The sequence below is a fragment of the Triturus cristatus genome, chromosome 12 (genome assembly GCF_964204655.1).
Source record: "Triturus cristatus chromosome 12, aTriCri1.1, whole genome shotgun sequence".
NCBI classification, from domain to species: Eukaryota; Metazoa; Chordata; class Amphibia; order Caudata; family Salamandridae; genus Triturus; species Triturus cristatus.
Genome location: NC_140595.1, coordinates 745,793,596 through 746,044,906, shown reverse-complemented (window position 1 = coordinate 746,044,906; position 251,311 = coordinate 745,793,596). Strand labels below are relative to the sequence as shown.

At 44.2% G+C, this 251,311-nt stretch overlaps 1 protein-coding gene across 1 annotated transcript; it reads right to left on the bottom strand.

Annotated features, from left to right (window-relative positions):
- Positions 1-91,135: 91,135 nt before the first annotated feature.
- On the bottom strand, positions 91,136-222,629 carry LOC146782662 (extracellular calcium-sensing receptor-like). The gene is made up of 6 exons (XM_085637163.1): positions 222,409-222,629; positions 220,187-220,483; positions 145,348-146,176; positions 127,897-128,124; positions 92,893-93,016; positions 91,136-92,064 (listed from the first exon to the last, which is right to left on the bottom strand). The coding sequence occupies exons 1-6, from the start codon at positions 222,627-222,629 to the stop codon at positions 91,136-91,138; spliced, it is 2,628 nt and encodes an 875-aa protein (XP_085493289.1).
- Between the last annotated feature and the right edge of the window lie 28,682 nt (positions 222,630-251,311).

Below are 251,311 nucleotides of genomic sequence, written 5' to 3'. Positions count from 1 at the left end.
CGTTCAGAGCGTCCCCTACTCACCGGGCCGTTCGCAGGGGGGACTCCGTTCTTCCCTCGGACCGTCGGTGCTTCGCGTAGGGAGCCTCTGGAGCTCCCGTCACTCTGGACTCGTCCTCCGCAGGGCAGTGCGAGGCGGCACCTGAGAGCTCCCGCTCCTCGGGGCTCTCTCGCTCTCCGGGGTTCTTCCTGCTTTGCCCGGGACAGCGCGGGGTAGGCTCCCGGCTGCTTCCGGGTCAAGTCCCGCCCACGTCTCAGGCGAAGGCTGCCTGACTTCCAGGATTTCGGCCCGGGCTGCAGCGGTGATTATCTCTACGGCGATAATGAGGGGTGGGCTCCCTCAATCAAAACGGCCATAAGCGGGGTGGCACCCGCGCCGGAAATAATTGATTATGCGGGGTGGGCACCCGCCGATGTCCACGGCAATGTCCCTGGCAGGGTGGGCACCTGCCAGGAGACCCTAGAATCGGCAGAAACGGGGCAAACGCCGGGTGGGCACCGGCTAGCAGAAATAAAGCGCTCCTAGCGCTAGGGATCAAAAGCGAAAGCGCTCTCAGCGCTAAAGCATAAAAAGCACCACAAAGTCCAGCAAGTTCTTCCCTGCATGCAGCAGGGCAGGGGTGGGGGGCAAGGCTGGACCCAGAGCCAGCTCACTGGGCCTCCAGGCAGGGAGGTAGTCCAGGTGGCGGTCCTCTGGTCCAGCAGCAGCAGCAGCCCCCCTCAGGTAAGATCCTGGCAGAGAACAGTTTCTGTGGGGACACAGCCCCATTTTTATACAGACAAACCCTTTGTTCTGGGTTCAGGGTGAGGGGGAAAACCAGTCGCAGCTGGTTGGGGAGCACCCTTGATGTGCTCAGCCCCTCACTCTATTCATTGGCAGGGCTAGGGTCGTCAGTCGCACCGCAGGGGGCGGGGCCAGCATTGTGTGTGGAAAACCCTGTCCTATTCAGGACCCAGGTGTACTCCTCCCACCCATCTAGCTGCTGATCTCCCCATTCACCACTGGGTGACTCATCCTGACTCTGGGGAATCCCTAGCCCGTCACATGACATGACCAGCCAATCACGCGACAGGCGCACTGCACACAGAAGTGCCCACTTCTAGAAGTGGCACTTCCACACTAGGTACATACACGCCGCACACATCATCGCGCAGCATTCACTCCCACGAGTCCGCACATACCAAACTCGGGCCTGCAGACCCCACGCATCAGGAACTACTAGGGACACATACATTCCCCATGCATTCCTATGGGAGGGCAGGCCTATCTCACCACATGCACTCAGAGCGCGCACGCACTTTACCCTGGGACACAGGGAAAGTGCGCAGAAACCAAAAAATCACCAGTAAAAAGCAAAAAAGTTCAGGGGTGAACCTGCCAGAAGGGCCAAGTCCAACACAACCCCCTTCCAGCCAAAACGCAGGGCAGCCCAATCACCACCGTGATGGACTTCCCTGCTTGGGGCGATAGAACACGGACGCGGGCCCGCAACTGCAGGGACACCCTCCGGTTCTACGCCACGGTGAACCCATGGAATTCTTTCTCACACCACTGTCTGGACCAACTGGGCTACCCCACCGGTACTCCCAAGCTGTCCGCGGCCAAGACCAGGCCCTAGGCCACCCAGGTGCCACCGGTCTTTGCCTAATCACAGAGTGGGGGGTAGTAACCCCTGGCACATAGCGGCCATTCTCCACTCTTCCTCTCTGAAAGACAGGACTAGACTGCCACTGGTTCTCCAGCCTAGGGTCTACACCCTCAGGCGGACCAGGAGTCTCAGGGAAGGCTCTCCTCCCCCTACCTCTTCTCCTAGGGTTCCTCCTCCTCTGGCGGGGGGTACACCTAGAACGCCATTCCAACCCAGGGTTTAACCCCTCAGGTTGTACCGGGGGCAGAGGGGGGCTCTCCCACCCTCTGCACCCCCTTCCAGAGCCCTGCTCCCTACCAACTGGGGCGGTACCTCTGGAAGAAGAACTGGTCGGGACGCTGATTACAGACGTCCCACCCTTCAGGTCAGGCTGATCCCGAACCTGGCCTTCCAACCTCCGGCCTAGAACCTTTGGTGGAATAATTGCCTGGCACTCCAGGACTTCTGGGGATCTCCACTCCATCCCCCTGAGGCTATCAAATGACACATATGTCGAGCGACTGTCTGTCTGGCGCTGATCTCCCGTCCCCTGTCCACCTGACAGTGCGCGGAGATCCCCCAGAACAGAAGTGGTGCCACCCTGGTCACTACACGGGATCCTAGCCCAACTGGGAAGTCCCTGACCCACCGGCTCTTCCACTGGGGAACTCATCCCCCAATCACTCACGCTGGACTCCTGTACCCTCCCTACCGGAGCGGTACTGCCAGACTCCAGAACCACAGGAGCCCTGTTTACAGGCGCTCCAGGTCCTCCACTCACTAAGAGATCTTCCTCAAGTGGACTAACAGGACAGCCTAGGTCCCCAACTTGGTGTTCCCTCATGAAACCATCCAAGTCCTGAGGCAGGGTTTCGGGCGTCTGGGGACCCTCGGTCACCCCCTCACTCCTGCTCCACTGAGCCAGGCAGTGAGCCCCTACACCCTCCTCGCTATCCTGGGACCTAGCTGGGCTACACTGAGCCTCCTCCACCACGCTGGGCTGGAGGATCTCTGACCCACTATTGTTGGAATCACTCACTAATGACACTAGAGAACCTCTGGCCCTTTCCCAGCGGTCTGCTTCCTCTGCAAGTTCAAATGGACAAAAAGAGTTATACCTCAACAGGTGTTGGCGCAACCCTGGAGAACAACTACTGAGCATCTGCTCTTTGATAATCATATTTAGTACTCCATCCAAATCCTGCTCCGGGTTAAACACCAACCAGTCCACCAGTGCATCATGACATTCCTCCACAGCCTCCTCCCAAGACTGGTGAGACAGCTTCTTACTGCCCCTGAACTTCAACCTACATTCCTCCTCTCGGGAACAAGGTACCACACTCGGGGAACTGGGACTGGGACTCTCTATACTGCACTTTATATCGCTGCCCCCCCTGGACTCCACCCTCCCTGGGGAATCCAAAAAACTACCACTGCGCTCAGGGGACAGGGAAAGGGATGAGGCGCTATCTTCTACGCTGGACCCAGCAAGGGACTCCCTACCTACGGGGTCCTCACTCTCTACTGGCGTCCAGGTACTGTCATCTTCTTCTAAATCTTCAGGGCTCCCCACAGACCCACCACCCTCCAGGTGTGAGGCCCGGGCCCTTTCTTCCTCACTGCGCTCACGTTTCCATTCATCTGCTTGCCATCCAATCATGTAGTTTCTCAATTCGTACACAGTGTCTGACTCGCTCACCCCTATGTTTCTCTCTCTACAGAACCTTTCCAACTCCTGCATACTGTAATAAACTAGATCACTGAGATCAAAAGCAGGCTCCATTCTGGCAGACGTTCTAGAGAAAAGATGACACAGGGAACCTAGGGGTCTGCGTTTAACACAGGAGTACACACTTCACAAAAAGATTCAGCAAGCTCTCTAACCCAGAGAACTCACACTCACTTGCCTAGTGCCACACACCATTCATCCACACACAACCCTCCCCTCGGACTGGTAAGGCAGTTTCTACCACCCCTGATTCCTCAACCTGACCACCACGTGACACAGGTACCAACTCTGGGCGCAGGGCGGGGGACAAATGTACAGGACACTATTACGCTGCCACCACTGGATCCCACCCTCTGGTGAATCCAGAAACACAATGCACTAAGGGGGACGATCTACCCTCCCGAGCTAGGGACACCTAACTCACAGTGCACAAGCAACACATTTCCAAAGAAACGACACTTAAAATCAAACTTAAAACAATAATCCCTATACCATGTGATTTATCTAAATGCAGAGTTTTGTAGTGCGGCCAGTTGCTGCTGCGGTACAGCGCAAACGCAAGTCCAAATCCCACCGCTGCTCACCAATGTTAGAAATGGGATTTCTGGTTGGCTAAGGCTTGCGCCAAAGTCAGGCAGAAACTACCACTCTAGTCAGGGCAAGGAAGTTACACGCCAAAGATAACCCCTGCTCACCCCCTTGGTAGCTTGGCACGAGCAGTCAGGCTTATCTCTGAGGCGATGTGTAAAGCGTTTGCGCGCGCACCCAGCAACAACACCCAAGGCCCACCACAAAGGAAACTCCACACAAGGTATTATATAAAAATAACCTTTGTATTATACACAACACATCAGATAAAAACACACACTTTACAATGTGCCAACAGGCACGGGCAGAATTTACAAGGGATTATATGTACAGGGGACAGGGCCACATGGACCACTGTCAGGAATTAGCACTTTTTAGAAATAGGAATAATACTTTAGACCATAGCACTTACAATCACTGTAGCACTAAAATAGAACATGTAGCACCCAACCAGTAACTACTGGCGCAATAATGACCTCAGCGTCATCACACTAGCATCAGGTAAGTATACCTGTAGGGGTCTAAGCACCTAAACACATGATGCATAACATTCAGAGGTGTAGGGAAGGGAAACACATGATGCATAAAATACATTCAGCGGTGTAAAGCAAAGCACATGACGCATAAAAACATTCAGAGGTGCAGGAAAGGTACTATGGCGCAAAAACTCACATTAGCCACTAACTGTGGCAGTCCCTGGGCCAACTGGCCTGGTCGGGGCTAGGACGCCCTATGTCCCAGCAAAGTCAGGGGCAAGACTGCGCAGGAGGCACAGTCCCAAACTCAGGGGGCCACAACCTAAACGTGGCAGCTGCCCACTAAGTGCTGGGCAGCTGTGGAACGAACTCCGGCACCGGCGTGCCTCTGGAGCCCTCTCTGGGCTCTGTCCACCCAAAATGTCCCCTCGAGCCTCGCAGGCTCTAAATAATAATGCTCCCCTTCGTTGGAGCGCTCAGGGCGCTCTGAGCAAGCAATATGTCCCCTTGGAGCCTTCTAGGCTCAAGAAACAATGTGCCCCTTGTTGGAGTCTCACAGACTCTGTCAAAATGCCCCCGGTCGTGGGAGCGGCCCGCTGCCTTCCGGGGCCGCTCTGTGTGCAAAAGGAATGCCCCCGACGTTGGAGCCTTCACGGCTCTGAAGAGAAATGCCCCCGTTCGTTGGAGTCCCCCACGGGGGACTCGTGGAAGAGCAGAGTAATGCCCACGACGTTAGAGCGACCTCGCGCTCTACACAGACACTGCTCCTTCGCTGGAGCGACCTCGTGGGCTCTTTTAAACAAAGTGCCCCCCCGTTCGTTCAGAGCGTCCCCTACTCACCGGGCCGTTCGCAGGGGGGACTCCGTTCTTCCCTCGGACCGTCGGTGCTTCGCGTAGGGAGCCTCTGGAGCTCCCGTCACTCTGGACTCGTCCTCCGCAGGGCAGAGCGAGGCGGCACCTGAGAGCTCCCGCTCCTCGGGGCTCTCTCGCTCTCCGGGGTTCTTCCTGCTTTGCCCGGGACAGCGCGGGGTAGGCTCCCGGCTGCTTCCGGGTCAAGTCCCGCCCACGTCTCAGGCGAAGGCTGCCTGACTTCCGGGATTTCGGCCCGGGCTGCAGCGGTGATTATCTCTACGGCGATAATGAGGGGTGGGCTCCCTCAATCAAAACGGCCATAAGCGGGGTGGCACCCGCGCCGGAAATAATTGATTATGCGGGGTGGGCACCCGCCGATGTCCACGGCAATGTCCCTGGCAGGGTGGGCACCTGCCAGGAGACCCTAGAATCGGCAGAAACGGGGCAAACGCCGGGTGGGCACCGGCTAGCAGAAATAAAGCGCTCCTAGCGCTAGGGATCAAAAGCGAAAGCGCTCTCAGCGCTAAAGCATAAAAAGCACCACAAAGTCCAGCAAGTTCTTCCCTGCATGCAGCAGGGCAGGGGTGGGGGGCAAGGCTGGACCCAGAGCCAGCTCACTGGGCCTCCAGGCAGGGAGGTAGTCCAGGTGGCGGTCCTCTGGTCCAGCAGCAGCAGCAGCCCCCCTCAGGTAAGATCCTGGCAGAGAACAGTTTCTGTGGGGACACAGCCCCATTTTTATACAGACAAACCCTTTGTTCTGGGTTCAGGGTGAGGGGGAAAACCAGTCGCAGCTGGTTGGGGAGCACCCTTGATGTGCTCAGCCCCTCACTCTATTCATTGGCAGGGCTAGGGTCGTCAGTCGCACCGCAGGGGGCGGGGCCAGCATTGTGTGTGGAAAACCCTGTCCTATTCAGGACCCAGGTGTACTCCTCCCACCCATCTAGCTGCTGATCTCCCCATTCACCACTGGGTGACTCATCCTGACTCTGGGGAATCCCTAGCCCGTCACATGACATGACCAGCCAATCACGCGACAGGCACACTGCACACAGAAGTGCCCACTTCTAGAAGTGGCACTTCCACACTAGGTACATACACGCCGCACACATCATCGCGCAGCATTCACTCCCACGAGTCCGCACATACCAAACTCGGGCCTGCACACCCCACGCATCAGGAACTACTAGGGACACATACATTCCCCATGCATTCCTATGGGAGGGCAGGCCTATCTCACCACATGCACTCAGAGCGCGCACGCACTTTACCCTGGGACACAGGGAAAGTGCGCAGAAACCAAAAAATCACCAGTAAAAAGCAAAAAAGTTCAGGGGTGAACCTGCCAGAAGGGCCAAGTCCAACAGTGCCCAACACAGTGCACCTCGCGGTCGGCTCCGTACTTTTGATTTATTGCTGTCACGATGTCATAATAGCCCCAGGTGGAGTTATTTGTTTCCTACCAGCTTTATTTTGGAACTAACTGTTTTTAAGTGCTTTTTTGCTACATGTATTTTGGATATTTGTGTTTTTTGGTCTTGCTGAGTTTAGATAAAGATACTTTATTTTTCTAAACTGGTGTGATGTCCATTTGTGGTGTTATCACTGTATTACTGTGTGTTTTGGGTACAAACACTTTACACATAGCCTTTGAGATGAGCCGGTCTGCACGTGCCAAGCTACCAAGGGGGTGAGCACGGGTCATCTAAAGTGCGTATCCCGCTTACCCTGACTAGAGGCAAGGGTCCCTATTTGAACAGAGGTGCATACCTCTGCCAACTATAGTCCACCATTTCTAACAATATGTTTTTAATATTTATGGAATTTGTTGTAAGTAAACAAGTAACACAGAAATTTGTTTTTTGAATATTTATAAAATGCCTCTCCTTCTACAAATTTCACTGAAATGTTTTACTTGCCTGCTTGTTTTACAGTGTAGGTGTTTATTGTAATGTGTTGAAAATCATTTTTCAGATTCCCTGCAGTATTTACATTTATTGGAATAAATGTGTAAATATGTTTTTCATTTTCAGGCAGGGGCCCAATGAAATTATTTATATGAAGGCGCCAAGCATAAAAGAGCTTGGAGACCTTTTCTCCATGCTGAGTTTGCCATTCCTCTGTTTACTCTTATTACAGACTGCTCTTTCTAGTCTTCCGGTTAGTGTGCAGCACCAGAAATTAGTTCTCTATACTGGCACTCGTGACACACCACCATATTGTGGTGTAGTTTGTCTAATAATGTTAATTGTTGTTTTGGTATGGTCATTTGCAGCGCTGGCAGGGCATTTGATGCGGCAAGCTGTGGTGGTCTCCGGACGAGTGCCCTGGTGCTTACCTTTTTACAACTTAAACATTGCCTCAGACTTAGAGAGTTCTCCACTGTTGAAAATCTCTTTGGCTGTCAACAAATTTAGTAAAAGTGAGCAAGATATGTGCACAATTAGTGTTTGCATGACTTTTGGGGCACGTTTCTCGGGGTAAGGTAGGAGGTTAGAGTGGGTAGGGGGTCATTCTCAACTAGAATTAATAATAGGCAAAAAGCCTTGAAACACAATAGTTACTTGTTCATAAGGTCATTCGTGCAGCAGACTACTTTGACCCTCCAGTGGCACTGAGTTTCCTGAAGCTATGACACACTAACCAACTTTACAATTTACCTCTAGGTTGGAAAATATTTACCATACTGTGCCCAATTATTTTTACTCTCCTTCATCTGCAGATGCCTTTGAGAGACTCTATTCATATTGGAAGTATCCGAGCCTCACTGTTAGGGGGCAGGGACACTCCTTCCATCTCTTTCCTGATGAAGCTGCAAAACATATCCATGGCGGCGAAACTTGTCATAGTTTTTAATCTTGCACTGGCTGAAATGTGATTAAAAACAGGTGTGACTATTCAAACATGGTGATTTTAGCTTCTTTGCTTTCTACGTTTCTTGACTCCTACCGTACTAGGGACAGCTATAGGTTTTAGTAATGAGAAAGCTCATTAGCATTTCACTAGTAGAGCTAGTTTAGGTGCCCCATTGTACATATATATCACCATTACTCGCATACAAATGATGCCGATGAATAGACAGGTGGTTTGTGAACATCAATTAATCCACGACCCACTGGTGTACCCATAAGACATCCTGTTGCTCTGCGTTTGGTGCCTTGTAGTCCCAGTAGTTCACTGGCTTTAAAGGTTATAAACCACTTTCTCATAGCTTTGCTCTGGGTCCCTAACTCGAACATTTCAAGTGCCATATTTACAACATGAAATCCTGCAAGCGATGGCAGACATTGGTGGTTCTGCAACTGCATTGTTTCTCAGTCAAAGTGACTCCTCCCATATCGAACAGAGTACTCCAGATATGGCTGGCAGCAGCGGTTCATCAAATCCCACATGTGGACCAAAATATTCCAAGTAAGTCCTGCAGAAATAATGAACAAAATCTAAATATGGCCATAGCTGAAATCCAGTATCTGTAAATGAAAATCCAGTATTTGTAAAGCGCACAATTACCCGAGGGTGTCAAGGCGCTGGGGGCTGTCAGGAAGTTTAAGCGAGCTATTGCCCAGAGTCACATTGTGCTGGGCTAACCTGCCACCGGGGATCAAACTGCAAACCCTGTGGTCCAGAGTCAGGCATCCTGGCCGCTGCTGTAAACTGTATTGCTGTGACCTGCAGAAATTTACACATTTGCCCTAACCTGACTGGAAGAGCTGGGCATCGCTCTTTTGTTGTGGCTCTCATTGTTGAATAAGAATGTACTGGAAAGGGCAAGAGTCTCTCATAAAGGCCAAAAACCATAATTCTTTATGACTTGATCTCACCCTAGATAATAATAATAGTTTATTAGTCAATTAAAACCATGAACACAAATCAATCATACAGTACACAGCAATTAAAAAGGAATACAAAAGAATCTAAAAAATGTGTCTTACATCTACTTCAGCCATTAGACATCTTGTTAATGGACCTTCACGTTTTTTAACCTCCCTTCCTTGCTATATAGATAAAAATGCCAAATAGAAAAGGTAAATGGTTCGGGGTAACTGATCGAACACTGACATTTTCCCTAATTGGTTAAAGTGCAAGTTTGCAATGCAGCCAGTTGTAATTCTCATAAATAAACTGCTATAAGTAGTTAAAGTGCTTGTGTGTAGGTCCAAAGCGGTTATATGTGCTATACTAAATGGACAGTGGCTTTTCACCCGAAAAAGTGCCACTATAAAAACCGATGCATTATTAAAGTGCCAATGTACAAGATAAAAAGTGCTGGGTTAAGCACATTTTTGCCTAGCATGGCGGGATAGGGAACAGTAACTATAACGGTCCTTGCGGTTTAACTACACATGGTAGTTTACCTTAAAACCACATTTTGGTCACAGCCTAATATCAATTTAGAGTCCCCCCCTCCCCCAGGTTCACTCAACACTCGACCTATATGCTAATCAATTTTTTTCAATTGGCCAAAAACTGGGCTAGTCTAAAATTCAACATTGTGTTACTTCCGTCCCTTGACTCCACAAGTGCAGTCCTACAAGACCTGATTCCCGGTGAAGAAACTCTCATCTTAATAGACTTCTTCGTTGGTTGATCAGCACTGCACAGATACACACAATATGAAGCAAAGTCTTTACTCCTGATGGCATAAACGACAGTTCCGGTCCTCACTTAAGCCACCCATCCTCCATTTTGGCATGAGGTCTAATGTAGGTACCTCGCCTAGTCTTATTGCCAAAAATGACTGTTTAACCTTCTGGTGAGAAGGTGCTGCAAGCAGGAGTTATTCTCTTAGGGTAGAATATGATTTCAAGGCTCACTTACCTTACACCAAAACTCAGCACTGTGTACGCTGCCGAGGTCAACTGCAGAAGCCCTTAATGCCTAACAGACAAAGAAGACTAGTCTGAGAAATATATACATATCAACTGTAGACACATGATAGGTCTGGGCAAATCACTTAATCTCCCGTGCCTAAAAAAAATTAATGTGTCCTTGATGGAGCAAGGACTCGTAGAAAAGAGACTTGCTCGGAAGCAATCCGCTCATTTAACTCACTAACAAGTTACTAAAAGCTTTACATGTAAAACTAATGTGCACCACACGAACACTTGGGTTAGTGAAGCTTGCTTATGTGTTTAATAACTTGGGTAACATGAACAAAGGACTAAAACCACTTTAAACGGGGAATCTTTACTGTGCATGCGTCAACTACATCTACGTAGTATGACGAGCTGTCGCTTGGAGGGATATTCTTGCGTATGAGCAGAAGGCACTAGAATGGAGTCTTGAAGACTCGTGTGCATGGCATCTGCTTTGCTGAAAAGAAATCAAGTTATTATACTAATGCTAATGCGGGAAAAGTACTAAGAAGTAAAGGGGAATAGAGAAGAGGTGGGTGGTATACAGTGTGACCACTTTATTCATGAAATTAATATTTGTCTTTTTGACTTATTCACTAGTGTGCATTTGGGCCTCTCATGTATAACTGAAGTAAGCTGAGGCATGTGACGACTGCGCATGTCTACTAAAAGTTAACCCGGAATGATTACTTAAATGTTGAACGGGATCCAAGGTCGCAAAGTGTCCTATCCTGGGAATGGATGGTGAAAAGTTCAACGATGTGGACTTACATACAGATTGTTATAAAAATGTTTAAAATGAAATGTGAATATGTGTGTCAACTAAAACTCATGAATAAAAATTAAGGGGATGAGTTTGTGAACAATGGTCAAACTGATTTTAGATGACATGTAACTATGGTGTGATGATCCTCCCCCCTTGCCTGACCAATTAGATTTCAAATTTTTACAAAGTTGAAACTTTCGTGGATGGAACATGCAGAACAAAAGGTATAATTAAGATAGCTTTAGTTAGTTAGCACAAGAGCTCGAGAGATGATGAGACGGAGATGTTGTCGGTGTGGCGGGAGATGCTGATGTTGGGAGAGATGCTGTGAGATACTGATGAAGAAGCGAATGCAGAGCCTGAAGCAGAACATTCTATCCTAATTTAATTGGGTTAGATAAGAAGATCGCGGAAGAATATCGAGGAGGAAGAGAGTGTCACAGAGGGGTGTGGCGCAACCTTCGGTATTCTAGAGAGGTCTCCTATCCTGCCCTGAACCTTGTCCTGAAGTCTTTGTCGCCTGATCTATCCTGGGGGACCATTACCAGCCCTTTGGCCATGGGGTTGGTCTTCACACCATTCTTGGTATCTATAATTTTGTATTATTTGCAGATGTTTTTTTCTCTTTGTCCTCTCCCTTTCTGAGTATTGATCATTGCATTAGTCCAAAGTATGTGTTTTGATGATTAATCAATTGCATTTTCTCTCCTAATGAATGATGGTGACAGTACTGTATTTTTGAAGTGGTTCAAATGCATTTAATTCAGATAAAAATTTAAAACTTTCCAGAGTTTGTGGTTATTTACTTCAAGATATAGAAAAGTTAGAATTTTGTTAATTATCACCATCAATTAGTTCAACTAATGGTCCATCAACCAGAGGAAAGAACATTTTGATCCATGAAGGGTTAGTAGAGGTATTTTAGACCAATCCAAAACATTGTGAAGAAACTTATAAAAACCAGTCCAGCGGTTTACTCGGCATTGTGAGTGTGTGTTTATCGGCCCAGGTGAGTATATGGTAGTAGAGTATCTGTTGTTGGTAAGCCGCTAGATCAGTTTGCTGGTAAGAGAGTTATGGTTGTTATTGACTAGTTTGGTGATAAATATTGATTATTGATTTATGTTTAACAAAAGAGTTAGCGTTCTCTTTTATGTTGTCCAGAATCCTGGGGAATGAATAGCGGGTGGTGACAGAAGCCACACTGCAGTGAGGTTACTCGTCTGTTGGAATAGCACTGAGAAGCTACGCAGGGCTGGCAGTGTTAAAATAGGGAGTATTTTCGTATAAAAGTGTGAGTGATAGAAGAGAGTTCGCTGGTGAAACTTTGGTCTTATTTCCCAGTAGGGGTAACACTGAAGGAGTAACAGGTTCTTCCGAGCTTGAATGAAGGGAAAACAGAGATTTTTACTCACAGTAGAAGAGGAGTATTTCTGAAACTCCAGAATAAGTTGAAATCTATCCTTTGTTTAGTGGAACAGGCAGAGTAGCGAATGTTTTTATGTTGTTATTAGCAAAGAATTTAAAGAAAAGTATTAAGAAATAAGTTTTCATATTACCTTGTGAAGGGAGAGTCAGTCGCTGGAGTTGTACTGACGTCACTGAGAGCCGCGCTGAGATTGGTTGCAACAGCGGGCGTGAGACAGAAGCAGATTGTAAAGGATGGGTCAGTAGTGAGGCGCAATACTGATGTCACAAAAGGCCTTGCTGGCATTGGTCAGACCATGACCGTGAGCCTGAGTCTGATTGGCCTAAATAGATAGAAGCCGCGCTAGGATTGGTCGAAAGAGAAATTGTATGTTGAATTCTGATTTGACTGCTGGAGTGAGTCGCACATATAGTAGAGTTCAAGGGTTTGCGGAATACTCTTTCATATATCGTTCATCTAGAATGTATAGAGAAAAATGTCGTTATTAAAGAAAATTAAGAATTTCTTTAAGAAATATAAGCCTGTGTTGACTAGAGGAGGAATTCCTATTCTGCCACCAAAAATGCCTACTTCCTTTAGGATGATGGAAAGAGGATATCATACGTGTGCATGGTTGGAGAATTGGATAGAATATACAAAAGGTGATGGAGTTGTAGCTTTTTCAGAACATGGTACGTTTAATGGGGGAATTCTTCAGAATTTGAGAATGAGAATGAATGATTTGGAACCAAGACCTAGGTTAACTCAGTATGAGGCTTTGGGAGAATGGGAGACTGAGTCATATGAGCAAGAGAAATGCAGAGGCAGTAAGAAATATAGAGGATTTTTCCCCAGATATTTGCATGAGTCAAGCGAAGGTCAGATGAAGCAATGGAGAAGAACTATGGTATCAGAAGGTTTATATCCAGTGTTAATGGCTGAAGAACAGTTGGGAAGCAAGTGTAAGGAGAAAACAAGACACATGAATGTGACAGGACAGGGTGAGTCAGTTGATGAATTATTAGAGGATATTTTAACAAAAAATCCTCCACCATACCAAGAAGGACCCAGTAGAGTCACCCCAAGTGCACCGGTAATGGGAACACCCTCAAAGTTACATGATACATCAGTCAATATAATGAAAGAGAAGCCTTAAATAAAACTAGAGAGGAAGTAGTGCAGAAAATAAGTCAATTGAATTTGAATAGAGAAGCTTTGACAGTACCAGTGACTATAGGTCCTGTTGTCCCATTAAATGGAGATAAAATGAGTTGCCCAAAACCTCTAGCTGTAACGATTCCTTTGAGTAATCCCAGAAAAGTGGTAATAATATCTGATGATCCGACTAGTAAATGCAATTCAGTCATTTCATTAATGGACCTTCCAATAAGGGAACGTTTAACTGAAACCCTGAAAAGAGTTACTCCCGGAAATTCAAAATAAAGAGGATCTATGGTACCTTTAGGAACTAGAAGCTCAACAGCGGTCACTCTAGAAGATTTGGAGGGATGGACACAGGGAATAGAAAAACAAAGCTCAACACCAAACATTTTAGATATTTACAAATTGTAAGTGGAGTTGGAAGAAATGATAGCTGGAAATGTGGGAATAGACAGGCTGTATCTTTACAATGAGGAGGAGTTGTTGTTTATATGTAGAAGCCTAACCAGAAATGCAAACTTGTTTCATGAGAGATTGACAGAGGTGGATTCAGAGATTGGAGTGGATATAGGGAGATCAAAATTGTTACAGAAACCATATAGAGTGGAGTTCACTGATAAGGATTTGGAGAATATGAATGTGTCTGGTAAGAAACTACAGATAAAAGAGTTAATTAACATTTTGCAGAAGTGGAGAGACATTGACAAGTGGAAAAATAGGTGGACAAGAAAGAAGAAGGAAGCACAAGCAAAGGAAGCGTCATCTGATTTCTTACTAAAAGAATCAGAGAAAGCAGAAAGATTGTGTTCCATGAGAGAGGTTCCTGGTGGTGGATATGTTCATGTTCCGTGGGGCAGACAGGATATTTTGTCATTTACAAACGATTTCCCTAGGTTGAGAGAAAAACCCGCTGAATGGTACAAACAGGTTCAAAGATTTGTGAGAGTTTTGAAGGTTCTGTTGAAGGATCTGGATGGTCTGTTTGATATAGTGGTACCTGCTGACCTATGGACAGAATGTAAGATCACAGTTGATTGTCCAAGTGAGGAGTATGCTAGAGACTCGAAATCAGGAGCACCCTCAGATGAGGTGATGAAGAAATATCACCAAGTAATTACTTTTCTGAATGGGAAAATCCCTCCTAAAGAAACAGATTGGGTAAAGATAGATAGAACAACTCAAGAGCCAAATGATTCTATACATGCATATTATGAGTGGTTACTACAGGTGTTTAATCAGTATAGTGTCTTTGAGAATACTGCAATAAGGATATGGGACATTTTGTGTATTGGTTTGTATATGGTCTGAAACCAGAGATTAGTCAGATGATTCAGCAGCACATCTTGTGTCTGGCTGAGTAAGACGATAGATGAGATTTTGAAATATGCCAAGTATTGCGGAGATGATATTGAGGCAAGGTGTAGAAAGGTGAAAGAGAAAATGATGTGGGCACAAATGAAATTGGCAGAACAGCAGGAAAATAAAGTAAATACCCAGTCTGATAGTCAGGTGAAAGAGCAGAATCAGAATGATCAAGCGGGGAATGCTGGTAAAGTAAGAGGACAAATGAATAGAGAGGAAGCGAAGAAGAAGTTTCCTTGTCATGCGTGCAGAAAGCTTGGACATTGGAAGAACGAGTGTAAGAATATTCAGTATAATAATGGGCCAAACCAAAATTTAAATCCACAGACGCAGAATGAAGTGATTATGAATCAGCCGCAGCAGGTAGTTACTCCACAGTATCAGGTGCCACCAGCTCCTATGCCAAACTTTGTGAACACTCAGTAATACAGTGCGGACGCCGGATTTCACAGAGGAAGTGGTAAGAAACATTCTGTGTTACACAATATCTTTTACCGAATAATAATGATGAAGCGGGCTATGTGCAATGACGGTGCCTGAGGGGGGAGGAAGAGGAGTCCTTGTGGTAGATCAGTCAGATCCATCTATTGATGGGAAAGTGGAAGGTAGTGATATCACTTTTCTATTGGATACTGGTGCTACCCTGTCTACTGTGAGAACAGCAGACATCCTAAACCTACCCCTCTCGGGAGATCTAGCCAAGTTGTAGGAGTGACACATAAACAGATTAGAACCCCAATCACAAAGCCAATGGAAGTGCATATTGAAAATTTTAAATACATGCATCAGTTTGTGGTTTGTGATTCCAGTCCAGTAAATCTGTTGGGAAGAGATATTTTATGCAAAATGAATTGCACAATCTACTGTACACCAGATGGTGTCGCTTTCCAAAACTCTGAAGAAGACGTTGTATATAAGATGATGTTAGCTAAGCAAGGTACTGAGGAAGATGAGATGTTTTCATTGATAACCGAAAGTGAATAGCCAGAGAACCACAGTAAACCCAGAACTGTGAGATTTTACAGGAAAATATATTGGGCTGATGGCAAATGTAGATCCAGTGAAAGTGACAGTGAAGGAAAGTGCAGTTTATCAAAACACACAACAATACAAAATGAGTCCAGAAGTGAAAGCAGGAGTTGCTCCAGAAATTGACCAAATGATTAAACAAGGCATTTCAAAAGAAATAATGAGTAGTCCTTGTAATTCACCAATAATAATACTTAAAAAGCATAGCGGAAAATACAGGATAGTACAGGATTTGAGAAAGATTAAACAAATTGTAGTTCCTTGTTGTCCAGTAGTGCCAAATCCAGCAGTGATTCTTTACCAGATACCCTGGAATGTAGGCTGGTTTACAGTAATTGATTTATGCCAAGCCTTCTTTTCTATTCCTTTGCACCCAGACAGCCAATATTTATTTGCATTTAATTTCGAAGACCGTGTCTTGGCATGGTGCTGAGTTCCTCAAGGGTATACAGAGAGTCCCTCAATTTTTATTCAAATCTTGAAAAAGTGTCTAGAAACATTGGTCATGCCCAGATATTCAGTTTTGGTTCAGTACATTGATGACCTACTGGTGGCATCGAAAACACGAGAAGATTGTGTCAGTGACACAATTGAACTACTTAATCATTTGGCCAAAGGAGGACACAAGGTGCCTCCAGAGAAATTGCATTTTTCTCAGCAAGAAGTTAAATATTTAGGCCACAAAATAGAAAGAGGAGTTAGAAAAGTGACCCCAGAGAGAATAAAAATAATCAAGCAAATGCAGTTACCTCAGACACAAAAGGAGATGAGAATGTTTCTTGGAGTGGTTGGTTACTGAAGGCAGTGGTTTATGGGATTTTCACTGCTGGCAAACCCATTGATTCAGTTGACTCGGAAAAGAGCAAAAGATCCAATTGTCTGGAATGATGAGTGCATGGAAGAATTTGGTAAATTGCGAAATTGTCGGTGCAAGGTCCCTGCCTTAGGCATGCCTGATTATACGAAAGAATTTGCACTGTTCTGTTGTGATAGAGAAGGTTGTGCACTTTCAGTGTTGACACAAAGACATGGATTAAGCCGACGTCCAGTAGCATATTTTTCTGCTACTTTGGATCCTGTAGCTTCAGCTTTACCTGGCTGCTTAAAAGCAGTAGCTGCTACTTGTATGAGTCTGGAGCAAAGTGAGTCGATTGTGATGGGACATCCAGTTAAAGTTTACGTCCCACATTCAGTTGAGATTCTTTTAACAAGAACCCAAACACAGCACCTTACCCCTAGTCGGATGACTAAGTATCAAAGAGTGATTCTGTGAGCAGAAAAAGTGACAGTAATAAGATGTACAATAATGAATCCTGACACATTATTACTAGACCCATGTTGTGAAGAAGTGAAAGATGAAGTGGATCATGATTGTCTGGATGTGACTGAGATGTGTACTAAACCCCGAACTGATATAAAGGAAGTGCCCTTCAAAGAGTCAGATCATAAACTATTTGTAGATGGCTCATGCTTGAGAACAGAAGGAAGAGGACTTAGTGCAGCTTATGCTGTCTGTAAGATATCTGAGGTCATTGATGCATCCTGTTTACCCAGAGTCAAATCTGCACAAGTAGCCGAATTGGTAGCCTTAACAAAGGCATGAATAATTGGAGAATAACCATATTTACTGATAGTCAATATGGTTTCAGGGTTGTGCATGACTTCGGCCAACTCTGGATGCAGATGGGATTTCTGACTTCTTCAGGATCTCCAATAAGAAACGGCAAAAATGTAAAAGAGTTATTGGAAGCAATACAATTACCCAAAAATATAGCAGTGGTCAAGTGTGCTGCTCGCCAGTCAGGAAATGATTATGTGGTGGGAGGTAACCGATATGCAGACCAAATTGCTCAATATTGGCACTCAACAGAAAGATTGAAACAAGTGAAATCAGCTGCCAACTTCTGTTTTTCTCAGCTCTAGAAACATGGGATGAGGTTAGACAGTTGCAGAATGAAGTTGAGGCGAAAGAAAAAGAAAACTGGATAAAGTCAGGTTGTGAAAGAAGGACAGAAGATGATGTATGGGTGTACACCTATGGCAGACCAGTCATGCCAGATTGCCTACTCTCTCAAATGGTAAGGGTATACCATGGCACAACACATATTGGCAGGCATTCAATAATCGGACTATTTAGTCAGAGTTGATATAATCCAGAGTTTAGGGTAATCACAGAAAGTCTTTGCCAGAGATGCTTAATTTGTCAGCAGCTAAATCTAGGCAGAAAGACAGTGGTCAGTTAGGGAAAAATTAGAAAGGCAGAAGCGCCATTCACAAGATTGCAGCTAGATTTCATTGAGTTGCCTCAGTGCAATGGATTGAAATATGTACTTGTCATAGTGTGTCTGTTCTCGAGATGGTTAGAGGCATACCACACAAGAAGAAACAACAGTCTCACAGTTACTAAACTACTGTTGAGGGAGTTGATACCTAGTTTTGGTTCTCCAGTCACTTTGGAATCAAATAGAGGACCTCATTTTAATAATTAAATAATTCGATTAATCTGTGAAACATTTAAAATTGAACAAAAACTGCACTGTGCATACCGCCCAGAGGCTTCTGGATTGGTTGAGCAACTAAATGGCACAATCAAGTCAAGGCTAGGAAATGTGTGTGCATCCACATCACTGAAATAGCCGGATGCATTGCCTCTTGTATTGATGGGAATCCGGAGTATTCCTGACAGAAAAACAGGATTGAGTCCACATTAAATACTCATGGGAAGGACGATGAGACAAGCATTTAATCCTGGACATAAATCGATGAATATAAGTGATGATCTGGTATTAGACTATTGCAAAGGATTGGCTGACCTAGTGCATTCTGTCTCTCACCAGGTTGGAGAAGACGCAGCTGCCAGGCAGCCAACGCAGGCGCATTATTTGAATCCTGGAGACTGGGTGGTAGTGGAGAAACACACCAGAAAGTTGTCCCTAGCACCCAGGTGGGTTAAACCACGTCAAGTCATACTGGTTACTACTACAGCAGTGAAGTGTGCAGGTTTACCCAATTGGATACATGCAAGCCATACCAAACAAGTTCCAGGCCTCACTGAAGAAGAACAGCAACTGAATGGGCCAGTTGAAACGGCTGAAGGTTGTGAAGTCGAAGAATCTAGAGTAATAGATTCTGAAGTAATAGACGAGGAACAATCGAGCACAAGTCAGGGGGAATGGATACCAGTGATTGACATACCTGAAGTTGTTATTCAAACAAGAAGGAGAACCAGATTAGAGAGACAGGAAAGTAGTGAGGATCAGACAGGTGTAAAAGAACACACTCAGGTAGAACAGAACATACTGCCCGAAACCCTGAGCAGGACCAGACAGGGAAAGAAGAACATACTCAGACAGAGGTGAACAGAACTATACAATGACCTGAGCTGGGACAGACAGGAAAAGAAGAACACGTTCAGGCAGCAGAAGAACAAATTGTAGTAAGACCTGAACAGGACCAGTTAGGAGAAAAAGAACAAGTTCAGGCGGATGAAATAAGACCTGCACAGGAACAGGTAGAGAGTGATTCAGAAAAAGAACGGATTGTGCCTACACACTCTGAAGACAAAAGAACTCTGGGGCATATCAACAAGCAGGCGATAAAAAATTATTGCCGCTTTTGCGGCCGTTTTCGGCCGAAAAGCGGCGATAATTTTATCGCCTAATCAGCAAGGTCACGCTAACGCGTGAAACCTTGCTTTAGAGTCAGGATTTCTAACGCCCAGCTTTGCATCTCTAATGAGATGCAAAGTGGGCGTTCCTGACCTGGCATGACAGGAGAAATGTCGCTAAGCGACATTTCTCCTATCATCAAGCCCCACGCTATGAAGCATAGCGTCAGGAAAAGTAGCGATAACCCCTGTTATCGCTACTTTCCTAACACCTGCTTCAGGACTGACTTAGCCATGATATCCTATGGAAAGTGGATATCATGGCTAAGTTTGTGAGTCCCTATCAACAAGCTAACGTGAGATTATCGCTGGGTTTCCAGCGATAATCTCACGTTAGCCAGTTAGCGCCAGGATGTTTATCGCTGATGAGATAAGCGTTGCTAATCGCACGCTATCTCAGCGATAAAAATCGGCGCTAGCCGGCGATAATTATCCTGGCGCTAAGTACGCTCAGCGATAATTATCGCTGGTTGTTGTTGATATGCCCCTCTAGAAAGAGATGGAGAGGGTGAAAGTTCAGTTCAGGTTAAAAGGGTCAGAAAGGGTGACAACTGGCCAGGTGGAGTGAAAAGATTCAGATACTATATGAGAAAAACAAGAGAAAGACCAGAGCAAGTGAATGAGGTTACTAGTCAAACTCAGTCTAAACAGTCGATTGTGAGAAACACAAGAGGAAGCCCAAGACTGACAATTTAGAACAACAAATACAAGGGCCCTGAGGGGACCTATGTAATATTAGAAGAATTTGAAAATTTAGATTTGAGTAAGGAATCAGAAGAAGAAGTAGATGCTACACAGATTGACAAAAGAAAATTAAGGCCACATTAAAAACAAGAGTTTGAATTTCCAGGTGATGAAAGAAAAAGAAGAGAAATCTTCTTAGTGAGGAAATGAAAAACCTTCCTCCATAGGTTAAGGACAGATTATAATAACGTATTTATTGGTTCCAGTGAATGTGAACATAACTTCCTAATTTTGGCAGGTTGGGGACTAAAAGGGGGAACTGATCTAGTATTTCCTGGGGTTTATTACATGTGTTGGAATAATGCTTGCTATAAGTTACCTGCATGGTGGTATGGAAGCTGCTACTTTGGAATAGTATTTCCGAAAATTTATCATGTAAAAAGATTCACTGGAAACAATGAAAACACTAATGGACTAACACGGAGAAAGAGAGCTAGTTTTTCAGAAATAGTAGGTGATATATTTGGTGCATTAATACCTTCAGTGGGAGTAATACTGAATTCACATAGAATTTGTAAATTGTCAACAGTAGTTGATTGTCTCTCGACTGATATGGCTGGGGGTTTCTTGATGATAAATACAGAAATGGTTGCAATTAGGTCTATGGTTTTACAAAACCGACTTGAGCTTTATATTTTATTAGCAAAAGAGGGCGGAGTTTGTAAAATGCTGAAAGTGTAACATTGTTGTACTTACATAACTGATAAAAGCAAGGAAATCAGAGGGTATATTAAGAATATTACAAAACTTCATGAAGATTTGAAAGCACTGGAGGTTGACAATGTATGGGAAAGACTAACAAAAAGTATTTCTTAAATAGGGACTTGGTTTTCTGATTTAGGGAAAAGTATTTTAGGTCAAATAATTCTTCCAGTAGTTGGAATAACAATATTAGTTTTAACAATAATGATTTGGTGTAAGTGTTGCAGAAACAAAGAAAAGGGAAGAAAATATGAAGTTAATGGGAAAGGAGAGAAAGAGGGAATACGAGGAAATACAGATGGAGGAAATAAAAGGGAGGATATACAAAAAGATGAAAGATTTAGAAAACAAAGATGAAGATGAGAAAGCAAAAGAGGAGAATGAAAATGAGAAATACTGAAAGTTGGCATCTGATTAAGAATGGGTAATTTTGTGATGGCTCAAAAATGCCATCAGAGAGGGGATTGATGGAGCAAAGACTCATAGAAAAGAGACTTGCTTGGAAGCAATCCGCTCATTTAACTCACTAACAAGTTACTAAAAGTATTACGTGTAAAACTAATGCGCACCACATGAACACGCGGTTTAGTGAAGCTTGATTATGTGTTTAATAACGTGGGTAACATGAAAGAAGGACTAAAACTGCTTTAAATGGGGAATCTTTAATGCACATGCGTCAACTACATCTATGTAGTATGACGAGCTGTCGCTTGGAGTGAAATACTTGCGCATGAGCAGAAGGCCCTATAATGGAGTCTTGAAGACTCGCTTGCACGGCATCTGCTTTGCTGAAAAGAAAACAAGTTATTACACTAACGCTAATGTGGGAAAAGTATTAATAAGTCAAGGGGAATAGAGTAGAGGTGGTGGTATACAGTGTGACCACTTTATTTGTGATATTAATATTTGTCTTTTTGACTATATCACTAGTGCGCATTTGGGTCTCTCATGTATAACTGAAGTAAGCTGAGTCATGTGACAACTGCTCATGTCTACTGAAAGTGAACCCAGAATGATGACTTAGATGTTGAAAGGGAGCCAAGGTCTCAAAGTGTCCTATCCTGGGAACGGACGGTGAGAAGTTCAACGATGTGGACTTACATACAGATTGTTATATGTGAATATGTGTGTGAACTAAAACTCATGAATAAAAATTAAGGGGATGAGTTTGTGAACAATGGTCAAACTGATTTTAGATGACATGTAACTATGGTGTGATGATCCTCCCCCCTTGCCTGACCAATTAGATTTCACATTTTTACGAAGTTGAAACTTTAGTGGATGGAACATGCAGAACAAAAGGTATAATTAAGATAGCTTTAGTTAGTTAGTTAGCACAAGAGCTCGAGAGATGATGAGACGGAGATGCTGTCAGTGTAGCGGGAGATGCTGATGCTGGGAGAGAAGCTGTGAGATACTGTTGAAGAAGCGAATGCAGAGCCTGAAGCAGAATATGCTATCCTAATTTAATTGGGTTAGGAAGGAAGATCACGGAAGAATATCGAGGAGGAAGAGAGTGTCACAGAGGGGTGTGGCGCAACTTTCTGTATTCTAGAGAGGTCTTCTATCCTGCCCTGAACCGTGTCTCGAAGTCTTTGTCGTCTGATCTATCTTGGGGGACCGTTACCAGCCCTTTGGCCAGGGGGTTGGTCTTCACACCATTCTTGGTAACTATAATTTTGTGTTATTTGTAGATGTTCTTTTCTCTCTGTCCTCTCTCTCCTTCTGAGTATTGATCATTGCATTAGTCCGAAGTAAGTGTTTTGATGATTAATCAATTGAATTTTCTCTCCTAATGAATGATGGTGACAGTACTGTATTTTTGAAGTGGTTCACATGCATTTCATTTAGATAAAGATTTAAAACTTTCCCGAGTCTGTGGTTATTTGCTTTAAGATATAGAAAAGTTAGAATTTTGTTAATTATCACCATCAATTAGTTCAACTAATGGTCCATCAAACAGAGGAAAGAACATTTTGATCCGTGAAGGGTTAGTAGAGGTAATTTAGACTAAACCTAAACATTGTGATGAAACTTATAAAAACCAGTCCAGCGGTTTACTCGGCATTGTGAGTGTGTGTTTATGGGCCCAGGTGAGTATATGGTAGTAGGGTATCTGTTGTTGGTAAGCCGCTGGATCATCCTCATGTAACGCAACTGGTGCTATGTAAAGCGCTCTGATACCGGATACCGGGTCATTTTCGAGCTATATAAAACTCCGTAAAAAAAAAAAGGTCTTCAGTAACATTATTAGAAATAGTAAAAATCTCCTACCTATCACAGGTTGGCAACCAAGGAGGATACGTAAAGTTCCAGTTAGGGGTTTCTGAGCTGTAAGTGATTGGAAAGGTCCCTCCAATCAAGACATCTCCATCTATTTTGTAGCTGACCTCCTCTTGGGACCTCAGGGTGCAGCTGCCGGCTCCAGCCAGAGGAATTAGCGTGAGGCTTAAAGCCAGCGGTATCAGGAGAGAGGACTGGCTCATAATTACCCACCTATGGGGGTTCTTTAAGGAGACATTGTGAGCAGGAGGAAGTCCTATTAGGATTTCAATCCTCTGAACGGAGATGAGGTGAGAAATAACAATTGATTCTTGATTCAAAGTACTCCTAGAATGTTGTTGTTCAAATCTCCTGCAGCAACTTCACGCCTAAAGTGAAAGAGAAAAAAGAAATGGTCAGAGTGGACAAGGTCACATTCTCTGTGCACTCTCTTCTCTTCTTGTTTTCTCTCCATGTTCGCCTTCTCTAGTCTCATCATTGCTGTTTCCTCAATACCAGCTTTCTCTTCAGCTATGTCTCCAATCATCAAAACCACAGTGTTAGAAAGCGTCTTATGTAAGGAAGGGTCACCTGTAAGGAAAGGTCTTTAACTTAGAAATGCAGGTTGGTCATGGTCCTTGGGTGTAGAGTTATTTCTCGAGGTTAAGTTGCCCTTTTTTGGGTCAGCCTTGCAAGGCATATCTTTAAACAATTTTCAGTTTTGTTCATTCAGAGTATTTTTTTATGTAAAGGAATTTTAAAATGCAGGTTTTCATTTCCAGATCTTTCTTCTGTCCTGTGATACACTTTTACCCAACTGCATATCTTACATTTTATTATGTGTAGATCTTGTAGGTAGGTGTCTTCGAAGTTGCAATGCCTCACGACCTGCAATTTAGCTATTTTAAAAACTAATTCCAGCTGTTCAAAGCATGACCATGTGTAGTTTCCGTAAATAACAGCCACTTCTCTGCATAAAATTAGCCACAACGTCCATCCTCACCCACATTGTGTCCTGTCCCAACTCAGCTGACTTGGTATGCTTTCCAACCCACACGAAAACAAACCAACTGCCAATACTGATGAACATTTATGGATCTTAGTTAACCTGGCGCAAGATCAATAAATCAATCTTGCGCCAGGTTAAATAAGATCCATAAATGTTCATCAGTATTGGCAGTTGGTTTGTTTTCATGGTCAAAGGGCTTAGCCTTATTGATTAGAGCCACACCCTGTATTGTTACATATATGCCTACCCACATGCCATCTGTTCATGGCCTGACTAGTCCCTCCCCACATTGTCTGACAATCATCACCCTCTTTGGACATTCCTGACTTCCCTTCCAGCATTTACGAGTGATCCTCGGGAAGGTGAAGACGTTTGGTTACTCCATTAGTCTTCAAGCTCACTCAGCTTGTCGGATGTCCGTATGTTGAGAGTGTGTGATACGTGTGGAATGTTAGTGTTGTCGGTTGCCAGATAATGGAAGCCATCACATGGTGGGGTTAGCTGCTTTTAACATGCTCCTGGTGGGTGGCAGCACTGGTCTAGGCACTGCGTACATATGGATGGATCCAGCTTGCAATGAGCGCGAAACCCCTAAGTGAACATGACGTCAACTTGTACACAGTTTACTGCTCGCATATGAGATCTGTGACCATAAAAGTGAACAAGACGTCCACTAGGTACAATAGTTGCACAACTAATAACCCAGAGTAGAATGTGTCTTATCACCCCGAAGATGCACACAACTTCTCCTAATCGACCAGCAAGCGCACACACAAATGGCCACCCAAAGTAGCATGTGAAAGTCAAGCAACCAATGTATAACTTAACATGCAGCACAGAATTATAATTAAATTTAAACCTCATTTCGTGCTCCAGGATATTCCACCAAGGTACATTCTGGATAGGGAAATTGTGGAACATATTTTGTGGTTGAAAATTTGAAAATTGGAATACCGTGAATACTGCAAGCAGCCAGATTTTTGACAAATTTTAAAACACACACAACCCTATTAAATAACCAAACAGATTGTTAAAGATTTGAAAAGAAAAAAAACTACTTTATATTAAATATTTAGTTGTTATGCAATTCATATATTGTGCTTTTGAATAGCCCTATGAGGTGTAATTCTGTTGGCAGCTGTGAAATGTTTACATTCAGACATAACATATCTATGCAAATGATGTGTCTGTCTTTTCTCTGTTTTCGTCCCCTTACATTAGGCAGCGATTTCTGTAGCATCAGGAATGTTTAACCATGACTGGCAATGTACGTCATAAATACACCGAAACAAACAAATAACTAAATAGATAAAAACATTGATATTCAAGCTTTAACTTTGTATTCATCCTCTATTCACTGTTTTTATTCTGCTTTATTCTTGTTAAGAAAAAGTTTTTTCTCTCAGATAAAGATGTTGCCATGTTTCGGATCCATATAGAAAATGTAAGAGCCTTCATTTGGACAGTTATTTGGGACATTCATTAGGTTTACAAACACTTATTCCTTGTGGGTCCTTTGGTTATGTCTTCTTTACTGTCATACAATATGGGTGACAATATTCGTTATAATGACAGCCTTTTTCTTTTCATGTGTACCCTGAGCTACACATCCCAGCTGTAGAATCTGTCCTCACATTGTAGCTTCTACCAGTGAAGATCTCTCCTTCTCCTCCGCTCGCCATTCATTGCCCTTATTTCAATTTCTATTATTGCTTTATGTCTGTATGTTTGTATACATGTGATATTTGTATAGCCTAAAACTTAGCCAAAAGGCAGTGGCGCGCTGGGGAGGATCAAAGCAAATATATTGTCTATAAGGTGAAACTGGGTTCTAAGAATGGAGGTGGACTATTACTTTTTTGTGTTGTAGTGTTCTTTAGAGAGGTGTGTTTTAAATTATCCCTAAATTGAAGCAGCATTTAGTAATTCCAGATGGATACAGGGATGTCATTCCTCATTATGAGTACATATATAGAAATGGCCTGTTGACTTTTTTTTGTTCTTGATTTTATTTTAGTTTCTTATTATTTTTATCACCCACTATCACTCATTTTGTTTTACTTTTTCTATGGTTTTATTGACATTGGGGCTGTCCTTTGCAATAGGATTAGATGTGGTGAAGCGATAGCTTAAACTTTTGGATGCTGTGCCCCAATGCTAATAAAACCGAAAAAACTCAAGGGCCCCCCAGAATGACAAATATATATATTCTCAGAGTAATGCTATACATTTTGCAGCTCAGAACATATTTAAAAATGTATACAAATGTAGATATTCATTTTGAAAATGCAATGAAACTCATGGTTACCAGAATGGTATTGATAGGCCGGTCTCTGTAAAAGTGTAAAAGTATCCAAAGTGTGAGCGACTTTGAGGGTTCCATTGAACTCCCCTCATTCACGAGGACGAGAGACAAAAACATTACTGATAGCTCATCACAGAGTGGCTCGCCTGCACTGTGTTTTCTTTCACTAAAAACACAACACCATTTTCAAGTTTGTTTTGGTTCTCTAGGGGCATTGTAAATGCTTCTCTTGGCCAGAAACTGTTGCTCATTTCAGATCTATTCAGGCCACCCAGGGGGACCACCCCAAAGTTTGAAGACCTCTGGTCTGGCGTGTCAAAGTGGAAAGCATGCTGAACACAACCAAGAGACCTGAGTTACCTTCATTGGACTATGGCAGTGTCTGTCTCAATGCCTGAATATTCTCCACTCACCATTCTCTCTGCCTCTTTCTTCCTTTTCAGACCTTTCAACACGTAGACCTTACCACATCATAGGCATGCCACTATTGTAATTGTAATTGCGTTTATATGCACTTAAAACCCCTGATGAGACATTGAAGCTCTTTTTCGGTGAGCAGCACGCTACTCCAGAACTCAAAAAGAATTAGTGGTGAATTAGTATAGGTAAATATTAAATTAATTAGATTTTTTTTTTCTTATTGCTTATTTTTTCCCCCCATAATTTTCTTACAGACAACAAAAGGAAAAAAGAGAACAAAGAGAACAAAAGGAGAAACAGGTTATTACACATTATGATTGAAAAAGAAGAACCAGCAAGTTTTGACAGAGCATTTCACCATGAAAAAAAGCATATGGATACAGATTCAACCCATCCAATCCGTAATAGGGGCCCAGATTTTCTGACCCATCTCACGTCTTCTTCGACCTTTTAATCTATATACTGCTAATTTCATATTATATATAGCTAGTAGTCGGGCCCTCCAGTTTGTAAATGTAGGTGGATCAGAACTGATCCATTGAGATGTAATGACCACTCAGAAAACGGACATAGCGATAAGCAAAAAGCATTCTTCAACTTTACTCCGTCCTGCCAAGCTTTGCAACTTATCAACCCCCAGAATCACTAATGTAGATGTTATAGTCAAAGGTTTACCGGTAATTTGGACAAGAAAGGATTCAACATCTAGAATATATTGGGCCAGTTTAGAGCAGGAGTAAAACATGTGGATCGTATGTGCAGCAGGAGAGCCTCATCTACTACACGTATTCCCTCGATTACTAGACCATTTAGAGATTTTCCAAGGAGTATAATATAGATCAAATATTGACATGTAGTGTTGGGCTCTAAGACTGCTGGTTATTAAGACCTGGCTAGCCAACTCCAGAGAGGTTGCCAGATATGTGCCTACTTGTCCAAATGTCTGGTCCCACTTGTCATTTTGTGTGATCAAATCGTCGGGCAGGTCAGAGATGAGTGTTTGATAAATTAGCCCAATCCTTGATCTTCTTTCTATAAGCCCTACAAGAGGGATTTTCTCGAACTTTGCAGCTCCTGAGGTTGCTATCTTCAGCAGATAGCTCCTGATTTGTAAGTACTTAAAGAAATGCCTAGTTGGGAGCCCATATTTGTCTTGGAGGTCAGAGAAGGAAACAAATTGACCATCAGGGAAGAGAATCGCCCAATACATTAATCCCTAAATTAGCCCAACTAAAAGTGACTGCATCCAAGAAGATTGAAGGCAATAAACCGTAAGAGAGAAGGGGGGTATGTGTATTGATATTAGGAATGTCAGACCATCGTCGAACCTTTTTCCAAACGGAATACATTGATTGTATAACTTTAAATTTAATTTTCTTATAGTAACTTGGTTCAATTTTGCTGACTAAGCAATTACGTGCGTCCTCCCCAAGTAACATTTCAAAAATTGTAGGTCTAGCAGATTCAGGCACCATTGACTTACCCCAGATATTAATGGTCCCATTAGCTGTAAAAGTGTGGACCAGTGGTATTAGATTAAAGATTTTTTCCTTTTGCTGTCTGTAAGAAAATTATGGGGGGGAAAAATTATCAATAAAAAAAAATCACATTAATTTAATATTTACCTATACTAATTCACCACTAATTCTTTTTGAGTTTTGGAGTAGCGTGCTGCTCACCCGCCCTTTGATCTGGGGAGTATTAGCCATTTAGAGGCCCTTCTGGCTTTATGATAGCCCCAGAAAAATCTTAGACAAGCCCTTTCTGCAATAAAGATGAGTTGCCGTGGGAACTCGATTGGAATGGTCCTAAATAGGTATAAGAATTTCGGTAATATAGACATTTTTAATACATTGGAACGACCCTGGAGTGAAAGGTGCAAGTGGTCTAATCTCTCCAGAGTTTGATTCACTTCTTTGATGATAGGTAATATATTTATTTCTGGTATCTTCTCTACTATGGGGGTAATCTTAACCCCCACATAGGTTGCGACTGAAGCTGTTGGAAGACCTACAGATTTAACGGCCTCTGAGTGTATTATTTGGGTTTTGTCGACATTAAGACGATAGCCCGAGCCTTCCCCAAATTGTTTAGCTGCATTGTAGACAGCTGGGAGAGCCAGACAGATATCCTTTGTGAAGATGGCGACGTCGTCGGCATATGCTAAAGTTTTATAAGCCACATCGTTAACAACAGCCGGCTGTATCGATATATTGTTATCCAACTTGCTCAAAGGGGTCAATGTAAATTGAGAACAAAAGCGGAGAACAGGGACATCCCTGACGGGTTCCTCTGCTGATCGGAAAGGAGCGCGACTCTTCTCCTGAAATACGAACAGCGACCTCTGGGGAGATGTATAGAGCTTGTATAGCTGTAATGAACTTCCGCGGGAATCCCTTGATTTTTAACAGTTGCCATAGAAAGGCCCAGGAGACCCTGTCGAACGCCTTTTCGACGTCCAACAGGATCATTGCCAAAGGCTGTTTACACACCTGGGCCCAATTGAATGATGCAATTGCCCGTCTAATATGATCAGATGTATCCCGGCCATGCACGAAACCGTGCTGGCGAGGAGAAACTAGAGGGGCAATTACCTTTCCCAATCTGAGTGCGATCATTTTAGCAAAGATTTTACTATCCGCACATATTAGGGGGATTGGTCGATAAGAAGAAGGGCTGGTCTCTGGCTTGTCTTTCTTTCTAAAGACTACAATGGTGGTCTTATGCCATGAGTCAGGGGTCCTGTCAGTCTGGGCAAGTGCGAACAGGGATTCCAGCTCCCCTAATAGAATATACCTAAATATTTGATAAAATTCAAGGGGTAATGAATCGGGGCCGGTGGCTTTCCCCACTGCCAGTGAAGAGATCGCTAGTTCCAGCTCTGGCCTGGTTATAGGGGAGGAGAGTGCATACGCCTGCTCCGGTGTAACCTTAGATGTTGTGTAGTCACACAGATAATCCTGATCCGGTAGGATTGCATCATCCTCTTCCAAATCTGGAGCATAAAGCGTCCTATAAAACTCTTGGAACGCCTCAAGCACCCTGGCCGGTTGTTCCTGAATCTGATCTTCTTTATCTTTGATGCAACTTATACGATTCATGACTCCCTTATGCTGTAGTCTTTTAGCCAATAGTCTGCCTGTATTATCGCCGAACTCATAGATATCCGATTTATGCTGAATATACTTAGCTGCGAGCTCCTATGCAAAATATTGATATATTTTGTTTCTGCCTATAGCTATCTGACACTGACACTTCTCCTTTTGGGTCTGGTCACCGATTACCCGAATAGGTTCTTGCTCTGCTTCCCGAAGTTGATTAACCCAACTATTGATCCTTTCCTTGATCACCTTCTGGCGATGTAAAGAAAAGCTGAGAGTCTTACCCCTCACAGCTGCCTTGAAGGTATCCCAGACTATTAACATAGAAGCTGTACCCTTATTTCTCTGAAAAAAATCTACAATCCAGTTTGACATATATCTACAATACTCTTGGTCAAGTAATAATTTTCGCTCGAATGTCCAAGTTGGCATTCCTGGTTTTGGACCACTGAGCGGTAATTGTAGAATTAGCGGATTGTGATCAGAGATTACTCGGGGATGTAACTCGCAGCTAGTTCCTTCAAGAATTGGGTCAGTGACAAAAAAGTAATCGAAGCGTATACATTTGTTATGGGGAGCTGAAAAGAAAGTAAATCCTGGCTCAGTCGGGTGCAGTCTTTGCCAGACATCTATCAAAGCGGTACAAAAGGGGGTGGTGAAGGATGGAGCATCAGAACCAATCAAACACTCACACCCAGTCAACAGATCTGGGTTTGATCCATCACCGTTCTTTAGCCCACTCTGCCACCCCAGTTCAGACATGGCCATATGCAAATCAGTCTGACCCTGTGCCTCATGGGAACAGTCCAGTCCGAACTGCCAAGCCATGCCTTCCCTGGACCGGAAACAAGCTTCCTAGGGCCGGTTTCTGGCATTTCAGCCGTCTTCAGCCAGGCTTGCTTGAATCCAGTGGCAAAGTGAGCAAGGGACTCACGTCTGAGCATACCCTGCCAACTTATGGCGAACAAAGCGGTACAAAAGAGGGTGGTGATAGACATCTATCATGGCATGTTCATGGCAGAGCCCACACATGGCTTTAAATGTCCTGCCCTTCCTCCCAAAATATGGGGTATTCTTGCATAGATCAAAGTTAGAGCTTAAGTGAATGTTAAAATCCCCACATAAAACTTTGGGAGAGGGGCACAAAGCAAGCTCAATACTCAAGAGATCCAGAGTGGCGGGGTCATCAAGATTGGAGCAGTATAAAGAGCATATAGTATATGATTATCCCTTGATTATAATATTAGCTATTGCCCATCGACCTACATTATCCACCTTTACTTGCTTGGTGGTACAAATACCTTGTCTGCCCATGACGGCCACTCCCCTAATGGTTGTAGTTTGCCGAGAACAGGCAATCAGATCCATGCCAAGTTCCTTCAACCAGACATGGTTGTTCGAGGAAACATGAGTCTCCTGCAAACAAAGTAAGTCGATGTCTAAGTGCCTGATGAGTTTAGCTAAAATACCCCTCTTCCTTCTATCATTTAGACCGCAGCAGTTCAGAGAGCAGATTCGAGTAAAGTTATGCCTACCCATTATCTGAAAAAAAACCTGCCGAGACCAGCCTTATAAGTATCAGACAAATCGGGCAGCTGTCTGTTATGAGAGTATCGTCTAAAATACACTTAGCCAAATATTGTTTTATGAAATTTTGGTGTTGTCTGCCTTGATTGTTTATACAGAAAACACTTTGTGCCCCTCCCCCCCCACCCTTAAAGTGACCCACCCACCCTAGAAAACTTCCCACCCCGAATCCCACCCCTTCTATCCCTTAACAAGGGCATGGGGACCGACGATCCCTTGTGATGCTGAGCTAAAAGAGCTCACACTTTTGCTACTGCCCACTTAAGAATACACCAAAATATCTTGTGGAGGAAATAGAGAAAAATAAAAAAGAGGAAAAGGCCGGGCAGTGCCAGACCTGACAGAGTCAGTCAAATCTCATGTGTGTGACCTATACTTGTCTAGAAATTAAGTCAGGATTTTTGTCCAGTATTCATGGATGATAAGTACTCCTTGGCCTGAGCTTCTAATTGAAAAAAGTATGTTTGCCCTTTATAAATCGCTTTTAACTTGGCCGGATTCAAAAGAGAGATCTGTGCACCCTTCGCCTGGAATTCTGGCATCAATTGTCGCAGATGCTCATTTCAGATCTATTCAGGCCACCCAGGGGGACCACCCCAAAGTTTGAAGACCTCTGGTCTGGAGTGTCAAAGTGGAAAGCATGCTGAACACCACCAAGAGACCTGAGTTACCTTCATTGGACTATGGCAGTGTCTGTCTCAATGCCTGAATATTCTCCACTCACCATTCTCTCTGCCTCTTTCTTCCTTTGCAGACCTTTCACCACATAGACCTTACCACATCATAGGCACGCCGCTATTGTAATTGTAATTGCGTTTATATAGCACTTAAAACCCCTGATGAGACGTTGAAGCTCTTTTTCGGTGAGCAGCACGCTACTCCAGAACTCAAAAATAATTAGTGGTGAATTAGTATAGGTAAATATTAAATTAATTTGAGTGGTGGACATGTTACTCTGTTATTTGGATTGAAAAGGATAGCGGAGGTATAGAGGATGGAAGAGATTGTGTTAGAAATGGGGTCTCTAGTTGGCAGAGGTAAGTACCTTTGTCCAAATAGGGGCCCTTGCTTCTAGTAAGGGTGAGGGGAATACACTCCTAAAATAGCCCCTACTCACCCCCTTGGTAGCTTGGCACGAGCAGACAGGGTTATCTTAGAGGATGTGTGTAAAGCATTTGAGAACACATACAGTAACACATTAAAAACACTACAAATGGACACCACAACAGTTTAGAAAAATATGTAATCTTTATCTAAACAAAACCAAACAATAAAAATCCACAATACAGTATTAAAAATAAGGCTTTCAAATGGTAGAAGTAGTTCAGTTCAATGTAAGTTGTAAATGCGACCCTTTTCCAACAAAGTACATTAGATGCGTCTCGCAAAACAACCAAAAGGGTCGCAAGGAAGGTGATGTGTTGGTTCCTTGCTTCGGCCCAAAACAGTCATGCGCACTTTCCCTGTTCTCCTTGCAGGCTGCATTACAGCCTGCTTGGAGAACGTTCCCAGCCCTCCAGCCCCTGGCTGAGTGCTGTGTCACGGCGCTCAGACCAATCACAAGGCAGTGTTGTGATTGGCTGCGAGGAGTGTGGGAGCCATGGTGTTCCCTGCTTCCTATTTCTCCAAAGTAGGAAGAGGACGCAGGAGAGGTAGCTGGCCAGTCTGCCAGCCGGGAGGTAAGTGATTTTTTTTGTTACCCAATTTCCCCCCCGCCTGCCCCTTCCACTCCACCCATCCCACTGCAGGTGGGAGGTAGCTGCCACGACTGCCGACAGCGCCTCTGCTACAAGATGCCGCCACACCCTTTACTGTGTCAGGCAAAACCCTCTGGTCCATAGTCCCTGATACTGAGCACTGTGCCTTAACACTAATGATGTGAAGAAATAGAGTTTCATAAGTTGTGATAGAGATCAGGGTATCAAAAATATGCCCACTACCACGGATAGAGTAATCTCACAGTTACACGCACATACATTCATCATACGCTAGGGCCCATTTCACTAACATACGCTCAAATACTCTACCAACAATAAACCTGTGGGAAGAAAACTCCTAAACCACCCTGCATCTATATCAAAGCGATAGGACCTGATTATAGTGGTTGTCCCTAATCATACTATAAACAATCTATAAACAATGATCAAAAATGTACTCAATAATTGACAAGGAAAGAAATATTCAACACCATGTTTAAAAATTATATTGCTTTATCTAAATTAGTCAAAGTAAAATCAATCAGAATAAATCATTTCTCATAGTTACCTATTCTAACTAGTGTCAGAACGGGTCAGGACCAGTCTCTTGGTAAAGTCAGAGTCCTCAGCATCGATCTTCAGCAACGCAAGTTCACGCGGCAAAAGGCAACGAAAGAGTGGGGAGACCCCTCCCTAAGCTAACAGTTTTTATAATGAAAAATACAATGGAAACTCACATTAAGTTTGCAGAATACACTGAATCACTGAGCAGAGCGAGAAGGAAAGGATGCAACATTGCAACATTTGTGAACCTCCGCTCAGGAAAAATACACATAGCGAAGACTACGGAACAGGAACCAAGGAAATAAAACATGTATCACATTTTATCCGGCTTCTCCTCGACCATCGAGCCACAGTTCAGAGTTTTCCTCTAAGACTCCTTTGTCTTTCGAAATTGCCAAGGACACTTTCACTTTCCTTGGAGAACACCCAAAACTGCTGCTGTCCTCATGGAAATTTTCATTCAAGGACTATGGTCAGTTGTCTTCAACCGATTTCCAGCAGGGGTCTCCCTTGCCACATCACAGATTGCACCACAGCCAGGCTTCACAAATTTACAGCCATTTCATAAAGGCCTCCATAGGCCACAATAGACCATCTTTAATTAAAGAGACAAAATAAACGTTACTACAGCATAATGATTAAACAGTGTTAGACCCCACTAATACCCTTATGTGTATGCATTTATCTAGCTTTGCGACATAAAAAGCATTAATTCAGACAGCGTTTTGTGCTCAAAATAAATAGCACACAGCAACGTTTAAACATGAAAACTTGCACGTTATTGTAAATACAGAAACAGCAAACATAAGCTAACCCTCGTGTAACTTTCTCTTGTGTTAGGACAAACAAGTTGATTAATAAAACACACTCGCACAAGACAAATAATTAATTGTTAATTGCTAATAAATTAATAAAACACATAGACATGCCAGAGCTTCAAAAGCCCCAGAATTTTCAAAATGAAAACTCTGCTCCAGCAATCCCCCCTTTGGTGATTCTATCACCAAATAAACCCAAAAAAAAAAAAAAAAAAAAATTAGTGAAAATTTAGTCCCATTTTAGGAGAAATCAGAAATGTCTTTTCCCCTTACACAAATTACACACCAGTCACTCTTTCATCTTCTCTCTTTGTCTCTAAATAAACACTCTCCCTCAATTCTTCTAATTCAATTTCTTCTGGTTCTCTTTTCGTGAAAATTTTCAAATTCTTCTTTTTCTTTTCATTTTTCAATTTCTCTTTCCCTCTCCTGTTTTTACAACACACACACACCAATCTCAGTATCAGTAAAGCAACAATTATACAAGACAAAGGAAACAATATCCTACCTATAATAGTACTACCTATTTCTGCAATAAAATCTTTAACAGCTATCATCTTATTAGCTATTTTAGTCCATAAACTCCCAGTTTCAAGTGGTACTAATTCTTCATGTAAATCAGTAATATTTTTGATATAGACCTTCAGGTCTTTACTTTCGTCAGGAATGTAAGTGCAACAATGTTGAACTTTCAAAATTCCACAGACTCCACCCTCCTTGGCCAAAAGAATATCAAGGGCAAGTCGATTTTGCATTGACATGGCACGTACGGCACTTAATTCCGTATTCACCAAAAGAAACCCTCCTGCGGTATTTGTCGATAAGCGATCAACCACTGTGGACAGTTTCCGAATCCCATAAGCATTTAAAGAAATTCCCACTGCTGGAATCAAAACCCCAAAAATATCACCCACAATTTCAGACCAAGTTTCTCTCTTAAAACGTGTTAATAAGTTAATATCTTCTACATCTTTTATTTTATCTGTATGAAAAATTTTAGGAAAAACTAAACCCACATAACATGTACCATACCAATGGTCAGGCAACTTGTAGTAAGCCTTGTTCCCACACACATAGTACACTCCTGGAAAAATTATATCTTCTCCACCTCTGAAACCCCAACCAGTCGCAACGAAGTATGTATCATGGCACTCACTAGTCCCCACAAAATACGTATCATATTGGGATTTCCTTCTGGTAATGCAAAGTTTACCCTTCTGCGGTGCATCTAGAGCTAAAGTTGGACTAGCTCCATTTCTCAATTCTTTTCCCATTTCAATGTCCCAAATTGTCTCACTCACTTCATATTTTCCCCCTTTCTCATGCATGTTCACTCTCCTTTCCTCTACCATATCCAAGAAAGCTTTCTCCTCTTCTTTCAGACTGCAAGTTAAATTATTCTTAAAAATGTAATCTAATGTTAATCCCTTTTCTTCAATAAAAATCTCACCAAAAGTGTTAGCTTCTTTAGCTGGATTCAGCTCTTTGTTCATTGGCAAGTGCCCAAAAATACTATCTCTGTTTGACATCTTATAATCTATTTTCCCTAACAAATAAAAAACACTACTTAAAATACTACAAGAAATACCATATGTAGCTGGTAAATGGTGATAAGTAACACCCTCTGAAACGGATGCAGGTAACTGCATACAAACATAGCAATCCCTCACTTCCATTGTCTTCACATATTCATATAACAGTTCAGAAAAAACATTACTAGAAAAATTATTAATTGACCTATCTTTGTGTATGTAACTACCACTTCTAATTGGAACTACTTTTTGCGAATTCCTTTCTATATTAGTCATATTTTCTGTGTTCATCTCAAATCCTACTTTAAAAGTAACTAATAAAACTAAAACACCCCATAGAAGCATTAATAATCCAGTACAGCAGCAGCACATCTTGCACCACCTTTTAAAGAAGGCACATCTATTTTGCTTATTCTCTATGTTAGCCATTTTCTTCTTTTAACTTCTACTACTCCCTTGCAATTAGAACTTTTCAAATCTTCAACGTTTGTTCCAAACTCTTCAACTTCTTCAAAAGATCTTTCTGTTCACTCAGTCCAAGTGAATCCTTCTTTTACTCAGTTTGGATACTCATCATTTTTCACTCCAATTTCTTCAACATCAAATTGTATCAGATCTCCAACACTCAAATCTTCAGTATCTGACTCTTCTCCAATGTCAGTCAGGAGTACTTTCAAGATTTCACCAGTATCTTCCTCAACCACTTTTCTCAAGACCACTTCCGGATTATCTCGAGTCACTGTTTCTTCTTTTCCTTCTTCAGACAGTGTCACATAAGACCATTCCGGTGATCTGTACTTTTGGTTGGGTTTTTTAACTCTTTTTTTTTCTACTGGTTCTTTTGATCTCTTAGATTCTTCTTCTTCAGCCTTTGAAGTTTGACTCGATACTTCATTCACTTGTTCAGCTTTTGGTGAATTTGCTCTTATTATCCTGTATCTCAGTCTTTTAACTCTGTTGTTAGGCCAACGATCTCCTTTCACAACCTTTTTAGGTTTTAATTCTTCAACACTCCTTTCTCCAATCGAAATTCTCTTTCTTAGAACTCGACCCTCTGTTTGTTCATTTTCATCATCCGATTCTGTTTCAATTGCTTTTTGCTTTCGTTTCTTAGCAGTTTTCTTGTTTTCCACAGATTCTTTCACCACTATTTGAGACTTCCCTACTTCTGTCCCTCCTCGGGTCTCCGACACGCAATCTTCTTGCTGTCTACTTGTCCCTTCACCTAGCTCCTCATCAATGTTCCCTACACCTCCTCGGGGGTCTTCCGCAATCTGTCCCTCTCTATCTTCTTCTGACCCTGCTTTTTCAAGAATAATCTCAAGTGGTTCTTCAATCTCCTCCTCTTCTGATTCAGGAGTAGTCTCTGTATGATTTCTCTTTTCTTTTCTTTTTCCTCCACTGCTACTTGAAACTTCAGGCTCTTTAACAGAATCTGATCTTCTCTCTGATACTCGCAGTGATTCCCTTGAAGCTCTCTCTGCTTCTTTTCTCACTGATTCCGTATCTTCAGGATCTTCATCATCACTGGAATCTGACTCTTCAAAATACTCTTCACCAGTTCCCTCTCTCGGGCTTGGAACTCTCAGAGTATGACTTGCATGTACCCAGTGCTTCACTCCAGCACACTTTACTGCAGTCGTTGTAGTCAGAATAACTTGTCTTGGCCTTCCCCACCTTGGAATCAAGCAATTTCTTCTTCTGTGCACCTTAATCCTCACCCAGTCTCCTGGACTCAGATCATGGGCTTGCTTCTTCTCAAGTGTGGTAGCTTCTTCTCCAACCTGGTGAAACACAGAATGAACTGCGTCAGCCAGGCCTTTACAGTAATCCAAAATCATGTCATCAGTTATTGTCACCAACTTATTCACAGGCACGAATGCATGTCGCATTGCACGTCCCATAATTATCTCATGCGGGCTCAAACCTGTAGTTCTATCTGGAGTAGATCTCATAGTCTTCAGAACTAGAGGTAACACATCTGGCCATTTCATGCCAGTGGCTAGACACATTTTTCCAATTCTGTTTTTGATTGTGCCATTAATCTGTTCAACCACACCAGAAGCCTCTGGTCGGTATGCACAATGTAACTTCTGCTGTATTTTCAATGCTTCACAAATCAGACCAATGAGTTCATTTTGAAAGTGTCTACCTCTGTCAGACTCAATTGTAACTGGAAACCCAAACCTAGGAATTAGTTCCCTCAACAGTAATTTTGCCACTGTTAATCCATCATTCCTTCTAGTCGGGTAAGCTTCCACCCACCTTGAAAATAAACAGACTACCACTAGAACATACCTCAGTCTGTTCACTTGGGGCATTTCAATGAAATCAATTTGCATTCTTGTAAAAGGACCTCCTTCTCTGCCAATAGTCCCTAGACTCACCATTGTCTTTTTCCCAGTGTTAAATTGCTGACAAATTAAACACCTTTGACAGATACTCTCCGCAATTGTCCTAAACTTTGCATTGTACCAGGTTTGCTTAAAGGACCTTACCATCGCGTCCCTCCCCAGATGTCCCTGGCCATGATACATCCTTGCCATTGACGACAAAATTGAGTTTGGCATTACTGGTCTGCCATCTCTGTAGACCCAAACATGGTCTGTTTCTCTTGGAGCACATCCTGCTTTAACCCAATCTTGTTTCTCTTCTTCTCCTGCCTCATCTTGTAACTGCTTTACTTCATCCCACGTTTCTAGGACATTAGTAAACATCACAGAAAGAAAAGACATTTCCTTCTCTCTTTCCCTGTTAATTGACTGATTTGTTTTTGCACAATACTGTGCCACATCGTTAACATATCGGTTTCCAACCGTGATAAAATCATTCCCTGAACCATGTGCAGCACATTTTACAACTGCTAACTCCTTAGGCAGCTGTATCGCCTCAAGCAATTTTCCAATCAATTCAGCATTCTTTATCGGAGTTCCACCCGATGTCAAGAAACCTCTTTGTAGCCAAAGCTGGCCAAAGTCATGCACCACTCCAAATCCATACTGACTATCAGTCAACACAGTCGTTCTCAAATCCTTCCCAATCTCACAAGCTTTCGTTAATGCCACCAATTCAGCAACTTGCGCAGATTTCACTCCTTTCAATGGTGATGCTTCCATGACCTCTGAAACTTTGCACACTGCATATGCTGCACATAACACACCATTATCATTTCTCAGGCATGATCCATCCACAAACAACACATGATCACTCTCGAGGTAAGGGAATATCCTTTATATCTGGTCTCGGTTTCGTACAATACTCAAGCACATCCAAACAATCATGATCATTTTCCATTTTCACACCCACATTTTCAATATCCGGCAAGAGTGTTGCTGGATTCACATTCACACATCTCTCAAGAGTCACATTTGATGCTCCCAGAATCACTTTTTCATACTTAGTCAGCCGACTATGTGACATATGCTGAGTTCTGCTTCTTGTCAAAAGAATTGCCACATTGTGAGGTACAAATACCCTTACAGGATATCCCATTATGATCCCCTCACTTTGTTCCAGGCTTCTGCATGTTGCAGCCACAGATTTTAGACAACCTGGTAAACCCACAGCTACAGGGTCAAGTGTCGATGAAAAGTACGCAATAGGCCTTCTCAATTGCCCATGTTTCTGGATTAACACTGAAAGTGCACATCCATTTCTCTCACTGCAGTACAATTCGAACTTTTTTTCGTAGTCAGGCATACCCAAAGCTGGAGCCTCACACATTTTAGTTTTGAGCTCTTCAAATGCTGCCAATTGTTCTGCATCCAGATCCAATGGATCTGTCATTTCACATTTTGTCAATTTAATCAGTGGCTTCGCAATCAGTGAAAAATTAACTATCCACTGTCGACAATATCCCACCATACCCAGGAACATTCTCACTTCTCTCTGGGTTTTTGGAGCTTTCATTTCTCTGATTATTCTGATCCTATCAGTAGTCACTTTCCTCAGACCTTTTTCAATATTGTGTCCAAGATAATGCACCTCTTTCTTGCAAAATTGCAATTTGGCTGGAGATACCTTTAACCCTCCATCTGCCAGATGATTCAGTAAAGCTATGGTATCCACTTCACAAGCTTCGCGTGTCTTTGATGCCACCAATAGGTCATCAATATACTGTACTAGCACTGAACTCTCGGGCATGATCAAACTTTCCAACGATCTTTTCAATAACTGATTGAATATCGAAGGACTCTCCGTATATCCCTGTGGGATACGACACCATGCTAAAATACGCTGGCCAAACCTAAATGCAAAAATCGGCTGGCTGTCATGATGCAATGGAATTGAAAAGAATGCATGACACAAATCAATCACTGTATACCACTCAGCATCATGTGGAATTTGATACAGAATCACTGATGGATTTGGCACAATCGGACAACATGCCACCACAATTTGATTAATTTTTCTCAGGTCTTGCACGATTCTGAACTTGCCATTGGGCTTTTTCAGTCCCATTATCGGTGAATTACACGGACTACTCAGTAGTTCTCTTAGGACTCCTTGCTGAATCATCTTCTCAATTATAGGAGTTATCCCTTCAATTATTTCTGGTGTCATTTTGTACTGAGGAATGTTAGGATATGTAATTCCCTCTTTCACTGCAATTTTCACTGGATCTACATTATTCATCAATCCCACATCCTCTCCTGTAAAATCCCAAACTGCTCTTTTCACTGTGTCTCTCAGCACTTGAGGTAAATCCTCCGGATTGAACACTGGAAATGCACCAATTAACTCACTTTCTCTATTTTCTAGAGTCATTCGGTACAAAACATCATCATCTGGTGTCTCAAAAGCTATTCCATCTGGTGTACAGAAAATTGTGCAATTCATCTTACATAACAGGTCCCTACCTAACAGGTTCACTGGACTCGTGTCACAGACAATAAATCTGTGCATGTCTGAAAATTTCCCTATCTGTACCCTTACTGGTTCAGTAAGACGTGTTCTGATCTGTGAATTGGCTACACCAACTACTTGGATTGCTTCATCCGAGAGAGGAAGATTTCTCACATCTGTTGACCTGACAGTTGATCTTGTCGCACCTGTGTCTACTAAAAAAGTAACACTCTCCTCATTTATTTTCCCATCCACAAATGGTCCTGCCTGGTCTATTTCTAGAGTTGCACCAAGTATGCACTCTTCCTCCTCTCTTCGGCACCGTCAATAATCACCCTCAGACTCACTCCCTTCACTCTTTAACAAGTACTGTTGTACCTTGTTAGAACGCCTTTGTTTGTTTACCTGCTCATCATTGAAGAATCCCGAATCCTGATTGTACTTTTGTACCCCTCTATTCTGCGGTAAGAGCAGTTTGGGGGGGGGTTTGCTCTTGACTCTGCTGTCTCACAACTTTCTGCTGTTGTTGCTGCTGGTTATTTCCTTCATTCTGCACCTGTTGATTTAAGGATTTACCCTCATTATTCACTAATGGTGGATTAGGACATTCCGATCTCCAATGTCCCAGTTGGCCACAGTTGTGACACGGGAACTTCTTTTTCGCCTCTTCAAGACTTCCCCTTCCTTTTCCTGTAAATCTCGGTCTATTCCCTGCATTGTTTCCTGGATTATTTGCATGTTCCACCAACTGTGCTTCCTGTCTTTCTGCAACTTTCACTTGTGCCCACATCGCTTTCTCTTTCAGCTTTCTCTGTTTTGCTTCAATTTCATCACTGAAATATTTTGCATGTCTCAGAATCTCATCTACTTTTTTACTCTGCCAATCCACTGTGTGTTCACGAATTCTCTCACTAATTTCAGGTCTAAGACCATATACAAATCGGTATACAAAATGACTCAAATCCTTGTCACCCAGGTGTTCATCTCCACTGAATTGTTTAAAAGCCAGTATCAGCCTTTCGTAAAAAGCATGAACTGATTCTTTTGCTTCCTGTTGTGTTCGATCTATTTTAACCCAGTCTGTCTCTTTCGGAGGAACTTTACTCTTCAGGTATACCATCACCTGATCATACTTTCTCATTACTTCTGGATCTGGTGCCCCTGTTCTTGGATCTCTTGGATACTCTTCAGTAGGCCAACTCACAACTATTTTACACTCAGTCCACAAGTCTGCTGGAACAATTATATCAAACAGACTATTCAGGTCAACCCACAGCACTTTTGACAATTTCACAAACCTGTCTACCTGCCTATACCACTCGACGGGCTTTTCTCTCAATCGAGGGAAATCATTCGTAAATGATAAAATATCCTGTCTGGTCCATGGAACATGTACATATCCTCCTCCAGGTATTTCTCTCATGGGATACTGCTCCACTGGTTTCTCTTTTTCTCTCACTGGAAATGCTGAGTAAGTTGTTCTATCTTCAGATTCCTCTCTTTTCTTATACCACCTATCCTTCCACTTTTCTACATCACCCCATCTTCGCAATAATGCCACCATTTCTTTAATCTGTCCTGTTCTACCAGAAGTATTCAAATTTTCTATATCTTTCTCCGTGAAATCCATCCTGTACGTTTTCTGCAAAGGCTTTACTTTATCAATGTCAACTCCTTGCTCATTTGCTATCGCTCTTAGTCTATCATGAGTATTTCTTGCTCTCCATGTTATGTTCTTGCACATAAACATTAATTCACCATCATGATGACTCTTCAGGATTTCTGTTGGAACTGTTCCTGTCACAAGCTCTTCTAATTCTATACGCAACTTAACCACATCAATAACTTGTGAATCTTTATCTTTTTTCTGAAGAACCTTCATCCAATCATTCAAATCATTAACTGTTATTTCCGCAGTTTTCCTCACTGGAACCACTTTTTTCTGCGGTTCTAAAATTGGCATCCTTGAACAACTAGGTTCACTAACATCCAATAGTTCATTACATGTATCATGTCTGGTTTGTCTCAGGTCACTTCTCCCTGTTCTTTTATCTGAATCTCCTGAAGGACCAACTGAATTTGTCGAATCATTTGCAATAAATGGAATTACCAGTCCATTTTCACCTGTCCTCTGTTTATCAAACACAGGAATTACCGGACCTATAGTTACAGGCACCGTAACAGCTTCCAGATTCTTCGTTAACTCCCTAATTTTCTCAGTCAGTTCTGTTGTCGTCTTTGCTAATTGTCTAGCATTTTCCTCACTACTTTGATTCTCTCTCTCTCTGAAAGAACTACTACCTCTTGATTCAGGTGTCATTTTTTCTTTCTCAACTGTATCTCTTATCGGAGAAACAACTGGTGTACTCTCATCTGGTTCTGGTCTATATGGAGGTGGTCTCTTGTAAATCATGTCATTTAAGACCTCATCCTCATACTCTCCATATCTTCTCATATCTGGTTCAGAAACCCTTTCTACAGAAGGAGCAGAAACTTCAACTGTTCTCATCGGATATAATCCCTCCGACATATTAGCATCTCGCCATCTTTTCATTCGATCATGATGTGTCTCACGATCATGTCTCCTCCCAAACATATATCTGTAATACCCTCCAGATCTTTGCTTTTCTCTGTCATGAACTTCTTCTTCCCATTCCACTAAAGCCTCGAACTGTGTAGGTCTCGGCTTCGGGTCCAGACATGCCATCTTTTCCCGTAAGTTTCTCAACACGGCCAAATTAAATGAACCATGTTCTGGAAATGCTAGAACACCATCTTCTTTAGTATACCTAACCCAATTCTGCAACCATATACAGGTATGTAACCCATATTTCGCAGCCATGAAGGATGCAGGTGTTTTCGCTGGAGGTAGCAACTCACCCTCTCTCGTCTTAACCTCTTTATCCTTGCTAAACCACTTCTTAACCTTTCCAAAGAAGGTCTTTTTCTTTTTCTCTTCTTGGTAATACATTTTAGCAAACACTTATCAAAGTCTCTACTCTTTCCGTATTATAGATATACAATACGAGTTTTTCCACCAATAGCAGCGCGACTCACACTAACGCACCAATCCTGGAGCGTCTACGTCACTAAACAGCTCTTCCAATCCCTGCGCGACTCACAGTAACGCACCAATCCTAGCGCGAACCCTATTCTGATTCACTATCCAATCAGTGCGCGGACCTTCTTGACGTCAACAGCCGCTGCAGTCTCTGTCTCCTGTCTCTGTCACTCGTCTACCCCTCCTTTACAAAAACTCTCAGTAGACTTCGTGTCAAAAAAAAATTCTACAAAATCTATTAGTTACAACATAAAAACATCTCCATTGTCTGTTTCGCTAACCACAGAATAGTAAAAAGAGAGTCTATTTCTCAAGATTCAACAACTTTCATACATCTCCTAACTGTTTCCTCTAGGACTTATCCAAAGAGTCTTACAGTCAATAAATGTATATGCATTCACGCACATTCATACGAGAAAAATATAGTACATGCACACAGAATCCTGCTTCCCGAGAACAATCTGTTCTACTACAGAATTATAACATACAACAACTAAGCAGCTTACCTCTGCCCAGTTCCTCAAACAAGCTTAGAGAATACCTATTACTCCTCCTGCGATAAGCTTTAACGGCAATCCTTACGGATCCCTGGGACTTAAGACCAGAGTTTCACAGATAACCTTCACTACGATACACACTCCTTATATACCAGAAATATATTCTAATAGTAACATACAATAATGTCACTGATTCCGAACCCAGACAATGTGAACGCGCAACTTCAATTGTCACACGTAATTCCTTACAATCCCGTCTTTCCCGAGAGCAGCAAATACACCTTTCTCTGCCCTACTACGGAACTGTTTCCAGCTTCCAAATTCCAGAAGCACTACATATAACTCAACATGACAACTTCAACATATAATATTAGTACATATACCAACAACATCAAAATAAGTCAATAATCAATAAGCTAATTTACAAGCAATCTTATCTTATCAGATCAAGACAACCATCTATAACCATCCTCTGCTACCAGAGAAATTGATAGAGATCAGGGTATCAAAAATATGCCCACTACCACGGATAGAGTAATCTCACAGTTACACGCACATACATTCATCATACGCTAGGGCCCATTTCACTAACATACGCTCAAATACTCTACCAACAATAAACCTGTGGGAAGAAAACTCCTAAACCACCCTGCATCTATATCAAAGCGATAGGACCTGATTATAGTGGTTGTCCCTAATCATACTATAAACAATCTATAAACAATGATCAAAAATGTACTCAATAATTGACAAGGAAAGAAATATTCAACACCATGTTTAAAAATTATATTGCTTTATCTAAATTAGTCAAAGTAAAATCAATCAGAATAAATCATTTCTCATAGTTACCTATTCTAACTAGTGTCAGAACGGGTCAGGACCAGTCTCTTGGTAAAGTCAGAGTCCTCAGCATCGATCTTCAGCAACGCAAGTTCACGCGGCAAAAGGCAACGAAAGAGTGGGGAGAGCCCTCCCTAAGCTAACAGTTTTTATAATGAAAAATACAATGGAAACTCACATTAAGTTTGCAGAATACACTGAATCACTGAGCAGAGCGAGAAGGAAAGGATGCAACATTGCAACATTTGTGAACCTCCGCTCAGGAAAAATACACATAGCGAAGACTACGGAACAGGAACCAAGGAAATAAAACATGTATCACATTTTATCCGGCTTCTCCTCGACCATCGAGCCACAGTTCAGAGTTTTCCTCTAAGACTCCTTTGTCTTTCGAAATTGCCAAGGACACTTTCACTTTTCTTGGAGAACACCCAAAACTGCTGCTGTCCTCATGGAAATTTTCATTCAAGGACTATGGTCAGTTGTCTTCAACCGATTTCCAGCAGGGGTCTCCCTTGCCACATCACAGATTGCACCACAGCCAGGCTTCACAAATTTACAGCCATTTCATAAAGGCCTCCATAGGCCACAATAGACCATCTTTAATTAAAGAGACAAAATAAACGTTACTACAGCATAATGATTAAACAGTGTTAGACCCCACTAATACCCTTATGTGTATGCATTTATCTAGCTTTGCGACATAAAAAGCATTAATTCAGACAGCGTTTTGTGCTCAAAATAAATAGCACACAGCAACGTTTAAACATGAAAACTTGCACGTTATTGTAAATACAGAAACAGCAAACATAAGCTAACCCTCGTGTAACTTTCTCTTGTGTTAGGACAAACAAGTTGATTAATAAAACACACTCGCACAAGACAAATAATTAATTGTTAATTGCTAATAAATTAATAAAACACATAGACATGCCAGAGAATTTTCAAAATGAAAACTCTGCTCCAGCAGTTGCAACCTTTGCACTTCTTAAAGTTGCAACTTGCATGAACTTCACAAATGTCAGACAGAGGGGGGATATTTCCAACAAGACATTATTTTATTGGAAAATTTCGCCACGCAAACCAGTGCATTATCATGGAAACTTGTAAGATTTCATGGCGAAAAATAAACAATGATTTCTAGGATTTGTATTGCTAAGTTTTGAAACTATCTTTAAAGAAGTCAGGGTCTGCATAGTCATTACCATTGTGCAAATCCCAATTAGTGGCCTACCCATTTTTCCCCACTGCTTAAAGTTTCCAACTTTTCCTCTGGGTACTCAGATATGTGCTCGCATAATTTTTCAACACAAACTGGCAATATTTTCATGTGAGTGAAATATTTTAGCAAGAACTGATATGCCTGTGCCACTTCCATACAGCTTTGAAGCTGGAAGGATATTGGTGATTTATTTTGCATTTAAATAATTTGAAAGATTGTTGAGAGTCTGGAGTTTAACTTGAAAACCCACCCACAGGAATCTCGCAAAATCTGTAATTCTGGCGTGGATTACTAAATGTTTTTGATCAACAAATGACAACTGTAAAACACACCTTCATGAAGTGATAGGAAATTAAGTCCCAGAAACTTGCTGACCTCTACTTAATATCCATTTGGCAGCCAGACCTATCTCATTCGAACTAAACAATCCATTTTGGAAAAATACAACCCTTTCTTTCCATGTGATTAAAGATAAAATCTTTGACCAGCAAACTTGGCCACACTGCATCTTCTCACGCAAAGGCGTTAAAGCGTAGCATAAGGTGTAGTTGTTGAGTGCAATTTTCATCCCAAGGAGACCATTTGTTGCTATTGACCAATAACAGATCTATGCTGATAACCAGCTTAATGGTACCCATTTTATTGCCCCCACAATGATAGAAAGCTGAGTGGATGTTCTGAAAATCGGAGGTTTGACCATGGGTTCAAACATAGATCACTGGAGTGGATGCATTAGTCCACAGCCACCTGTCTTGGAAGACAAAATTTAAAGTTTAGTAGAATGTTTTCCTTTGAATTTAGTAGGAAAGGAAGTGTGTTGTATGTACTGTGCATGCTGTTTCCCTCCTCTGTCCGAGAAGACGTCATTCCCCTGATCTCCAAAATAGTAACCCTTTTATAAGGTTAGAATATGATTGCCATGACATGCAGGTGACACAGAGCTCTCTGCAGTGAATACATTTGTTAAGTATGTCTCTCATAGAGAGCCTCTATCTCTTACATCAGTTTCAGAATCTCATAACCCACTGCTATGACATAGCAACAGTTGATAACAAACCGGTTGACCACTGTTGTGATGTCAAGAAGGCCTTCCAGGCTAGACTGACAGACTTCCAAGAGAGTCTGTCAGCACAGCACTGCTTGTCAGATTTGGCTGACAGCAGAAAGCACAGCTAGAGGAGGGGGAAGGGTGGCAAGGAAGGTGGTGGGGGTTGGTTAGGGATTACACATAAGGGTTATTACTCCTAAAAGGTTGGAGCACATATGTTCTGAGTTTTTAGGGAAAGAGATTTCCTGACAGGGAAAATAATTTCCCTGTTTTGTGTTGCACATTTCCACCACACTTGCAGAATTTTCTCCAAGTGGAACATTTACAGATATAACTATTGTCCATGGTTGTCGCAGATTTCCTGGCCTGATCGAGCAGATATTTGTGCATTCCCCAAAATTCAAAAATCTCCTCCATAAATGGGAGTAAAAACACAGGCACACTAGATGTGAATCTAATTGTTCAAGGTTGAAGTCTGTGAATCTGGTCCATGGCCTGCTTTATTTTTTCTAAATAAATGAAGCAATTCTACTCTTCCAGAGCACACATTTCGTTGTTTTTTCTTCATATTGGTAGGAGCATTAATATATTCTATATGGTTTAGAAATACTATTTATTTACCAGGGGTGTAAAATTGCTACTATTTTACCAGTGAATCCAAAATGCAGGTGCTAGACATTTAGTATTACGTACATAGCAGCTGTCTTTTTTATTTCCCCCAATATTGATTATATGCCCATTTTCCGCGAGTTGCATCAGCCGACTAAATGCAAATAAATGTGAATAAATATGTAAAAAAGCATATGCGGGACTTGCCTCTGCTGTTCTGCTTTGTTTTACGGTCAATGAATCAATCAGAGTTTTGTACGCGCTAATTGCCCAGAGGGGTATCTAGGCGCTAGCGGTGATGTGAGTTTATTTGAACAGTCAGGTCTTGAGTCTGCTCCTGAACTCGGCGAGGGATGTTGATGTTCAGAGGTAGACGAGGAAGTCGTTCCAGGCTTTGGCTGCAAGGTGGGAGAAGGAGTGACCTCCAGTTTGGGTGCGATGGATGCATGGGACGGTGGCAAGGGCCAGGGTAGAAGACCACAGGTGTCTGATGGGCCGCTGGAAATTCAGGCGGTTGTTAAGGTATTCTGGACTGGTGTTGTGGAGAGCTCTGTAGGTGTGCATGGGCAGCTTTGAGTGGCATCTCTTCTTTAAGGGGAGCCAGTGTAGGCTACAGAGCTGGAGGGTGATGTGGGCCTGTTTAGGTAGGTACATGATGATTCTCGCAGCTGCCTTCTGGATGGTTTGGAGGGGATTGAGGAGGTGGGTGGTGGTTGTGACCTAGACGGCGCTCCCATAGTTGAGTCGATTGGTGATGAGGGCGTGGGTGACGGTTCCCCTGGTGTCGGTAGGGATCCATCTGAAGACTTACCAGAGCATTCTGAGGGTGTTGTTTACTTCCAATTTTTCTACATTGAGGGGAAATACTGCAGCTTCCAAATGCAGCAACGCGATTACCATCTCAGCATATTGCACTGGAATATTACCCAACTCCGGGTGAGGTTTTATGTGTTGGATACAATGATGTAAGAGGTAAACTTTTTAATTAGATGCCATGGCACTCTATATGAGACCTATGGAGCCTCACATATTACTCCTTATGTTTGTCAATATAAAAACTGTCTTCATCACTGTAGTGAAGTAGTTGAAATGAATACAGTTAGTGGATGAGTGGGTGAGGGAAGGTGAGGATTAGGCCTGGTCAGTATTTCTATTACTCCGAAGTAAGCGGAGTAATTTTGGTAATTCCAAATTACCTGTTAATGCGGAATTACCGATTATTACTCAATTACTCCTGCTCACAATATTAAGACTATTTTAGGAAAAGAAGCCTACCCCAAGAACACACTTAGTGAGCAAAATAGAAGATTAATAATAATTACACATTTATACATTTGTAAAACGCAAACTTATCACCCCTAAGTGTAGTCAGGAGCTGGCAGGCCATTGGGGAGATTAAGTGAGCTGTTGCCCAGAGTCACATAATGCTGAGCTATGCTGCTGCCAGCGATCGAACCGTGAGTCCCGTGCTCCGGAGTCAGACGATCTGGGCACGGCACCACACCGCTACACTCATGAACAGCTGCTAGCTCCTGCTATTTGTGTTCTGTTGCATTTAGCACTATTTCTTAGCGCAAAATGCATAATTTCATTCAGTTTGAACATGAGGGGGCCGTAAAGCAAAATTCTCCTTCTTGAATAATTCTTCATAATCTTGTGGAATGCTTAGGTAATTCAATTACACGAGTTACACCCACCATTAGTAAGGATCACACTCAGCAGTTGTACAACCTTCAGTTCAACCTAACAATTTGCTTTATTTTAAACATCATAAACACTTCAGATGATTAAACAAGTGAATGAAACAAATTATAAAAGAAAGGTTTTTTTAGATAAAATACCCTCAGCAAAACATATTTTTTGTGGGAATATTTTTTGCCAAAGACTGCATTCTCTGGAACATTGGTCAAAAATCATGCACTTTGCAAAATACCAATGTTATGCACTTTGCCGTATCTTGGCTGTGCTACAATTCAGCAAAACCAACATCGTATCTAGACCCTTCTCATATATTAAAACTGTTGCTCCTTTCATCTCTCTACCAGTTTCATGCCAATTACTGAGACCATGGGCAGAAGAGGGTCCTGGAAACAGAAACATGCATGTTATTAATCTCTTCTACATAAGGGATGATCTGTGAAGAATTTGGTTTAGATTTAAAAAAAATTCCTTTTAAAAATACGGAACATTCTATCTTAAGCACTATGTCAACCAGTCGGCAGTATAATATCACAAAAATCACACTCACATTCAAGCAACTGCAGAACTCTGGCCCCACCTACCTGAAAGTTGCACCTTCTTCCACCAACCTTCCAGACACCTCCGCTCGGCAGTGCTCTTGCTCACACTCATTCCACGAATACGCAGAACCAGATCAGGAGGATGAGTAATCCCTTACATCGCCCTAAAGCGTGGAATGACCTCCCACTCCACATTAGAGCCTCCTCTTTTCTTCTTGAATTTTGTAAGAAGCTGGAGACCTGATTTTTCAATTAACCAACCTATCATAGGCAGGGTGAGGCACACACACATGCTCAGCGCCAGGACACCTTCATGGGTGACGGTGCACTTTACAAATACACATAACATAACAAATATGAGATCCCATCCTTGATTATTACTGCTGGGGCTAACAAGTCATAGAACCAGGGTGATCTTGTACCGTTTCCTTACATCATCAATGAAAAGAAACATCACATTGCACCAGAGATGCATACATTGTTACCACTGTAAAGCTTAAGACCGGCCACTGTCATCACCACTCCAGGCTATAACCTTATTGGGGGCAAATTATCAAGAAACGGTGTTAAAATTATCGCCGCTTTAGCGGCAGAAAACTGCTGCTAAAGCGGCGATAATGGGCTTGATAATATGCCGCAGAGAATTCCCATAGAAGCCCATGTTGACACCAGAACATGGGCTTCTATTGGAATTCTCATGGGCATATTATCAAGCCCATTATCGCCGTTTTAGCGGCAGTTTTCTGCTGATAAAGTGGCGATTTTTTTAACGCCGTGCTTGATAATATGCCCCTAAATTCTCCTCCAAGCCATTCTCACCACACTTCACCGTACTGAGTCTTGGGTTCTATCATCAGACTGCGCCTTCCTCAGGATGATTGACTGTTCTCTTTATCCAGGACCAGTGCCCTGCCTTCCTGGTGTCTATCTCTTTTCCAAAGTGCTCTTAGACTACAGCTCTGTGGCGTGCAGCGCTTTACAGAAACCTCAAATGAAATAAAGTAAAATAAATATATTGGAGCCTATTCACAAAGGCATTTCGGAGTGCATAACGTGCACACAGGCTGGTAACCGGGCACCCCGGAAGCATATGGCCAAGCGGTGAGGACTGAAGACCCGAGTGCTTTGATGGAAAGTTCTCTCTCTACTTTGCAGTGACTGTGCAGCCTCGAGCAGAGAAGACTTTCGAATAAAGCCGCTTGCCTTTGATGAGTTGTTGTGAAAGTTTTAAAAATCAATGGAAGGTGCTTCTAGGGTGACCAACCGTCCCTAAATTTCACAGACTGCCCATAATTTGGGCGTCTTGTCCTTGAAGAATTCTTTTACGGATGCCTTTTGTCCGTAATCTCAGGCATTGGAGCAAGCTGCCCCCTGCAAGCAGCCTGAGAGCCCTGTAACTGTCCCTGCAGTGGCCAGCTCGCGCTCCTGCTGTGAGCAGTGGCCTGCAGCAGCCCCTCCCGACCTGGCACAGGCTGCTATCAGCCCATTATCATTCTGTATATCAGCCTAATTATCACATACAGAATGATAATTTGCCAGTGACAGCATTTGCTGGGCCTCCTCCTGCCAGAGCCCTGGGCATGGCAAACTGCTGCATGGCAAACTGCTTTCCTTTAAGGGCTCCTGTCACCTCACCAGGGGCAATCTCTGGGTGGGATGGAGGTTTCATTTTGACGCATATTACCCAGGTGCATCCAATATGCAAACGCAGGTATTTAAGAGTCACTCAGTCACACAACAGATGCAGTGCAAGATTCTCTCCACCTAATATAAACTTATTTTGACTTGTGCTTGTGTTGGTTGTCTATTTAGGTATGTAACTTGCACAACCTCCTCTGATGTGTCTGTAAAATTTACCTTTTGTCCTGAATTTTTGTCCCGAATTCTGACCTTCTGTCCTAAATTTGTGGCCTGAATTTTGACCCTCTGACACCCTAGGGGGCATATCAACAGGGGCTTTATCTCTGCTTTTCAGGCTTTAAAAGCCAAAAAAGCAGAGATAAAACTAGCGCCCTATCAACAACAGGGTGCTAACTCGCAAATTTGCATATTAGCACCCTTTTACTCTACGCTTCCTTTTGCATCTCCAATGAGATGCAAAGGGGGCGTTCCAGAGTAAAATAATAGGAGAAATGTTGCTAAGCGACATTTCTCCTATTATCAAGGATATCTCTAACCCTGTTAGCGATAAAAAAAGCAGCGCTAACCGCGGTTAACGCTGCTTTTTTACGTCTGGTATTTTTCTGACTTAGCCATGATATCGTATGTAAGGTGGATATCATGGCTAAGTATGTCTATCCCTATCAGCAAGCTATTGCCAAACCTTGTGGGATTATCGCTGTATTTCCAGCGATAATCTCACAATTGGCAGCTTGCGCTCTGAATTTTATCGCTTTGGAGATAAGCGTTGCTGATAGCACGCTATCTCCACGATAAAATTCAGAGTTGGCCGGCGATAATTATCCTCGCGCTAAGAGCGCTGAGCGATAATTATCGCCGGCCCTTGCTGATATGCCCCTAGTCGCGTTGGACATTGACGAGTCCCCACTAACATTATGTCAAACAGATGCGGGCCTCGTACAACATATAAATTAATATTTCTCCTCTCGGAACACATTTGCATGGATTACCGAGCGCTGCAAAACGTAATTAAAAGCGGAACGTGCATTCGAGATATCGTGCAATGTATCATTATTTCAAGCATTAATGACATTGCGCACAGAACCGAGGGGCAGATTTACAAGCCCCTTGCGCCACTTTTGCGTCATTTTTACCATCGGACAAGTGACGCAAAAGTGGCGCAGGGGCTTGTAAATCTGCCCCTGAAGGTTTAAATACGTTTGCACTTGTTAAGTAGATGGTAATTAGGGCACGGGGCTTCATATGTTTATCTTTCACAACTTTGGAGTAAGGCTCGCGAATATGTCAGTAGGAGAGGGCGATTCATTTCACAATCACAAGCAAACAGGGAGGTGGCGCCTTGAATAACGGATGGTGCTGTAATATTTGAAACACTGTGCCATTTATCATCTTAAGCATCAACAACATTGCGTATGAAAATACATGTTTAAATTTGTTCACACTCGTTAAAAAGTTGACAATTAGTGCAAGTTTTTTTATGTCTGTAGGATCATAACTTTAGAATGATTCATGTCAGTAGGAGAGAACAATTTAGCTCAGGATTCAGTGCAAGCACGGAGGGATCGCCTTCAATGAGGGTGCGCTAAATACATGAGTCTCTGAAACATTCTGCTAATAGACGTTGCCTTTGGCCCACGAATGAAAGGCGGCGCTGGACGCTTGGAGTTGCCGCTCTGAGAGGGTTTCTCTGGTTTAGAGACCTTTCAAACTTTGGTACTCTTTCATGGAGGTTTTTTTCGACAGAATTCGGGTTAGAATTTGGAACTGCATGTAACTGTAAAACAATATCACATTTAGTACCTATTATTCTAAACTGTAACAGTTTCAAAATTCTGCACTCATGCAATCTGTAATCACTGCATGGATAATTTTTTTACGTTCATGATTTTGTAAAAAGTATGTTTGAGCCAAACAAAATGGTGTCTATCAGATGACACAGCGGAAATGCATTTCTCCTAGTTGCCGGGTTAAGAGAAGCCCCAAGCACTACAGTGTCATGACTTGCCAGTCTCCATGCGCGTGCTCTCTTCTTTGTGTGAGTTGCAGGCGCGACTGGTTCAGATAAGAGCGGTGGGCGGGTGGTGGCCAATGATGAGGCAAGTGCAATGTAATTGGTTTTGTTTATGTTTTGATTTTATTTTCCCTATTCCATCATCTATTGACTTCCCTCCCACCCCTCCCAGCCCCACCCCACCTTCTCACCGCTCTTACCTAAACCGGCCGCACCTGGGGGCATATTATCAAGCCAGGTGATAAAATTATCGCCGCTTTAGGGGCAGAAAACTGCCGCTAAAACGGCGATAATGGGCTTGATAATATGCTCTATGGAATTCCAATTGAAGCTCAGGTTAGATGTCCTTCACATCTAACATGGGCTTCAATTGGAATTCCATAGGGCATATTATCAAGCCCATTATCGCCGTTTTAGCGGCAGTTTTCTGACGCTGAAGCGGTGATAATTTTATCGCCTGGCTTGATAATATGCCCCCAAGAGAGTAGGGAGTTGTATGGATAAAGTATTACTCCTGGAAAAGTCAAGTCAAAGATTTCTTATGTGATTACTTAAAATCATATAAGTGGTATAAGTTACACGGTCATTACAATAAAATCCCTATGTTAAAACAAGGCCCATTAAAATAATAACATTTACCAGATGGAGAGTTATCTCTCGGACATGCTAAGAATACACAAACTTTAGCAATATCAAATTGGTCCAAAATGAACTAAATAAGACAATGGGAACTGAAAAAAGTAGCCTTTCCCTGATGAACGCTGCCCCAATCATAAGTCCCTTATGACTTCTCTCTTGATGAGTCCTTAGTATTCTGTGCCTCCGTGCTCAGTGATTCACTTCCTTATTGGATCTAGGCGCTTTTCAGTGCCTATTGTCTTATTTAGTTCATTTCGGACCAATTTGATATACTTTTCGATTTTGGCCAAGTCCATAGATTCTGTGCAAGTAAAAAGTCATGAGATTGCCTTTACATAGGTCCTAATCTCATATCGTAGAAATATCGGCTTTAAAAGTGTCCGGCGTTGTTGTAATAAAGCAGCGCAGCAACATACAAGTTGTAACAGGATCTCTGGTCTGTATTTGCACAGCCTACATTTCAGTCGCAGCTGGCATGACTCGCAGGTGGGGAGGGTGGTAGGTGTTTTGTGGGGAGGGTAATTTAAAAAAAAAAAGAAGTACCTTCCCGGGTCCCGCACCGTCTCAGATCTTTGCCGGGTCCCGCAGAACAGGTAACAGGCAGCCACCCTCCCCCTCCTAAGCCAATCACAACACTGCAATGGCAGTGTTGTGATTGGTTGGGACGCCGACCACACGGGCGTCTATGGGGAGGCCATTTTCTCCATGTAGGCCTTATGCAGCTTACATGGAGAAAAGTGAGAGTGCACTTGACTGGTCAGGGCCTGCAGCATTGGGCTAGCCACTCCCCCCCTGCCCTTAAGCAGACCCGTCCACCCACCCGCCCCTAACCAAACCCTTCTGCTTTCTTGCAGTGCGAGAAGCAGAAACATAAAATGGTATTTATAATACTCCTTTATGTTTCTGCTTCTTGCACTGCGAGAAAGCAGTGGGGCGACGCTTCTCTGCCCACATGGAGGAGCTGCCCCTCCAACATTTAGGTACCTACTACAAGCATTTCCATCCTGGGTTCAGTTCCTTAACTGGAAGTTGAACTAACCTGGCCCGCTGGGTGTCTTTCAAACATGTCTTGTGCACCTCCAAGATGGCTGCTCGATGTTTGTATTATAAGAGGAAGTCAGGCCTTTTAAGTCTCCCTTTTCATTCTGTCTGGCTATGTCTTCAGCCCTCGAAAGCAGACATTTTTGTTTAATAAGTTCTTTTTTTTGCAAGTTAGTCACTTCTTCCATCGACCAATTGGCAATTGCTAAGTTCAGTTTGGACACTGCCAATTGTATGTAGATGTTCCATTCGTTCGCTCCCCCTTTAAAAATTACTTTGAGGATTTATTTTAGGGAACCTGTACACGCCTTAAGTGTCTGGGAATAGTATTTCATGAGGGTACCCATGCATTCATATTTTTTTGTCCTAGTCCGAACTCCAGCCTGATCAAGCGATTATTAGTGTAATTTGGGAGCTTAAAGACACGTTTGTATCACTGACATTGTGCTTTTTTCCAGGGTGAGTTCTATCTGCCCTGGGAAAGCTTGCTGGGCATATCCTGCTACTTCTTACAGCTTTGATGGGATTGCTCTCCTGATTGGTATCATTGTGGGGCTACATCGTTTGTGCTGTATTTTTACATAGTGCATATGTGGTTGCTTGTGTTTTGGCTTTCACCTTGGCCAGATGGGTCTTTGCTTTCCCTGTGTTGCAGAGCCATGTCCCTAGATAGTTATAGGTTTGTACTGTTTCTATCATCTGATTTCCCAGACTACATCTGAGCCCTCTTTTTTTGCTTGTTGCCCAAATACCACCACTTTGATCTTGCTTGCATTGGCTACTAACTCATAGGCCTCCTTATGTTGGTTCAAGGCACCCATACGTCTTTGTAGACCAACTCTGGTATGGTCGAAAACTACCAGGTTGTCCGCATACTTGAGAAGGTGCAATCTGTGGGCCCCTATTTTTGGTTGTAACTAGTGATGCTCCTTGTAGTGCCTTGCCTATATCTGCTTTATAAAGGTTGAAAAGTGACGGGCTAGGACACAGCCCTGTTTCAGGCCTGGTCCATGTACTTCCTTTTTGAGACTGCGTCCACTGTCAATTTTATCCTCACCTGGGTGTTGCTATAAAGTGAGATGGAATATATACTTTTAGAACGTGGTTTTTACACCGCAATACAATCACAAGGTGGCCTTTTTTCCACGACCGTGTCGTGACCACGCAGTGCCATTACAATGCAAGTCCTTACAACAACTTGTGCTAGATGGCGCGCTGGACTTAGGAATAGTATGATTTACTATTCCAACTCCATTGTGTGCAACACTAGGGATGGTGTTGGAATAGTAAATCATACTATTCCTTAGTCTAGAGCGCCATCTAGTGCAAGTCGTTGTAACGACTTGCGTTGTAATGGCTCTGCGTGGTCACAACGCGGTCGTTGTAACAGCCGCGTTGTGATTGTATTGCGGTATAAAACCGCATAGTAAGGGTTGTTTCCCAGTGTGAAGACAGCCTTTAAGAGGTTGTCTGGGGTATTCCATTTTTTTTTGTTTTTTCCACAGTTTGCATCTGGAGACCCCATCAAATGCCCCTAAGTAGTCCACAAAGCAGGTGAACAGTGGCAAGTTGTTATTGGTGCTCGCCTGCTCAGCCAGGTATGATAGTGCTACTATGTTGTCAATCGTTGAACCACCCTTTCAAAACTCTATTTGGTGGAATGGTAAGATGTCATTTTCCATTAACCAGTCATTTAACTCATTTAGAAGAGAACTGGTGTATGCGTTTCCTTCTATATCCAACAAGGCTATTAGCCTGCAATTTTTAGCATCCGTTCTGTCACCTTTCTGGTATATCGGTTGCAACATAGAGCCTCTCCAGGAGTCCGGTACATCTGCCCTTGCCCTACATTCCATGTGAAGAGTAGATAAAGTCTTTGACCAGTAAGCCTTCTTTACAGATGCCAGCTGGGGGACCATTGGGTCTTGTTGCACTGTCTTTTTAAAGATTTCCTCCACAGCGTGCTGTTCCTGTACACGCATATCTTCTGGATTTGGGATCCCTTTGCTTACCAGAGCACTCTTACCCTGCGGCGGTCTCACTGGCCCTTTGTAGCAATGCCCTTGGATTGGTTGTATATATATACATGCTACATGTTCTTTCCATGCATCTCCTGTTACTCTATTCTGCTGGTCTATCTTTTCAATCTCTAGATTGACTATATAATCCCAGAATTGCTTCTGTTTATTGTTTTTGCACAGCTCATGTATCTTGATCTATGCGTCTTCTATGTGCCTTTGTTTTAAATTCCAGGTAAGATGTTTGTGCTCTCAGTTGTCTTGCTTATATGCCATCTCAGTCGCTTGTGTTTCTGTTTTTTAGTGTATTCTTTTTGCCCGCTTTAGGATTCGTGTACTATCCCTTACACATTTGCTGTCTCTTAACTTGCTCCTGGCTTTCCATTTGCAGGACAGGACTACACAGCACTGTCTTTTTGGACTAGAAATAACAATTTCTCCAAGTAAAAAAGAGGGGCTTTAGACTGTGGTAAATATTCTTTTTTACCTTGACTGAATTTCATACGGAATCTAAAATAAAGTAAAATAGCTCAGAATAACAAGAGGCAGAATCCGTGGTATAAGAGATTTTCTGAATGGGCTTTATTCCAAAATGGCCGACTCGAGTGGCGGCCTTCAGGTTCCGTCACCACGAGGGTTCAGGAAGTGAAGTACAATACTTTATTGACAAGAAGTAACTTTTATAGTTCATACATTACAATGAAATGAATGCAAAAGGCGTAACAATTGATAAGAGAAATGACATATTGGTACGTAATCGAAACTAGGCGTAATAAGGAGCAGAAAGAAACATGATTGGCTCTGATTATCATGCATAGGTGGATCTATAAGATAATACTTAACATAGATGCGCGCGCAACAGCATGACGTGTGATTGACGTGCAACTAGGGGGTGAAGGGGACTTGACATTTAGCTCTACATGTGGAGACGAGAAGTCTGGGGGGTCAAGTCAACCTAATCCCAAATCATATCTAACATCCTATGTTTAGAGAACTATGTTATCCACAAGAAAAGACTCTCGGACAGAATCTATTCTATACTGACTGTGTGTGCGTGTACAAGCGTCTAAGTGTCTATATGAGATGCGAGGGGCAGGAAACTTTCCATGGCAACAGGGCTATGAATTACTTGCAGGAGGACGGAAAGGCCGAGTCCTTTGCTTGTGAGCTTAGAGGAAATGTTTACCTAAATCACCGAACAGGAATGCATCGGCTGAAGAGCAAAGTAGATAATTCGAAGGTGAAATACAGCTTCTTGGCAGGCAGGCAAAACTGGCCGAGGCAGGCACCGTTAGCTGCACAGGGAGTAGGACAAAGTTCATGGATACAGATGCGAGCTCAAGCTGAAGCTGTCAGAGACAGAGAGCAGGGAAGGCTTTAAGGACAGGATCGGGCCTACTTGCCTGAACTGTAAAAATGGAGTAACTTAGCCATATAAAGTCGGTGGCCTTTCATACTTAGGAATCGAATATCCAGCCCATTGATGGCGGATCTGACAGAGAACATGTTGACGGTGGACGCACATATGTTTGCGTTTTGGAAACTGGAACTGGAGGGAACATACATGTACTTGTGACATGCACATAGAACCGTTGGGGTCCAAGATAGGGGACATAACTGATCAGGAAAATCCACATTTCCACATTCCCTCCTTGTCCCCTACTTGCCCTTCAAGAGATATCAATCTTCATCATTCCATCGATTTGCTCATGGAGCATCATTTCTTCTTCCTTCTTCTTCCGGCATTTTGAACGAGAACCTTGATATGGAATGCATGATGTGGCACACAGACCACAAATCGCTGGTCCACATTGCAGGCATAAACAACAACTGAAGAGCATAAGAAGGCCAATACCTAGGAAGGATAGAACTCTCCATCCCCAGGCTGATATCACACTCCAAAACCACCCGGACCACGTCCAAGTGCCTGGATTTTCGTGTATCTGGCTCACAATCTTATGAAGGCGTGTTATAGCTTTATATACAGATGGCGAATTTTCTGGTATGAATATGCAGCAGCTGGATCCGATGACCCTGCAAGCTCCGCCCCTATCGGCCAGGATGACGTCAAGGACAAGACGATTCTGGAGAACAACAATTCTCATTACTGATTGTTCCTCTGTCAGATTGCCTAGGGCGGCTATAGTCTCGTTTACTACAGCTTCGAGAGTCTTGGTTAGTTTACGTATCAGCTTACTATTTGATATTGTACCTATATAGGGAAAGATACCTTTATTGAAATCTACATACTTGTCCCATGCCGTCTCAGTATAATCGACAACTGGGAGATCTCTTCGCTCTCTATTGTGTACTAAATGAACATTCCGATAATAATCAGGTGGAGCTAGGAAAACAGGTGGCAGAAGGAATGCTATGTAACAGGTACCATCCCAATCTAGAGGCAGACGCATATATGCCGTCTGACCACATATAAAGTAAGAATGGCGAGAAGCTCTAAATGAAGATTTACCTTGATCACTATATTCTACTGTAGTAACGCATTGGCTATGGCCCATATGTATGGAACCAACTTTTCTTACACATAATTCACCCTTAACTGAAAATACTGACATAGTGGGCAGAATTAGTTCAACTTCGGATTTGACATTCAGAATCATAAGATTAGGTGTAAAATTACCTAATTTATACACTTCATTTTCTAGATCAGTTCCTGTTCTACTGGGGCGACCCTCCTTATTAGGATGACAGACTTTGAATAAAACTAGATTCAGATTTCCCCATATCCAATGTTGTTGATAAACTGCTGTGTCTGGGTCTATGGAGTTTAGTAAACTAAACCATGCTCCACAGGAGCCATTGTGTGTGAACGGATGTGGAAAGAAAGGCAGAACTCCTTTGTTATTCTGATAGGGAGGGAGTCGGCCACACACCCAACAATTGGTGGCATTACTAGTCTGATGGGAATGATGTAACATACTAATGAAAGTGTTATTGCGCAGCGCAAGTCTATAAGATAATTCATGTGGCGGTAGGTCACTAAAAGAATGTTCAGCAGCAACATTATAAACATGTCTAGAAATAGGATGATATATGTGCAAAATCACACTCGTAATAATTACTAAAACACTCAATAAAAACAAAATTAATAATGTCCTCATACAGTAGCTACGCAGTGATTTACAATACGCCTGTCGTTTCAACATTTCTCGGGTATTTTCTCTACTCAGGTCCAAGGGATACATGTCGGAGACAATTCAACCGCTTCACCTTGGAGAGGACTTAAACAATCAAATTGCTCGACTATTTGGGCCTAAGCTTTAATTTATAGCACTGAGAGTCATTCTGTTCAACAAAAGGAAGTTTTGAATCAGTCTGTGAGGGAGTGCAGGGCACAGTGTCTATATCCGAGGATAGTCCATGAAATTTCTTAATGTTGCTGGAATGTATCCAGCCCTTGCGGCCCTCAACTTTCACGGCTGTTCTTGTGGTCAGCAGGACTAGCTTCGGTGCTTTCCACCTGGGCTCCAACTGGGTCTTCCGATCAAAATTTCTCACAAACACCAGATCCCCCGGAGCAACGTCATGGGGTTTCACCTCAGTGTTGTCAGGAAAAGCTGCAGTTACCTGTGAACGACAAGATTGTAGTGCAGACATCAAGGAAGCCAAGTAATCTGTCAGCATATTACAATTAACATCAGTTATTTTACGTGGTATAGGCGTCCCCCACATATTTGGTGGTCTTCCGAAGATCACCTCATACGGGGATAGCCCTGTTCGAGAGTGTGCTACCATTCTTATGTAAAATAGTGCAACTGGTAATGCTACTATCCAGTCAACACCTTTCTCCTTACATATTTTAGACAATCTGATTTTCAAAATTTGATTATGTCGTTCCACGAGACCTGCTGCCTCGGGGTGTCGGACACAGTGGAATTTCCACTGATATCCCAACAAAAGTGAGACATGTTTCATTAATTCGGATGAGAAAGGCTGGCCGTTATCTGAATATACAACACGTGGTAAACCGTACCGCGGGAAGAATTCTCGAACTAACTGTTTGGCAGTAGTCGGAGCCGTGTAATCTGATACTGGGTACGCCTCAGTCCATCGGGAGAGAGCGCAGACAACTACCAGAACATATTTGAATCCTCGACATCGTTCCATCTGGATATAATCCATTTGGAGCACTTCAAAAGGATGATCAGGAGTCTGGAATCCACCCTGTTCTACGGGAACACTTTTTCCTGGGTTGAACTGACAACATATCATACAGGTACGGACTTTTTGTTTAGCTGCTGCTCGTAAATGTTTGTTGAACCAAATGTGTTGAATGCTATCTAGCATAGCTTTCTCTCCTAAATGCGCTGGGCTGTGAATTGTAGCTATAATGGCCTGGACCATAGAGTCAGGAAGAAATCCATACAGATTTCTCCTTCGTCATCCATCCCTGATCTGTCTGGATCCCTCCTAGTTCAGTCCATTTCTTTAATTCCTCTGCAGTAGCATGTGTCTGTATGTCAATTACGTCAAGTGCGGGATCCTTAATTGTCATACACTGTGTTGGTGTCTGAACTATTGGCTTTGTCATGTCTAATGTGCGATTCTGAGCAGTCTGTTTAGCTGTTCTGTCAGCTAAATCATTGCCTTGAGAAATGATATCAGTAACCTTCGTGTGTGCTTTACATTTCATAATCGATATGGCAGTTGGTAGATGTATTGCGTCTAACAAGGCATGAATGAGGGTTCCGTGCTGAATGTGGGCACCATGGGAGGTTAAATAACCTCTCTCTCGCCACAGCACGCCGAAGTCGTGTACAACTCCGAATGCATAACGTGAGTCAGTGTATACATTAACTTTCTTATTTGTGGCTTGAATACAGGCTTGTGTTAGAGCAATAAGTTCTGCTGCTTGGGCTGACAAAGTATCTATACAATTTGTCTCAATAACTTCAGTGTCTGTTGTGACTGATTACGCGGCCACTAAGTCTCCTGTACTTGCTCTCATGCACGATCCATCTACATACAACGTCAGGTCTGGATCTAACAATGGAACGTCTGTCAAGTCTTGTCTAGGTTTCGTCTTTATTTCAATAATTTCAACACAATCATGAGCTAGTGGGTCTGTTCCAATTACAGGTAATAGTGTAGCAGGATTCAATGTATTACACCGTCGGATCTCTATGTGTGGCTGAAACAATGTCAGTTCATAACCGGTAAGTCTTGCTATGGTCAAGTGTTGTGTTTGTGTTCGGTTCACAAGAACTTCTACTGCATGTGGTACTTGTACTGTCAATGGATGTCCTAACACTATGGCATCGCTTTGTCTGATTGCTAAAGCTGTTGCTGCCACTGATTTCAGGCATGCGGGCAAAGCCTGAGCTACGGGATCTAATGTACTGGAAAAATAAGCACATGGCTTGCGTGATCCTGCTTGTTCCTGTGTGAGTACTGACAAAGCAGTACCTTCGCGTTCTGTGACAAAGAGTGTAAAATGTTTGCTATAACATGGTGTTGCTAAAACAGGTGCTTGACATAAAGCTTCCTTTAGGCTTTCAAAAGCTTGTGTATGTTCCTGAGTCCAAGGGAGAACAGTCGATGTGGCTGCCTCCTGTGTGGTTAACTGAATGAGTGGTTTTGCTAGAAATGCGTACTGAGGGATCCACTGCCTACAATATGAAGTGAGGCCTATGAAAGCCCGCACCTCCTTTTGTGTCTGGGGTATTGACATGTTAGCAATTAACTGGATGCGATCTGGTGTAAGCTGCCTTCCCTCCTTGGACAGCGAGTGACCAAGATAAATAACTCGCTGGGCACAGAATTGCAGCTTAGAGGGAGACACTTTGTGCCCCTTGTCGGCTAGAAAATGTAAAACTGTCAGAGAAGCCTTTTCACATTCAGGTTCGCTTCTCGCGGTGATCAGCAGATCATCGACATATTGAAGCAGTGCAGTATTGACTGGCATGTGGATACTGTCAAGTTCTCGTTTCAGTGCTTGGCTGTAGATGCTGGGGCTTTCTGTGAATCCTTGGGGAGCGCGTGAGAATTTAAAGCTGCGCCCATTTAAACTGAATCCGAACAAATATTGGCTTTCCGGATCTATTGGGACGCTAAAAAAGGCATTCTTGAGATCAATTACAGTAAAGAATGTTGCTTCGGAATCAATTGCTGTCAATAATGATGATATATCGGGGACCACAGGAAATTGTGGCACAATGCACTTGTTTAGTTCCCGCAAATCAATAACCAATCGGTATACTGGTGGAGCAGTAGGGTCAGTTCGTTTAAGAATCGGAATTATCGGTGAATTACATACATTGGAGTCTGTTTCTACAACTACTCCTTGGGCAATTAACTCATCAATGATTTTCAGCAAAGCCACTACAGCATCTTGCGGTAACTTGTATTGTCGCATTCGTGGTAATACCACTCCTGCCTTGAGTGTAACTCGGTATGGTGTAATGTTCATGCAACCAACATCAGTAGGGCCTTGTGCCCATAGATGTGCTGGTAAAGTCTGTAGTCGGGGATCCATGTCTCTAGACACATAGTGACCTTTAAAATCACGTAAAAACAACCTTATTCCTCCCGGAGAACAACATATTATGGCTCCTAGGGCTTTCAGAGTTTTAATTCCTAACAAATTTTCTGGGCATGATTTAGTAAGCAATAAATCTGTAGTTCGTGTCAAAGGTCCTATCGTAAGTGGAAGAGGCTGTGATACTTCGTTAACAATAGGTTTTCCTGAAAAACCAAGGGAAACATTTTGAGAGCCTGAGAGGGGTGCCCCTGGAACTTCACTACGTTTTATAGTTGTACGACTTGCCCCTGTATCGAGTAAGAATTTTCTATCTTGACCTAATAATTCACTATGTACATAAGGTCCTTCTTGATCTACAGGAATCTCGATAAGCGGTAAGTCAACTTCCCTCTCTAGGCTGGTTCATGCGTAACGCTGATACTCAGGATATTCATACTGTGCAGTCTGATACATTTGTCGTGTGGTGGTTTGTGTGGCAGTAACAGGCAACGGTGGTGCAGCTGGCACAAACTGTATTGGCTGTTGTGCGGCTGGCATGGCCTGGGAATGTGGCATAGCTCCTTGTTCATTCTGATCTTGTCTGAGTGGCCGTGATCTTTCTTGTGTTTTACCTATGGCGATATTGTGTTTTAAAACTGGACAATCGTGTACGTAATGACCTGGCTTTTTGCAATAATTGCATGTCCCTTTTACCGGTCCTGCTGAATCGGACTGTGTCATACCCTTTTTATGTCCTTCAGCCGGTACTGTCTGAGACACTAGCATTTTCATTTTTGTATCTTTCATACGTCTTTGTTCGTGTTCTTGTTCATCTCTAATTCTATTGTGATGATACTGTAACATTTGTAGCATTTGTGACGGAGTGTTACTTTGCCAGGTACTCTCGAATTTCAATATTCTATTCTTTACTGGAGGTAATGCATTTTCTACTAATTTTGTCACAAATAAATGTGGATACGACTCACTACTTGTTTTTATACCACTATTTATTCCAAAACATTTTTCAAATCGGGCATAATAGTCACTTGTGTCTTCATCATGCTTTTGTTTACAGGCCGTGATTGCACCCCAATCTTCCTTTTTCGTAGTTAACAAACGTGGCAGTACTTGTACTAGTAAACCTGGTAATGCTTTGACTTTATCCCCGAGCCCTGAACCTGCAGCTCGGGCCTTTTCTTCCGTTTCTAATGCTGTCCAATCTATCTTTTGGTCTCCCACTTCCCACTCTTTTTCTTTCAGTTTTTCATAAATACCAGCAGGTAAGAGCACCTTTAATATCGTCATAATATCAGGATAGGTATACTCTCCCATCAGCAACATGTCCTTAATTTCTCGGTGGAAACCCGCTGGGTCTTTGTCATGACTTGGTACTACTTTCTTCATTTCTAACAATTCAATTTTTGATATGGGTGTGTATACAAATACACGGTGAAACTCATTGTCTTCGCCTTTTATTGGGTGCACTTCTCGTAAGGGATTTTGTCTATCCATATAATACGGCGTTCTTTCTCTGCGGGGCAGCGGGAAAGAATCCGGATTTACAAAAAGGACATACTGTTTACGTGACACTAATATTTCTTTAATCAACTTGTTACTAGAACCTCTCCATCTGTTCGTGAGTAGTTCCGTTAATATATCAGGTAAAGGACCAGGGTCAGCATGTTGGCTCTTATATAATATAAGGAGTTGCTGAATCATATAGATTCCAGCTGAACGTTGTTCATCTGCACTAAGGTTAAAAAACGTGTGTGCTACGGTCTCATCACCGTATTTTTCAGGACTGTCAATCCAGTGAACGGCTGATCTGGCCAATTCTTGCTCATCCATGGAATCGAGGAGGTGGTAACCCCTTCGTTCTCGTAGTAGTTTATCTGCGGCTTGGAACAGATGTTCAGGAGACTTTAAATTTATTACAGGCGTCGGATACGTTCTGCTATTATTTGGACATACAGAGTGTATGGGATCAGAAAAGCATCTTGTATTATCACAGGATCTTCCTCTGCCTACGTATGCTATGGTTTCTGACTGTCTTGCGGAATTCCCTGATTCGGAGACTTCATCTTGCTCGAACTCGTCTATTTCCAATCTTTCTTCGTGAATGCGTTCTATTTCTCTACGGATTTTTCGGCACATGGCTATTATACAGTTTTTCTTATCGTGTCTCCCTTCTGATATATTCTGGCTCCATCTTGTAAGAATAAGCATTGTATTCGGGTCTACCCCCGGACGGTCTTGATTTCTGATCACGCAGTTTATGAGGAAACGTAACAGTTCCCCCTGTATCTCTACTTTCTGGAATTCCATAGCTCTGTTAATACATTCTGGGTCTCGCCCTGTTTGGACAAAATGATATATGTTATCTAGATGCGTAGTCATTCCTGGTAACCTCGCTAAATACTCTGCGGCTCGTCTGATACGTAATGATGCCAGGACCATTTCGTCCTCTTTACCGACCACCGGGTCATATCTACAATCTATAAGGAGTTCCTTAAGCGTACGTTCACTTACGAATTTGGGTGTACGTGAATGCGCTGATTCTTGAAAAATAAGTTTATTTATTCTAGGTGGCGTAAAAGTATTGCTTGCACCTCCCGTGGCCCCTTCAGGGGCGTCGGGTGTGAATGGATTCGTCGAACGTGACATAGCAACTATAGGTGTCGATACCACTGTAGAATCGACTGCGGGGACAGATGCGGAAACAGACGTGCTTGCCGGAGCTCGCGTCGGGACTTGCTGTTGCACGGGGACAGATACCTGATCCTGACGTTGAACCCCTCCGCCAGACGGTCTATGTGGTGTGGGGTTAGCATACTCGGGAGCTGCGTCATCTAGATATGAGGAAAGAAAAACATCTTCTGCGGTTCTGGGATGCCCTTTTGGATGTACCTTAATTGGAAATAATGGGGGTGGCAAGTCTTTTGGCATCTCTGGAACAGCCTTAGGTAGTCCTTCGGCTAGGAGGGGATACATACCACTCATAAGAGCGTTTCTTTGTCTATCTACTTGTTCTGATTTTACTCGGATACCTTCCTCAATTAATATATTTTCTTGAACTTCCTTTGAACTCTCTTTACTCCTCTCTTCCTGTCTACGTGCTTTTTCTGTACGTCTATGAGATTCTTTACGCCATAACTCAACAGCGTCTTTCTGTGACTGTCTGACTTTTCTTTTCCATAACTCTTCCTCCACTTTCATGATGCACTCTGCATCCCAGGTTCCCGCTGCGGGCCACCTTTGACTTTCCGGCAATCCCTTGGTATAATCTACCCATAGATCAAGAAACAATATGGCATCTAAGCCATGCTTATGATACATAAAATGCCCTGGGGTGTCCCTAGGAGGAATAGGAACTGCTTCTTCGAGCACCCCTTTTCTGGTAGTAATCTGTCTTAACTTCGAGAAGAGCGGCATCTCGACAACTGATCTGATACTTACTCTTGAATTCACTTAATACGGAAAACACAATAATGAACGGTGAACAATGAACAATCATTCATACCACAATATGCAAGACATTTGAACACTTTAAACATTTAAACATTAAACACTTTAAAAATGACCGACGATGATGACAGTCTGCATGACCAATCACCAAGCTGAATTCTTGACAATAACTGAATACTTCGGAATACTTGATATACTGCTAAACAGTACATATACACTGCTAAACAGTGCAGACCGGATTTGTGTACCCAAATCCGTCTTGACCGGCACAACCTATGTGCTGTCAACACGCCTCCCCGGCGATGGTACTCACCGAGTAGCTCCTTGAAACGGAAGGCCTCAGAGAATGAACGGGACTCGATGACTGCGGACAGCGGACCCTCTGGACATCGGGATTTCGAAAACCTGGTGGGCCTCTGTATACCTCGGATCTTGCTCTCTCAGCTCGGCTCTGGTCGGGATACTTCGCACTTCTCACCGCCTCGTCTGGGTTGATCGCAGCCTCAGTCGCCCCCGCTTGACCGGAGGGAGCTTACAGGAAATCCTGCTGGTACGCGTTTATGGTCCGTCCAGCTGTGGCAGGAGACCGGGCCTGCAACGCACCGCCGGCGCGTGAGATGAGAAAGTGTCCCTGTTCGGGCGCCATTATGTGGTAAATATTCTTTTTTACCTTGACTGAATTTCATACGGAATCTAAAATAAAGTAAAATAGCTCAGAATAACAAGAGGCAGAATCCGTGGTATAAGAGATTTTCTGAATGGGCTTTATTCCAAAATGGCCGACTCGAGTGGCGGCCTTCAGGTTCCGTCACCACGAGGGTTCAGGAAGTGAAGTACAATACTTTATTGACAAGAAGTAACTTTTATAGTTCATACATTACAATGAAATGAATGCAAAAGGCGTAACAATTGATAAGAGAAATGACATATTGGTACGTAATCGAAACTAGGCGTAATAAGGAGCAGAAAGAAACATGATTGGCTCTGATTATCATGCATAGGTGGATCTATAAGATAATACTTAACATAGATGCGCGCGCAACAGCATGATGTGTGATTGACGTGCAACTAGGGGGTGAAGGGGACTTGACATTTAGCTCTACATGTGGAGACGAGAAGTCTGGGGGGTCAAGTCAACCTAATCCCAAATCATATCTAACATCCTATGTTTAGAGAACTATGTTATCCACAAGAAAAGACTCTCGGACAGAATCTATTCTATACTGACTGTGTGTGCGTGTACAAGCGTCTAAGTGTCTATATGAGATGCGAGGGGCAGGAAACTTTCCATGGCAACAGGGCTATGAATTACTTGCAGGAGGACGGAAAGGCCGAGTCCTTTGCTTGTGAGCTTAGAGGAAATGTTTACCTAAATCACCGAACAGGAATGCATCGGCTGAAGAGCAAAGTAGATAATTCGAAGGTGAAATACAGCTTCTTGGCAGGCAGGCAAAACTGGCCGAGGCAGGCACCGTTAGCTGCACAGGGAGTAGGACAAAGTTCATGGATACAGATGCGAGCTCAAGCTGAAGCTGTCAGAGACAGAGAGCAGGGAAGGCTTTAAGGACAGGATCGGGCCTACTTGCCTGAACTGTAAAAATGGAGTAACTTAGCCATATAAAGTCGGTGGCCTTTCATACTTAGGAATCGAATATCCAGCCCATTGATGGCGGATCTGACAGAGAACATGTTGACGGTGGACGCACATATGTTTGCGTTTTGGAAACTGGAACTGGAGGGAACATACATGTACTTGTGACATGCACATAGAACCGTTGGGGTCCAAGATAGGGGACATAACTGATCAGGAAAATCCACATTTCCACAAGACCCCCAGAACAGAGAACCTTCCTTAAAGGTGAAGGAGTAAGGCATGGAGTAAAAAATACCGCTATTAATTTTATTTCATGGAACGTTGCCGGCATCGCAGGCATCCAGTTTAACAGACCAACCTTGAACGCACTACAAGAGGGGGACATACTGTGCCTGCAAAAAACCTGGGCTACCCAAGAAGTACATCTAGAGGGCTTTACTGGCGTCCACATACCAGCAAAGAAACTACACTTGTTTGGCAGGCCTGCTGGTGGCCTTTCAATATGCGTGAAGTATTCCTTAGCAGACACCATAAGAGAACACAAGAGGCTATCTGCCACACTACAGAGAGTTATATCAGAGGGCCTTCAGGACGGCACACAGGAAAGGATCTGTTAATCATAAATGTATACCTAAATGGACAGTGAGCTGCAAAGATAGAAACAACAAAGAAGCCAATCCCTGTATTAGAGGGGAGGCTGTGTGAGTATCTGTCCATGGCTGCAGTGATAACAGGAGATTTTACTCTCCATCATCTGGGAACAGATGCAGTGATCAAGGAAGGAGCACACCAGCTGAAAGAGAATTAAGCAGCTTCCTCCAAGTACATGAACTGGCCTCAGCAGAAACCTGGCAACCGAAGCACAACTTACAACAACAAGCATTCCCTCCTATAATAACTGTACCACAATAGATTTGGGGGCATATCAACAACAACCGGCGATAATTATCTCTAAGCGCACTTAGCGCTAGGATAATTATCGCCGGCTAGCGTGAATTTTTATCGCTGAGATAGCGTGCTATTAGCAACGCTTATCTCAATAGCGATAAAAATCCTCACGCTAACAGGCTAACGTGAGATTATCACTAGAAACCCAGCGATAATCTCACGTTACCTTGTTGATAGGGACAGGCAAACTTAGCCATGATTTCCTCCTTCCATAGGATATCATGGCTAAGTCAGAAAAATACCAGACGTAAAAAAGCAGCGTTAACCGCGGTTAGCGCTGCTTTTTTTGTCTCTAACAGGGTTAGCGACATTCTTGATAATAGGAGAAATGTCGCTTAGCGACATTTCTCCTATTATTTTACTCTGGAACGCCCCCTTTGCATCTCATTAGAGATGCAAGGAGAAGCATAGAGTAAAAGGGTGCTAACATGCTAATTTGCATGTTAGCACCCTGTTGTTGATAGGGCGCTAGTTTTATCTCTCCTTTTTTGGCTTTTAAACCCCAAAAAGCAGAGATAAAGCCCTTGTTGATATGCCCCTATATGTTTTAAGCAAGAACTTTAAACAACAAATGCTGGAATTTGAGATGCGCAAGGTGCACAAAGCGATCACGCCATGCTCAGAGTAAACATTAATCTGAACGCTGAACACCTGGGAGCAAATAGAAGTCATAAGTAATACCAGCGGCACAGAGAAACACAAGCTGCTAAGGAACGGGTAACTCAGTGAAATTAGAGAGATGGTTACTAGAGTAGATATATGGGCTGTAAAAAGAAAATCCCAGTCCGTCCCTACAACACTGGGGAATCTGGATATGTACTCTTACATGCCTTTGTGAATTGACCCCAAGATATCTACAGTGTAAATAGTCATATACAATTAGTTCACAAATATAAAGGGCAGTGCCCTCTTTGCACTTTTACTAATAGTCAGACATTTTGTGGCTGATTCCCAAAGGCAGATGAAATAATACGCCTGTAGTCCTAGTGCTTATACTCACAAACATTTTTGTGACTCAGCCCCATGATGCTTAACATAACTGATGTATTTATTACTATATTTGATTTCTTTATAGGAATTTTTGTAGACCACAAACCAAGTGTCGGTTGCTATTCCTATGAAGGCTTTGGAGACTGAGGTAAAGACATCTATCAGGAATCAATTTTAAAATCTTTTTCACTCCGGGCATTTCCTGAAGTCGAGGATCTTTTTAAGTGTGTGAACAATGTGTGAAGAGAAAACCGCAAAACCGACTTATTGTCTGGAGGATTCTTCTGAAAACAATGTTTTGCAGCAAAAATTTCCTTCATAGTTTTTTTTGGGGGGGGTGGGAATTATGTCCACAGGTGAAAATGTGCCATGATGGCTACCGTGGCGACTTTAAAGACTTAGGGGCATATCAGCAAGGGCCAGAGATAATTATCGCCCAGCGCGCTTAGTGCGAGGATAATTATCGCAGGCAAACGCTGAATTTTATCGCTGAGATAGCGTGCTATCAGCAACGCTTAGCTCAACAGCGATAAAATTCCAGGCGCAAGCTGCCAAATGTGCAATTATCGCTGGAAATCCAGCGACAATCGCACAACGTTTGGCGATAGCTTGTTGATAGGGCAGGGCAGACTCAGCATGATATCCACCTTCCATAGGATATCATGGCGAAGTCAGATAAAAAGCAGGCCTAAGGAAAGTAGCAATAACGGCGTTAGCGCAACTTTTCTTATCGCTCTGCAGGTTAGCGTGAGGCTAGATAATAGGAGAAATGTCAGTCAGCGACATTTCTCACGTTCTTTTGGGAAGGAACGCCCACTTTGCATCTCATTAGAGATGCAAAGCTGGGTGTTAAGGGGAAGGGTGCTAAGGCAAGGATTCACGCGATACCATGACCTTGCTGATGAAGCGATAAAATTATCGCCGCTTTTCTACCAAAAACGGACGCAAAAGCGGCAATAATTTTATAGCGCCTCCTTGATGATATGCCCCTTGTAAAGTTCCATTTTGCATACCCCCCCACACACACACTCCATTGAGCAACACACGAGAAAAGAAGAATGAGGGAAACCTATGCAGGAGATCGAATTACTGCATTTATGGGACTAGCATAAAGTATAACATGAGGTGTATAGTAACCAGGAAACAGCCAGATTTGACAAGCAAGGTGGGAAACACGAGCAGGTAATACTGCTTTCCAATAGCAGATGGATACTGCAAGCATAACATACTAGGTGAGTTCCGTGGCGCAAGTAGACGTGCCATACCCAGATCAGGTGGGATACGAAGGGGGGCCATCGTTGCCAGACATTAGAGTTTCATTTACAGTATGAGGAGTTGGTGGGGGGAAGGCGGAGGGGGGTAGAACTAGCTGACGAAATAGTAAATGTGACTTTATCAAGATGTGTCACAAAAGTTTGACATGGTATCATCCCTGCTCTATGCTCAATTTATTTCTTTAGCTTTGATACCGCTCAAGGAGTTAGACAAAACATATCACATGATGCACATAAAGTTAAAAATCTCCATATCATACCCAAAATGAAGATGATCTAACAAAATGTTACAATATTATACCTCTACACTGTACTATATTAACTATTTTAGGAGAACTATGGGGCATATCAGCAACAACCGGTGATAATTATCGCTAAGCGCACTTAGCGCTAGGATAATTATCGCCGGCTAGCGTGGATTTTTAACGCTAAGATAGCGTGCTATTAGCAACGCTTATCTCAACAGCGATAAAAATCCAAGCGCTAACTGCCAAACGTGAGATTATCGCTGGAAACCCAGCGATAATCTCACGGAGTTTGGCGTTAGCTTGATGATAGGACCTCACATACTTAGCCATGATATCCACCCTCCATAGGATATCATATCTAAGTCAGTCCTGAAGCAGGCGTAAGGAAAGTAGCGATAACAGGGGTTATCGATACTTTTCCTGCAGCTATGCCTAGCGTGGGGCTTGATGATAGGTAGCGACATTTCTCTAGTCATGTCAGGAACGCCCACTTTGCATCTCATTAGAGATGCAAAGCTGGACGTTAAGAATTTGTGCGCTAATGCAAGGTTTCACGCGATAGCGTGACATTGCTGATTAGGCGATAAAATTATCGCCGCTTTTCAGGCGAAAACGGCCGCAAAAGCGGCAATAATTTTCTATCACCGCCTTGAAGATATGCCCCTATGGCTTTAACATCATATTGTGCCCAGTGTTCATTACCTCAACACTAAAAAACGGACTAAAATATTTACAATCTCGATACCAGTCGGTAATGGTCGAAGAGGGCCAATATATGTATGTTTAACTTCATTCCGAATTAAAGTGTTTTCAAGAAAGATGGCGACTCTGTTGCACTGCAGTAGGTAAAGGAGTCTGTTTAACCCAGTGATATATTACCTCTACATACCATGCATACCACCTCATATAATGTGCTTTTCATTCATGCCTGTTGGATAGCACTCAGCGGTACAATGAGTCACAACGCTTTGGTAGAACTCACAACTGCATGTAAGTTTGCATGTAGTCACTGTAAGTGTTAAGCACACTACATGCAGCAGCCGGTGACTACTTTAGTGACTGGAGAAAGACCAAACCAGCAGAGATCAGCAGAGTTCCAGCAGTGGCAGGAAACTGATGCCGCAGATTGAACAAGCACTGGTAAAGCACATAGGCCTGGCATTGGCTGCTAGCGTTTTGTGTTAGTAAATGCTTATTTTCTTCTGCCGTTTTTTTTTTTTTGCAAAACTTTATTGCTGAGGAAAGCAGCCTGTCTCTCATTAATCTTAAAAAAAGAAATTGGCTAAAAGCAATAATATTTTTTTTGATCTCAAAAAGCACACGTTGTATTAGGAGTCCCTCGCACTTTAGGGAACTGCTTTGAGCGCGCATGCGCTCCTTCAATCACAGTGAAGTTAGTCAGTGGCGGCAGTGGGCGGACCTATTGCCGCATGCTGCAGTGGGAGGAGTTAAAATATGAATGATGCTCCAACAGACCAGTGAGTGAAGAGGACTGGCTGAAAGCCTCTGCAAGTAAGCATATTTAACATTCAAATTCAGTAAAATCAAAAGGACATGGCTAACGCCAGCCCTTAAAATATGGGTAGTAAATACGAAAACTAAAATGTGCTTTTTGAACAATGCCTCTAAGACTGCATTTATGTAATGTTGATGTCTGGAACCCCCAGCCATCATGGGAACAGGAAGTCTGAAGACGGTAATTTCTAGTAAGTGGCAGTGTAGAAATAACAGGCGCACACACGTACTTTCATCATTATAGTATGCATTTAAACCAAACAAATACAACACTTCTATAGCTCACTATACAATTTGACTCTTATCTAGGCACGGCTAAGAGGTGTCAATTATTACCCAACTCAGTGGTACTCATTCTGAAGGGTGACTGTCTCACTGCGCCCTCCAGAACTGAAACATGCAGGCACCAGGGTACTCAGGGATCTGGATTCTGGATGCATGGGGCACTTGATTTAAGCTAGAACAGATGCAACCACAAATGGCTTTTCTCCAGCACTAAAGCTTAGCGCAGTCCACACCTCAGAAACACAGAGACCAATTTGGGGCCGGACTACGAGTTTGGAGGATGGAATACTCCATCACAAATGTGGCGAATATCCCGTCTGTCGTATTACAAGTTTGATAGGAGATAATGGAATTGTAATTCAGCGGACAGGATAGCCATCACAGTTGAGTAACCCTGTGCGCCAAACTCGTAATCAGGCCCTCTGTCATAACACATAGACCTACCTACTGCCAATGACACGTCTGCACCAGCCCAAGGCACAGACTTACCTTCTGTCAGTGACCTGTCCACACTGGTCCAAGGCACAGACTTTCCTTCTGTTAATGACCTGTCCACACTGGTCCAAAGAACAGACTTACCTTCTGTTAATGACTTGTCTGCACCAGTCCAAGGCACAGACTTACCTTCTGTCAATGACTTGTCTGTACCAGTCCAAGGTACAGACTTCTCTCCTGGTAATGACCTGTGTGCACCTGTCCACAGGTATTGTGTCTCATGGATCTGCTCAGCACTAAGGAATGTGCTGCAGAGGGTTGCATTTATATTGTGTTCACAGTGTAAGTGCTTGACACTGAAGCTCTCCCTGGAATCAATTACATAATAATTGATTGATGAGCAAATCCACAGAGGCACCCCACCAAGAGTCTCAGCTCTGTGCTAATTACACCAGCAGAAAAGGCAATGTTTTCTTGCATTTTGGCTCGTGCAGTATGTGAGGTTTTCCTGCCACAAGAATTCCAAACATATCTGGTGCCGTGAGGTCTCTCACACCCTGTTCATCAGCCCTGAGGGCGATGAAACAGCAACAATGTGAGCAGTTTAGGATGGTTGACCTCAATAAAGATAGAATCAGACACTGACCTCCCCAGGCCTCTCCCATCCGCTCCTTTCCCTGATCTTATTCTCAAGTCTCTCCTTAAGAAATGACAGGCAAACTAGGCGCCATTTTGTTACCTTCTCCCCTCCCTCCCTCCAGTCTTTAAGAGTTGCAGCTTTCAGAGATGGGCACATGTCTTCATACATGGCACCTTTAACTGGGCACTGGTCCTCACACCGGAACTTGCCTTGAGCGATGGACATTTGCCAACGGATGCTCCTCAAGCCCCTTGTGAGGTTCCATGCAGTGGACCACCGCATACCTCTATGCCGTAGGTACATGCTTCATGGAAATGTCAGGACAGTCTTACACGGTTCACGCCCTCCCTAACTAAGCGATGGAATTTTCAGTTGGTCAGTTAGAAACGTTTTTTAGTGGCGCCTGTTAGTATCATGTAAATGGACATAAACATCTACTTTTTGGGCCCAGTTCTAAAAACGGGCAAATATTTTTTTTTAAATCATGGCAGGTAGTGAGTGAGATATTGCAAACAACTATGGCATTGTGGCCTAAAAAATCGCCATTGACAAATGCACATGGTATTTATGATTGTGTTCCATGTGTTATTTACCCATTTTGCACATGCAGTTACCACTAGCTAAAACAACCTTTGTAATTGAATGGTATCAGCTCCTACACTTATCTCTTGATAAACACCACTGTTAAAACAGGTACATAAAGGGCCCGATTATTACTTTTGGTGGTGTGGGGGTAAGTAGCATGCCACCGCCATGCCCTCGCACTACCAAGAGTTGCCGCCGCCCGACAGCCAGATTACAACTTAAAAGTGGTCTGGAAGGCAGTGTATTGGTCCCATGGCAGTGCCTCTTTCAAAGGCGGCGGTGCCATTGAAACAAAGCACTGCAATGGGACCACACAACCAGGTTCCTGCATGGCATGCACTCGAAAGTGCATGCCATGCTGGAGCTGGTGTGCATGCACATGGGGGGGCACATGTTATGCCCCCCTGTGTGTATCCACATGGGGGAAGGCACAGGTGGCCCTGGAAGACCCCCTTTATTTCCTCTCTGCAATGGTGTTCATGGAGTAAGAAACTCCATGACGCCACCGGCAGAGCGGAAACTTGTAATATGCTTGGCAGGACCGCGGCGGTTCCTCCAAGCATATTAAAGCCTCTGACTGCCACAACACCACCAGGGAACGACGGTTCCCTGGCGGCGGCGTCAGTCTCAGGACTGCTCAAGTCATAATGGGGCGGTTGGACCTTTGGTGAAGCAGTGGCTGGAACACCACACATCCACGAGTCTGGCAGTCCTCGGACCGGCAGACTCTTCATTGAGCCTACAGTGTTTTCACACATTTTTGCAATCATTCTAAATAGTTCCCCCGAAATAATACAATACAATAGAGATTTTGACTTGACACTACTTCATTAAACTCATTATTGGTGTCTTTGGGTTTCATTTGATATTTTCTCCTGGATCTGTATAACTGCTAATGTGTGTTTTTTTCTGATGAACACATGCTTTACACCGTTCAAACATTAGAAACTGGTAAACTTTTTTTTTACATGTAGAATATATATTAAATTCAGAAATTTGCCACTGCACACGTTGTGAAATTTCATGAGTTTGTGGGTGCAAAATGTTTCATAATTTGGGCCTGTATGCACGTTGTGTCTTTCAAGGTCTTGAAGATCTTCGAGCCCAGGGTATGCCCTTGCATTCAATTCTCATGAGAAGCAAGCAAGTCAGTTTTTGCAAACGTTCATGTGATTTCACTTAATGACAGAATTTTGAGAATGGAAAACTTTTGCAACAGGCCAAATACATTTTCACCAGTTGAGATATATCCACGACATTCAGAGTGGTATCTTTCCACTCTACGGCCACAAACATCTCCTGTAAGTAATCTTAAAGGTCGGCATGGACACTGGTCCATCTGAATTCAACCCAGCACTCCCCACTATTGCCATCGACACTGAGAGCTACAACAGTGGTGCCACCTGTATTCAAAGAGATGCAAATTCATGTACTGCTATTGCATGAAGTTGGCCCTCTTAAGCTGGTTATGATCTACATCAATCAATCAATCAATCAATCAATCAATCAATCAATCAATCAATCAATCAATCGATCTACATCACATATTTCATAAAGGCACAATTGTCTGTGCCTTCACACATTAAATTGGTGGTATTTTTGCTGTGTTGGTTAGACACTTCAAGCCTTATTCATAAATCTACAACGAGCTCTTTTTCACATTTGTAAATTTGCTATTGAAATACACAAAGCCGTACTCATGCAAGGGGTATCTTGTAAGTATATCTACTCCAAGTCGTGGCAAGTGGGCTTTCCAGCCCTTGTTTGCAGGTATTCGCAATTATTCCAACTAACTCCCACCGTGGGAACTTCAGAGACTTACACCTCTGAATGATAGTACATGAAATGCACCAACCTTTTTCAGGAGTGCTCCAGAAATATTGCAAGAGCAGGGAATACTTCAGGAATCGTTGGTGAATTTTCCAAAAAATGTTAAGCTACTCCAATTGTGGGAGTAAACCAGTCCAAATATATACCCAATTTAGTTTGCGAAATGAGTCAACTCTCTCTCTCCTGTATGATTGCCCCGAGCTCATGAAAAATCTGCAATACGTGGGTTTATATAGGTTGGAATATGGGTTTTAATTTTTGCTACTAAGCTGTTATGTGTGCTATATATTAAAACTGTTGCAAAAAATGCCTGTTACCTCCTCCTCCGAACCCTGCTACCACTATTGCTATCACGCCTGGTTGGCCTAACTCCAGAAGTGGACCACTGATTAACCATTGTGATGGAGTATATGGTGTCCTTCCTATTAGGAGTATAGCTCTACTCCAAGGAGCATATAACTACGCTGACTGCCTCATCCTCAGATGCAAGCATACCCACACACATCAATCAATCAATCAATCAATCAATCAATCAATCAATCAATCAATCAATCAGGGATCTGTATAGCATGGTTACTCACCATGAGGGTCTCAAGGCACTGGGGGAGGGGGCTGCTGGTCAGACTGGGTGGAGGATCATTCGAAGAGCCAGGTCGTGAGGTCCTTCCTGAATTGAGTCCAGCCCCATTGCATATTGCAGTGGCCCTGATGAAGCGGATCATTTAATTAAAATGTTCTGCCATGTACACGCAGCCTTGCATAGCTGAAGACCAGGCTACATAACAAAATGTGTGTCACACCAGCAACCTACCAGGATCCTAAGTGTGATCTCCATGAATGATAAATATTTTGTGGAGAGAGCTACTTACATTCAAAGTTCAACCATTTGCAATGCCCTACCCATGAGTCGCCACCTCTGAGCTGAACAATAAAAGTTCCTTGAAGAACTAAAGTTTACTTCTTCCAATAGGCCTAGTGCTCAGCCTCTAACTAAGATTACTGTACTTTGAATACCGATAAAAGTCCCATTTATTTCAATCCACTTAAGCGAAATACTCCATCCTATTCCATGGAAGAGTTCAGAAGCAGTTGAAGGGCAGTATAATCTGTCCAGTCACCCCCAAAGCCAGTGTGTACTCCGGTTTTCACAGTACGCTCCACTACCTGAATCAGCCATGTATTCAGTTCCCCTGCCTGCCAATGTCCTTTCTCCAGATGTATCCTTTCACCCACTGCTTGCCCATCTCTACATTCCTTCTCCCTCATTATAATGCCCATCTGACTCTGTGCCCTCTCACCCTTTTACCGCCTATTCCCTCTGTCTCTTCTCTCTCCCACTGGCTCTTCACACTGGTGCCTCCCTCCATGCCACTCTGAAATACCCACCCATATGTAGGGAATTAGAAGGGAGTACCTAAGGACAAAAATGGATAGCAGCTGTTAGGATGTATGTACAAGCTAATCTCAGAAATGTTTTGTTTAGGTCTGATATAGCTCAGACGTTTAGTTTTGGAGAGAAAAAAAGAGCTGCCTGTTGGCTACCGTCATACTTTTATTGGTCAGCCTTCTTGGGCTATTGCTTTCAGAAAATACTAATCACATCTCGGATCAACCCAGGGCAGTATGTCTGTCTCACTGTCATGCTATTGGCTATTAGGATAATTTGTCTGCCTCCTAGGAAATGCTCCCATTGCCAAACAGGAGGTGTATTGTTTAGGAACATGAGGTGCATTGCTTGGAACAGCAAAAACAAGCAGCATATTCCATGTGTCTGTCAATCATGGAATTGGTCACTGGTACAATGGAGGAGAATAGTTACATCAATTATTGGTTGGTTTTACTGTGTTTTTAGGAATTGTGGATCCCTTACATTGTCTCTAAATTGGTTTTAAGGATGACAACACTATCACATGATTATAATGGGGTGGAGGGTGTCACAACACTCTCAGGGTACTCTAACAGTCACACAATGGTGGACCTTAGTCGTAGATGAGCGGAATGAATAGCTTTTTCATTTCACCTCATTTTATATTGCTAAAGCTCAACAACACCAGGAAGGGTATCTTGCCACTAGATGAAAAGTTACAGGATACACAAACTCATAAAAGAATAAACCACAGGTAGGAGTTACACAGATGAAAAGGGCTTTCATAGCTTTCCCGCACTTCAGAAGGTAAGGCGGATCTAATGTGTAAGGGCAGCTCATGTCTGAGCCTAGATGCTGCCCCTGTAAAGGCTCGGCCATCCAGTGTAGGAAAACTAGGCTTAGGCACAGTAAAGAGAGACAGAGAGGCAGACCTAAGTGAGTGCCCAGACTTATAGTGGGTAGACATGCCAGAAAGAGGATTGGGACATGGATCATACAAAGATTTAGGGATAAAACGTAAGGATTGAAATTTTACCCTTTGCAGAAAAGGAAATCAGTGAAGCTTACTCACGCCTGCAGAGGCCGAGTCAAACTTACTCACATACAAAGTCATTTTAGCCACAGCCTTTAAGACGGGCTGCAGTTTATTTAAAGTTGGAGGAGCAAAATATGGCATTGCAAAAGTCAAGCTTGGCAGAGAAGAATACATTTATAATCTGGACCCTATGTTGTAGAGAGAAGAGAGAAAGATTTAAAAACTTGCAGATTAAAAAAGACAGGACTAAACAATTACAATAACCCAAGCCTCCAGAGTCACATGCTGATCGAATTTGACTCCAAGATTCCTCCTCACCGGGGCTGGAGTAGACTTCTGTGCTAGAGAGCCGGTGAAACTGGCGGGTCCCAAATCAAACATTGGTGGGAAGGAGCAAGAGCCTCCGTCTTTTTGGAAATTAGCTTGAGCTGTTTTGCTGACATCCAAGTCTGGATTTCCACCATCCAGCTGCTGAGGGCAGTAGCAGCAGTGTTGAGGTCCCCTTCAACTGACAGAAGGATTTGTGCATCATCAGTATAAAGGTGAGCAGAGAAACCAAATGACTGGACTAGGGGGGCAAGAGGGATCATTTACAAATTAAAAGCAAGAGGGGATAATACAGAGTCCTGAGGTTCGCCGCATGTAAGCATTTTTGGTTTAGATGAAAATGGGCCTATCTTGCCCTAGATGGAACAGGCTGACAGACTTCTGGAACTAGCACAATACCTTCCCTGAAACACCAAAAGTAACCAAGCAGGAGAGTAAAATGTGATGGTCAATGGTGTCAAATACGTCCGACAGATCCAATAGCGACCATGGCCGCGGGGACATTTTTATCTGCATGGAGCGGCAAGCTATCCAAGATGGAGGTATCTGTTCCTTTTGGGTAATAAGCAGCAAGCACACAGAGAATTATTTCATTAGTATGCATCTCTAGTCTAAGTTAATGACCATGTTTCCCCAGTTGATGAATCCCAGCAACCTTGTCAACGGTTCTGGGTTAGTGGGAAAACATTTAAAAGAGGAATAATGAAATGGTTCGAGGAGGGATGAAGACTTCTTCTGGCCCTGAGGCTCTAGATGGAATGAAATTGTTCTTTATGAGTTTGAAACATTTTTCCCCAATCTAAAGTGGTTGCATCAAGTGCACACTCGTCAGTATTAGCCTCAGACTTATGCAAATGACCTGTCATCTTTGGCAGACCCTCAACACTTGAGATGTGGATGTGCGGAAACATCAAGAGCAGTGTGGCAACTTGCAGTGTTGCATATTCAATATGATAGCTGACAATATGCACGCCTCCAACCCCGGCTAGGATGATGCCATCTTCACAGGATTCTCACTATATGCATGTGTGTGCTTCCTGAAAAAACTTTAGTTATCAGGAAGTTAAGTGTACTCAGACATTTATATTGTTTCAGGACTTAATATCGAAAGAAATGAAGTTCACAAGTTAACGTACTATCTTAACATCAATCCCACCATTGAGCAATTGTGAAAGGTAGTAGAGAGTTGTGAAAACGTCAATATGTTAAGGAGTGTGTAAACATTTGTATAATTATGTAACTAAATTGCTTGAGTGCCACTAAACTGAAATGGTAAATGTGACATTTGTTTGTGTGTGTAGTATTTATTCTGTGTGCCTGACTCTCATGGCATAGTTGATCAATTTTTTGCTATAGTCTGGAGGTGTTATAGTACATTATAGCATGCTGCTACTATGATAACAACTTCCTATTGTATTGTGGTGTTACACTTGAAAGTGTCAGATATCTAGACTGGATTTGTTTGTTTGCTGTTGTGGGTATGAAAGTTTATTTTGTGGCATGCCATGCCCCTTAAAGACCAATGTTGATAGTACTTTAGGTATTGCATTTCTGTCTTCTTAAATATTTGGATTCCATTGGTGGGTAATCATTATAGATGTGATATGTGACATTACAGGTTGTATTTATCAAGAAATAAGGGGAAGGTAGAGGTTTAGGTTAGGTTCACCCTCCACTAATATACCTATCAAAAAAACTACCTGAACGAGTCAAGTAGACAGGAACCTAACCGGGAGAGACAAAAGGTGTAGGAAACAATTTGATCCTTAAGGACACCGTTTTTATAAAGAAAGGGAAGGATTATCTCTTTCTATAGTCCCCTCACTCACCAGGGTTTCCCCACGGTGACATGCTTCATCATAGGGGTCCTCCCAGTCCTCTACGGACTGAGGCATGCTACGACTTGCGGTGTTACGTAGGAGCACTAGAAACTTGTGGACTATGTGTAGTGAAAGTGAAGTAGTGGTGGAGTGGGATGATTAAAATAATCAGCTAGTGGGCTACAAAATAAACTTTATTGGTGCTCTAAGCTGAAAAAATTAAAAACGGGGTAATATGACAAGGGACCCTAACTGTAATGGAAAGGTGTGCCTAGCATATATTCAGGTCAACTAGTTTCGAGCTTCCCCAGCTCTTCGTCAGGACTACACTGGGACCAGCCCAGTGTCGAGAAACTTGCCACTCCTAGTCAGCCTTATTAAGGTGCAATAAGTGTGATGCCACAATAGTAAGGCATGCGTTTTTTATAAAAATACATACGTAATGTACGTCAGCACAATGGTTTAAGAAAAAGCAACACTGTGCCTCATGGTCACTGGAGGGGATGCGGCGATCTCGTACATTTGTACGTTGAACCCCGCATACTTCTGACACCTACTTGAAGCCAAGCCTCTCGGACCGCATTCTGAATGCTGACGTACATTACGTATGTATTTTTATAAAAAACGCATGCCTTACTATTGTGGCATCACACTTATTGCACCTTAATAAGGCTGACTAGGAGTGGCAAGTTTCTCGACACTGGGCTGGTCCCAGTGTAGTCCTGACGAAGAGCTGGGGAAGCTCGAAACTAGTTGACCTGAATATATGCTAGGCACACCTTTCCATTACAGTTAGGGTCCCTTGTCATATTACCCCGTTTTTAATTTTTTCAGCTTAGAGCACCAATAAAGTTTATTTTGTAGCCCACTAGCTGATTATTTTAATCATCCCACTCCACCACTACTTCACTTTCACTACACATAGTCCACAAGTTTCTAGTGCTCCTACGTAACACCGCAAGTCGTAGCACGCCTCAGTCCGTAGAGGACTGGGAGGACCCCTATGATGAAGCATGTCACCGTGGGGAAACCCTGGTGAGTGAGGGGACTATAGAAATAGATAATCCTTCCCTTTCTTTATAAAAACGGTGTCCTTAAGGATCAAATTGTTTCCTACACCTTTTGTCTCTCCCGGTTAGGTTCCTGTCTACTTGACTCGTTCAGGTAGTTTTTTTGATACATTACAGGTTGTGTGATGTGATATTGCATGTCTGAATACACATTTCACATTGGCAAGATTGAAAGGAGTTAGGGTTAAGTTGCAGCTAAAAAAGTCTTAGAGGGCGATAGGGTTAATATCATTTGTGATTTTCATGTCTTTTGAGGTTTTGTGCTGCAGCCACTATTGACACTATGGCCAAATGTAACCTTTCTTTATCTTTCATTTTTAAATGGAATCACACTTTGTAGGTTTAGGCTCTCATAATGGATGAAGTAGCTACAATAGAACAATGTTTTTGTTCATCTAGACTATCCTACAGCATTCATTTGTTGACAGTGTTTACACACATTGAGGGGAAAAAAGAAGAAACAGTAAAGCAGCAAGGCGCGAGAGCCAGTGCTGCATTATTTATAAGTGAGCAGGTAAACTCACCTGTTGTGATATCTTTCATAAAACTACTAGTGGAACATGAGCCCCCAACTGCACTGGCCAGGCCAGAACTGGGGAACTTTCAACAGAATACACCTACCGGAATGGATGCTGAGAGTTAAGTTCCCCACCTGACCTTTGTAAAAGGTCCAGGACAATGTTTAATTACACGTATACCCTCCTGTCTTTTTTAAGGGTGGAAGAGCAATGTAAAGGTTAGCGGGAAATGGCCCCTTCATATTTGCCAAAAGTGAAGGAGATTTACAAGCAATTCTCACTCCCTTTCACAAGGGGAGAGGAAGTATCCTTACGGCTAGAGCGGGCGGCCTAGAAGCAGGGGGAACCGGGTTCGAGGTTCAGCAACGACGCTCAACATCTTGTGATTCTGGGCAAATCACTTCATCTCCCCGTGCCTAACAAAAACAAGCATTTGCAATGCAATAGGTCTCGCATTTGTGAAATTTTAAGCTATTGACATTGTAAATGACAATGCCTTTTATTTATCTATTTTTAAAATCCACACATAGATAAATGCTTTGTCATTTACAATGCCAGTAGCTGAAAGTTTCGCTAATGCGAGACCTATTGCATTGCAAATGCTTGTTTCAGGTTACAGCCAGCCAATCGGATGAAAAGGACCTACGGAAAAAAGGTATCTCCGTCAATCAGATTAGTCTCTTTTTACAATTTATGGTACGTCAGCAATCCTGCAGAACTCCAGCAGGTACAACCGTTCAGATAGACCTATTTTCACCTCTTCATGAACACCACATGTAAATCTTTAAATGCAAATTTCTCAAAAACGACAGAACAGATTCACACCAAATAATAAAAAAAGAGCTCTTTATTATTAAAGTCCTAACATTCAGCAAAATTTGGTGTAACTCTGTTCAGCAATTTTTTCTTATCGCTTTCCAAAACTTTCCTATGGAAATTAACATGGGAAAACAATATTTTGGAATCCTTCCTTTCTCTAGGCCCCCGCTTGATGGATGACCCCAAAACTTTCTAGGCAAGAGCTGAAGTGGATGAACTTTTTTTGGTAAAGTTTTATGAAGAATTGTCAAATGACAGCAAAGTAATTAACCCAAAAACAAAAAAAACTAAAATATTCATATGATATTTTTCAGAGAAGCAGGATATATATATACATGTATATACACACTATAATTACCATTGTTGAGTGGAGACGCCATGACTTTCTCACAAGGAGCAAAGCCCTGAGTGGGTCATAATGCCAGTAACTTCTCTCCGATATTATAATAAATACCATATATATGGTTTATTCCATGCCATATTTTTCATCTGTTTTTATTTTACTAAAGGTATTTAACCAAAACCTCAAGTGGTCATGATGCACCAGGTGGCAAATCTCTAAGGATGTGGACTGAAGTGTTCCATAGCTTACCGGGAATTAATGGTGGATGGGAGGTGCCCGCACCCAGATGGGCTTCCCTGTGATATGCAGGGACATTTCATTAGCACACAGATGCTGCAGCTCCAGCTGAATTCCAAGCCCTCCCACAGGACCAGCCGGCATCACAAAGCCACATCTGAATAACCAAAGAGTTGCAGTTAAACACATGCAAATGCGCTTCTCCTCTTTGTTGAGTGTTTGTCACAAACACCACACGAGCTCCCTTTCCCTCTGTGCTCCTGTTCAGTGCAAAAAAAATCCAACACTAATATGTTTAAAGCATGATACGACCTTTTCCAGCCAGAGATGAAACATATCGATTGGTGGCTGCAGAAGACACCATTAAATCCGGGGACGTTTGATTTCGTGTCTCCCCTATAATGTGCCATACTGGGTCATCTATGCACCGTTGACCCTGCCAGCTCAACTATTAAAGCATTTATCTCTCTGAGGAGGCCTGATGTAAACATGATAATCTGTTTGGCGGGTCTGATGATGGCCGATGAATAAAACATGCAACAACACAGCGTGAGCTGAAGAGCTTACTATCTGTTACCAAAAGGGATGGTTGCAGGCTCCCGGAAGGCCCGGCTGCCCTCGATCCCACGGGCTCTGCACTTCTTTTGCACTCCTCCTCACCCCAGAGAGGGGTGGCCGAGGAAGGCTTTGTCTGTGACGAGAACTGCGACTCTTCCAGAGAGTTTACTTAACAAGGACACGTGCTACGGTGTGTACGTGCGCGTTAGGCAGCCGGGGATGCGGTGAGGGGGGTCGGCAGCGGAGGAGTGTGTGCGCGCACGTGTGCGTCTGCGCAAGTGCGTCTACAGACCCCGATCGCTGCGCGTGCCCTGGTCTGTCTCCCTTGGGAACAAGCATGGCAACAATAAGTCTTGTTGGCGGCAGCGCTTCGCGCTGCAACGCTAGCGAGACCTAATGAATGTGTCCATTTGTAGCAAAACTGGTGTTCATGTAAAGCGCTCTGATACCCAATGTCTCGGGTCTAGTTTGCGCTACATAAAACATTAAAAATAATCTTTAAAAAGACTCATCCATCTTTGTTCAGGGAGATTCCTTACTCAGCCCCCATACCGTTGACAAGGGCACGTTTTCCCAGGGGGATACATTTCCCCAGCACACAATGCCCCTTCTTCTTGCTTGAGGGCATAGAGAATAAGGGACCACTCCCTAGGTGAAGCGTGACTTAAGGGCCACCCATTGCATGAGTGCAGGGTGGTCGTTAAGTCACCCACTTCACCTTGCACAAGTATGAGGGTGGAAATTCCCCCATTAATCTTGTAGATGGATAAGTGAGAAAAGCATTGCCCAAGTGTGTGTGGGAGGTGGGGTTCTTCACTCAATTCTTACAGCCCTAGCTCCATTACCACCAGAACCATGACCCCAGTACAACCACAAACACCATTGCACCACTATCATTACTGCTACCAGGATAACTACCACCATTGTTACCACTATTATCACCATCACCATTACTACCAAAACTAACACAGTTTTCACCACTAACATTATCTCTAATTATCACCACCAACATTAACACCATCACAACACACAGTATCATCCGCAAACACACCCGCGATCATATGTTGACACAGCCAACAAAATTTGACAACTCACTAACCGTTATATGTCCAGACAACCAACATTTTATGTCAAAACACCCATCAACATATGCCCAGACAACCAACATAATATGCTAACACACCCACTACCATACTACTACACAATCACAACTTATGCCCAATCAACATTTTAAGCCAACACACCCAACATCATACGACAACAAACCTACCATCTTGAATCAACACAACCAACAGTATATGCTAATGCAAGCACCCTCACAAACTAACACACAACATCATATGCCAAGACATCCACATCACATACCCACACAGTCAATATCATATACAAGCATCCCCACCATGATATACCAGCATAGGTCAAAAGAAAACATCCAAACAACAAGATTCAAAGAGCAACATTCAAATAATTAACAACTTACAAGCAACCAATGTCAAACATCAATACACTCATTGTCATATGTTACATCAAAAAAACATATGTCAACACACCTACCATCATACATCAACACAACAACCATGCCAACACATCCACTATCATAATCCAACATAACCACCATTATAAGTCCACACAAATCAAATCACACACAATACATCCACCAACATACACCACCATATCCAATATCTTCCATACACACAATCAACCTCATATGACAAACTCAAACAAATGAATAGTAATAAAATGTCATAAAACACCCAAAGTTGAAAGAGAGTTAAGGTTGACTAATATTTTATTAGTGGCTTGGCCACACAAACTGAAACATTTATTAAATTTACCCATCAAAGTGCTACATTCACCAGCAAACGTTTATGAAATTCACAGGTTAAAGTTATAACTTCAGATTTGGTGAAAATCTACTTAGTAGATATTTTTAGACATGTGTATTACCATAAGTTGTCAAACAGAAGTGTAAACATTTAGTAATTAGTCAGTTAGTCGCAAATTTTCTGATAGACTGGCTGTGGCTGAAAAATGCTCGTACAGTGACCATTTGGTGCTGCGGACACCAGATGCTGCATTAGATAACAATCAAACTGGAGAACGTGTTTAGAGGGAAAGATGTGCATCCCCTGACCACTTGAAGGCTGGCGAGGTTGACAGAAAGTCAAATCTTGACTTTAAAAATAAAGTAAAATTTTCATTTCACCATGTGATTTATGGATCTGGATGTAATTACCACTGATGGTCACAGCTGCTATGTTTTGATAAGTATGATCCATGAAGATTAACGATTTGGAGCTTCACGAACAAAACTATGGAGGCTGGTAGCACATACACCTGACTCTAAAGATGCCCTGCATGATTGGGTGGTGGGGATAAAACAAGGCCAGATAATGGGCTCAAAATAAAAACAAGCATTTGCAATGCAATAGGTCTCGCATTTACGAGAGTTTGAGCTATTGAAATTGTAAATGAAAATGCCTTTTATTTATGTGTTGTTTTTAAAACAGTTAAAGTAAAAGCATTGTCATTTACAATGCCAATAGCTTAAACTCTTGCAAATTTGAGACCTATTGCATTGCAAATGAGACAAGGCAGTACTAAGGAGGGACTACTAAGCCTATTGACCAATGAACAGCCACGGTTTACAGTGATTAGTTACACAAGCCAATGAAAAATATGGACGGGGAGTCGGAGGAGCTTCAAGTCCCAACTTGAATACAGCATGCCTCGCAGAGCAGCGCGTGCGCTGTACAGGCTCAATCTAAAAAGGACTTTGCAGTGCACCACCCGGGGTTGTAGTGCAGCTGCGCAAGGCCAGTGAATTCAACAAAAAGTGGGGGGTTACAATTTACAGATTGGGCTACAGAATATCGATACCAACAATATTGTGGTACAAGAATGTCGAGGACAGACTATTAAGGGACCAAATAATGAAAGGTAAGTGCATATAGGAAGGTATAGCTTTATTATTCCCAAATACTAATCTACGTACCTTTAGCTATACAAAATATAGACTCGCTTACCTGTTGGTATTTTATTTTCAATATTTTGTGATCGATAGTGTGTCCCATCGATACTGTGTTTCCATATATATTTAGAGAGCACACCAATTTTATATATGTGGCACTCTCTTGCTATCCACAGCATGTGAACATAAATATAAGCTTAGGAAGCCTAGAGTACTGAAAATGACCTTGAAGACAGGGAGACCTATGCCAGCTCAAATGTAATACCAATAAGATGGAGGTTTCTAGCTTTAGCCATAATTTTAGCTTTGACTTGCATGCTCACTGGCAGATTAGGTTTCACTGCCCAACCTGCACTTGGACGCAGTAAAAAAAATCCGGGAGCCAAGTTCAACAATCAGATGATGATGCATAATCAAACCAATTAGGTTGTTGGCATGTGCTTCGGACTTTTGCGCTTGACTGACAATTTTCTACAACTTCTTTCTGAACCAAATATATATGGAAACACAGTATCGATGGGACACAATATCGATCACAAAATATTGAAAATAAAATACCAACAGGTAAGCAAGTCTATATTTTGTATAGCTAAAGGTACGTAGGTTAGTATTTGGGAATAATAAAGCTATACCTTCCTATATGCACTTACCTTTCATTATTTGGTCCCTTAATAGTCTGTCCTTTTGACTTGTGAATTTCTTTTATTACTTTGGCAGTAGCATTATTGTCTCTACAATGATTGGAATTAATTTACTGTTATTGCGAGAACGTCAGGATTTTTGTGTAATTGAGAAATGTGTTACCCTGTGAATTAAAACATGAATATTTTTTATATTGTTTTCAGAAATCATCCCCTGAAGAAGGGCCAAATGGGCCCGAAATGCATTGGGCGGGCAAAGAAAAATGAATGATTTTGCGAATTTGATTTTATATGTTTGCAGTATTTGGACTGTTATCAAGTTCTGTTTGAAATACGAATAGAAAAATGTTCTTCTATGCATTGAAAATACATGGAAAAAGTTTCATGATCATTTCTTTGTATGTTTATTTCATTATCACTGTGGTTGAATCAAACAAATCGGCATAAGGATTTTGTGACATATGTTTTGCAACTGCATTAGGTTAAGGTGCACAGTCCACAATTTACCCATACCTACTCATGTAGCCAACAACATTGCATAATCGAATGTGGTAGATTACATCTGTCACATTTACATTATTTTCCGCAGCAAATTAAGAACTCTGTCCTGGTTGATTTCTGTATACTAAATCTCAGTCTCAGATGACAGCTTTCTAAGTGCCTTATCATATGCCCCTTGATTGTGAAAAGCTTCATATAAACATTGTGCCCAGTTAGAACAGTTGAAACCACAAAGGTAACAATTTTACAATGTATTGAAAGGCAGTTTGAGGGTACAGAAATGTAAACGTGTTTTAATACATATGTTCAGAAGTACTGGAGACCATAATCTAGGTAAGCATTCTTCCCTGACAAACCATGAGTTGAATTAAAGTTTCAAGGAGTATGTGATCGTTAGTGTATAAAGAAGTGGGCATAATTTGCTTCACATCCTTTCCTATGATGCAAACAGCTCAAAGCATTATGATGCTCTTTGCACTTATGCATCACAAAACAGCACATTATTCCATATAAGATATTTCTATATACAATATAATTGCTGAAGGGGAGGAGTATTACAATTAAAGTTATTTGTATTAGTATCAAATATTAAGAATATTTCAGGGAGTGCAAGATCCTTGTTGGACTTGCATAAAGTCACGGTCAGAACTTAGTCCAGATATAACTTGCTTCAGAAGGTCTTCATTTTGTTGGTTGTGTTCTTTCCTTTTCCTAAAAGGTTTTCTCTAGTGTTGAGATCAGGTCTGAGCAATATGATGTAACACTTAGGAAGAAATATACAAACGAGCAATCCAGCACTAGAAGAAGTGATGGCAAAGACCTCCACTGCTTCCATGTACTTTCCTTGGGTACTCAGGTATCCTGGGACAAATGACAGCCAGACACTGAGGAAGACTAGCATGCTGAAGGTGATCCACTTGGCCTCGTTGAAACTGTCTGGCAACTTCCGTGCTAAGAAGGCTACTATGAAGCTGGCACAAGCCAGCAGACCAATGTATCCCAACATGCACCATAAGGCAGTCTCTGAACATTCATTGCAGCGAAAGACAATGGTGCCAATCTTAATCTTCATGTTCTTTTCTGCAAACGGAGGGCAGCGCAGAATCCAGATGACACAGATGAGGATTTGACCAAGTGTACAAAGCGAGACGGTGATCCCAGGAACCCGGGGCCCCAACCATCTTCTCATATTACTGCCAGGCTTAGTAGCATTGAAGGCAATGACCACCATAAGAGTTTTAGCCAACACACAAGACACACAGATGGCAAAAATGATCCCAAAGGCAGCCTGGCGGAGAAGGCATGCTATTGGCTGAGGCTCCCCAATAAAGAGCAAAGAGAAAAGAAAACTCAGTACAAGTGCACCCAGGAGAAGGTAGGTGAGCTCCCGGTTATTTGCTTTGACTATGGGAGTTTCTCTGAATTTGAAGAAAATGCATAAAATAGCCCCTGTGGAGAAGGCAGTCAATGAAACAACCACAACCAGAGTGATGCCCAAGGGCTCCTGATAGGACAGGAATTCTATCCTCTTTGGGATGCATGCTGTTCTCTTGCTGTTTGACCATTGTTCACCTGGACACAGAAAACATGTAGTAGAATCTAGAACATGAATCAAGTGTATTGAATTAATTAATTACAACTGTTCGATAAAGAATGAGAAATGTTAATGTTAGATGGCATTCATGTGTTGTGTGCCTAAAATATGGATTTTATACAGTCTAAATGATACACTGGCTTTAATTAGGACTGAAACAAGATGGCAATTCAGCTGATCAAATATGTATTGAGGACTTACTAGACTGGTGATAGCTGGCAAACATCTGTGTCATGTTGGCAAATTACTTGTATTACCATAATGAGGGAAAGGGGCATGTTATCAGTGTTTTGACAAAGTGCAGTGCTAAAATATTAAACGCAGAGACAGGTCAATTGCCTTTGTTTATATGGAGCAGTGCTTAATTTGTGCCGGTGCTTTCTGGTGCTCAGCACTGGCACTTAATTGCCAGCACCAGGGCGTCTGACTGTCTGCCACTTGGTAGAAGTGTCTGCCAATTTTGGTACAAGCACAAAAACTTCTGTTTATTATTTAAATTTACATTTCCAATTATTAGTATTTGCCTCCAAAGCCATTGTTATAGCTTTGGGGGGGGCTGTAATAGTATGAATGGTCACACCTTTAAGAGTATGATGATTAGTAGTGTGTTGGTGCTGTCATTGTCAGTGCTGCCAGGGGCAACGGATGGTGCAAGCTCTGGTGTCCTCCTGTCGAGAGCCCTGGCACTAAGTTTTTACAAATTAAGCACTGATATGGAGAGCCTGTAGTAGACAGAGACAATCCACACCAATACTTTCTAATCAGCATGGTAAGACGACCAGTGGTGTCAGCACCACTTAGAAAACAGAGGCCTTCTGGTTTCTTCTATTTACCTGTATCATTAGAAACTTCTCCTTCAGCACAGGGGACACAGTCATAGCAGCAGACTGGGCGCCCTTTCTGCAGAGCCTTCCTGTAGCCAGCTGAGCAGCTCTTGCTGCAGACAGAAAGCGGAACCTGCAGTATAGTTTTAAAAGAAAATAATTCACTTTTTAACTCATTGCATTGGAACTCAGACTCATTTTGCCACCACAATCTCTAAAGATAACAGACTATGACAATGCAGGTGTTTTCTTTGTTTCCTAATAGCTTAAATGTCATAGCGATTTATGTTGTCTACATTGGTGTTAAAGACACAATTGATGGACGGAATGCAGAACAAATCAAAAATTCACCCCAGTCAAGAGATCTGGGTTAAATCCATCATTCTTTTGCTCACCATGCCACCCCAGTTTAGACCTGGCATTATGCAAATCAGTCTTGACCCTGTGGCTCATGAGAACAGTCCAGCCCGAACTGCCAATCCAGGTCCTCCCTGGACCGGAAACAAGCATCCTAGGACCGGTTTCGGGGTTTCACCCCTCTTCAGCCAGGATAGCTTGAGTCCAGTGGCACAGTGAGCCCAGGACCCATGTCTGGGCAGATCTGGCACACTTAGGGCGAGAAAGCAAAAGACACAATTGATGGACGGAATGCAGAACAAATCAAAACATTCCCCCCCAGTCAAGAGATCTGGGAATTGGTGTTGCCATATTCTACATGATAATACATTATAACTTTTGCATTGTTGTTAGACCTGCCAGCCTTATGGTGGTCTTCTCCAATCTTTTTGCCTTCACTCCGTATTTCTGAACCCATTTCTGTTGCCTTTTAGGAGTCTGTGCACTTTTTCACTGCTAAACAGTACTAAAGTGCTGATGCTCTCTCCTTTAAACATTGTAAAATTGGCTTATACCCAATTGGCATATGTAATATCCTTGTGAGTCCCTTGTAAATTGGTACTACCTGTACCCAGAGCCTGTAAATTAAATGTTACTAGTAGGCTTTCAGCATCTATTGTGCCATGTACTTTAGTAGCATTTTTAAACCTGTCTCAGGCCTGCCATTGCAGCCTGTGTGAGCAGTTTAAATTGCCATTTCGATCTATCTAAATTAACATTTTGCCAGGCCTAAACCTTCCTTTTTAATACATGTGAGTCACCCCTAGGGCAGGCCCTAAACATCCCATGGGTAGGGTGCAGTGCATTAAAAGTTGACATGTACCTTTAAGCTTTACATGTCCTGGTAGTAAAAAACTCCTAATTTCGTTTTTCACTTCTGCAAGGCCTGCCTCTCCCATAGGATCATATTGGGTTACCATATTACATTTAATATGTGCTAATTTCAATTAGGAGCAGGTCGGAATTTCGAGTTTGGTGTAATTGTAGTTTAAAACCCTCTTTAATTGTAAAGTCGGATTTTAAATCACAGTTCCTCGAATACCACTTAAAGAAACTTGACATTTTCATGTCCTAAACATTTGGTACCTGCAGCCTGTGCCCTGGATCACATGTTTAAGTGTAGCTGGCCATTGGCCTTAGTGTATTGCTCCCAGACAGTTAAAAAAAGGGAAGCTAGGCGTTGGCAGGATGTGCCAATCTGCCTTAAAGATGGGGAGGAGCTGTCACATACCACAAAGGATCTGCCGGAACACACTCACAAAGGGGTTGTCACTAGTCTTTTGTGTCATCAGACAAGCTGGGGCCAGGACCTAGAGGAAGGGGATGCCTGACACCTCTGGGGTGTGGAAGCCTCTAGAAACTTCTGCTACTTCAAAGTGGATGCTATGGCTAAACATTAGACCTCAGGCATTAAATCTTCAGTACACTTCTGGACCTGTGGACCCTGCCAGGAAAAAAGACTGCTGTACTTCCTGCTTCAAGAATGACTTCCACTCTGCTGCCCTGCTGCTCTGCTGCCCTGCTGCCCTCCTGACTGAGTGAGAAGACCTGGACCTGCATCTTGGAACTGGGACCACCAGATTGACTACAAGGGATAGATGGCTTGCCTCCTGATCAGAGCCTCAGGATTTAAAGAGGCTCCAAAAACTGGACTCTGACAGCTGGGAGTTTTGCCACCCAAGTGGTACTACCCCAGTCCTGGACCTTTGGAAGTGGGCATGAAGGTCCTCTGTGAGCCCATCTGTGGTCCTATCAGACCCAATGCAGCACAAGGCATTGCCTCGCCAGACTGTGCATCAAAACTGCTGCACATCCCCTTTGCAGGACTTCACATATTTGAGCAAGGATCTTGCATTGCCGACTGCAGCTCATCAGAACCAGCACTGTGTGATGTACCCTGACACAAGGATCTCGCATCATCCACAGCAGCTCCTTGGAAATGCTGCTGTTTGAGGCATCTCCTCACAGGACCTTTCATCGCCTCAGCTGCATGATTCATCCTTGACACAGGACTTTTTATCATACTTTGTTCAGCAGGCCCATCTCGCCCCTAAAGCCGGCCTGCACTCCATCATGATCAGCCTAAACTTGTGATTTTGTCCTCATCCGGTGCAACAAGAGGACCACAGTTGGTGCATTTTACTTTTTGGAGCTCTGTTCACTTAAATCTTTAAAATGTCATATCTCAGGTCTTTGGTTCTATTGAATGGATTTGTGTCATTTGGTCTTGATCTATTTATTACATCTTACCCTATACTCCACTGATATAATAGCATGGGGGCAGTGCAGTAGATCCGGGTGATAGAAGATGTGATATAATCTTCAGAGGTTTAGGGAGATGCTCCGTGCTGGGATGAACCAATTTTGCCCACCCTTGCCCCTTCGTCCGACCACAGTGCGTTAACGAGAACATGTAGCCTACCTTCCACTGTGAGAGTTGCTCATTGATCTCTCTCCTGACTCCCACGGACTGTCCCAGGCAATGACCTCGAACCACCACTTTGAAAGGTTCCCATTCAATGAGACCAAACAATGCTGTGTCTTGATTATATGCAAAGTAGTCGGTAATAGCGGTCCCTATGGAATCCTGGAAACAACTGTCCTCCAGGTTCATGGGGTTAAGCGACTATGTGGGAACTTCTGAGCAATCTTCTATGGGATAGACATTTAGGAGTAAGGGGCTGTGGTTGGCTAGTGCATGACCTAGGTACTCCGTATGAGTCACATACTGGCTGAGCCTGTCGGAACATACAAATATATCTGGCTTAGTGGGCAGCTGGTGCGTATAGAAAAAGCATGAGTATTCCCTAGTATGTCCATGCTGTGTTTGCCAAATGTCCAATGCCTCCCGTGCCCCATCCAGTCCCTAAGCCCCTCATCAGTCTTGTGTGCCAAAGCCCTGGCGGGGGGGGAGTGGAGGGGTCAAGTGTAACATCTGCAATGCAGTTAGAGATTCCTCCTAGAGGGAAGTCATCAGATACCAAAGTTACCAAGGAGGCTGACAGTGCATGGAGGAAGACCAGATGGTTTTGATTTGGGCATACACGCCTCCTAATGTGATATACTTGCTTAGTAGTTTCACCTTAATTAGAACATATCGTCCCTCCTTGTCAACCTCCGAGTGAGTGAATACAAAGCATGTCCCCGTCCTAATCCATATAAGAGCCCCTCTATAATATGGCAAGTAAGAGGTGGCAAATAGTTGCCCCCTCCATCTACGGCATAATCTGTCAACTTCTCCCCCCATAAGATGAGTTGCTTTCACATAGTCACTTGTATGCCCCGCATCTTCATATATTGATAAATATTGTGGCGTTTAGAGGCAGAACCCATCCCTTTAATGTTCCATGTTAGAAAATGTATCATAGGTTTAAGGCCAACCATGGTATCAAGTGGTGTAAATGTGCGTCAGGGAAGTCTCCAATCCCTTCTGTATCCCAATCCCCACAGGCAGATATGTGTGATGAACAAAACCCCCATGACAAACACCTCATCCCACAAGCAGCCCAGCAATGGCTGGCCACCCACACCTGAAAATTAAAGACATCAGCACTAGAAGGCCATCTCCAGCTCCCTGGCAGGGGCTAGTCCTGGTGGGGCAGGCTATGCTAGGCAAGGGTAAACCATACCATGCCAGTCCAAACTTCAATATGCCTTCAGGTGTATAGGCCGGTTGGCTTCTGAATGTCCAAAACCCACCCAGTTAGGGCCCATGGCATGGTGCACAATCACAGGGAGAGATCAATGTCTGAAAACGAAGATAGTAGCAATAATTATAACAATAACAGTAACAAAAGCCATGTCCCAGTTCGCCTCTGACTTTGTAGGTGGTTGGAACCATGACCTAAGTGTCAATACAAAAATGGTGACAGGCCCTTCCAGCATCTTCCATGCCCTCCCCACTAGATCAAGTCTTTAATTTAGGCAGGTGCTCCCCATTGCTAAGGGAAGTGTCGGAGTTCGAGGCCAATGACCTATGTTCTGGTGGGTTGCCAGCATCAGTGCCTGACTTCTGTGTCAAGGCTATCTCAGTTACTTCTAGCAAGGCCGCTGCCCTCTCATGTTCTGTTTGGCAAGGGGTCAGTTTCTTCAGGGATCTGCTCTGGAGGATCCCCCATGTGGCTTTCTGAATTTTTGCCTGGCTGTTCCTGATCGTGGCCAGGGCCTTGGGGAGTGTTATTCTCATTTTGTAACCTTCAGCTAGTTCCAAGCTGCCTCTTGATCATCACAGAAGTGGGTTGTGCCATCAAAGATGATCCTGAGTTTGGCGAGAAACATCAGGGAATATTCCAATCCCTTATCTTGGAGGGCATTTTTAACTACTAGGAATGAAGCCTGCTGTCCCTGGACTCAATGCTGTGAAGTTTGGGAACACTGAGACTTCGCCATTATCTACAGTAAATGGGCCATCAGTTTGCGCTCTCTGGAGGATAGTGTCTCTATCTCTATAATGGGGTAGTCTAGCCACCATAAGGCAGGGTGGGCGACCCGGGGCCAGCGGGTGAGTCGGGACCTTGTGGGAGCCCTCCATGGCAAAGAAGGGGGTGAGGTAATTCAGTGCCACCTTTGTCCAGAGCCATTTTTCCAAGTAAGTCACTATATCAGATCCCTCAAACCTTATGGACGCCCTACCACTCTGATGTGATTGCAGCAGTTATGTACCTCTGCAACTTCTGCTTGCCCTTCCAGGACATGCACTCTTTCCAATAGATCCACTATGCTCTGGTTGCAATTCCCCTATTGATGTTTCAACCTCCTTGACACTGTCAGCCAGTTTACTGTGTTTGGCCCACAGGAGGCCCAGCCCCATAGACACTGCATCAATATCTTGCTGTAGAGTGGCTTTGGTGTCCGATATAGCTGCAAGGACATTATCAAGGTGTAAGTGAACGGAGGTCTCTGAATCTTCTGGGCCCTCAGCACCTCCAGTCGGTGGCAGTGAGTGCTCCTGAGTATTGGATTGTGCCCAGCAGAGCTTTGGTCTTTGATTTTCCCATTGGAGCGATATCTTGTGACCTAACGATAGGACTGGTTCCACCAGTACCAGGGGTATCATAGGCTAGTCAGGGATCACAGCAGTCCAGCTGGGGTGAGGGGATAGAGGCAGTCCGTGTGTCAACATGTGCCACCGATGGACGACAAGATGAGCAGAAGAATAGATGCCCCAATACAGTCCTCTACCGGTCTGCCACTCAAGGGTGCTCTAATCTCTGCTGTGTGATTGGAGTGGTTGTGCAGCCGATGTTGCAGCTAGTCACCAATGAGTCTGGCTTCTCTCCAGCTTCCTGAGCTGCTGCACAAAGGAGGGTGGTTAAGTGCAGCAAGTGGCAGAGCACCTGGGTGTGGGCTATCATGCCTTACTGGACCATCTAATGCAGTACTAATCATGTGGCGGTCCTCAAAGGTAATCTCCACTGAGTCAGAAAAGCCTTTGCTTTTAGACTGGAGGGGGGCCGCTTCGAGTCCTCTGAGCCACTGCAGGCGGGACCGGTGCAGCTCCAGGGACCCCCAGTCTCTTCTCTTCTCCTCTCTTGGCCTCAACAGCCCAACAGAGTACACAAATCAGGGCCTTTGAAGGATCCTGCCCCCACAGATGTGGCCGGTGGGTTCTATAAAGGCTCATCCACCACTGCTTCAGTTATTAGGTAGTACACACCTCAGGCCTCCGGCTTCTGGGCACCAGTATGCTCCTCAGTGTGCCTCAGCTTGTCCACTCCAGCCACTGCTCTATCTCCAAAGCACCGCCTGTCATGAGCTCTGACTTGGGTCTCGATATCCCGCCCCCTGTCAAGCACTACAGTGGGCCTCTTCCCACGCCGGACTCACCAGGCTGTTGCTGTGTGTGGTGTATGAACAATGCTGCTGTCCAGAAGGGGGGTTTGCTCTCCCAGACTAACTGCACCGCAAAGCGCACCAAAGGAGTGGTCCTCAAGGGGGGGCAGTGCCACTCCTGATCTGTCTAAAGTGGGGGCCATTACGCGATTAAAATCGCCACTCCTATATGGAAGGTGGAGTCGTCCTCCAGGAGTATAGTCGCTACCTGCTCAAGTACTAACGCCTGGAGACAGGGGGCGCATAAACACTGACCAGTGTAATAGAAGTTCTTCCCCAAAGTCCCTACATTCTCTCATGTCTATCAACCTTGTCCACCCAGGTCTGGGACATCTGGAACAGGCATGTTTTTATTCAGTATAACAACACCCCAGGAACCTGAATAGAACCACTCATGCGTCAGTATAGTGTATGTCCCCCCACCCAGAAAGTGGCACTGTGTCCCAATTAGATGTTTCTCTTGGAGTAGGACTCTGGTGTCTGATATACCTTGTAACAAGGCCCGTTTCACCTTATTACCCAGTCAATTTACGTTCCAGGACATTATAGAGTATTGTGTGTCGTCAGAAAGTTCATCAAGTGCCTTAAGGTGCAAATGTGGTTTCGTTCAGACTACCTCCCGCCCGGAATGCCAACAAGGTGTCTCCATACAGGACTCCTTCCTCAACACACAAATCAAAAACAACTAAGTATCCCATGAAAGCCCGCCCACTCACCCCCTGTCCCCAGCAAGTGAAAAAATGCATGTCAACTGGACAACTACTCATGTGTGAGGCAACAGAGGTCCGTCTCCCACCCAGAAAACACCTACAAAACTCCACTAGTGCTCCAACTTCTGTGTACGGAAGTTAGCACAGAAAAAACACCCCGCCCCCCACAAAGAAAATGAATAGAAAAGAGCAGTCGTAAGGTAATAGGTAAGAGAAAAAAAGGGTGAGAAGTCTATCTCTACTGTTGGCCATTGTTGAGTGTAATCTGGGAAAATCTGAATAGTATGATTGTCAAATATGGGGTCTCCCTGCCATTAAACCATCTGCAGGTTGGCATCCCTGTCTCTCTAATTAAGGAGTTTTGCAATTATAGTTTGAGGGGGTGCCCCAGGAGAGAGGGCAGTGCCATGTTCAGTCTGGGATGAGGTACAACAGCAGTCACCCACGACACTAGGCAGCCTAAAAGGCTGCGTATCCACCTTGGCTCTCCCCTCCCCCAGCAGTCGATAGGCACTAAGGCTGTGTATCACACCTCCCACGCTCCTCCCAGGCTCCTCCTCCTGGGGCCCGAGCAACGAACCTGCAGAACAGATTGATAAGTCCCAGGAAGACCACTTTCCATAGTTTCTCACCTGCAGGAAGGCACCCTATTCACTTTAGATGTCCTTTCCTCAGACCGGGTCTGCTTTGAAGTCACCAGGCAAAGGGAAAAAACACACAACAAGGTGGAGGGGCACAGACTCCATCGACGGCCAGACCCCAAGGACTCTTCGGAGTAAGCTGAGATGTGATTTTGTTTTGGGGGGGTAGGGGGTAAAGGGGATGGACCACTTCTCCACAGGCCACTTCCAAGATGATGCCCACCTACCCCTTCAAGGCCAACCATAGCTTCCCTCCAGCAACTGCAACAGAGGCCTAGGTCCAACTCAGGCTGTCTACGGTTTACCTCAGAAGTGGGTTCTGCACCACACTAGGCGACAGGACAGGGGTAGGGCACCTCTCGTTGATGCCAACATGCATGAGTCATCAAACCTACTGGGCTCAGAAAGCCAGATGGCTGGGCTACTACTTCCGCAGTTCAAAATGGCAGCATTGCAAGGAGCCACAGGCTGATGTAGTACCATACTGGTATTTTGAGACTAGCCCCAGGAGAGAAGCAAGCCTCCTATTGGCACATAGCAGTCCAGAAAAGGGGGCTCACACACAGACCAAAAGATGGGAACAAGGAACGAGGCCTACGACATGTCATTGGGGCGCCCAGGCCAAGCCACAACTCCGCTATTTCTCTACTTGTGGTGCATCAAGCTGCCACTGCTAAACGTGGCCCCACGTCAGGGGAAAGGGGCTGGCCCGGGGGCGAACATGTAGGTGTATAGAAGCTCAAAAGAGGTTTGTGGTGCTGGCCACTCTCAGCCACAAAGACAGGGCTGCTGTGCTGTGAGGAACGGTAAACAGTCAAAATATCAAATTTTAAATATTGATATGGCAAAATATTGAGTTTCAAAAATATAGTGGTGCAGAATATCGAAATGCAGGTAAGAAATATAATTTTAGATAATATCGAAGTTAGTAATAACGACAGTCATAATATAGTTGTTAAAAATATCGATTTTTTTGAGTGTTAGTACATGTGTTAAAAGTACGTATTATTTTTGTAATGTATGTTTGAATTTTTTTAAGGTAATGAATTATATGCTAATTTTTGCATAATTTAATTTCATAGCGGGTTGTGAGTTTAAGGGGAATAGGATGGGAAGTAATTTAATTATAATATATTTTTTAAGAATTATTTAGAATTAATTAATTATATGTTAATTACTTTTTCCATAATTTAATTCTGAAGCGGGTTGTGGGTTTATAGGGGAACTGTTGCTTGGTGCATTCTTGTTGGGACTCAATCGCCCAGAAATCCGGAGGACACTGCAGCAACGCCCGCGCCGCTGCACACGCTTAAAAGCACTTGGTGCCTCCCGCGGCGCGGGACGCTTTAAGGAACTGCCGCTTAGTGCATTCTTGTTGGGACTCAATCGCCCAGAAATCCAGAGGACCCTGCAGCAACGCCCGTGCCGCCGCACGCCGCATGCCGCATGCGCTTTAAATCGCCTGGTGCCTCCCGCGGCGCCGGACACTTTAACGAACTGCCGCTTGGTGCATTCTTGTTGGGACTCAATCGCCCAGAAATCCGGAGGACCCTGCAGCACAGCTTGTGCTGCTGCACACGCTTAAAAGCGGTTGCTGCCTCCCGCGGCGCGGGACACTTTAACGAACTGCCGCTTGGTGCATTCTTGTTGGGACTCAATCGCCCAGATATCCGGAGGACCCTGCAGCAAAGCTTGTGCTGCTGCACACGCTTAAAAGCGATTGCTGCCTCCCGCGGCGCGGGACGCACATGGGTCGTGCCCAGGTGAAGCCCGGGCCAAGGGTGGGCCCGTCCGTGCCCGTCATAGCCCGGAAGAGGCTGGGCTGGGCCTACTGTCTTGGCCCACAATGGAGATCTACCTTACACCCTAAGTGAAGTTACACGTTTATCCTGGTTATCTGCTAGTGATCTCTTGGCAAATCTTACAGCATTAGTGGAGAAGGATTGTAAGCCTGTTATTGACCTGCCGCACTTTGCTGTTTGCCGCCAAGGGGGGACTGCAACAATGAGTCCCAGGAACCCAAGCGGATTTGCTGCGTCACCCCAACGCGCCTGGAGGCCTGTGGATCTTTTCATCTCTGGCAGAAAGGTACAGGGGGTAAAGGGGGTTTGGGACTTAACATCGGTCCAGGTCAGAACAATCATTCTATACCTCATAAACACTGGTTAAATACATTTATACAGACTTTATACAGACTTCTGGAGGATTTGATGACCTACCATAAATATTTATTTTGGTGAATAATCTGTTAATTTGACAGTATCTGTCCATGTTAATGTAATTATTCCCCCCCTTCTCGCTGAGAAACATTGTATATGGTATTCCCCCTTCTCACTGAGAAACATTGTAGTTGGTATTCCCCCTTATCGCTGAGAAACATTGTATAAGGTATCTGTTTTCTCCCTCATGTGTTGGAAGGATAGGGAAGTCTGTACTGCATAAGGCATCCGTGCAATACCGGGTAAAATTGGAGCCCTGGGTTTTCTTGGATTGTATGTTTATTTGATTGTCTTTGTGGTTACAGTAGGGCTGAAGTGTAATAGAGCAGTGTAGAGAACCACTTTAAAGAATGGGAAGGCGTATGACAGCCGGCCCTGCTGGTTCCGCAGTAACCATGGATTCATTTCTAAAGCGGGCAGCATCGGTGCTGGATAAAGAGATAGAACTAGTGAATAGGCGTTTATCAAGATCTCCCATAACCTCCCATATCTCCAACCCCTCAGCTACAACTTGTCCGGTAGAAAATAATGTTGACGCACCTGAGATCTTGGGACTACTGGACTTAGATTTACCAGCCAGTGCATCCAGCCATTATCACGAAAAACAGCAGGTACCTCTCAGTCCCACTATTATAACAATTAGCTCCAGGGGAGTAAATGCAAGCCCGTCAAACAGTGCTGTGGGGGGTGAAAATACTGGTCTCTCACTAAATTCATCTATCAATAGACTAGTTACCCGCGGGAGGCCAGGAGGGGCGGGGTGGTAAACCAAGGGCCGGGTGTGAAAAGGAAAGGCCAGCTACATGGAGGGAAAGCAAAACGGTCAAGGGTGGAACCACCCCCAAGAATACATCTGTAACCCAGGGGCTGACCAACGAAGACATGAAGTTATTCTTTGAGTCCATGCAGAACACACTTAAAGATATTATGGATATCAAGCTAGGCCCAATTATCCAGCGGTTGACCTCAATTGAAAAGAGAATCTCTAAATTTACAAATAGCAGATCAAGGGAGTTGGAAATAAATCCCCAATCGACTCCCTTTACACGGGATAGTCCAAATTTAGAAACCTTATCTACAATCCCTAAGGATAATCCACCCCCCCTACCAAGGCCCGGGTGTAATAAAGTACACTTTCGAATGGCCTCGCCCAGCTTCACAACCCCAGCACTAGATGAAAGCTTGGGCGCACGAAACCAACAAGGGAGAAATATAAATGAGAACCAAAATACATAAGTGAAAAAGGATGCCCCGAAGAATTCTATGCATAGTTTGCCTAATATTCATTTACCACCAGAGTCAACACCATACGTGGTGGTATTGGGGAATGTGCCAACTCTCCGCCAGGGTGGGAGGGAGGATTATACCCAATTGAAAAATAAGGTACCACACTGGTTAACATACAATACGGCACTTGGTAAAAGGGCAGATAGATACATAAATATGGTGCGAAGGATTAATTGGGTGGGTAGTTCTCGTAAATCTTTCCATGGTGATTGTGTCATCATTAATTTTAACTAACCCCACTTTGCAGAAAGGATTTTGTTTTCTACCACTAATACCTCATTCCATGCCACCAAATCGTCAATTATGGCCCTACCCCTAGGCTTTTTCTATAAACCCCACGCCATGGGGCATAACTTTTTGGCAAATACTGTAAATGGCCCAGAAAATACTGTTATGTCATTAGGCTAATCCTCAAGGAATACGGTTATTAACCAGGCACCAGAAATATAGCACTGGGATAATCGTGGATATCTTCCGTGGGATCCACTCTTGTCCTTTTGTTCTGATTTTGAGTTAGCTAATCGTTTTGCACCTCTGACAACCCTAGATGCCTGTGATTCACTTAGCCCTGAACCTGACTCGCCGAATCCAGTGACACCACATAACTTGACCTTTTTGCCAAAGTGTCCATGTGACGGTATATCAAACCAAACAGCGTTGCACTTTATCTTTTTTTGTGATTTTTATAGAAGGATCAGGAAAGAATATTTACGTCCCCTGTTTCGAAGTGAGAGGCTATTTTCATATAAACCTGCCTTCGAATACATATGTGGATTAGCAAACCTAAAAGTTTGTAGTGCAGTAGTGGCTTTTATCCAGGAGGCAATTAAAATAAGTTTGTAACAACTCCCATTTGGAGGCCCTTTTATATGAGGACTCTGGGTCACAAAATGATATTCAATGACTCAGGGTAAGAAAAAGCTGAGAATCTGATTAAATGTTTCTAGACTGATGTTACGTGAGAAAATAATTAGCAAACTGGTCACAAAATAATGCTGTTTTAAGAACATACCCTGTGTTTCTGCGTCTTTGCTCTTTGATTTTTACAGTGCACTTTCAGAGTCAAATTCCCACCAGAAATGGTGGTTATTGCACATTATACACTTTATCCCCTTTTTATGGTTATTGATCTTTGAAAATTTAAAAAACTGTGTGGTTATTTTAAATATAGTCTCCTGAATAGTACTGTACTAAAAATCATACAATTGTATACATCATGTAAATAGCACGGTCTGTTGAAGGTACTTTATGGGTTTGTAAATTAGATCGGAAATTTTAAATTGAATTTTATGATTTTTAAATGTGTTTATGTAGTATGCTTTTATGGTTTCTGTTTTTAAACCGAATAAAGCTTTGAAATTTGAATTTGAATTTGAATAATGTATATTGTTAATTAAGTTAATTAAGTTATTATTAATTAATTATACATTGATTAATAACAATGAATAATTCATTGGTAATTATGTTAATTGAGTTATTTCTTTTTTTATTAATTAGTAATTAATTAGATATTAATTATTAATAATTAATTTGTAAATACGTTAATTGTGTACTGTTTTTATGAGTGTGTTGAGGGTTGATAGGGGAGTAGGGTAGGAAGTAATTTAGTTTTAATGTAATTTTTATTACTTTTTAGATTATATTTATTAAAAGTTATTTTATAGTGTTAATTGAGTGAATTAATTTAAATTTGATGGTTATTAATTTTATTGTTAATTGTTATTAGTTAATTAATTAATTGTTAATTAATTATGTTAATTTATTAATATTTTACAATATTGTAGGTGACGTTTATAGGGGAAAGTGGTGGGAGGTAAATTAATTGTGAAAAAATAACCACTTGTTAATTAATGTTAATTATATTGCAGGAGTGGGTATACTAAATTATTCCCCTACGCTATCCAACACTTTCCTTACTGTTGCATTCACTGGAGTGGGAATAGTAATTTATACCGTCCCGGTATCCAACACTTTTCCTACTGTTGCACTCACTGGAGTGGGAATAGTAATTTTTACCCACCCGCTAGCCAACACTTTCCCTACCGGTGGACTCACTGGAGTGGGAATAGTAATTTTTACCCACCCGCTATCCAACACTTTTCCTACTGTTGAACTCACTGGAGTGGGAATAGTAATTGTTACCCTCCCGCTATCCAACACTTTCCCTACTGTTGCACTCACTGGAGTGGGAATAATAATTTTTACCCACCTGCTATCCAACACTTTCCCTACAGTTCCACTTGGTGGAGTGGGAATAGTACATTATTCTCACCCGCTATCCAACACTTTCCCTACTGTTGCACTCACTGGAGTGGGAATAGTAATTTTTACCCTCCCGCTATCCAACACTTTCCCTACTGTTGTACTCACTGGAGTGGGAATAGTAATTTTTATCCACTCGCTATCCAACACTTTCCCTACTGTACCATTCGCTGGAGTGTGAATAATAATGTTATCCCCTATGCTATGCAACGTTTTCAGTATTGTTATATTTAATGTAGTGTAAAATATTATTTTTAAAAATAAATATTTATTTTAATGTTTTAACTTATTATATAATATTTATTTTTATATTTATAGTATAGGTTTATTTATATATATATGTAATTATATTTTAAATTATTTTTTTAACATTGTATCATTAAAAATATTCATTATTTTTTAATAATATTAAGTTAATATATATAAAAAAGCAAGTTTATTTACTTTTTTACATTACATTTATTATTTATAAATGTTAACTTTTTAAATTATTTTTAAGTATGTTTTTCTTAATTATATTTATTATTTAATTAATTTTATATTACTTTTAAGACATTTTAAAAAGTCGATATGTTAGCAAACTATATTGCTAACAACGATATTTAGGATTCAATATTTTTGAACTTACCTGTTTGTAGATAGGAAGTCGATATTCTATCACTCGATATTTTTACCTCGATATTGTGTCAGCTCAATATTCTTCTCCTCGATATTCTGTCAGTGATCAGCGAGGAACGAGTCCTCCGATGACTCAAGATAGACTGCCCGGGCCACAACTTCAGCGTCCTCTGGTTCAGCGCATCCAGCTGCCACAGGATGATGCAAGCCCCTGCTATTTGAAAGAGGTCGACCTGGGGATAGTGCACCACTCATAGGTGTGCAGCAGTCAAAAGTGGCCTGCGGTGCAGTGGCGGCTCCTGAGCTAAGGCATAGGAGTGGTGCTCCACTACTCAAAATAAAAAATAAAATTATATTATCATATTGCTGTTATCATTTTATTTTTTCTATTGCAGTCAGTTGCTCTCAGGCAGGGCGGGGCTGGCCAGTGCAGGCGGATGAATGGTTTGCACTCCATAAGTGCACATGACTGTTTGGCCAGTCTTGTTGGGCCAGTCAAACAGTCATGCGCACTTTGTATGTTCCCCACCATGCAGCATTACTGTCAGGAACGTGAAAACTGAATTGCCAACGTGCACAGGATCAAAACGATGCTAGTTCCCAATACCCCCCCAGGAACACTCCTGCGAGGTATTTGTGTCCCTCTACAAGTCTGTCCTCGTGGGGGAAAGGGGATGGGGAAAAGAAGAGACAGCCAAAGGTGGTACACTTCTGGTCATTCTTCTCTCATCTTTTTCTTTCTTCTACTTCTTCAGCTGTAACACAACATATATGCATTTTCAACTTAATACTATCGCTATGATACTTTACTTATAGGCTTTCTTTTAACAACTCTTACCACTGCACCCCTGGCTATTGCCTCTCTTCTGTTTTTGGTAGATGTAATGTTCTGACCTTAATTTATAATTTTCTTTTTCTTCTAGCGGACAACAGCCAGCTGCAACTAGACTCTTCAGGACTGCTTCTGTATCGAAAGAACACTCAGGTAAGTTTATATCAATTCTTTTCCTTGTAACTTACCTCAATATTTGTTTTGAAAACACACTCTCACCTTTAATTTATCTGGCTCATGCCTAATAACCTATTTCCTGTCAATAAAGATTGGTAGAGGCACTCGTATATAGAATGTGACTCTCTACACTCACTTAGCATTACGAGTGATCTTTTCGACTCTTTGCCGTATTTACACACCGCACTCAATCACATGAGTCGAGAATATTCACTCACGGCAAGACGTGGTTAAATTAGATGCTGCAACCTACATCAGAAGCTCACGAGTCCTCAACGGATGTCTTAACTCATTAACAGTGTTGCAATGGAGTAGGAAATAACTGAGGAGGTTAACCACAGTTGGAGTTCAGTGCTGGTTAAAAACTTAAAGACAAGATGCTGTAAATAATTCTAAACAGACGTCTCACTTTCCCTAATGACGCTTGGAGCGCAAGACACAGCGCCTCAAGAAAACTTCACATTGAGAGATTTTCCTCCAAAATCTCTCGAAACGGTACAGAAGTAATTAGACTAAATGGTACCTGCAAGATTCTTCCTCCGACAAGGTCCGGCGGCTAAACGACGCCCGTTGCACTAACCTAAAACTATCTTTCACGACGGAGCTCAAGAACAAGACTGCTCACACGGAATTTCCTCAGGTGAAGTGCGCTTTGCAATGCTCGCGCGTACTTCACATTCCTTCTTGATTAGAGTCCTGAAACACAAGTGCGCTACTGGAAAAACGAGTTGGCAGACATCTTGGAATTCCAAAGATGCCAACTCATCCTCCATTTCCTTGCACTGCTTGGGGGTTTTGATAAAAGGATGCTTGCAATAGTGGAGCGATGATGAGGAAACTTCCTGGGCACCCTGACAGTACCTCTTCTCAAGGGCGGTTCCTCCACTCGTGGCTTAGCTGGTAACTTTTTATGAAAGGCTCTTACTAAATGTGGAGCATGGACATCATTACCTTTTTCCCAAGATTGCTCATATGCCCCAAAGCCTTTCCAGTCTATCAAGTAGTAGAGTGCACCTTTAACCCTTTTTGAATCTAAAATTCTCCTTACTTCATACTCAACTCCAACCTCCGTGCCTAGAGGTTTGGGGGGTACATCATGCCTCAAATTCGGTTGGGTCTTTTTCAATAGGGAGACATGGAAGACTGGGTGAATTTTGGTAGTCTCAGGGAGCGTCAAACAATAGGTCACTGGATTAATGGTTTTCTCTATGGGATATGGACCTATAAAGTGTGGCTGAAATTTACGGTCACCTTTTAGCCTAAGGTTCTTGGTGTTAAGCCAGACCTTATCTACTATTTGAAGATCTGGTTCTTTTCTTCTTTTCTGGTCTGCAAAGTATTTATAACGATCCTTTGCCAATGTTAGATTTTGTGTTGCAGATCTATGGATCTTAGACACTTATTGGACAATATCTTGCACAGCTGGGACCTCTACACCCCCACATTCTAGTAAAGAGTTTGGGTGGCGACTATAGTTCAGGAAAAAGGGCGAGTAACTAGTCAATACATTTTGGGCATTGTTGTGGGAAAATTCTGCTGTCCACATGTATTCTGGCCAATCCTCGCCTAGTAAATAGAGTCTAAGATAGTGCTCTAATTCTTGGTTTGTTCATTCAGTTTGTCCATCAGTCTCGGGATGGAAACTGGTGGAGTACCGATGGTCTATGTGCAAACCACTTGTATAAGCTTGCCAAAACTTCGATAGAAACTGGGAACCTCTGTCTGTGATTATTATTTTTGGAATGCCATGGACTCGGATTATCTGCTGATTGAACAATTGAGTCAATTGTCGTGCTTTGGGCAACCCCTTAAGGGCAACAAAGTGTGTCATCGTAGTGAAAGTATCTACACAAACTAAGGTTGTGTTGTAACCTGAACTTGAAGGTAAGTCTACAATGAGGTCTAAAGAGACTGTGTGCCAGGGATATGGGGGTGTGGGTAAAGGTTGTAGTAGCCCCTTGGGTGCCTACCTTTCCGATTTTTCCCGAGCACAGACTCCACATCCGGCAACATATTGTCGTATATCTTGACTCATATGAGGCCATCAAAATCTTCTTTTCACCAGATCTTCGGTCTTGTGGAAACCTTTATGTCCGGCCATTGGACTGTCGTGGCACTAATACATGGCTTGGTCTTGTAATTCTCGTGTGGGTAAGTATAAGGCCTTTTTCTGATATGGGAGATTCTCTCGAATATCTCTTTTGGGATCCCTGTCAGCCCATTCCTTCATCTCTTCTTCTGTTAAAATGTGCTGAAGTTGTTCTTTCAAGGTTCCTTTAGAGACTGCAAGAACAATCTTCTCTTGAGGAATTATGGGTTGATCTTCAATGGGTGGTTTCTGGTTCTCTGTCTCTAGTCTCAATAAGGTATCCACCTTCCCATTTTTGGCACCTGGTCGGTAGGTTATGACAAAATACAGTGACCATCGAAGCAGACATGGAATTAGAGTGCGGGCCGATTTCAGGAATTTCAGATTTATGTGGTCTGTGAACACTGTCACCGTGTACCTTACTCCCATCAAATAATGTCTCCACTCTTTAACCCCTTCAGCGCTGCGCGGATTCCCGCGCGGTGCTGAAGGTTCTGAGCGCGGGCGGGGCCATGACGGAACGGTTCCGTCATAAGCACAGCCCAACCGACGTGCATGACGGAACCGTTCCGTCATAAGCGTCGAAGGGGTTAAAGGGGTATTTTATGGTCGGAAGTTCCTTTTCAGAAATAGTATAGTTGACTTCTGCCGAATTGAGTTTCCTAGACCTAAAAGCCACAGGATGCAATTGTCCAGTTTCTTTGTGTCTCTGAGAGAGATTTCCCCCAATCACGAGTTTAGACGCATCTGTTTCTAGGTAAAATGGTTCTGCTGGGTCCGCGTGAAGTAAAATCGGTGCCGTGGTGCAACTCTTCTTTAATGATTTAAAGGCCTCTTCAGCCTCCTCTGACCAATTAAAAGGGATTGTCTTCTTCAGAAGTCGGGTCAATTATATAATCTTTTGGGAGAATTCATGCATGAATCGTCTATAAAAATTCGCAAATCCAATAAAACTTTGGACTTCTTTTACGGAGGTGGGAGCCTTCCATTTACTCACAGCTTGAACCTTTTGTTCATCCATGGTTATGCCTGAAGGGGATAGTACAAATCCCAGAAACTCCACGGTAGAGACATTAAACAAATATTTTTCCAGTTTTGCATATAAGGTATTATCTCTCAAATGTTGAAGGACAGCTCTGACTTGCCCTCAATGTTCCTCTTAGGTATTTGAATAAATCAGTATATCATCTATGCACACAATTGTACATTTATCGATGAAGTCACTTAGTACATCATTAATGAAATACTGGAAGGCCGCACGGGCGTTGCACAAGCCGTATGGCATCACTTGATACTCATACAAGCTGTATTTAGTCCTGAATGCCGTCTTCCACTCGTCGCCCTTTCGCAGTCTGATCAGGTGATAAGCACCCCTAAGGTCAAGTCTGGTGTAGATCTTTGCCTCTTTCACCTGATCTAACAACACTGATATGAGCGGCAACGGATAGCGGTTCTTGATTGTGATCTTATTGATTGCCCTATAGTCAATACAAGTCCTTAGCTCCCCTCCTTTCTTTGGCACAAAAAAGAGGGGCGAAGAGACAGGAGACTGGGATGGTCTGATGAAACCATTTTCTAAGTATTCTTTCAAATAGTCCTTCAGGTGCAAATTCTCTTTTTCGGTCAATGCATATATCTGACTGCATGGTAGATTTGCCCCTGGTTCGAGTTCGCTCTTACAATCGTAGGGCCTGTGAGGCAGAAGTTTCTCTGCCTCTGCTTTGTCGAAGACATCGGCATAGTCTTCATATTCCTTTGGAATTTCTTTGGTTTGGATTAGACAGATTGATTCCCCGTTCTCACTTAGTCGGGTGGCTGCACTTGGCTCCTGGTGTATTTCAGTGTTTGCAAAACAATGTTCCTTACAGAAGTCCGAATTCATCTTGATCGATCGTTCTAGCGCTCCAATTTATAGACAGATTGTGCTCGGTCAACCATGGAAGCCCTAAAATAAGTTGGAATTGGGGAGCATCAATTAAGTTGAACTGCAAAACTTCTTGATGGCCTTCTGCGGTTGTCATTTGTATGGGTTCTGTGTGGCTGGTTATTGGTCAAGAAGTCAAATTAGTTCCGTCCACTGCTCTGACCACCTCGCTCCTTTCTTTCCTTACTGCCTTCAACCCAACCTGAGTCGCATATTTTAAATTGCAGAAGTTCCCGGTCACACCAGAGTAGATTATAACTGAGATTCCAGTCAAAATCACCTCTCGGAATTTCAAGGGCACAGTCAAGACTAGATGGGGTGAAAATACTTGCAATGTGTTGACCACTAGATGGTTTGTTGGAGTTGTTTCCCCACTAGCACTCACCAGTCCAACTCTGCCCACTGGTGGTGCTGCAAGTTTTCCTTCATTTGGATCTTGGGTTTCTTCGGGAAGAACTTCACAAAATGCCCACTACCTCCACAATATAGGCATAATTTGTTTATTCGTCTTTTCTCTTTTTCTTCCTTTGTTAGTGGGCCTCTGATGGTACCGATATGCATTGGTTCCATACCGGATGAATTCTCTGCTGTTCTTGTTGTCTCTGGCTTCATTCTGTCAAACCATGGCACACTGGGTCTAAACTCCCTTTTTCTCATGCCTCTCCTTTCACTTTGGTGAAAATCTATTTCTAAGACTAGATCCACCAGTGCTGAAAATTCTGTCGGGCGATTTGGAATTTTGCCAATGCATCTTTTAACTTCTCCTTCAATCCTCGATAGAGCACCACCGCTCTCTTTTTCTCTGTCAGGAAATCAATTGCCAGCATAGCCAAAAGCCCGCTTAAGCTTGGAAAGTGCAGAAATGCCCATTACCACCGGTGGTTACGGCGTTGTCCTCATCATTGGCTAATATTTAGAAGATTCATGCTTGCAATCTCTTTTGTTGGTTTGAGAGCGTTCCAAGATGGTGGCCGCTATCAATGCCTGCATCAGCGCTCTAGTCTTTTTTCTCAGGGCCTGAGCAGCAGTGTTCCTCCATCGTGCTCGGGCTGCGAGCTGCGCACTTCAACTGACACTGAAGCAGTGTCGCGTTTATGCACTCGCTCAACGAGCTTTTCATAGACAAATTCCTGACTTTTTTTTTAACTCCGTTCCCTCGGAGTTGTGTGTACACACTAGGGGAACTTCCCCTTCTATTTCTGGCAGTCTGGAAAAGAAGTCAGAGAAACGTTTCAAGGATTTTTCTAAAGAAATATCTGTCAGAGGAGCTGAGTTCAGAGGCAGAAGTCCACTACAGAAAAGACTTAAAATGACAGTAAGATTTTCACTTAATTCAAGAAGCAGAGCATTTTTCTTGGAAAAGAATATCATAGGGTTTTGTTTTCCCTTAGTATTTACTTTTGTCAGAGCGCATTGCTAGAGATTCTACACACTTCCGAAATAGAGTCTCCCAAGCCTTTTGCCTAACCAGCAATTCAGCATAGGGAGAAGCAAGCCTCGAATCGAATCAGGTAGAGTTAGAGTAGGTGTAGAAAGAGTAGAACTAGAGAGATTAGGATAGTAAAAGTAATCATCTCTCTTGTTCCCCTTCCTCACAGGTATCTTCCTACCTCATCCCAGTGCTGAATACACGCATCTCAACAAACACAGAAGGACAGTGGCGAAGTGGGAGTTGATGGATACCTGATTCCAGAGGCGGTCTCTCTTTCTCTATCCCCATTCCCCCTTCCCCCCTGTGGGTGTGAGTGTGGACCTAGTTCTCGCTGGCAGCTGCGGTGGGGACTGGAGAGTTAGTCATCTGCTCCTGTGGATTCTGGCACGCAGGTAAGATTCTGACAGATTGAAGTGCCGCTAAATTGAACCTGAGCAGATTGGCAGAGGGACTAGACATAAACACTCTGGGAACCTTAATTGATAATATGCAAAAACAGCTAATCCATACTATATAAGAGAACAAGGATTTAAGAGAAGAAATTAAGAGATCCCAGCTAGAGAGTCAATGGCTTATGCAAAAATTAAATGAGCTTACCTTGGGTACCCCTTCCCAAACTAGCGGGGCTACTGGAAAGAACCTCCCAGCTCCAGCTTCGGAGATTACCACCCAAGTTATTCATTCCATCTCTCCTATAATTACTCTTGCCCCCAGAACGCTTTCATGGAGACCCTCATAAAGCTCAGATATTTCTGACACAGTGTTCCTTACACTTTCTTCGTAGAGTGGTCATTTTTGCTGATGACCAGTCTAAGACAGCGTTTGTATTGTCTTACTTGAGCGGGGATGCTGCATCTTGGTCCATGCCTATTGTGTCAGGTAATGATCCACTTTTATATGACTTCGAGAAATTTAAAACAGAATTTCTTCCATTTTTTGACCATCGGGCAATCTCTCAAGCAACAGATAATGAACTCTTGGACCTTAAGCAGGGAAACAGAGATTTGATCTCTTACTTGGCCCAATTTAATAAACTAATTGTGGAAACAGAATGGCCAGAAAGCAAAAGGGCAGCAATCTTCTACAGAGGTCTAAGAGAGGAATTAAAGGATGCGTTGGCACAAATACCTGACCGTCCTACTGATGTTTCAAAACGAATTGACTTAGTCCTGCAAATTGATCAAAGACTTTTTGAGAGAAGATCGGAATGAAAATGAGATTTTTGCTCTATTCTGCCACGATTCGACATGAGTAAGACTGAAGGCTTCAAGAACACAGAGTCTCACCTTTCTGAAGAACCCATGCATATAGGCAGCGTTAGAGGCCCCCTATCTATGGAAGAAAAGGAAAAAATAAGATCAGGAAACTTGTGTTTGTATTGCGGACAATCAGGACACTTCGTAAGAGAGTGTCCAAAAAGACCTAAGGTGAATCATTCAGTAAAAGAGAAACACCATCAGTGAAAAGGGTTGCCCTGATGGATGTTCAACCAGAGACAACCCCTGATCTACAACAGGTGGCAAATACTTTACAGTCCTCTTCCCCTCATCTAACGGTATTATTTGAAATAAGTTTTGGTGAAAACAAAGTGAAGGAGGCCTCTATCATGATAGATTCCGGGGCAACTGGGAATTTCTGTGACATCCAGTATGCCATAAGAAGTGGAATAAAGTTAATCAAGAAGAAAAATGCAGCACCAGTACGCGCCGTAGATGGCACAAACCTATCCTCCGGTCCCATCACGGATGAAACAGAGCCCATTGAGTTAAAGGACCATAATGGGCATTGTGAAACAACTTTTTTTTTTCAATCTTATTGACGCTCCTCAATTTTGATTGATCCTTGGGCTGCCGTGGTTAACAGAACACAACCCAGAGATAAAATTGGGAAAGAAGAACTATTCGGTTGAATTTGAGCTATTGTCAGAAACATTGCTATGGTCCTTCTAAACTCCAAAACCACAACAGCCAAGGTGTTAGCAACCAGGCCTAAAATTGTTTGTGCCTTAGAAGCAGTGAATATTCCCCCTGAATGTGCGGAGTTATCAGCTGTGTTTGATAAGTCCAAGGCCGGGAAGCTACCACCGCACAGTCCCTACGATTGTAAGATCGAACTCGAACCAGGAGCAAATTTGCCTTGTAGCAGGATCTATGCCCTTACGGAAAAAGAAAATCAATTCCTTAAGGAATATCTGGATCAATATCTGGCCAATGGATTCATCCGTCCTTCCCAATCCCCTGTCTCGTCCCCTCTTTTTCCCTCCCCAAAAAGAAGAATGATGAACTCAACACGTGCATAGACTACCGGGCACTCAACCGTGTAACTGTGAAGAATCGCTATCCTTTGCATTTGATCTCTGGATTACTAGACCAAGTGAAGGAGGCTTAGATATTTACTAAATTAGATCTTCGTGGAGCTTACCACTTAATCCGTGTGGCTAAGGGAGATGAGTGGAAAACTGCCTTCCGCACCAGATTTGGATTGTTTGAATAACAAGTCATGCCCTATGGCTTGTGTAATGCCCTGGCCGCTTTCCAGCACTTTGTAAATGACGTCTTAAGCGAATTCCTGTATTGTGTAGCAGTGGTATACATCGACGACATTCTGATCTTTTCCGAAAATCTACAAGAGCATGTAAAACATGTGCATGCAATCCTCAGAAAGCTTTTTGAAAATAATCTGTATGTTAAGCTAGAGAAAAGCGCATTTCATGTGAACCAGGTTGGAGTTCTTAGGATTCTTTCTGTCTGAAGAAGGAATTTCAATGGATATGGGCAAGATTCAAGTGATCTTGGATTGGCCTTCCCCTCGGAATTTGAAAGAAGTACAAAGTTTCATTGGCTTTGCCAATTTCTATTGTCGCTTCGTTCAGGAATTCTCCCAAAAAGATTGTTCCAATAACAAAAGTACTGAAGAAAGGAACACAATTTGATTGGTCAAGGGAAACAGAGGAGGCCTTCCTGTTTCTCAAAGAATCCTTTACTTCGACACCCATCCTTCTCCACCCAGATTCCGAAGAACCGTTTTTTGTGGAAGCGGACGCCTCCGACCTTGCCATTGGAGGAATTTTGTCCCAATGACACAGGGATACTGGTCAACTTCATCCTGTAGCTTTCAGATCTAGAAAACTAACGCCCCCGGAGATCAACTATTCAATTGCCGACAAGGAGTTGTTGGCAGTAAAAGATGCCTTCCAAGAGTGGCACCATTATTTGTTGGGAGCTCGGCATGTGGTCACTGTGTTCACCGATCACAAGAATCTCCAGTTTTTGAAGTCTGCCAAGACCTTGACTGCTAGGCAGCTTAGATGGTCATTGTGTTTTTGCTGACTACAATTTTACCATTACCTATTGTCCTGGTTCAGCAAATGAAAATGCAGATGCCTTGTCAAGATTGGACACGGGATCAAGGATTGAAGAAACAGAAGAAACTCCCATCGCACCAGCAGAAACATTGGCCTGTGCCTTACAATTCTCAGAAATAAAAGAAAAAATTTGGAAGATCATGTCAGAAGAAGTTCAGAATTGGGTGAAGGAAGATAAGTACAGAAATATCCATGAGAATCTCCCTTATTACAAGGAAGCATTGTATTTCCCTACCCTGGAATTGCAAAAGTCCGCCTTGAGAGCTTGTCATGATGATCCTTTGGCTGGACACAAGGAAATCAAAAAGACTACTGAATTGCTAAAGAGATATTTTTGGTGGTCCGCAATGAACCCTCAAGTGAGACAACAGTGCAGAAATGCCCATTACCCCCGGTGGTTACGGCGTCATCCTCATCTTTGGCTATTATTTAGGAGATTCATGCTTACAATCTCTTTCGTTGATTTGAGAGCGTTCCACGATGGCGGCCGCTATCAATACCTACATCAGCGCTCTAGTATTTTTCTCAGGGCTCGAGCAGCAGTGTTCCTCCGTCGCGATCGTGCTGCAAGCTGCGCACTTCAACTGACTTCTGAGGGCAGAAGCGGTGTCTTGTTTATGCGCTCGCTCAACTAACTTTTCATAGTCAAATTCCTGATCTTATTTGAACTCCGTTCCCTCGGAGTTGTGTGTACACACTAGGGGAAGTACCTCTTCTATGTTTGGCAGTCTGGAAAAGAAGTCGGAGAAACGTTTCAAGGATTTTTCTGAAGAAATATCTGTCAGAGGAGCTGAGTACAGAGGCAGAAGTCCACTACTGAAAAGACTTAAAAGAACAGTAAGATTTTCGCTTAATTCAGGAAGCAGAGCATTATTCTGGGAAAAGATTTTCATAGCTTTTCGTTTTCCCTTAGTATTTACTATTGTCAGAGCGCATTGCTGAAGATTCTACACACTTCCGAAATAGAGTCTCCCAAGCCTTTTGACTAACCAGCAATTCAGCATAGAGAGAAGCAAGCCTACAATAGAATCAGGTAGCGTTAGAGAAGGTGTAGAAAGAGTACAACTAGAGAGAGCAGAGTAGGTGATAGATCTGGGGGTCTCTAGTTGGCAGAGGTAAGTACCTTAGACCAAATAGGGACCCTTGCTTCTTAGTCAGGGTACAGGGACACACTGTAGATAACCCCTGCTCACCCTCTAGGTAGCTTGGCTCGAGCAGACAGGCTTATCCCCAAGGCAATGTGTTAAGTATTTGCAAGTAACAACCAGAATGACCCCCCAGTACACCACAAATGCAGACCACACAGGTGAGTATATTAAAAATATAGCTTTATCTAGTTTCAGCAATAAAAATCAACTACCATAGCATTGCACATTAGTTTCCGGTTCTCTTCAGCTTTCTCTGGTTGCTAGGAAAATAAAAAGATAGTCTCTAGTCTCTTGTGTGATTTAGTATTCAAAAAGAATAAGTTTGTAGGCTCTCAGTACTTAAAACACGTTTCTCCAGCTGTGCCGTGCGCTTATAACCGAAGCGCTCCTCTCAGGCTGCTCTTCTCGTTTGTAATCACAAGATTGCACCATGGGCGGCAGTCCCCGGGCCCCACGCGCTATGCGGGACGTTCGGGGATTGAGATGTGACTTAAAAATGCCCCTACAGTTAACGAGGTTCCCGGCAAGGTTCCTCCTCCCGGCACAGACTCACCAGGATTCGGGCGGGGGCGCGATGACTCGGCGCTTCGGAGCAACTTTTCCGGTGCAGGGTTTCTGCAGCTCTCGAGCGATGGGCCAATCAGGTACCGGCTCCCTCGTCGAGCCCCCAGTGACGATGTCAGATGCTACCGGGAGTCAGCCACTCGCAGCGCGGCTTTTCCGGCCAAGCCCCCACCAGCAACCAATCAGGTCGCGGCCTCCTCGCTTCTTTCTCCGCGGCTTTGTGGAGCGGGGAAAAGCAGCTCTTGGTCGATTTCGGGCCCCCGGGCCGCGGCGGTGCTTTGCGGGCAGGGTATTTTAAGGTGCCCCATGTCAGCGGGTCGATCGAGACGCCGCCAAGCCTCACAGCAGCTCAGTTAGCACTGGGGACGCCCACAATCTTTTGGCCACAGCAATACACGTGCCGATGAGCATGTCGGTCTTCTCAACGCAGCAGCCGGTTTCAGGCAAAGATCAGCGCGGCGCTCTCAAGTGAAGCAGAGAGCAGCCAGCGCACTTCACGGGGCAGATGTTTAAAAACAGTCCACGATCTTTGCGGTACACAGCAGCCCAGGGGGACATAGCAGAGTCTTGAAGTCTGGGCAACCTTTCTGTCCCTGGGTTGCAAAACAGGAGGCCAGCTCTTCTCGGGCCCTTGGAGATTCAAAGTTGAAGACACAGCACACAGCAAAGTCTTGTTAGGTCAAGTAGGCAGGGTCACAGCACACAGCACGGTCCCTTCTCCTCCTCAGCTTCAGTTGCACAGCAGAACAGGTCAGCCCTCAGAGCACACAGCAAGGCAATCTTCCTTCAGTCCTTCAGTGGTCCGTCTTCCAGCAGAGGTTCCTCTTGATTGTAGAATCTGCTTTTCTGTTGTCAGGGGTCCTTTACTTATACCCCTAAAAGTCTTTGAAGTCTTTGTGCAGGTGGGTCCTGAGCCCGGTCTGATCCATTTCTGGGTGTTGCTGGAGCACTTTGTTTTTCTGGCTTCTTCTTTCCTTTCAGAGTGAGGGGCAGAGTCGTCAGCTGCCCAGCAGGAGGTGGAGCCAGCATTGTGGCAGGCAGGCACAGCCCTATTCACTCCCAGGTGCTATCTCCTCCCTCCACTCTACTTGCAAATGCAGACATTCAGCAAGGGGCTGACTCATCCAACCTCCTGGGGGCTCCCCAGCCCCTGTCACTCTCAATCCAGACAGTCAATCCACAAGCATGCCCAGGCACACAGAAGGGTCAGACAAGAGAACAGCTACTCTCTAAAAAGTACAACCTCTCCTAAAAGATGTGTTATTAAATGCTGAGCTCAGGGATATCAAACACTCATGTCTTATCTTGTTCCTATGAGAAGATAGGCTGATGGCCATTGGCACCAGCCTCCCCCATGTTAGCCTATGGAGCAAGATAACCTTGCAGCAGTGAATACACAAAATGGCCGCTGTTCACTACCAGAGCATGGTACCTGCACTAGTACATGCTCTACCTTCTACATACACTGCACCCTGCCCAGGGGGGTACCTTGGGCCTTCCATAGGGATGACTGAGGTGCACAAAAAGGGAAGGGTTAGGCCCGGCCAGTGTGGACACAGGCCAGGAGGACATGGCAGTCCAGGGACTGCAGGCAGGCCTGCGGTGGCAGGCCTGAGACACCATTTTAGGGCTACTCATGTGGGTGGCGCAATCAGCGCTGCAGGCCCACTAGTAGCATCTGTCATCACCAGCCCTGGCACACACAGTGCACTTTACTAGGGACTTCATGGTGATACAAATATGCCAATCAGGTATATCCAATCAATATGATATTTTACACAGAGAGCATATGCACTTTAGCACTGATCATCAGTGGTAAAGTGCCCAGAGTCCTATTGCCAACAACCACAGGTCAGAAAAACTAGAGGAGGAAGAAGCAAAAAGTTTGGGGATAACCCTGCAAAAAGGGCCAGTTCCAACAGTAGGATAGTAAAAGTAATCGCCTCTCTTGTTTCCCTTCGTCACAGGTATCTTCCTACCTCATCCCAGTGCTGAATAAACGCATCTCAACAAACACAGAAGGACAGTTGGGAAGTGGGACTTGACGGATACCTGATTCCGGAGGCGGGCTCTCTTTCTCTATCAGCATTCCCCTTTCCCCCCTGTGGGGATGAGTGTGGACCTTGTTCCCGCTGTCAGCTACGGTGTGGACTGCAGAGTTAGTCATCTGCTCCTGTGGATTCTGGCACGAAGGTAAGATCCTAACATTCTCGGGCCATCTGTCTCCACGACTAACTTTTTGAACTGAGCCAGGTACGTGACCAATTCTCTGTTTCCTTTCCTCAGTTCTAGTAATTCATTGTCTGTGGCCTGTGAGGCCTTTCTTCAATCAAATATTCGTAGGAACTCTTTTATTTTCGAAATTGTACAAAATAGGATCGTCCTTGGTGACCAAGGGCATGAACCAGGATGCCGCATCATTGCTGAGGTGCGACAATATAAACGCTACTCGAGACTGGGCTTCCAGGAAAATCGTAGGCCGGCATATGAAATGTAGGGAACACTGTCAGGAAAATCTGAGTCTATTGAGTGTCTCCAGTGAACCGATTTGGAGGGGCCAAGGGTATTGCCGGTGATAATGAGTGGATGACTTGAGCGGAACCTAGGGACGTGGAGCTAGTATTGGGTCTTTGGTTTTCTATAGAGGCAAATTTTGAATTGGATCCAGAAACAAATTCTCCCATTCTATTAGCCAACTCTGAAGATTTTTATTTTCTTCCCTTACCGCTTCTAACTCTTTTTGGATGTTTCCTAGAATATCTCCTAAAAGTTTTTAATCGAATCCCTCTGCCATTCTGCTTGGGTGCAATAATAACATGGGCATTTCACTCTGTCAGAAGCGTGAAAACTGAATTGCCAAAGTTCGTGGAGCAGAACGATGCTAGTTCCCAGTACCCCCCAGGAACACTCCTGCAAGGATTTGTGTCCCTCTGCAAGTCCCTGTGAGGAAAAGGGGATGGGGAAAAGAAGAGACAGCCAAAGGTGGTTCACTGCTGGTCGTTCTTGTTTCGTCTTTTTCTTTTTCAACTTCAGCTATAACACAACATACATTTTCAACTTAATACTATTGCTATAATACTGTACTTATAGGCTTTCTTTTAACAACTCTTACCAATTCACCCCTGGCTATTGCCTCTCTTCTGTTTTTGGTAAATTTAATGTTCTGACCTTAATTTCTTATTTTCTTTTTCTTCTAGCGTACAACAGCCAGCTGCAACAAGATTCTTCAGGACTTCAGGACTGCTTAGTTATCAAAAGAACACTCAGGTAAGTTTGTATCAATTCTTTTCCTTGTAACTTAACTCAATATTTGTTTTGAAAACACACTCTCACCTTTAATGTATCTGGCTCGTGCCTATTAACCTATTTCCTGTCAATAAAGTTTGGTAGAGGCACTCATATATAGAATGAGAATCTCTACACTCACTTAGCAGTACGGGTGACCTTTTCGACCCTTTGCCTTATTTACACCCCGCACTCAATCAAACGAGTCGGGAAATATTCACTTGGGGCAAGACGTGGTTAAATAAGATAAAGCAACCCGCGTCAGAAGCTCATGAGTCCTCAATGGATGTCTTAACTCATTAACAGTGTTGCGACGGAGTAGGAAATAACTCCGAGGAGGTTAACCGCACTCAGGGGTATTTTCACAAGAATGTGTGATAACTACCGCAAGAGTAGCATAACGCAACTTTCAATATCGCAGCCCATCATGGGAAAATAACCCTGTGTCAACTTGGAATTCACAACAAGGCGGTACCATGCGATAGCAATCAGATAACTGGGACAATGTCAGCGTCAAAATCAATGCCACGCCGCAAAAAAGCGAAACGCGAAAGCGAAAAAACATGTGATGAGGCCAATCGCGGTACAGAAATCAGCAAAGACCAACCACAGGTGTGCAAATCCCACGTGTCTGGGGGAACAATACACTATAAAAGCAACAAAAAAAAAGCCACAAAACAATTAAAACTGTGTAGAAACATGGATACACCTGGACCGAGTGCAGAGGACAAGCCGAACACCACAAGCCCCATGGTGGACCAGCCAGGAACCCCGCGTCCGGGGAAGGGCAAGGACAAGAGGAAGAGGAAGACGGGGTTCAATCTGCAGGAAGACCGGATCATCGTCACGGAGGTAACCCAACACCATCAACAACTGTTTGGCACCTCCACTGCGGCACTGGCAACCCAAACAGAAATATGGCAGGCCATCGTCACCAACGTTAAAGCAGTCAGAGTGTCGAGGAGGTCACTGGAGGACGTCAAGAGGCGCTGGCATGACCTGAAAAGGCAGACCAAATATAAGCTCGCCACCAACAGGGAGTCAGCAACGGCGACTGGAGGAGGGCCTCCTGCGACACAGGAGGAGCTGGATGAGCTGGAGCAAATGGTGGCCACAGTCAGCAGTGATGAGACGATGGCAGGATGGGGGGCCTGGACACAGCACGATACGACCTGACACAACAGCAACAGGGTGAGTAACGACCAGCGATGGGGGGGACGGGGGAGATGGGCACAATGGCAGACATGTACAATCAAGTCTAGCACACTGCACACCCACAATGACCGTGGAACATGGCCCTGATTGGCTTGTCACACTGCAGTACACATAGAAATTCCAAGTAGGCCCCCACCCACAATGTGCACAGAGGGCCCTCCACCACCAACATCACAACCAACCCATGCACATGTGTTGAATCCAGCAAAGCAGCGGCTCTGTGACCCACACTGACTATGCAAGTATCACTGCATGTCCGATAGCATGGCAGCAGCCCAAAAAAATGACATGACCCACGAATCGACATGGAGGTAGCCCAGTGCCGATCACATACGTAAAGGAGCAGGTCACACTCTGACATGTCCACGTGCACCCACAACCCTTGCCCTACGAAACACGCAGCAGACGAACAATGCACCAGGCCACAGGAATCTGTCCGAGAGCACATATGACCCATGTCAAAAGCAAATCAGGCCCCGATAAGCACACAATTCTAAGGCACTCCGCCTCTAAGTGAGAAGGCCACACGAAATCAGAGCTGCACGGGCAACTCCCCAACAATGCAGCACACACTCATAGCAATCACAGGACATCAGCAACGACGGCAATGGTCTAAAATGTGCAACACCAGCACCACAGGACAGAGCTCACAACAGGTTCCGCTTGTGCGTAGTAACTGTCCACTCACATCTGGCATTGCCTGACACAGTGTGATGATAATGAACGGGTACTACCACACATCCGTCATATATTCGGAAAACACACTGACTACCATCAAATAGCCAGCTTCTCCCAAACAGTCACAATGTACATTGGCATGCAGTCTGAATGTAAACATCTGATAATCATAAAACATACATGTGAAAATCTGTTAACCTGCATCTCCCCTTAACATTTCAGAGAGACAATCACCATATACTGCAGAGCAGAACACAAACCCCATCATTGATAATGTAGACGACAACCTGCACATATGTCAAGATACCCTCCAACGGATGCTGGACAACCTCTGCACCCCACCCCCAGCAGCAGGGCAGGCCAGCTGCCTCGAGGTGACCCCACCACCTGCACAGACCACACGGCAGGAAACACAAACCACCATGGCTGTCTCCCAGGACCCCCACGAACAATACATGGAGCACATACAACGTGTGTGGTCTTCCCTGGTGGAGTTGGCTGAACAGCTGCGGGTGGGTTTTGAGTAGGCCTGGGCAATGAACTCTGCTCCCAGGGATTTGTTAACTACGCATTCCATTAAAACCACGGAATTCAGGCAGAGTCAGCTACTAAACTGCACTCACAAATGCTTTGATGAAGCAACTTTACATGCTTAAAAGCATATACCAATTCACAAAAGTGAACTTTGAAAATTAAAAATATCATGCAATGAGAGAGGTGATGAAATTGGGGTCCCCCCTAACCTAGGGGGAGGACCAAGCAGATGCCTTGAACACAAAGAGCATATCATGCTGAACGATTCAGTGGTGGTCCCCTCCTTTTAGGACCACCCCAAGCACAGTTATGGGCAAACATACAATCCGAACCAAAGGCCCTGCAAAGCATTATGGGATGAGAATAGCAGTGGGCAGTGAATATTATAGTATCCAATATCAAAATAATTCTACAAAGAGCTGCAGTTCAACTAGTCGTTACTAGGTGTCCCTCACAAGTCAAATGCAAAAGCATTGAAATTATTACATCAAGCTGCAGTTCAACTAGTCGTAGCTAGGTGTCCCTCAAGTCAAATGCTTCTGCATTTGACTCATGAGGGACACCTAGTAACGACTATTGGAACTGCAGCTTCATGAAAGGTTTCAATGCTTTTGCATTTGACTCATGAGGGACACCCTGTACCGACTAGTGGAACTGCAGCTTGATGTAATAATTTCAGTGCTTCCTGCTGCCGGGGGTGACAGGAAGAAGGAAGAGGACAGAGGAGGTCAGCACAGGTAAGTGTCTTTTGTGAAAAAATGCTTCCTTTCCCTGCCAGCCCCTGCCCCACCTCTACCGTCTGGTAGCAGTTGCTACTAGAGCGGTGCCGGCTGCTGCGCCGATGAGCGAGACTTCCCAAGCCTCACCGGCTGTGCTCAGGGACAGCACTGTAGAAACCAGCTTCTACATGCCAGATTTGGAATTTAAAGCTCTTGCTGCCCTCTTGGTGTAGGCCGATAATTATCACCAAGCTGCATGTGGTTCACAGGCGCTTCGGGTGGGAGAATGCCTCAGAGTCTTGTCAGTGGGCCAAGGGCTCTGGCTCAAAACTGCTGGTCAGCAATCTTGCCAGATACACCCCCCAATTTTCTCATTCTTAAGCATTTTAATGTTTGTGATCATTAATCTGCCCACAACACTTAAACAACATTCCTTAAAAAATAGGTTTTTCTACTGCACCCCAGAACTATATACAATCTGCCACCAGTCAGGATGATGGATGTGGGTTTGAAGCAGATACCTCATTGAGACAATGGATGATGGTCCAAGCAGTCACGAAAGTTAGCCCTCAGGAACACTACATTTGCATTTTTGGTGGGGCTATTAGATTAACCACCCATGAAAGTGAACCAAAAGTGAAAAATAAAGGGAAACGTCCGAGGACAAAGGGAAAAATTGAGTGGTGGGCAGGTGCAACAATGAGCTTTGAACGTTGCTATTCCCTCAGAGTGAACAAAGAAGAAACAATTTGGCCAAAACATTCAGCTGTGAATAAATCAACGGCCCTGTGGTGAGTGGTCCTCTGGTCGAAGGCTTCCTTTAAAATGAACTTCTGCTATCATAAACCTTGCTGTTTCCCTCTTATATATGAGGTGGGATCAGCAGGAGGAGCTGAGAAGGAGGCAAGTCAGTTGTTGGCAGTTCTCCCTTTTTGTCAAACCCTAAATGGCCCCCATTATGCCTGCATTATTCCATTTAATCACCACCCACTGAAAGGACTGAATGGTGCACAGAACAATTCTCATGCTTAAACCAGGGATCGACCCACCACCACTTTTGATTTCATTTTTTTGGGATTTTTTTTTTACCTTTATTTTCAGCTTAAGACTGATAGAGCGCAATTTTGCTCTTCCAATTGTAGGGGTGCATTATGATCACAATTAGTTTGCATTCACATATAATCTGTTGTCATTAGATCGTGTATTGTAATAACGTGTATGTGAAGTGTTAGGTATTTTCTTCATCTAAGGCAAGGAATTAATGGTGTAATTGTACGTGTTTAGATGAAATCGTATTGTGTAAAAGTATATTCATGATTAATTAATGTTTTGATACTAATGTTCATATAATGTGTGGATATTAATGACCCATATATACATGTATTGTACACGCGTGTATTGTTCCAATGTTAGCCGAGCTTGGTAGGCCTAAGTTTTGTTTCTCCCTGTTCACTCTCACCTTGCAGGTTGCTAATAAAATTCATGTGCATGTGGAATTATCCTCTTTTCATGTCTCTGTTGCAGGTGCAAGAATTTGACCTCGTTAGTTAGAATAATGTCTTTGTTTCCAGAGCTAGACAGACATAGGGAGGAGAGGATGCCTTTGAATGGCGGCGCTGATAATGCAGGAGGTGTTCTTAATTGTATGAGAAGGCCTGGGAATCAAGGTCATCGAGTAAGAGCCTGGAAGCATAGATGCCTCATGGAAAGTTTCCTGCAAGGAGGGGTTTGAATGGATGAGGTGGTCTTGTGATGTGTTTGGAGGTCTGATTTTTGGCTTTTGTATTGGGATTCGGGACAGAGTACAGGGACTTTTGCCTTACCTGGTGAGAGGGTAGCATCTTAGAATGAGCTCCGTAGCTTTAAGCTACTCGATCCATTCAACGTGAGTGTTCTTCTTAGGTAGACTTCACATGCTGACACCTTCCTGAGAACTTGCATTGGGAAATGTTAAGTAGGGATGTCATGTTAGCAGTAGTGTAGGAACAGACTAATGCTTTTGTTTACATATTGCCAATGAAGGGGGCTTTTGATGTTGGCGCAACAATTATTTGTTTGCTGATTCTTGAATTGGTCACTCTCTGCATGTTACACAGCCTAAATTTCACTCGTAGGTTCGGTTTTGTATTAGTGCCTATGCACCTTTACTTTCTCGTCTTGAGGTGTCTATATGTCCAACATTTCTTGGCTTTACAATAAATATACCACCATTAGGATCAGGATTCTGGGTTCCTATAGTCTCTGGCTAATAATTTCCTCTCCACTCCGCACTTGCAAGTAGGCAACAAAGACCCATTGGCCAGGGGTTCCAGAGTAAGCCTAGAACGTGGAACCCGGCTCCCTCATTATCAATCACTTCTCACGTTCTGAGCAGACCTGGCCCCCAACTAGCCACTCAATGAGTATTTTTAATGCCTTCAATATGGAGGTAACACATGCAGTGGCTTTAGACATATGAATATATACTGGGCCAGGTCACATATATGAGAGGTTTTCATCATGTTCGACTAGAGCAAAACCATAATTATGGCACTAGTTTAAAGAAGCACTCCTGGGTTTATTCCTATACTCTTTTTAAGCACATTGTGCATAGTGCATTGTGTCCAATCTCCTTTACATTGGCGGGAAAGTGAAACCATAACTGCTACTAACTCATAATTCTCCTCCCCTGAACTCTCTGCGTTATATGTATGTGTGTTTCTATTTAGTCACTTGCCAGTCTCTTCTATGATCACTGTATTCCCATTAACCCAAAAGAACCCTGCAGCTCCAAGAGTTGGCATGCTCTTGTTTACCAGAAACACCCTAATAAATCCAGGATGAATTGCTTACATTATGGTATTATGTAAATACAGGCACTTCAGTCTACCTAGGAGAAGAGAAGCTATCTGTGATCTAGTTAATTTCAGAGTTTCATGCATGCCAGTGGCTTGCACATGCATTCCTCATGACTACAATATTCCTTGGCTTGAATCTCATTCCTCGTGAACTGTCTGTAACATATATTCCTCCCATAATCTATAAGCATGATGTATATTAGAAAAAAGGTCCATTCAAGTACCCATTGCCCATTGTTGGTCATCACACCTCTGTTTCTTGTGTATTCCAGTGGAGTGCTCTTCCATAGAAGATGAGCCGCTGGCCCTTGGGTGCACGCCTGTTGAAGCTCCCCACCGTCACTACACGAGGATTCCCATCAGGCTGAAGATGCCAGTTCACAATGTCGTACACTGTGGGGGGGTCACCATGTTGGTCAAAGTACATCTCTCCATCCAATTGGCTCTTGAGGTGCACCCTTTTCAAGTAGTGTAGGAGCTGGAGGGTGAGGGATGGAGGAGAAAGGAAAGGAGAAATGTTAGGAGATACTAATGACGTCAAGTTGTGCGGGACTGTTTTACTTTGCTGGGTGGGCAAAATTACATCATCTCACATCTTTCATTACTGTATACCATTTATTCGACTTAAGTTTATTCTCCGAAGCTCCATTTTTACTCAGCTCCATTTTTACTCTGCCTTACTTCACTTCACAATAATAGTTCTCCGCTCGTTTTCTTTCCCAATGTTGTTTTTTTACAAAACCCTTTTCACTTTCGTTCATTTTTGCATCAATTTTCATCGTCAATTACAAAGTGGCAAATTCTTCTGCAATTTTGTATTTAATGATATCTCTCTTGTGTGGTATAGTAAATGTATCCGTGGCAACAACACACTAAGAATTGGGCTTTTCTACTTGATTCCCATGCATGACTGTCATCATCTGTGCATGTTATTTATTAATCTCTCTATCCTACACTTATCTAATTCATTAAGTTGATCTGTTCCTAAATAGTTTACTCATACAATACTCTCTCACTTGTTCTGACAGGTCTGTCTCATCAGTTAGTCCATCTATGTCCGTTCATATTCTCTATAAAAATGCCCAACCCACCATCTGCCTCTCCATTGTACTGTCCACTGATCAATAACACGGTTCACCAATTGAATCCACCTCTCACCTGCCTATCAAACATCCCATTAATCAATCAATCAATCAGGGTATTGTAAAGCGTGCTACTCACCTGTTAGGGTCTCAAGACACTTGGGGGGCAGGGGGTGCAGCTCCGTTGGGGGTCATTCGAAGAGCCAGGTCTAGAGGTCATTCCTGAATGGTCCAGTATCGGGCTTCACCGGATTCACCAGAGGTGGAGAGGGAAGTTGTTCCCTGTCTTGGCTGCAAGGTAGGAGAAGGACCTTCCACCCGCTTTGTTCCTGTAGAAGTGTGGGACGGTGGCTAGTGAGAGGTCGGCTGATCATAGGTTTCACTTGGGTGCGTGGAAAGAGAGGCAGTTGTTGGAGTATTGAGGTCCGATGTTGTGGATGACCTTGTATGGGTGAGCAGCTTGAAAGTTATCCTTCTTTTGACTGGAAGCCAGTGGAGGTCGCGGAGATGTTGAGTGATATGGCTGTGTCTTGGGATGTCAGGGATTAGTCTGGCTGCGGTGTTCTGGAAGATCTGGAGTTTGAGAGGAGTTTCTTGCTGATTCCGGTATAGAGGGTGTTGCCGTAGTCTAATCTGCTGGTGATGAGGACGTAAGTGACCATTTTCCTGGAGTCAGTGGGTATTCATGAAGTGTGCTGGCTGGGTGTTGACAGCATTCTCGATGACCTTGGCTGCAACAGGAAGCAGCAAGATAGGCCTGATATTCTTGAGGTCCAACGGGTCTGAGGAGGATTTCTTCAGGAGTGGGTTGACTTCAGCAAGCTTCCAGTCATTGGGGAAAGTGGCGGTCTCGAGGGAGCAATTGATTGTCCAATGTAGCTCTGGTGCAATGGCTGTAGCGACCCTGTGGGAGATGTGAGGCAGGCAGGGGTCTAAAGGTGCTCCAGAGTGGATGCTCTTCATGGTCTTTATGGTGTTTTCTGTTATGAGTGGAGTCTACGTAAGTAGGGTCTCTTGGGTGGCGTCGCTGGATGCGTGGGTTGGGGTGGTGCAGAGGTCCTGGTCGTCAAAGTTAACGCAGAGCATCCTGATCTTGAGGTGAAAGAAGAATCTGAGTCTGTTGCAGAGGTCTTGGGAGGGAGGGACGTCTGTTGTTTCGCTGTTGGGTTTGGCAAATTCCTGTTTGATGGTGAAGAGTTCCTTGGTGTTGTGGGTGTGGAGAGGATTCTATCTTGGAGGAAGTTTTTTTTGTGGTTTTGATGAGTTGGTGGTTTGCCGTGGTGGTGGTTTTGTAGGCGGTGCGTGTTTACAGAGTTTTGCTGTTTCTCCATGTCTTTTCCAGCCAGCAGCAGGAGCGCTTGGATTCTTGGAGAGCCATGGTGAACCAGTTTGCTTTCTTGTTGTGTCGTCTTATGGTTTTCTGGAGGGAGGCAAGTGTGTTGGTACAGTTGGCGATCCATCGGTGGAGGCTGCTTGTCATGGTGTTGACATCTGTCGTAGTGGGGGGATGAGGTGCAGGTGAGGATGGAAGTGAGGTCTTTCTCTGAGACTGTGTTGCAGAGTCTGCAAGGGGGCGGCACACATGCTTGTGAGCGGTGGGTTTTCTAAAAGAGAAATGGATGCAGTGGTGGTCTGTCCTGTTCTGTGGTATGGCTGAAGGAGATGCTGTTTCCTCCTGGGAAGACGGGGTCAAGTGTGTGTCCAGCTGTGTGGGTGGGGGTGGAGACAAGTTGCCTCAGTCCTTTATTTGTGAGGTTCTCTAGGAGGGTGGTGGTGTTAGGGACATCGTGGTTGTCCAGGTGGACGTTGAGGTCTCCGAGTAGTATGTATGGTGGCGAGGGCATGGGGAGTAATTAGGTCTGCAATGGTATTGGGGAATGGGGCGGGAGGGCTGGGCGGTCTGTAGATGAGGGTTTCGCTGAGCGTCGTTTAGGGGTTGGTCTGGATCTGAAAGTGGATGTGTTCCATGGAGGGCAAGACGTCGTATGAGTCGGTGGTTGCTGTGTGGAGGGAGCTTTTGTGGTTGTGGCAAGGCTTCCTCCTGGGTGGGTGGGGAAGTCTTTCCTCAGGATCTTGGGTCCGCTTGGAATGGTGGTTGCGATGTTGGGTCCAGAGCTGGCGTTAGTCCAGGTCTCTGTGAGAAAGGCGGCGTTGGGCGTGTATATGTTGAAGAGGTCCCAGATATTTGCGGCGTGTCGGTGTAGGGATTGTACGTGTGAGGAGGATAAATTTCAGTGGTTTGTGTACGCTGGCATCCGGTGGGCTGGGGGCTACTGCAGGGGTCCAGAGGCAGGTGAAGGTGCGGCAGCAGTGTCAGGAGCAGATCGTGCCTTGGGTGTTGTTCGGCATCAAGAGCTGGCAGTTGTTGTTGGGTTCGGGGTTGGAAGTGTGGAGAGGGTTGGGGTGGTAGCGGGGGGGTTGGAGGACCAGGGTCCCTGGCACTAGTCACGGTCGGGTGACAGATGGGTACTGATGGGCTTGTCTTTGGCGTGCTGGCACTGAGTAGGGGTTGGGTGATCAGCTGGGAGGCAGGAGCGACACGTTGGGGGGAGGGGCCGCGGGGGCAGTGAGGAGCAGGGGAAGAAGGAAGAGGGAGCGAGTATGGCAAAAGAGGAAAAGAGGCAAACAGAGAAAAAGATAGCAAACCTACTTTCTCAGATAACTGGCCCTACTTCTCGATACCTGCCTGTAGTAAGGGATTTGCTAGGTTATCTTGAAGACACGGAGGAGTCCCTGGGGAGTTCCAGATTGAAGCCTTAGCACTGTAGTATTAAATTCCCAGTACTTTTTTTAACTTGTATCCAGATTTTACAGGCTGAAGTAAGTATTTTAAACTTGACTTTTTTTAAAAAATGCTTGGGATGACCAAATTTGTATAAAAAGAAGTTTCCTTCTTCTGCTAAATTTTTCGTTTGGGCCCTTAAGTATTCTGGAGTGTCATTAAAGTCCATTAATAGTTTCCTTATGTTCTTTAAAAGCCCAATAATACAGTTGAAAGTCTGGGAATGCAATGCCTCCATCCATTTTTATCTTTCTGAGCTTTTTCCATGCAATTCTTACGCTCCTGCAGTTCCAAATAAAACGGCTCAACTCACTCTTTAGTTTCCTAAACCATTCTGGCCTAAAGTGCAATGGGAGGGAATTAAAGAGGAAAGTGAATTTCGGTAGGATCACCATTTTTACAAGATTAGTCCTTCCCAGAATAGATATAGGAAGAGCGGCCTAACGGTGCAAGAGGTTTTTAGTTTCTTTCAACCGCATAACAAAATTAATGTTTGCCATCTCGTCCAGGTTTTTAACCACCCGAATTCCTAGGTATCTAATTTCTTTCCTTCCTGGGGGGGTGCCCAATGGTTCATTCCAGGACATAAGTTCAGTTTTATCTTCATTCACAAGATAGCCTGAAATCTTTCCAAAGTCAGTTGCTAACTCTATTATTACTGGCAATGAAATAAGAATGTCCCTAGTATAAATGATTAAGTTGTCAGCATATGATGCTTCTTTCCTTATCCATTCAAGGTTATTGAAAAGGGAGAATTCTCTGTTCTGTTCTTAATCTTCGAGCCAGAGGGTCTATGTATGAATTAAAGAGCAGGGGGGATAACGGACATCCCTGTCTTGTACCTCTAGTTATTACAAAGGATGGATTTAGTGAGCCATTAACCAATATCCTAGCTCCTGGAGCTAGGATGTTTTTCACTGCCCTAAGGAAGTTCCCCGTTAATCCATTTCCCTCCATAACCTGGTATAAATAGGGCCAGCTGACTCTGTCGAATGCCTTGGCTGCATCGACCGTTATTATGGTTAGAGGGATTCCTGATACCAAGGCTACATCAATTGCACCTACTAGGTCATGAGTAAGTTCTGCCAGCTGTCTTCCCCTCATGAAACCCTTCTGGTTTTTATGTATTACATCTCCTAAAACCCTATCCAACCTTTTGGCAACCACTTGTGTGAACAGTTTATAATCTGAGTTTAGCAAGGATATTGGTCTATATGCCTCACATTTAGTCAAGTCTTTATTGGATTTAGGTATTAATGTTATTATCGCCTCATTCCATGATGGCAGCAGGGAGATGTTCCATGTAAATCCCATTTACCAGCTTTAATAGGTAGGGTACGTGTTCCATCCTTAATATCTTATAAATTTCATTTGGCAAACCATCTGAACCAGGGGCATTCCCATTCTGAGAGTTATTTATGATTTTATCTATTTCCTCCTTCATACTCTCCTGATTTATGATGCTGATTTGGTCTACACTCAAACTAGGAGGATTGTCTAGTTGCAACCATTCCTTAATCTCATTCTGTGTTGCCACTGTGTCCTCTGTATACACTTCTTGAAAAAAAACTAAAAAAGCCTCCCCAATAGTTTGATCCTCCATACATCTCTCTTTAGTCACATTATTTACTACCTGTTTAATTTTGTTTACTATGTTGTCCTGCCTCACCTGCCAGGCTAGCAACTTCCCACTCCCCTCCCCGTATTCATAGTGGGCCAACTTGCTAGCCTTCCACCTTCTATGCACTATTCCTTCCAGGTATTCTCCTAGGAAGTCCTTAGCATCCCTCAGCTTATTTTGCAACTCCAAAACATTGGCAGGGTTTGTAGTACCAGCTAACCCCTCTTGGATTTCCTTGATGTTAGTTTCAATGTTTGAGGGTTTGTCCCTAGCTAATTTTCTAAGTACAATCACGGAATCCAGAATATCCAGATTCAAATACTACCAATTAGTGAGGTGGTCTCGAGCACAGTCAAATTGGGGGCAGAAGCTGGAAATTGAGGATGCGCTACAAAGTACCCAGACTTATAAGAAATAGGTTGCCAGATGGTATTGGGTTTTGGTACGGGGAGAGGACGTTTCCCGGGCTTCACCGGAGGAGATCTGGAAGCTGGACATGCCGGGCTGCGATGTAACCCATCTGTGGCAAGTATCTGCATCTATGCTTTGGTCCTCAGTGAAGTCGGCTCCACTTAGGAGAAATCACTTTTTTACCTTATACAGGGCTTACTGGTACCCAAAGAAGATAGCAAAGATGGGGACGGTAAGAAGAGGCAGTGCCCAAAGTGTGCCATGGAGAATGAAGATGATGTCCATCTCTTCTGGCGGTGTCCGGCAATCCAGCTGTTCTGGCAAGAAGTAGAGTCAGTACTAACTACAATCATGGGCATAAACATCCCGGTAAGCCTCTCTTTAGTAATTTTTGGAATTTTGCATGGAGAAGAGGTATGTTTGGGGAAGAGTGGAGCCCAATTAATGTTTATCTTGATGGTTTTAGCAAGGAGAGAAATCTGTTTAAAATGGATTTCAGAAACACAACCAAAGTGTGAGAGATGGAGGGCTTTGGTTGGTCACATAGCTAGACTTAACTGTCAAACCGGGTCTAGTAAAAGGGAAAAATTTGGGCACCCTTTTTTTCACTTTAAAATGTTTGATTGAAAACATTGTGTGGTGGGAGTAAGAGTAAATGTTTATTGTGATATAGGAAAAAGTCCAAGGATTAAGACAACTTTTCTACTGGTTGCTAAGGATAGTGGTGTTTGCCACAGTTTCCTCATCAAATACTGGTTTGAAAAGGAAAAGGTTGGTAAAAGATATGATCCTTACCTTTTCCTCAAGTCTGTATATGAGAGAAAAAGAGGTAAAAGGAAAATGCAAACAGAGCAAACAGAGAAAAAGGGGCAAAAGGAAAAGAAACAAACAGAGAAAAATGGGCAAAGAGAAAAAGAGGCAGGAGGAAAAGAGGATACGAAGCAAACAGAGAAAAAGGGGCAAAAGGAAAAAAAAAGAGGGAAAGAGGGCACAGAACAGAGTTGAATAGTAGAATAGCAGGATGCTCTTCCACTAGACCACCATGGACGAGGCGCAGGCTGGAAGGCTTCAAACACCTACCAGAGAGGAGCCCAGGCTGAATCTTAAGGGGAGACCCTCAATGGGGGAGCTGCACAGGTGAAGAACAGTGACTCTGACTAGGAGGTCAGAGGCCTTACTCTTCTTGTCGCGCAGCGGGCGCCATTAAGCAGTGGTTGAGGGAGGGTGATCAGCTGTAAGGCAGGGGCAGGAGCGACACGCTGGGGGAGAGGGTAGCAGCAGTGGGAAGCACGGGAAGAGGGAGTGAGAATTCGAAAAGAGCTAAACAGAGAAAATGGGGCAAAAGAGAAAAATAGGGAAAAGGAAAAGGCAAACAGAGCAACCAGAGAAAAAGGGGCAGACGGAAAAGAGACAAACATAGGAAAAGGAGCCAAGAGAAAAAGAGGCAGGAGAAAAAAGAGGCAAACACAGAAAAAGGGGCAACAAGAGAAATAAAGAGGCAAAGAGAGCCCAGAACAGAGAGGAATAGCAGAAGTGCATGATCTCTTCCAATAGACCAACAGCGATGAGGGGCAGGCAGGAGCCGGTGGGTGGAGGAGGTCCTTGGACACCTACCAGAGAGGAGCTTGGGCTGGAGCTTAAGGGCAGACCCTTAACTGTGGCGCTGCACACGAGGGGAGAGTAGTGAATCTGACCAGTAGGTCTTGCTCTTCTTGCCGCACAGCTGCTGCCATTACGTAGGGATCAGGGAAGGGCGATCAGCCAGGAGGCGGGAGCAGGAGCGACACGCTGGGGGGAGGGGCTATGGGGGCAGATGCGGCAGGTAGCACGGAAAGAAGGAAGAGGGAGTGAGGATGACAAAAGAGGAAAAGAGGCAAACAGAGAAAAAGGAGCAAAGAGAAAAAGAGTCAAAAGGAAAAGGCAAACAGAGAAAAAGTGGCAGGAGGAAAAGAGGTAAACAGAAAAAGAGGCAAAAAGAGAAATAAAGAGGCAAAGAGGGCACAGAACAGAGTGGAATAGCAGAAGAGCAGAAGAGCAGGATGCTCTTCCACTAAGCCACCAGGGATGAGGCGCAGGCAGGAGCTTGTGGGTGGAGGAGGGCCTTGAACACCTACCCGAGAGAAGATCGGGCTGGAGCTTAAGAGCAGTTCCTTAACGGTGGAGCTGTGCGGGTGGAGAGCACTGACTCTGACCAGGTGGTCAGAGGTCTTGCTCTTCTTCCCATCAATATTTCACCTTTCTATGTCACTTGCCAAACATTTATCTTAATCTGTACCATAATCGTGAAACAGCGATTACAACGCTGTCTCCACAACGCGGTACCATTACAATGCGGTTGTTACAACGACCATGTTGTTACCACGCATACAATTACATCGCAATCATTCCTACGACTTGCTGTAGGGGGCGCATGGTGTTGAATTTAGAATCCAACACCTTCCCTGCTGTTGCACAAACTGGAGTAGGAATAGTAAATAATACTATTCTTAAGTCCAGTGCGCCTCCTACAGCAAGTCGTAGTAATGACTTGCGATGTAATTGTATGTGTGGTAATAATGTAGTCGCTGTAACGACCATGTAATAATGGTAAACAATGTTTTTGCATCCGTAGTAACAGTATATATTAACTATAATCCAATGAACACCGAGCTGTCACGCAGTCAAACTACCCAGTTTCAATTTTCACTTACCTATCTCAGTGCCCAGACCAGGTTAAAAGAAAATATCTCATTCTGTGAACCTCCTTTATGCCATCATACAGCACAGCCGATCAATATGTCCCTTTGTTTATACATCCATCACTTAGTTTAGTGTCTACAAATATATTTTGATGTTCACCCATGATATTTCTTCCCATACAGCCATCCGTTTCTGCACATTTCACTCCATTCATTCATCTGTCTGTCCATTCATTGTCCAACTGAGTTTTTACACCTCTAGACACTGAGCTTGACTCTGGTAATTATCCTATTACACGCCAACTTGCCTATCTCATAGCGCCATTGTCCATACCTCTGTCCATGTGCTACATTAGTTCCAACTTACCTACCCATCTCTTCCTACCATCTCAAGTTTAGCTTCCCGAACTTTCACCTAACCATCCAATACCTATAATGCCATTTGTAGAACTCATATTTTTGTCTAACATTTTATCTATTTCTTCACCTTTTAGCCACAATTTCCAATGAAACAGCTACCCACTTGTATCATTGACCACTGTCCATTCAACTTCCAACCTGAAAATCCCACTGCCCACCAATATTTCCCAAAATTGCAATGGGAACTTTCCTCCCTTTTTGAGCCAATTGGCTTATTTTTGGCATTTATTTGGGATGTTAATTCTCTATTTGCAATGGAAAGGTAAAGCAACACGGACATTTGTAACGATTTGTTCTTGAATCCCAATGACACAACTTCATGAGCTCCACAGCATCAAGGGTGTGTCCTTCACTGTATCGGCTCAGCCAATCATACTAGTGACCATTGTTCCCTGTAGCATGCGCGCTTGCGTGGGCGCACACAAAACCTGTTCCTAGCGCGCACATACTCTCCCAAAGCGCGCACTTCACTGCTGCATGCAAGAGACCGTTCGACAGTCACTAAAACTTTGATCGGCACTGAATAATTATCATTTAATTATGGAATGCGAGGAGCAGTGGCAGACAGTTTACAAGGCATGTACTCTGAACGGGTTTTAGCACAATGTGTCACAGAGTTTAGAGCAGGCAGCTGTTACACATGTTACTTGCTCTATTAGTGTCGGGGCATGGGGCATGCAAGGATTTCGCAGCAGTAGTGGTGTCCAGGAGCCCGATCCAGAAATGTATTGATTGTTTGCAGTGGCACTGATAATAAAATTGCCTAAGTTTGAAGGCGTGCGTTATGTAAAACAGCACAAAATAAACTGGATTCTTCCCATCACCAAAATCGAATCACAACCTTTAGGAATTAAGCACAAAGCATTCAAAGAGCAAAGTCAGTTGTCATGTATGCAGTACATGTGGACTAGATTCTTCATAAAGATGGCACAACTTTAGAGGCTATTAAGAAAAACATATGCTTTTTGTTGATTGCACCTCCTGAACTTAAGTATTTGAGCTGCTCTTATATGTGATCACGCGGTGCAATTTAGACACTCCATAAAAAGGCATTGTTTTTTGTCAGAACTGACATCCAATGCCTAGGCTGGTCTGTATTAATGCAATTATCCTAAACTGTCTACTTTCCATTAGGCCTGCCCACGGGAGTAAATACATGAGTTCGTTTTTAATAAGTTCAACACTAAATCATGTCTATGTGATGCAGCAGACTGAGTTGAAAATTACATAATTACCATTGCAGTTTTTGAAGTTTGAAGCTAGCATCCCAATTACTTTATATCCATTTTTAGCAACCAACCCCAATGAGGTGGTGTGTACTGGACCACGACAAATTCATCCAAGTGTGGATAAAATGACTATCTAAACTAAAACTATCTACACAATGCATAGCCGATCTTTTTGTAGGATTTCACCACACAATCAAGTCACAAGGAAAGGCGTCTTATGGCCCCCATTAGATGGAGCTGTATGTGTGACACGCACCTGTTTTACCTGTTGTTATAAAGAAAAGTTTGGAGTGGCGATTGGCACAGATTTATATAGTGAGCACTGCACTTGCGTGCATGATCAGTTCCTTGGTGCACATAGACTGCGCTGCAGTGCACAGACATCTTACACTGGCACACAGAGAGGAAAAAAATTAGAGGGAACATTGCTAGTGACAAGTTTTGTTTTGCTCTGTTACTGCTTACATTTAACCCCGGGCGGAGACCTCCACTCCGTCCGCAGAGTTTGAGGAGATTTGCCTTCTCCGCATTCCGCGGAGAACGCAAATCTCCGCACACTCCGCAGCGGAGCGGAGTTGGCCAGCCCCACCTCCACCCCCCATTATAAAATTTAATTAAACATTATCAAAAAATGAATTTAAATCCACTTACCTGGCATGCGGCATCCCCGGGCTGCCCTCCTCCTCTTCTTTGCCCTTTCGGTAATCCTTGAGAAAACTGCGCATGCACGGGCGCGCGTGCATGTGCAGTTCTCACAAATATTAGCGAGGCGGCAAAGAAGAGGAGGAGGGCAGCCCGGGGACATCGCATGCCAGGTAAGTGGTTTTAAATTTATTTTTTAATAATGTTTAATTACTTTTTATAATGGGGGTGGAGGCGGATGGCGTAGCGGAGCGGAGTTCCACGGAGTTTGTTCCCAACTCCGTGGACCTCCGCGTAGCCCCGCTACGCACACTACACCCGGGGTACTTACATTGTGGACAGACTTGTGACCTCTTGGCCTGCACCACCGCCATGTTGTCTGATCAGAAGAAGACCATCTTATCTGCTAGATAGTCCGGCAAGATGTGGAGTGCGGAAACTATGGGGCACAGTTACAACACTGTAACATTTTCTGTAACCTTCCTTCTTCACCCCACGTTGGGCCATTTCTGTGCACACCACTCCTTCCCAAATATTATACCAAAGCCTTTTCTGTCAGAAGAATCTGTGAATAAGGACAGTTCTGTGCTTGATGCTCAAGGTGATCTCCAGATAAGGAGCTGTGAAATTGTTGTAGGAACTGGGCCCAGATTGGTAGGTCTTCCTTCAGTCCTTTGTCTTCACCTCACTAAATGGTGTTTCTGGGATGCCTTTGATATCACACGAGCCATCCTCCTAGTGTAAATCCTCCCAAATGGGCTGACTCTGGCTGTGAAGTTAAGTTTCCCAGTAGGCTTTAATGGCACCTAGCATAGCCTTTTCTTTCCCAAAAACAAGCTCACTATCAGCCAATCGAGCTTTGACACTTTCCTCGGGCAGCCTTGAAACGCCCTCAACTGTGTCTAATTTTATTCCTAAATAGGTCAGCCTTAAAGCCGGGCTGTCCATTTTTTTCCGGGGCAAGTGAGACCCCCAGCTTGTTGGCTAGCTTCTGGAGTGCATGTAGGACTAAATTGCAATCATGTGTGAAGGCCATGCCTATGAGCAGGAAATCATCTAGGTAGTGGGTTGAGCAACCCTTTAGGTGAGTCTTTTACACTAGCCATTCCAAGAACGTGCTGAAGGTTTCAAAGTAAGAACACTAAACAGAACAACAAATGGGCATGCATTTGTCGAAGTAGAATTTACCAGCCGACTGGAAGCCCAGAAGGTGAAAGATGTCTGAGTGGATGTAAAGTAGGTAAAAAGCAGACTCAATATCCGCCCTGGCCCCGTTTCTAGCCTGCCGCACCATGTCAACAGCCTCATCAAATGATTTGTATGTAGCAAAGCAAGTCTTGCTGTCTAGTCAATCGTTGACTGAATTGCCTTTGGTGTGGCACAAGTGGTGAATCAAGTTTAATTTGACCGGCTCCTTTTTTGGAACTACGCCTAATGGTGATACTACAAAATCTGTGAAAGGGGGTTGTGAAGGGACCCGCAACCCAATCCAGTCATAGGTTTTTGAGCAGCTACTCATTTACAACCTGGGTTTGTTCTATGGTAGATTTTGAGTTCATTGCGCACCTGCTGATACTGGGGACTGTATAGAGGATGGGGAAACCATTCAGGAAATCGTTTGCTAGCAGACCTCAATCTTTGGGGTTCTGATAATGACTCAAACAATGAAACAGGGCATGCAGCTTAATGGGAGATAGGCCTTTGGTCAATAGGGATGTGGGGGGATTGGTGTAAAAATGTTGTGCGGGTCTGTACAAACTGTGGGTGGGCTCGCTGTCATTCTATCAGTTGTTGGCTGGGTCTTGAGGGTTTTTAGGTGCTCCTCTGCCTCTGAGGCTGGGTGGGGGGCCACACTTTGGGCAGTTATGGCCAACTTTGCGTGATTTCTCCCATGAGCAAGAGCCCACATCGAAGAGCCTGCAAACGCCGGGAGAGGACCTTTTGAAACTAACTTTTTGCCCAGATGACCACCGTGGTGCTCGAAAGGGCTGCTTGAAGGTTTGCTCTGTTGACTGGGTAAAGGGTGTAAAGGGGCCCTAGTGTAGAAATTCCTCTGTAGGGGAATGAATTTCTCTATGTATGCCATCCATAATTGTACCTCCTTCTGGTCGCAGCCTAGGTCAGGGCCATGAATGACACCCAAGCCGTCGTTTGTGATGAGCCAAGTTGCAATTCGTCACCAATGTCGTCGGGGAAGAGAGGGGGGGTGATCTCTGACTGGCCAAGCCAGCTGCAGGACCAATACCTGTGACAGCGATCACCTGAAAAAAGGAAAAGTGGAGAAATCACCAGGCCCAATAAAAAGGCCCATGGAGAAATATCTATGTTGTTGTGAAACTTCAACTACTGCGAGCAAAAGGTCTGAGATCTGGTTAATCCTTTGTGCATGAAAATAAAGCCAAACAAAAGTTTCTTGACAAGTCCAGAGACTGAATTGTGGAGTATACTGCCATGTCTTGTAATAATAACCATGAGTGAACTGTCTACCATTAAATAACTATGCTGACCTAGTCACAGACATGCCCAATGCAACCACTGGTCCTCAGACTGCCCTCTAATTGGATGCCATACTTCTTTTCGCCCAAATGGAACTTGAAATCTTTGCAGTAAAGACCACTGAAAAGCTGATGTTGTGCCTAGAAAAGGAAAGAGGCCCACTACGCCCCCTACAATCTGTGAGCCAGGGTGGGGCATTAACCTTTAATACAATTCCCTCAAAGCAAAACTAAGCAACAACCATATCTAAATTATGATACAGCACATTAACCTCCCTTTATGTTGTGCCTTTGTATTACATCAAACACTTTAGTGATTATGGAGGGAACCTCTTGTAACCTTGTGCAGGTTCGAACTCCTAGCCTGCAGATTACACCAATATTGGAGTGAAATGTTAACCGGCTGAGCTATACCCTTGGCAGCAGAATCAAACCTTTACCTCCCAAATTAGGTGTCTAAACCTGTTACATTCTAGCACAGGTAGCTGTATCCGCATAAGACCCTTGGGGAAAGAGAACGAAGACAAAAAAGTCATTTTACAACTGAAAACATACAGTTCTGTTCACCTGTCCATCTGTCCTACTCAGTATCATGCTCAGGCCTTTGCAGACTCTTTACACAACAACAAATGGCTAGCAATTTTTTCCTGGAAAGGAGGAAAAACAACCTGTGAGGCAGGCCAGTCCCATTGCTCTCGCAATCCACCTATCCATCTCTAAAAAGTATGCTCAAGGCCACATTGAAGTCAACCATATGCGAGCCAGTGCCTCCCGTTAGCCTCATTGTATGGACGGGTGGCAGGTTCAGCTTCGCGTTGGGGCAGAACATGTTCCTTGCTGCTGCCTGAGTGATATACTAGACCTGGTACCAAGCAACATAAGCAAACACAAGAAGATGATGAATGGAGCGCTGAAACTTTTCAGACCCTAGCTTGAATCCAGTGGCAAAGTAAGCAAGAGACCCACATCTGGGCATACTCTGCCAACTTAGTGCAAACAAAGCAAACACACGGAGAAGATGGACAGAGCACTGAAACTTTTCAGACACTCATCCCCAGTCACAGATCTGGGTTAAATCCATCATCATTCTTTAGCTCACTTCTCCACCCCAGTTCAGACACAGTCATATGCAAATCAGTCTTGACCCTGTTTCTCTTGGGAATAGTCTGGCCTGAACTGCCAAGCCAGGTCTTCCCTGGACTGGAAACAAGCATCCTGGGATCGGTTTCGGGTTAACACCCCTAATCAGTCAGACTAGCTTGAACTCAGTCGCAAAGTGAGCAAGGGATTCATGTCTTTTGGAATGGAGGAGTCCAACTAAATATTACAGTGTGCATATGACTTGAATACACACCATATATGTCTGAGGGTGTTGTTGTTCCCTCGTGTGTACATCGATATTGGACAACATTCCGTATGTACTGCTAGGGACTGTTGAAAATTGCAGCCATATATATTTCAAAACTTGTGTATGGAAGAGAAAAGCGTTATGTATATTATATATGTTGTGATGTTTCGTTGATGTATCTAAATGTTTGTTTACCCAATAGAAAATATTGGAGACCTGGAATTGGTGTCTGCTTATGAGTTTGTAGTTAAACCAATACAGGGGGGTGGGATAATGATAACTAGCAATGGAGATTATCGAATGTTTTCTCTATGAGAATAGTTTTTTTAACAAGCTCCCACACATTACTTGGTTTATACAGCCTAGAGAGTAGCATGAGCTCTCTGAGATTGGTTATTGATAAGAGGGGAGCATGCAGCTCCTAGCCATCAACCGCAGCATGTGAACCACCCAGGAAAATTCATTCTGATGACTCCTAGCAAACATCTTGTCATGGAACTTTGGGCACATGGATACCCACTGAGAGATGCTGGAGGAGTTTTCAATATAACTAAGGATTAAAAAGGTATAAAAGTAAGCCCTAAACATGGGTTGAGGTGATGAAGGCTGGCTCCAGATTACTGAATTGAGAATATAAGATGCCACTCTATTCCTTATCATAGATAGTATCATGATAATCTTTAATATATGAATTTCGTATTGACTATTGCTTCTAATTTTCAATGTTTGAGTTTCTTAAGGTATTCTACACCAGGGAAGTTTCATCTTGAGAAGATTAGGCATTGGTCTCATACATACTGAGACTGAGTCACTAGGAATCTGATCTCCACATGCTTAGTACATACGTTACACCTGAAGATGCATGTAGAATAGATTTGACAAGATACCAGTCATATTGTTATTTGTGCCAAGTATGGGAAGCAGCCAAAGGAACAAAATAGCCAATCAGCCTTCTTACAGAGCAGATTTCCATATTCAGAATATGTACTCTCTACAAAATATTTAGGGCCAAATGCAAATTATAAATAATATTACACTGGACAGATTTCTTTAAGTAATACGTTTCTCTGGTAGGCATGAGAGGAATCAAGTATGATATGGAAGAGGTGCATCAAAAAACGAAGATCTCCACCCCCAGAGCAACAAAATCTGAGTATTGCTGTTTTATGTGTATTGTTTTTGGAGAGCTTTTATAGCCTTGACACAGTCACTGAGAAGCTTTCATTGTGAGGATTATTCCTATTTGATGTAATTTAATGATCCTTTTTTTTAAAGCAACCATCTTGCTGTATCTCCAATAGTTTGTTTGTCATGCAGTAAATCCACATTCTTGTCACCACGAACCCTCAGGCTAACCATTTATTGTCTTGTTCATTCAGTGATTCTTCCCTACACTCCCCAATCCTAATGGTTCATTCATACATCTACAATGTCATTCATCCGTGTGTCTTTTCAGCTCATTACTTTTGTTTTAGTCAGAATTCTTGATCATTGTCCCACCACTAACTTAATTCTTACCAATTTAGCTTCCCATACATTTATTCTCCCATACAAACCTTTCTATAAGCACTGATTCTCACTGCATGATCTCTTTTACTTTCAGCTTCCATTGTTAAGTTTCTTCCAACCAGCGGTAAGTCTGTTGAGACCTGTCTCTCTTCCATTGCTCCCGTATCCACTTGTTAATCTGTACTTGGGTTTGATGGTTCTAATTTTTTTTTTAACGTTGGTTATTTTTTATTTGTGTCTAATTTCTGTATGATAATTTAAAAAAACATGACAAAGGATGTAATCTCTCTGTATTTGTCAGAGCACGTACATTCTTTACCCTTGTATATTATATGCAAAACCAATTCTAGGAACATTTATAAGAGTTTACTTGGCATATTCATAGGCATGTATGAATTCACAATATTTTTTAATCATTTCCATAAATATGTTGAGGTTGATCTAAAATGATTAGAATACATGTTTTTGTCTAGGGACAGATTTTGAGAACAACCTCTATTAAAAACACTAAGTGAGCTACTTAATTGCTGTCATCTAGTGACCACACACCCAATGTGAACTTCAATGTCAACAAGTTAGATTACAAATTCTACAAGAGATAGTATTGATGATGTTGAGAGCGTTGGACATGGCTAGGCCAGAGTATTTGTTTGACCTGTAAAAGTTCATTCTAGCTGCTAATCCCAAAAGGACCGAAACTTTCACTGACCAGGATTTCACATTCAACCTTTTGATGTTCATACCTATTAAATAGCTGTCACCTTAGGTTGCCTGTATAATAACCACTGCCTACATTCCAAGGTAAGAATACTTTATTAACATCTAGCTTTTCCTTAGATTGTTTTGGTCCCAATTCCTGTAAAGAGCATTGATGTTCCTGTTGTAAATTCTATGGCTAGGCAGATGTTTTATTTTTATCATCATGTACTGAATTGCCAATTAGTTAGTAAGGTTAAAATATGAAGATTTGCCATTAAAATTAATAGGGTATACCCACTAGATTTGGATTTTTATAGCAGATCAGCTTTTTTGGACAGATTGATGATAGGTGTATTAATTTACTTTGTAAGCATCAATTCTTTTTAAGAAGTAGATTCCATGGGCCATTTTCTAGGGTGACTGTGGGGTTAGTCACAATTTTCCACAAAGTACATTTTGGGACAAAAATGACTAATCTTGCTTTTTGGTGAATGTAATTAACTCAGCTCTATTTGGGAACAAATGTGTTGGATAATTCATAATGTGGAGGGTGAATTTGGGGTCAAGCTCACTTGTACTGCTTGTCAATAAATTTGTTTGTCAAACTCAAATGAATTTGGAGATGATACATTATTGCAAGAAGGTCAGATAGCTGCTTCATAGAACAGATATTTCATAAACAAATATTCTTGCTTTCAAAATCCTTCCTACTACTCCAATGATAGCTGTACGTTTTCTTTTCTTATTTGATCCTACCCCACTCCACCCAAGACAACTCTTCTTACCTGCCATGGGCTAAAATTCCACAGACTGGCACATGTGTTGTTGTAAAAAGGACCTTTTCCTGACATGCATGCTTGCATATCGTCGAGAGCTTTTGCCACTATGTAAACTGCATTGTAAATATTATAGGTCAGTCTAAAATCTGGATTAGCAATATCTGGATTTTCATTAGTCTCTAGTTTCTCTGTGCCTGAACACACTTTTTTCATTTCGTGACTTTGGGGTGTGGTGTTGTTCTCCAAACTTGGCCACTGGCATCCAAATGCTGCCTCCCAAAAAGGTTTCATGAGGATGTCACTGGGGGAAGTAGATGGATGTAGGTGATGAAGGAAGTCTTTAAACCCTGGCATCTCCTCCTCATGTATGGCAAGTCCTATGGTGCCATTCATCACTGCTCCATAGCCCTTGTTGGCAATGGTGGGTGAGGCTGCCCAACTCTCTGTTGCAATCCATACTATTCCAGATACATTTTCTCTAGAAAGCTCATCCATCACTGGGATCATATAAGTTGCAGTAGTGTAAGCAATGACAACTCTGGCTGAGGACTTCTTCAGCACCTCAATGATGCTTTTAGTCTTTGAAGCTGTGATGACAACAGGGATGACCTCATGAAAGGCAATGCAGACTCCTGCCATCAGAAGTTCTTCTTTCAATAAATTGCCACCAAATTCTCCATAGTCATTATCATTGGTGAGGAGCCCCACCCAGGTCCAACCAAAGTGCACCACAAGTTCTGCAAGACCAAGGATCAGGTGGATGTCATTTGGGATGGTTCGGAGGAAGGAAGGAAACTGGACCTTGTCACTGAGCAGGGGGCTAGTTGCAAAATAGCTTATCTAAAAAAGACAACAAAAGCAGTTAAGACTGTTGCTTGGAGAACGAGGAGAAGACAATTCATTGCAATCTGAGTTTAGTAAAACTGGAGGTGAGTAAAAGTGCATTTTCACAATATTGGGCAAAGATGATGTCATTTACAGATAATAAGTCTCTGAACGTGCCTCGCTTCGCTGGTGATCTCCTCAAATGTTTTTTAGAAACATTTTCATTTGTCACATTTTTTAAAAACTTGCAACACATTTTTGAAGTTTACAAGCTTTAGTAAGTTGAATACAGTTTCTCCCAAACATGAACAGTATAGCTCCATAAATACAGATGCCAAATGTCTGGCTAAAGGTAAGTTACTTCAAACTGAGGTACACTGAAATCTGAAGATACTATCGAATCTATACCCTTGGTTGTGCCTCTTTTTGAACTTCAAATAACTTTTATGTCTGTCTATCAGCCTCATGAGATTTTTCTCTTTTTCATTAGTCATGTCCTGCCACTCTAGACTACACAGACACAGTCATGTGGTTGAATATGTGCAGCTTCTGCTAACACAGAAGCCAACAAGATATTGATGCATATTAATGCAATGTTCCTCGATGATATCAGGTAGGGGTCTCCAGCATTGGCTACTGTAAACAAAGGGTCCCTCTTTTAAGTGTATGCCTGCCATTTTACTGTCTCAGTACGCATTTCTTCAGGGAAACTGCCGTCTGGGTGCGAGTACAGTGGTTATGGATACTCACCTGGTGTCTTTTCTGTTTCTACACAGACATTTATCTGGATGAGAATTGGTGGAATTTCTGTGCAGAAATCACCCCAGATCACGTCTCCACATGCAAGAACTTGGCCGGTATATCTGGTCTGTGCATTTAGTCCATACGCTGGGCCGAGAAACTTGGAATAGGATGATGGCCAGGAGTAATTATCGGCCAGAGTGGTTGACTTTGGCCCCAGTAATTCTGGCCCATTGCCTGTGCTATCAGTAATATACCCCTTCACATGCTCTTCCTATCACTGGATTAGACTTAAATGTTGTGTGATGTCCTGCACTTTAAAATAAACTGGAACATAGGATGTATTATTTATTTTCATGTGATGTCATCAGGTACCGAAGGTGGCTATGGCTTTACTTTTCCTGTCAATGTAGGAACAGCAGCCCCGAGCAACTGAGAATACACACACAATACATGATTACTCTATGCATTGGCCAACAGACGAAGACTTATAATTGAAATGTTTTTTATAACTTAATCATTATCTTTCTAAAAATTCTGACATGCAGAATACAATGAATGAATAAATCACAACAAAACAATAGAATGTAAAGACAACAAACAATTATCCACACAGTCACACAATCATACTATAATACATCATCAAAGTGCAATGATTGTAATTGTCCAAAATTGATTTAGGCTCTGTTTAACATCATGATTAGCAATGGCTGCCATTCAGTTTGGTGAACCAATTATGCAACGGACACACAACATGACATCTGAATTCTAAATAAACTTTTAGCAGAAGCTTCCTCCTTTGCAATGGAGTGATTCATCTGTGCTCTGTTATATTTACAATACCGGGGTGGCGGGCCTCTATTCATTACAAGCATCTATGCAAACCTTGGCAAATCAATTCTGGGCAAAGACTAATCTCCTGAAATTCTCTACATCTCCATCTATAGAATAAAGTGGCCAGCCTCATTTATTCCACCATGGAAATACCTGAGTTTTTAGTAACCCTGAGCTTTTCCAGTCATATGTTGGATATCCTACAGTCCTACTTGTGGTTTTCCTGATGAAGGCACTTTGTGCCGAAACACTCGTAGATCCCTTGAAGACTCATCAATAATTTAAGCCATGTTCTCTGTTTTATAATGATCATGTTTTGTGAATTCAAGAGATTCATTGATAATCGTGGAGCGGCTCAATTCTCATACCAATACACAAGGAGGGGGACAAGACCGACCCTGGAAACCAATGTCTATTAGCGTTAATCGATGATGAAGCAAAATACTTTGCAGGAGTTCTATTGAAGGAACTATAACATTGGCCTGAGGCACATTCCATCCTTCCTGTGCATCAAACCAGCTTCACTAAACAAGCAGGGACCATAGACAACATTATGGTGCTTTCGATGTTTACCAATGTTGCTAAAATGAATAAATACCCTTTCCATCTGATTTTATTGATTTTAAAGCTGCCTTCAACACTGTGTATCGGAGAAGGCTATGGAGGAAGCTGGCAAATCTACACATTCCACATGGTCTATTAGGAGCCATGGAAACACTACATACAGATGCACGGGTCAGGATCAAGGTAGGGCACAACTCCCACTTATCTAGAAAAATCAAAAACACACAAGGCTTATAGCATGGATGTGTTTTTGCCACAAACTTGTTTAATCTATTCTTGCATGACCTCATGCCCTCATCAAACGAGGTGAACTCTCACCTACCCAAATTGGGGGGTTTCATCCTGTCAAACCAACTTTACGCAGATGATGTAATCCTCACAAGGAGAACTAAGGTCGAACTACAGCGTTTGTTGAACAAAACCCTTGCCTATTCAGGAATCAATGGCCTGACCGTTAACAGAAACAAACCTAAAACACTAACACTGCATGTCAAAACTGCACGGAAGCACACCGGGTGCCTGGGGAATGAAAGAATTGAAATGGTAAAAAGCTTCAAGTACCTCAGAGTTTTCTTTAATGGGAATGGAAGTTTTAATGACCAACTGGAGGAAATCAGGAAGAAGGGCAATGCCTTAGCCTTCGATCTAAGGTCTCTGTATAACAAACTACAAGGCCTCACGCCTACCCCAGTTGTTGCAGGTAGCACAAGGAAAATGGTCCTTAAAATATATAGGTCAATTTTCCATCTACCTCAGGATACATCGCCTGCACAGATAAGGTTGGAATTTGCCATACTCAAACAGTCAGTGGCTCGGATGGCAGCGTTTCTTTTGTTTGTTACAAGTTCAGGATGGTTCGAGAGGGCTCCCTGGGTAGTCACCTATGGCAGGAACTGGATTCTAGGTCGAGGTCCCCGGCACAAGTCTATCTAAGCCAGGCCATGACTTCACACAGTTTAACAGATGCTTGGAATTTAAATCTTCAAGAACAAATGATGGACGAAATATTAAACAGTGCAAACATTCACCCCCAGTCACAAAGATCTGGGTTTTAGTCATCGTTCTTTTACTCGCCACGCCGGTTTGGACCCAGCCAAATGCAAATCAGTCTTGACCCTGTTCCTCATGGGAAAAGTCCAGCTGGAACTGGCAAGCCAGGTCCTCCCTGGACCGAAAACAAACATCCTGGGACCTGGTTTGGGGCCATCACCCCTCATCAAGCAGGCTAGCTTGAATCAAGTGGTGTAGTGAGCACAGGACCCACGTCTGGAAAAACCCTTCCCATTTAGGGCGACAAAAGCAAAAAGAGCAAAGAAACGTAGGAGACCGCCCACACCCTCCAGGACTCCACCAGTTTATTGAGAGGCTCAAGATAGATATTAAAAAGAGAGAAGCTGAGTGCTGAGCCCTGGGGATGCCACAGACTAGATGGTTTGGCAGTGGTGGTGAAAGGGGGGAGGAAAACTGATTAGGAAAGATCAGACTGGAAGGATCTCTGCCAGAGCAGAACCCTGCCTCTGGCACTTATTCTTTTGATTTTGTCAAGTAATATGACCTTTACAGACAGCATCAAAGGCTGAAGACTAATCCAAAAGCATAAGCAACACAGGAGAGTTCTGATCAAGTTTTTCCTTGATAAATTCAGAAACCTCAAGTAGGGTGGATTTGGTACTATAACCAGTGAGGAAACCAAATTGGGAGTCATGCAAAAGAAAATTAGATTCTAAGAAAAGCGAAAGCTGCTTATTGACCCTTTTCCCTAAAGGTTTGACAACTGTAGGGAGAAGAGAAATGGGTCTAAAGTTGATTAGAACCTTCGGATCTGCTTTTGGCTTTTTTAGCAGAAGGAGAAATAATGCATGTTTCCAGTAACGTGGGACCACGCCTAATTCCATGGATTTATTCATCAACATAGTTAGGATAGGATTACCCACATCATTGGATAGTTTTACGAAAGCAAGAGCACAGGGGTCATGTGGTGATCCAGATTCACAACTCACCAATTCAGACGATGAGTTAGCCAAGGAAATGGGGTCAAACCTCGTAAGCAGTGGTCTATAACTCACATATATTAGTTTTGCTAGTGCTTGCTATTTTTTTTTTATTTCCCATTGATGATGAATAAATCTGTTACCTATCCGGATTTAATGAAATATTTATTTATACTGTGCTTCGGTGTCCTCAGAAGAAATTAATGTCTTTCAGCTCAGAGTCAATAACGGCAGAATTTAAAGCCACTGCTACTCCTGCCTCCTGTGGGAAAGTTCCCTTTTGTATGGGCATCACCCCCACTGTTTGCATCAATGCTGGTGGTTATGACACTGATGCACTCTCTGACCAGGCCCCATTCCAGTGTTCTCTACTTAAAACTGTTTTGTGTAAATTGGCAATAACAATTCGCAAGGACTTTACTTCCCTTTTAAGTCCCTAGTGTATGGTACCAGTGATACCTAGGACCTGGGTCGTAAAGGAGTACCCAGGGCTTGCAGCACTGGATGTGCCACACCGAGTGACACAAAGAAACTACTGAGAGCAGGCCTGCCCTTTCAGATTGGAGCAGTGAAAACTATTTGAACACTACTTTGCCCTTATCATGTGTGACAAGGTCAAAGCACTGTCTCTGATATATGCCTGTCACCCCTAAGGAAGGTCTCCTAAAGCCTAGTAATCAGGGTGCCTTATATCATAGAATTGGACAAGTAAGTGCACGTTTATGTGACCCGATAGTACCCTTTACCGTTAAAGGACACTATACGTGATAGACGGTCCGTAGTATAAAATGGGCTCACACCTCCATTATTGTACCAGCTAAATATGTCATATTTGGCATTAAACAACGTGCCTTCTCAATTCCTGACATGAATATCGAGGATCATGCCGAGGATGGCGTGGTATGCACCCTGGTGACTACCTTAAAGGTTGCCCACCTTGTTGCCCCAGCTTCTCTGCGTGGCAAAACTGCACTTTCTGGGGTTGCTGCTGCCAAGATAGGATTGTGACAATCCTGGTGGGTAGCGTGATCACTACCAGAAGTCAGGAACAAAGGCCTGGGCAGGACGGCAGTCATTCCTCCTCCCTCCCAGGCAGGATAGTGAAGTGGCACATATTGTGAGTGAGCTTTAAAGGCTGCGCCGCCTCTGATATGCATCAGGGCTTGCTCCCAGAGAAGGAAACAGCCGTCCTCCTTCCCCAGGCACATTTGCACCCGGGCAGGTGGGAAATTGGTTAGTCAAGGAGCTGTACACCCCCAGAAGGATAGTCACACCTCCAGGGTGGGCAGAACAGCTATACCCTAAAATAAGATTACTGCCATTTTTAAGAAGTGGCAGAATAGAGGGTTATGGGTAGAAAAGGTGACCCATACCCGCAGATGTGGTCACCTCAGAGTTGGACTAGCTGTAGGGGGCTGCTTGCTCCCACACCCCTAACTTCCCCAAACCTAGGATTTTAGGGACACCCATGATACCAGAACCTAAGGTCTGAACAACCTGTATCAAATAGGACAGAAGAGACTCGTGTCTGCAACAATAGGACTTGCACAAAGCACCTGTGGCAACGCTCCTGGAACTGCCTGATAGAGACTCGTCTTAGGCTACCTCTTGGTTCCCCCAGACAGAGAGACCCCTGTGCAGCTTGAATCACCCTCAGACTCCCCTGAAGTAGTGGTATTAAGCCCCTGCAAACAACAATGCTCTGAATCCGAAGAATCACTGGCCATCGGGCCCTCCAAGGGATTGCCCACATCTAGATGCATTTTAGGAACTGTAGTCCTGCCTTCTACGAAGTTACAGTCAGCTACTGCGTTCTTCGGGATCACCAGATGTTGAAGTGCCTCTCTGCTCTACTTACCGCTCCAAGGCTTGTTGGTCACCACTCAGGTCAACCAACCTCTTCACTCGGCACTGCAACTAGAGGGAACTCCATACAACCTTCACCTGATATTTTTGCATCTTTTTATCCGGCAGCACTGTTACAGCAGTAACACCACCTCTCCTGTTGGCCCATTTAGCAACAGGGACAGCCAGGACAACTCTGCCCCTGGGCCAGGTAAAATTGAGCTGACTGTTGTGGCCTGGTCCCGAGACCTGCATCACATTTACCCTGCAAGAAAACCATGCAACTCGACCTGCAAGTGACTGATTGTCGCTAGTGGTTATTCCTATTGACAGCAATGACAAAGTTTCACTGTATTATTATCCACTGATTTTATATTGCTTCAAAAATCTATAACTCTGGTTATGTGTACGCTATTCTGTTAGTTTCGGTGTCTAAATAAAAATAAAAATGCACTCTATATTTACAAAATGGTGTCTGATTTCTCTGGGGTTTGTGACAGTATTGCATAGTGAAGCCTGATCAGTGTTGCAGCATAATAATGCACCTTCCTCCATTGGTGTTACAGCGGTGGGAATCCTGAACCTGTGTTTTGCAGCACCACTTGCTCAAAAGTGATTTTGCACAAGAAATCCACTTAATTGATTTTTGCATCCAAAATCATTTTTTCAGCGTTTTCTAATTGGATTGTTGGGACCCTGTGTCGACCCGCATTGCAATCAGTACATGTAGAAGCCTTGGGTGAGTTGGGAAAAGGTTTTAAAGTTGTTTCTAATATGTGTAAAAATGTCCTAACTTTCAAGTAAAAGTTAGGCACAATAGAGGCTGGTAAGGTTCTTGACTCATCAGCCATTCCAGTCCTGATGATCAGTGATCTGGGGAATTTGTGCAAAACAATGTACATTAGCTATAGAGATGACCATCGATTAGGTACCAATCACCTGAGTGGGAGTGGTACTTGACTCATAAAGCCAAAGCTCTCCCGTTTGGAAAGCTTACACCTTTGGAATTTTGTGTCGGGTGTCCCCGGGCATGATGACCACTGCCGTCTCCATTAACGTCTTCTTAAAAGAAAAACATTTTTATTTTAAAAGCAGCACCTGTTCCTTTAATGCACCTGGGATCAGTGGTGGTTGGTGAAATTTCAAAGTGGTGAGACATACAGTTGGCCATGGCTTGGACAAAGCAAGCGGTTCAGGGGGTTCTACCACTGAGACCATTTGGAAAAAAAGAGCATCAAATGGCACATTTTAAAGTGAAGTTTATCGAAGAGCTTTATGAGAAACAAAGAAGGTTTATAAAGAAATTCTGAACATGAAATCTTGAAATATTTAAAAACATTAAATATCATCTTATAACTGAGTGCACTGAATATGCTTGGCATTTATTGAAGTATGATAAGTTGACTTCAAAATTTGCTGAAGTTTACCTCATTAACACATGGAAGCATTTCACCTTAGCACATCAGATTATTTGAAACATGAGAAATAATCCTGCCCCTGCCCTGATGACAATGCTATTAGTCAAATAAGAGGCAAGTCTGTTGTCATGTACATGGTCTAGATAACTTAGATTCTTGTTATAGGTGGAGTACCTTTATAGGCTATCAAATCAAACATGTGTGCACAATGCAGATCATCACCTCAAATATTTGAAACTGCTCTCCTATGTAATAATAATTAAAAAAGATGTTGGTGCAAAAAAGTATTTGCCTAGGATCACACAATTTGGTCAAGCAGGAAACCTGGATTGATTGCACTGTGCAATTCAGCAACTAAATTGGTATCTCTTACTATTCTTGGCCTTCCGAACCTCTTTGCCACGGCATTACATTTCCACATAATCTGTGACTGCAATACAACCCTATTTCCCTCACTTAACACATCACCAGTTCCTCCCTTTGACACAACTCAGCCCCCCCTAAAACACAATGATACTATCCATCTGCAGTGCACACCTTCCCTAAGTTTAGCTCTACGTTTCCAGGTCAGCCACTTCATTACTGCCCCTCTGTCAATGCATCTCAGCACGTGATAAATTTCCCTTCCATTTAACAACAGCTGGATTCTTTTAGGGAGCTGCTTTGTAACTTTAAGTTTGGTAAACATGGATTCTAACATTTTCTGCCACAGCTGCCCATGGTCTCTTGATTTTTCATATGTTTGTACAATGTGCCATGCCTGACAATTAACCTCTGTTTTCACCCTGATGTTTACACACAGTTTTCACGCCCACATTTTGACCCTTGAAACTACTACACTATTGGAATTCTCTTGTTTCGTGTGTTTTGAGTACTTCGCAGTTTAGGCTGGTGATATTGGCATACGTTCCTGTACATCAGGACACAAGATTGTTCATAGCTGAATATATGATCATTGACTACCCCTTTTCTCCACTGTCCAAAGGGAATGTATTGGAGATGTGTTGTATTTCTGTTCATGTAAGCAGAACGTTGAGTGATGCTGGCTAAGATTACAAAGAGTACAGCAGCTGATACTCTTATACAGTACATATTGCACAAACTCGGCCCAAGGGCAGTGAAGTGAATTACATGATCATCAGTTACTTTCCAGAAAGGTCAGATTCAATTTTCCCTTTTTAGGTCGAGCCTAGAGTCAGCACGTATGCGCTGCTCTGCAAGACTTGTTGCAGTGGAGTAGGGAATAGAAGCCCCAACCACTCTCCACCCATATTTGCCATTGGCTTGTGCCATTGTCCTTCCTAAATGCTGGCTTATGATCCTTAGAACCGACTTGTCTTTATTTGTAACCTGCCATGGCCACTGGCCCTTTTGCTTTGATTGTTACAGGGTACCTGCTATTTAGTCTGTAAGCACTATTTTCTTTATCTAGCTTCTCTTACTGCAGGCATGAAGTGCTTTGCTTACATTCAGTCTGTAGTGCCTTCTCTACACCCTCCCTCCTATTGCCTTCTTTACCCCCCTGCCCTCCCTCGCGTTGTCAGTGCCTTCTTTACCCCCACACTCCCTCCCGCCGTTGTCCATGGTGCCTTGTTTACCCCTCCTTCATGTATCTATGGTACCTTCTTTACACCCTCGCCCTCCATCCTGTTATCCATGATGCCTACTTACTGCCAGGCTCCCTCCTGTTGTGTGTGGTGCCTACCTATTGGCTATGCCAATTATTTTTTTAAATGTATATGCTAAATAATGGTGGACGTGCGTCTCACTGTGCGCAGCTCACAGAACTCGTTTAAATTTTTGGGGTTATTTGTATACTAAATAATGTCAGCTGCCCGTCTCTCTGCACGCGGCTCACCAAAACTCGTTTTTTAATTTTTTTTAATTTCTATGCTAAATAATGGCGGCCATGAGCAACAAGACACCACGGCTCAACCAACTTTAAAAAAGCATTTGCAATTGAATAGGTGTTGCATTTATGCGAGTTTGAGTTGTTGGCATTGTAAATTACAATGACTTTTATTTATCTTTTGGTTTTTAAAACATAAATAAAAGGCATTGTCATTTACACTGTCAATCGCTTAAACTCACGTAAATGCGAGACCTATTGCATTGTAAATGCTTCTTTAAGTATGCGGAAAATCCGTGATTTGCTGAGAATCACAGTATGCTGTAGGTACGCTCTTTGTACCGCAAAAAATGCTACTCATTTTACAGGCTTGCTCCACAGAGAAGAGAACCAAAAACCCTTGTTCTATTTTAGGTGACTCAGGGCACTACAACAAATATATTTACTGACCTATCAGAACCGGCCTATATCATTCTCTAGATGGAACCTTTACTAGTGAACGGAGCTACTGTTTCATTGACCTAAGACAGTGCATGGAGATTTCAGTAGTATAACATGTCACTGTGAAGCAGGAAAACAAACCAAGAAACTAGAAAGAGCTGAAAGACCTTGTCTAGTTAGACAATACACTTATCTGGGAGTTTTAAACATGATTTTTGTACCCCGACTCATAGTTTGGGTTTCCAGAGTAACCATCATACATGTCTGACAAACCAATACTATTTATGCAGACTCCCAGGGAGGAAATTGAAGTAAATAAAGACTAGAAGGGTTGTGTTGTCGTCCTCTCTGACTCCCTATCGGAGCATAGTTTTGAGGCCTTAGGTTCATATGTCGGGTTGGTCACAGTCTGAGACCTCTCCAACCCCACACTCACACAGGACTTCAGAAGCTGCCATTGTCAATCACTAGGACTGGCCATTCCCTTGCCTTTATACCGCCCCCCACAGGCCCAGTTCATGAAAACTGGAGTCAGCTGATTTTTAGGTCTCGCTGAGCCCAGCGCATGCGCTGGCTCGAAGAGACATTTTGTATGTGGGCTCCCAAAAGTGCTACCAGGCCAGCCTAGAGCTACAGTGCATGTGCGCGCGCGCGTGCGCCGCGCTTACTTTCACTTTCGCTTTGATCGCGATCGCGATCAATTTCACTTTCACGCCTGCTTTGCTGCGCAGACCCAGCCTCCTCTGCCGGCAACAATTCCGCTGGGTTAGAAGGAAATACGTTCACGTGCATAGGATCTCCTTCAGTAATGTAAACATGATATTGGAAAATCTGCTTTTGAAATCCAACCAATTTCCGCACTGGTAAACTCCCAGTTCCTCATAGTTTTCATAACAATACAGTATCTGAACTCCTTTAACACGTACCCCCATCCCCCTTGCAATTTACTACTTTGCCGCACATACGGCCACTCTCCAAACATTAGTATTTAGATCATATTATAAACTACACATATATTTATTTTTAAAACACCTGTATCGTTTATTGCTTTTAAATAAGACGTTATCCGTGGTCGAAAAATACAGGTTCAAGACCTACTGCAATTCAATACTTTAAAGAAACACCCACAGTGTAGAGTTCAACTCCTCAGTAAATGCGCTTCGACGCCTCGTCAAAGGTTGACCCGCTGTAGAAACGTAATCATCATAATTACAATCCACTGGCCATAAAGGTCTTAAGAATAAGAGTGCCCTAACCTCTCTCATGCCAGCCACAGCGCCAGCGTTAGGTTCCTCAGGCAAATATAGCGTGCCTCGTAAATCTGGGATACTTCCACACTTATGCGGTTGAGGAGGCTCGCTCGCGCTCACCTGCTGGCCTGGAATACTGATCCTGCAGTGGCACCGCCGAGCCCGGGCTCTGCCAGAGTCTGAGAAGCAGACAGGAGCTCACCCATGCCAGACTCATTGTCCTCGCAGGCGGGAAGACTCTGTTGGTTTGGGACCTTGTTACCCGCAGTTAGAGCTACCCGGAGTCACGTGAGGACGCCGCACATGACCCCGAAAGCAGGAAGGGAATACCGGGCAATGCTTGGAAGGGAGGCGCTCCCCACAGACAGCAGGGCACGTCCTTAGTCAGCACCGACTTCCGCGTGCCATGAGGTAAACAAGCGTCTCACCTTTCCAGATGGTGAAGTAGTGCGATGCAGTCACGGGCGCCCTGTGTCACTGAGTCACTCAGGAGAGGAACCAGGATTCGTAGTAAAGCCCAGGCGCTAGTACTTGAATGTGATTTTCAAATATACCCACTGCATTGTTAGGTCTCGCATTTATACGAGTTTGAGCTATTGACATTGCAAATAACAATGCCTTTTATTTTTGTTTTCGTTATTAAAACATAAATATGAAAACAAAACTAAAAGCCATTGTCATTGACAATGCCAATACCTCAAACACACGTAAATGCGAGACCTATTGCATTGCAAATGCTTGTTAACTATGCCCTGACTAGCGCCTCACTGGGAGACAGGACAATTCTCTTATGCCCCACAGTAAGAACAGCCCCTGCCCAGGATACTTTAAAAAAAAGTGTTTCCATTTCAGAATACAAATGCAGGGACAGGGCTCCGCATTCCTTTGCAGGCCTCAATAATCTCATTTTCAACTAATTTAATCACTAGGGTTCAAAGGTACTGACCTGCCAAAATAATATTAATTAAGTAGATTGTTTTGCAACTCTCTCCATTAATGGAAAATGTGTGATGTGACCTATTAGCACATACTTTGCAATAAAAAGTTCACATCTATTCACAACCCAGTCAGGGTCGGACTGGCCTTTAGCACATTCAGGCAGAGTCCGACTGGCTGATCGGACAGATCAGGTTGTGGGACTCTTTTATGGCCCTGGGCCAGTTTTTAACGTTGATTTGCCAGTAATTACGACAAACATTGCCTGCAGCAAGCACAAATGCATGCATTCCCCCATACTTTCCAAAATCTCATGCAACATGTCAATACATGCTTACAACTTGCCTGATTTGAAAACGTGAGCCACTATTTTATCAATCTAGTTTTGTAATTGAGGGATCACGTTTAATTTGGTGCTCAGTTGGATTATTTTTAACAGTCTGACCCTGAAAATGGTTGGTGTGCAAACTGCATATTCTGATTTGCAAGTGGGTATAATTAAAGAAGAGACACCAGAGATTATCTCAAGGAGCTTGTGGGAGAATCCCTTTTAGGATGAAATCCCTCACCCACCATAGGTGGCATGCTTCATCATCTGGAATTTTCCTCTTTGTGGGAAAACCTAGCTTCAACAAGGGCAACAACTCCCTCCCTGAAAGGCAGGTGCTCAGGGATGTTTTATTCCTACACTGTTAGGATATACTAAATCCTTCAGACAAGAAGACGAATAACTGGTTGGGTCGAGGGTGCAGCGTAACAAAAATAAAAACTGTTTGGGTAGTGATGTTAAAAGTAGCTACCGAGAGTGACAAAACTAACTTTATTGACTCGTTCTTGGTGCCAGGATTAAAAACAGTGCACCTGCAGTATAAATTTATGACTGCACGTGTTAGATAAAAAACAGGTCTGCATGTTTCAGCCTTGAAGACCCAAGAAGGTGTCACAGCTTTTGCCAGGACCTCGAAAAGCTACTGCGAAATAGCACTTGATGAGTGATAAAAATAATGAGAAAGGTAAATACAACACCAGTAATCCTACTGATTCTGTGGCTGATATACTCATCATACCTGTTGAGAAAACACAAGCAACAAGAGAAATCAAATTAGCATGTTACTCTAGACATGCTGTGAATACACTTGAAAGATCTTGTGGGATACTTTTATCATAACAGGTTAACTGTATTTGACAGTTATGATGACTTAAAGATGTGCTTCCTCGTAGTGTACACAAAAGAAGCCTCACCTCAACCTGGAGCCTGCTCAGGGAAGGGGCACCGCTCTGCAAAAAAGGATGTTGGATGTGTCAAAAGAAAACTGATCATGTACAGACCAAGTGGACAAACATGCTTGTCAGTTAGATTTATAACTTTGTCAAGGCCTCACAAAGGTAAGTCATGTAGCCACCACCAGATAAGTTGGACATGTACTGGGGTGGGTGTTGTAAATAGCCCCATTAGGTTAGTCTGTCTGAATATACCCATATAGGAAGGCCCTACATGTGACATAGTGAGGTCTCTCTGATAAACATGTGGTAATCCTAATGGTAGGCGCAGTTCTTCCATGAAAGGGAGGGATGGGGCCTTCGATCAATGCTACCGCGCAGTGTAACTAAGTAGGTATGTGACACCGTTGCAGGAAACCCCCTGACACAATGGCTCTGAATATAAAGAACCAAAGGCCGATAAGGCAGCATCTACAACGCGCTCTGTTGATGCAAAATAGGCCATGGTGAGGTGAACGATATCTCCTAATTAGCGAGGACCCCAGCAAAGTGAAGAGTTTACTGCTGTGACTCACGCCTTGCCCTTACAGAGTTGTGCATAAGGTATGTGAGGCAGTGCCACAGTAGTGCAATACCCGGAGACGATACATAGGAACAAGATACCCGCAACTTCAGCGCATAAGGTATGCAAGGCAGTATCACAGTAGTTCAATGCCCAGAGACGGTACATATGGAAAAGATACTGCAGCTTCCAGGGGAGCAATACACAGTGTCAGCTCCCCCTAAAAAACTTTAGGCAGCATTCTTAAGGATAATGCCCTTTGTGCCTGCGCCAAAAGATTTGTCCGCTTCTAGTCTGGGAGTAAACTAGTATGTGGTCGGAAGCAATGTAGTGTGACCCAAATCACTCACTTCATCAGCTACAACAAGTCACAGATGAAGTACAACTTGGGAAACCTCCCCGTGCTGGGGCCTTCATGTTAATTGAGAATACCCTAAGGGGGTTTACCAAATGGCAATGATGGCTACCTGACAAGAGACATAACCAGAGTATGGTAAAGTATGGGACTAGAAAGCGACCCGTTTGTGAAAATGCTAAGGATGCCTGCATATCAGGCCAAATGTGTTTAATTAACCCTTGTTCAAGCTGAGCGCCTGCATGCCTCTTACCTGTCCATCAGTACTCCAGGCGGTACTCTAGCTGGAATCGGAGGTAATGGGCAGCCGCTTCCATGGAGCTTTATGTTTTTCTGCTTTTGGAACCCAGTGTGCGTGATGTCAGCACGTCATCACATGACTAACGTCTACTGGGAAATGTAGTACTTGTGGGGTGTGTGCCAAAGAACTACTGAATCGAATTCAGTGGCTGCACATGTGTGGCATCACATGCCTGGAGCCATGTAACACATGTTACTACAATAATTAGGGTGTCGATGAAGAGGGGCACCTCTCTCAATTGGATTGCCATAGCAAGGTCTATCAATAAAGATAAACAGTTGTGGAGTCCGAGGCGCGTATGTAAGATCACGTAACACCTGATGCACCTCCTTTGAGTGGAATGTCACAGCCAGACCCATCAATAAAGTTAGACACTTGTGGAATCCGGGGTGCATACATAGGATCACTTGAGACCCTGTGCATGCTGGGAGATGTAGTCCTGCGTGTTATAAGATTTAGACGAATTATGTATTATTGGCACTGGATCAATAGTTGCCAAGCTCGTATGCGTGTGCGTGGACTTACAATATTAATTTGCATGATATATATTCTAGTAAGTCCCGCTTAAGATGTTTATTGAGTCCGGGTCTCCTGATCTAGATGGGCACCGTACTGGGGTCAATCAGGCTATCAAGGTGTCTCAATAAAGAAGGCTATTATGGGGCCCTACATAATTATTTGCAGCAATAGGTTGACATATATTCAGTGACCTTACAGTGATACTAAAGTGCAAATAGTAAACGTTATGTATGATTTAATGAATGTACTGGTCTCATACAGTGGCCACATAAAGACCTAGTTCAGTGTAGATGATGGTGCTCTGATCGTTGGTCTGGAGAGTACACCTATCACTGCGGAGTGCAGGGTAGGGTGTGTAGAGATAAAGGTGTTGCTTTAAAATGCAGTATAAGGGATGTCGTTATTTAACCTTGTACTGTCACTCTATAGTTTGTGAACCCATCTCTGTTCCCGCAGGAACAGGTATTTGGTAACGACGATATGTGAGGCGGGATATGTGGTTCTTCCAGCACTGACCAACTCAATTCTTCTGCCGAGTGATTTTTTTCAAGGAAATGGTTCGTGAGTTTGGTAGATTGTTTCTTACAATGGATGGTGCTTTTGTGTTTCATTATCCTTATTTTGATCTTACGTGTGGTCCTGCGCATGTACCATAGTCCGCATGGACAATTAACCATATAGATATGCCTTTCATTGGTATGGTGAGTTAGTGCCCAGGGCCTGTCTGTGCCGATGTTGATCAAGGCAGTATGTCTAGTTTGTGGGCACGCAGCACAGGCCCGCATGGAAAATGACCTATGATCACTGGCAAGCCCCAGAGTGTGTCGTGATGGGTGTATTTCTTGGTTTTAGGTCTCGTATGGACCAGCTGGGTCCCTAAGATTTGTACTCCTTTTAAAAGCAAACAAAGGTTCAGGAATGGAGGTAGTTCCTATGTTCAGGATCTTCCAGTTCTTATGGATACTCTTCTTTATTTGATTAAAGATAGTGTAAAACATGCTGACACATGCGATCCTGGGAAGCTCTTCTTTAGGTGTAACAATCTCGATCAAAGCCTCACTGTTGTTGTTTGCTGCGCTTTTCATCGAGCATCAGACCAAGTTGGCAGGGTAATGTCTATTTCTTAGTTGTGTGGAAAGTGTCTTGGCATGTTCCTCCTATTTTTCCTTAGAATAACAGTTCCTTCCGATTCCCAGAAATTGCCCATAAGGCAGGTTGTCGTGGAGCAATTTAGGATGGTAACTCTTATAGGACAATAGGGAGTTTCTGGCCATTGGTTTCCTAGAGAGTTCTGTCCCAAGTCCATCACCTAATGGAAAAATGTGTGTATCCAGGAACGGTAAGCTGGTGTTGCTAAATTCAAATGTGAATTTCAAAAACTCATTCTTGGTATTGAGCCATTGGTGGAAGTTGATGATGGCATCAGGTGCTCCCAGCCAGAAGATGAACATGTCATCAATATAGCGCTTCCACAGGAGAATGTGGGTCCTGTAGAGGTTCTTACCGTCAAGAAATGCTCTTGTTTATACAGATTAGCTAGGCTGGGCGCGAAAACGCTGCCCATGGACGGGCCCAATATTTGTAAGTACAATACATCTTCAAACCGTAAGAAATTTTCCTTCATGGCTAATCGTGCACACTCCATGATGAAACGTACTGGGGAGATGGTGTCCAAATCCCTGTTGCTTAGTAAAGTTTGTATTGCAGCTAGTGTTTCATCTTGAGGAATGCAAATGTAAAGAGACTCAATGTCAAATGAGACAAGATAGTCTCTGCTGGCATCAAAAGGAGTGTCCATTAGAAGTCTCAGGATGTCTTTAATATCCTGGAGATATGTTGGCATCTCCACCACAAGTGGTCGTAGAAAATGGTCCACGAAAGTTGAAAGGGGATCTAAAAGAGACCCCATCCCGGACATGATGGGTCTTCCAGGGGGCGGCCTTTGTTCCTTGTGTATTTTAGGTAATACGTAGAAAAAAGGAGTCACCAGGTGGGATGTGATGAGAAATGATGCCTCTTTAGGAGTAATCCACCCATTGTCTTTGGCATTTTCCACCATTCTTACTATTTCAGTGTCAGTCTCTTTGTCAGGTCCATTTTAAGAGGTCGGTAGAATCGTCTGTTTTCAAGTTGTCATAGGCATTCTGTGACAATAGGAGGATGTATTCATGATGACAACTGCGCCCCCTATGTCTGCTGGCTTTATGATGATTAACTCGTCATTAACTAGTGTTTCTATGGACATTTGTTCCGCCTTTGGAGAGGTTCTGAAAGTGCCCTTTGTCGGTGTAGCACAGATTTTTAACGTCATCTGAGACTGCTTTCTCAAAGGTGAGCACCTGAGAGGGAATCAAATGAGAGAGGGGATTGAAAGTTGAACAGATTTTCAAACCAGTGTTGGAAGGTCCTTCTTCAGACACATCCGTGGTTTTATCCTTGAAGAACAAATGCAGGAGGATTTTCCAGAAGAATTGAGCTAATTCTTGTTTGATCTGAAAGATGTCTCCTTTATAGATGGGGACATATCCCAGTCCTCTGTTGAGTACTGACAGTTCATCCAGGTAAATCTACAAGTCATTCAAATTGACAACTAGATCGCTTTGTGACTGCTCCCTTGGTGTGGAGTGGGCTTCGTCATACTCTGTGTGGTTCTCGAGTAGTGGGGAGGGCTCCAATGTATCTGAACATGTTGCTGTATTCTTCTTCCTCTCGCTCATCCATGGCCAGACCCTAAAAAGGATTGGTTGGGAAAGAACTGGGGATGTGGATGATATGGAAGTATTGGTGGTTGGAAAGGTGGATTTGTATAACCCCAGGGTGTGGAGGCCAACATTGTGCCTGGTGTGGACCGGGTTGGCAACCCCTCCAGTTGTTTCTGTTCCTTCTGCTTCTCCCTCTCCTTTGGGGTTCTGCATTGTTGATAGAATTAGAGTTGCTTGACCAGTCCTTACCTCCTGAGGTAGAGTAATTTGATCCATACCTTTTGTTTTTTTGATTAAATTGTGGTGGAGTGTAGTTGTCGCTTGTGTACGGATAAACTTTTTCAAAGGAGAACCAAATCTTTTTTGAATTTGTTGATTTTAGCCATGAGGATGGAGTCTCTGAACTCCTTGTTGGCCTTGTTAGTCTCATGGGCCTGTTTAAACAGAGTCACTGAGATGATTGATTTAATATGTGACTCGAGGGTCTGGATCTCAATAAGAATTGTGTTGGCAATACTTTTTGCTGTGCTGATTATTAAAATCAGCCAGTCTCTTGTATACCTCCAGGCAATGAGAGACCAGTCTTTCATAAATATTTTGTCTTCTAGAAACAGTCTGGGGGTGTTTGTTACTATCAAACCTGTGGGGGCGTAGTTCCCCCATAGGTACTTCGTCATAATCACACAATGTATTTGGTTGTGAGAAAGTGATCTCTTGAGGATAGGAAATTTCGATCAATCATCTCCCTGTGCAGAAGACCCACTCTGGATAGTATCAATAATACTAGGTGTAGTCAAAATGGCTTGGACTGTAGTGTCGTCAAAGGTCAGGCCCTGTAATTCTGTCATGATTGTTAAGACAGAGAATGGTGACACGGTATATGGGCATGACCACATGTAAGATCAAAACAAGGATAATAGAACACAAAAGAACCATCCATTGTAAGAAACAGTCTACCAAATTCACAAACCATTTGCTTAAAAAAGAAGAAGAATTGAGTTGGACAGTGCTGGAACAACCACATATCCCGGCTCACATATGTGACATTATCAACTACCTGTTCCTGTGAGAACAGAGATGGGTCCACAAACTACAGAGTGACAGTGCAAGGTTAAATGACAACATCCCTTGGACTGCATTATAAAGCAACACCTTTACCCCTACACACTCTACCCTGCACTCCTCAGTGATAGGTGTACTCTCCAGACCAACGATCAGAGAACCACCATCTACACTGAACTAGGTCTTTATATGGCCACTGAACCAGACCAGTACATTAAGTAAATCATTCATAACTTTTACCATTTAGTATCACTGTAAGGTCACTGAATATATGTCACCCTATTGCTACAAATAATTATGTAGGACCCCACAATAGCCTTCTCTATTGAGACACCTTGATAGCATGATCGACCCTAGTAAGGTGCCCATCTAGATCAGGAGACCCGGACTCAATTAACATCTTAAGCGGGACTTACTAGAATATATGTCATCCCAATTTAAATTGTGAGTTTGCAAACATGCATGCCAGCTTGGCAAATATTGATCCAGTTCCAATAATACATCGTTCGTCTGAATCTCATTACATACACAACTATATCTCCAAGCATGCACCGGGCGTCACGTGATCCTACGTACGCGTCCCGGATTCTGCAAGTGTCTAACTTTATTGGTGGACCTGGCTATGACATTCCACTCGAAGGAGGTGCACCGGGCATTACATGATCCTACGTACGCGCCCCAGACTCCACAAGTGTCTAACTTTATTGATAGAACTCGCTATGGCAATCCACTCAAGATAGGTGCCCCTCTTCTTCGACACCGTAATTATTGTACCAACATGTATTACATGGCTCCACTCATGTGATGCCACACACGTGCAACCACTGAATTCGATTCAGTAGTGCTTTGGCAGACACCCCACACGTACTACATTTCCCAGTAGATGTTAGTAATGTGATGACGTGCTGACGTCACAAGCACCGGGTTCCAAATTAAGAAAAACATAATGCTCCATCGAAGCTGGTGCCCATTACCTCCGGTTCCAGCTCGAGTACTGCCTGGGGTACTGATGGACAGGTAAGAGTCACACAGGAGCTCAGCTTGTACAAGGGTTAATTATACATATTTGGTCTGATACACAGGTATCCTTAGCATTTTCACAAACGGGTTGCTTTCTAGTCCTGTACTTTACCATACTCTGGTTATGTCTCTTGTCAGGTAGCGGTCCCTGCCATCTGGTAAACCCCCTTAGGGTATTCTCACTTAACACGTAGGTTCCAGCATGGGGAGGTTTCTCAAGTTGTACTTCATCTGTGACTTGCTGCAGCTGATGAACTGAGTGATTTGGGTCACACTACATTGCTTTCAATGACCACATACTAGTTTACTCCCAGACTAGAAGCGGCCAAATCTTCGGGCACAGGCACAAAGGGCATTATCCTAAAGAATGCTGCCTAGAGCTTTTGGGGGGGAGTTCATGCTGTGTTTTGGTCCCGCTGAAGCTGCGGCATCTTTTCCCTATGTACCTTCTCTGGGCAGTGCACTACTGTGGTACTGCCTCACATACCTTATGAGCAGAAGTTGCGGTATCTTGCTCCTATGTATCGTCTCCAGGCATTGCACTACTGTGCAACTGCCTCACATACCTTATGCACAACTCTGTAAGGGAAAGGTGTGAGTCACAGCAGTAAACTCTTCACGTTTCTGATGTCCTCGCTAATGAGGAGATATCGTTCGACTCACCATGGCCTATTTTGCATCAACAGAGCGGGTTGTAGAGGCTGCCTCATGGACCTTTGGTTCTTTATATTCAGAGCCATTCTCTTTACATTCAGTGCCATTGTGTCTGGCAGTTTATGCAACGGTGCCACATACCTACTTAGTTACACTGTCTGATAGCATTGATCGAGGGCCACATTGCTCTCTTTCATAGAAGAATTGCGCCTACCATTAGGATTACCACATGTGTAGCAGAGAAACTTCACTGTGCCACATGTAGGGCCATCCTATATATGGGTATATTCAGACAGACTAATCTAATGGCGCTATTTACAACACCCACCCCAGTACATGTCCAACTTATCTGGTGGTGGTTACACGACTTACCTTTGTGAGTCCTTGATAAAGTTAGACATCTAACTGACAAGCACGTTTGTCCACTCGGTCTGTACGTGATCAGTTTTCTTTACCTATGCCCTTAGGGAGTTGTGTCAAATCAACGCTTGATATGTTTGACACATCCAACATCCTTTTTTTCAGAGCGGTGCCCCTTCCCTGAGCTGTCGCCAGGTTGAGGTGAGGCTTCTTGCCTGTACACTATGGGTAACCAACTCTTTAAGTCATCATAACTGCCAAATACAGTTAAGCTGTGATGATAAAAGTATCCCACATGGTCATTCAAGTGTAATCAAAACATGTCTAGAGTCACATGCTTATTTGATTTCTCTTGTTGCTTGTGTGATGAGTATATCAACCACAAAATCAATAAGATTACTGTTGTTGTATTTAACTTTCTTATTATATTTATCACTTATCATGTGCTATTTCGTAGTAGCATTTCGAGGTCCTGATGAAAGCCGTGACACCATCTTGGGTCTTCAAGGCTGAAACATGTAGACCTGTTTTTTATCTGACACGTGCAGTTATAAATTCATACTGCAGGTGCACTGTTTTTAATCATGGCACCAAGAACGAGTCAATAAAGTTAGTTTTGTCACTCTTGGTAGCTACTTTTAACATCACTACCCACACAGTTTGTATTTTTGTTGCACTGCGCCCTCGACCCAACCAGTTATCTGTCTTCTTGTCTGCAGGATTTAGTATATCCTAACAGTGTAGGAATAAAACATCCCTGAGCACCTTCCTCTCAGAGAGGGAGTCGTAGCCCTTGGTGGGGCTAGGTTTTCCCACCAAGAGGAGAATCCCAAAAGATGATGCATGCCACCTATGGTGGGTGAGGAATTTAGTCCTAAAAGGGTTTCTCCACAAGTTCCTTGAGATAATCTCTAGTGTCTCTTCCCTGTTTGCCCTGGCATTCCAGACTCAAGGGTTCCTTTGTTTTTTATCAGTAAATATATTGTGGGATCTAATCCTTGCCGGTCTTTAAACTTCCCTTGGACCCCCCTTTCCTCTTTTGTGTTAAGCCATAATTAAAGAAGGTCAGTCAGAAGGCAGCAGAGACCTAAACAGTACTGAAGCAGACATATAACCGCAGCGCCATTCTATGCAGGGTATGTAAGGTTCCGGGAGGGGGTCAGGATGAGTTACTTTTTAAAGAGCTGTGTCTACGGTTCGTTGGTAAATTCAAGAATCGTAGGAGAGATCCTAATGGATATGGATGTTGTTGGAAAATAGCCCTCTCTGAATGGTCACCCCAGACTTTGTGCCTTCCTCCTCTTTTTCCGATTTTATTTGGTTTCAGGACTCTGGTCACTTTACCACTGTTCATCAGTGCTAAAGTGCATGTGCTCGCTCCTCTAAACATGGTATAATTGGCTTAGACCTCTTTGGCATATTTGATTTACTTGTAAGCCCCTTGTAAAGTGATATACCATATACCAAGTGCCTGTAAAATAAATACTGCTAGTGGGCCGGCAGCACTGATTGTGCCACCCACAGAATTAGCCTATAGAACCTGTCTCAGGACTGCAACTGTAGTGTCCGTGTCTGCAGTTTACTGCCACGTCAACTTGGCATTTAAACCTACTTGCCAAGCTTTAACCTCCCTTTTTATTACATATTAATCACCCCTAAGGTAGGCCTTAGGTAGCCCTAAGGGCAGGGTGTCATTTAAGTAAAAGGTAGGACATGTGCTTTTATGTGTTTTTTTAATGCCCTGGTAGTGACAAACAGCCTATTTTGTGTTTCCCTACTCTGAGGCTTACACCTCTCATACACCAGCATTGGGAATTTCTTTATACACTTTTAAGCTGTAATTCCTCAGAGAGGAGTAGCTTTTTCATGTCTCATATGGTTGGAATGGAAATTACAACCCCCCCTTACTGGTAAAGATGGATTTCACACTACTCTTTTAGAATTGCCACTTTTAGAAAGTAGAAATTTCTCTGTGCTTATAACTCTGTGTGCTTTGCAGCCTGTCTCCAATACATGTCTAAGCTTGATGACAGCTACACTTTGTGCATTCGCTCGAAACAGCCACAGACGCAGGGAGGTGAGGCTCATCTGCATTGTGAGCACTTATCTGCATTCAATTGTATTCTGATGGGTCTTCATGGGCAGGTAGGAATGGGAGAGGCTAACACTTGCACTTGAGCTGGACTCTGCATTCCCTCCACATGATCTACAAGGGCTTGAGGCTTGCCTCCTGTTTTCTGAACTCTCAGAAACACAAAAGACTTCCAAAAATTCTGCTGGTGCTGCTAGAATCTGCCTTCTGTGAATCTCATACTTGCCTGAAGTGCCCCTCCAATCTCTGGGCCTCAGAAGTGGGGTCTGGTGGTTTCTTCCACATCGATGTTGACCCAGCGGTGACTTTGTACCAAACGGAACTGATACATCACCTTCAATGCTGAAAAAGTGGCTGCTCAACGACGGAGATTCTACATCCGGGCACGGCTTGATGCTGACTGACAGCGCAGCTCGATATTAATAGAGCGCCTGCATTGCAAAAGGGCTCAACACCAAAGCTTCAATCGAAGGCGCGGATCAGCGTAAACACTTGCCTCCAGCCACTGATTGACAACGACGCAGCACCATCTCAACGTCTCACATCTTCGACTTAGACACTTGCTCCATTCAAGGTACGTTGTTAGCAGGACCTGTCTGAATCTTGTAACTGGGCTGCCCTCGATCATGTTCAGCCTGAACTTTGGATTTACCTCGGTCTACAGCAACCTCAAGTAACCTTTTAGCGTTATTGACTTCTAAGCACTGTTTTTGCATTTAATCTTTAGAATTTCATTTCTCGACTTCTACTGATTGGAGATTTGTCGTTTTAGTATCAATGTGCTCAGGTAAATATTCTCTATCTTCCTAAACAAGTATGGAGTCTTTTTGTGGTTGTTCATTGTGGTATTGTGTGTGTGTTGCACAAATTCTTTATCTTCAAACAAGGTTAGAGGTCCAAACGGAATCCCTCGGAGGGTAGAGAGCTCCTCTAAAGCGAGGATGGAGGGATACATCCTCCCTTTAGTATACTCAAAAACAAACAAGTATCCCATCCAGAGTCAACCGGGCTCCTTGAAAACGATAGATGTGGAGGACCACTGGTACGCCTATTAACAGCAACCAACTATTATGGGCGGGAAGGGAAAAAGACCCTTTTCTTTCTATAACCCTCACCCACCATAGTAGTAGCATGCTTCAATATCGGGCTCACCCTACCTCCTAAAAGTGAGGGTGGGCTGGACCATATTCCAGGGAGCAATTATGAAGATAGGGTGTATGGGGGCATAATTTTAAAGATAAAATTCCTCCCTCACACTAAAAGTATCATTTATTTGAAGAGTTGGAGGAAAAATATGTATATAGGGATATGGAGATGTGATGGTCCTATGACCCCCAAGACACCAACACGTTTCAGCCCTGATCATGAGATCATTTATAGAAAGGGTATACTTGCCACTGCATTGGGAATTACCTGTAATGGGAGAAAAGGTACAATGTACATGCCTTAGAAAGCAATTGCAGGTGCTGCCATACCGGAGTGAACGCAACATAATGGTGAGTCATCTCAGTGTAGTCCCCAAACAAAATTGTGCCTTCCGTGCTTAATCTCATTGAGGTGTATATATATATATATATATTACCTACTGGCGGTCGCCAGTAGGTAGTTATAGTTAGGACCCTCTTACCATAGGAAAACCGCAACATTCTATTTTGAATAACTTTGGTGCTGGTCGACGAATCCTCGCGAAATTTTCAAAACTAATGGGGCGCTGCGCTCCGCTCCTACCCTGAAAGTCTCGGGGGGATTCGTCAAGCGGGGGCTGAGATAAAAGGGGGGTCCCAAAACGCGTTTTTCCCATGCATTTTTCCATAGGACATTTAGACACAGCCACAGCCCGAACGGCTGAACAGAGTTCCTTGAAATTTGGCAGAGAGGTAGTCTACAGGTCAAGGAAGTGCCTTTTTTAGGTTTGGTGTAAATCTGTTCAGTAGATTCTGAGAAAATAGTCTTTAAATCAATATATATATCTGAGCCAGCTTACGGTGCGCTTACGGTGCGCTTACCGTACGCGTACGGTGACGTGCGCGAGCGCGATTCTGATTGGCTGTTCGATCTAAGTAAACATTCGAATCGGTCGAAACCAGGAAGCGACGGCCGCCATTTTCTCTCTCGCACTCTGAGGGGGGCTGCAAAAACCAAGACAAAAAACATCTACAGGGGGAGTATATTCAGTTCTTAAACACCAAGCATCCATATATGTGTCCCCAAACAACCCCCAAGGCCAAAAAAACAAATAAATTTTTTTTTGAAAAATCGCCGATTACGCTTACCGTACGCGTACGGTAAAAAATTTATAAAAAAAAAAAATTATCCACACTTTCCCCACCCCGTGTGCAAATGGCGCCCGGAGGGCACCATTTGTGCATAGCCAATTTTTATGTAAATGGAAAGTACAAATGAATAACGTTCACAACGAAGCGCATAATATGTCCCCCATGTGCGCACTGTGCGCGAAGCGCATCTTGCGTACATGGCCCATCCCGCGTAACGTGGGCACGCGGTGCGCGCAGCGCACCGAGTGACCACCGTGCGTGCACGGCACTAACTGCGTAAAGTGGGCGCGCGGTGCGCGAAGCGCACCGCGTGCTAACTGTGCACGCACGGTGCGCGAAGCGCACCGTGCGCGCACGGAACGAACTGCGTTAACTGGGCGCGCACGCCACGAATGGCGTAAAGTAACTTAGCATTTAAAAAACCGTACAAATTCACTGAAAAAACCATAGGTTTCACACACATTATAGTTAGGAATTAGCATTTAGAAAACCTTGCAAATTCACTGAAAAAACCATAGGTTTCACACAAGTTATAGTTAGCTGTACATTTCACTCGTAATAAACCAATGAAATTCCCCCGTTATAGTTAGTGCAGGCAACTATAACTCACGCGACCGCAATCCTCTGCTGATGACATATGTGTCTTTATGAAAAATAAATATTTGTAATATATGTATAGCTAAAATTTAATGGAAGAAGACATGGGCAAATAAGTGTCTAAATACAGTATTAGCATCAGCAGAGGATTGCGGTCGCGTGAGTTATAGTTGCCTGCACTAACTATAACGGGGGAATTTCATTGGTTTTTTACGAGTGAAATGTACAGCTAACTATAACTTGTGTGAAACCTATGGTTTTTTCAGTGAATATATATATATATATATTACCTACTGGCGGTCGCCAGTAGGTAGTTATAGTTAGGACCACGTTTCCATAGGAAAACCTCAACATTCTATTTTGAATAACTTTGGCGCCGGTCGACGAATCCTCGCGAATTTCTCAAAATAGGTGGGGCGCTACGCTCCGCTCCTACCCTGAAAGTCTCGGGGGGATCCGTCAAGCGGGGGCTGAGATAAAAGGGGGGTCCCAAAATGCGTTTTTCCCATGCATTTTTCCATAGGACCTTTAGAACGAGCTACAGCCCGAACGGCTGAACAGAATTAGTCAAAATTTGGCAGAGAGGTAGTCCCTAGGTCAAGGAAGTGCCTTTTGTAGGTTTGGTGTAAATCTGTTCAGTAGATTCTGAGAAAATAGCCTTTAAATCAATATATATATCTGAGCCCGCTTACGGTACGCTTACCGTACGCTTACGGTAAGCGTACGGTGGCGTGCGCGAGCGCGATTCTGATTGGCTCTTAGATCTTAGTAAACATTCGAATCGGCCGAAACCAGGAAGCGGCGGCCGCCATTTTGTGTATTTCACTCTGAAAAAAAAGAGTGAAAACAAGGAAAGGGGGCAATGAGAAGAGTTACAGACCCCCTAACATTTGTAAGGGGGTCAAAGAAGGACACAAAAGTACAAAAAAAACATTTATTGATTTTTTTAAAAATCACGGGGTACGCGTACGGTAAGCTTACGGTAAGCGTACGGTAAAAAAATAAAAATAAAAAAAACACTATCCACACCTTCCCCACCCCCTGTGCTATTGGTGGGCGCAAGGCCACCCAATGTACAGGGCTTATTAATCGGTAAAAAAAACTATATTTTGGCAACATGAAATTATAAAATCGAAATAAAAAAAACACTATCCACATTGACCCCACCCCCTGTGCTTTTGGTGGCCGAAGGCCACCAAATGTAGAGGGCTTATTAAAGTTGATAAAAACCGTGCACGGAACGAACTGCGTTAAGTGGGCGCGCACGCCTCGAATGGCGTAAAGTAACTTAGCATTTAAAAAACCGTACAAATTCACTGAAAAAACCATAGGTTTCACACACGTTATAGTTAGGAATTATCATTTAAAAAACCTTGCAAATTCACTGAAAAAACCATAGGTTTCACACATGTTATAGTTAGCGGAAATTTTACTGATAAAAAACCAATGAAATTGCCCCGTTATAGTTAGTGCTGGCAACTATAACTCACGCGACCGCAATCTTCTGCTGATGACATATGTGTCTTTATGAAAAAAAAATATTTGTAATATATGTATAGCTAAAAATGTATGGAAGAAGACATGGGCAAATAAGTGTCTAAATACAGTATTAGCATCAGCAGAGGATTGCGGTCGCGTGAGTTATAGTTGCCAGCACTAACTATAACGGGGCAATTTCATTGGTTTTTTATCAGTAAAATTTCCGCTAATTATAACATGTGTGAAACCTATGGTTTTTTCAGTGAATATATATATATATATATATATATATATATATATATATATATATATATTCACTTAAAAAAACCATAGGTTTCACACACGTTATAGTTAGGAATTAGCATTTAAAAAACCTTGCAGATTCACTTAAAAAACATAGGTTTCACACAGGTTATAGTTAGGTGGACATTTCACTTGTAAAAAACCAATGAAATTCCCCCGTTATAGTTAGTTCAGATAACTATAACTCGCGCGACCGCCACTCTATCACAAGGATGATGTCATCAGTGATGTCATGAGTGATGCCACTGACCATGTCATAAGTGATGTAATATGTGACGTCATGAGCAGTGGATTGCGGGCGCACGAGTTATAGTTATCTGAACTAACTATAACGGGGGAATTTCATTGGTTTTTTACGAGTGAAATGTCCACCTAACTATAACCTGTGTGAAACCTATGGTTTTTTAAGTGAATTTGCAAGGTTTTTTAAATGCTAATTCCTAACTATAACGTGTGTGAAACCTATGGTTTTTTAAGTGAATTTGTACGGTTTTTTAAATGCTAAGTTATGTATTCATTAATAATTTTTTTTTAAGGTTTTTCACCGTATATATATATATAAAGGTTTGCGTCCTATTTGATGATCCCAATATTACAACACACTTGTGCAAACATTCACTCTTGTGTACTTCAATTCATTATTGTTGTACAGTTGAATGTCATAATCAAACAATGTGTAATGTCATAATCAAACAATGTGTAATGGATATGTTTATAATTTGATAGCTTCCAAAAAATAATTAAACACACCTGTATGAGCACATAATGAATTGTGATTAATGTAAAATTGTGTGTGAGTGTCCATTATCGTGAAGGAAGCTTGCACAAAATTTGGAGTAAAAAACAAAAGTTAATTCAGGTGTATTTCTTAAAATTTCTTAACTGACTACATAACACACATATGCATTACACATTAGAAAAAAAGTGTTTGTTAGATACATTTTAAAATGCATGAGTCCAGAACAATAGTAAACAAACAATTCAAAAGAAAGCAAATAAAAAAGAAGCTTACCTTTGACATCCACGACTTGTTTGCTTGATTTGCTTCATGGTCAAGTAGCAGCAGCAGCAAAGGAAGAACTTGGATTAATGAGTTCATGATGGAGAGGGAAGTGGAAAAATGAAAGAGGGTAGATTTCTACCTTACATACCTTTGAAATGTCCAACTCAAGTGTAGAGGTTTAGCCAACACAGTTACGTCAACGGAAAGGCACATTGTGATTGGCCCAGTGGAAATATTGGCTGAACTCCCTCTGACAGCTGCTGTTGCCTGTGTTGCCATCGACACAGTAGGAAACTTCTGACTGCGACGGTGGGACTCAAACGGACTATTGTCCATAGACCTGCCTGAATCTAAATTGAGCAGGCGCACCACCGCATAGTAGACAGATGGATCAACCAATGGAAAATGGATGGCAGGGCCAGATCCGCTAACATTTAAATCAGTCTCTATCTCTGCTTGTGAGTCTTTCCAGGTGCCTCCTTGTACATGGTGTTTTAGTTAAGTCTCTTATAATTTCAGCACAGTTGTGAAATAAATAGTGCAATCTAATTTTATTTCTTTCACCATAGGGCAATATTTTCCCCATAAAGAATTCCCTTTGCTTACATCCTCACAAAGTCTCAGGGTGTTCAATTTTGATGGGATTTACTGGTATCCATGACAGGTGTAAATCATAATCTGTTCCACGGTGAGGACTGGTGATTGATAAGTTTGTGAACAGTCACAAAGAGGCCTGTTTAACAAGGTTCACAAACTTTCACAATGGAACATCGACTTCCTATATCTCTTATAGCTTAAATACCCTCCCACCCCCAGTACTACACATCATGGGATAATATTACACAAAAGTAAAATTACCTAGTACTGCAGGATCACCTTTTTTAATTCCTTCATATTATAAATCTTTTAAGATGCTTTAAGTTCTTCTTCCACTATTCAGATTTATGATTAGGATTGAGCTCTATGACTAGTAAATACAATTTGAACTCAAACAGTTTAATTTAAAAGCTATTCAATCAGAAGAAGGGATGAACATGGTGATAAAAGCTATTCTGCTTGTACATACATGGTCAGTAAAATAAAACACTTCACTATTTGTAAAGCACAGATGTGTTTCAGAGAAATATGATTTAAAAAGCTATTCATTTTTGTTATACAGTGCTCAGTACTGGGTCTTGATTCTAACCTCTCCAAACATAAAAGGTAGAGAAAAACATGATCACACTCTGGTCAATATCCGTGCCTCTAAATACTAACTCTCGCTATCTTTCTCTCTCTCTTACACACACTCTCTCTTTCTATGTGTCTATCACTCTCATACACACACACACACACACACACACAGACACACAACACAGGCAGAGCTACCTTAATACTAGCTGGGCTGTATAAGTGCATTTGTAACTGTCCCAGAGATAAGAGGCCTGATTTGGTACACAGGATCTACATCACAAACACTGCAGAGTACCCTGTCCGCTAAACTCTTGGCCCACCCACCTTATTGTAAGTTGAGTGGACCTTTAGATTTCCTCTGGTGGCGCCCTCATTGGCTCAGTGAACTGAAAGTTTATGTTAGAATATGGTTTATTAGTAGGGGTGAGTAGGTACCTACCAATAGTAACACAGCCACAATCACAATTTAAGGTCAGGTCAAGGTCTCAATAAATTATTCACTTGCTCAGTCTTTGCTTTGATAGCTCACTGCGATCAGGCAGGCTTAACTTAGACGGCAGGTGTGTAAACCATTTAAAAACACCAATACATTAAATAAGTAAGACAATGCACACAATAAAAATCCAACACCAATTTATATAAAATGGAAATATTTTTATAATTAAAATGATAATAAAAAGACAAAATCCAATTTAGGGAACCAGATATATGAATGTTTAAAGAATTATCACTTTCTAATGCCTAAAAGTCAAAAGAGCCACTTTGGGACATCTGGTCATGCTTGACTGAGACAAAGTCAAATTTTCAGGCAGACCGCAATGAAGGGTTGGTCGGATTCACTTAGCTGAGGGCCTGGTCAAGTTTCTACCTTCTGAGTTAGTCAAATTTTTGGAGCTTTCTCTCTCAACGTCGAGCGGGGCTCCTCATCAGGCTGGCTTTGGGTTTGATGATGGCGGCTTGGCTCAGTGCAATGCCACGGTTAACTCATGGAAGTCTTAGGTGTGGCAAACCTGAATTTCACGGTTCAGGGCTGCCAGCTTGACTCTCGAAGATGGTTTGTTCAACTTATGGAGCTTTTTGAGAAAATTATTCCAAATCTTCTCAAACTTCTGTATCTTTTTCCAGAAGGTCCTTGTGGGGTTCCAAAGAGTATTCAACACCAACCCAAGGTTCCAGAAGCTCTGAATTGCTCCTTGTGATGTTGGGAATACATCTCCCACAATGCACCTAGCCAAATCCTTTAAAGTGGAGCTGATGGTGGTCAGCTGCTTTCTTCGTGCTGAAGATGATGCAGGTGGAGCTCTTTTAACCTGTTGATTTCAGGGAGTGCACTCCTTCACTTTTCAAAGCAAGGCAAAATACTTAGGGATGTAGTTCAAAGGTATGCAGCAGGTACAGTCATTCAGAGTGCAATCCTCTTGGTGAGGGCTATTATTCCAGCAGGGTAGTCTTTCTTCTTGTAGTTTCAGGCAGGGATCTGAATTGCTGGGCAGCTCTCCCATAATTAGCAAGTGTTCTTAAGAGACAAGCAGGGGGCGCCACTGACCAATGGGGTACAGGGTGCCACCCAGATGTATGACAGCTGCCTCCAAACTAATCCAAACTGGAGAAGCTTGCTCCTGGAGGTTAACCTCTGGCCAACTCAAGTCTAGCTGGGGGTGCAGGATGTGCGGTGAGCCTTTGTCATGTACTAACTGTCATTCCCTCTTTGAAGACCAGTTTGGCTACTCCACCCCTATCCTGCCTTTTGCTCTGCAGCTGCAGACCTCCTCTCACCAGATGTCCTTGGTCTCTATGCCGGACACTTCACACCTCATCAGAGCAGTTTGGCTCAGACTGTCAAAGGCTGGTCAAGTAGGAGAGGCGGCTGGAAGGACAGATTTTGGTTCATCAGAAAATCAAGTTCTATAACTTCTTTTCTGTGATAGTTATAATAATTCCAACCAGCAAGTTGTTGGATCTATTCTAACTATCATTTTAATACTTTGCTTTAGATTTTTTGCATACTTCTGTCAACAGTTATACTTTATTAAAGTATTCCTATGTTAGCCCATGTTGTCAATGGGCTACAATGAGGAACAATGATATTGACAGTTTTTCACTCACCTGGCAATATAAAACATCTTACAAAATGTCCCGCTTTATGGATACAATACATCCTACCACTGGGCCCTTAGGTGAGATCTTAGGGGTGACTCATATGTAAAAAATAAGGTAGTATAAATCTTTAAAAGTACCTTTAATTTCAAGGTCTACTTTGCGTATTAAAACCTACAAAAACAGGGCTGCCTTTAAGATCACAGCATGCAACACAGCAGTGCACACTTAAGTGCATTCAATCTTCTGGGTCTCTAAACCTACATGCCCTACCATATCCTAGGGGCTTACAGGTAGGTTGTCAGACCAATTGAAATTACATCTAATTGCCAAACACCTTTTATACAGAGAACTAGCCCTGGGTCTGGTTAGCAGAGTCCAAGGCACAATCAGAGTCAGTTACCACCAGTACCAGTCAAAAAATACCGGTGATCAGGGCAAGAAGGATGACTTTCTGACATAACCTCCCCCGGATGAAAGGTGATGGGTAACTAAATAACACCATGGTAGTCCTCATCAGCTAAGTTTAAAAACCTGGAAAATCTATCTCCATTGCCACGGGGGGCCCAGGTCTGTGTCCCACTGTGAAGTCCATCCCCTGTTGGGAAGTAAATCACCACAACTGTTTAGGATCCCCCTGCCATCTGCATGAGCCACCTGAGAGGTATGTGGTCAGTTTGAACACAGAAGTGAGTGCCAAGCAGGAATGACCTCAACTTATTCAGGGTCCAGACCTCAGAAAAGTCTTCCCTCTCAATGGCACTCCATCTTTGTTCATACAGAACCTTACGTCTCCTTTCACCTTTGGGGATTATGATTGGGTACCAGCACCACTGGGCTGGCCCATGGACTGTCAGAGGGCTCAATGGCCCTCAACTCCAGCATCTTATGTATGCCTTGATGCTGTCTTTCACATGGACAGACAACCTGTACAGCTTATTTTTGACAGATAGGCTGTCACCAGTGTCAATGTGATATATACACCAGTTGGTGATACCTGGGGTCAAAGAGAACAGACTAGCAAACTGCTTCATCACCTGCGTGTAGTCTGTGTGCTGCTGGTCTGTATATTTGGGAGAGAGTACAACTCCCTCCACTGACCCATTTGGCACATTGGTAGAAAGGAGATCTGACAGTGGCCCAGCCTCTTCCTCTCCTCCTTTGTCTGTGACCATCAGCATGCCCTTTCTTAGTGGGGTTTTAATCTATTGACATGCAGAACCCTTTTGGGATTCCTGGGGGTTTTAAAGTCCACCAAGTAGGCAACCTCACCCTTCTTCTCTAGGATTGTGTGGAGCCCAGTCCACTTGTCCAGGAGTGTCCTGGGAGATATAGGCTCCTACACTCACACCAATTGTCCTGGAGTATAATCAAGCATAGTAGCTTCTTGGTTATACCAGAACTATGGGCTCTTGACTGGCCTCTAGTTTTCTACTTTCTTTGTACATGTACTCTACCATGTGAGATTTTAGGCTTGTACATAATCAAGCATATTGTTCTTGGCTTCTTTGAGAGGCTTTTCAAAAGACTCTCTCACCAGACACAAAGACCCCTTCAAAGGGACTGCATCCAACCCATTTTGTGACACATTTTGTAGCACTTCCTGTATGCAACCAGTAGGTATGGGAGGAGATGGTCCCATCTCCTCTTAAGTCAGAAAAATCCATGAGCATGGCCTTCAGGGTCCTATTGAACCTTTTCACTAGACCATTAGTCTGGGGATGATATGGAGTGGTGAACTTGTAGGTAACAGCCAGCTAGTTCACCAGCAGGTGAGCCAGACCCAGAATGCATAACTGAGTGCTCTAGGGCTTCGCAGTCAAAACGTATTAACAATATTCTCGTGAACACAACAAGTAGGGCCCTAGCCACTGAAGGAGCAGGGACTGTTTTGAGGGGTATTGCCTCAGGATATCTTGTGGCATGGTCCACTACGACCAAGTTATATCTGTTCCCTGATGCAGTTGGTGGGTGTAGGGCACCAACAATGTCCACCCCCACCCTCTCAAAGGGAGTCCCAACCACTGGCAGTGGTATCAAGGGAGCTGTTGGCTTGCCCCCTATCTTGCCACTGGCCTGATAGATTACACAGGCTCACCAGACCTTGTGCTCTTTCCCTTGTCATGGGATGCTTGGCTCATTGTTCCAGGGCCCAAGTGTACAACATTTCCCTTCTGTGCAGTCTGTGACCTGGTCACAACACATGGAGATCCAGCATACTTGCATGGACTATTCCCAGGGAACACTCTACTGGGAGTGCAGGAGACACAACTACCTTCTTGGGGCCAGTCACACCTCCCCCATTCTAAACTCACCATTGCCATGAGGTTGAGTTTGGCTCTACTATCTGAAAATGTCACCTGGTGATACACACCGGGTATGATCTGCCCTTGGGAAACGAGTTCCTCTATCATCATAGCCACAGTGGCTCCTGTTTCCCTTAGAACCTCAATCTTGGTTTATTTGATTTTAGGCCTCTGCCTGTATCTTTCCATACATTGAGGCATGACAGCCAGGGTTGCAATTTCCACACCACCCAAGGGCACTAAGGTTGTCTCTGTAGACCATTCCCCATCTCTGGGACAATCCTCACCCCACACCTACACTGACAATCCCCTGGGACTGCGCACCAGTGGGGGGCTTCTTTGTGCAGACACCATCTTCTCTCTTGTGTCCTGGCTGAAAACAGAGATACTTCCCAACCTTCAGAAGATCAAATAACTTTCCTGCCTTTGCAGGGTCAAAGTACTACCCCTGATATCCCCTCTCCCTGAATGTGGATTGGCTTGGGGCTCTGCCCCACCACAGGTGTTTATGGATCTTTAGAGGACTCTTTTGATATTTTATCAGAGTAACTTCTCTTGTACACAATAAGTCAGGATGAGCTCTTTAAGGAGTACATTGGACATCCCCTCATAAGTACTCATCTGGATAACTTGAATCCATCCCTCTAGTGCCTTCACTGAGATGTCAACAAAGTCCACCCAGAACTGTGTGTTTACTTTCTGGGTATCCCTGAACTTCACCCTGTACTGCTCTGGGGTGAGACCAAATTTCCTGACTAGACTCATGCAGGAGTAGGATTCTTCCTTATCCCCCTCTAGGGTTAGGAGCCTATCCCTCCCAGCTACTAGGATCAACTCCCACAGGAGTGAACCCCAGTATTTGGAGCGGACACTTCCTACTTTAAGGGTCCTTTCAAATACAGTCAGCCATATGTCAATGTCACCCCCTTCACATAATTGGGAACTATCCCCTTGGGAAGTATATAATTAAACCCACCACCCCTGGACATCTCATCATCTTCCTCTTCTTTGCTGCAACAGTTCTTTTTCTCCTGTTTTGCCCACTTCCTATTTGAAAGGTCCCACTTTTTCTCTTCTATAGATAGCTATGCTAGCGTGCTTTTATCTTCCTTTCACTAAGAAACAACTCTGGGTTCTCTGTGGAGGAGCCTTCCCTCCCCCCTTGAGCTGAACGACTGTACCTGGTGCTAGAAGCAATAGACAAGCTATCATTCTCCTTCTCCTCCTGGAGGTATTTGGAGGGCTCCTCCTCCCCATCATTTCCTGGAGCTGACTGTGCCCAGGCTTTCATGGACCTAATCAATTCTGCTTTCCTAATTCTATTTTTACCAGGTAGCCCCCTGACCCTACACTGCACCCTAAGCTCACCTACTGTGAGGTTAGCCAGGTCAAGCTCCATGGTAGTTTTGGGTCACAAAGAAAACTTTATCAAACAGAGGTAGAACAATTTAGAAAAATAAAAAATTAATAAAACAGTTTAGTCCAAACTTTTTTTTTTCTTCCAGAAATCAGTTATTGTTCTAAGTCAATTTACTGGATTTTTAAAGATCTTTAGTTAATTGCTGATTAGTGTGGTCAAACACAAGTACAGGATCCCATCACTGAGCACCAAATGATAGAATGTGGTTTATCAGTAGGTGTAAGTTGGTATACCTACCACTAGTAATAAGGCCGCAATCATAATATAAGGTCCAATCAATCCCTTGCTCAACCCTCTGTAACTGGCTGCGAGCAGGCAGGCTAAACTAAGGAGACAGGTTTGTAAAACATTTAAAAACACCAATACTTTAAATAAGTAAGACACAAGACACAATAGAAATACACCACTCATTTATAGAAATAGGAAGTATTTATTTAATTAAAATGACACCGAAATGACAAAAATCCAATGTAGGGAACCAGAGATATGATTTTTTATAGAATAAACACTTCCTAGTGCCTAAAAGCCCAAAACACCACTTTGGGACTTCTGGTCACGCTTGACAGGGACAAAGTCAAATTTTCAGGCCAACAGTGATGGAGTATGTGTCAGATACACTTAGCGCTAGGTCCGGGTCAAGTTTTTACCTTCTGACTTAGTCACTTTTTTGGAACTTTATCTATCGACATCGATGCCTTGGTCAACTCCTGGAAGTCTCATTGATGACAAAAAGCTCTGGAGCTTCAGCGAGGCAAACCTGAGTCGCAGGCCAAGTCCCGGTTGAACATCGCCAGCTTGATTCTCAATGATGGGTCGGCCAATTTATGGAGCTTTTTCATAAAAATTCTCCAAATCTTCTCAAATGTCTAGATTTTCTTCTAGAAGGTCCAATTGGGGTTCCAAAGTGTTCACATCACCAATCCAAGGTTCAAGAAACTCGGAATTAATCCTTGGGATGTTGCCCTGCACCTGGCCAAACCCTTTAAAGTCCAGCTTAAGGTCGTCAGCTGCTTCCTTCTTGCTGGAGATGAGGCAGGTGGACCTCTTCTAATTTGTTGCTTTCAAGGAGGCCACTCCTTAACTTTTCGAAGGAAGTCCTTAGGGCTGTAGTTCAAAAGTATGCAGGAAGTTCAGTCATTCAGACTGCAATCCTCTTGGTGCAGGCCAATATTTTTAGCAGGGCAGTCCTTCTTACTGTAGTTTCAGGATGGGATCTGCGTTGCTGGGCAGCTCTTGCATCTGTATCCTGTTTTCTTGGGTGACAAGCAGGGTGGCACCCCTGACCAATGGGGTACATGGTACTACCCTCAGGTATGACAACTTCCTCGAAAGAGGGGCTGTAGGAAAGTGCACCTTTTTACATGGTTAGCCCCCACTTTTTGCCTGACATCTGATGCACCTGACTTGATGTGCCCTGGGTCCTGACAATCAGGGTCTCATGGCTTCTGTTCTTTCCCAAGACAGTACCTTCGTATCCACAATTGGCACCTCCCTGGCCACAGGTAAGCCCCTTGTAAAAGGTACCATGGGTACCAAGGGTAGTGTGACCAGTGTAGGCCTCCAAGGGCTGCAGCACCAACTGTGCCACCTTTTGGGGCCCTGCACCTTAACACACACACTGCCACTGCAGGATGTGTGTTTTGGTGTACAGAAAAGTGAAGGGTCGAAATGGCTCATGTCTCAGCATATCGTGTGTTGGACCCGGCCTCGTAGCATGGCCCTACGTGCCCCCGCACCACCTAACCTGGTACCTGCAGCCCCAAGCACACGGCCTAGCCGATCCTTCCCACCAGAACACACGCACCCGACCCGGACATCCTCGTCCATTGCCTCTCTCCTTTCGGCCACCCCGGGCCCGCGTGCCCACTTCATGCACCAAGATGGCCGCCCGGCCCCAGCGCGACCCGGGCCTAGAGGCGCCACTCCGGCTGGAGGACATCACACTTGCCAGGGGATGAGAGAGGGAGGAGCAGTTTCTATCGCACCTCTGAACTCCCCTGGGACGATGGGTTTCGATCGGCCCTCCGGCCTCCCTGAGGGCTGGCTCCATGCCTGCTGGGTGTCTGGGACTCCTCCCGACCCGGCCCTGAAAGGATCAAAAGACAATGGCAGGAAACCCCGACAAGCGACCCCCAGGTGACAAGACCCCTGCCTGCACAGACTCCGGACATCAAAGAGGGGTCGACCTATAACAAGGGGTGCTCTGGGTCTGTCCGTTAGATTCGACGCTGGAACAACGAGAGCCCTGCTGACGCGGTCGCGGCTCCTGGAACTAAGAACCTCCGAACTTGTACCTGAGCCCTGCTGAGTGACTCGCGGCTCCCTGAAGATCGTAAGACCTCCGAACTTGTACCTGAGCCCTGCTGAGTGACTCGCGGCTCCCTGAAGATCGTAAGACCTCCGAACTTGTACCTGAGCCCTGCTGAGTGACTCGCGGCTCCCTGCAGATCGTAAGACCTCCGAACTTGTACCTGAGCCCTGCTGAGTGACTCGCGGCTCCCTGAAGATCGTAAGACCTCCGAACTTGTACCTGAGCCCTGCTGAGTGACTCGCGGCTCCCCCAGACTCTCACGGTCCCGCCGGACCCCAGCTACAACAAGCGTATCCCCCAGCTCGAGGATTGTGAGCTGTGCGCCGGGTACGTCCCTGCCTTGGACCTTTGCCAGAGACTGTCCCGCTACCCCCTATCCCTTCCGAGACTCATTGAGCCCGCGCTCTCCTTGTACATATTTGCAGTGCTAAATCTGATTGATAAAGATTGATTTCTAAGATCGTACGGTGTGGTGTCTCTGTGTCGTGTGGGGCCAGAGGTACGATCCTAGATACGAGATTCCTCCCCCTGAGGAGTCTCCCGCCAGTGCCCGGCTACGATACTTCGAGGGTGGGTCTCAGGGTAGTCAGGACCCCGTTCCGGGCTCCTCTGAGGTCGCCGTCTAACATTGGTGGCAAGCGACGGGATTCGGGCCCATCACCTAGAGATCGTACCGTGAACGACGGACGCACTACCGACAGAGATGGCAGAAGGAAGCGCCATGAGCACCGCAGAAACCAACGCCAACAGGGTGTTCCAGGTGGAACAACTGGAAGAATACACGCACAAAGAACTAAAGCAATTCTGCAAAGAACTTAAAATCGCTACCACCGGTCTCAACACCAAAGAAGATTTGCAGAAAGCACTGAAAGCTTGGGTGGATGCCGGGGCCTCCCGCCCAGAAGGCACGGGGGAGCGCCCCGACAAAGCCGAACCCCCCCAAGGCGAAAGCAGCAGCAATCAGGTGCGAGGCATCGTACCAGACGGTGGCCTATCCCCGGAAGAACTCGCGGACAGAGAGAGAAGTCGCAATCACGAACTCGAGTTAGCCAAACTCAAAATCGAAGGCGAATTGAAGTTAGCGGAAAAAAAGCTAGCAGTAGAGCAAATGCGTGTACAAGGCGAACTGGAAGAGAAGAAGCTCCAATGGGAGCACGAAGGAAGGAAGCTCCAACTAGAGCACGAACGCAGCTTGAAGGAAATCGAGCTCAAGGCCAGAAACGAGGAAGGGAGGCCCCCGGGAAACCGAGAGGCGGCCTCCCCAGCGGAGCAGAAGGTCCACATCCCCAAGGACGTGGTCAAAGAATATTATAAAAACGATGACATTAAACAATGGTTCAGGGCCTACGAGGTCGCCATGACCTCCCATCGGGTCCCGCAGAAGGACTGGGGGGCAGGGTTGTGGGGACGGTTTCTGAGCGAAGGAAGAGACACCCTGCTCGACCTACCCATCTCCCTGCAGACCTCCTACAGCCACATGAAAGAGGCTCTACTCACAAGGTACGGCCTCACCCCCGAGATGTACCGTCAGCGATTCCGGGACTGCAGGAAGATCCCGGGCACCACCTGGGTGGAGTATGTAAACTTTTTCAGCCGGGCCTTCGATGGGTGGATCAAGGGCAGCAAAGTCACCACCCTTGAGGAACTGACCGACCTCATGTAGTGGGAACACCTGGCTGCGAACTGCTTTGTGGAACTACGCCAGCATCTGCTCGACAGCAAACTCACCGATCCCAGGAAGCTGGCTGTGGAAGCAGACCGCTGGACCAACACCCGGGTCCCCCGGGGCATGGTAGGAGAATACCCCCGAGCCAGTCAGGGACCACCCCGCCAGAGAGGAGGAGGGAACCAGGGAGGGCAGAGAGAGTCCCAGCCTAGCCCCCCAAAGACCCAACCTTCACCTTTCCCAGCGCCCCCCCCACCAGTAACCGGACCCCCCGGGAGACGAGGACACCGGGTAACCGTCACTTGTTTCCGTTGCCAGAAGCCCGGGCACTACGCCAATGACCCGGAGTGCCCCATGGCCACCCAAGTCACCCCTGCGAGACAGATAGCCAACGTAGCCCTGGGGGAGGAGGTTGAGGAAACCGGGGAGTGGGAACCCGCAGCTATGGCCCTAGTATCCCTGGGAGATAGAGAGATGGTCCCTGGTAGCCTCCTGCCCTCCAACACGAAGAAATACGGGCAGCTCGTCAAGATCAATGGCCACCAAATAGAGGCCCTGCGGGACACCGGGGCCAGCATCACTGGTGTCCCCAGGCACTTAGTCCCCGAGGAGCAGATCCTCCCCAACGTCTTTTGCACGGTAATTTCCGCAGATAATAGAGAGAGTATGTGTCAGGTAGCTCTGGTGCCGTTTGAGTGGGGAGGGGTGATAGGTAAACTAAGGGTTGCCGTAAGAACCTCCCAGCCGGTCGACTGCCTCTTAGGGAACGACCTGGAGAGTTCTCCCTGGAAGCACGTCGAGCGCAAGGCCCACCTAGGAATGATGGGACTCCCCGAGTGGGTGTGCGCCACCACCCGATCTATGTCAGCCCGACTCACCCCCCTGGGAGAAGTCGAAGACGCCCCAACCGAAGAAGTCAGAACAGTCCCCGCCGAGGGTCCTCCCGTCCCCCCATCAGAAGGGTCAGTCGCCAGCGACGAACCCTCACCGTCCGACACCGCCCCGGTCCCCGAGTTAGGCGACCTACCCGAATTGGCCCAATGGCGCCACGAGGGCGGGCCCACCCGGGAAGAATTTTGCCGGGAGCAAGCCACTTGTCCTTCCCTGGTCGGACTGCGGCGCCAGGCCGAGGGCCAAGCCGCAGGCGACCAAACCGGAACACACCGAGTTTATTGGGAGAATAACATTTTGTACAGTGAGCAGAAGTCGGTGGAGCTGGGATCCGGCCGGGTGCTGGTGGTACCCCTACGCTTCCGAGACTTCCTCCTGGGCTTAGCCCACGACGTCCCCCTCGCCAGCCACCTGGGTCAGGACAAGACCTACAGCCGTCTCGTGACCCACTTTTACTGGCCTAGAATGAGAGCAGCTGTAGAAGCCCACTGCAAGTCCTGTCCCACGTGCCAAGCTAGGGGGAAGAGTGGGGGGAAGCGCAAGGCTCCCCTCCAACCCTTCCCGGTCGTCAGTACCCCATTCGAACGAGTCGGGATCGACATCGTGGGGCCACTGGACCCCCCCACCTCCCAAGGTCACCGTTTCATCCTGGTCCTAGTGGATCACGCCACCCGCTATCCTGAGGCTATCCCCCTACGCACCGTCACGGCCCCCGTGGTGGGCCGGGCCCTGATGGGGATCTTTTCCTGGGTGGGTTTTCCCCGCGAGGTCGTAAGCGATCGCGGCACTAATTTTATCTCGAAGTACATGACGTCCCTGTGGCAACAATGTGGAGTGTCCTATAAGTTCACCACCCCGTACCAACCCCAAGGGAACGGCCTAGTAGAGAGGTTTAACAGGACTCTGAAAGGGATGATCACCGGCCTAGAAGAGCCCCTCCGGCGTAAGTGGGACGTCCGGCTCCCCTGCCTCTTGTTCGCTTACCGGGAAGTCCCCCAGAAGTCCCTAGGGTTCTGCCCGTTTGAGTTACTCTATGGACACCCCGTCCGAGGTCCCCTCAGTTTGGTTAAGGAAGGGTGGGAGGCGGCACCCCAGACCACCCCACGAGATGTGTTCCAATACGTTCTGACCCTCCGGAACCAGACCAGGAAGTTCCGAGAACTGGCCGAGGCCAAACTGGAGGCCAGCCAAGAAGAGATGAAGCGCTGGTACGACCAGAATGCCACTCTGGTCGAGTTCCAGCCGGGCCAGCAGGTATGGGTCATGGCCCCCGTGAAGCCTGGCGCCCTCCAGGACAGGTGGACCGGGCCCTACAAAGTGATTGAGCGGAAGAGTCAAGTCACATACTTGGTGGACGTCCAGTCGCCTCGGGATCCCCTTCGGGTCCTTCACGTGAACCGCCTCAAGCCTCACTTCGTGCGGACAGAACTGAGCCTCCTGCTGGCCACCGATGACGGGGCCGAAGATGAGTCTGACCCCCTCCCAGACCTCCTGTGTGTCAAGGAGCAGGATGGCTCCGTGGAAGGAGTGAACCTCTGCCCAGCCCTCACTGCCCAGCAACAAGAGGACTGCCGCCAGCTCCTAGGACAATTTTCCGACCTCTTCTCCCTGATCCCCCGAGTCACCGACTGGTGTGTCCATGACGTGGACACCGGGGACAGCCCGCCGGTGAGGCACCGAGCATACCGAGTCCCTGACCGGGTCCGGTCCTGCATTCAAGCTGAAGTCTCGAAGATGTTGACCCTGGGGGTGATCGAGCCATCTGACAGTCCCTGGGCCAGCCCCGTGGTCCTGGTCCCGAAGGCAGCGGCCCCCGGTGTCGCCCCCGAGCTCCGATTCTGCGTGGACTACCGGGGGCTCAATGACGTCACCCGAGCCGATGCCCACCCCATTCCACGAGCCGACGAGCTCATTGACCGACTAGGGGCAGCCCGGTTCCTCAGCACATTCGACCTCACCTGCGGATACTGGCAGATTGCGCTCACCGAGGGAGCCAAGGAGCGGTCCGCCTTCTCCACCCCAGATGGGCACTACCGCTTCCGCGTAATGCCCTTCGGAATGAAAAATGCCCCGGCCACCTAACAGCGACTGGTGAATAGGGTCCTGGCCGGGCTAGAACAGTTCAGCGCGGCCTATCTAGACGACATCGCCGTTTTCAGTTCAGAATGGAGTGAGCACCTCCAGCACCTCCGGAGGGTGCTAACCGCCCTGCGCCAGGCAGGCCTCACAGTAAAAGCCAGCAAGTGCCAGATTGGGCAAGGATCAGTAGTCTACCTGGGGCACCAGGTCTGGAGCGGCCAGGTCGCCCCTCTACAGCCAAAGATCGATGCCATCTTAGCCTGGGAACCACCCACCACCCAAACGGAGGTCCGAGCCTTTCTGGGCCTCACTGGCTACTACCGAAGATTCATCCGGGGGTATGGCAGCCTTGTCGGCCCCCTCACAGAACTCACGTCCAAAAAACAGCCAAAGAAGGTGCAGTGGACGGCTGCCTGCCAGGAGGCGTTCGATGCCCTAAAGAAAGCCATGTGTACTGCCCCCGTCCTCCAGGCTCCCGACTACTCCAAGGAGTTTGTAGTCCAGACCGATGCCTCCGAGCATGGCATTGGGGCCGTCCTGTCCCAGGTGAATGACCAAGGCCTAGACCAACCCATCACCTTCCTCAGCCGGCGGCTGTTGCCCAGAGAACAGAGGTGGAGCACCATTGAGCGCGAAGCCTTTGCCGTGGTCTGGGCACTCAAGAAGCTACGACCCTACCTGTTCGGCACCCATTTCAGAGTCCAAACCGACCATCGGCCCTTGCGATGGCTCATGCAGATGCGAGGAGAGAACCCCAAGCTACTGCGGTGGTCAATCTCCCTCTAGGGGATGGATTTCACCGTAGAACATCACCCTGGTACGGACCACGCCAACGCTGACGGCCTCTCCCGGTTCTTCCGCCTCAGCGAAGAGAACCCCCCAAGATGATGGGCAGTTCTCTCCGGCTTTCAGCTGGGGGGGACGCGTGTTGGACCCGGCCTCGTAGCATGGCCCTACGTGCCCCCGCACCACCTAACCTGGTACCTGCAGCCCCAAGCACACGGCCTAGCCGATCCTTCCCACCAGAACACACGCACCCGACCCGGACATCCTCGTCCATGGCCTCTCTCCTTTCGGCCACCCCGGGCACGCGTGCCCACTTCATGCACCAAGATGGCCGCCCGGCCCCAGCGCGACCCGGGCCTAGAGGCGCCACTCCGGCTGGAGGACATCACACTTGCCGGGGATGAGAGAGGGAGGAGCTGTTTCTATCGCACCTCTGAACTCCCCTGGGACGATGGGTTTCGATCGGCCCTCTGGCCTCCCTGAGGGCTGGCTCCATGCCTGCTGGGTGTCTGGGACTCCTCCCGACCAGGCCCTGAAAGGATCAAAAGACAATGGCAGGAAACCCCGACAAGCGACCCCCAGGTGACAAGACCCCTGCCTGCACAGACTCCGGACATCAAAGAGGGGTCGACCTATAACAAGGGGTGCTCTGGGTCTGTCCGGTAGATTCGACGCTGGAACAACGAGAGCCCTGCTGACGCGGTCGCGGCTCCTGGAATTAAGAACCTCCGAACTTGTACCTGAGCCCTGCTGAGTGACTCGCGGCTCCCTGAAGATCGTAAGACCTCCGAACTTGTACCTGAGCCCTGCTGAGTGACTCGTGGCTCCCTGAAGATCGTAAGACCTCCGAACTTGTACCTGAGCCCTGCTGAGTGACTCGCGGCTCCCTGCAGATCGTAGGACCTCCGAACTTCTACCTGAGCCCTGCTGAGTGACTCGCGGCTCCCTGAAGATCGTAAGACCTCCGAACTTGTACCTGAGCCCTGCTGAGTGACTCGCGGCTCCCCCAGACTCTCACGGTCCCGCCGGACCCCAGCTACAACAAGCGTATCCCCCAGCTCGAGGATTGTGAGCTGTGCGCCGGGTACGTCCCTGCCTTGGACCTTTGCCAGAGACTGTCCCGCTACCCCCTATCCCTTCCGAGACTCATTGAGCCCGCGCTCTCCTTGTACATATTTGCAGTGCTAAATCTGATTGATAAAGATTGATTTCTAAGAACGTACGGTGTGGTGTCTCTGTGTCGTGTGGGGCCAGAGGTACGATCCTTGATACGAGATTCCTCCCCCTGAGGAGTCTCCCGCCAGTGCCCGGCTACGATACTTCGAGGGTGGGTCTCAGGGTAGTCAGGACCCCGTTCCGGGCTCCTCTGAGGTCGCCGTCTAACATCGTGCAAGCGATCCACTGCCTAAGGCCTAGATAAGTCACCCCTCTAGTAGGGTGCACTTGCCCTAAGGGGATGGTATAGAGGTATGACTGATGTCAGTGTGGGATTTAATGTAAAAAGCACCCAGAGGGCATATTGGAGATGCCCCCTTAAAATCGACCAGCCCTGGTGTTGTCCCTGAAAGGCTGTCCACCATTTGTCACCACCAGAAGAGTTTCTGAACCCCTGGGTAGAGAGCCTCCACTCTCTGGGTCCACAAACACAGCCCATCTGGGGCAAAAGTATCAGGCCTCCTCCCCAGGATAGGCTGGGCCCACAAAAGGGTAATCTTCAAAGGCCTGCCACCTTTGGATGCTGTCCCTGCCTTGTGCTGCCCCCAGCAACTAGCTTCTGCCAGTTCTGACCCCCCACTGTGATCGGGAGAGTCAGTAGGAAATCCAAGCCAGGAAGAGAGGTATGCCCACCTATGCCAAACCCAACACTCAGGTGGGAGAGGTGAGGTGAAGCACACTTCTCAACACCCTCCATCTTGATGATGAGGGGACAATTAAGAAGAGACTCATGCCCCCTCCCACTGGAGGGTGGCATAATAGGAGGTGTACCAAGGAAGGGACCTACCCGCACACTTCTTTAAATCCCCTAAATCTTGTATGTAGAGGAGACCCTGAACTCTCCCTCCTCAGATTCGAGGAAGAAAGAAGAAGGTGTGAACTAATAGAACATTTGAACCAGGAAACAGAAAGGATGAAGAAAAGATGGGAGTGCAACATGCCATCCAATGGTACAAAATTGTATCTATGAGGATTTATGAGATAACAACAGGAGTCAACACTGGGTGGATGACATTAATGAGAGAATGATCAAGCCCTGATGAAGTCCTACTGGGACGAAACGTGTTGGCTAGGCCAAAGGGATTGCTTCTATCAAATAGGCATTTTTTGAATAAAATTGGATTCAAAGCAACTCGCAATACTTCTGAATACCTTTTATTCATCACATCAGGACTACTTGATCTATTGCTGGAGAAGAATTTACCCATCTGTTGATTTTGTAATAGATAATCCTGTATAGACTTGAACGCTCCTTTTCATTGGTTATTTTGTGACCTTGTGTTGGTGTGGCGTCTTGGCAATGGGGTCACAAAAGTAGAGCGTTGGAGGAAAAAGAATTTGTATTAATTACATACCAGGGCACGTTTGGAGCCCACAATGCCAGTGTGCTGTTTACTAGAAAGAAGAAGAACCAAAGAGCCGTGGTGACCCAAGAAGAAGAAGAGGACATCAACTGCCTTGACCCCAGCCCTATCAGCCTGTCCCATCTAAGACCTGTCTACAGCAGGAACTCCAGCAAGTCCAGTAGCCAGCAACACCCAGAGCCCACAGGACCTGCCCTGCAGCCTTCCCACAGACTCTGTCTCCTGTGAGCACAGAATTTGCTCAACCAAAGATACACCTTGAGAATACAGATTCTGTTGACTCCACGATTCTGCACCACTCTAAACCCAATGCCCATGGCCCAAGTTAAAGTGGCCCAACACCCCAAGGAGGTCTACCAAGCGATCCTGGCCTGGGATCTCGTGATCCCTGACCTCCCCCAAGACTTCTGACAATGCCTGCAGCATTAACCTGAAGGGTTCCCCTCGACCGTGACCTGAGCTGGTAAGAAAACCTGACACCAGAAGACACTCCTGCAGCCGACACCCCACAGCCTTGGGTGGCCAACCGACACTGTGCAGGCATCCCCCAATATCCCAACTTACATCTTCAGCAGTTGATCGCCTTCAGAAAGTCTCCTTGCCCGAGCCTGCAGTATCTGCAAAAACCGAAGGTCTCCATTGGAAAGCACAGTGTCCCCAACTTCCATTTTTCACCCTGCACCCAGCCACCTGGGTGCCGCTCGAGGTGCATCTCCTGTGCTAGCCATTGGCCCCTGCAGTGCTGACCTTAACTCCAGGAGCTTGGCACCCACAACTGAGTGGCCTGCTTGTACGCAGACCCTAACCAAAGGTCTCCTCAGCCCAATTGGCTAAAGTTGGGCCCCTGCACTCTGCACCCGGCAGCCCCAATCCAGCCGGTTGTGCAACTTGAGTGCCCTCCTAGTCCTTGGTGAACAATGGTCCTAACCCCCAAAGCTCACCCTTGTGAGTTGAGTACTTACATCCAAAACCGATTACCGTTTTTCTCCCATAGTAACCCATGTTATACGATTTAGGACCTAAGATAGTTCTAAGAGTAAAATTGCTAATGTATGGAGAAAAGTGAATTCAATTGCAAAGAATAAAACGTTGTACTTACCTTGTATGTAGAACTCTTAGAGTATGGAGTCTAGGCATACCACCCCCAATACTCAAAGTAACTCAAAAGTACCTCACAAGTAATCTAAATGTATTTACTGTGTGATACAAACTGCATTTAAAATTGATATAAACCTGTAAAAATTGTAATTTCACGCACAACAGCATTTCCTTAAACAGTCTTGTATTTGAAAGTATATTTTACTTACCTGTGCCTAGTTCAACTTGGTTTTAAAATAAAAATGAAGTATAGATTTCTTATACTTACTTAATTGGTCTTGATTCTGTCTCTGAGTATGTGTATCAGTCCTTGGTTGAGTGAATATAATACATTCTTAACCCACTCTCTGGAAAAGCCTAACCGCTCGCCCACACTACAACAAAGAGATCTGTTAGTGCTTACCTAATTTAGTCTCTGCTATATCTCTGGGGACTCCCTGGACTCTGTGCACACTACAACTTACTTTGATGTAGTATATACAGAGCCAGCTTCCTACATTGGTTGATCAGCGGTGGGATGCAAAGCCTTGAATTTATTGGACTAACTTGGTCAACCTCTGACCCCATGACAAAAATCCAAAAATATCTTAAGTACAACTCATTTGTTGAATTGCCTATTTTTCCCTAAGTCTAAAAGTCTTGCTAGGGCCTTGTGTTAAGTCCCTGTGGCATTGTTTAGAGAATTAAAAGTCCTTGAAGTTAGGGGGGAAGTATCTAGGATTGTTTATGTAGGTGTTCCAAAAAGAGCCCCACTGTAGAAATATAATGAACAATCCAGGGAATGTGGCTGAGGAGCTCGACCTCACCCCTTACTCCAACTTAAAGGTTAGAGAGTTAAGGCTTCTAAGCAAATAGGAACTGGGTCCAACCCAGGGCAGAGCATGTAAGGGACTACCCCACAGAAGAAGGTGAAGACTAAGGGTGGGCGGAGTGCTCCGCTCCGCCCACGGAGTGTACGTAGTGCTGCCTGCTTCGTGGTCCACGAGTAGGCGTAGCAGGCAGCACTATGCACACGGCACGCCCACGCATGCGCATTTCTCGCGAGAAATGCGCATGCGCGGATGCCCGCGCATGCGCATTTGTGAGGAAGAAGTTGCGGTTGCACCAGGAAGAGGGAGCCCCGGGACGCCGCACCTCAGGTAAGGACTTTTCGTACTTTATAATAGTTAAAATGATTTTAAAATGAGGGCGGGCGGGAGGCGAGCAGTGGGGCTACGCGGAGTGTGCGAGTGTGCGTAGATTTGGCCACACTACGCAATGCTCCACGTAGCCCCACTACGCCCACTACGCCCAGGGTTAGTGAAGACCTTCAAGAGAATGGGCAAAGTAGTGAGGAGGATGACGTCTTAGACCAAACCCCTCAACTACTTAGGGAGGAAGGGAACTTTTTGTCCTACCCTCCACACCCAAGAGGTACAGGGACTGGCTCCCAGAGAGGTAGGGCCACCTCCATACCAGACAGTGAGGACAACCTCATTGAGGACGGTCATCTTTTATTAAGGATGACAAAAGACTAGACCTTGAGACTAGGCTCCTAGCTCTAGAAAGAGAGTTCGCAGAGACGGGCCTAGGACTCATCAATGGTGGCAGCCATTTAAAAACATTTAGAAAAAGAAGGAACCTATGATCCTAAAATTCTCAATGGGATTGAGGATGGTAATGACATCACCAAGTGGTTCACAACCTTTGAGAGGGCTTATGAGGCCAGAAAAGTGAGAACATCTCACTGGGGGGCACTCGTGTGGGAACTTTTCTCTGATAAGTGCAGAGACAGACTTCTGACCCTTAGTGGAGCAGAAGCAGAGTCGTGTGAACTCATGAAGGGCACCTTGATTGAGGGATTTGGACTCACTACTGAAGAGTATAGAATTACGTTCAGTGGTCTCAAAAATCCAAGTCAGTCCTGGGTGGAATGTGAAGACTACTCAGTAAAGACACTAGGAGGAAGATGTACGACCTGTTTTTGCATGCGCAAATGGGTTTGCGAACCCGTTTGCGCATGCAAAAACATATTGGGCTATGTACATAGCCTATTTAGCGAGTTGCAATTCCCTTCCAAATAGCGAGTCTCAAAACAATGTAGTAATGTTTTGCAACCGCAATCGCGGCCTCAAAACACTTGCAATTACTACCTACTTCAAGTAGGTGGTAATACATTTGCAAATGGAAAGGGGTCCCCAGGGGACCCCTTCCCCTTTGCAAATGCATGCAAAATAATTATTTAAGGGTAGGCAGTGGTCCCAGGGACCACTGCCTGCCCTTAAAAAATGAGACAAAAATGTTTTTAAATGCAACCTGTTTTCCTTTAAGGAAGTCCCAGATATGGTGGTATGCTGAGCCCAGCAGGCCACCATCCCTGGGAGGGCTGGCATTCACAATGGGCTCGCAAATTCTTTGCAATTTGCGACCCCATTGTGAAGTGCAAAACAGTGTAAACACACTGTTGTACATTTCATTTAGCTCCTCGTAATTTGCAACTCCCAGTAAAAATTGCGAGACGCTAAATGAAAGGGTCATACATCTGGCCCTAGGTGGCTGGTTGACTGGAAGTAAAGTGCAAGATTATCATGGTCCTTATAATTTGTTTATGAAAGAACTTCCACTGGAGCGTGGCATAATAGGAGGTGTACCAAGGAAGGGACCTACCCGCACACTTCTTTAAATCCCCTAAATCTTGTATTTAGAGGAGACCCTGAACTCTCCCTCCTCAGATTCGAGGAAGAAAGAAGAAGGTGTGAACTAATAGAACATTTGAACCAGCAAACAGAAAGGATGAAGAAAAGATGGGAGTGCAACATGCCATCCAATGGTACAAAATTGTATCTATGAGGATTTATGAGATAACAACAGGAGTCAACACTGGGTGGATTACATTAATGAGATAATGATCAAGCCCTGATGAAGTCCTACTGGGACGAAACGTGTTGGCTAGGCCAAATGGATTGCTTCTATCAAACAGGCATTTTTTGAATAAAATTGGATTCAAAGCAACTCGCAATACTTCTGAATACCATGTATTCGTCACATCGGGACTACTTAATCTAATGCTGGAGAAGAATTTACCCATCTCTTGATTTTGTAATAGATAATCCTGTATAGAGTTGAACGCTCCTTTTCATTGGTTATTTTGTGACCTTGTGTTGGTGTGGCGTCTTGGCAATGGGGTCACAAAAGTAGAGCGTTGGAGGAAAAAGAATTTGTATTAATTACATACCAGGGCACGTTTGGAGCCCACAATGCCAGTGTGCTGTTTACTAGAGAGAAGAAGAACCAAAGAGCCGTGGTGACCCAAGAAGAAGAAGAGGACATCAACTGCCTTGACCCCAGCCCTATCAGCCAGTCCCATCTAAGACCTGTCTACAGCAGGAACCCCAGCAAGTCCAGTAGCCAGCAACACCCAGAGCCCACAGGACCTGCCCTGCAGCCTTCCCACAGACTCTGTCTCCTGTGAGCACAGAATTTGCTCAACCAAAGATACACCTTGAGAATACAGATTCTGTTGACTCCACGATTCTGCACCACTCTAAACCCAATGCCCATGACCCAAGTTCAAGTGGCCCAACACCCCAAGGAGGTCTACCAAGCGATCCTGGCCTGGGATCTCATGATCCCTGACCTCCCTCAAGACTTCTGACAATGCCTGCAGCATTGACCTGAAGGGTCCCCCTCGACCGTGACCGGAGCTGGTAAGAAAACCTGACACCAGAAGACACTTCTGCAGCCGACACCCCACAGCCTTGGGTGGCCAACCGACAGTGTCCAGGCATCCCCCAATATCCCAACTTACCTCTTCAGCAGGCGATCGCCTTCAGAAAGTCTCCTTGCCCGAGCTTGCAGTATCTGCAAAAACCGAAGGTCTCCATTGGAAAGACAAAAATGTTGATCCTGCAAAGGCCTCGTCTTTCCACTGTAACAGGAAGGGACACCAAACTGGAGCTGCTGCCTGTCCCAACAAACCAGCTCCTAGACCCCCACCAGTACCTACTGGTATGTCAAATCTCCAGATGGGATCAATAGTGTATCCAGAGCAAATAAGGGTTCACACTGAGGCTCTGTTAGTCTCTGAAGGGGAGGTAGGGTTAGCCACTTTGGCTCTCTGGCCCACTAAATTAAAGAAATACCTGCAGCACCACTTAGTGAATGGGACTAAGATAGAAGCCCTGAGTGATACAGGCACCAGTGTCACTATGGTGAGAGATACACTGGTTACCCCGGAACAATACCTAACTGGAAAAACCTATACAGTTACTAATGCTGACAGTGTCACTACTAACCATACCAATGCTATGGTGAACCTAGAGTGGTGGAGTGGGGGTTGCTACTGGCCTTAAGCAGGTAGTAGTCTCTCCAAACCTTCCAGCTGCCTGACTGCTTGAAAATGATCTGGAGCCCTCGGCATGGGCTGAGGTAGAAAGAAAGACACATGCAGTCATGCAGCAACTCCCTGAGATAGTGTGTGTGAAAAACAGAGCACAGTGCCCAGCACAGGGTGAACAAGGAGTATTGGAGCCTGAAATGATGGCCCAACCTACCAAGAGGAAAGGTAGGAAGACTGGTGAAACAACTTTCATACAGCAACAAGATCAGGATCCCTCTCCTCGAGGAGAGGAGTTGTCAGCCCCAGAGGGAACTGAGCCCATGGAGCTTGAACCATACGATATAGAGCTCTTGGGACAATGGGGGCCCTCTAGGGAACAGCTGTGCCTTAGGCAGCAGGTTTGCCCCACTCTTAAAGACCTGAGGCAATAAGCTGCTGAACAAGAGCAGAGAGAGGTCAGTGGCTCCCACAAAGTCTATTGGGAGGAAGGACTCCTGTACACTGAAGCCAGAGACCCAAAACCAGAAGCCACTAGGAGAGTGGTAGTGCTTCAGCTGTATAGGGAGCGCCTACTCACTTTAGCACATGAGATCCCCCTAGCTGGGCATCTGAGCCAGACCCAACTTGGGAAAGATTGGTCACCCACTTTTATTGGCCAAAGATGCCCCAAAAAGTGAAGGTGTGTGTACGCTCCTGTGTCACCTGTCAAGCCAGTGGAAAGACAGGAGGGCAGCCAAAAGACATTTAATCCCACTACCAGCGCTAGGGGTTCCCTTTGAAATGGTAGGAGTGGATATAGTGTGTCCACTTGAACCTCCCACAGCCTCGGAAACCAAATTCATACTAGTAATAGTGGATTATGCTGCTAGGTATCCTGAAGCAATTCCCTTCAGGACTACTATAGCCCCTGTGGTAGCCAGGGCCCTCATTGGTGTCTTCACATGGGTAGGGTTTCCTAAGGAGGTAGTATCAGACCGAGATCCCAACTTCATGTGTGCATACTTCAAACAATATGTGGGATGAGTGTGGGGTGATCTAGAAGTTCACAACACCTTATCACAAACAAATCAATGGCCTTGTTGAAAGGTTTAACAAGACATTCAAATGCATAATAATGGGACTCACAGAAAAACTCAAAAGTAGATGGGATGTTCTGTTACCCTGCCTGCTTTTTGCCTACAGAGAGGTACCTTAGACGGGAGTAGGATTTTCACCCTTTGAACTTCTGCTTGGTCACCCTGTAAGGGGACCACTCTCACTTTTGAGGGAAGAATGAGAACGACCCCATCATGTACCAAAGCAAGATGTGGTGGACTATATACTAGGCCTTTTTTCGAGGATGGCAGGGTACATGCAAAAAGCACCCAAGCACCTTAAGGCCAGACAAGAGCTCCAGACACTCTGGTATGACCAACAAACTGCACTGGTAGAATTTCAACCAGGGCAACGGGTATGGGTTTTGGAGCCAGTGGCAAAAACAGCCCTCCAGGACAAATGGAGTGGCCCTTATCCTATCCTGAAGAAAAAGAGTGTGGTCACCTACTTAGTAGACTTGGGCTCAAACAGGTCCCCCAGAAGGGTGATACATGTGAACCGCCTTAAGCTCTATACTGACAGGGCTGAGGTAACCATGCTGGTGGTTACTGATGAGGATCAGGAGATAGAGATTGAACCTCTCCCTGACCTCCTCTCTTACAGCCCACGGGATGGGTCAGTGGATGGAGTTGTCTACTCAGACATATTCTCTGCCTAATAAGTAGCTGATTGCAGACAGGTTCTGCAACAGTTTGCCCAGATTGTTTCCTTGACCCCTGGTCAGACACCCTAGTGTACCCATGATGTGGACACTGTGGACAGCTTGCCTATGAAAAAACAATATATTGCCAGTCTAACCAAGTCAAGAAAAGCATCAAAGCTGAAGTCAGGAAGATGTTGGAGTTGGGTGTCATTGAGCCTTCTGAAACCCCTGGGTAAGCCCAGTAGTCCTAATCCCCAAACCTCATCTATAGGGCGGAAAGAGAGAAATTAGGTTTTGTGTGGACTACAGAGGCCTCAACGCTGTCACCAAGAAACATGCGCACCCCATCCCCAAGGCTGATGAATTGATAGAACGTTTGGGGCTGCCAAATACTTTAGTACCTTTGACCTAACTGCAGGCTACTGGCAGATAGGCATGGCCCCTAGAGTAAATGAAAAGACAGCATTCTCCACAGTTGATGGGCACTTCCAGTTTACTGTGCTGCCCTTCGGTTTAAAAAATGCCACATTCCAAAGGTTGGTGAATCAAGTCCTTGCTGGGTTGGGAGGCTTTAGTGCATCTTGATGATATTGCTGTGTTTGGCTTTTCCTGGCAGGATCACCTGGTCCACCTGGGGAAGGTTTACAGGCCATGCAAACTGCAGGCCTAACTATCAAGGCATCCAAGCACCAGGTAGGGCAGGGAACTGTTATGTACTTGGGCCTTCTCGTAGGTGCAGGCTAAGTCCAACCCCTTCAACCCAAAATCCAGACCATTTTGGATTTGGAAGCTCCAACAACCCAGACCCAAGTAATGGCATTCCTTGGCTTGTCTGGGTACTGCAGGAGGTTTGTGAAGGGATATAGGTCCATTGCGACTCCCTTCACAGAAATCACCTCCAACAAGATGCCCAAGAAAGTGAACTGGACAGTTGGCTGCCAAAAGGCTTTTGACACCCTAAAAGAGGCAATGTGCTCAGCACCTATACTCAAAGCTCCAGATTACTCCAAGCAGTCTATAGTGTAGACTGATGTATCCGGGCTGGGGATTGGAGTGGTCCTATCCCAGACAAATGATGATGGACAAGACTAACCTGTTGCTTTCATAAGCAGAACACCACTCCCCAGGGAGCAGCATTGAAGTGCCATTGATAGGGAGGCATTTGCTGTGGTTTGGTCCCTGAAGAAGCTGAGACCAAACCTATTTGGTACTCACTTGCTAGTTCAAACTGACCACAGACCTCTCGGATGGCTAATGCAGATGAAAGGAGAAAACCCAGAACTTTTGAAGTGGTCCATATCCCTACAGGGAATGGACTGTAAAGTGCAACATAGACCTGGGACTGCCCAAGCCAATGCAGATTACCTTTCCAGATTTTTCCACTTAGACAATGAAGATTCTCTAGCGAAAGGTTAGTCTCATCCTCTTTTGTTTGGGGGCGGTTGAGTAGGAATGTGCCCCTTTTTGCATGGTTATCCTCCACCTGACATCTGATGCAACCTGACTTGATGTGCCCTGTGTCCCTACCAATCATGTTCCCAGGGCCTGTGTTCTTTACCAAGACTGTACTTTTGTATCCTAAATTGCCACCTCCCTGGCCACAGGTAAACCCCTTGTAAAAGGTGCTGCGGGTACCAAGGGCACTGTGACCAGGGAAGGCCTCCAAGGGCTGCAGTATCTATTGTGCCACCCTTAGGCGGCCTGCACCTTAACACACACACACTGCCACTACAGGCTGTCTGTTTTGGTGCAGAGAAAAGTGAAGAGTCGGCATGGCACACGTCCCTATGTGCCATGCCTACAATCCACTGTCTAAGGCCTAGGTAAGTCACCCATCTAGCAGGGTGCACTAGCCGTAAGGTTAGGGTACAGAGGCATGTGCCCTGTACCCCTACTGTGTCTCAGTCCATTCTTAGACTTTGTAAGTGTAGTAAAGCCATAAAGAGAATATGGTCTGGGAGTAGGTCACTACGAACTCCACAGCTCCATAATGGCGTTACTAAAAACTGGGATGTTTGATAGCAAACCTCTCAGCACATTAAACCCAAACCGATGCCAGTGTGGGATTTAATGTAAAAGTACTCAAAGAGCATTTTAGAGATGCCCCCTGAAAATCTACCAGCCCTGCTGTGGTTCCTGAATAGCTGCCCACCATTTGTCACCACCAGAAGGGTTTCTGAACCCCTGGGTTGAGAGCCTCCACTCTGGGTCCAGAAACAAAGCCCATCCTGGGTAGAGGTGTCATGCCTCTTCCCCCAGGATGGGATGGGTCCACAAAAGGGTAAGTTTCAAAGGCCTGCTGCCTTTGGACGCTGTCAATGCCTTTTGCTGCCCCCAGCAACTTGATCCCGCCGGTCCTGACCACTAATTTGGGCAGGGAAATCAGTGGGAAATCCAAGCTAGGAAGAGAGATGTGCCCACCTATGCCAACCCCAACCCTCAGGTGCGGGAGGCAAGTTGAAGCACACATCTCAGTTCCCTTCATCTTGAAGATGAGGGAACTCAGCCAATGCGGAAGAGGCTCATGCCCCCTCCCACTAGAGGGTGGCATAATAGGGGGGTGTACCCACCCCAAGGAAGAGAACTAATGTTCCCTGCCTGCACACCCCTTTAACGCTCGCTCTTAAATCTAGTATTTAGGGGCGACCCTGAACCTTGCCTCCTCAGATCCAGGAAAAAAGAAGAAGGACCAAAAAGCCATGTTGACCCAGGTAAGAAGATGAGGACACCAACTGCCTTGGCCCTAGCCCTACCTGCCTGACCAGTCTACAACCTGCTTACAGCAAGAACCCCTTTGGGTGCAGCAGCCAGCAACCCCCAGAGGACATTCCCTGCAACCTTCCCACACATTCTCTGTCTCCCATGAGCACCAGATTTACTCATCCAAAGACTCACCTCCAGAATCCGGATTCCGTCGACTCCGTGATACCACGCCACTCTGCATCCGATGCCCACTACCCGAGTTCGAGTGGCCCAAAACCCCATGGAGGTCTCTACAGCGATCCTGAACTAGGATCTCATGATCCCTGACCTCCCTCAAGACTCCTGACGACACCTGCAGCATCAACCTAAAGGGTCCCCCCGAAGGCGACCAGAGCTGGTAAGAAAAATCCAATGCCAGAAGACACCCCTGCACCCGATACCCCATGGCCTTGGGTGGCACATCCGATGGTGTACAGGCATCCTCCAAGATCCCAACTTACCCCCCAGCCAGTGGCCGCCTTCAAGACGTCTCACTGCCTTCAGCATCTTTTCAAAACCGAAGGTCTCCATTGGAAAGCACAGGGTCCCCAAAGTCCGTTTTGCAACCTGCATCTGGCCGCTCGAGTACCGCCGGTGGTGCAGCTCCTGTGCTTACCATTGGCCCCTACAGTGCTGACCTTAACTCCAGGAGCTTGGTTCCTACAAGTGAGTGGCCTGCTCGTCAGCAGACCCTAACCAAAGGCCCTCTTAGCCCCATTTGCTAATGTTAGGCCCCTGCACTCTGCACTCAACCGCCCCGTGCCCCTGGTGTGCAACTTGAGTGCCCTCCGAGACCTTACGGAACCTTGGTCCTAACCCCTAAAGCTCACCCATGTGAGTTAAGTACTTACCTCTAATAGGTTCTCCCATAGGAACCTATGTTAAAAGATTTTTGGCCTACACATTTTTAAGTGTAGAACTGCTAAGGTATGGAGAAAAGTGAATTTAATTGCAAAGCATAAGAAAGTCATACTTACCTTGTATGTAAAACTCTTAGGGTGTGGTATCTAGGCATACCAACCCCAGTACTCAAAGTAATCCAAAGTAACTCAAAAGTAGTCTAAAAGTATTCACTGTATGATACAAACTGCATTTAAAAGTGATCCAAACCTGTAAGTATTATAATTTTAAGCACAGTGCATTTCTTTTAACAGTCTTGCATTTGAAAGTATATTTTACTTACCTATGCCAAGTTGTGCTTGGTTCTAAAATAAAACATAAGTATATCTTTTCTATACTTATCTCATTGGAGTGCATTCTATCTCTGACTGTGTGTATAAGTCCTTGATTGAGTGAATACAATAAATGCTTAACACACCCTGTGGATAAGCCTAACTGCTCAGCCACACTACCACAAAGAGAGCTATTAGTACTTACCTAATTTAGCCTCTGCTATACCTCTGGGGACTCCCTGGACTCTGTGTGCACACTATACTTTACTTTGGTGTAGTATACACAGAGCCAGCTTCCTACAGTGGTATATTCTTGTCCCAGAAAGCGGTGTTCTTTAAAAGTCCAATTTGGAGAAGCTCTCTCCTGAAGGTTAAGATGTGGCTAAGTCAACTGACAGGCATGGCTGCTTTTCCCTAACACCCCCCTTCCAGCCCCTCTAATAATCCAATTATTAGGGCTCCTGTCAGGCAGGGGTTGCAGGTTGAGGGAGTGAGCCTGCGTCCTGACCTGTCATTCCTTTTTTGAAGACCAGCTTGGTTACACCACCCCCATCCTGCCTTTTGCTCTGCAGCAGCAGATCTCCTCCCACCAGATGTCCTTTGTCTCTATGCAGGACACTTCACACCTCATCAAAGCAGTTTGGCTTAGCCTGCCAAAGGCTGGCCAATCATGAGGGGCTGCTGGAAGGCTTGATTTTGGTTCATCAGAAAATCAAGTTCTATAACTTCTTTTCTGTGCTATTTATAAGAAATCCAACCTTGGCAAGTTGTTGGATGTTTTATATCATTTTAATACTTTGAAGTACATCTAAGCTCACTCCTGTCAATAGTTATACTTTATTAAAGTGTGCCCAGGCTAGCCTATGGAGTCAATGTTCTACAATGGGGAAAAATTGAAATTAGCAGTTTTCCCCTCACCAGGGCATATAAAACATATTTTAAAATGTTCCTGCTTACCGTTGCAAAGCACCCTACCCCTGTGTCACTTAGGGGAGAACCTAGGGGAGACATATATGTAAAAACAAGGTTGTTTGAGACTTCAGAAGTTCCTTTAATTCCAAAGTCAAATTTCCATATAATTTAATTTTAAAAGCAACCTGTAAAGCAGAGCTGCCTTTAAAATGACAGCAGGCAACACAAATCTGCTGGGCCTCCGAACCCACATGTCCTACAATTTACTGGGGTTTTACAGGTAGGTTGTCAGACCAATTGTAATTACACATAATTACTGTATACGTTTTTACACAGAGCACTGGCCCTGGGTCTGTTTAGCAGAGCCCAGGGCACAACCAGAGTCAGTTACCCCCAGTATCAGTCAAGTCAAATCATGGGGGGGATCAGGGCAAAAAGGATGAATTTCTCACAGTTTACTGTGACAGCTGTGCTTAATTTGTGAAAGAAAGAGTGGCAGTGCAAGAAGCTGGTGGACTGCCTGGTGGAGTGCAAGCCGTCGGAGTAAGGGCATCACCACTAAACCTGGCAGATGGTTGGCCTTATGTTCTTTTTTTCCGTCTGTCACAGCAATGGAAAAACTGTCAGTAATGAACAGAAAAATTCAAATAATGACACCCCACACACCCATATAAAAAGCTTCTGTGAGTGGGAAATCGAGTTATGTGCATCAAAAAAATACAATATTACACTTTGAAAGTTTGTTTTTGAAAAACAAAAAGCTTGTTGGGCAGCCATCAAAATCGAGGGTGGCTGTCCACCAAAAGTTTGGTACCTTCAGAGGAATCGCCATGATGGTAATTGTTCTGAGGGTACAGAGCTCACTGCTTAGCTGGCGGGGATCTCTAAATATGGCAGTCCTCTGAGCATAAGGGTGGTGGATGCATTGCCTCTGCCACCCTGACGGACAGAGTAAATAACTACCATCAACTCTAAATAGGTCCCTAGGTATGTGATTATATTTGTTTGTACGAAATGCAGTAATATTATTAAAGTAAATCATTACTATCATGCCCAATATTTAACATTGGGCAGCAGCCACTCTGTAGCCAATTGTAATAAAATACGGGCAGTACTGGGAAGAAATGAGTGACTAATTGGTCCTTAGCTACTCCGAGAGGAAGCATTCTGTAACACTGAACTTCAACACGCTCAGCTCACACACCAAACCCAAATAGGCAGCACTGTGCAAAAAACGTCTGTAACAAATAGGGCTAATTAACAACAAACAAAATATAAATTCGTCCATGGACCAAAAAAATTACAGTAACTGAGAAAGTGATCAAGAGGAGAGTGAAGGCTGTGAAACAGTTGGAGGTAAGATCAGATGGCAATCACAGGGAACCTTATTATGAGTCCTCTGTCATTCTGATGAAGCCGATAATCAAAATTATTGGGCACAATGATGTGATCCATGGGAACTGAGGGATAAAAAAGTAGATTTCCCGTATATTAGGAGTATCGGACCTATATTATGTTAGCATGATGCATCTATACGTACGCTCCCTGTTTGATATATATGCTTTTGCTTGGAGGAAACTCATTTATTTCCTCCCTGTATATCTATTGCTAGAAGAGTAGGCCGAGAACCATACAGACACCATCTTCTGAACATATTGCCGAGCACGGGCCGTGATCACGTGTTGATCACGTGCAGTTGTCAGGCCCCAGTTCATCTGAGTTACTGGTAGCAGCTGAAGGTAGGCTGTTTACTTGACTGTTCTAAGACTCAAGGTCGCATCTGGCTTTGGGGGTGATAAGCGCATTCCTGGAGGCGCCGTGTCTACACTCCCAGGCACCAAGACGAAATGACCTCATCAGTAATAGGTAGTCAAGCCTTTGTACTGGTCTGATGTGTGCCATATATGGTCCTTTACTGGAGCTCGAGGGCCAACTGGTGTTTTTCCTTTTACAGTGATTGTATGTGTTGAACCGAAAAGTATATAACCTCATGTTTGAATACGAGCCAACAGTCTTCTCGGCGCACCTGATGGGTGAAGTTCGGAGAGGCTCCTCTATAGAGTATTTTGTCTAATAAACGATTGAATCTTCTTCACTGCCAACTGACTGATTATTTGGTAATGGTATTGGGACTATTGGTAGGTATAGTCCTTTAGTTTATTTTTATGGTACATCAGTTGGCGACTCCGCCGGGACTCCGGGACTGGGTCATCCTCCCCGTAAACGGGTGGTAAGGACAAGGGGTAATTCTGGTCGAGCGGGTGGACGGAAAAAGGATCCTTTGAAACATAGCCATCTTTGGTATGAACTTACTCCGCTCTCACGATCAGAGTATCCCTAGCTGCTAGTGACCCTTCACCGGAGTCCTATGAGCGTAACCCAGGAGCTGACCGTGTTGGTCTTCAGGAGTTGGCAGTGGAGAACACACAATTGTACCTGTGTGCACCAGGTGAGTGGAATTGTTTTGATAATCTTAGCATGCACTGTTGAGCAGTGCTTTTGAAGCAGTTAACTGTGTAAGTATTTGGAGGTCAGTGTACCACGGAGAATCTTGGGGGTCTGATGGGGCAGCATTCTGGTGGCTGCACGTATAGATGCTCCATGGACCTTTTGTGAATAATAGAGATGCCGATCGGACGCCCGATGTGGCACGTGTGGTGCGCGCCCGGCCGGACTGCTCTCGGAAAAGCCTGTGGCTGTACCTGGGTAGCCTTGGGAACACATCTGAAGCGGTGCTAATGAAGCGGGTTTAGTCAGAATAGTCCCAAGAGTGAACCAGGAAGGCTGCGGGATGGTCTGTAAGTCGGTCTGTGGTTATACCTGTCTGACGGTCTCTTGGTAGTCTTTGGACTGCTTGATTTTGGTATCTGTCGGTCTTGGAATCTGAATTTGATTGATTCTCCATGAACAGGAGTGGACGGGCTCTGTTCTTTGTTTGAAAAGACGTCAATTTGAATATCTTTTTATGTATATATATATATTATTGTCTTGTGTATGTTTGAATGAGCGTGAGGTTGTATGTTTTGCAAATGTTTGAACATGGCCATGTTTGGAAGTTTATTTTTATGATCGAATGAGAAACGCGTGGCGACAATAACCATGCCGTGTTTTAGCAAATTGAGTTGTTTTGGATGTTGTTGCCGCCCTAATGATACGCGTTTGGCTGAAAGTCAACCTGCCCCGCCTGAGAGCAGCCCAAGTTATGATATGTATGTAAAGCATGGTATTACACCTCTGTTGTTTAATACACTATGGCATAAATATACTAAAGACAATGTGGAATTACAATGGCCCTTAACCGGGTCCTTTGATGAAAAAAAGATACATTTTCTGCAGGATCGATTATTTTCTAAACGAAGTCGACAGTCAGTGTTTGACTCCCTAAGCTTGTGGCAGAACGAAGCAAAGCGTAGACGTATGCGAGAGGAGAAAGTTTGTAGGATGAAAGGAAATCAGACGATTACGCAGAAAGCTAAAGCTTATGATAAAGCACAAACTGAATAAGGGATTGATTGTGCAGACAGACAATTTAGATTGCAAGTGGATAAGACCTATGTGGCTAGGACTGAAGCGGAAGATGAAATTTATTGGATTCTCTTCCACCTCCACCTTATGCTTCGCAGTGTAGATATCCCGTTGTTCCCCCGACTCTAGTACAGGCCCCTTCAGCTTCCACCCCTGTTGTTTCCTCTTCCCTTGCCTCTCCGGGAACGTCCTCTGTTTTGTCCCCCTCAGTGTCTGAGATGGCTACTTTATGGCCTATTACACTGCCGACTTCCGTTATGTCCACAGCTGTTTTGTCTCCCCCCCACCCCTGCGTGGGCTTCCCTTTCTGCAAGCACGACCCCATCTCCAGCTGTTTCGACTCCATTTCGTGCTCCGGGGGATTTCGGCGCACGGAAGTTGTTTACCCGTTCGGCTGTAGGACAGAATGAGAAACAGATGATTGAGAATCAGTCATCCCAGTGGATGCGACAGCCTATTTACACTATAACTGATATATGGAACACGCTTCGAGACTATGAGCCTGTTATGCAGCAACATGCCTTGAAACACATGGCTGCATGTATTATTACTCTCTGGGAACAGTGTTTTCCAGGAGGGATGGCCCCCCAAGTGATGTATGACATCCGGGACCGGGCTCATAAGTCTGAACTTAGCCCAGATGAAGTGTATAGAAATGTGGAGGTTTTATTAAATTATCGAGAATGGATGCATCACAAGTGTCCCTCGTGGGACACTCAGCATCCTATGTGACAAGTTCATCCTATCTTTCATCCTGAAATACCGGAACTAACGGATGGCCACGGCGTAGTGACTAGACCTTGTGTAGATGCCCGAGTGCAGGAGCAATGGGTTTACACCCCCTGGAAGAGGAGTGAAGTCCTCTCGCTAAAATCACAATTACCCGACCCCCGTAAGAATCCCACAGCTTATTATAAGAACTCACAGAAGTGGCCTCTTCGGCCGTCATGACCTTAGCTGACATAGAGTTATTTTTTGCATTGTTAGTTGCCGTTGACGTATGGCGTCAGGTGCATGATCAGGACCATGCTCAAGAATTAGGCAGAACATAGGAGCAGATAAAAGATTGGGACAAGGATCGTAAGCCTGGAGATAAGCCGAAACCTGAATTATTGGCATTACCTGGCCGTATTATCACTTACATGCATTCCTTAATTCCGCCTCGTAAGGTGGATTGGGACAAATTGACCGCATGTAAACAGAAGAAAGATGAAAGTGTTTCTGATTTTTTCACTAGATTTGAGGGTGTATTCATTGATTTTAGTGGACAGGATTTATCTTTGGAAGGCGGTATACGATTATTTGTTAATCGTTTTGTGACCAATTTGATACCAGAAGTCTCTGCAAGGCTACAAGCTGCTGAAAGTACCTGGACCACTTCCACACCCTTGCTAATATTGAGTATGGCCCAATATTACGAACATAGAGAAAATGAGAGTAAGGATAAGACGGAAAAGAGAACGAAGGATCTTAAAACACGGGTGTTGCGGCAACAAGTTGTTCAAGGACGAGGCAGAGAGAGAGGCGGTAGAGGGTTCGTCCCGAGGGGGGCGGGAACTAGACGAGGCAGAAGGCCAGCTGTCGTTTTGGGTATAAATCAGTGTGCTTATTGTAAGGAGGAAGGGCATTGGCGATTTCAGTGTCCGTTGTTGCTGGCCCAGAACAGGGCTATGAGAAGTAGAGGAAGAGGTCGGGGAAGTGTGGATCATAGTGATATGCAACGAGAAGAGGCGACGCAAGTTGGACAAGAAAATAATTATTTTGATAATCTAAGAGGTAGGCAGTATTATAATGAGGATTGTGCAATGGACGCGACCGAAGGGTATGCTTATATATAGGATAGCCATGGACAGAGTGAGGGCCAGGTGTCAGTACCCGTTGATCAGCAAGGACCTTATGTAGAAGGACATTTGATGAGGATCTGAAAAAAATGTTGTTGATACGGGTGCAATGAATAGTTCTATTTCTCGTTCCCTGGTCCTATGGGCTGCTCTGTCCGGGCACAATAATGTTTCAGGAGGATTCTCGGGAATTCCGGTGGTGAGCCCCATCTCCAAACCTAATCCTTTTACAATTGGTCCTGTTACGATAGACTCCACGTTTCTTTTGACTTCCCATTGTGGCGAAAATTTGTTGGGCTTGGATTTGTTGAAGAAATTACATGCTAAGATTCATTGTTCACCTGATGGTGTTTACTTGACTATTAATTCCCTTGGGAAGCATACTTTGCAGTGTTTCACTAAAAATGAACCCCTCTCTCCTGAGTTTGCTGCTATTCCAGCAACATTGTGGGCCACTGGTGACACAGATGTAGTATTATTAAAGATTCCACCCGTTTCTATTACTTTGAAGCAAAATGCTCGGCTTCCTTGTATACCTCAGTACAAAATTTCTCCGGCAGGCGAGAAGGCTTTGCTCTCCATCATACAAGATTTGGTAAAAAGGGGTGTAGTGAAAGGGACAGCTGCTAATGTGTGCAACAGCCCCATTTTGCCTATCTTAAAGAGAGCCCCTGTTGGAAGCGATCCTGACTAAGTTGATACCTATCGTTTTGTGATTGATTTGCGTGAAATTAATAAAATAGTGGTGCCCCAATACCCTGCGGTTTCAGACATCACTACTATTCTCACTATGATTCCTCTGCTAAATATTTCTCTGTGATTGATTTAAAAAAATGCTTTCTTTAGCATTCCGATTCATCCTGATAGCCGCCATATTTTCGGCTTCTTATTGTCTGGTCGCAGTTTCCGGTTCTGCCGCGCTCCCCAGGGGTACACAGAGTGTCTTAGTATTTACAGTCAAGCTTTGAAAACATTGTTAGATGATTTGGTCTTGCCCCCTGGTAATGTGCTTTTGCAATACGTAGATGATTTGTTAGTGGCCTCTGATACCGAGGAAGGTTGTAAGAAGGCCACTGTACAATTATTGTCTCATTTAGCTGCTAATAGCAATAAAGTATCCCTTTCTAAATTTCAATATTGTCGACAGGAGGTGACCTATCTCGGTCTTCTACTGTCAAAGGAGGGGAGGAGACTAACCCCTGAGCGTGTGACTACCATTTTTAATATGTCTGTACCTCGTACTCAGCATGATGTTCGTGCATTTCTCAGCATAACTTCTTACTGTCGCCAATGGATCCCTAATTTTTCCCTTCTTACTAAACCTCTTCTGTATTTAACCACTAAAGATGTGAATCAACCTTTACCCTGGACTGATGCTTGTCAAGATGCTTTTGACTCTTTGAAATCTGCGCTTTGTTCTGCACCTGTTCTTGGTACTCCTGACTACCGAAAACCTTTTGTGCTTTACGTACACGAGGTGGACGGTTGCTCGCTTTCTGTGTTAACACAAGGATTTGGTGGTAAGCAGAGACCTTGTGCCTATTTCTCGGCTGTGTTGGATAACATCGCCAGAGCACTCCCTAGCTGTTTAAGAGCTACTGCTGCGGTTTCGGTGGCTATTCGACAGTCGGAAGGGCTAGTTCTGAACACTGACCTCACAGTGATGGTACCGCATGCTGTGGATACATTATTGAACAAAACAAAGACCCAGCACCTTACGAGCACGCGTCTTACTGGATACGAATTGACTTTGTTTGCTCCACACATTACGATTAAACGATGTGCCACTCTGAACCCTGCTACGTTACTACCCCTCCCTTCGAATGAAAAGAACAATGATGTTCATGATTGTATATTTCGGACTGAGGAAGAAACGAAGGGACGAGTAGACCTGACTGACACTCCTCTATCTGACCCTCAAGGGGAGTTGTACGTCGATGGCTCTTGTTTCAAGTTACCAGATGGCACGACAACTGCTGCATATGCGATAACTACTCTTCACACTATAGTGGAGGCTTCTCGAGCTACCCTATCAGTCAGCACAGGCGGCTGAATTAGTGGCATTGTTTTGGGCCTGTGAGTTAAGTGAAGGACTGAGAGTAAATATTTATACCGACAGCCAGTACGCCTTTGGCGTGGCTCATAGTTTTGGCTGACTCTGGGCAGAAAGAGGTTTTCTTACTTCTCATGGTCAGCGAATACAGCATGGCCCATTGATTTTGCGATTACTGACAGCATTGACATTACCAGAAATAGTGGCTGTAGTCAAATGTAGTGCACACAAGGCAGTGGTTGATGCAGTGGGGGAGGGTAAAGCCTTTGGCGATCAAGTAGCTAAGGAAACTGCAAAATCTAAATTGACCTCAATGTTTGTGACTAGCTCTGCTAGGTGGGTGGCTGAAACAGAGATGTTTGATAATACCATGGAGAGTGTCCGAGAAATACAGAAAGAAGCTACCCCTATTGAACTAGCTCACTGGAAAGAGCGAATTGGGAGATTAGATGCAGATGGTTGTTGGATTGATCTGACAGAAAAGCAGCGGTGGCTGTTGCCTAATGCATTAGTGAATGCGGTGGTGACAATGGCACATGGTTCAGCTCATATTGGGGTGAAAGGTATTTGTGCATTATTAGATCCTGTATGGTACAATCCCAATATTTCTAGGACTGCTGCTCATTTGGTGCAATATTGCATGGTTTGCTTACGACATAATCCAGGGGGCAGGGAACCTGTTCTGAGTGGAAACTTTGCACCACCATCTTTGCCTTTTGAGGTGCTTCAAATGGATTATATCCAGCTGGAGCGTGTTAACAAATTGAAGTATGTCCTGGTCGTGGTATGCGCTTTCAGTAAATGGGTGGAAGCCTACCCGACAAAAGAAAACACTGCTTTGGCAACGGCAAAAGCGTCGGTAAAGGAGTATTTCCCTCGCTACGGATTGCCTCGTGTGATCTGGAGTGACAACAGAAGACATTTTAATGCAGAACTATATGTAATGGACTACAGATTTAACAGAAATTCCATGCGGCTCGACAACCCCAGACCGCTGGGTTGGTCGAGAAGTATAATGGGATATTAAAGCTCAAATTTGCTAAAATTCAAGAAAGTACTGGATAGAGATGGCCAGATGCTCTGCCGCTGGCATTAATGTCAATACGAGTTACCCCACATTCTCGTTCTGGTTTGTCTCCGGATGAGGTAATTTTTGGGCGCCCTGCTAATGTTTGGGGCGTCTTGAGACCAAGAATGTTTTGTGATATAGAATATCCTATGCTGTCAGACTATTTGTATGCTTTGACTAAAGATCTTCGTTCCATTCATCAACTGGTCTCAGCAGTTTTGCAGCCCCTGCCGGAGGGTCCTGGACATCGCTTGGAACCAGGACAGTGGGTTCTGGTCCGTAACTATCAGCGAAAATCCAGCTTGGATCCTCGTTGGTCTGAACCATTTCAAGTCTTGTTGGCCACGCGGACGGCGGTAAAAGTGAACGGCAAGCGACACTGGATTCATGTGTCACATCTGAAAAAACTACCCCTCCCGCTTCCATATGGTCAGCGAATCCAGGACGGGGTTCTGACTCAGGAAAGTGAGCGACTTCCTTGATTCATCCCTTTTTCTGATGCCCAGGTCATTGGAGAAGGGCAAGGAGAAGGTGCACCGGGCTCGGAAGGGGCTCTGTCATCAGCACAATTGATCGCCCCAGATTCTGTTATTTCTACAGCTCACCCAGAGGCTCGCAGTACCCCTGTTTCACTGGATTCGTCATCCTCTGTTTTGTTCTCTGATCAAGAAGTGCCTGGCCATACTCGATACAACCTGCGGCCCAGAAAACAACACGGTACACCAGGTGAACATGGTAGGAGATAGGGAGAGACTTGAGTGATAGGGTACAGACCTGTGCTATGAATGTCTGTTAGATACACTTCTGGTGTACTGAGCGAGACACTGGACTGAACGCACTGAGAGCCTTGAACATTTGTTTGCTCTGTTCAGAAAGAAAGACTGAATTTCATGTTCAAAGGGGCCCAGGTTGTGTTTTCTTCAAGGGTTGTGTGAGAACATAACTCCAACGTGAGAAGCTTGTTTTGGTATTATCTGTGATGAACGATAGGAGCCTGCCTGTGAGGCTCTAAACGGACACAGGAAAAAAGCACCCTCTGGCACGTTGGACTGCATTGCCCTAGTTTATTTTTGGACTTTTAGTTAGCATGTATCCCTTTGCTCGTTTTGTTCCTGAAGAGGAACGTCCTTTTGTACCACGCTATTTTCCTACATATATGCCTGTTTTTTCTAGTTGGACCAATCGTGTTAAAATTGCATTTGTTAATGTTAATGTTAATGAAATTTATAGAGCGCAACAAATACCCGGAGGTGTCCTGGCCCTTACTGAATCTCTAAAACTGACGCAGGCTAGAAATAGAGGGACGCCTACTCCTTAGAAAAGAGCCAGGTTTTTAATTCTTTACGAAAAGGTAAGAGCTCTGTGATAGTTCTCAGATGGCGCGGCAATTCGTTCCAAGCCATTGCTGTGCCGTGAATAAAGCTTTTACCCCCCCAACGGGCTTTCTTTATACGAGGCACCTTGGCCAAGAAGGCTTCTTTAGACCGCAGTAATCTGCCTGGGACATACCAGCACAGTCTCTACTGTAAAAACTCTGGACCCATGCCGTGTAAGGCCTTAAAAGCCAAGCACAGTACCTTGAACTGTATTCGGCTCTTAACTGGGAGCCAGTGTAGGGCTTTCCTTTCCTTAAAAAAAAAGGAAAAACTTGATGGGCCCATAAGTAGTCTAACTGCCGCATTCTGAAGTATCTGCAATTTTTTTAATCCTCTTTGTTGTATATTGAGTTAGAGTCCATTACAATAGTCCAGTCTGGCCATCACCAGCGCACCAACTACCGTTTGTCTACTTTCCCTGGGCAGCGAGGGCAGGACTTTCCTCTGCATTTTAATGATATAGCTGGTTTTAGAAGCTACCGCATTTACTTGAGGACCTAAGGTCAGTTTATCATCAAGTAATATTCCCAGGTTCTTAACTTTTCTAGTTGGCAGGGGGGAATTCCCCATTGAGTCCGGCCACCAGGAGGGAGTCCAGAAACTAGTGCAATTCCCAAACAATATCATCTCAGTTTTCTCGGATTTCAATTTGAGGCAATTTTTGGCCATCCAATTGTCAACTGCTAGCATGCACTCACAAAAGCGTCCTTCCATATCCGCCTCTCCCTCCGGTGTCAAAGATACCACAATCTGAGTATCATCAGCATATGATGTAAGGCCAAAATCAAAAGCATCTATAACTGGGGCCAATGCACTAACATAAATATTAAAAAGCGTCGGACTAAGTGATGATCCTTGCGGGACCCCACAAGGCAGTGAGAAGGGATTGGACTGAAAGTCCCCAAGGGCAACAGTCTGTTTCCTGTCCGCAAGGAAGGATCTTAATATATCCCAGGCCTTCCCTTGAATTCCACAGGTATTTAGACGGCTCAGCAATATAGCGTGGTGAACCGTATCGAATGCTGCGGACAGGTCTAACAGTATCAAAGCCGCCCTCCCTCCCTGATCCAACGCAACCCTGATCTCTTCCGTGGCTTTTATAAGGGCAGATTCCGTGCTATGACCTGGCCTAAAGCCATACTGGGTCGGGTCAAGTACTTGAGTCTCATCCAAGAACTGGCTAAGTTGCCTATTCATAGTTTTCCCCACCAGTTTAGCCGGTAAGAGAAGTCTGGAGATCAGACGAAAACTACTAGGATCATTAACTGGGAGATTTGATTTTTTTTAAGGAGGGGCAAAACCTAGGCCAATTTCCACTGACTTGGAAAAAGCCCCGTTTCAAACATATGGTTAAAAATTGTGGTAAGAGATTCCGCAATAGGACCCAAAGCCAATTTCACTACCTTTACTGGGCAAGGATCAAAAGGGGATCCCGAATTGGCTTCCATTAAAAGTTTTTGAACCTCTCCGGGAACTACTGGCCGGAAGTTCTCAAACACCGGGCTGAGCACCCCTTTTGGGATGGGGCTCTCTATACAACTGTCTATATTCCCAGCACTCAGAGTGCTAAAGGCCGTGTAAATGGATTCTACCTTAGCTAAAAATAATTTAGCCAAATCCTCACAAAGTCCTTGGCTAGGCTGAACTAGCACCAGCTTTGGCAAGGCCAACAAGGCCACCGTCTTAAACAGTTCTTTACTAGAATTTTTGGATTTCCTGATCTGAGCAGCGAAATATGTCTGTTTGGCTGCCACTATTGCCTGTTTATAGGACTGCAGGTGGGCTTTATACATTTTTTTCTCCAGATCGTTATAATTCCTTCTCCAGCTTCTTTCAAACTGCTTACACTTGAGCTTTTGGTTCCTAAGCTCTTCAGAGTACCAGGGGGCCGAGGGATGTGATCTCATGGGCCGTAGGACTTTAATAGGAGCTACACTGTCACAGGCCTGCTCTAGCCATCTTGTATAGCTTTGACAGGCCTCGTTCACTTCGGAGGACAGTTGTGTTGTGGAAGAGACTAGCAATTCGTTAAAAGTGGTTCCCTCCACCTTATTCCATGCTCTTCTTCTGATACACTTCTTAGGGCCAGTGTTTTTCTTAGGAGCCCCCGGCAGCAGAATCTCAAATTGGACCGCCAAGTGGTCTGACCATACCAGAGGGAGAGTACCCCTAAAATATAGATTCTGATGGTTAGAAAAAATCCCATCCAGGGCATGCCCTCCCCTGTGCGTGGTCCCCACTACCTGTTGTCTCAGGTCAGCGGTCATCATCAAGTCATTCAGCGCCATTGTATCCGTTTCTTCTGTAAGCTCTAAGTGAAAATTTAAATCTCCCACGATGGAAAAAATCTCTGCGAGCATCCCTTCTTCTAGAAGGGTACCCAGGGAGGCTAAGAAATCATTCCTAGATCCTGGTGGCCTATATAGGAGACACCCCTTAGAGGAGTGGTGATGGGTAAAGGAAAGGTTAAATAATAATGCCTCACAGGTATCCATAGGGATTGGCTGAAAGGCAGCCTTAATTGAAGAATGATAGATCACTGCCAAACCTCCGCCTTTCCCTATTGGTCTATCCAGTGTCTGGCATAGAAAATCTGGGGGAGTGGCCTTCACAATGTCAGGTCCGGATGCCGCATCTGTCCAGGTCTCTGTGATGAATGCCACTTTGACCCCCAGGTCCTCCATGAGTCTAGCACATTCTATGCCGTGCTTGACTAGAGACCTCACATTCACTAGAACACATTTTATTGCTTGGATTTCCTTGCTACTTGCCCCTCTCGACCTCTCCTTTTCACTGAAAATTGGTATGTTTAGAATCCTTGGTAGGTCGGATCCACAGCCAACACAAATCACAGGAGTCTCTAACGGTGGTGTGTTAGGGAATATGCAAGGACAGTTTTTAGTAGATGAGGCCCCTCTAAGCTTAAACAGCCTTATGCTATCATACCTGCGAGCAGGCCGAGATTCTAGGCCAGCACATCCAGGGTCCCTGGCGCTGTGCGCTGAGCGGGCGTGGGCGGGCACAGATGGGCTTGCCACGCGCCAGCTTCCTTTTTATGCGTGCTCGGTAGCCTGGTCCGCTGACCTCGACTACTCCCAAGATGGCGGCACTTCCTGTTACTCGATCCCGAGTAAGTGAATGCCCCCACTTTGTCGCTCAGCCAATCTATAATCACCCCAAATGTCCCCACAGCATAAACTATTCGTATTAAAAACAAGGATTAAAACCAGCGAACTTTGCAAAAATGCAATGTGCCAACGAAATGCCTTGCCTGTAAAATCGCTCTGCGCGTCTCTAAACTCCCGGCTCAAGCCTCAGGAGAAATCAGGGCAGCGTGCACGCGCCAGCTTCCTTTTTATGCATGCTCGGTAGCCTGGTCCGCTGACCTAGACTACTCCCAAGATGGCGGAACTTCCTGTTACTCGATCCCGAGTAAGTGAATGCCCCCACTTGTCGCTCTGCCAATCTATAATCACCCCAAATGTCCCCACAGCATAAATTATTCGTATTAAAAACAAGGATTAAAACCAGCGAACTGTGCAAAAGTGCAATGTGCCAACGAAATGCCATGCCTGTAAAATCGCTCTGCGCGTCTCTAAACTCTCGGCTCAAGCCTCAGGAGGAATCATTTATAGCTACTATAGCAATATTGCTAATTCTATTACTGGGAGTATTCATATATTTAGAATTTCGCATACTGTTTTAAGAGCAACTACCCCACCTCCGGAACATGTGTTTCATACTTTAGCCCCTCATAAGGAAAGGCATCGTCAGACCTATGTGAAAAACGCATTCATTGAAATGCTTCATCAAGCACACGGTGCCACCAATACTACAAATTGTTGGGTTTGTGGTCTTTTACCATCTGTTATGCACAAGCGCAACTTATTTATATCCCTACCTTTGTCTCATCTGGGAAGTTGCGAGGCTTGGTTCAAATTGCTTTCTATGATGTATATGCATTACACTGTGGATGCTCGAAGGTTTTCAGAGAGAGATTATGAAATGATTTTAGCGTATATTGAGGTTCATCAAGGATTCAACCCCGATGGAAATAATGGAGAAGGAAAATTAGATCCGAATGCCTGTATGAATATGTATATAACGCATGAAAATACCACTTGGTTGAAAAATGAAATTTTGGACTTTGTTGAATTCAATTTCACTCAATATTATCGACACTTTCAGGACCGTAATGTTACTGAAGACAGGGCTACTCCAGTGCCTGTATTTAACAGTACCTCTATGTTTTGTGTTCAAGGAGTAGGGCACATCCCAGTAGGAGAAATCCGATGTAATTACACTTATCAGTTGCGTACCTTTAGCAGCCCTCCGTTGTTAACCCCTCCTAATGTATATTTTGTCTGTGGAGAAAGTGCCTATACTTGGCTTCCACGAGGTTGGACTGGACGTTGCTACCTGTCCTTCCTGTACCCTCCAGTCTATATTGCCCCTTCTAATTATCACAAGGATCACCGACTAGATAAACGTAGCGTGCTTATTAGGAGAAATAAAAGGGTGATAGATACCGCCGATATAGATCAGACCAATACTCCACTGCAGCATTTCACTGACATTATGAAGGGAGTGTTACCCTTTTGGGGGCCTATGATTACTAGCCAAGAAGTACGACGTTTGTGTAGAGTAGTTGAAGGGGTAATTAACACTCCTGCAGAAATACTGACCAATATAACAGTAGAGCTACAGGCGACCAGACTTGTATCGCTTCAGAACCGTATGGTTTTGGACGTTATCTTGGCAGATCAAGGAGGAGCATGCCGTGTGATCGGCAGCTCTTGCTGTGTTTATATTCCTGACTCCGCCCCCTCCGTTCATTTGGCTATACAGAAGCTACATCGTTTAGCTTCCGAGATACATGTAGAAACTGGTACATGGTCTCTCTCAGGTTGGTTCTGGGGTCTGCTGTCTACTTGGGGATGGAACATTTTGATGGTGCTGGCATGTATAGCCGGTATCATATTCACGTGTTGTGTTTGTGTACAATGTGGACCTGCATTTTGCTCTTATTGCGTGACAAAACTCACTTCCTCTGTGTCTGGTCCATCCCCAACAGCGGTAAAAGCTCAGCTAGTTCAGCAGGAGCTTAAAGACCTAATGCAGATTGATGAGGGAATATTTGAAGATTGAACCGTTTTAATTAGCTACATCATGCTAAAAGGGCCGTTCTGAGGGATAAAAAAGTAGATTTCCCGTATATTAGGAGTATCAGACCTATATTATGTTAGCATGATGCATCTATACGTGCGCTCCCTGTTTGATATATATGCTTTTGCTTGTAGGAAACTCATTTAATTCCTCCCTGTATATCTATTGCTAAAAGAGTAGGCCAAGAACCATACAGACGCCATCTTCTGAACATATGCTCGAGCACGGGCCGTGATCATGTGTTGATCACGTGCAGTTGTCAGACCCCAGTTCATCTGAGTTACTGGTAGCAGCTGAAGGTAGGCTGTTTACTTGACTGTTCTAAGACTCAAGGTCGCATGTGGCTTTGGGGGTGATAAGCGCATTCCTGGAGGCGCCGTGTCTACACTCCCAGGCACCAAGACGAAAGGGAGTCACCCCTCCTGACCTCATCAGTAATAGATAGTCAAGCCTTTGTACTGGTCTGATGTGTGCCATATATGGTCCTTTCCTGGAGCTCGAGGACCAACTGGTGTTTTTCCTTTTACAGTGATTGTATGTGTTGAACCGAAAAGTATATAACCTCATGTTTGAGTACGAGCCAACAGTCTTCTCGGCACACCTGATGGGTGAGGTTCGGAGAGGCTCCTCTATAGAGTATTTTGTTTAATAAACGATTGAATCTTCTTCACTGCCAACTGACTGAGTATTTGGTAATGGTATTGGGACTATTGGTAGGTATAGTCCTTACGTTTATTTTTATGGTACATCAGGAACACCACAAATCAAATGTTGTCACAAGGAGGTTTCAGACTCTGAAAGCAGCAAAATCTCCAGGTAAAACTCAGGGAAGAAATGATGAGGAATTGTTGAGGGAGTCGGTCCTGGGATCACTGATTCCCCAGGTAATTCCTCTTTTCAGAGAGGCCTATCAAGGTCTAACTTGCAAATCCAGTAACTCTGTTCATCCGGTATCAGTAACTCCAGGAGGGAAGTTACCTGGCCTCACAATAGAGAGTTCATAATGAGGCGCATTGTGAATCTTTTTAACTCCTGACATAAGCATGCTATTTTTTGGGGGGGGTTAAGCCGAAGACCTTTTAAAATATGAATATGATTAATGGTGAAAATGTGAACACGATTACTGGTGAACCAGGTAGTGGAGTCACTGCTATGGAAAGTGGTAGGTATTAGAAAATGATTAAATGTAACATCTATTGAAGGGTAACAGGTGGAATGGATTAGATAGTGCTAATTTAAAGTCTGAATGGTAGACTGAGGAAAAGTTGTGCACTAGGCTACCAGTAAGGGCAACAGTGGGGTTGTGTTAGAAAAAATATAAAGTGACCTTACTTGTGGGTGTCTGGAGAGACCCAGCAGCCGGGCCATGGGAATTGATCGAGTAGAGGATGAGTCTCCAATGATGGTCACCATCGGTGGGTTACTCTGGCAACGGTAGTTCAGGATGGGCACCTCCTTTCCTGTCAGCATCCACATGGTGCCATGGTGGATTCTTCTGAGAGAGACACAGGTGTTGTAGATCACAAATCCCAGTGTGATATTTGGAAGTAGAGCCTTGTTGTGGTTAATTTCAGCAACTGCAAACACCATAGCCTGGGCCATAAAGTAGCTGTAGATGTGAAAACTTCACATGGGGATAATGGAAATTCAAAGTTAATTATACGTATCAGCCCTTTCACTCAGTATTAAATCTTTGTAAAGTAACTACACCACATGTCTGTCCCAGTGCCCCAGCACAGGCAAAGAACATTGAAACAGATCTCAAAAAGTCTACTATTGGTTAGATGCCTCATTTCTTGTTGTAAAAATAAGAGGCCAAGTGCTCTTCAGTACAGGACTGTAGATTGGTTCTGCACTCGATGACCAATATTTGTAAAAAACAATAGTGACTTTCACTCAGGGATGGTAAAAGAGGCTAGCGCTCATTGATGTACAAGAAGTGGAAGAAATGAGCACCTATCAATCAGGGGCTATGAAAAAAAGTACCCTTGGGTGCCATCATACTAGTTAAAAGGAGAGCACTCCTATATCAGACAGAATACATGTGATGACTACGCATTAATGAGGGATATTAAAAGAGAAAATCAGCCATGCCAATGAAGTGCACAAACATTGATTAGAGGTTCTTAGAGAGGTAAGCACCTTCCTCAGGCAACAAACGAGAACCAAAGAATTGCAAAAACATCCATTATAGATTCTAAAAAGGTAAACTCTCATCAATAAGAGACAGAAATAATATGAGCATTCATCAGACATGGGCTGTTAAGGTGAGCACTGATCAACCAAGCACTACAATCTTTTACTGAGCTCTTATTATTCAAAGAGTGGAGCAGTACACACTCAACAATCTGGGAATTTGATAGAGCTGAGCAGTCACTGATCCAGTACAAGTAAAAGAGTTGTCAACTCAACAGGAGTTTGTAAACGAGGTGAGCAGTGATCGATCAAAGAATGAAAGAGTGATAAGTATGCATCAATCAAGGACTGGGGAAAAGGACAACTTTCCATCACTTACTGCCAGAGGTGAACAAAGTCTTAGAAAAAACTTTGTGTTGTTATGATGTGAACTGAAGACGTAGGAGCATATTAACAGTACTTTTAATGTTCCTTATAAGGTTCTGTGTTGGCAATGACAAACAAAAACACTTCAAACTAAGCAACACTGCAGGGTATGTTTGCGAGAAATGTGACAGGGTGAGGAGTTAACCTTACTTGGCTTAATGCTATGCTCTGCCACTTTTGGAATGCGTGGCTGCACCCTATTTACAACAATACGGTGCATCCCTGTGTTTCCCCCCTGCGCTGGCACTAATTACAGCTGCCTAGTGCCAACGCAGACATCCTTTCATTATAGTGCAAGGGTGCCTGAATTGTGGGAATGGTTGTTTATGTGCAGGAAGGTGTCCCTTCCTGGACATAAACAATTATGCATGGCGTTTTGCTCTTGTTATGTGTGCTGCACAATGCAAGACACATAGAAACAGTAAAAACAAGGAGAAATAAAGTATTTCTCCTCATTGTGCCATGTTAAGACCAGGTTTTTTTGGTCTTAGCTTTGGTGCTGCCCAAAATCAATGACTGTTGTGGCAGAAAGCACACCGCAACACCCATTGCCTCCCCTTTTCATGCTAAGTATAGCGTAAAAGGGTGCCTTGTTTACAGGGCAGCGTTAAGCCACCTTAATTGGTTTAACACTGCTTTATAAATAAGCCGAAGCCTGTATTGCCACAAGAACGTCAAAAAAATGGCTCCTGTGGTGATAGGGCCTTGTAAATATGCTCCTTATATTTTGTGTGCAAGGGACATAGTGATATATGTCTGATGGGAAAAAGAGTGATTGGAAGAAATAAAAAGGCTACCTGTAGGAGCATAACTATAAAACATAAAAAGAGATTATCATATTTACTTCATATTGATTTTATTGGCATGTATTCATTATTGTACCATTTTAGGGAGTTAGTGGTAAGAGCCACTGTTTCAAACAAGGCTTGGAGCAACAACATGAAGTTCAATGAAGCTTCAATGATGGTTATGTAATCATGGGCTTACACATGGCATTCAGGGTACTTGGGCTCCTCGGTGAAGGGAAATATAAAATCCATCCGGTCATAGGTTACAGGGAAGGTGCCTCCGATAAGGACATCACCGGTCTCTCTGTACCCGGCTTGTTCGGAGCTCCTCAGACGGCAGCTTTTTCCATTTGATGGAACAGGCATCCACAGCAGAACCAGCACCAGGGAGAGCCTCATTGGGGGTGGTGAACTTAGCATTCTACTTACATTGATTACTGCAAATCTTAGTTTGAGTTGAGGCTTGGCACTCAATTTTCACTCACAAAAAGTACCTGCTGACAAAAAGCTCATGTTTAGCACATACATAATTGAAATTGTTTTCAAAAGCAAAGAAGATCTTTATGTCTTGTTGAAGAAATTATTGACTAGCAACATTCGCATCAAACACTGCTCTGAAAACTAGAACTATCAGTTTTAAATGTGAGTCCTGGACCTCTGCTTCTTTAAGTAACTCGAGAGTGGAACACACTGGGAAGGGTGTTTGTCTATTCGCAGCGTGATTGTTCTTCAAGACACTTACATGACACATGAGTTTCTCTAAAGGGATTCTAAGTATGTATTGTCTTGGCTGTGTTTCTCAAGGCATTCTCTTCAGGTGTGCAGTCTGGTCAGTAAGACTGGGCGGGGGATGAGCTTCAGATTTCCCAACAATCGTGTGTGCATATTATTTTTTTAATCATTAAATGAGAAGCAGCACATGAGGGGGTCTTAAGAGGCAGTGGAAAGGGAAAGGAGTGCGGATTGTGAGGGTACTTAAAACACAATATTTTGTACAGGGAGACAAGAGTGTGTGTGTTTTGTCTGAGTGAGTATGTGAACATCCCAAGTGAAATCTGACAGACACCTCACCATACCAGTCTGAAAGCACCTGCACCCAACTATTTATTAGATAATACATTTATTGGGGGTGTAACTCTAAATCCCCTCCCCCCCACCAAAGCTATGCCCCTGGTTCTCTTCTCGTTGTTAACTTTCTTCACATGAGTCCTTGTGGTCGATCAAAAGGATCTGCTTTTTTGTTTCAATGAGTGGAGGTATAAAACCTGTGTTTAGTTTGTGCCAGTGTGTGCAGGCGATGGGCACCAACACTCATTTTGGGGAAGAGGGCTTACTTTTCATCATCAGATTTTGACCCAAATCAAGAGAGTGCAAGTCAGTAAAGGGTGAAAGAAGGAAGAGGGTAAACAGGAAAAAAAGTGGAAAAGGGCGAAAACATGGCTGAGAATTAACCTGCACGCGTGAGATAAAGAGGCAGGAGATAGAAGGAGGTGGAACAAAAAGGCATGAGGTGGAATTAGGAGTAAGCAACCTTGATTTCCAGTAGAACTGGTATTTGGCAGCACTAACAGTGGACTTTATAAATACTTTGGGGCCATACAGTTAATTTTTTTACAACTTAAGCACAACAATAATGGCGATAAACATTAACATCCCAGAAGCAAGTCTTGAGGCACATGGAAGGAAGATTTATTGATCGTGCATTTCCTAAAAGAGGAAAGCGCAAATCTACACGAGTGCAAGCAGAGAACATTCGTGATTCGGTATTTCAGAGATAGTGAAAGGAGTCTGCATTAGGAGAGAGCTGCAGCGGAATTAGGAATATAACAAACTGGTTTGTACAAGATTGCGATGATCTCATCAGTGGCACTTGAGTGTAATTGGACTGCGAACGCTTTTGTAGCAGGTATTGTATAACTTTTTTCAAACAGGATGCAAGAAGAAGGCTTCCTAATGTGTGCAAGGAAACGACTATCGACCTGGGGCATATTTCTTGAGAGCAAGGGCCTCAACAAGGTTGTTTGCATTCTCTAACGGGATCTCAGAGTACAGTAGTGGATTGCTTTTCAGTCCCTGAACCACCAGAAAAGCCTTTTATATTTGTGCCAGAAACTTGGATACATTTACATCAGTAAATGAATTAAATTTTACCCACAAAAACACAGCTAGCAGAAATGCTGGTAATTCTGTGGCAAGGTTAAATGAACATTCCCTCCTATATAACAAAAATCGCGAGTGAATCCGAATTTTCCTGCCAGTTCCTGCGTGCTCGGGGAAGTTTGTGTGAAACACTCTAGACATGGAGTGCTGCCTTAAACCCCGTGAGAATTCCGAGGCTACTCCTAAGGAGAGTCTTTGAAACTTGAGGTGGAGGAGAGCAGCTGTTTGAAGCTTTTAAATGTCAGCTGCAGCATTTTAGCACAGTATTCGATCAGTATCACATCCCCAAAAAGTTAGTTTCTGCCAAGTTGTCGATGACCCTGGTGTAACACGGGGGGGCACAACCTGCCAGTAGGTTTATGCCCTGCTCCATCCTGCAGGGACGTAGGAATATGATCCTTCCAAAGCCTTGTTTGATGACGAAATAGTGAATTTAAGTATCAGCAGTAAACATACTGCATGTCTGTCCAGGTGCTTACTGCTGCCCCATAAATGACTGCCACTGGACTAACTTCCAACCAGTGAAAAGGAAGAAGGGGTGTACTGCCCTGCGGTTATTACCTTGAATAACCAATTTATTATAACAAAACAAAGAAATATAAAATCAATTTTAAAAAAAGTGGCAGCTATCAGTGCTTCTCACTTCCCTCTCAAAGGACTGACAATAGTCTGCTTTCTGTCCCGTGTGTATATGTATGCTAATAATTTATTCACAGATAGTCACCCGGATAGTTTCACAATATGCACTATCATAATGAGATAAAAAATATTGATGAAAAAGGAAAACATTAGAAAATGTTTGAATGTGTTAGATATATGCCTGACTGAGTTTTATTGTATTTGATGGATAGATGGCGTGCAGTGCAGTGTGTGCCTAGTGGAAAGGAAGTTCAAGGGATCGTGGAACTGTGTATGAGGTCCAGGATGCTGTCCAGGACGGGGTCTCCATTTTACAATCTGTTTTCATATCTTCATCCCATATCTCTCCGTCTCTTTCTATAACTCCGATCTGGCTCTCCTGTCTCTTCTTTTTCATGGTTCCCTTCTCTAGCAGCTCTTTATCTCCGTTGCTTTCCATTATTTTATCAGTTATGTTTTCTTTCTCTATCTATTCTTTTACATCTCAGTTCACCCTTCTCCTTTGTCTCTCTCACTTCTTCACTTCTATCCCTTGTCCATCTCTCTCTCTGTTCATGTATCTTATCTATATTAACCTTCCTTCAGTTGTATTCTCCACACTGTTGTTTCTTGACTTTTTTTCTCTTATAAATCTATTTTTCCTTTTTCATCCAACTCGTTGGATTGCTCACCATTTTGTTTATTTTAATACATTAATTTGTGTGTTTGTTTGACAAAGTGAAAAAGCGGAAAAGAAGGACCTATGACTGCATATGCTCGGAAGCCTTCTTCCAATCTCTGTGTCTACAAGCACAGGGCGCCATAAGCAGGCTGTGAGTCCAGAATATCGAGTAGGGAATATCATTCCACCATAATACTGCAGTCAACATATTGAGGACAAAATGATCGACAGGTCTGTATTTACAGATTTTCTATACCTAATTCCACATGTATGTACCTGAGCAATATATATCGTCAAGGTACGAAAATGTGGTGTTTACAATATCAAATCTATTCCTACCTATAGGAGGCTACCTTTTGGTGTTTTTGGTCCCTCAATATTTTGGCTATGACATTAAGATAGCACAAATATTCCCTTCCCGATATTGCAGGCTACAATCCATAAACATCAGAAGTGTCCGAGCCATTCTCTGATGTTACCTTCCGCCATGTTGTCTCCGAGGTGGGCTGATGCTGCGAAGAACGTGAGATGACGCTACAGCAGCCCGTATTAGCGCGAGCTCCCGCAGCTGAGATGGCCACGCGCCAGCCGGAATTTATACTATTCAGGCAGCAGCTGCTGACAGCGATCCAATCCCACGGGAGAGAATGCGTTTACGCGAAAACATGGAAGGCGCGCGCGTACGGCTCGGCTCTCTCTTGAGGCATGTGTTGGGAACACTGTAAGATGACAGCTCGCAATATTCCAAGGATGGAATATTGCTTTTCTAACAGCATGTCCCTCAGGGAGAGAAAAAAAGAGCAAGTTAGTACAATCAACTTCTGTTCATGCACATGCATACATCATGGAATGTAGGAGTTTAGAAAAAAATGATGCTAAAGAACTCAATATATGTGGAGCCTCACTGATTTCTCTTATGGGCATGTGTGTAGATTAGGAGCCTGTTTTATAAGTAAAAATCAATTAATCGATGCACGTGCAATACATTATTAAGTCATTTTGTATCCATCCAACATGCTTAAAGCTAGCCTTACGTGCCTGGGCTGCCAAATTCATCCCTGCAGTAGGCTCCTTACAGACCGCATGCAGAGTCATCAACAATGCACTTCCTGACAATAATACCACAAGAATGAATGAATGAATATGAATATGATGTTTCTATAGCGCACAGCTGTCAAATGCCGTCCTAGCGCTACAATATTGGCCGCCCCTCGCTCTTGCTACCAAGACTGTCGGCGAAAGCTCTGGGCAGCCACCTGTGACGTTGCTGAAGAGAAAGCACAACGGGTGGGAGTCCGAGTCCACTGTGGCCTTGGTTACGAGTTGCACTGTATTGGTGAGGTGTGCTATGCACCATGCAATAACACACTTAGGCCCAATATGAGGAACTATATGCATTCTATAGCATTACTGCACCGTTTTCTGTAACGTATCCTCCCTGCACATGGACACCGTGGCAGGATGCATATTGCACAAAGACAGTGGAATGAGAATGGCAGGTACATGCAGCGGCGGCTCGCCCCACTGCTCTGTGAGCACTTTAAAAAGGAACACTAAAATGATATTAACCAATGTTATTATCATTTTAGTTTTCCGTGCCTGCAGCAGGGGCCAGGTGGAGGAGTGGTGAGCACAATCTAATGTGCGTATGATGGTTTGGCCTATTGTCTTTGGCCGGCCAAACAGTCATGCACACTTTGCATGTTCTCCACTAAGTAATGCACAGCCTGGGTGGAGAACTTGCACAGGCTCCCACTTCCTCTTTGAGCGCCAAACCACGGTGCTCAGACCAATCACAATGCTGCTGTAAGCCAGTGTCGTTAATGCATAGGATAGTATGGGAGCCTGTGTGCTTCCTGCTTCCGTCTGTCTTCTGAGGAGCCTAAGAGGACCAAGAGGCAGCGACCAGCCGGCCTGCAGGTAAGTGTTAAAAAAAAATATTTAATGAACACCCCATCCGCCCCGCCCGCCACCCCTGTTAAGTAGCAGCCGCCACCCCTGTGAAGTAGCAGCCACCACTGGGTACATTTAACACATTGAAGCATGTATAATAGTTCCATTGATGTGCAGTCTTTATGGAGAGCGCTAAAGAAGATGTAGATGATTCTAACTTATGTCATTGTCACCGTCTCTGAATAGATACATTGCCTCTGCCCTAATTAAAAGGTCCAATTTTATCGGTTATCAAATGCTGGTAACATTGTAGCCCACAAGAGAGTTTAGCTACAGGACCAACAACTACATCAATATTGTGTATGCTTGTATATGGTATTTCTATAGTACAAACTTTTACTGAATGCATTCTTATTTTGTAAACCAACCTATGTATTAATGGATTGGCTCACAAAATAAAGAATCATAGTAGGTTGCAAATTGACCTACCTCATTAATATTAATGAGGCAGGTTGCAAATTGCGACACACGGCAATTAGCTGCAATCACAGATATGGTAGCCTGCTGGGGTCTGTGATTGTTTTTAAATAAAAACACTTTAAAAAAACAATCAGCTATTTTTCCTAAGAGCTAAATGGGAAGTGTCTGAAAATGAAATTGCCAATGTTTAAAATATTTTTTTCAAGATTAAGTGGTGGTACATGACTGCCTTCTCTTAAAAATGTTTTTTCACCATTCACACAGGGGAAGGGTCCCTTGGAAACCCCAGTCCGTTTGAGAATGGGTTATGGCTCCCATTAAATTGGTGGTAAAATATTCATGTTTTGCTACCAGATTTTGGTTTCAAAATATCAATAGACACCTTAAGTGTCAGAAATATGGCTGCTAGTTGGCTGGGGTGCGAGCCACACACCCGTGCAGGGTGAACCACAATAAGTCACTAAATTAACCTATGCATAACCATGAGTAACCTGAAACAAAAGCAGTCAGGCTTAACTTAGAGGCAATTTTTAACCCCTTCGCTGCTAGGCCTTTTCCCCTCCTGTGCTAAGCCTTTTTTGGGCTATTTGGGCTAGTGTGCGCTTAGGCCCCTGTAACTTTTTGACCACATTAGGTATCCACGCGTCCTTTTCTTCCAACATCATGGGAATTCTAAAGGTACCCAGGGAATGTGGATTCTCCTAGAGGGTTCCCAGAAATTAGTCAAAATACAGCAAAATGTTGTTTTTTTTGTGAAAAATGGGAAAAACGGGCTGCAAATGAAAGCGTCTGGGTTTTTCTCTGCTCATGGTATCAAAAAAGGGTTTGTGGGGCTGAAATCACCATTTCTCCAGCTTTTAGGGAACGACAGAATTTTGTCAGAAAACCAACATTTTTTACACAGTTTTGGCATTTTTCTGGCACATACCCTATTTTTGCTATTTTTTGTGCTTTCAACCTCCTGCCTGTTAATGGTAGAAATGGGTACAAAAGCAATAATGGATCCTGGAAAGGTCACCATTTTTACCGGGAGACCTGGGGGAACACTGGGTGGTGGTAAATTTGTGTGAGCCCGGTGATGCCACAACTTTTCCACACCAAAATGTGTGAAAAAAGTTATTTTTTCAGCTAAAATTGAGGTTTGCAGGGGATTCTAGGTAAGGAAACGTTGGGGGATCCACGCAAGCCATACCTCCCTGGAAGCCGCTGGGTGTCTAGTTTTCAGAAATGTATGGGTTTGGTAGGTTTCCCTAGATGGCCGCCGAGCACCGGGCCAAAACCCAAGTGACCCCCCTTGCAAAACCAGGTGGTTTTGCGATAAGCCATTTTGATGTCGCCTCACTACGTTTTGGGCCCTTGCCTGTCGCAGGTACTTGGGCCTTCGACTCAAGTGAGGCACCATTTTTACCGGGAGACCTGGGGGAACGCTGGGTGGTGGTAAATTTGTGTGAGCCCCGTGATGCCACAACTTTCCCACACCCAAGTGTGTGAAAAAAGTGATTTTTCAGCTAAAATTGAGGTTTGGTAGGTTTCCCTAGATGGCCACTGAGCACCGTGCCAAAAACCCAAGTGACCCCCCTTGCAAAACCAGGTTGTTTTGCGATAGGCCATTTTGATGTCGCCTCACTACGTTTCGGGCCCTTGCCTGTCGCGGGTACTTGGGCCTCCCACACAAGTGAGGCACCATTTTTACCGGGAGACCTGGGGGAACGCTGGGTGGTGGTAAATTTGTGTGATCCCGGTGATGCCACAACTTTCCCACACCAAAATGTGTGAAAAAAGCCATACCTCCCTGGAAGCCCCCGGATGTCTAGTTTTCAGAAATGTATGGGTTTGGTAGGTTTCCCAAGATGGCCCCCGAGAACCGGGCCAAAAACCCAGGTGACACCCCTTGCAAAACCAGATTGTTTAAACATAATTAATTGTTTGTTTCTACAGCGTGAGAATTTTGGAACAATATTGCAATGAAAATGTGACAGACATTTTGAGGTTTGCAGGACATTGGGGATAAAAAAACTGTTTGAATTCACAAGAGAGACATCACCATGAACTCCCATGGGTTTACGACAATATCTTGGCAGAGAAACTAAAGACAAAGATTCCTGCACAACCATCTATTCCTCAAACACACACACACACATACTGGTTGGATTTGGCACGAGGGCGAGTCATGGTTCAGTGTATTAAATTTTATTAACAAGAGATTTCACAAAAATGAAATGCACTGTCAATAATTAAATGCACAAAAAACCAAACCAATGACTCACAGCTTGTGAGCTGTAAAGCCACGTCAAGGCACCAACCACTTTACAGGCCATTCACACACCTTTCATACGTGATACACACAAGACCATTCGCACCACCAGGCACAAAAGCAACACATTACAAAATTCCCAAAAAGGGACAAGGTACACCCTGCTTCAGAAAGACAAATATTACTGCACAGCCATCTAATCCTCAAGCACACACACATATACTGGTTGGATTTGGCACGAGGGTGAGTGATGGTTCAGTATATACAATTGTATTAGCAAGTGATTTCACAAAAATGAAATGCACTGTTAATAATTGAAAGGGCGAGAAACTGAACCATTGACTCACAGCTCGTGACAAGGCACCAACCTCTTTACAGGCCATTCATACACCTTTCATACGTGTGAGACATACAAAACCATTCACACTGCCAGCCGCGGGCCCATCACATAACAAAACTCACACCAGCACACAGCGCCATTCAAGGGCCCATCACTTTCACACGCCCACATTCCTGACATAAGCAACTACACAGCTGATGGATTGCGTGGAGTGGCACTCAGCTAGCAGTATGTGTAGTGACCAGCAGCAAGTCACTACTCACACACAGCCAGCCGAGCGCCAGTCCACGCACACCGCTAGCCGAGCGCCAGTCCACGCACACCGCTAGCCAAACACCATTCCATGCACACCGCTAGCAAAGCGCCAGTCCAGGCACACCGCCAGCCAATCGCCAGTCGAGGCACACCGGCAGCCAATCGCCAATCCACGCACACCGCCAGCCAAGCTCCAGTCCACGCACACCCCCAGCCAAGCGCCAGTCGACGCACACCGCCAGGCAACACGCACACCGCCAGCCAAGTACCATTCCACGCACACCGCCAGCCAAGCACCATTCCACGCACGCCGCCAACCAAGTGCCCGTCCATACACACCAACAGCCAAGCGCCAGCCTACACACACCACCATCACATTTAGGATTTTTTTAGACAAAAATAAAAACACAAACAAATTGCAAATAGATACAAATCTACAAACACAAAATCAGAAACTAAATACATTGCACTAACGCCAACCTTGAAACAGAATAAAATTTTCCAAAGAATACAGACCAGGCAGTTCACTTTACCACTCATGAATGCTCCCAAAAATTATTTTGCGTGTGGTACCCTCTAAAACAAGCAGGGACACACAGCCCAGGTTTAGAAGGACCGTCGGGGCAGTACATACGAATCTCCTACCGCGTACCTCTTCGCCAACAGACTCTACATCTCCTACTGGGAAAATCTTTTGAGGGTGTGGGAGGAATGTGATCAGGAAAGTGGTGATCTCTCAATCTAGCAACATCCTCCACCACTCCAACTCTATGAACACTTGCCTGTTCCACTACAACAAGGCTGCCTATTACAGACTCCTGAAACTTAGCAAAAGTCATCTTTGACTCAGGGCAAGAATCCTGGAACACAACAAAAGCATTAAAGGTTGCCAAGTGGAAAAGATGGATAGCCAACTTCTTGGTCCAAATGTAAGCCTTACGAAGAGCAGCGTAAGGTTCCAACCTCTGATCTACTCTGTCAACACCACCCATGTGCCCATTATAGTCTAAAATGCACACAGGTTTGCGCGCTTCAGCAACCTGACCCCAAACAGTCACAGGTGCAGTGCTTTCATAATGGATGGTAGTCAGCATGTAGACATCTCTCCTGTCTGAAAACTTCACAGCAAGAAGCTCCTCGCAATGCAACACACTGCACTGTCCCCACACAAGCTTTTGACAAATAAGTTCTTTTGGGAAACCTTTACGGTTAGAGGGGATTGTGCCACAAGCAACAGTGTCCACTTTGGCCAATTCCCTGAACAACCGCACACCAGTGTAGAAGTTATCTACATATAAATGGTGGCCTTTGTTAAAAAATCCTCTACCAAGTTCCCAAACAATTTTCTCAGTCACTCCAAAAGTGGGGGACAACCAGGGGGGTTAATCCTGGATTCCTTACTGGTGTACACCCTGAAATTTGAGACATATCCAGTCCTACTGTCACACAGCATATACAGCTTAATTCCATAGCGTGCCCTCTTACTAGGAATGTATTGCCTAAAAACCAAGCGGCCCTTGAACAACATCAAAGACTCATCCACTGCAATTTCTTTCCCAGGAGCATAGATCTCAGAAAATCGATCAACAAAGTGATCAAGGACAGGCCTAATCTTAGAAAGACGGACACACTCAGGGTGATCTCGTGGCAACGCTAAACCATTATCAACAAAATGCATCATCCGAAGCAGAAGCAAATACCTGTCACGACTCATGACTGCCGGAAAAATAGCAGTTGCCATCAAGGGACTAGTAGACCAATATGAAGACATTGATGGCTTCCTTAGCAAGCCCATCAAAAAAGTTAAACCCAAGAACTTCTTCATCTCTTCAAGATTTGTGGGAGTCCACCGGGTAGCTCTAGAGTGTGGCTTAAGAGTGGCACTGTTGTCCCTCAAAAACAGTTCGGCATACAAATTAGTCTGCTCAACAATCTCTGCCAAAAACACATCGTCCATAAACAACTGAAAATAAATTGTCGGCAAAAAGTTTTCAGTATTCACTCTACACCCTGGAACACCAGTAAAGTCTGGCAATGCCGGCTGCACCATGCCAGCGGCAACCCAGAGGTCATCACTTTCAAAGGGAAGCCTTGCAGCCCCAGCCTGCAGCCCAGATGCCTCTTGCCGCACTACACCAACGGGAAGCCTCGCAGCCGCAGGCTGCAGCCCAGAAGCCTCTTGCCACACTACACCAACGGGAAGCCTTGCAGCCCCAGGCTGCAGCCCAGATGCCTCTTGCCGCACTATCGGCACATCAGTCTCCTCCTCTAACACAGGCACTTCATCCGCACTAAGAGTATCTTCATCATCCGATGACTCCATATGGAGAGAAAACTCACTGCCAGAATCGTCCCCTGCCTCCTCTGCCTCAGATGCAGAGTCAGTCTCTGAACCATGGACAGAGGAAGACTCAAAAAGCAAACCAACAACCTGCTGAGCAGTAATCCTGCGGCTAGCCATTATACTTACTAAGATAGAAGACGGCACAAACAAGTCAACAACAACCAACAATGTGCAAACCAAGTAAGTAAAGAAATGTGTACCTTTATCACAAAGATCAATGTAATCAAAAACTATAGAATTCACTTACAAGAGACAGTTACACTCACCAGAACCTACTCTGCAGTGACACGGCAAAAACCAACGATATCCAACTAGAAAGAAGAAAAAAAAAAATTACTCACAAGACAACAAAATACACATCGAGCACAAATGCAAACAGTTTTTGACACTCAAAAACCAAACATACTGCTATTATTACACCATTTGCAAAAAACAATTCATGCAGAGAAATCAAACTCATTTAAATTGTACAAAAAAAAGTCTCTTACCAAACTACACAAACAGCAGAACCACCAGTAACGAAACCGCAAACTGGAAAGAGCAAAAGCCTTCACCTAGAACAAAAAAGTAAAAAAAAAACATTACAATTGCAATTCACAAAAAATATAACAAAAAACATTATAACATGCTATGTTACTACCCAAATCAGGCTAATCTGTCCCGGGGGGGGGGTGGGGGCCGAATACATATTATAAAAAAAATTGCCCCCTGGAAGCGACCCTTGCCCAAGGGGTCACTTCCATTTTTATTTAAACGAATTCCCTGGTGTCTAGTGGGGGTTTCTGCCTCCCCTGGGGGCAGAAAGGGCAAAAGAGGGGCCGATCTGCCCCCGGGGGGGGGGGGCAGAATTCCCAATACAAAAACAAATGGCCCCCGGAAGTGACCCTTGCCCAAGGGGTCACTTCCATCATATTTTTAAAATGTTCCCTGATGTCTAGTGGGGGTTTCTGCCTCCCCTGGGGGCAGAAAGGGCAAAAAAGGGGCCGATCTGCCCCCAGGGGAGGGCAGAATTCCCAATTTAAAAAAAAATGGCCCCCGGAAGTGACCCTTGCCCAAGGGGTCACTTCCATCATATTTTTTACAATTTCCCTGGTGTCTAGTGGGGGTTTCTGCCCCCCCTGGGTGCAGAAAAGCACAAAAAACTAGGCGATCTGCCCCTAGAGAAGGCAGAGTATCATAAAAAAAAAAATGTCCCCTGGGAAGAATCCCTGGGTCTAGTGGGCTTTTCTGCCCCCCCAGGAGCAGAAACGGCTAAACATAAGCCCGATCTGCCCCCATGAGGGGCAGAAAAGTCTTAATTTACAATGTGGCCCCCAGGAAGCGACCCTTGCCCAAGGGGTCGCTTCCTTTAGGCTAAAAAAACATCCCTGGTGTCTAGTGGGGCATCCCTGCTCCACGATCGCGACGCTGTGCGCGATCGTGAAGCAGGAATGGCCAGCATTGAGACATCAGGGGAGAGGAAATACTCTTTCCTCTCCCCCGATGCCACAAGGCCTCCTAATTTGCCCCCCGCCCCACCGGAGGCAAAACACGTACCTCCTTCGTTGGATGCGCTGGAAGAAATGAATTCCAGCGCGTCCAACGCTTCCTGATGACGTCGGCGTGTTCTATGCGTGCTGACGTCATGGGGAAGTGTGGGGGGGCTCGGGGGTGGCAGCGGAAACTCTTCCGCTGCCATTCCCCTCTGTGGGGGCAAGATCAATGCCCCAGGGGGGGGAGCGCCAGCGCTTCCCCCAGGGGCTGTGCTCATGACAGAGCGATTCCGTCATAAGCACAGCCCAACCGATGCTCATGACGGAACCACTCCGTCATGAGCATCAAAGGGGATAAAGTATTTATGCAGCACTCAAACAGTAACAAAGTGAAAACACAACACAAGAAAAATCCCACACCAATTTAGAAAAACAGAGAACATTTTAACAAGTTATTTGACACCAAAAATGACAACAATCCAATCAGTAGAAACTGAGTTATGAATTTATAAAGATTTTAGTGAAAAAAGCACAAAGCCCCATTTAGGGTTAGTCGCGCTGATGTTTTACCTTCTTAAGAGTCCCATTTGTGGGAGACAGGACCGCAAATTGCAGGCCAGGCATAATGGACACGCATTACTGGAGCTTTGCACTGGCAGTCCCCGCAAGCAGTTGATGCTGTAGCGGGAAGGGTGGGCTGACATCACTTCGCGTATCGCAGTGTGAGCGACGAGGTCTCGGTGCAAACAGGCCCATGTCACAAAGAGTCAAAAAGCTTGGATAAAGTTCTCTGAGCCACACCAGTGGTCCAGCACTTAAGGGGCACCACTTGGGGGTCAGAATGCACTTCAGCTGAATCCAGCTGCTGGTGCAGGATGTTGGGAGAGCCTTTTATATCCCTGAGGCTCAGATCAGAAGGCCAGCGGTCTAGCCCTTGGAGTCACTCTTATACCCCTGGTTTAAAGAATAAACTGAAGGTCCAGTTCTTCTTCCCGAGGCAAGAGGACAGCAGAGCAAAAAGGAGGCAGTTCATCAAGGCAGCAGCAGGTCAGCAGTCCAGCAGGGTGGCAGTCCTTTCAGCAGCACAACAGTTCTCCTTCCCGGCAGAGTTTCCACTGGTCCAGAAGTTTATTGAAGCATTGATGTCTGAGGTCCCAATTGTATATCCTAGTGCCCTGATTATGGAAAGTGGGAGACGCTTTTAGACAGTGGCTTTGAAGTGCATGGAATTTCCTCCCTCCCCTGCCCTGGCTTCAAGCTAGCCATAGTGACAATGTGAGGTCATTAGGCCATTTGTCTGAAGGTAGAACCCAAGCCATTCAGTTGTAAGTGGGTATGTGCTCTGCTCCGCCCCTATCCTGTCAGCAGATTGCCCATTGAGTTACACCTACTCCCTCTATTGTGTGACTGCCTGGGAGGAATTCACAAAGACTAACTGTAATTTACACTCAGTCATGTGACCCAAGACAGGCTACAGGCATAAATAGGCTAAGGGCAGGTTAATGCCAACTTTCTAAAAGACACAGCAGTCTGTGGACGCAGTTTACCATGAATCAATGAGGTCCGACCTAGTGAAGGATTGAAGAGGGAATGAACCAGGAACCTTAAATAATTTTGATGGATGAACACAAATTCTTCATTGATTGCCTGCTAATTTGACTCCCTCAATTCATGGTGAGCAAAAGAACGATGGATTTAACCCAGATCTCTTGACTGGGGGTTAATGTTTGATTTACTCTGCATTCTGTCCATCATCTGTGTGTCTTTTTCTTTCTCACCCTGAGAGCACCGGGTATGCCCAGACGTGGGTCCCAAGCTCACTGTGCCACTGGATTCAAGCTAGCCTGGCTGATATGGGGTGATGCCCCGAAACCGGTCCCAAGATGCTTGTTTCCGGTCCAGGGAGGACCTGGCTTGGCAGTGCGGTCTGGAATGTTCCCATGAGGCACAGGGTCAAGATTTAATTGCATATGACTGGGTCCAAACTGGGGTGGCATAGTGTGCAAAAGAATGATGGATTTAACCAAGATCTCATGACTGGGGTGAATGTTTGATTTGCTCTGCATTCCATCCATCATCTGTGTGTCTTTTGTATCTTTCTCTTACAATTAAAAAGAACAGCCATAAATGATGAGAAACAAGTCACAACTGGAATTCTTCCTTGCTTCAAAAATTAGTTGAATGGCTATAGTCATAATAGAAACGGACAATAACAACATTTCAAGTGGGAAGTTCAGCCCTAAAGACTGAAGAACATTATCTTCCAGTTTTTGGTCCTGAGGAGAACCATGGACTCCTTGGATTCAAAACGTGTCAACAGTTAAAAAATCAATGAGTTGCAGTGAAAAAAGAAACTCTGGCACCTAGGGAACCCTCTTTTTGAGTAACACTTATTTTGGGTCCTTTCTGTCCCCCGATTAGGAATTGACGTTCCAACCCCTCGTTGTGGCTCATTAAAGGAGCCTGCATTAATGACATAATCAAATATCAGCTCCAGTCTTCAAAATTTAGGACTGGGATACATACATTTTTTGGAGTCTATGTTTTGTTGATGACAAATTTCACTGTAACAATTCATTTTTGTTGTGAGTGACACAAACAATATTTTGTTAGTTGTGTGAGTTATCAAATTGACTTATTCATTGTGTTGTGTGATGTTTGGTGCACCAATGTTTATGACAGGTTCAGCAAAAATTACAAAAGTATTATAAAAATAATTTGCTAATAAAATATCATCAGTCAAATTGAGTTTTCTCACCACGATTTACAGCAATTTTCTGGTGAAGTAATGTCAGTACTGGCTCGTTTGTGAGCTTCAAACTTTGTAAATGTGACTTTTTTATAATTGTAATGAAAAATCTGGCTTTATTATTACAAAGGGTTTATTACAATTTCATAGACACTAAACATGAAATAGCCACCGGTTCCCATTTGGAAATTACAGCTTATTAAATGTAATAAGGAATCCCCTATGTTATCCTAGGGGAGAAATAGTAGGCCTTGCAGTAGTGTAAAAGGAATTAAGGAGTTTTTTACTACCGGGACATGAAAGACTTAAAAGTGCATGTCCAACCTTTTAATTACACAGCACCCCGCCCTATGGCCTACCAAGGGCCTACTTAAGGGGTGACTTATATGTAACAAAAAGGGAGTTTAAAGATTTTCAATTGGGTTTTAATGCCAAGTCGACATGGCAAATTAATATTGCATTCAACTGCAATGGCAAGCCTGGGATACTTAAATGGGTGACACTATAAGTGCTGCAGGCCCACTAGTAGCATTTCATTTCCAGGCTCTGGGTATATGGTATACCACTCAACGAGGGGATTACATGTAAATTAAATATGCCAAGTGGGTGTAAGCCAATTTAATTGAGAGAGCACAGTCACTTTACCACTAGTTAGCAGTGGTAAAGTGCACAGAGTTCTAAAGGTAACAAAAACTAATTCAACAAAAAAGTGAAGGGTAAAGGCAAAGGGCCCATTTCACAAAGGACTTCTGCATTCGTGGCGGTGGCTTTGCAGGCATGAAGGAGGGCCTGCACTCATGGTGGGTCCTGCATATTGCTGCTTCTCAGTGTGGAATTCCTGCCACAAGTGTGGGCCCCCCACCAAAATTTGCGGGGACTCTGCCACGAGTGCAGAGGCCCTTTCTGAATGGGGCCCAAAAAGTTTGGGGGAGACCCTGCAAAGAGGGCCAGGTCAAACATTAAGGAATCAATATTTGGAAGGAATGCCCTCAACACGCCACTTCTGAATTGTGATTCATTAATGTTTCCTACCCCACTTAAAGATTATGAAATCTTTTTCGGAATCATTAAATCAGGTTAGTATATTTCAAAAAGTGTTTTAGCAATTCATCAGATTTAGTTGATCTAAGGGTTTGCAAACGTAAAAATACTATGTACATGTGGCTTATTGTTACAGATCCTAGGTGCATAGATGGAAAAGGCCTATGGACTTGTTTTTTCTTTTTTACACTTCTCAGTCTGCAGTCTAATGGTGTACTGGCTTAGGGTGTGCTGAGACCCCAGAGATGGTGAGCTTGTCTGTGAGATAAGCGTGGTCCTGGTTGTGATGGTTTTGTAAATGACATAGCTGATTTTGAAGAAGGTGCCGTCTAGCAAGGGAAGCCAATGGAGTCCCTTGAGGATGGGTGTGTTGTGATCAAATGTCTTCAGCCACAGGATGAGATGTGCTGCAGTGTGTAGGATGCCCTAAATGAGTAGGGCATTACCACCACCCAGATGCAAGAGTCTAAGGGGTTGAACAGCAATTCTGAAGTCACTTTTTGGTAGAATTGGTTAGACTTTCTTTAGAAAAAAGAACTGGTGATAGCCTTCTTTGTTTTATGGCAAAGTGTTCCTTGAGGTAGAGGTTGCTGTCCTGAGTGAAACCAAGTGATTTGGCATTTAGTGGGAGTTGGAGTTTGAAGTCGACAAGCTTCATCCCAATGAACCAGGTTTGTACTGTATCATGTTTTTTATTCTCGGAATATAATAGGAATTCTATCTCGGCTTTGTTGACCTTCAGTTAGACGCTCAACATACAGATCTGAATGATGTGAAAGTAGGGTTTGAGGGTTGGATTCCTGAAGTAGTGCAGACATTCAAGCAGAGTTGTGATTCATCGGGATATTGGTGAATCTTGATGCTGTTATCTGTGAATAGTGCACTAAGTGGCACCATGTAAATGCTTAAGACAGGAAGAGACAGTATGGATCCCTGGGGGACTTCACAGGTGATGCAGGTCTTTTGTGCCCTGGAAGTGACCATGTGGACAAACTTGTGTTGGTTAACAGTGTATGTGACTTTGCTGAGAAGGAACACTCATTACTTTGCAGGTACATACGAAGCATGGTAATTTGGTTGCAACAACTGCTTCCTGTGAGGCAACACACCTTGCTGCACAAAAACAATCCTTTTTTTATGTGTGCTGAGGAATTAGGAAAAACTGAGAAGAAATAAAAATATATTTCTTCTTCTTACGCCTCTCCTGGGAACAAATACTTGCCACCAATGGAATGCCCATCCAGGGCAGAGTAACACTAGGTAGCGACTTTTGCTGCCATGCATTGCTCCAGATTTATAAAGCTTCGCAAGGCCACGCAGGGTGGCCTTGAGTTGCTTAGTAAATCTTATTTTAGTTATGCGTTGCCCCTTGCTTTACCTTGCATAGCACAAGGGTAACACAACACTATAAATCTGCCACTAAGTGTTTCTGGCAGGTGATCACAAAAGGTTTAACACCAACTATTAACACAATAGTAACACTCATATTCATCACCACGGTTGGAAACATATTTTTATGTATCTATAGAGCTATCAACCCTTGTTAGTGGCCCAGATCTGATAAATATGACTATGTGAATTTTTCCAGAAATTATTGCGTGGAGTCAGTTTAGAGATAATGAACATTTTGCCAGACTCCACTGGCTGATAGAATTCCTGGAGCTAAGTTCAAATGTAATCTATAATTATGGGGTAAACTAATTACCAATGAATTAACAGCTCCTCAACAGTAATCTTCAAGAATGGAGATAGACCTATTCCAGATGTTGCTAGCCTGTTTCTGTAATCAATAAAACGATAACACAGGTGCAAAATTATGCACACAAGGAGGGTGGGGATAGTTGTCAGAATTCTTATCCAATGTCCACTATGAATTTTAAGAAGAACTGTGAACAAATTAGCATAATGGGGTCCTGAATAGTTGTGGTAAAATTGCCTAAAAATATACAATTTTCAGAGTTCAATTCTGGAGGGCTTTCTACTGGGGCATGCAACCTCTTACAAAGGGCATAGAGGGGCACACTTTATTCCAAATGACTGCCCTCTAGTGGGCTGAGAATCAATCCACGGGTTCCACCGGGTCCCACCATGTTGGACTAGGGGATCACATTAGTATGACATGACTTCTCTGAAAGGGAGTGGCCATCTTTTGTTGTTGATCGACGGCTGGGTTTGCAACATTGCCATCTCCTGGTGCAAAACAACCATTGTATCCGATGTCCCCATTTTAAATCAGTGAAATGGATCTTCTCTTCCTTCGAGTATCTACTGCTTTCCCCTCCACTTCTTTAGAACATCGCACACAGAGTTGGGAACATGATAAATCCTCTATGATTCCCTAAGGACAGTGTTAAGGCAGTGCACACTGGAATGTGACTAAATGTCAGGAAATAAGATTACCAGATAACTACTACTCTCAGAGGACCTAACTAATAAAAAGCCAACCTCAAGATCTGAAGACCTCAGCATGGCAATAGTAACAACAGAGACTATAAAGTGTGAACTTAAGACTATTCAGTCATCAATCTCTGTGGTAAAGTTCTTTACGTTGCTAAAAAAAAAAAAAAATTAAACTGTTAAATTGTTTGAGTCAAAATCACTTCATTGAGAACACAACATTAATCAACAGAAATTAGATTAACTACCCTGGAAAGCAAAGCCTTGAAATCATTGGACTAGGGACTGAGCTGTCTCCTCTATGGGAATAGCTCACCAACCTATAGCACCAAAGCCAGCAGGATAATGTCTGGATTTAAGGCACACTGGAAATGTAAGAGGCCCTATACATGATTCAATTCACAGAGCACCCAGAATTACAAGAAGGACTCAAACCCTGAAAGACTCCTGGTGACGTGTCATTGCATGTCTACTGCAGAATCAACATGACCCTGCTGCTATACATCTTTTGTGGCTCCTATCTATACAAAGACCATTGAATTTATTTTGCAGTAGATTCTTCTCATGAGCCCTGTATTCTTCACAAGAAATCATTGACGATTTGTCCTTCTTCCAAGGCAAAAAATTCAGATGTGGTTTACTGAACCCTGCTATGTTGTTAGTGACTCTGAATGGGGTTACCAAGGAAGTTCACAATCCATAGGAACTGGAAAAGGCATAGGAAAAGTTGCAACTGCCTCCACTACATAAAGATGCCTCCCTATGTGATTGCAGAACGAATGCATGTCAAATGAGACCTTCCCCCTAAGCACAGATATACTGATTACTATTTTCACAGTGTTAGACCCATAATGTTACAGACAGGGGCAAATCCAAATCGCCATTGAAAGTGTGGCTCCCCAACTTTCCACATAAACTAACCTACTTCTAATATGTGATGTGTTGCCTCCTAAGTGGCCAAATACGCCTCCCCCAATCCTTTTCCTAATCACAATATTTAAATATGTTACAAGGGTTTCATAACTTTCTTACCAAAAGCAGACACACATGAGAAGGATGCCACCACTCACCCCACTAAATGTTTTTCTTTCTTTACTTTCACTTCTTAATTTTTTCATATAAATATAATTGACAAGTTTTGCTCAGTTTCTGAAGACGCCCACCTTTATTACTTTAGTTGTGAGATACCTGCCACTCTATCTTAAAGGGCTCAAGGCCACTGGCACAAGGCCACATTGAAAGCTATCAGAGATCTCTAATCATTTATTATATCTATTTTAGAATGCCATGGGGGAGAATTTATACTCTACTGGAAAAAGTAGCTCAATATATGGTCACTCAATATGAATGGAATGACACATTATGTCAAAAGGAAGAAAGCACACTCTCAGTTAGTCTGCAGGAGACACATCTTTCACAATTATAACCTGGGAAAATGAAGAGAGATTGATAGGCAAGATGACCACATTTTGCCGGTGGGCCTTAAATGACTATGACTGACACTGAGATTTTACTTTAAGTTAAAGAAACCTTAGAAAATTCCCCAAAAAACAAAGGTTAAAATAACCCTACATTTAGGTAAGGTTATAAAATTGTGCCTTACATTTACAAAATCCTAGATATTCACTGGAAACAATCAAATACTACAGTAATGTTTAAAAACAAAAACATATTCAAATTTACCAGTTATATTTTACTGATCTAACTATAACTTGCACACCCGCCATGAACTACTTATGCCCTCACATCGTACATAACTCATGACATGTTAAATGACATCATTGATATTATCATTGATCATATTATTGATCACATCATCTAAAATACTGCTCCTCAAAAAGAAATTCTCCAATACTGGAGAAAAGTCTCATTTTGTCAGGTAAGAATTAAATGGTGCACACTTTAGCGGACAGTGAAGTTGTAAGTGCAAGCTGTACTTCATTATATCAAGGTAGGGACTGAGCTCAACAAGTTTGACTGCCGTGATACATTTCATATAGCCTGTGCCTTAATTCAAAGGCCTTCTACCAAAAATATTAGAGAAAACCTAAAGCTTCTTCTCACAGTGCATTATTCACCTGCTAGTTTCTGTGTGTGTTAAAGAGCTGTCATGTAGTGTCATGGACAATTTCTATATCATCTGGAGATTATTTTCAAAGGTTTAGTGAGAATTCTGAGACATTATACATTGTTGCAGATGTAAAATCTCTGGGTGAGTCTTTTACAGATGGGTCCTTGACTGCAAGCATTGTTAAAATGGTACACACCACTCTGCTTATTTCAGCAATATCCGTAGGGTGCTTTTACATACTACGAAGGGTTGTAGATAGGGCCTGTTTGTGCATGCTTGGCAGCTGCTCCCTTACAATTCTATGTCAAACGAGGTGTTTGACAGGCGTATTCAAGTTATAATATGTTGACAATTTAATTAACATCTCCTGTTTCTTTGCATTTCTTCTGCATCTCAATGTCAGTAAAAAAAGAGTATGAATGGTATAATAGCTACTTATTTTGGGTGATTTCAAAGACATCCATCATATTCTGCTTGCTCTATTTGCTGCGAAAAGAGACACCCATTAGTGCTACAGATGCTATGAGAAATGAGGTTTATATCACCTCTGCTGAATACCTTCCAATATGGAACACTTACAGCAAACTTTCATATCCATTGAATTATGTGATTAGTGATGTGATCAGCGATGTCATCAATTATGTCACTTGAGATGTCATCAGTGATGACATACATTATGTCATTTAACATGTCATGAGTGATGTAATATGTGAAGTCATAAGCAGTGCTTTGTACAGGTGCATGTTAGATTTAGCTGCAAAATTCAGTAGATTTTTGCTTTTTAAACCTTTGCTTTTATATAAATACAAGACCTAATTAAAATGTCACTTTAACCTTTGATTTTTGCACTGGATTTCTAATGTTTTTTTTAACATAAGCTAATAGCTTATAATTATAACATTGCTTTAACCTTCGGTTTTCATTTAATTTATGATGCTTTTTTAAATATAAAGTAACATTTTATTACCATGCCTGTTAGGTCACTTGAATCTTTGTGTTTTCAGTGAATTTCAATGTTTCTTTAGGGTAAAATAAGATCTTTCTGCTATACCTAATTATAACATCAGTTTAACCCATGGATTTTAGATGAATGTCTATTTTTATCATATTCAGCCAACTCCCTTACTGTGAATAGGTTGTGTGCAGAATAGGGTTGGCTTCAGGGCCTGGCATGCTGCTCGGCCCTGACCCCGACACCAGCCCCCCTGGTGTCCAACACCCCCGTGGGAGGCCTACCAGCCATAGACCCCAGCCTCACATTTTACTTGTATTTTGGTTGTTGTTGCACTCCCAAGGTTACTTCTGCTGTAACGCAGCTGAAGCACCAACAGTGGTAGCACAAAACCAAGCAATCTTCCCTTGTTCAAGCCTGCATAGTCTTGCATTACAACAACCCGAGTCGGAGTCTCGTGGTACTATGCAGGAGTAATATGGGTCCTACAGCTTAAAAAGCGGTCTTTTTTTATTTTGGTCCCAGATGCAGTCCAAATGGACCACCCACAAGCATAATTTCTCTTCATGTTGCTGCCAGCTGTGAGAAGTTGGCTTGGTATATGCTGTCCACTAGTTATAGTGTGCACCTTGTACCAGTCCAAACAACCCTTATTGATCAATAGGTTTAAAGACAACCTTTATTGAAAGCTATCCTAGTGGTGGGTATGGAGAGCAGCCTTCAGGCTAAGTCTTGAAGGAGTGTAAAGCAGCTTGGTTTACCAGATTATAACCTCTTGAATCACTAAATGAAAGGAGAACTACAAAAGGTACATATAAAATATATGTATTTATTTCTAAACACTCACTACTAATTTCTTTATGAGATTAGAGTCCAAGATACACAATAATACAGTTGTAAAACGACAGGAAATAGCACAATATAAAATGGGCTCCAGGGGGGACCAAACCATATACTATGAAAGTGGTATTAGAACCACGACTTGACTAGACACAGTGCCTAGAACACGTAGAAGCGCTGGGACCCCAAGGAACCACCCAAGGTAGTGACACAGGAGACCCATGGGGGACACGTGCAGTGTGAGAACACAGGCACGAGCCCCAAACTATTCGATGGGAAAGTCGCGGTTGGAATTTTAGAAGTTAAGGACACTTAGGAGAGGACTTTAAGCAAACCCCTATAGACTTAGGGGGTTCTAGGGCCAACACCCACAGGAGCACAGAAGTACTCGAGTTACCTCACCCAGGGAAGCGGGGTGCATAGATGTCAAATGGTGTCGGGTATCCTCATTGATCTCAATGGCGATCCACTGCAAAGTGCTGCTGCCATGAAGAAGAAAAGTGTCCGGTGTGATCCAAGCCTGGATCGAAGATCAGAAGAACCTGAAAGCAGAGGGGACAGAGTCTGGGTCACTTGCCAGTGACCAGGGGCATGATAGACAAATGCCCACCAATGTTGGGTGTTTCAGGTGCAAAGAGGTTAAGCTTGACTCTGCAGCCACGAGGACCAGGAGGCGTCAACGACAACCAGGAGCTGGATTTGCGCTGTCCCACAAAGGATGTCGAGTGCTGCGGTGTTGATGCTCGGATTGAACCCAACAAGCCTTGACAACAGCAACCCATGCAGGAAGAGAAAAGATGCTTTGGTGCGGGCCAGCAAGGTCCTGGGGACTCCCCAAGTGATGGAGAGTCAGAGCACATCTGGAGCAACCAGGTAAGCCCAATTAAAGTTAGAGTTGCCTTCACAGGGACCCACCAGTCAACGGACCAGGGATCGCGAAGGGACCTTGAGAGGAATCACACAATACCAGCCCAAGGGACACTCGGTGAGTGTAGACCAGTAATCTTCGGGTGGAAACAGTGCTCGGGGTGTGGACTACAAGTAGCCCAAAGCACATCATCAAGGATTGACGAGAAGCATATGCACTTGAAAATATGCGGAGTGTCCAGAGGTTCCAGTTCCATGGTCCCCACGAGGGCTTCGGGTCGGCCTCTGGGAAGTCTGGGAACCCACCTCCTGTGTTGCAAATTCTTTGGAGTTTGGTGGGAGCTTCGGAGATGCAAACTGGTCAGATGCGTCTTAGGTGGTTACCTTGCAGGGGAGTAACTCCTTTACTCCAAGAGAGATTCTTCAGTCCTCTAGCACCTTGTAGATCGTCCAAGTTCCAGGATTATATATCAGAGATTCGTCCAGGTAAATCTAAAGTCCTGTAGCCAGGGATCCTATCTTACACCCAAGGAAGGGGTGGGACAAACTCTAGGGACCCACCCATGGGAAAGTCAAGAAAGAGGGGTGGCTACACCCATTTCCTTTGTACAGTTTCACGCCAGAGCAGGGGCTGGTAGCCCCTGTGACCATTTTGAGCTGGACTATGCACAGGGACACTAAATGTGCCCCCAATGCAGACATCAAAGCACTCTTGGAATGCACCCACCCAGCCCCAATACACTAAAGCCTGTCTGGGAGGTGGTTACACCTCCCTGTGACAGGAAACCTATTGTCCATGTTTCCCCTGCTGGAGTTTCGTCCAGCAACAGGAGGGCAGACTCATGTCTGTGGCTGGCAGCATCCATTTTGTGATGCCAGGGTCTGTTAAGCTGGTATCAGGTATACCGGTGCTGTCATGTTTCTCCCCTTAGTAGGGTGGAATCATACCTCCCACACCAGTTACTGGTGTGGGGGTATGATTCCAAAGTGTTTGACACCAAACACAACATGTTTCCATGCAGCCATTCCAAAGTTAGCATTTACCGCAAGGTTATAATGCACTTAAGAGTATATGGTTTGGCTGCATCACAAACAACCCCGGAATAAAGGTTCCGAAAGCTGCAGAGGGGTTTTTGCCCATGCATGGACTCCCTCTCAGATGAAACCCAGCACCCTGCCTTTAGGATTGTTCAGGCCTGCCATAGGGGTGACTGATAGGTTTCCATGTGCAGTAATATGGAGAGATATAGTGAACCTATATCTCAGTAAGGGGTGCATGCACCACCTTACACAGGCTGCTGTAGCAGTCCTGTTGTGTCATTTTGGAAGGCTTCCCAGGGGTGGCATAATTTATGGGGCAGCCCCATGTAGGCTTCTAGGGTACCTATGCCCTGGGTTCATAGTGTATCATATACTAGGGACTTATAAGGGTACCCCAGAATCCAATCTTTAGTGTACCTAAAGTACTGGAAATCAATTTGGAGAGGAAGCAGCTAGGCTGGGGTCCTGGTTAGCAGGTCTCTAGCCAGACTAAAGTTGAAAAACAGTGAAACATCACAAAAAAGTGGGGGTAACTATAAGAAGCAGATCCTACTCTCCTACACCAGCTAATCAGAATTCTTGGTACGTAGCACAGGTACTTGTCCTACCAAACCGAAGGGGGTGACAGGAAAAAAAGCCCTCTTAGTGATTCAGAATGCTCTATTTTTGAAAATTTGTGGTACTTCTGGAGTGCCCCGGGACTCTAGCGTGTCCAACCATTCAGAAATCACTTTAGTTTTAATGCTAATTTCTTGAAAATGATTGAAGGTATTTACAACAAATCACAAAAAGCATGCTTTCTAATTAAAGATCTAACTTTCTGTCAGATTTGGTGTAATGTTATTCAGCCAGTTTTTCTGTATTGTTTCCCAATTCCTATTGGAATAATCATGAGAAGGCGTTTTGGGACCCACCTTTGTCATAGCCCCTGCTTGATGGATTATGGTAAACTTACCAAGATGAAGCTTAGAAGAGTCACTGACCTATACCCGCCACTTCAACTTTTAACAGGTACAGGAAGTCTGCATGGAGTCCAGGATGTTGGCCCAACAGCGCATGAATTGCTATTGGGTGCAGGAGATGCCGGCCTCTGCCATTGCTGCTGGGTGCGACGGGTACAAAATAGTGAAAAAAAGACAAGACGAGGGAACAAAAAAAAAAAACACATATTAAAAAACTGATAAACAGTGAAAATAAACATGTGACAGGTGATGCAGAATGGGATGGGGTCTAGGGAGCAGGAAACACCAGGGAATGGCTAGGAAGGAGCAGGTTGTAGTATACAAAATGGCCGCATGCTTCCCCAGCTCGCAGTGATGTTTGCACAGTTTGTTTGCGCCAAATGCATAACCAGTGTAATTTTTCTGACACGGTGTGCACAAAATGCATTGCGGATAAATTATATGTATTTTCAACCGCCCTTTTTTATGGGTTACTATACTGGTTGCATATAGTACTACCAACCTGCTTATCAACATCACAATCTGTAAGTACTTAGGGCCTCATTATGATATCGGGCGGAAACTTTCCACCCGGCTCCGTCTCAGAATCAGAACTGACGAATCGAGGTCGGCGGTTCCACCCGGCCGATTACGATGCGCCCGAACACTGCTCGGTCGGATTCCCATTGACCTCTATGGGAGCCCATGTTCCGCCCAACAATGCCTGCTATACAGTGCGGGTTTTTACAGGGGAGTTCCTTAGGTACTCTCTCGGCCCCAAACCGAGGCCGCAGGATAAAGGTAGGCCTTCCAGGGCCCCCCAAAGTCAGTATCCAATAGCTTTTTCTTGTCGGACAGGCCGACTAGGTATGGCTGTTGGAAACCGGCCTCGAAATTGCTCGGTCTGAATCGCTGTCCGTAGAGCTGTACGATGGGGTTCCAACCGACACAAATTCTCTGAGAGCCGCTCTGAACCGATTCAGAAAGACCGTGCAGTTTAAAATACTACTCTGAACATCGTAATCGGTCGGGCAGATTGTAACCCGATTGAGTCAGTCGGAAGGGTTCCGACACGGTCTAGTGGAATCTGACTGTCGGGAGGAGGCTTTCTGCCCGACATCGTAATGAGGCCCTTAGTTGTAATACCTGTTCGGCCTACTTTTTTGGTATACATGGAAACCTCCAGATGGAGTTGTTTGCATAATGAATAATTATGTAAGGATACTCTGTGGTTGAATTACATCATCTGATGAGTTGTAGGTTGTTTGGAAACCAGTCTTTTGAAGAATTTGTGAGAGTTGTTTATTTTATTCAATATGATTTACGTAGACTTAACTTGGTACCCACATATATGAATGGTCAGTGTCCTTCTTTTTGGATGGTTCTTATGTCCGTCACTTGGACATAATTTGCCTTAATTTGGATATATGTGACAATTTTATTCTCATAAGCTCTTCTTTATTTGCCTATCATATCCTCTGATTTACTATTTATAGATGCCTGTATTTTAATAGGGGATGTCGTATTTTTCAGATTAGTTTTGCTGTCTGATTATTATCATCAGAGTTCGCCCCTATATTTATGAGTAAATGTTTGTTATTCTAAATTGACTGTTTATCACTAATCTAATTTCATGTAGAATGAGTGACAATGGAATTTGTCAACAATGTTGATGCCCTAGAGTATACTAGCTATGGTACGCCATAGCTTGATGACTTTGCTAATTTTTTAATTGCCCCTCATACATTTTCAATATCTATGCTTATATTGATGGATGCTTAGTTATTTTGAGTACGTTGTTGAGATGGCATCATTAGTTCTTAGAATGTATCTATTTTTGCACCAGTTTTTTCTGATTAGGTCACAAAGCCTATGTCTTTTAGCTTACCATGGTCTTTAATTATGTGTCATTAATTAATCATTACTTTTACTTTATTTGATGTGATTACTTGTTTCAGAGGGATAGGTAGCGCTGAATGAGTCTTTAATTGTTTAAGTTAGTCTCCCCTGTGAGTTGACAATGTAGTTTTTAGTCACTGCATTCTGCTGACTAATTAGTACCTACCATGTGGTCGTGGCTCCTGCAGGTAAGTATGGTGAGGCAGTGGGGTGGGACGGGTGGGTGAAGGGGGAATTGACTGACAACGGAATAGGATTTATCTATTTAGTTTATTTTCCATTATCTGTCTGCCCCCCTGCACGCCCACACCACTGCCCCACCACGCTTTCCTGCAGGAGCTGCGACTGTCAAAATGTCATCACTTACTTACTGAACTTGATAAGGAGGTATACTCAGACCCACAAGGTTGCAACAACGTTTCTGCATTGAAAACTGAATTTACCCGTCTAAAATTACACTCAATATATAAGAAGATCATTATTACTAAAATACAATTTGAGGTGAGCGCTGATCTCTATAATTATTTGAATGATTATTAATTATGCATTAGATATTTGATTGGTAGGAGAGGAAGTTATTATAACAACAAACTATTTTCTTCTAAACCTATTGTTATGTATTGTTTCATCAGCACTTTTATGAATGTCAACATATGATTGATATATTGCTCATGGTTTTACATGATTTACTTAGTTAGGTTTATGTATCTGTTGTTTAAGGTTTGGACTCCTAATCTTTTTAAATTAGATACATGTTTAACTATCAGCATACATTAATTGATATTTTGCTCTTTACAGGTTATCATTATAGAAAATCAATATAAATGGCAAGCTTTTGCACCAATATAGTATTACCAACTATTACAATGTATTTTTTTTGCATATTATACTGAGGATGCAACAGAAAGGTCAACCTCAAGTCTCCACCTATAGGAGAACTGCTAGTGGGCATCTAGCCAGATCCACATCCACAAGCCTCCAAGACACATGTTCCCGAAAACCATGCTGGGCCAGCCAGAGTTCAGGTCAATGTTGACTCAGGGTATGATGTGCCACCACATCCAAAATCATGCTTAGTTTCATGAAACCTAGCCTATGGTCCGTGCCATTGAGCCGGTACCACAGAGCGTAACGTACCCTACAGGAGGTTTTAATGCAGATCCCTCAAATATATGCCTTAGGAGCATTCCCCTCAACCAACCGTCTGGAGGCCGAGTTAGCATTACCTTCAAAATTGTGCATTATTTCATCACTGATAGTGCCCCAGTAGGGGTGTCCTGGGGCCGCAGCTGTTGTAGAGATGACTCTGCTTGGGTCACCCTCTCATGCAATTCCTTTCATTCCTCCTGGAGTAGGCCCAGGAGAAGGCCCAGCTCCACTCCCACTGTGTCTATTTTCAATTACATGAAGTTTCTTGAAGAGTTCACCACCTCTAGGATCAGGGCAACCCTGTCAGAGCAAGGACCAGTGACTGCTAAACTACAACATCAGTGCACCGCCTGGTGCATCAGCAGCTGCCCACTGAGAACTTACGTCTGGGTATGGCGCAGTAGTTGGTCGTAGTTTGGCCCTTTTTTGCTTACCTATTGCGGGTCACGGCGGGAGGCAGGACCAACATATCAACACTCTAGGACCAAAAGGCTGGCTGCTAGTCCACTCCAAGCAGTCTGCAGTCAGCCCATTTACCCACCAGATGAGGTGAGACAGCAAGTGCAGCTGTCTGAAATGCCATCAAGCCTAGCAGTGCTGGGGCCAAAAATTATGTGTGTCTAGCTCTGGCCACCATCTGAGCGGTTGCCAGCGCTG

What these genes read in the sequence shown, in the direction of transcription:
- LOC146782662 (XM_085637163.1), bottom strand. Translation starts at nt 222,629, where the DNA reads ATGCTAAGTTCACCACCCCCAATGAGGCTCTCCCTGGTGCTGGTTCTG. An exon ending in TCCAGACACCCACAAGTAAG is followed by an intron (nt 146,177 to 220,186) that starts GTCACTTTATAT and finishes TTTTTAGATAAG; the next exon opens with CTATTTTGCAACTAGCCCCC. An exon ending in AGAAGTTTCTAATGATACAG is followed by an intron (nt 92,065 to 92,892) that starts GTAAATAGAAGA and finishes TTCATGTTCTAG; the next exon opens with ATTCTACTACATGTTTTCTG.